Consider the following 288,358-nt stretch of genomic DNA (forward strand, 5'->3'; position numbering starts at 1 on the left):
CCAATCATCCAATATTATCTTCATAATTGAGCTCAATCTTCTACTGAGATCTCCTTTCACCAAAGGCAACAGTCCAGAATAAAATCTGTTTATTTCACCACTTTCAACTGCCGTCTCATGCTGCTTTTAATTTGACAGAGTGCAGTTGAACTTTAATTTGTAGATTTATGAGAAATCATCGTCTAGCTGGCATTTAAAGGCACTCAAACTCGGCCTCCTGCTTGTTTCTCTTTCATTGGCTAGATTCTGACTTTGCCCGTAATTTTTACGGAGGGAGCAGAGTTCTGAGAACTCTCAGGGAGCTCACATGAACTTGAACCTGGTCTCAAGTGGGCAGCACCATGGTTCTCCTGATGAGAAACCTGGAATTCCCTGCACTCCATCTTGCTCAAGAGCCCCTTGAGGACTAATCGTGGGACCGGTGTTACAATAAAACCTTGCATTTGAATCGGTGCTTATTCTTCAGATGTCAAAGTGCTTTATAAACATGCATTGCTGGAAACCTTTCAGGTTAATTAAAGTGAGCAGGTTTCACAGACAAAGGCAACTGTTTTTTTTATAGGTGAGTGAGTTGAGGCACAAGTGAGGTGTTTTTTCCAGCAGATGTTCTCAAAGCAGATGAACTCAGCCTTGACAATCACACCGCTACATTATGACAATAATTCAGTGGTTCCTAAGCGGGAGTATCTGTGATGACCATTTGGGCTACCATCAAGCAAAGGGCTGCAATAAGTAATGCGTTAAGGCATGGCACTCAGGGGCAGTGTCACATTGTTTTCTTACAATGTCACTGCAAGGGAGGTCTTATCGCCCCTTTATAGCTCAGTTTTCTGAGCAGCTTGCCACCATCCCGATGACAGGAAGTGGCAGGGTTAGGGTTTGAATCCAGATCTCTTAGATAACTGTCTTGCCGTCTTCTCTACTAATGTCATTGCAAACTGGGTTGCTTTCTCCCTCTGGGTTTCTAAACTGCTGAGCCATATGACACATTCCTATCAGAAATGGAGGACCTGCCTGGCGGACAAGCTGGACTGGGAATGGGAATTTCATAATGGTGGTCAGACTGCTGGTGGAAGTCAGACCGTGGCGGCAGGAGGACCGGAGTATTGCCAAATGATATGTTTAAACTTTTTGTCATGGCTGCCGGTATTGGGGACTGAACTCAGAGCCTCAGGCTTGCTAGGCCAGTGTTCTCCCCTTGAATTCTCCTTGCAGCACCTTTGCTTTCAGTTAGTTTCTCTCATGGGCCTCCTACTTCTTCCTGGGCAATCCTTGCACCATGATCCCACTAATTGTTCCCCAAGAAGGTAGTATTCCAGGTATATGCCAGCATACCTGATTTTTTTGTTTTATTTTTCCCCTGTTGGCCTTGAACCATAATCTTTTGATCTATATTTTTTTTGAGTAGCTGGGATTACAAGCAATGCACCACCATGACACCATGTCTTAAATGGCTTTGCCATTTGGACTTTGTTCACCTTTTATATGTCATCTTGCTTAGCAGTCTTAGTCTGTAGCCCTCAGAGGCAAAGGAAGGGAATGCCCCTCCCCGAACTCTAATCACTATGTTAAAGATATTACCCAATTTTAACTGCACAACACTCTGAGATAGGTGCTCATCTCCATTTTACAGACACACAAGTGCAGATTCAGAAAGGCGAAGGGAGTTGCTCCTCTGTAGTACCTTTTGAACATGTCACTAGTTCACTGAATTCCTCTCCGAGCTGTTCTTGTCATTCTGACAGTCAGAGTCTAATCAGATTGGATGGCCCAATTAACCTGAAGTGAATGTGTCCACCCGTGTTGGCATGTTATAAAAGGATTTCCTGTTCAAGATAGACATGTGCATTTAGAATGTACTATGGTTTTCTATCCTGGGCAAGCCAGCAAACTACAAGAGCACCTTGAAAAGAATTATACTCAGAGTAGACGTAGGGGCACCTTTTGTTTATGGGAAGCCCTGTTCAGATGTAAGCCCAGAATGCTCCTCTGTCTTTCCAACTTCATCTTACTCTCAGAACCGTTTGTGGTGTTTGGATTTCCTCTCATGCCTTCGAAGTCCTGGGTTCGGCTCTGTAGGGCCTCTGCTCTCATTGCGTTACACAGAGGGCTGTATGCAGGGCACGGTGTCCACTGGCAAGGCAAACGGCCACTTGGGCCCCTGCTGCCCAGCTCAAATGAAAACATCTGCACACATCTCCAGCCCGTGTGCGGCAGTGGGCACTCCTTCCCTCTCATAGCGCAGCAGGTATCATATTAGCACATTTTAGGACTATTTCCCCAGGAAATGGATGGTGGAAGTACCCGTGAGTTTGATTTTTGTACTGATTTACTAATTTTGCTTCTACTTAGTTATTCCCGATGACCATCTCTTCTTGAGGTTCTAGATTTTCTTACCCACTTATCATCAGGTGCTTGTTGAGTTGTAATGTTTACCAGCCTATGTGTCTGATGATCACGCATAGGCTAAACATCATGTCATATGCTCCCTGAATGGTGGTATTCATGAAAGAGGATTTGTGTCTCTAATGACTCCACAATGAAGTAGTGTGCAGAAACCCTGGATTTTCGTGAGTGGCATAGTCTGATTGCACTGCATTGATGGTAGTCAAATACAGAGGTTCAAATATATAGGATGGTAGAAGGCTGAAACAGCCCTGGTAAACCAGTCAAAGATAAGAAGATGATTTTGAGATATCTCATGGAATCCAGATCCTCAATCTGAACCTATATGACTGAAATAATCTGAGTCAATGCCATTGAGCTATCAGATTTGAGGGCTTCCATAATTTTTAATAAAAATGTGACATGATAATCACTACAATTGAGAAAGATCATTTTAAGAACAGAGAAGGGGCAGCTTGTGACCTTCAAATATCTACTTAGATTCATTTCATTTATTTTCGTTTTGTTTCATTTTATTGTAAACGTGATGTACAGATGGGTTATAGCTGCATAAGCAAGGTAATGGAGTACATTTATTCCTGTTCTGCTTAGATTCATTTGTGTGGCTTTATTGAGAAAATCACCTTTACCAAGACTGTTAAGGTCTGATAAGATGATGTATTTGAAAGTACACAAAAGTATAAATAAGTATTTATTGCTATTGCATTTGTTAAGGGTAATGGTTATGTTGTTGATATATTGGTAATTGGTACGTAATCGGTATTGATATTATTGTATTTTAATAAATCAAACAGTCCAATCCAATAGGATCAGTATTTCACCTAATGGTGATCTTACGTCATAAAGAATTGTACTCATGGGCATGTTGGAAATTAGGGCTCCAGTTTTATCATCTGTGACAGAAGGCCCCTGTTCTCAGGTAGTACCTGTGAGGTGATGTATGTTGGGATGCCGACCATAGAGCCTGACACATACATCGTGAGTTGAATATGACGCACCCTCACACATACACAGGTTCATGGGTTGAAACATGGTCCCCACCTGATCATGCTATTTGGGGAGACTCTAGAATCATTCTGGAGGAAGTGGGAAGGTTATACCTGGTTCTCAGATCCATTCTCGCTCTCTTCTTTCTGTCTACCATGATGGAAACTTCTCTGTGCTGATGTTCGGCTCCCTCCATGCCACGATGGGCTAGAACCTCTGACACTGGGAGCCATAGCAATTTGATCATTGCCGCGGCAATGGTCAAACTTACTAGGAGGGTGGATATAATGCTGTATGTTGGGCCGAGCTCCAGTGGTTCATGCCTATATAGCTCCTCAGGAGGCTGAGATCTGAGGATCATGGTTTGAAATCCTTGACACACTTACTTCTAATTAACCAGCAAAATGCTGGAAGTGGAACTGTGGTTTCAGTGGTACTGTGCTAGCCTTAAATAAAAATGTTAAGCCAAGAGCATGAGATCCTGAGTTCATGCCCCAGTTCCTGCATAAACAAAAACAAACAACAAAAATCTCTCCGTCTCTGATAATGTCTCAGGACAGGGAAAATAGTGCACTTCCCCATGTTGTACCATACATGGACACTAGCCCAATTTCCCACGGAGTCCTTGTCTGAGACTTCATGAGCTTGGCTTTCCCTGCTGGCATTCCCGTCTCAGTTCTGGTCTCCTGAGCTCCCACTAGAATTGCTTTGCTTACAGAAATTACAGGATTGCTCTACTGTGCATCTTCCACCTTTTCCAAAACGCTCCACCATTCCTCCACCACGTCCTTCCCAGGTTTGAACCACCACGTGGTTAGGGTTTATCACAGTAACAATCCTGCTTCTGGGACTGATTTTCTGCATTTTCTAGCTATGCCATTGTCGAGACCAAATGCATGTCAGCAATGGCTTAAAGAAAGAGGGTTTATTTCGGCTCACTATGTCAGTTCATGGTGGCATGGCTTCCTCTGCCTGGGCAAAACATCTTGGTGTTGGAAGCATGTGCTGTGGGAAAGCTGCTCATCTCAAGATGGATATGGGACAGGGTTACAAAATACCCCTAAAGGAGAGGCAGGGGCCAGAGACAAGACACCCCCCTGGACTCATCCCAAGTGATCCACTTCCTTTAGTTAGGTTCCATCTCCTAAAGTTTCCAGAACCTTCCAAAATCATACCATCATCTAGGAACCAAGTCAGCAACACTGGAGATTTTGACAGAGGAAATGCTTCATGTCCAAAGCATAACAGAGTTTGGGAACAGTTAGCTTTCAACAGTTAATGCAAGGGGAATAATTTGAGAGTAGAGGTAAATTGCATAGCCCATGGTAGGGAAAGCTTTGAATGTTATCTCCAGAAGAGAAACAAAAAAGGGTTCATTTGGAGCCAGTTAGTCTAGTGTCATCTCTTGGGTTGTAATAAGGCACATTTGCTAGGGCCATTGAAAGCACAGGATTAGAGTCTGACAACACATGAACTGGAATATTAGCTTCTGCTGCTTACTAGCTAGGAGACCCTGGACTATTAAGTTAGTTACGTGAGCCACAGGTTCCTTCCTATTCTGTAAAACAGAAACACTCCTATCTCTCTTGAGTCTGAAAAGCGTGGCGTAGAATCATGGATAGAATAAACACTCAGTAAATCTCATCGTCTTTATTTAAACTTCCTTAATCACTCTCCCCACCCCTCACACCAAAGGAAGCCTCAGAATTGAATAAATCAAAGAGATTCCAAAACATTAGATTCACATTCAGATAGCAATTGATTTCCCCCCCACCCTTGGGTAAGAAAAATTGTACATCTGCTTCTGAAAGATGAAGAGTGGTGATTATGATTCATGCACACATGATTCGTAGAGAAAGCTGGAGCTAAACCACTGCTAAACTAATAATATTTTGTCCTTGTGACTACTGCTTGTCTAAGCTTAGAATGTGTACTCAGAGACAAAGCAAGAGTCCCAAGGACAGCTGTAATGTAGCTTTGATGTAGCAATAGTAGTATAAGCTGAGAACACTGGCGTCCCGGTTGCTCTCCTCCCTAGGGGCTGCATCCCGCTGCTCCCTGTTGCTCCCTGTGTGAATACCTGTTAGCAGTGCATGCATACATCCGGGCTCTGTCTTCTATTCAAGACTGTGGCAACAGCTTCTAACTGGAACTTTGTTTATTGTGCTGACCCTAAGGCTTCAACTCAGGGCTTCACCCACTTGGTTGTCTTTCTTGCTGATTGTTGGGGTTCACCTTTGGCCTTGAGGGGGGAAGGGCAAAAGAGAGCTATCCAGAGACGCTGCCCTTCCCCCAGCCCTGGGGCAGTGTGGAAGCAAGCCATACTTCTCTGGGTTTGGAACCAGAAGAACTGGCTTTGCAACCAGCCCCCCAATCTCTCGCCAGCCCATGTGCTCCCCACTTTTGCGGGCTTTGCCCATGGGGTGGTGCTATGCAAGTGACGTTAGCTCATGAGGGGGTCCTAGGACAAGCTCGCCAGCCTATGGCCAGCTCCTGGTCTATCACCCCTTTTCTCATCACCATTACTATATTAACTGTTAGCCACTCCCTTATTAAGTAAGATCTTGCTCTTTGAAGCTGTCTCCAAGACTCTGTGCGCCTGGCTTCCTTCGTGGGTAAGGAGGGAGGAAAAGGGATCTCGTTCGGCCTCGTGCACCTGAGGTCTTTCCTAGCCCCCCACTCCACCCTGGCCTTGCCTGCGGGTCAGGTGACCAGGGGAGAGGGTGAGAAAGGGAGCACAGATACTAAAGCCTGACACCCCTGTGCCAGGGGAGGTGACCCGAGCCCGGCAGCTGATGACTCTACAACTTGAGCTATAATGTCAGTCTGACACAGGGCTGGCAGTCTGACATTGGGCTGGTTAGTTGAAGATGGAGACTCACAGACTTTATGCCCAGGTTGCTTTCAACCTGGGGATCCTTGATGTCTTATTTTCCTTAGTAGCTAGAATGACGGGTGTGAGCCCGTGTTGTCTGTCTGAGCTTCTTGAGTTCAACAGCTCTTCTCCTGCAGTCAATCCATTCTTTCTTTTCCCATTGGACTGGACCTACTAAATTACTGGCCAGAGGTCAAGTGTATGGCTGGGAAGAAAGATGTAAATTTGGGCATCAAGGAGATTTAAGTAAAGTCCTGAATTTGCCACCTTCTCATCCCTTGTCCCTTAGCCACTGACCTGGATAGGTAGAAGTTATGGCTATTTAATCATCTTGTTATGAGGGGACACACACACACACACACACACACACACACACACACACACACACACACACGCACACACACACAGCTGGGACTGAGGCCCAAGATTTCAGAATTTCCCCTTTCTTTGCTATATGATCTGCAATTTATCTTCTCCGGACTCAAATCTGTTCCTTGTCCATTAGGGTGGTTTGAGAAGATGTCTGAAAGGGACCTTCTAGCTACAGAAAAAAAAATCCAAAAAAACAAACAAAATGCAAACCAAGCTATATACATAAAAACAAAAATATATTCTAATATTTAAAGTTCCTGAGTAAATTTCTCATGACAAGATGGCTTATTTGATCTCTACTCCAGACCGAGTCGCTTCAACCCTGTGTCTGCTCTTCTGCTTGTAAGCTGGTGTTTGAACCAAGCTCAACACAAAGCATTGTCATCAAATTGGATTTGCAAACAGTCATTAGCAGAAGCCATAGCTTGTGAAATTGCTATGAAGGAGCTGGTGAAGAGAAAATTAGCAGAAAGCAAATTAGCATTGCAGAGGAAGTTAGTGTGCTCATTTCTTTTGTCATCTACAAATTGTCGTCTTTGTTCTTGAAGTACTGAGAAGTTGCAGTTGAAATAAGGGTTCCCCTTATCTGGGCTGCATCCACACAGACACCACAGATTTTCCGCAGAAGCGACAGCCACGGGATTGGCAGGAATAGGGGCAATCATCACAACATCAAGTTCAAGAGACACCTATAATATGCCATGCAAATTTTCTGGAGCATGAGATCAGATGTGAATAAGACATGATCCTGTCCGTGCACTCCTCCTAGAGAGAGGAACCAGAAATAACCCATCGTGGAGTGAGTGCTAACTCATTGCACAAATACTGCCAGGTTAATTAACTCTACCCAGGCACCAGGAAGCTAGCCCTGACCTCTAAAACTTGTTCCAGTGCCCATTATGCTTTTTAAAGGTCCCTGGTCTTTTCATTCGCAGCATCTCCTGCAGAAGGAAATTGCATTTGACAGTGATGCATGGCCCCCTGCAACGTGAGCTCTAGAAGACCAAAGAGTATGACTTTTTATTCACTACTGAATCCCCAGTACCTTGTCCACTGCCTCCTACAAAGTAAGTCTCTGGGGTGCAGTTTGTTACATGTAATAGAGAAGTAGGAGATCTGAGGAGCCTACCTTCAGAGAGGGATATTTGAATTTGCTTTGAAGGATGAATAGAAGTCGCCATCTGAAACAGCAGGAATGAAAGTAAATCTAAAATTAATGACAGCTTGAAAGAGAAGTGTGACCTCAGTCCCCTTCATTACGGGATTCACAACGCTCTCACTTAAAGCTCACAGGCACCTGGATCGTTAAGGAGGTAAGTTTTGTGATGGAACACGCCAGGCAGAAAAATGTGAGGGGTCAGTGTGTTCTAAGCCCAGCTCCTGTCACTATCCTACTATTTGCTGTGTGTCCTTTAGTGCATTGCCTAACTGCTCTGGGCTACTGAGAGTACACTGCTTTGTCCGATTGGAATCCAATGAAATTTCTTGGCAGCTACAAATAATACTCTCTAGATTTGTACTTTTATGATTCCTGTAGTACTTAAGATACACACACACACACACACACACACACGCGCCCCTAGGCACTGAAATAGACCCCTGTTTTGGCATCCCTCACCTTGGTTAAAGGGTTCACAGTTACTTTGCAGGAAGAGACAGCCCCAAGTGTACAGCCACTATGCTGAACGTGCATGATTTCAGCGGTCGGGGACAGGCGAAGGGAGTGTGGGACCAAGCATACTGCCAGTCCTGGCTTTAAATCCCTGCTCATCTACTCTCCAGCGATGTAGGGTAGGTGTGCTGCCCCGTTCACCATCTCCCGTGCCGCACAATGGAAGGCATATGCGTGCCACTTTGGGAGCGAGAGCTTCACAGGTGGACGCAGAGCGTAGAACACGTTCACCAGAGTCTCACACGTGGCTCGAGCTTCTCGTGGCGGCGATGTGTCTGCTGCAGAAGCTGACAGCGCGCGGTGGGACACGAAGTGTGGGAAGTTATCCGAGAAACGGTCTAACATTTATTTGAACACACTTCCGTCTAGGACAAGATTAGCGTAGCTGAGTTACAGGGCATGTACAAATGTAGTTTAAGTGGACAGTTCTTCCTCCTTCTCTGAATGGTGGGAGGATCGTACCTGAAATGTCTTTGAGATATACTTTTATTTAAAGACGTAACAGTGGCTTTAGGGAAATCAAGTACACAGGAGCTTCCAGAGAAACCACATGAAACGCCATACCTCAAAATACCAATATCTTGAAAGAAACTTGGAAATCTTTACTAAAATACAAGTAAAATGAATGTGAATGTGCATAATCATGATGAAATTTTTCAAATCCAAAGGTCCAGTCCAGATTCCCCTGGCTCAAAAAGCGGAAAAGTCCCCAGTAACGCTGCCATGTCCCTTCCACCAGACACAGCCCACCTGGGGCTCTTTCTTTATGTTTTTAAACTTATTTTTATTGTCAAGATGATGTACAGAGGGGTTACAGTTACATACGTAAGGTAATGAGCACATTTCTTGTCACACTTGTTACCTCCTCCCTCATTTTTCTCCCACCTTCCCTCGTCCTCTATCTCTCCTTTAACTTCTAACAGCATAAATTAGTGTTGCCTGGGTTTGGGCAGATGGATAAAAATGAGACCACAGATCACATTCATTCATTCATTTGTTTGCTTAAATGTCAAAGTGATGTTCAGAAGGGTTACAGTTTCATATGTAAGGCAGCAAGTACATTTCTTGTCAAACTTGTTACCTCCTCCCTCAGTATATATTGTTTTATATCTGTATTTTTTTCTCAAACATGTAGGCAATTCATACTTACTTCTTCTTTTTTTTTTTTTTTGCCAGTCCTGGGGCTTGGACTCAGGGCCTGAGCACTGTCCCTGGCTTCTTTTTGCTCAAGGCTAGCACTCTGCCACTTGAGCCACAGCGCCACTTCCGGCTTTCTCTGTGTATGTGGTGCTGAGGGATTGAACCCAGGGCTTCATGCACGCAAAGCAAGCACTCTACCACTAGGCCATATTCCCGGCTCATAGTTACTTCTGTGTATGTTTGTGCCTTATTTTCTACCCTGTCATGCTCCAAAGCATTCATTTACCACAGTTCAGTTTCCCATTCCATTTAAATTTGTGTAATTTCCAGAACGGGAGAAATACTATGATAGGGAATAATGGCAATATTAAAATGCATTTTAAGGCATATGTATTTTCATTGAATATTAATTATGAATGCCAGGCTTGCTGAATAGGACATGCATGTGTTTAGTTTTAGTAGACACTGCTAAATACTTTTCCAAAGTAGTTAATGTCATTTATTCCAGAACTAGATAAAAATGCCAGTTACTTCAAACCCCCAGTCACATTTATCATTGATTAAAAAATATTTAGTTATTCTTTTCAGTGTGAAGTGGTACTGTATTATGATTTTAACTTATACTTACCAGATTGCAAATGAAAGTGGACATGGCATCATCTAATTATTACATGTAGCATCGGAGGTTGAGATTTCTTTCCTGCCTTTGCTTACCATATTCCTATCTTCTAGTACCGGCGAACTTCCTGAATCTAAATCTCATTCTCTTATGTGTCTTGAGCACGTAGGTCAGTGTGTGCACATCTCAGGGGCCACACTGTGTAAGAGACAAAGCCAGGACCCAAGGCTCAGCTGCTCTTTGCCTAGCTCCTCTCCAGTCTATCCTGAAGATAGTGCATAGAAGCTTTTCTGTGAGCCATATAGCATCATTCCAAACAGAATGTTTGATCAAGCCAGTGAATGGGATGGATATGAACAATGGACATTCTAATAGCACCGCTTTGGGGAGCATAGCTTCATGACATGGCCCCATTTTCTCTCTGGATGAGTACCTGAAGATGCTCTGTCTCCCTCCTTGCCTATCTCTCACTGGTGTGGACTCTTGCTCAGAGTGACACTTAGTCTCCTTGCCAGTGGCACTTGATGTTTCCAAGTAAGTGCTGTGGTGGAAATACAACCCCTAAAATGTATGTGCTTTGGATCAAGTCCTGCTTCTCATTTACTCTGAACTCTGTCAGATTGTTTGTGTTCTTTCATCTGTAACACTTGAGTGATTTTAGCCACCTGAAAGGTCACTGTAACATGTGTATAACATACCGTTCTGAGCCATGTGTGCACAGTCATTCAATGCCAGCTCTACTTAATAATAGTAAGACTTGGAATATATAATTTTAAGATTAAATAAGATGTAACGGACACGCTATTGGCTCAATATGATTTGGGGATGATTTTGTAACAGACGTGATTTGAAGTGGGAAATCAGCAGAATGGAACATGGCTAACTAAACCCTAAGAAATAAAAACCCCGAGAAATACTATTCTTACATTTTAATGGGATATGCCAGTGGTTCACTGAGATCTGAGGACCAAGAAAGTCCTTGAGACTCTTATTTACAATTAAACACCAAGAAAAAAGCCAGAAGTGGAGCAGTAGCTCAAGTGTTAGAGTGCTAGCTTTGAGCAACAAAGCTTAGGGACAGTGTCCAGGTCCAAAGTTCAAGCACAGGGACTGGTACAAAAAAAATTAATGGGATGATAGGTTTAGTAAGTGTCATGGGTTCCAATTTCAGAAAGCAAAAGGAAGTCTTGCGTGTTTCCTCTTCTTTTTTTTTTTTTCATATTTCACCCAGCACTGTATTTGTTGGGACAATGACTCAATGCCTAGACCAGTTATGAAAGCCCAGAGAGTGACGGAGGGGTATTATCGTTGACCCTAAGATTGATCTTGTGCTACCGATTCGTACCTGCACATCCCTGAACAATCCCATAGTGCAGTAGGACTGTGATTTTTTTTCCAGTGAAAAAATGCAGAAATAATAACTAAAATAATGCATACATGCATAAAAATCTGATGCTTGCCCCTGATAAATAGTTTCACCAAAGATTGATTTTGATGATCACTTTGTGTAGTTATTGTGGTGAAGCATAAAAAGATATTCAAGACAAGCCTGTCTACTTCTGTTTCTTTTCCAATACGGAATCGAGAGTTCCATACTCAAGATTCAAACTCCAGAAACTCCACATATGAAGTCAATTAATTTGGGCCTTCTAGACCAAATAAAGGGATAAAGGGGAGGGCAGAGGAATGATGAATTACATGTCAGCCACAGAAAGGTAGAATTTTAGAATATCTTTATTAGTTTTGGGTACAGACCCGAGTTTTAGCCTATAGTCAGAGTGCCAGTCTGGGGAGCAGGAGGAGAGAGGTATGTGTCATTATTAAACAATCCTAGTAAAAGAATGGCCTAGTTGATCATTATTTCAGTCCTTGTTCTGGGAGGGGCTCCAGAGAAGTGGAGATGGCTTGTGGGTGGTCTGCTCTCAGGAGTCGCTGTTGCTATTCAGGGGTAGTTTTGGTCTCTTATTATTGATCAGGACCAGTCCTATCCTCCTGAGACTCAAAAGTGATTACGAAGTGACAAAAAAAAAAAAACAGCTTAGAGAAATACACATACAAAACACATACTGACCGTTTCTTCTGCTTTTAGTTAATTTTGAGCCACCTCTTATAATATGAAGGAAACTGCTGAGAACAAGAATCCTACTTTTCTCCCCAGCTCACTGCCTTCCATGCATAAGCCAGTATCTGACATACACTGGGGCTTAATAACTAATGCCTGAATGAAAAAGAGAACTAGACAGGTTTGGCTTACTGGAGAGAAAAAGGGGGGAAGGAAATAGACTGAAGTCACGGTGAAGGAAGATCAACGATAGGTATACCTATCGTTATATTTTATTCCAACTACATAAGAATACATGGAATAAAATAAGTGCCAGATTGCATCCTAAGCCTGGGACAGGTATCAGAGCACCACTTGCTCTTAGAAGATGGCTGCATTCCTATCTCATTTTACAGATCCAACGTTCAAGGAGGTTAGGGCATTTTCTCCGGGTCACACAAATAGTAAGTGGCTGCTCCATTTGACCTAACCCCTTGAGTCTGATCCATTCATTCTGTAACCTGGCTACATTATTTTGTTAGCTGCCTACCCTACATTATCCTCTTACTTGTGTGCTCTAGAAGTACAAGGACAGTGCAATCAGCAGTAGATGCCCTGTAGACCGCTTTGCATAAGCTGAGTTGAGCATTACAGACTGGGAAGGAGCAGGAGTTCTGGGCGTATGGAATACCGTGTCACGGAATTTGGACTTGAGTTTCTGGGCAGTGGAGCGATGGAGACACCAGTGGAGAGTTTTGGTCATGAGACACCTTACATGGAAGCCCCTCTATCCCGGGAGCAGACAGGGGGCTAGCAGGATGGCAGCTGGTTAAGTCAGGACCTCACTGTCTTGCGTTCTGGGACTCAGGGGACTAGTGCGATTACCCTTGGGGCCCAGCCCCTTATTAACATGCTAATTACCTGACCTTGCTCCCTCTGTCCTCAACCACTTAAATCATCCCTAGTCTGCAGGGTGAGCTTCAGCTCTGCTCCTTGGAAAGCTGAGGGGGCCATCGTGGCCCCTTCCCCCTGGCTTCCGCCTGCTCCCTGGTGCCACTTTCCTATGTTTGGGGCTGTCTTTCCCTCCCTGTGTGTCACTTTCCAAACTCTAAACTGAGAGAGCTGGCCTGGAAAGTTCCCTCCTGGGCAAAGATTCTATGATTAAATCCTTTGTCATTGTCACCACAGATGGCTAAACTTGGATCTGTGAGAGCGGTGTAGGAAGTGGGGGTCAGTTCCATGTCGCAGGCCAGCGGTTGCTGCTTATTACACAGCTGGGCTGGGCCAGATAGCCTGCAACTCCCATTTACAAAAAGAACGTCTGTTTTCTGCAGGCGGGTGTTGTTTCTAGTCTTAACTTTCTAGTTATATTCAAAAGTTTGGATTTTTGTGAAGCTTAAAATTAAGCAAAGGCTACCTGTTTTGGTGTTTAGCGTTGTAAACTGCTATCTGTCCGGGGGCTTGAGAAAAACAGCATGCCATTGCCTCAAGTGGGCTGCAGTGTAGGAATGAGCATCTGCAATGGAAGCAAATATTCTCCCTCCTTTCAGAGGAGTTATCATCACCGGGCTTCATGCACGGCCACGCAAGTCCATTAGAGTTTCAGTTCTGCAACGCGAAAGTGAGATTGTACCAGTCACTTATCCCAGGAAAGGTCATGAAATATCCTCGCCATTCATTACTTAAATGGAGACTAAAGGAATTGTCTCACATAATAATGTGACTCCCTGTGTGTGTGTGTGTGTGTGTGTGTGTGTGTGTGTGTATGTGTGTGTGTGTGTTTGATTACTGAATTATCATAGATATTCTTCATCTATAAATGGCTTTTCTAAAAACTGTAGAAAAGTTTATATATATCGTGTTCTTGCTCTTGAAAGTAAGGTCAGCATTCTAGGTGTGTTGACAGGTGCTGGACTAGCTAAGGTAATGGGGAGATTGCAGAACACTCGTCACCTAATCATCTCCTGTGTGATGACCTCTCACCGGCTCTAGAAAGCTCCATGAGACAGGAGTGGCTCACACAATGACATCAAACGTCAGGCTGATCAGGGCCCGAGTGGAATGAGCATGTGTTTTTGTTTTAGTCTTTTCTTCCCAAAGAAGCAAGTGGCTCCAGATTTCTGTTGAAATTGGGAGCAGTGTAGTCAAGAGAAAAATCATTATTTTCCCTCCTTCTTCTTTTACTGGGCTCACCCATTCCTCAAGGAAGAGTAATCCAGGGCAGAATGTAGGAGGGTCTCTATCCCAGCTGAGATGAGTGTGTTTAAGAGAAATCAATAATTTACAGTAGACATATGCTCCGGGTACTCTGGGGGTTTCAGAGAAGAGACATCTAGACCCAACGGGGAAGTTTTGCAGGCAAAGTACCCCTGATTACTGAGTAGCAGGTTCCTCAAGGTAGACCATCAAATATACATAAGAATTTACCAGAAGGTAGGAAGGAACCTGATGAGCAAAGGCTTGGGAGAGGGGTCCCAGATGGGGAGAGAGGGGGACACTGAGCGAGAAAGTGCAGTACAACCCGAAGGGCGAGAAATGAACATGTGTGCAATTACAAAACGTTCACACCAAAAGCCTCTCAGTGGTCACTCCGCCATAGCAAGCAGGAGCTTGACGTTTCACTTCCGTGTGTTAGAAAGTATCCTGTCGCATACAGATTGCCCAAAGCTGTGTGTGCTCAAAATACTGGAGGCTGGGGAGCAGGAGACAAAGCCGAGAAGTGATGTACGCGAGGAAGTGAGCTGAGACCGCAGGCAGCGCCTCCACGGAAGCAGAAGGAAACGCTCTCAGGATCTCTCTTCCAATGGGAAAGGAAAGGGAAAATGGCCCATTGCTCTTTTCTCTTGTTGGGTGAAGATTAGCTTCTGGTAAACACTTCCATGAAAAACATGGGTGTGTGAGTTGGGGGATGGGGACGGGTGCAAGGTAAAAGGGAGGCAGGGTAGGATCAGAGTTCCCCTTCAGAAGGCGAGGGGAGGCAGAGAGGAACCTGGCATGTGAGAGGAAATTGGAAGCAGAGGCAGATGAGTCTCGGAGGTGTGAACCCGCGCAGGGAACACTTGGTAAGCTCCGTGCGTGTGTATCTGCACGCAAAAAAATCTACTCCGAGGTTAGCAGCTGAAACCAGCAAGCCTCTCGCGTGCCCCGTGACATGTATCAGCGCTGGCAAGAGACCGCAAGCAGGGCAGAAACCAGAAGCCTTGTTATCGTGGGAGAGGATCCCACAAAGCCGTTCACGCTGGGTTGAGGTCATTAGGCTATCTCGGAATGAGCCTACTGTGCACACTGCGTTTGATAACACTGCAAGTCCCGGGGCGTGACCTACTCAGACCACTGAGGAAATCAGAACGGAATCTTTTCACCCTCGTGTCCCCTCTTTTCACCCTCTCTCATGAATGCTTAGCCCCACTTAGACAGGAAAACGCCTGCTGGCCCACCGGGAGCACCCCCATGCACCATCCATTCCAACCTGGCTTGGGGTCCCTGTTTGGTTCTGCAGGACCTTCCACATCGGTCCCCAGAGCAAACTACCCCCAGTGCCCTAATCAGCCGCGAGGGGCCATCTTGCGCACAGGTTCACAATGTGAGGTCCAAGTCTGCGTTTTGGGGGTTGAGTCAAGCCCTAAAACCTTCAGCCACAGAATTAACTTCTCGGGCTCTCCCTTCCTCCCCTCCGCCGGAGTCAGCCCGCTGTCAGCCCCAGAGCGTGATTTCAAGCCTCGCGTCGCTTGTCGCACGGAAAACACTCCAAAGAGAACGAGGTGGTTGTATGTGTTTCCTTTGCACACCTGGTTCCAGGCATTCTCCACAACGGCAGTGATTCTCTCTCTAGGAAAACCAAACACACGCCTTCGGATACAGCGAGCTTCCCTGGCCGAGAAGGATTTGTGAGGAGGTGCGGGCCCGTCTGTAGCACTTGTTTGTTTGTTTTCCTCCTCTCCGGTCTAGCTTGCACTCTTCCCTCTTGCTTGGGGAGCACAAGTGGAGAGGCTGTGAGTCTCAGCTCTGGGGGCGGGCCCGCGCTGTCTTTTCTTTGGGTGAGTGGCCTGCTTTCCCTGTGCCTTTCTTTGGTAGGGAGCACGGGGCTCGGTGGGCTCCGTGGGCTCGGGTGGGCTAGTGAGGGGAGCCGCTCATCGTGGGGTCTGGCGGGCGAGTCCTGCTTATCACCAGACACTGAAGAGGCTCAGGTGGTCCCCTCCCCTCCCCCCAAGTGAGAAATCCCTCATCAGTAAATTCCCCCACTCTTTGGAAACCCAATAGAAGACCCCAAACACCCCGTGAGGATACAGGAAAGAAGCCGGAGTCTGCTAACAGTCGATGTTCCTGGCACTTCTGAGTCTACTGGAGTTTAAGGCCCTGATGAATGAGGAGTTGACCCTTTGCGCCTCTTCCTGTTTTTTCTCTGTACAAGTGCCTTGCTGCCCGGGAAAGCACCTGCTTCAATTTCTCTGTTTCCCTTTGTCCTTGTTGCTGTGCCTCTCTCTCTGTCTCTGTCTCTGCCCTCCCCTCTTTTTCCTCCACGCGCCTCTCCCCCCATGCCCACAGGAAAGGCAACCGAAGCCTCTCTGGCTGGCCCTGGAACAGCCTGTCTGTGTTGAATAGAGGCCCCACCGGTAAAGCCAGCCTGATTTCTCAGAATGCCGTCTCGTCCTCCGAAGATCCACTTAACTCCGCTGGTTCTCAGAACTGATAACATGCGCTTGCTCTCCTGGTTCTACAGCGAATTACCCTCCAGTCCCATTCCTCCCCTAGCTCTACAGAAAGGACACTGAATTCATTACCTTTCAGGGACTCTTCCTTTGCCTTTCCAGGGCCTGTGGCCATGGCAAAGTTAAAGGACTCCTTTTTTTTTTTTAAGTTTTTATTATAAAACTGATGTACAGAGAGGTTACAGTTTCATACATTAGGCATTGGATACATTTCTTGTACTCTTTGTTACCTTGTCCTTCATACCCCCTCCCCCCTCCCCCTTCCCCCCCCCCCCCGAGGTGTTCAGTTCACTTACACCAAACAGTTTTGCAAGTATTGCTTTTGTGTTGTTTCTCTTATTCTACCCTTTGTCTCTCAATTTTGGTATTCCCTTTCAATTTCCTAATTCTAATGCCAGTACACACTGTTTCCCATACACTCAGATAAGATTACAGAGATAGTGTAGATACAATCACAAGAAGGTGATACACGAACATCATCAATAGTAGAAACTACAGATACACATGGGATGTTGAAAGTAGTTACAACTGTGATATAACAATCATTTCCATAAAATGGAGTTCATTTCACTTAGCATCATCTTATGTGATCATAAGAGTATAGCTATTGGGCTCTTGTGATCCTCTGCTGTGACTTGCCTAAACCTGTGCTAATTATTCCCAATAAGGGAGACCATGTGGCCAAAAGGGAGCCCTACTTCATTGTTGGTGGGAATGTAAACTGGTTCAGCCACTCTGGCAAGTAGTATGGAGATTCCTCAGAAGGCTAAATGTAGAACTCCCCTATGACCCAGCAACCCCACTTTTGGGTATTTATCCAAAAAACCACAAACAAAATCACAGTAAAGCCACCAGCACAACAATGTTCATTGCAGCGCAATTTGTCATAGCGAGAATCTGGAACCAACCCAGATGCCCCTCCGTAGACGAATGGATCAGGAAAATGTGGTACATATACACAATGGAATTTTATGCCTCTATCAGAAAGAATGACATTGCCCCGTTTGTAAGGAAATGGAAGGACTTGGAAAAAATTATACTAAGTGAAGTGAGCCAGACCCAAAGAAACATGGACTCCTTTTTTTTTTTCCTTCGTTTTTGTTGTTGAAGGTTAGGGAAATCCATAGATTGGGAAACGTCTCTGGGACTGATATTTGGCTCAGAGCCTAGGTCCTAAGCAGAAGGCCCCAGGCTTCTCTCAAGCTTGTGGGGTGTCATTCATTCAGGAAGAAGATCGGCAGGCTTGCGTGCTTCAGGGTAGGGTGAGGGCCTGCTCAATGACAATCCCACAGATGGACATGGTTCTGAGCCTGGCGCTGGTGGCTACTCAGGAGGCTGAGATCTGAGGATCATAGTTCGGAGCCAGCCAGGGCGGGAAAACCCATGAGACTTCTTGCTAATACACTACCTAGAAGAAGCTGGAATTGGTGCTGTGGCTTGAGTGGTAGAGTGCTAGGGACAGCACCCACGCCCTGAGTTCAAGCCCCCAGGACCAGCAACATAAATAAATAAGTAAATGAAAGGTTATGTCCCAGATCTGTTTAGAATGTTGTGCAAGGAATTATTTCCAACATGCTGGGAAGTATTAGAATCGGGAGACGTCTATCCTCTCTGCCCAGAGTGTCTGTCCGTAGTTTGGTCGATCACGGAAGTTAAGTAACATTTTACGTAAAAACGCTTCTCCCGCCTCACAGTTTTATAAATAAGTGTTCAACTAGAGGGTCCCAAAGGGAAGTATTATGAACCCTAAAATATTTAAGGAGTTCTCAAGTAGCTCACTGACATTGAGCTAAGCTTCTGCTTTCTTTTCGGTGGGGGGAGGGAGAGTCTTCTCATGTAAAGTCCACGATGGCTTTGAACTCACTTGTATAGCTTAGGCTGGCCTGACACCTAGGATCCTTTGGCTTCAAACTCTCAAGTGCTTGCCCTTTGAGGTTTTTTTTTTCCAGAAGTTTTGAAATGGTTCATATTAGTTTTGTACAAAGTCGCTAAGTTTTAGGACATAAAACACACACACACACACACAAAACTGACCCTATTCAGACACAATGCTTCTCGTGCACTCTAGTTGCTTGGAACACGGACCTACACGGGTATACATACTACAGTACGGGATTGGAGTTATTTAAAATTAGGGGAACAGGTCACTTCCTATGAAAGTAGAACGAGGCTGGGAGTGCCACGGGAGAAAGAGCCCTTGTCTCCTCCCTGTCTTGGCTTTCCTCCGCGTTGAGGCCATGTCCCCATGTGTGTGAATGGAGAGGACTGTCCCTTGGCTGCCATTAAGCAGCGCCTTCCACACTCGGTGCTGCAGCAGTGTGGGAGTCTGACCTACTTTTCCCTGACTCATCTCTCCTCCTCCTCCTCCCATTCTTCCCTTCTCCCACTTCCTTCCTAATTATGGTGGAGGGGAGGTAAGACTGGGGCACAATGGGAAGCATTGGGGCATTCCCTTGGGCCCAGGCTTCAGGTCTGGCACAAGACTCTGGTCCCTAGGCTGATCTTGGGCATTGCACTCTCCCCCCATCAATCCAGAGTGGATATTCACCAGCCCGCCGTTCTCACAGGGCTCTGGAGATAACGTTATTTACCTTACACGTGCTGGTTGTAGACACTCAGTTTCCCCTACCCTACCTGCTTCGTTTTGATTTTCTAGCTGAATATACAGATGGATAAGTGACCATCAATGGAAGTTCGTTCAGGTTGATGTTCTGGAGCATCTTTGCAGGGCCTTCCTGGTATGCCACAGCAGAGGGTATCGTATGCCGACAGAGTAAACATAGAAACTCAGGTCTCTTCTTCTTCTAAACCCACCAGGCTGACCACCAGGGCTCACCTTCATGACCTGCTCTAATCTTCATTGTCTCTCAGAGTCCTCATGAATTTGGGGAATTAAGTTTCTAATACGTGAAACATTGTGGGGACCCATTCAAGACATTGCACCGTCTGAGCTGCGGTCTCTAAGGGGCAGCTGGGGCTCTGGTCAGCTTTCCTAGAATCCAGAAAGCGTTAATTGGCCTCCAGAAATCTCAAAGGCTAGAGTCTGGGGAGATCTGGCACTGGGAACTCCGTCACCCCCAGATACCCACTTACCCATCAGGTATTTGCTGGGTCTTTACACAGTGGTAAATACTGTGCAGGAGAATAGATTGAATTAAAAGCAGATGATTGAAGACTTTTCTGTGGCCAGGATAGGCCCTGTTGGATGGACACGGGCATGGAAGGACAGAGAGAGTGTGTTTGCTAATCAAAAGCTAACCTTCAGAAAAAAAAAAGAAAAGTTTGTGCACTTCTATGTAAATTTAAAGAAGGATGATGTAGAGTGACGGTGTCTTTCTATGACTTTGCCTTAGTCTTCAGGACTAGGTAAACTCAAGGATGACTCCTGTCATTGTGGTTCTCATTGTATTCCCGTGTGCTCTCCTTCGATGTTGGGTCTGGATGGGTCAGATATAAATATTTGTGGAGTGAATTTTGACAGGAATATAATTGCTCACTTAGGAAACTGTGTGAGTTGGTTGTAAAGTGCTTCTTAGCCTGAGGTGACACCAAGCTAACGTTTGTAACTGGAGATCCAGCATGCTTGCTAGTGTCGTAGGCACACATCATACAGAAGTAAAATCATTTTGTTCAAGTCTTTGAGCATCAGTTATTGTTTTCCTCTAAAAGGAGCTTTTGCAGCGACCCTATAGGAAGTGCACAGAAGGGTCTTGCTGTGCTATCTATCAGCAGGGTGGTAGGGCTTCCAGTCTCACCCTTTGGGCTCCTCCGGGAGGCCCCCCCTGCACTGGAGCCCAGGGGAGAACCTGGAAAGCACTTTTTTCTTCTAAGAATTTTTAGACAGAAGTGGGAGATCAGCCCCAATGCTACACAAAACCTGATTAGAACACTGCTCTGCTTTGTTAGACCTTTGCTTGCTTTGTGAAAGGAGATCTACAATGAGGCGTGTCTCAGAGGGTTGTAGTTCATTGTCAGATTACATAAAGCCGTATTATAAAGCATATATAAAAGGATTGTTATATAAAGCATGTATTTAAAGCATTATTCAGATCCAGATGCTTCTCACAGTGAAGAGGGAGGGAATTAACAATTCAGCTGGACACTAAACCAGTCAAATAAGGACAAATGCATCCTTTTAGATGATGTTAGCCAGCATTGGGTTTTGCAAAATTATTATTATTATTGTTAGTGCTCCTGGTATTATATTGATAGCGACATGTTTGGAGCTAACCATGCATAAATAAGGTATTGTGATTGGAGTCACCTCTCATCAAGAATTCCGGAGGTCCTAGATTCAAGTACGGAGGACAAGAGAGATAACTTTCTCTTACTCAGTCTTTGAGTAAGAGTTTGTCAATGTGACAGATTCTACTTTATGGGAAACAGAGACCGGGATGGGGGTGCAGATAGGGTACAGGACTAGGCAAATGTTAAAGAAAGGCAGTTTACTACATTATAATCTGACCACCCATGTCTCGAGGACTGCTATAAATGCCTTTCTATTATAATCTTAAACATACTACCTGAAAAGCAACGAGGGGACCTTCCCTTTGGGAATGTACTTCACCCGTTCTCTCCTCCCCACACCCCTTCCTCAGGAGTCTCTGTCCCCATTTACCACCTATCACAACTCCGCTCTACTCCCTGGGGCACAGCCCGTGGGCTGATGGGCAGTCTCCTCCCTTGGGGGGCTCTGGATGTGGCTAATTCATGCTCAAGCCCGTCACTCACTCTTCCAGGCCCTGTGCACCTGTCTCTAGTTTCCTCGGGTCTTTGCTGCTGGAGAAGGGAGGTGAGATGCTTTTCACTCGTCAGTTAAGCAGATGAAATCATCTCTAGACGCTCCGCTGTTTTTAGCTGCATGCTTTGGGCTACCCGTGGACACCCTGCAATTCCGCTCCTGGTGCGTTCTCTTAATGCATGCCGTTTGAAGGACCCCCTCAGGGACCCCATGCACTGCACCAGGAGGCCTCTGGATTCTGATGGGTCCTGGGTGGGCTTGCACACACACAGTGCTTGAAGACAAGAGCCGTGATTAGAACTCAGTCTGCTTTCCAGTGTCTGCTTTTGGGGACCCAAGGTGGAGAAGGCAACTGAGGCTCCTGTCCAGGGGGGCTCCTCCTCCTGCGGCTGGGGGTGCGTGTCGCCACCTGAGGCTACGGCACACTTCATTAGTCTGTAAGGGAACGTCAGCATCCATGGAAGGACGTGGTAGCAGTGGCCAGCTCCCAGTTGGACGCCAGAGCTCTGATGGACAAGGGCAGCAGCACTTTCTTCTCCAGGCTTAAAAAAGCGAAGCCAGGGCTGTCTCCACTGGAAAAGGTGGCAGGCACACAACTCTGACATCAGGCTCCTGGAACTCTGGCTCGTGGAAGGAGTCTGTGACCTCTGAGCCAGAATATGGAAGGCCGGGAAGGCACCCACGAAGGCAGAGCCCAGATGCAAGGAGAAATGGTACTAGCTACTTATTTGTGAAATCAACGGCCATTTAATCATTGTTTACTGAGCTAAAGGATATGTGCATAATATAAACATGCATAATGTAAGAGACTGTACTTAAGAATTTTTTTTAAAGAACCCATGTGAACTTATAATTTTCAGCTAATAAAAGAACAAATGCTCTGTTTCAAAGAAAGTATAAAACAGGATGGATGGGTGGATGGACATATTGATGGATGGGTAGACTGGTGGATGGAGAAATAGATGATGGATAATTGGTAAATAGAAGACAGATCTGATAGGTAGATGGTAGATAGATAGACAGATGTAAACACACATCTTGTTATGCTGAACAATGTTTTATACATTTCTTCCTATGACCTCTTCCATAAGAAGGAAGGAAGGAAGGGAGGGAGGAAGGGAAAAAGGAAGAAAGGAAGGAAGGAAGGGAGTGAGGAAGGGAGAAAGGAAGGAAGGGAGGGAGGAAGGGATGGAGGGAGGAAGGAAGGAAGGAGATTCAGAGATTCTATTTGTTTAATTGAGATGAAATTCCCGTAGCAAAACCAACCATTTTAAAGTGTACAGTTTATTGACATTTAGCACATTCACAGTGTTTTGGAACCATCTCCTCTATCTAGTTCCAAAACATTTTTTTTATCACCATAAATGGAAACTCATCACCATGCAGTGGTCACTACTTATTCCTCCCTCTTCCTAGTTCCAAGAAACCACACATCTGCTGTGTATATGAGCGGATCCATGCTGAACCTTTTGTACCCTGGGGATGGGCTTTGTGTGTCTGGCTTCCTTCTTTCGCTTAGTGTGATGTTTTCAAGGTTCCTCCGTGTTGTGGGGAGACTTTGCTCCCCATCCATCTGGCTCAAGACTTCGGTGAGGCATTCTGTGTCCAGCAGAGCCGGAAGCAGCTCATCCAGTTCTTGGGCAGCTCAAGAATGGAGCCAGGTGCCCGGCACGGGATGAGCTACACGGCTTGGCACACGAGGGAGGGAGGTGTATCCCAGCCTGGGCACATGTCAGCGATAGCCACCAGCGTATTTGTTGAGGAGATCTCTCGGACACCTTGCTAGTACGCTTGTTTGGATCCTGCAGTTATGGAACTGCACGAACCTCGTGCGTTCCAGGGGTCAGCGCTGACGGAGGGACTTGTGTGCTTGGAAGCAGAAGCGTGTGTGCTTAGGAGCTCTCTGGGCTGGGTCCAGAGTGAAGTGAGCCAGAAGGCCTTGGGTCTGTGAGATGCAGGCTCTGCCCTGGGTGGGGAGAGCAGGCCACTGGGCAGAGGTGGGGGCAGGGTCCCCGCGACTCTGAGTGAAGGTTTCTGCACATGGCAGACAGACTGAGATTTTACTCTTTGCTATTGGCCAGATTCTTTTTTTGCGTGGTCTAAAGAAGTACAAGAATGTACCATTAGACTAAAATAGTGTCAGTGGGCTATGTCAGATGCTGGGGGAGTGGAGACACTACACCCGCTGCGTTCTGCCCCTCGTCACTCCTATCCTTTCCTGCATCACAGTGGCAGTCAGGTGAAGCCTGACTGTAGCCAAGAGTAGATTCATGCTGCTTCACACGGTCTTTACCCTATTGCTGCGGAGTGGTGGTCAGTCCTCTCTCTTCCTCCTTTTCATTCATCTATTCACTCTAAATGTGTATGGTGCCTGCCATATGCTGGTTAATATACTTCGCTTTCTATTCACATGGCCAAGAGCGTGCCCAGGGCCTATGGTTCCGTGGGAAGACAGCAGTGAAAGCATCCCGTGCACCAAGGCTACAGGGCCATGAAGAGACAGTGCTGGCTGGGTGTCCAGATCTGAACCCCTGCCCACACCGTGGCTGGGTAGCAGGGTTGCTCCGCCCTTGCACCGATGGGTCCATCGAGGCCTATGTGGAGGGAAACACAGGCCACCCATTCACTGGAGGGAAGCTCGGGGCAGAATCACAACCCTGATGCCCTGTTTGCAGGATATCATCAGACTGGTTGGGCATCAACTCCAACCCCATAACTGAGCTAGATATTTTGCATGTCTTTTTAATCACTGCAGACCTATCAAGGCAGTCACTGGAACTCTGATTTTGTAGATAGATAGTGAAGACAAAGGGCCCCAAAGTGGATCCGTCCACCTGTTGACATACCTTTGTTAAGCAACCGTGAAGGGTTAAAATCAAGGTTTTGAAGAGTAGAGACTTTTTCTCCTTTCTGCTTCCAGATTAGATAGAGACCATTTTCCTCTAATCTGTGAATGCTCAAGGCCAAGCATATTATTCGGCCCATAAAAAATGTGGTCAATAAATACTTGCTGGATGAGACACCTGCGCCCAAGGAGGGGGCATCTGGGACAGAGGAAGTTCAGAGTCACTGTGTCATCTGTCTTAGCCCGGAGCGAAACCCTGCAATCCCTCAGGACTGAAGTTCCCAGAGGAACTTCTGCTAGAGCCTCAAGGCTTCCTCTGTGGTCAGTGGTCAGCAGGGGATTGTGGGTACCAGTGATGCATATCTGATTCTTAATTTTACCCAGTCTCCTAGAGCACCTTTGCTTCTCAGAGATGCTCTGTTGACTCAGAAAGGAAAACATCTGCAATGCAAACTAGAAGAAGACCTTCTGTCTCTGCCATGCAGGTGCATCTATGAGCTTAGCTCCTTTCTATTTTGGGGCTGGCAGATCGCTTGGGAATTCCGAGGATCCAGAGACTGTGTAGGGGGCTAGAGAGCGGAGATAATGGCAGGGCTGTGCAGGCAGATTTATTGTCTAAGTGGAAGCATTAAATCTAATTCATGTAACTGAAGTCTCATTAGATAAATACCACTTGGGATTCCGGGCATGATTCTCTTATAGGCAAAGGCTATGGGGATGGAGGTGAAGAATGAACTCACTACATTGGCAGCATTCCACGGAGTCAGGAAGGAGGTGATTTGCAAAGGCCAGTGGGGAGAAGGGAATTCAAATGGAGGGAAATGAAGGTTAAGAGATGGGACACAAATGACCTACTAGTACCCATGAAAGATGGGCTATGTGGAGCTCCTTTCTTTACCCTTGAATGTTTCAGGATATGCCTGATGTGCTGGCTTTTTTCTATGTGTATGGCTGGTGGTCTGACTTTGGTCTTTCTGCTTTTGTGGTTGGGCCTGCATACCAACTGTCTACCCAGTCAGTAGCAGTGGGCTCTGGCATGTCAAAGCCAGTCCGGACCTGTGTCCTCATCAGTGGAAGGGGGAACGGGAGCCCTCAAGCCTCGGGGTGTGCCAAGGACTTGGTTCACGGGAGTGAATCCATGAATAGGTCGCCTCCACAAAGCAAGGCAACCCTCAGGTAGGATAACCAGAAGATTCCTTAAGCTTGCCCAGGAAAAGGCAGCAGAGTATACAGCAGGGGGTGAGGCTGCGGAATGGACTGTTATTCCAGCCTATAGCTCCAACTGCGTGCTCTGATGATAGCTATTGCTGAGCCTCCTGTGAGTCTCTTTCCTCCCCGTGACGAGGAGTACGATGAATACTGACTACTTCCAGAATTTATGGACGATTGCATGAGCTGATGGATGGTAAAGCTCCCAGCCTAAGTTCCTAACATTCGGCTTGAATAGAGACTTGAAACGTGGAACCGTGAATGCGTACAGACTCACTGTTGTCCTGCTCACAGCTCAGGTTCTGCTGCTCCATGGGGTCAGTACTCCACAGACAAGAGTGTTTGGATGGAAGATGCTTCTGAAAATTACTAGTTCACTGTCCGTGATCAATAGTAGGAGACGTCAACCATGCAGTGATTCATCTGTTATCTTTGGAAATTAGCCCAGACAGGTTCTGCTCTGCTAAAGATAGGGGTCATTGGGGCACAGGGTTAGGTCTTTGTGGGGGAGTCCCTGCCCCGTCCTCTGACCTTCAGTATCCCAGTTACCAATACAGGCCGCTCGATTGGCTCTGATCGACACCGAATTCCCACTTCCCGCATAGATGGATGGGCTGAGGACCAGAGTACATGGCTGCTCACTGAGGATCTGGGATCTGGATGTGGGCATGAGAAATCCTCCATCAGAACATTGGTGCTTGAATTATATTACCCCTCCTTCCTTCCCTCCCTCCCTCCCTCCTCCCTACCTCCTTCCTACATGTATCAAATGCTATGTGTGGCTCACACTACCCTGTACCCCATGATAGCAAAGTAAGAGAGACACAAAGGGATAAAGCAAAGGAACAGAAGATTGGGGAGAAAGCTATCCGTGGGGCTGCAAAGCCAATGGTCTGCAGGTTCTAACCTGGGCCTGCTCACATAGACCACCTTCCTGTCTAGAATTACTATCAGAACCCCTGCATGGGTCCGTGGGGCTTTTCTGCCAGTGTCTCTGCTGCCAAGCCTTTTGGCTTGGTCATAGAAGGCAAGTCCAGAGTTTTTCAGAGGGAAAAGACAGGGGCAGAAGGAGAGGCGCTATAGCTCTCCCAACGTCCTCCATGCCCGCCAGGACCGTGCTGGGCCCGGGGGACCCCACACCCCTGGCCCGGCGTAACAAGAGCCCAGGTGCTTAGGAGAGTGAGTAACTTAACCAAGGTCACAGTGTTAGAAAGGGGAAGAAGTTTAAAGTGAGGGCTCACTCAGAGATTGTACTTCTGGAACTCATTTTGACTCCAGAACACTCCAACCAAGTAGCTAGACCCTAGGGCTTCACAGAGTCAAGGACGGGTGAGGGAGGTGGGCAGGCTGATGCGTCGTGATCATGGCGAGTCCACTTTCCAGAAAGAACTCCAGTTAATGTTGGGTGCGTACAACAAATCCAGGATTTACTCAGCTCTTGCTCTAAAATATGCGTTCACTTCCTTGCACCCCTTTAGCTGCTGGCTTCATTCACACTTGAGTGTGAATTAGTCTAATTAGCTAATGTCTTGACAGGTAGCATGGTGCCACTTACGCTTACACTTTGGCTGCAGTCTCTCTGGGAGCGGGCGTAGACATGCAAGGAATGGATCCTGTTTTTCAATTAGTTTACGAGTACAATCTATCTCAATCCTTGCCACCTCTTCTATCGATCGCTACCGTTGCTCCCGCGCCCACCCATTCCTCCACGTTGTCTAGTTCCATTTTGGCGTGTGTGCATTGAACAGTACAGCTATTTCTGTCCAGCTTCACTCTTATTTGTCTGTGCCCCTCTTTGCGGCCACAGCTTCCCCCCTGCTTTAAACTACACGTTTGGCTGTGGGGTACTCATTTTGTTGTCCTGTAAGTTTGTCCGTAGGATCCCCTCCCCTGTGTGGACCACGACGACCCCCCCCCCCCACGTAGGCACACACTACCAGTGGAGTGTCTGCCGGGCCGGTAGGTGGCCCGAGAGTGAGAGACAGGTGCGGAAGCTGGGCTGAAGAAGGGCAGCCATGCGGGAAGGGGCGAGGCCGGTCCCGCGGGAGGCAGAGACCAGGTCCTTATCTATAAGGCACTCGGTAAGCAATGCACTGAGTGCCCGTGACACGGACCAACATTTCACCAACCCCTGTGGATTCAGGGCCAGGAGCCAAGGAGCCCAGAGAGGTCAGGAGAGGACTGGCATTTTCAGACTCCAAGGAAGGTGGGGGGGATGTGGTCCTTGGAGCCTGAGGGGGGGGGGGCTCTTGGGTCTTAGAGTGGCCTTCAGGTTCCATTTTATCCTCCCTTCCCCCACCCAGTTAGTCCCGACTCCAGGGAGGTCCCGTTTTATCTTTCCTGGGTTGCACTTATGGTGTCGTGGTGCTGTATTCAGATGCTGCTGAAATGGACGTTTCTTTCTTTCTTTTTTCTTCTTTATTGTCAAAGTGAAGTACAGAGGGGTTACTGTTTCATACGTAAGGCAGTGAGTACATTTTTTGTCCAAATTGTTACCTCCTCTCTCATTCCCCTTCCCTGCCTCCCCCCTTCCCCCCCCCCCATGAGTTGTACAGTTGTTTACACCAAATGGTTTTGTAAGTATTGCTTTGGGAATGGTTTGTCTTTTTATCCTCTGTCTCTCGATTTTGGTATTCCCTTTCCCTTCCCTAGTTCTAATACACATATATACGGTATCCAGTAAGATCAGATACGGTGACAGCAGGGGTAAAACCACGGGAAGGGAATATGAGAGCAAAAGAAGAAAAAAAAGGTGTGGTTTCACATGGCATGTTGAAAATAACTACAACAATGATATACCACTTGTTTCCATAACATGGAGTTCATTTCACTTAGCATCATCTTATGTGTTCATAAGGGCATAGACGTTGGGCTATTGTGATCTTCTGCTGTGACTAGCCTAAACATGTTCTAATTATTCCCTATGAGGGAAACCCTAGAGTCCATGTTTCTTTGGGTCTGGCTCACTTCACTTAGGATGATTTTTTCCAAGTCCTCCCATTGCCTTACAAATGCGCAGTGTCGTTCTTTCTGACGGAGACGTAGAATTCCATGCTGAACGTCAGCAGTAGCAAATGACACACAGGCAGCATCTCCAGGGCTGAGCTCTGATTCCCGCACTCGTCAGGGTACCGCAGAGGAGACCGGGAAGAGCCCATGGGATTCGTCTGCCTTCTGGCTCTCCTCTCACCTTTTGCTTTCTTTGCAAGCCACAAGGGTGTAGTCCCACATAGAGATATTTAGTGAATGGCCAACTCCCCATTAGCAAGTATACAGGTGTTAAGACTAGCTTCTATTTCTTTAATTATTTTTTTTTTTTATAAATAGCTATTCTGTATCTACTCTGTGTGCTTGGATTCCAGTGGTAATAAAGCTGATAGATACAATACAGCATGCCCAGTCAAATTTGGATTTCAGACAGAAATGTTCCATGTATTTTTAGCAAAAGTATGTCTCCCCTGTTGCATTATTTGTTTTAGTTTTATTTTCTTGTGTCTGGCAACCTAATCGGTAAACAAGAGAATCTGTGTTCATTCCAACGGATGTACACCTGCCCTACAAAGAGGAATTCACAAGACGCTACAGTCAAAGCTGTCGCTGCAGTGCACACAATCACAAAAGGACCTGCTCGTCTTAGCAGCCACTGCTTGGCTCGCAAAGGTTTTCGTGTTGACTGGTTCAGGAAAGGGAATTACAAAAGAGGGCAGGAAGAGGGCCTTGATTGGCTTCTTTGGTTGTAGTCGTGGTGTTCTATAGGCCCCTTGACATTCACTGTAGCAGTTTATTTATCACACAATCTAGCTCTTTGGGGAGGTCTGCAGTTGTGTGAGACCCTCCCCCCCCCCCCTTCAGCCGCGGTATCTGTGTCTGGGATATTTCCATCACTCAGGGAGAACCATTCATCTACCTTCAGACATCCCTCCCCACTTCACCTTTCCCTCCTGCGCCTGGCATCTATCCACTGGTCCTCTCTATCCATGGACTCTGCGTGACCTCGATCCTTATTATGCATGGAAGCACACATACGGTAGCTGTATTTTTGCGTCTGGCTTCTTTCACTTCCATCCTCTCTAACTTGGCTGCTTAGATTTATTCCCAGCAGCACCAGGGTTATTCTTACCGGGAAGACTATGCCTCAGGGCAAGATTGGGAGAAACATTTACTATGAAAACAAGCCTGTTCATTTTTTTTAAGGAGAGAATATTTCTAATCCAGAATGAACAATTCATTCTTTGTAAGTTATGATTCAAAGAATGTCTATTGATGTCACATGCACACACGTGTATACGATAGTAGCGATTATTTTTTGTGACTTATTTTTTTGTGGGTCTGCTAGATATCAAGCTATACACTTCACATACAGATTCCTTTGATTCTCACATTGACCGCGCCTGAAGGTTATGATTAGCTGCTCTTCACAGCTGGGAAAACTGAGGAGCAAATTCACCTTTGAGGAACCTAGAACTAACGAAGGACAGGACTGGCAGCCACAGTAGTTTGGCAACCAGCTCTGCAGTGAGCTTGCTTCCTACCTTGTCTGCTGGCCTGTGTTCTCCTTCTGTGAAAATGGAGAGATCTGCTTTACCCTGCCCCTATCCCCTTCCCTCTGTGAGCCTCTGAGCCAACCTCTAGAGCCCTGTGGGAGGCTTGCCTCAGTGGGGTTTGCACAGGTGGAGGAGCCCCGTTTGGTGCTAACCCAAGCACAGTGCGGACTGAGCCTCCCTTCCCTTCGGCTCCCAGGAACTTCCAGAAAACCACTGCTTAACGCTGTCTTTAAGGCCCTCCCCACTGATCCCTGCTCTGCTTTCTCTTTCTGCTGGGAAGAGGGCAGGCCTGGTACCGCAAGGGGAGGTTCAGAAGGAGGCTCACGTATCTTGTGGGTGGACAGCATGGGAGTGAGGGCTGAGTCACTGTGCACTTGGGAGGCTAATGACAGGTGCTAAGCAAACTAAGAGCTGAACCGCCACAGCCAGGCCCAAACAGACAGCACACCTTAAATGCCAAGCCTTTGACTCATTGGTGGTGACCTCATAGCTCACATCACTCGCTTTCTTGTCCCCCACGCCCCACATGGTACCGTGAGGATAAATGGATTACTTCTCTGCAACATAGCCACGCCAACCACCAAGCTCCTCCTCCAGGCTGACTCCTCCACGGGGTCCTTTAAGGCACGATGGATTTGCACGCACCTTCTCTCCCAGGAGACCCACAGAGGACACAAGGATCTCAGCAGTGTAAAGCGGCTGGTCTCTAAAGCCTTAATAGGGGCTTATTCCAAGTGCCCAAGACAACTTTCCATTGCATGGTGAAGAAGAAGAACCAACTTGCTTGTTCGTTCCTAAGTGCGGTTCTCTTGCATTTGTTTGGCTCTTCTCTTCCTCCTTTCCTGATTGCTATTCCGACGCTGTCCTCTGACATCTTTGTGCTAAAATCCTAGTGGTAGAGTCTTCTAAGGACCCCACAGTCTATCTGGGAAGATCAATAGGCTTTCCAGAGCTTTACACAGGCAGGGCTGCTCGGTGTACACGAGGTGAGGAGCTGGGAGGTTCAGAAAGGGCTTCCTGGGAAGCTGGGTTGGACAGTTAAAGGTGGAGAGCCCATGGAGTAGGGGTGAAAGGTGGCCCATCCTGGAACACAGGATGAATACAGCAAAGACAATCGGTTTTCAAAGAAGGAAGAACATTCCCCTGAGAATAACTGGAGAGGCGCTGGTTGTGGAGGTGGAGGTAGAGCGAGAGAGGATGGAGCCAGGGTTTGCGGGCCTTTGTCTTCTGGGTACGGTCTCACTCGGGCCAGGTCGGTGCTGACCTTGGGGCTGTGTTGGTGTAGGAGGTGGGTCTGCTCACGCGGTCTCACAGAGCAACGCGTGCTATGGGCCCAGATGTTCAAGGCCCTTTCATGGCTCTTCGGTCAGACGGCTGTGTGACAGCCCTAAGACCAGATGTTCTCTTTCCAAAAGTGAGCTGTCCACAAGCAATCTTTGTATTTTCTACCAAGTCCTGAGTGCTTGGTGAATGTCACCTACATCCACTTCCTTCCTTGTACCTAAGCGAATAGTGGGCGATTTATCCCTTGTTATTTTTGCCTCTTTGGGTTATTTCTAATCATGGGTGTGACAACTTTTGATCGCCCCAGTCGGTTAGCTAGACTGGCAACTGGGAGACAGGAGTCCTGAGGCACGTACTCCGGAACTGGGGGCGCGTTGTATCCAGGCTTCCCGTTTCTTATCTAGCGAGAAGTGGGAGCGATAATCATAGGGCTCAGTGCCACTCCGGGCTTAGGTATAGGAGGTGCTCATACCCGTACAGTTCTGATGAGCTGAAAGGGTTAAAGGATGACAGCCGGTGCCGAGCCTGCTGACGTGTCTTCCTGTGATCCAGGAGGAATTGAATTGGGTGCGCTGCTGTTCTGCAAAGGAAATGCTCTTGAGACATTTATAGCCATTAATGAGTGCAGAGCCTTAAAATTAGACAGCGCGCTATTCGTAGACTCTCAAAGCTGCCAGGAAGTTATACGGACATGGACTCCAGACGCCATCCGAGCCGGGATCCCCGCTTCAGCTTCCGGGGCGGGCAGCATCGCTGGCCATGCCTTGTGAAGGCAGGTGTGACAGTCACCTGGTCTCTCTGGCTCTTAAGCCTTTCTGTCAGGGCTGGGAGACCTCCCATCCCCGGTGAACACAGGGAGCAATGGCCACCCCCACTGTGTTATGTTTCTCTAAGTAGAGAGAGACAAAGCCGTGCTTCCCCAGGATCCAAAGAAGAATGGAACCTAAGTCTGAACCTAGCCACGGTGGCTGTGGTCTGGAGGCCCATGTGCCTCCCGAGTCTGGACCCTGGGTCCCCGGCCGGAGACCCCGCCTCGCATCTCAGCCCTGCCAGCTCTCCCAGTACTGAAGCTGTTCTTTGCTTAATTTTTTAAGCTTAGCATATAGTATATGATATATGGTATATATATGTGTGTGTGTGTGTGTGTGTGTGTGTACACATACGAGATGGATATACATACTATATATCCATATATCCATTATATATATTCTAATTAGTTATTCTAATGTCATTGGTATTCGTTGTTTATTGGGAAGCTTTCATCTTGTGGGAAAAGAGACATTTGTGAGCAAGCATTGTCACCCAGACATTACTAGTGTGGGATTTGGGGTGTGGAAACTGGGAAGGGTACGTCTGGATGAAAGCGGCCTGCGAAACGGCCAGGACGTGAATCGGGTCTGGCAGACCTCAAGTCCTTGCCTCTCCAGTCACTCCTCATCGGCTATCCTCTAGAGGCAAGCTTGGGGTGCTTTCCGTGCACCCGCTTCCATGTTTCTGTGTGTGCATGCGTCCTGGGTGGTAAGAGGGAGAAGAGGGAAGAACTGACCCCCACTCTGGTCTCACGCTCGACGTCTCGGCGCGTGGCCCCCGAATGCCAAGTGCGGAGAGGAAGGCTCCATGCCCCCAGACGGCCCCACCCGCTGGCCACACCGGCTGGCACTTCTTTTTTTTTTTGGCCAGTCCTGGGCCTTGGACTCAGGGCCTGAGCACTGTCCCTGGCTTCTTCCCGCTCAAGGCTAGCACTCCGCCACTTGAGCCACAGCGCCGCTTCTGGCCGTTTTCTGTATATGTGGTGCTGGGGAATCGAACCTAGGGCCTCGTGTATCCGAGGCAGGCACTCTTACCACTAGGCCATATCCCCAGTCCCCCGGCTGGCACTTCTTATCCTGGGTTCCTCTAGGCTTCCACCCAACCCCAGCGGATGAATCCGTTTTCCTCAGGCGATTATGAAGACTGAAGTGAGACACTGCCTTGCCGCAGGGAATGTAGAACCACGGAGGAAGGAAGGAACCTGTCACTGCGTGGGATGTTTCTATTTCCATTGTCATGAAGTGTGAAAAAGTAAATATACGTGCCGCATTTTGATTTCTACCCTAGTGGAGAGAAAACGCTTTAAACATCCAAGTGCTAAATGTCTGGGGCTGTGGGAAGGGTGAACTTCCCGGAGGGTGAACCAGCTTCCCCCGGCCCTGCCAGCGAGGAGGCCCCAGGGAGCAGCTGGCTTCCCAGACATGGGTCGCGCATTTGTGGAAGGGGATTATTGGTTCTTTCCTGGTCTTTCCGCAAAATTAGTTTCATCATAATAATGTTTACCTACGAAATATTATATCCTGAATGCTAAAGCAATTTGGAATTTGGAAAACAGAGTTACATAGAAAGGATGTGTGTGTGTGTGTGTGTGTGTGTGTGTGTGTGTGTGTGTGTATACACACATGTGCCAGTTCTGGGCTTGGCCTAGGGCTCGGGCATTCTTCCTAAACTTCTTTTTTCTTTTCTTTCCTTTTTTGCTCAAGACTAGAGCTCTACCCCTTGAGCCACACCTGCTCTTCTGGCTTTTTGCTGGTTAATTGGAGATGCGTCTCTTGGGTTTGTTTGCCCCGGCTGGCTTTTGATCATGATGCTTAGATCTCAGCCTCATGAGTAGCTGGAACTGCAGGTATGAGCCACTGGTACGAGGCAGAAATTTTGTTTTAGAATAAATGGATTGCACAAAGGAACTTCGTTCACCACATGCCTTAAATATACCTCAATCAAATTTGCTTATCTGTATTTCTATATTATTATGAAGTATTACATGACTGTTTTCTATGGAGGCTTGAACGCAGGGCCTCAGGCTCTTGCTTGATTGTTTCACTCAAGGTTGATGCTCTGCCACCTGAGCTACACCCCCACTTCTGACTTTTTCTCGGCTGATTGAAGCCCCACGTGCTTTTCCTCTCTGGGTTGGCTTTGAACCACGATCCTCAGAACTCAGCTTCCTAAGAAGCTATGATTGCAGCTACTAGCCACCAGTGCCTGGGTCCCCACTTCTTCTTAAGTTTTCAGGGTTCATTTTGCTATTTTCATGCATACACATGTCAACATGTATGCCTATCCTGTTTCATACTATGTACTCGCCTTCACCTGTTCTAAGGCCTTGCCTGAAGGCAGCCCTGTTGTGGAAGCGGGGGGGGGGCCCTCCATGCTTCTTGGGCTGGCCAGGCCGGGCACACCGGCCTTGGGAGCTCAGGCCACCTGGTCTGTGGCACTGTCTGCTCTGCCCCTGCTGTGTCGTGGGACGTCTCGGAGGACCTCTGCCGTGACCGACTTTCTTTGCTCTGCTCCGTGTCTCCCATCAGTCCAAGGATTTGACTCTGTCGTCCTGTATCTGGTTAGTTGAATAGTCCTGGGAGCTTGATCCTAGTATGTTGAGAAAATCTACCCCAGGTGTGGCCACTCGTATCTACTTAGGACTGGTCCTATATGAGGGTCCTGAGATGGTAGACTGGGCCTTTGTTCCAGATGTGAACCCCGAGGCTCAGAGACCTCATGGGACTTGTCTCTGGTCCGCCCAGAGGTGAGGCTCAGAAATGGGACTCGCTGGGACGTGGAAAGTTCTCATAGCAAAAAAAAAAAAAAAAAAAAAAAAGGAATCTAATCCTCAATGACGAACTGCACTTTTTCATTTCTACTGAGACTACTTGGCCGAAGCTTGGAAGATTCTCCAAAAAATATCAAGCCAGGCATTCTGGGGGATCATTTACTTCTTTAGAGTGACCGCCTGCGGTCTGTCCTCCGGGGAGGGGAGTATGTGCTAGTTGCAGGGACAAGTGGTCGGGGAACTCTCCCCATCATCCCCTCTTAGACCCTAAACCACAGGCATTGTGTTGGGACAAGGGTCCCTGGTGAAGCTGTTGGTTGCACTTGCTGGGCTTTGCTTGGGGATCTGTTACTTGAGCTCGTTATTCTTCTCTAAGTCATCAGAGGCCCTTTCCTGCACCTCCTCTTTCTACTGCGTTGTAATTCTGCAAGTGACTACCCCCTGTCTTCTGGGCACATTTGTGTCACCGGTGCTTCTGTGAATGCTGATATGTGTGAAGGTCAACTTACTTTTTGGTATTCATTTAAGATATAAAAAGCCACATATCTTGAATATTGAAGTTTTAAGGAAAAGTTACATTCAAATAAAAATATGTAGGGAAAGGAATTGTTTTCCCCAAGTAATATATAACGATGTACAGGAATTGTAGTATTTCTAAAACAGTATTAATGTTTTTACCCCATTTCCTGAGAGATGGCTGAGATTACTGGACTCTACGTGGGAAAATGTAAATAACGAATTACACAGTTTATGCAGATTTTAATGAAACACAAAATCGATCACTCGGTGTTTGACGGGCGGGGAGACCGACCTTCAGGGTCCCCAGGAATTCAGAAGCTAAGAGAGAGGCCCGGCCCTTCTGGTCTCGATGGCACGAAGGACCTTTCGCCTCATTGCCAGCTGCGTCGCCGTTAGAAGTAAACGTAGTGACTGTGCCTGTTGGTGAGCCATGGCCGTTCATCTTGCCAGCCAGGGCCCAAGGTCTTTGTGTGCACCGTCATCGTCAGTCACCCCCCGAGGGCACTGGCCGTCTCCTGGGGCCCCTGCAGATAGAGGATCCTTGAGATATCCCACGCTGCGGTTCCGGTGCACATGCGGCCTGGAGGAAGCACGGTGCCTAGGGGGTGAGAAGATCGTGGCGTATACGACGCCTCTGGAATGATATGGAAGGGGAAGGGGATGCGCTGGGTGGGGTGGGGGCGGGTGCAGAGCAGGAGCTGTCTTTAGGATGCCGATGGATGCCTCCAGTGCCAGAACGGGGTCTTTCCCGGCCCCTACGACTGGGAGTGAGAGCTGCAAGGTCACTGTTTCGGAGGAAGGAGCACACGCGGTCTCCTCTCTGGCTACCGTGCTGCTGGTTTTGGGATACCTTTGACTTGAGTGATCTGGGTAATAGGGACATAAAACTGGAGGGAGGTGTAACACACACACAGAAAAGCAAGATCAGTGAAAAGAAAGTTCAAATGAAGCGTCCACACATCATCAAAGTATGTGAGCAAGATGCATTGTACTCATACACTGACAGGATGTGTTGATCACCCTTTGTACAACTACCTAAAGATAATAATAAGAAACACATGAACAGACAGCCTTGGTGGCTTCAAGGCTTTGCTATGGGCTGGCTGACACTAACGTGTTATTCACCTTTCACTAGCTGTTGAGCTGAACATTCTCTGAGCTTTACCGAAGAGGAGGCTGAGGCTTTGGGGATTTTGTAACTTAAATTAAATCATAAAATAAATAGCTGAGTCTTGGCTGGCTTATCCTAAAACCACACACACACACACACACACACACACACACACACACACACCCTTTCACAGACCAGCCGGGCTGCCTTTCACACAATAGTTTATTAATCCAGACAATTTTAATAACTCTGAAAGAAAAGGAATTTAGTTGGTCGGAGAGAAGGAATGGCCACACTCTCCCTGGATCCCACGGTGGAAAGGGATTAACTTCCTCCAGTCTCCTATTCCACGATTCGTGTCCTAGGCAGTTTCCGGTCCTAGCTAGAATTAGAGGAAGTTACTGGAGCTCCTGGATCTCATCTGGGGTGATCCGAGTGTGAAACCAAGGTTTTGGCTGATATTTATTTATGTTTTTGTGGGAGGTCCTCAGACCTAGTTGTGAGGAAAGCCGAGATGCTAGGTAAGGCGCCACCTGCTGTAGAGGCAGAAGGGATTTCGTCTCTCCCTCCTCCCATGTGTGCCCTCCCCCCTCCTCCCGACTCTCCCGTGTCAGTCCTCAGTCCTGGACCAGTCTAGAAGAGTCTCATTGCACTGGCCTTTCTCTAGCTATCTCCAATGACAAACACCTGTTTTCTTCTACCATCACCCGCAGCACTGCACCAGCTCTTAAATGATTCTAGCTTTGCTTTGAGTTGTGATTTTTCTTTTTTTCCTCCTTGACTTCCGCCATCTTTCCCATATTCACACTCCCTTGTCACGGCTCTATTTTCTGATGTCGCCCCATCTTACTTACCGGTACACGTGTGTGTTGCGGAACCTCTACTGGTCACTACACACTATGGTAGGCATAGAGTCCTAGGCAGTCCCTAGCGTCGCGACGGGGTCTGTTGCTAGAGCCTGCAGCCCAGGTGATCCCCTTCCTGGAGAAAAAACAAATAGCGGCATCATTGTTTCCGATTTTTTCATTAACACAATAAGCCTGCATTGACAATCAGGATGTCACTAAGCTGGGTACCGGGGGCCCTGCCTGTCACGTCATAAATAGTCAGGAGTCTGAGGTCTAGAGCGCTGAAGTTAAGAGGACAGGGATGAAGAAAGTTCAGGGCGGACCACCACAGTGCAGACTCAGAAGGCCCTGCCAACTTGCAGGCTTTAACAATTGGGCCTGTGGGGTGACGAGGAACTGGGAGCAACGAAATGCTGCTCTCACTATGGCGATGAAGGAAGGGAATAAGAAGGTGAGCCTCGTTTGTTGGTTCCTCCATTCGGCGTTTCCGGGAAATGCTTTGGGAGCAAAACTAGGTGGAACTTCCGACCTCAGCCCGCTCCGGTGAGTGAAGCAGGCAGGCCCGGGGCTCTTGGGCAGCTTCTTAGCACATGTTATTAGTGACCAAGGGTACAGTAAGTGCTCGATACATCCAGACTGTTGTTTTTCCTTCCAATCCCAAGCATGGGGTGATTTCACATTCTCAGCCCTGCATCCTGCCTTCAATCTCCGCCTTGGTTTGCTCTTCATCCCAGTAGCCCGTACTTTTGTTCTGTCCATTCTCTTCATCTTTCCCCGTCCAACTCTCTGCTTACTGGGCCCTCTGGCCTCATGGCTTGGGTTCGGCATCTGCCTTTCAGCAGTGCCCACGTGTCCTGTACTTCGGGGGTTGATAGAATGTTTTCCCGCCCGTGTCCGTGTAGCCACCTGCGTTTATAGTATCAGAGGCAGTGTGTCCATCTCCCGTGGCCTTGAGCACTGCGAATGGCCCGCTACCCGCAAGCACTGTGCAAGGCGCTCAGCAGGCTGTGCTCATTTAATTGTCCCACCACCTAGCACCGTTGTCTGCCATTACCACTCTTCCTGGAACAGACTGCAACCAGGCAGAGAGAGGCTCAGCACCTTGCCAAAGGTCACAGGGCCTGACCTCGAAGAGGAGGGTCTCAGCCCTTCCGGGCGGGGGGGTGTGTTAACCGAGTACCTTCGTTTCTTTGTGTCTTTACCATCTACGAGGACTGCGCGGGGTGACACGGGACGGGCACCTGTCCGTCCAAACACCGTCTGGCTCTCTGCGTGCGGAGGACTTCCTCTGAAGCTGTTCATTTCTTTGCTTTTCAGGTAATGAACCACAAAGATCATGTCTGAAGTACAAGCAACGGTTGAGTTTTCTGTGGAGCTACATAAATTTTATAATGTGGATCTCTTTCAGAGAGGGTGAGTACACTTCGTCTGTGGGGTGTGTGTGTGTGTGTGTGTGTGTGTGTGTGGTGCTGGTGTGGGCTGGGGGGTGTTGAGGTCAGGTTATGGCATGTTTGAGATTAATAAAGTATTTTTTATTAATTTCCCGGCCAGGAGGCAAATCCAACCTTTCAGCACATCTGAGAATAAATTGCGTATTGATCTGCACCTTTTACTGCTTTGTTTTTTTCTCCTCCATTGCTCTTTCCTTTAAATATGGTGATTTTAAAGGAAAATAAATCCACGGGAGAGGTGCTCACCTGTGTAGCTTGGATCAGAAGGCATCCCTTTGTGGGGGGGGAGGTAACTTTGGAAACCATGCACTATTAAACGTACACCTACGTCTTTGGAAAACCAAAATGATGTTTTCAAAATATATTTTTAAAAAACATATGCGAATAGTAAATGTATAGAAAGACATAGTTAACTTTCAACCAAATATGTCAGAAAGCTATAATAGAACATTTCCCTAAATGTTGTTCACCATTTCTTCTGTGTTCCTTCAGCTATGGACATTGGGCTGAATAAAACTAAATATGGCTGCTTCTGATATTTTGAAGTTAGACTCTGAATCTGACATTTTACTTGCTCAATCTCAGTGAGTCTTCTTGATGGACTGCTGTGTGTGTGTGTGTGTGTGTGTGTGTGTGTGTGTGTGTGTGTGTTTAAATTTTCATAGGTTGATCTTGTGTCTTGTCAACTGTGGAAAGCCTTGGGCTGAGGTCAGGACACTGCATCTAGGCTCTGTTGTGATTCTAGGTTCTCCTTTTCTCCTGTTGCACGTTTGTGTTCATTACATCAGGTGTCACCCTGGACAGGACACTGCATCTAGGCTCTGTTGTGATTGTAGGTTCTCCTTTTCTCCTGTTGCACGTTTGTGTTCATTACATCAGGTGTCATCCTGGCATTAGAGGCGTTCCCATCCGTTATCCCCCACACAAAGTGGCGGCCAGAATGGTCTCCATTTTCCAGACAGACAGCTTGATCGGGGGGTAGCCGCGTCCACAGCCCCGGCACAGCCAAGTGGACGGGCAGGCGGGGACTGGGTCTTTTTCAGCTCCAAATCTTGAATTCCTTTCCATCGTTTAAGGCTGGGCTTCAAGTGGGCTTCCATGCGCACATGAGAGCCAACAGAATTTGGGAAGAAATTAGTACATACAACTTTTTTTTTTTTAGCCAGAAATAAGAAAGAAATCAAGCTTTATAAACAATTAGATTGGCCCCGAAAGCTTTCCTTTGTCCATATGACAAGCACCTGTGAGTCCCGCTCAGCGTCTGAGGTGTCACGCCACAAATCGGGCGTGGCAAGATGCCATCGTACGTCTGGCCGGTGGGGCGCTGGTATTCGTGGTGCCCTAGGTTTAACCGCACGCGTGGTCCTTACGGCACTCTCACGGAATTGTGAAGTGCAGGGAATATAATGGAAAGCTAACAAACCCCCAGGAAATGACAGAATGAGTCCCTACCCGCAGCGTGTGTGGATATACACATTGCGATTAAAGACGACAAGATAATCAGATCCAACAGTAAGGAGGGTGAGGTGATTGGGGTTCCTTTCAACGCTGTCTGGTGTATTGAGTTGTAAGCACTGCTCCTCATGCACCTCACCCGAGCTGTGACTTAGGCTTTGAAATATTGACAGTCTCATGGGAAGTAATCACAGTGAGCAAAGCTTTCCAAAAAAAAAAAAAATGGCACATCTAAAATATAGAGAGAGCCCTGTGAAGTGGTGAGGAGGTTGAAGATGAGAGAGGAAATCACGACTCGTTCAGCACACCTGGGATTCCTTCTCCCTATATTTGCGTGCCTTTGGTAGACATTTGCTATCCACACTCACTAGTAACATTTAACGCTGAAATACGTCTGGAACCAGGGCTTGTGCTGCTGCTATGTTTTTAATAAGGAAGGGGTAAGATATGAATATGTATAATATTAATTCTATACCATAGGTTATTGCATCCTTATCTCCTAAAAGATATTTCCCTATATTTCTAATGCATGCTGTCTATCTGTAGTGTAATTGCACAAACACATGATTTATAAATAAATACGTGAAAATCAGGGTCATAGGCTCAAAGATATTTTTATTAATAAGCACACAAATTATGAAAGATTCAAGACAGCTTATCCACGGCATCATAAATACTCTGGCAAGCTTCTGTCTCTTAATTACCACATCTTATGGTCCCTGGAGGTGTGTTCAGTGAGATAAATCCTTCGGATGTGGCTGAGGACATAATATTACGATTTAAAATGCATGCCGTAGTGACTTCAGTGGACGAGCCTGAGGAAGGTATGGCTGCATCGTGCCCCTTAGGGGATGGACAGAGTTTTAGAGTCCATAAAATCTGATCAACGGTAAAACCTTGAAGTTAATAATGGCCAGCCTTTGGTATCCTCCCTTCAGGGAGCTGTGGATAGGCTGGGAATAAAGCCAGCCAGGGTTCAGCTTTTTCCAGGGGAGTTTCTGACAAGCACGATCCCTTAGGTCTAAGAGCCAGAGATATTTTTTTCCCCACTATGAATCCCACAGGAGCCGTGCTTAGAGTGGAGTGTAATTATTTTAGCCAGCAAGTGTTCCACGGAGAAGGGATGGCTGCAATCCAAGCCTGGTGGGCAAGATGAGGCCCTGGGGTAGCTTGTGGCAGAGAGCGAATGAATTTCTTACATCAGTAAGTAGAAAAGCTGAAGGTTTGGAGGGAGAGTTGGTTTGCTTCTGGGTATGAGGATGGATAATTACATGTGTATTCACATAGGATTGTTGGGATTGTGTGTCATATTCCTATCACTGTGACAAATACCTGAGATAACAAACTTATAAAGAGCAGATATTAACCTTGGCCCATAGTTTCAGCCCCCAGTGACTGTGATGAGCCAGCACGTAAGAACAGACATACGTAGTGGAAGCAAGCCACTCGTGACTCCCACCTGTAATCCCAGCTACTTAAGGAGGCTGACATCTGGAGGATCATATTCAAAGCCAAAGGAGTTCAGGCAAAAAAGTTCTCCAATGAACCAGCAAAGTGCTAGACTTAGAGGCATGGCTGTCGTGATAAAGATCAGCTGTGAATGAAAACGTTGAGAGTGTGAGGCCTACAGTTCAATCCTTGATATTGGCACAAAAACAAAAAAAATTTTTTTTTAAATTACAAGAAACGTGTAGTGGAGCCAAATTACTTCTCTCATCACTTTGAACAGAAATAGAAGGAAGAAGAGACCCGGGTCCCACAATTTCCTTGCACGTAGTACCTGCAGTGACCTGAAGCCCTTAGAACGCGTGCCCGTCAGCCGGCTGGGGTCTTCTTGCTCCACTCTGATAGGCATGGTGGGTAGAGCAGGAGCCATCCTGAGCCTTGGACGGCGACAGGTTTACGGGCAAGGCCTGACAGACTCAGAGGCATATTCTTCCACACGCTGAGAACTAGAAGTTTAAGGCTCTAGAAACCAGAGATTGAAACCTCGAGGAGCCCAGCTTAGAGAGTTATTGCTCGGTGCTTTGATGCCTTCTTTGGTACGTTGTAGCAGCTGATGGCAGAGGTCATCATTGTCAGCTACTCGACTCCCAAGTCTTGGCCATTCTTGAGCCTTGAGTGTTGGACTCCTTAGTCCTTCACCCATTGCATCTCTTTGGAACTCTTCTGTGCTGAGCCTTACCATCCTCATACTTTCAGTTCTTGTCTTCAGCTCTTCACAGGCCTTTCTCTCTGGTGGACTCGTCTTCACCATCTTCCATACGCTTGGCGTATCTCACATCCCTTGTAGTTTCCGCCATTCACTCCCTAGATCTCTCCAGTCACATTCTTGCTGACGCCTTGGCTGCCTGCTCCTCTTGTGTTACCCGCTCAGCCTGTAGTGCTGAGGGTGACAGCCCTGGAAGTCAAGAAAACAACCCACACCCCAGAGGCCATCATTCATTCATTCATTCATTCATTCATTCATTTATTTTTGCTGCTCTAGAACTTAAACTCTGGGCCTGGGCACTATCTCCTGAGCTTCCCTACTGTACCACTTGAGCCACAGCTCCACTTCGGGCTTTTTCTGTGATTAATTGGAGATAAAAGTCTCATGGACTTCTTGCCCGGGCTGACTTAGAACTGTGATGCAGAGATTTCAGCCCCCAAGAGGCCTTTGATTGAGGCTAATATTGCAGCACCGCAAGGCAGCACAGGAAGGTATTTCCCGGCTGGCTTGAAAAGTGAACTAAACAGCCATAGAGCCGGGTCTAGGAAAGCGTGGCATGCAAAGTAAGATGATCATTTCCACCAATCACACGCAGCTTCCAGTTGCACCAATCCTATGTAAGGACCTGAGCCTTAAGGGAAAACCAATCATCAGCCTTCTGTCAGTTTCCTCCGAACCCTCTCTTCTCTGAATGAGAAGAGCTGCAGAGTGAGAAGACCCAAGGATTGTGGTGGTGAGGCCAATGCGAGTTGCTTGAAGGGGTCCACAACTGCAGCACAACTACCTAGATAGAGCAGGAGTCGGAGCTGCAGTTGCAGAATTTCTTGCAGCTGAGGTGTATTTCCTCCACAGCACCCATGGAGTATTCCAAGCAGCTGGACTGTCATCCCAACAGCCTGTCTAGTCACTGAAAGAAGGACTTCTTGCCTGACAACTTTCTCTGCCCCGTGCCATTACACACAAGAGAAGGGTCTGACAATTGCCAGTAAGTCATACCACATGGCCCCCAACAAAGTAACTTACTTAAACAAAAAGGAAACATTGACAGAGTGCTCAAATCAACACATCTCATTAACATTCTCAGCAGTCTTTATCAGTGCTTAATTCTTACCCAAATACCCTTGTAAAGAATTGAGTCCCTCATTTCCACTACTAGACCCCGCATCTTAATGTTTCTATGACCTATGTATAGCATGGAATTGAAGATTTAAGCCAGCATGTGGCCTGTTTGGGGACAGTCTGCCCTTGCCCCTCCAAAGATACGTGGGACTTTAGGAGACATTTCAGATCTTACCTCTAAAAGATAGTAAAAATTAGGGTTGGGATGCGCATGAGAGGGAGAACAGCGATCTTCAGACTCATCTGACGGTGATCATTCGACCTCTGCCTGATTGATCCAGCTGATGAGAAATGGCCCCTGTCTCTCCATCTTGTGTTTCAACTTCTTGTTCCTTGGTCTTGGTAGAAAAGGAGTCTTCTCCTGACTTTCTGTAGGACACTTAGTTAGACCTACACGGGTATAGACTGAGAATAATGCCTGACATGTCACAGACTTCAGGGAGTTACTGGCTTTTTGCACATTTGTGTATTTTTGGATTCTTTCCAGTTCCAGCAGGTACAGCGCCTTTGGGTGATGTTTGCTTGGAGCAAACAGCCGACTTGCATTCATCCATCCATGTTCTGTTGACTGAGGCTAACGCTCGCAGGCACATCTGTCCTCAAAGCAGTCAGCAAACCATCATGAGGCGTCACTCCCACAGTCACAGTCAGAGTCGAGCTGACAAAGCAGCAGGGGAGAGAAGTACCGCTGACCCTCACTGTGGAAGTGAGACTTGAATCCGAAACCCAAAGCACCCGATAACATCCCTTAAAAACACGTTGAGCCCGTTATTTATGATCTATGAAATGATACTGAGAAAAAAGACCTTAGGGAACCAATCTGAAGAAGAGCCAAGAGCTATCTGAGTGTCTATAACACTATTTATAGGTCGTAGAAAATCATCAACACTGGCAGATGGCCACAGGCAACCAATGAGAAGTCTGTGAGATGGACAGGAGAAGTATATGCGTCGGTCCTGTCATGGACCAAGTAATTTCACTGGCTTTCTATGACCAACAAGGGCAGGGGGTGAAGGGGTTCTCCGCCCTTGAACGAATACATGCAGAGACTAGCGTGGTGCCAGTAGATACTGTTTAAATTGTCATGGTTACCACACAGAGGGCGGGTGTGATCACTTTGGTTTGGAAACTCCTCTGTGTTCCTCTTGCTCCTATGCTTAGAGCTCCTACCTGAATATTGACCTCAAGCGTGTTCCTCTTACTATCACCACGCATGCGGTCCACGGCCCTCGTTATCCAGTGTCTGCCTTGTAAACTCAGTATGCAAGCTCCAGCTCCTTCCTCTAAGGCATTTTTTTTTTGGTAGATTGGCATTTACCTACTGTATTCAGACCAGGTTTTTTTTATTTTAATAAATTCTCGCCTGTTACATATTCGTAAAGCTCATCTCTCTAAGAAGATGTGGTGTTCAGTCAACCTGCTCACATATTCATGAGCATGGACACTCGCGAGGCATTTACTATGGCATTGTGCTCATAATCACTAAGGCCAATATTGGAGCATTTCTCCAGCTGATGAAGAAGAAGAGATGCATATGTGGAAAAGGACCATCGTGTATGATAGGCTCTCTTGCCAAGATGGACTTGGGATACTACGAAGATGCACAGAATGACTGACCTAATTTTATTCAGAATAAAAGGGACTGTGGAGAAGCAGATGCCAAGTACCAGGAAACGGAACTCCACTAGAACACTGGGGAGATTAAGTCATAGTTGGAGTGAAGAATAAAAATGAAGGAGGGGATGAGTGTAGTGGTGTAAACTGCAATTCCAGGTATTCAGGATATCTTGAATGTAAGGCCAAATTCAGACAAAGTTAGACACTATCTAAAAAGCCAAATATAAGCCAGGCACTGGTGCCTCACACTTGTAATCCTACCGGAGATGTGAAGATCACAGCTTAAAGGCAGCCTGGGTAGGAACGTTTTGTGAGGCTTGTATCCCCAAGTAACCACCAAAATGCCAGACGTGGAGTGGTGTCTGAATGGACAGGGTACCAGCCTGAGTGAAAAAGCTAAAGGACAGCATGCAAGCCCTGAGTTCAAACCCCAAGACAAGCACGACACAGAAGCAAAAAAAGTAAGAAAAACGTGAAACGGTACAGAAGTGCAGGAGGGCTGGAGGTGAGGTTCAAGTGGTTGGGTACTTAAGTGGCTTCCACTCCAGGACTGCACAAAAAGGGGAAGGGGGTCTGCGAGAAGGAGGAGAGGAAAGGAATTATTTATTTAGGACATTCTGATTTTATTATACAGGGGTGCTAGGGAACATTAGGAAGGTTGTGTAAGACTTGTCTTCAGTAAAAGTAAGCTCTCTCTCTCTCTCTCTCTCTGAGATAGAATTTCACTGTACAGTTGATCTTTTTTCTTTTAGATTTTTTTCCTCTTTTCTTTCTTTCCTTCCTTTTTTTTTTGCCAGTCCTGGGGCTTGAACTCAGGGCCTGAGCACTGTCCCTGGCTTCTTTTTGCTCAAGGCTAGCACTCTACCACTTGAGCCACAGCGCCACTTCTGGCTCTTTCTATGTATGTGGTGCTGAGGAATTGAACCCAGGGCTTCATGTGTACGAGGCAAGCACTCTTGCCACTAGGCCATATTCCAAGCCCCTATACAGTTGATCTTGAACTCATAATCCTCCTGCCTTTCCTTTTGCCTTTCCATTACCTCCTGGGTACTGGGATTGTTAGCATCAAGCACCTTGCCCGGCACATGCACACTCTCTGAGAGTGAGGATCTGAATGATTATCTTACGTGGCCAGTGGCCTGCAATGCCTGATGCCTACTGAAATTGCGTGACCTGAGTTTTGTGTTGCTGTTTTAGCAATTATTTCAATGACAGACGATGTCACATGGATCTTTCAAAAACATTAATAGCAGATGATTCCTAACGCCTTCTTTCTTTTCTTCCTTTCTCTCTTTTGTTGGCTTTGGCGCTTGAACTCAGGGACTGGGCGCTGTCCCTGAGCTCTCTTTTGCTCAAGGCTAGCACTCTACCACTTTGAGCCACAGCGCCACTTCTGGCTTTCCAGTCTCTAATTGGACTTCAGAGTCTTATGGATTTTCCTACCTACGCTGGCTTCGAACTTCATTCCTCAAATCTCAGCCTCCCTGAGTAGCTAGGATTACAGGTGTGAGCCACAGGTACCCAGCTGATCTATAATTTCTAATGTGCTGGTTTTATCAACTGTCTTCAAAGTGTGGTCCACGGACCATCAGAGCTTCCCTCACCGGGATGCTCCTCGGAAATGCAAGTTTTCTTTCCTTAGACCGAAATCTGAGCGGCAGAAAAGCGTGTATTATTGTTATTATCACTCTCTTTAATAGCTATACGAGGGGTTTTATTTCAACGTGTCAGTTTATGAGGACAGTGAGTCTCATCCACTTCACCCCTTCCACTGCGCTCTCCATCTCTCCCAACTCCACCCATTCCCTCAAGTTGCCTGGTCCTATTTTCACATATGTGCACGGGGTATTATGACTGTTTTTGCCAACCTTTCCTCTCTCCATATGTCTCTCCTCCCATGATTTCCTCACTGCCAACCACCAACGTGCCAGCTCCCTGATTTTCAGTTTGTTAAACTGCAAGTTTGTTGTTCAAAGGCGTTATACCACTGGAATTCTCCCCTGCCTGTGCCATGGGTTAATCAGCTTGCTGTGTATATATGTAAGTGACCTGCATTGGTTTCATATAATTATAACTTAGAACTAACTTCCACGTATGAGAGAACACATGGGGTCTCAGTCTCTCTGAACCTGTCATTTCACTTAGCATGATGTTTTCTAGGTCCATCCGTGTCCTGAAAACGACACAAATATTATCTGTCCTGATGAATGAGCATATGCACATATATACTTATGTATGTGTGAATATATGTGTGTGTGTACATATATATATATATATATATATATATATATATATATATATATACATATATACCTAGCACTTTTTTAGTTCTTGATCCAGTCATCCCTGGTGAAGTGGTGGGTTTGGCTGTGGTTGTTTTAACCTGTTCTGAGGTCCTCATCCAGCTCATTAGAATTGTCTGGAGAGCTGAGAGTCCTACCCTCCAGACAATTAAACACCCACAGTTGGGGAGAGGGGTCAGCACTTGTTAAAGTCCCTGGATAATTCCCAGTCGGTCAGTGATTGGATTCACGCGAAATGAAGATTCAACCCGTGAAGTAACCCCTGCCTTTCTTTTTAAATGTCTTTACTGTGAAGAAAATGAGATCCCGATTTCTTCTTCATATAAAGTCTCTGATCTCTCCTTTGCCTCAAAAGGAGATTGAATCGAACTCCCATTGTACAACCTAGTGCCGTAAGGAACTACAGAAATCTCGTGCTAGCAGGATGTGGGGTGAGTGAAAGCAGGAGGGAAGTTCTCTTTCCATCTTCAGAGCACTAATTTTTTCATATAAAAATGGTTTTAGATGAAAGATTAATTCCAAAACCTGTTCCATGCATATCTGCCAGTCATCAATATATAACCAGACCCATTTCCCATTTATATCTACTTAAGTGAGCAGGAAGCTTCATTTCTAATTCTGTTGAAATGGATCTAACATTACAGTATTATTATTACTATTGTGTGTTTGTATGCAAGAGAGAGAGAGAGAGAGAGAGAGAGAGCATGCACACACATGCATGTGTGCCAGTGTTTTTGTGGCAGTACTAGGGTTTGAAATCAAGGCCTGGATGCTGTTGCTTATCTTTTTCACTCAAGGCTGGCTCTCTACCACTTGAGCCACAGCTCCACTTCTGGCTTTTGGCTGGTTAATTAGAGATAAGAGTATCACAGACTTCCCTTTCTGGGCTGGCTTTGAACTACCACAACCCCTTTAGAGCTCAGTTTAAGATTACAAGCATGAGCTACCAGCCCTGGCACGAGCTAACATTAATTATTGAATACAAATTCAAATTTGGTTTTAAATCCTATCTCAGGAAAGGCTGGAAACCAACTTTCTTTTTCTTTATAAAATTTCTCATGGTTTGATGGTCAGATTCATTTCTTGTCTTTCTTCCACACTTCTGTGCAGATTCATTGTGAAAATTTCTGCCCAAAAATTTGAGATGATTTTACTGAAAAAAAATTCTGTCCCTGTTCTCCAAAGAGCTTCACAGGAAGGACCCATAACTTGTATCATCAGATCTGACTTAAAAAAAATCAGTACTAAGATGGAAATAACCTTTGAACAAGGTCGCTGACCTTTTCTGTACCGATCTGAGACAGTGGGGCCGTAGGTCCAGCCGTTCCTAAAAGAAAACACCATCTTGTGTTTCTGCCTGATGTTTCCCTTCACGAGCTAATGCCCAGTGACAGCTAACTCCCCCGTGAAATTAGCTAACCAGCCCTGATGTGCCTTAATAGACTCAGAAATATAATTATCTTTGCTTGCCCAGAGATCAATTAATTGATTTGTCTGGATCTGTCAGAAACAATCCTTTCTTAAATGTACTTTATTAATATATGTTGATATCCTTTTCATTCCTTCCCACCTTTTTGAAAGGGAAGGGGGATGCCAAGCATCTGAGAGCCCCATGGAAGGGCCTCTTGGCTGCAGGGGAACCAGGAAGGCAGGGTGGAAGGCAACCTGTAGGGAAAGCTGGTGTCTTAATGAATGTTGATCTCGCTCCATAAAATGCTATTATTACCAGTATTCTTCTCTCCAGCACACTTCCCTTCCCCTCACGCTTGTGTTCAGGGACTGTGCATTATTTTCCCAGCCAATACAAGTTTATTATAACAGGTTCCCTAGCCTCCTTCTAGTTCATTGACCTTTGAACCTGTGAGTTCTGGAGCCTGCTGCCTTGAGCCTTTAATCCCCTTGCCCCTGACGGAGGACAAGGGCAGCAGAGCTTGAAGGAAAAGCCTGCTCTGGGAGACCCTGTGCTGCCCCGTGGAGTTGGGAAACGCCTCTGTGGAGCTCAGAGCCACCCCAGGGCCGGGAAATCAAAGGCCAAACAGAACTCCCCTAGGTAGTGTGGTCCTTTGGAGATTCTACTCTGAAGGTCTCCTAAGGACAATGAGAGCATATAGCCATGAGCCAGTGGAGTGGGAAAGTAAAGACTATTAGGAGTCGCCAGCCTCAGCTCCATCTCTGTTACTACTACTACTACTGCTGCTGCTGCTACTGCTACTATGTCACCCACAGGCAAGGTACTGAACTCCTCTGCTGTCGTTTTGTCAGTTCCGAGGGCTCATTATTACATGTTGGTGAGGTAATACTTAGAAAACACCCAGTAAGTACGGGCTTGCAGTACCAACCAAGATGGTCTGGCCCAACATCGCCTTCCTGTCTCATTTTAATTGGACCTCTGAGACAAGCATCCTCATCAGGTTAGCGTCAGGAAAGAGGAGTCTGCTGACCAGCCAGGCGCTGGGTGCCAGTTCCACCCCGCATTCTAAGCAGACGCCTTGCACTCACTACTGGCAATCCCTCAGGAAAGGGAGTGCTCCTTATCAGTAGAAAATGGAACAAATTCCTATCGGTGCTGACCAGCTCCAGTGGGAGAAGTCACATTTTCTGTTCTCTTGTGAGCTGTGTCCTGAGGATTCTGGCCTGAATAATGAGCAAGACGCAGCTGTGAATGCAAAGTTGTTCACAGCACAGTGGGGAGGGAAGAGATGCATGGAAATGATGATCGAAACGCAAGTCTGTGTACAGCTCTGTGCCTCTACAATCAGCATTGTCCACATTTTATTTTATCAATGAGTCTGGGCTCCATATAGAAAGTTCAACAGGATTTAGGTACATTTGAGAGGGGGAGATCTTTACAGAGGAGCTGAGCTACCTGTTTTGAAGTAGCCCAAGGCAAGGCGGGATGTGGTCATAGGGTCTAAGAGCTAAGGCGTGGAAGAGACATCAGATGTTGTGAGGTCAGACGTAGAAAGTCTCAGAGTTTCCGGTGCCACTTTGGGTCTTGAACTCAGGGCCTGGGTTCTGTCCCTGAGCTTTTGTGCTCAAGGCTATCACTCTACCACTTGAGCCACAACTCTACTTCTGCTCTTTTTTATTTTTATTTTTTTGGTGTTCAATTGGAGATAAAAGTCTTATGAATTTTCCTGCTCTAGCTGGCTTCTAACCTCGAATCTCAGATCTCTGCTTCCTGAATAGCTTGGATTGTAAGCATGTACCATGGACACCCGGCCCACAAAGCCTCTTGAATTTGGTGTCAGGAGGTCAAGGCTGACCTCTGGTAGAAGGATCTGTTTGCACAGGGAGAACGCAGACCCAGAGAGTGTGGTTTGCAAGTGGGAAAGTTAGTTTGAGTTGTGGAGGAAAATCTCATCACGGACTGGAGAGGGCTGGCATCGAACCCATGATCATGGGACAATATGGGGCCAGTGGCTGTGGCCATTCTCCTGTCCATACCCGCCCAGAGTGATGCTGCTTGGGAAGAGATGTAGTATGGGCTCCCTGGAGTAGGTGCGAAGGTACCACAAGGAGCCTGCACGTCCTCTTCCAGAGATGGCACCAGAAGGCGAGATGGAGCCTGCTCTGGTTCCAATTGATGTCTCTGTGGGGTGATGCTGTTGGGACATGTTTGGGCCCGTGAGGTATGGCGACAAACTGGGATTGAGGACCTCAGTCTAGCCTGGCCTTCCTCTTTTTTTTTTTTTTTCATCCTCACCAAATGAATTCTTTATTGGCAAACAACATGCTCCAGATAACTAGTATTTGGACTTTATAAGTTGATAACTTTGTTTTGTTTTGTTTTTCTTTTTTTAATTCAAATTTTTATTATCAAACTGATGTACAGAGAGGTTACAGTTTCATACGTTAGGCATTGGATACATTTCTTGTACTGTTTGTTACCTTGTCCCTCATACCCCCCTCCCTCCCCCCTTGCCCTTCCCCCTCTCCCCCGGAGGTGTTCAGTTCACTTACACCAAACAGTTTTGCAAGTATTGCTTTTGTAGTTGTTTCTCTTTTTTTACCCTGTGCCTCTCAAATTTGGTATTCCCTTTGAATTTCCTACTTCCAATACCAGTAAACACGGTTTCCAATATACTCAGATAAGATTACAGAGATAGTGTAGGTACAACCACAGGAAGGTGATACAAGAACATCATCAGTAATAGAAGCTACAGATACACATAGGACGTTGAAAGTAGTTACAACTGTGATATAACAATTGTTTCCATAACATGGAGTTCATTTCACTTAGCATCATCTTATGTGTTCATAAGGGTATAGCTATTGGGCCTTGTGATGCTCTGCTATGACTTGCCTAAACCTGTACTAATTATTCCCAATAAGGGAGGCCATAGAGCCCATGTTTCTTTGGGTCTGGCTCACTTCACTTAGTATAACTTTTTCCAAGTCCTTCCATTTCCTTACAAATGGAACAATGTCATTCTTTCTGATAGAGGCATAAAATTCCATTGTGTATATGTACCACATTTTCCTGATCCATTCATCTACTGAGGGGCATCTGGGTTGGTTCCAGATTCTCACTATGACAAATTGTGCTGCGATGAACATTGTTGTGCTGGTGGCATTACTGTGATTTTGTTTGTGGTCTTTTGAATCAAAGAAAGGTTGGACAAATGAGACTGCATCAAACTGCAGAGCTTCTGCACGGCAAAGGACATAGCTCGCAAGATAAACAGAAAGCCCACAGACTGGGAGAAGATCTTTACTGGCCATTCAACAGACAAAGGCCTCATCTCTAAAATATATGCAGAACTAAAAAAATTACCTTCTTCCAAAACAAAACCGCAAAGAACCAAACTTCTCTGATGAGGAAATGAGAATGGCCAATAGACATATGAAAAAATGCTCTACATCACTGGCCATAAAGGAAATGCAAATCAAAACAACATTGAGATTCCATCTCACCCCAGTAAGAATGTCCTATATCAAGAAAACTAATAATAACAATTGTTGGAGGGGATGTGGCCAAAAGGGAACCCTACTTCATTGTTGGTGGGAATGTAAACTGGTTCAGCCACTCTGGCAAGCAGTATGGAGATTCCTCAGAAGGCTCAATATAGAACTCCCCTATGACCTGGCCTTCCTCTTTTGGTGCCTGGCTTCTGGGATTGAGGACCTCAGTCTAGCCTGGCCTTCCTCTTTTGTTGCCTGGCTTCTGGTGTGAGCAGTTTTCTATGCCAAGGACTTTACGACATTGCTATCAAACATGCAGTGGAGACTCAAAATAATGAGTCCACCTGAACTTAGACTTGAATGCCCAGAACGTAGAGCCGAAACAACCGTTTCCCTTCTAAGTTAATTCTCTCAGGTGTTTTGTCATAGTGACAGAAAGCTGTCCAATATTTGAAGTAGGGGACTGATTAACTACTATCTGGGCTAGGGTAATATTTGACCCGAGTGTGGAGAGCAGACTGGGGTCGGGAAGGAAGGCAATGCCCGCCTGTAGCCTAGCTGTCGCTCACATTCGGGGACGGATGCTCACTGCGTGACCTTAGGTCTGGTGAGCAAGAGAAGGAAAGAGACTTACTGAACAGTGTGCACCAAGAAGTTTCTTACTGCACTCCACAGCCCGGGATTGGGAGTTCCTAAAAAGTGTGGTTTAAATTCGTGGAAAGCTTACATCGCACTATGCATGTATTTCTCTCTGTGATTAGCAAAAGAATCTTAACCAACAGCTTTCCATTTATGAAAACAGTGTAATGAAGCCCTTTAAAATTGTTTAAAAGGTAGGAGAGGGTAACAACAGAAAGGCTAATAGAAGAGTTGAACTTGCTCAAAATATATTCTGTGCATGTATGGAAATACCCAAGTGAAACTCCTTTGTACAATTAATATGTGTGAATGAAAGGGAACAAAAGCGAAAAGTGGAACCCACATGTTTCATGTGCAGCTGAAAAAAAATACAAAACCAGACTGAGCAATAAAAGATGAGGAATCAGCAAAGGTGCCAAGATAGTATTTTCCCCTATCTCTCTCAACCCTAACTGAAATAAATGTTTAGACTCAGGCATTTCGAGACAGATGGAGCAGGGCAGAGGGCGAGGAGAGAAGTTGAGTGGAAGCTGGCTAACAGGATGAGCTCAGAGTCTCCCAGACAATCTGTACTTATTTACCGGGGGTGGAGGGGGGGGGTGAGGGGACCCACATAGTTTTTGATATTTAAAACAACGCACACTCTTTTATTAAAGCACATCAAAGCCATTATCTCTGCTCTTAGTTAATCAAATTGAGAAGAACCTATGTACATTTGGACGATGATTGTCGGGGGTCTTGCTGCCCGCCAGGCCCTCTGCTGAGCCTGTTAGAGGATCTCAGAAACTGAAGCAAGTATTAACCTATGTCCACCTGCTGAGCTGGGGAAACTGAGGCTGCCGAGGTCAAGGATGATGATTTTTTTCCATGGTAGTATGGTTCTCCTTTGAAGAATTCAGGAAAGACTGGGAGTCAGAGGTTTGGGTCTTTACCTCCCTGAATGTGGAGTCTTGGGTGTCATAGCTGGATGAATAGGGGTTAGGGGAGAGTAACTGGCTCCGAATAGAGAGGTCTGAGCACTCCAGAGTCTGCTCAGGCCATGCCACCTTGGTTTGATGAAGGAGTGAAGGATGCTGCATTATTAAGCCAACGCTGCCATTATGATTCTGGAAGCCGATTTGCAGTCCGCCGCCCACCACCTTGTCCACCCATCATTTCCCGTAGTTGTGCACGTTGTGTTACCCGTGTATTTCACACACCTGCATGTGTTCCCGTAGTTGTGCACGTTGTGTTACCTGCGTATTTCACTCGCCTGCCCCTGTCCATGGCTGCTAGGAAGGAGAGCACTTTCCATGCGCGGCGTTCTGCCACTGCTGGCTGTTCCTCAGGTGTCACCTGGGTCAGAAAACCTTGTGCTGGCCTGTCCAGGCGTACAGGACTCTCCAGATTGATTTCTGCCGTACCGCGTAGGCCACTCGCCTCCTTGTTATAGGGAAGCCCGCTCCTCACTTCCTCTCTGCCCCTGCCTCCCAGGCACAGCGGAGTCCAGCCTAGGCTCGTTGCTCAGTGGATCATTTGGGTTAAAATACTTTGACCATTTGCCCGACAATGAAACAGAATTACAGCGTGGCTGACATCATCCTGGCGCTACATTCACGGTTATGACCCAGACAGCGCTGTCCCCGCTCTCCCGGAACATGGGCCTAGCGGGAGAAGAGTCGTTAAACCCAAGCTCTCTCTTCCAAATAGAGCGTTCGGTTTGAAATATGTGTTATGACATAAAATGCCTTGACCACGACCTGTGACAGCAGGCTCCTGGTTTAGGCGAAGGGCTCGGGAATGACACCTTTGGGGACGTGACATTTAAGAGGAGGCCTGGTGGTTAATTCAAAGAGAGACAAGTGCAGGTTGGAGGAGAGCAGCCGAAGAAGGGAGGGCAGGCGGGAGGCTCCGGGTCAGGAGCAGCTTCCTTCAGAGACGGCGGTAAGGCCGCCGTTATTACTGACGGGGGAGCAGGTGTCGGGGCGTGCGCGGCCTCCGTGTTCCATGGACGGCATTGGGTTGCATGGCACTGGGCAGCCTGCCACGGAGCATTACAGACATCCAGGTAGGACTCAACCTCCAACTCCTGGCACTGTTTCCCATTTCTCCACTCTTCTGGTTTTTGTTTTTGTTTTTTTCAGATCCTTTACGCGATGGGTATGACTTACATTCATAAGATACTCCAAATCCTGCCACCCCTGTAACCCCCTTCACCATGGCCTTCTCATTTAGACCGCTGCCTTCTTTACCTGGCTGCCGGCTGCTGGCCCGACTTGGTCTCTGCTTCTCCGTGTGTACTCTCCCTGGTCAGCCCCCAGCCGGGTCTTTCTAAACCCTAAGCCAGGGAAGGCCGCGTCTCCACTTGCAGCCTTCCAGGACGTTTGCGGTCCTTAGAGAGGAAGCTCATGCCTCCACGCTGGCCTGCGTGGACCTCCCTGATTTGTGGCTCCATCTCTCCCAGCGATGCTGGATAGCTGTCCCGATATGGTAGCTTGGTCCCCGGGACGGCTCCTTGCTCCTGGGGTGTTCTTCCTCTGTGTGTCTGCACAGTGCTAGCTGCCCTCTCGTCTTCTTCCCTCGCATTATCCTCCCTGACCACCCTTCAGTACTGAAACTTCTGCAACCCGTCATCCTGTCCGGAGCGCTTCTTTCTGCAGACTGTTCTCATGGCACATGGATCATGTATTAATTTGATTCGGTGGCTCACATGTAAACTGATCCAGGGAAGGGATTTGTGTCTGGTCTCTCCCCTGATGAACCTCAATGTTTAAGTTATTAGCTAAAACATGAAGAGTACAAAGCCACTGTTTAACCAACTGAATGAATGAATTAGAAGGGGCATAGTGCAACGGACAATTTAAAAGATCACACTGCCTCTTTGTTAGATAAACAAAAACACCCACCTGTTACCAGATCTGCTTTCTCTCCTTTCGGCCTTCCAAATGGAGGCAGGAAAGACCTCGCTTCCATCTGAGTGTGACAGATTTACCTAGGAATAGAGGACAGTATTCAGGATACTCTGCCAGTGAGAAGTTCAGGGATTTGGGAGGATCTGATAAGCCAACTCTAACCAAATGAAGATGGCATTCGGACTAGAGAGGCAGGTGGTAGGAGAGTCTGTGCAATGGCTCCAGAGAGAAGAAGGTCAGCAGACATAAGAGGTGTGTGTAGAGTAAGTTGGTCAAACAGCCCAGGACTCAAAGATCAGCCTTGTGCTGGCTTAGAAGGGATGCCGGGGAGCAGAGAGAACTGCTTTTTGATCCAGTCAGCGTTCTTGGGAATTCTTTCATGAGATCTGATAGTAGAGGCTACCTTATGGGTCAAGAAAGTGTAACTTTTCTTTAGTGTTGGATTGCATATTATTTTTTCTGGTGGGTTAGGTGTTGGGTTATCAGCTATTTGTGCTACAGGTTAACACATGTCAAGAAAAAAACAGGGGTTATTTTCTAAGCCTGCCATAGAATGCACTGACCACGTTAGTATAATCTTGGAAGTTTTAATGATAAAGAGGTCAATTATTAAGCTGGGCAGTGGTGGCTCAGGCTTGTAATCCTAGCTACTCAGGAGGCTGAGATCTTAAGGATGGGGTTCAAAGCCATCCAGGGCAGGAAAGTCTGTGAGAAACCAGAAGTGGTGTTGTGGCTCAAGGTGATAGAGCACTAGCCTTGAGCAAAAGAGCTCAGGGACAGCGCCCAGGCCCTGAGTTTCGGCCCCATGAGTGACCAAAACAACAGCAACAACAAAAATTCAATTATTAAACTGTATGAAAGAAATTTCATTTTGTCAAATAAATACAAGGTCTCATGGCCATGTATTTCCCAGAGTAATATAAGGACGAGCAATCTACAGAGATAGGGATCTTATTTCTGGAAACACTTATCTACTATAGGAAGGCATGAGATGAATTAACTTATAAAACAGGCATTATTGCATACCACATCGCATCATTCAGTGTGTTGTGCACTGGCGGTATATCAGAAACAATCTGTACATTGATAGGGTTCCACTCTAGAGGGTGAACAAGATTACTATTAAAGGACAAAGTAAAGCTATGTAAGGATCCATATGATGTTCTTTATCTCTCTACCCTGCAGATTGGCTTCATGTGCTTATCCTGTCTGTGTTCATTAGCTTTCCATAGCAATGAACAAAATGCTGGAGGGAGCACCTAACACAGAGGGATTAGTTTTATTGGCTTAGTGCACAGTCCGTGGCTACAATGATTTTGGCCCTGGGTGAAAGAGCGTCTTGGTGACAGGAGCAAGCCGCAGCAACTACTCACTTTGTGGAGGATGGGAAGCAGACGGAACAACCCCACAGAGTGGCCCTGGCAAGACACAGTCCCCAGGAGGCTTCCTCTGTGACCTGCTTCTTCCCCAGTGGGGCAGTCTGTCGTCATCTGCAGGAGGCCAGGCTCGGTGTTCACTGAAGTTGCTTACTCTCAGTGGCACATCTTCTTTTCCTTGATATGCCTTGATATTAACTATTAACGGTGCTACTAAGTAGCGCGTGTCTGCTCTGCTTCCTGACTTCGTGGAGAGGTAGAGGAGAGCGAGGGCAGGAGGGCCTGCGTGGCAAGCATGAAGAACGTACACCTAGTTTTCCACACACGGTGCGCTTGCCCTATCATGGCAGAATAAATGCCACCTCGCCAGGTCATGTGTTTATGGTTATGTAGGGTCTTGGAAAAAATTCATACAGGATACCACTTGATTCATTCAATTTACATGAAAAAATAATCGGAGGAAAACTGTGGGCAAGGGACCGAGGAACTATTGTAAGAACGATATGCTCATGTCTATGTCATTAAGGGTCTTTGCACCTGCATGATGCCTTTGAAGAAACATCCCCAGGTGGAATGCCTCTCTATCTCTTTTTTTTGTCTGTAGCTCAATAACTTCCAGGGCTTCTCTGTGTGTCAGGAGGAAACTAAGCCGCCTTGGGGTTCAGTGGAGTCCTAGATCCTGTTTATAACGTCACTGTGCTCAGTGTAGCATCCATACCTGGGGGTCTCCTGGTCCTCACCTGCCTCAGTTAGTGACACCATCATCTCTCCTGCTGTCGGAACTCAGACAAGAGGGAACGATAGACAAGGACGGTATGTTCTCTGCGCCCACATCGGGGCCCACATACAGCAACTGCCATATCAACCGGTGGCCTGGTTTTACCCTGATTTCAAGTTCATCTTCTCTAAGCTGGGCTACAGCACTTTGGCGGTATGCCTTGCAAGGGGGGGTGGTGGGGTTTATGTGACAGCGTCCGTCACAGCAATCGGAGCCCTGCAGCAGGTGCACATAGAAGAGAGGTTCTATCTGTGAGCTCTCGAGCGCGGCGCCATCCACCTAAGTATGGGACAAGGAGAACGGTGGGTCATCGGAGTTGGCCTATGGAGAGGCAGGTGCCACACAGCTCTTCCTCGGGCTTTGTCAGAACACACGGTCCTTTCTTGTCGACCTTAGGGCCACCGGGGCCACACGGGCTCCATGAGACATGGTGGCGCAAGCCCTGGACTCAGAGCCAGGCACTCTTCGTGCAGTTAGAAGACTGGCACGCCTCGTCCCCCGAGAGTCCCGTGCGTGGCCCAGTCTGGCACGTAGGCCTGTCCTTTGCACGTGTCCTTGCAAATAACCATGGAAACGCAGCTCACGGCGTCGTCTGGAGACGGCAGCCCGAGGGACTCTCCGCGGGGTTCCTTGTGCATCCAGGGGACGGCTTTGTGAACTCGCAGTGCGCCTTCAGAAAGGCCTGCGGGCACGGGCTGGCCCCGAGTCCCACCGGAGGAGACCGGCGCTGCTTCTCAGGCTGGCGCCTTCCGACCACATCGCAAGGAAGGTTTCCCTTCCCCGAGGCCGAAGTCTTCCCCACCCGTCGGGCGTGCCTTCGCGGCTGGGCCCCTTCTAAGAATTCCCGGGGAACTCCTTTCCAGGCCACACTGGATTTCTTTTGTGCCATCTTTAATTTAGTTTGCAATCAGGGCAGTGGAAATAAAAGCCAAACAAGCAAAAAACCAAGCTTATCGATTTGGGGCCAAGGCCCCATTAGTTTATTACCCATGGAGGTTGCTAAAGGTAGACTGTGGATTCTCTTCTTTGCATGATCATTTTTAGTACAGGGTTTTATGGATCAGAGAGTCTGGTATATATATATTTTTTTGTCATAGCTCCATTTCTTCTTTACCGTGTAATCTTGAAGACGTCAGCCATCCTCTCTGAAACTCTTACTTATAATTTGTAACAGTGCCTACTTTAGACCTACTTTAAAAATATTGGTCCTGGAGCTTGAACTCAGGGCCTGGGCACTGTCCCTAAGCCCCTGTGCCCGAGGCTAGCGCTCTACCACTTGAGCCACAGCACCATTTCCAGCTGTTTGGTGGTTGCTTGGAGCTGAGCCTCATGCACTTTCGTGCCCTAGTCAGTTTTGAATTGCTCTTCTCAGATCTCAGCCTCCCGAGTAGCTGGGATTACAGGCGCGAGCCACTGATGCCCAGCTCTAAGCCTAGTTTAGATAGCAAAATATATCCCAAGGAGTGTGTCTTGTTCAAATACCCTATCTGTGGTCGCACCGCATGCTTTGGGGTTCCTGTCAATTCCTGCGTGTGGAACCTGGAGCAGGCTAATTGTCTGAGCTTTGGGAGAGTCCTGAGTATGAATTCTGCTTGGGAAGCCGGGGAAGGCACCCCCAGAGGGCAGGAGCTCGAGGAAGGCGGAGGTCTACACGAACCCGCCTGTGTTCCGGCGAGCTAATCAGAGCTGCGCCTGGGGAAGCCACTTACATCTCTGCAGGCCTGCTTGATTTATTAATGCAACAGGGGTGGCCATGCCTAGGTTCCCGGGGCTGACGGATGAGTGTTCCCGGCTGGAGCGGCAACATGACGGTTCTTATTTGAGAGAGCGGAGCTTCGCAGCAATAGAAGCAAGGGGAGTGGCTGGTGGGCTGGGCGGCTGGGCGGGCGAGGCGAGGGAAGCTAATGGCTGGCGGGGCCCAGGCTCTCCGAGGAGCGCGGCATTTCCAGGCTCCGCCCTTGCATCCTTGCGACACTGGGTGGTTTGCTTTCTCTAGAACTTTAGGACAGGGGAAGCACGACAGGGAGGTAGTTGTCATCCCAGAAATGTGAACTCGTGAAACCATGATTGAAAGTTAAGAAAAACACAAGGGAAGAATGAGTAATAAAAGTGAGTGGCTAGGAGGTGGGGGGGGGGGGAGGAAGCGTAAGGAAAGAGATTGGAGAGTGGGATTGAGAGAGTCCCCCGTGACACAGGCCAGGTGGGATCATGCCTGGATTTAGGGGAGCGCATTTGGCTCCCCGTGCATCTTCCTCCGGCACGTTGGAGACTTTCTCCCTCCCTTCCTTCTGTGGAACCACGTGCCGTTTCTCTAGTGACGGCCGTCTTGTTAAGCCTCCTGACTCAAGTCTTCTCACCTCGTGCCCGGGGCTTCTTCGGCACCAGTCATAATGAGATTATCGATCTTAACGGCTGTGTCCACAGCGGGGTTGCGGTGCAGGCCTGGTGGGTGCTGTGTTGTCGTGTGCACGGACCCCATCAGTCTTCAGGGGAAAGCCGGGAGGCAGCCCGAAGCGCCTCCTGCCTGAGGGTCCCCCGGATTGCTGCCCTGGCCCTCATTTTGGCGAAGATCCTTTGCCTCGTGTACGACCGCGCCCTTCCTCACTGTCATCGCCGGGCGTCTAGGGAGGGGGTCTTTTTTTGTTGTCCTTATTCTGTGTGAACAGCTTCGGAGAAAGAGTTAGTTGATGAGGAAATAGACGTGCGTACAACAAACAAGGAATCCCTTGGTATTTCTGGGATGAGTTCAGGCACCCGGTGGTTTTCATTTCAAAGGGCAAGTAAGAGACACAGGAGGCCACGGGAGGGTACAAATTAAGGTTGCGAAAGTGACAGATTCCTCTCAAAAGACACACAGAGGAAGAGGTGAAATGGTCAGGGGATATATTGTCACACCTACTCATTCACTCCTCTGTCACTCATCCGTTTATCCCTCTGCCCTTCCATCTTTCCATCCACCTACCCACCCATTGTTCTACCAGTCCACCCTCCAGTCTACCCAGTCTTGCATGCCATCCACCTACCCACCAATTGATCAAGCTGTCCATTGATCTGTTAGTCCATTGGCTTATCCATCCATCTACCTCTTTGTCTGTCCATCCACTCCTCCATCCACCCACCCATCCATCATCTATCCACAGTCTATCTAGCTATTTGTTTGCGTAGGTTTTCGTGGTATCCCGTGAGTGATCTAGATACCTTGTGCCTGAAGATATGTGTGTGATTTTTAGAAAAGAAGCACATTAGAAGATGACCTCTCATTGTAAGGGGTATTCCAGGGATCTTGTATGTCCGCCAGATGCCTATGCTTGATCTACACGACCTCATTTATGTACTAGGAAAGACAAATGTTATTATTCCTCTTTGAGAAGTCACAGACATAGTTGGTGGCAGAAGCAGACCCCAATGGCCCCACGTCACCATGACTTCCATTAATCATAATTACGCTAGAAATATCAATGCAGCTAATGATTACTGCAGTATACTATAGGCTGTGCTAAACCCGTTGCACGACACTCGTCTTACGATTTGTGTCTGCTTGTTTACACGCACTTACATGAAAAACCGTCTCCCTGGCTGCCATGCATACTTAATGCTAGGGTAGGAGGTGGCATGAGCCCCCTATGCCATAACAAATGCTCGTACGGGTGTTTGGAAAAGAAATTCCCATTCGTGCTTGCTCATTTCTCATCCTGCCTTCCTGGGAGGCCCAGCATCCCAGACGCGCTCCAGCCCCGTGCCTCCTCATCCCCCTCCCCCCAGCCCCGCGGTGCTGCCCCCTTTACCGTCGCCTCCGCCTCCCCAGCCTGGCTAAGTCCGCCCGGCCGCCGTGCGGGCTGCATCGGCGTCAAACCCCAAGTCACTCGGGTGAACCCGGGCGCAGGAATTTGCAACGCGTACACGGTTTGGTTCCAGAGCGTCACAGCCATCGTCCCTGCGCCAAAGCCCGAGTTCTGTTCTCACCCCGATGCTCCCTGGGGAGGAGAGAACTGACACAGCCCCGGTCTTGCTCTGCTGAGAACAGCGCTTTAATGAAGCCCTCGGGAAAAGCGGGGACACTGAAGATACCATTTGATGCTCCAGCCACTGTATGGTCTTCACTGACCTTGACGTTTTTTCTTTTTGTCTTTGGCTCACACTGTGTCGTTTATGTTCTCTGTCCCGTTTTTCTTTCTCCAACAGTGCCTGGGTTTGAACTCGGGGCCTTGTGCTTGCCAGGTAGGCATTCTAACCACCTGAGCCACATCTGTAGCCATTTTGGTTTCCAGTACTTTTTGAAAATAGGGTCTCAGATTCCTTTCCCAGGCTGGCCTGCTCCAAGGTCCTCCTGACCATGCCCCCTGTTCGGCCGCACGACATGGGTGTGCTCTTAGACTCGTCTTTCATGGACTGAGGCGAAGCAGTCACCAAGACTGCCATTCCCGGCATAGCTGCTTTTCCAAAGGCACCATCCTGCAACCTTGTGGACCCTTCCAGCTTGACGTTCACTCCGGGTTTGGGCAAACCCTGCCCCTTACTGACACCTCGCTTCCCAATCTGCTTCGCCTTGCTCTTCATCTCAGGGGTCTGGAAGCTCCGATCGGCTTCTTCTGACAGCCGTTAATAGTTGGGATATTAGTTCTTTTCGCCGCCAGGCTGTGGTCTCCTCAAGGGCAAGGATGTTTTTTGTTTTTTCTTAATCATGCTTCCATCAGCAGTTGCCTTGGTGCCTTGTCCCTGGCATTGGTCAAAGTGTGAGTGACGAGGACGGGAGCTCCCGGTGGCCCCCCGATACTCTAATTGGTGTGGCTTTTCAGTGTTGGTTCTCATTATCCTATTTTTAGTCACCGCCGAACCTTTCTGTCATTCCAGTTGATTGCTATTATGCACAAATCGACTCCAGTTTTCAAGACTTTTTTTGTGACTTTGAAGTCTTATGTAAGTCGTCTTTTTTGTTGTTGTTCCTGTTTACTCGTACCAGAGTTTGAACTCAGGGCCTCACACGTGCTTAGCTTGTTTAGTTCTGCTGGCACTGTACCGCATTAGCCACGTTTCCAGCCAGGTGCTGGTTTTTTTTTTTTGGCTTGGTTATTTTGGAGACAGAATCTAGCAGACTTCTTTTTTTTTTTTTTTTTTTTTTGACTTGTCTAGCCTCAAACTGTGATCCTGCAGATCTCAGTTTCTCCAGTAGCTAGGATTTCTGGCATGAGTCACCACCAGCACCTGACAGCAATTTTTATATGCTCTGGCCCTATGAAGAAGGCACTTTTTGTTTGGTTTTTGAACTTCATAGTTTTTCTTTTTTTTTGCCAGTCCTGGAGCTTGAACTCAGGGTCTCAGCACTGTCAAGGCTAGCACTCTACCACTTGAGCCACAGCGCCACCTCTGGCCTTTTTTTTTAATATACGTGGTGCTGAGGAATCGAACCCAGGGCTTCATGTATACGAGGAAAGCTCTCTACCACTGGGCCACATTCCCAGCCCTTGAACTTCATGTTTGACATGAGACTATTAGATGGAGCGATGACTACCTTGGTAAAGTAAATACCGCCTAGATAGGTTGCGACCACCTAGCTCAGTACCGGTGCCTCACGCCTGTACTCCAAGCTCCTCAGCAGGCTGAAATCTGTGGATTGTAGTTCAAAACCAACCTGGGCAGAAAAGTCCACGAGACTCTTATTTCCAATGAACAAACACTCCGTAATGGAGGTGTGGCTCCAGGGGTACAGCACCAGTTTTGAGTGAAAAAAGGAAGCAAGAACATGAGGCCCTGAGTTCAAGCCCAGTACCAGCACACACACGCACACACACACACACACACACACACACTAAAATAAAGAGAAAGAAGGTGACCATGCCTACGCATATGAAACACCTAGAATATACCGAGTGCAGTGCTTCAGGTTGACTTGCAACAGTGATTTGGAAGTTGGCTTGACCCAAGTTGACGGGACCCAGGCTAACTTTGACATGCTTTGGTGGCTTCCATTATTCCAGCTCTGATTCGCTTGTTTGACAACCACAGTTTAGGCGATCTAAAAGCCACAGGAGAAGGTAGAAGGACTTTTGCTACTACTTAATATCAATTTGTAGAACATCCCAGTATTTAGTCAGGACCATGTACGTTGTTTACGTGGAATGGACTGTGGGGCCAAGATCAGCAGCCGTTGACACTAGCATGGACAATGGAAATCTTGAAGGACCATCTTCCTCTTTTCTCGTCCTCTGAAGGGCAGCATTAGACTAGGTAACGTTTACACTAATGGCGATGATCGCTGTTTTGAAGGGAGTTGGTGTTTACAGTGTCTCCTGCACCATTCCAGGTGTCAAATGCGTTGTATTACATTCCTTTCTCACTCCAATTGATTACTGAGGTGGGAAACCCAGTGCTTAGAAAGGCAAAACGAGTTGCACGAGGTCAGGAACCATCAGTAAGTGACAAATGCTGCATTTAACACAAGACCTGTCTGAGGCCAAAGAGCCGGAGGGCTGGGGAGCCAGCTTGTGCTTTCATTTCATGCTTTTCGTGAAAGACAAATACATGCGCTGTGCTGCTCACCTCCCCCCTTGACTGCCTGAAGCCCGCGGTGGGTCCCGGTCTTGCCAGTTGGATAAGTCCACTCTGCAGAGTCCCCTGGCACGGGGTGAGTTTGCACAGCAGATTTTTCTGGTCTGAAGTGTTTAAATTACCTATGTCATGTCAAGCTGTGCGTGTTGCTTGAAGGCTGGCTTTCAAGGAAGGCTCATTTAATCAAGCGTCACGAGGGTGGAGTAAATCAGCTGGGCCTCTCAGGGGAAGGAAAGAGCTGGTGGCTCTTATGTGAACATCTTGGTGGAGGAGCTTTCCTTATTACCTGCCAATGGGGCCTCTCTGGGTGACACAGCACCTGGCACTTTTTGAGCAGCATTGGCACGGTGGCCACTCATGCAAATTAGAATCCCCATGTGGGGTGACTCCTCAGAGGGAACAACAGGTCCCCCACCGATTGAGAATAAAAGCAGCAGAGACAGGAAGGCTTCAGAGGCGTCTCCATTCTCCAGGAGCTCAGCAACCTCCTACTTCTGTCTGCAGACACTTCAGCGAAGCGAGTTGGGGTTCTGGTTGAAGTTCCTTGCAGAGTCTCTTTGGTAAATGCAGACATTTGTTTCTGATTGTATTAGGAGTTGCTATGCAAAGGCAAAACTAGCAATAATAATAACTACCACTTCTGAAAGCCGGTTTTACTCTGCACAGCTATTTCGATTTCTAGACCAACCCCAAAATGTAACAGCCCATTTGCAAACAAAAATACCCAGACTTCATAGTTTAGTCTCAAGTGGCCAGGGGAAACATCTTTGCTTTGGCTTTGTTTTGATTTAATATGAGTGGGGAAAGGAGACAGAGGGGAAAGTCCCAGTTATTCTGTTCAGAAGTGCATAAGTATGGACAAAAGGCAACCCTTTGCGACAGGAATTCTTCCACCCAGCTTGTGGAGAAAATCTTGCCAGGTGCCTCACTTAGGTTGTTCATCGAAATTTCTCAGCACCATAAAGTGTATTCTTCAGGTCCAGGCAGTGATTCTTCTCTTAGAATTGTTCCAGATTGGACTTTGGGGTTTCTTTCAGTTTAGAAAGTCATTCTCCGGTGATCACGGAGGATGGAGGAAGCAGTGGCGTGCTGAGATATGTTTAAAAATTAGCTGTTCAAGAAAATAAACGTGTAGCGTGTGTTAGACCCCATGCTGGAAGTCTTCCTTCTATGGTCAATTTCAAGATATCAACTCCCATTCGAAGGATGTGAAATTGTGCCCAACCAAAATTCAGTGCCTGCTGAGGGAGAAGCCACTTCAGTGTAATGGCTGCGTGAATAGGTTTCTGGAGACACTCAGTTTAAAAACAGCTTGATTGGATAAATGTTTATTAAGTGCCTGCAACTTAGAGTTCCCACTACTTGCTGTGATTTTAGCTACAGCACTTAAATTTCAATTTTAATCTAAGGGGAAGGGGAGCCTGTGGTCTCTAGAGCCTCCTCTAGTCAATACAGTTTCTGACAGTACATGCTTCGAAGTTAGGCCCTTTGAAATGCTACCCTGTCACCTGTTTGGTACGCGTTATTTCCTATTCTTCTGCTCCCATCGTCCAGTGTGTGAAATCATGTAACCATGGTACCTAGCTCCAAGAGCAGTTGCATGCATTCAATCGGTAGTGCACATAAGTGGTGGAGAATCAAGCTGGCCCAAGGATTAATGTCAGTCAATACGGAGCCAGGATCAATACACAGAATAAGGCTAATATTAGCAACAGTGGCAGGCAGCCCCATGGTGTGATGAGAGCAAGGCTGTGCCGATGCAATTGTCTTGAGAATAAAGGAAGATGAGGAAGCCAGGGCCCCAGGAGGATTTCCAGTGTGGGTAAAACCTGTGGTCCTGGTGGAGGCTAGCGCTGGTAGATCTCTAAATTTAGATTTAGAGCACGCTACAGGCTTTGAATGCCGAATTGCCTTTGTATCTCTTGAGGGGCATATTGGAGACGGTTGTTGTTCTTTTATTTTTAACCTCTGAGTTTATGCCATCACCGTTCTAGTTCCCTCCCCCAGTCACGGTCAATCGGCCCGTTAAAAAAGTGGAGAATTCATTGTATTGGCTACCGAGTTCCAGAGGTGATTCAGCCCTTTCGAGACGCTGCCTTTCTCCGGGTCTGGTTCTCTGGCCTATCGGTCTTCACATTGTAGCCGCCTTTGCCTCTTTGAACTCACAAGTGGTCTCCTTCGCTTCAGCCCTGTGCCATCCCCTGCTCCCCCGCCATGCCTCCAGGACACTAAACCACGCTGGGACAACAAGGCTCATCTCTCCCAGGTCTCGGCGCTCGGGGGTCACAGTCCCTCCTCTCCCCACTGACTAGCATCTTAACATCTCGTGTTTCATTGATTTTGTCCAGTTGTTACTTAGTTGCTCAAGATGGTAGAATGTAATTTCAGCTTCTATTTCTATACCATGGCCAGATGCAGAATTCCCTAGGTTCCTAAGTAAGAATGATTCGTAGGAGTGTATCGTGCCTGTGAATAATCCTTCTCACATAAGTAAGTAATGTGGATTGGAGGACAACTCAGGAAGGTAACTTGTCTTCTAAAACAAGGGAAGCAAAGGCAGAGAGAAAAATGAAAGCTCCTTTCACCAGTAAACCAAGGATACAAAACTTGGCCCCATGTCATAGAAGCACCTCACACGCCTGTAGATTTGCATCCTTTGTCTTGACTCACTCACCAGTGGGGTCACTGTGAAAACAGGTCTTAATTTTCTTTACAGTTTCCTTGTAAATACAAACAAGATCTTCATCTCTTTAGTTCTTCTCTTCTAGTAGGCTGCACAGTGTAGTGGTTAAGAGCACACTCTAAAAAAAAAAAACAACCAGATTTCCTCCATTTTTGTCTCGGTTCTGAATTTTACAAGTTTCAAAAGCTTGGGGAAATGATTTACTCTATTTTATCTCATGGAAACAATGCACATTGTAATACTTACCATCACACAAGGAGACATCAGTGTTGATCTGAGATGGTCCAGGGATGAGTTTAGAGACGGATGCTTTAGAGAGTGTTGGCTATCAAGGTAAGATTGATAAATACTCTTTCCACTCTGAGTCTCTGTAGATTTGAGAACTCAGGTAAAATGCTACTTGACGTTTGTAAACAGTAAAAAAAGACGATTGTTTAGACTTAAGATTCCCTGACCATGATGATCAAGGATGGGAGGATCATTTTCCTTGAGGGACAGAGTCAGGGATCACTTAGGATAATGTTCAATTTAAGCTTTTCTGTTTGTCAATTCCTCACTCTGAATCTAGGAGGCTGGTACAGGTACGGATTTCCTAAACATAGAAGACAGAAAGGATTAAAGAAGAAAGTTAGTAGCTTAAGCTTGTTTATGTGTTAGTTTTTGACCTTTTCATCACAGTAATTTATATTTTGGGTCATGTCAAATGTCTCTGGGTCAGAGAAATTGTTTTGTAATATACTGGAATGAAAGTGATGAAGACAAAATGTCATAGATGTCTGAGTTCTCATCACAGGCTACTGCTTCTGGCTTTATGAGTTTTATGAAAATGGTGTATGGATTCTGAGTCAGTCCCAGGAATGTACACAAGGGGAATGGATTGTATAGCACTGTAGTCTATTGAAGAAATCTATGTTATTGGGACATCCATCCATCCATATGGCATTTATTGGATGCTAACCCCTCTGCCAAACCTATGCAAGCTGCTGGGGACACAGAGCAGAGCAGAGCGTGGCTTGTCCCTTCAGCAGCTGGTGGTAATGAAAATTTCTATAATCGGCTGAGAACAGATGCTTAGATGCTTTCCCCTCTTTGTGCAGCTGCTGGAGCCTTATACCAAAAAAGGAAGAGACAGCATTTCTATTCTCAAGGTGCCTTGGAGAAAATAGGCAAATACATGGCACCATCTTAATATTAAACAAATTAGTGCTCAGATCAAAAGTATAATTGAAATCCTCATGATCAAAGAAAAGCACAATAAGCTTATGGGGTTTAAAGAAACTAGATCTAACTTTCATAAAGTTAAGTGTAGTTCTACTCAAATGGTCCAGCATTTGAATATCAAAAATTTCCACTAACTAGTATGTCACTCAGCTTCCCACTGCTGTGATAAGATCCTAAGATAAAACAGGTACTTACCACAGGAAAAGGTTTATTTTAGTTCCTGGCTTCCAACTGTGGGGACAGGACCATGGGTGTACCATGGTGGTAGGCCTATGTGTTTGGGGGCAGGACCGTGAGAGCTCAGTGTATCATGGTGGTAGGTCTATGTGTTACAGGAACTCTGATGACCTCAAGGTAGGAGGGGATAGGAAGGAAAGAGAGCCAGGAAAGGACTGACACACCGCTTAACCTAATTACCTTTCACTAGGCTAAAGTTTCCTCCCAACATTTTCACAGCCTCTCCTCCGTATCACAACAGGTTCATGACCAAGTTTTCCACCCATGGCTTTTTGGCTTTGTGCATGGTCCACCCTGCAGCAAATAGTGATGTGACTGGGACAGACAGACATCTCTGGGCCATGAATTCGATAGTGTTAACCCATCATTCCTACTGGTTTTGTTGTGAGGAAATCTGAAGACTGACAAAAGTCGACGACTTTAGTGGTCTAAACAACGAGGATGTCATACCTAAGGATGCTGGAGGTTGGAAATCTGAACTATGTCTCACTGAGCTAATATCAGGATGCCACTTGGGCTGCGTTTCTGTGGAGGATGTACGGAGAATCTTTCCCCAACGTGTGTCAGCTCCCGGATGCTGTCACTTTGTTTGGCTGGTGGTCCCTCCTAGCGTCAAAGCCAGCAGTGGCTGGTAGAATCCTCCTCGCACCGCATTCTCTCTTTTGTCTCCTATTTTCACTGATAAGGGCCCTTGTGATTGTGCTGAGTATGTCTTAATAATTATTTGGTATTTATTTCCCGACTTCCATCTGCAGCCTGCGTTGTCTTTTGCCTGATGTAGTAACAAGTTCTGAATTTAAGGGCTTAGACGTCTTGGGGGAGAGGTATGATGCCTGTTGCGTTCTGGACAGCATGTGGTTTGCTGCCATGTGGATGGGGAAGAATCAGGGAAGAATGGGTATTTGTATCATGACTTCCAGAAGAAGAGTCCTGTGTCCGTGTGGACGGCTCAGGCACACCAGCTTAGTTTCCCACCTCATGATCTTAACTTTTCTCTATACTGCCTGCAACCCGTTTTCTTTTTGTCCTTCTCCCTCCTCCTCCTCCTCCTCCTGCCCCTCCTCCTTTCTCTTTGTGGCGATACTGATATTTGAACTCAGGCCTCAAGCTTGCTAGGCAGGTCTTTTACCACTTGAGCCATATGCCAAGCCCTTTCTATTGTCGTGTTTTTCATATAGGTTCTTGCATTTTACCTGAGGTGGCCTGGGTTGGGGTTGGGGCCCCCTCTCTATGCTCCACACTTAGTTGAGATAACAGATTCACCTGACCACATGTGGTATTTATTGGATGAGGTAAGTTCTTTCAAACTCTTAACCTTGAGTTGACCTAGAGCAATGATCTTCCCAATCTTAGCCTCCTCCAGTACCTAGGATTACAGGCAGGAGCTACCACACCTGGCTTGCATCATCTTCTTTCACCATTTGTTCATTCTCCAGACGCTGGAGCTAAATGAACTTCCTTCACAGTTATCTTATTTAAATAGCCCAGGCCAGAAAGAAGTAGTTCTAAGATGATTAGAAGGCATCCGTATGAGATTCAATAAGTAACATTGGTCTCAGAGATGTGCTTACATGATTTATGATGTTAATTTGAACAAATCTCTTTTTTCTGTAAACATTAACTTTCTCATCTTTAACATAGAAGTTATAGGAGGCACACCAAATAGTCCAGCAGAAGATAAACAGTTTCATCTGCAGTATGTACGGATGTGTGGTTTATGGATTTGTGACCTGGTAGAGACTTCAGACGAAACAAAAGAGAAATACTAATATAGACGAAGCATTTCATTTAGTGGGGAAAGAGCCAAATGCATCAATCAAATTGAAACTCACTCCTTTAAGGTGATGCCTGTAGGACGTGTCAAAGTCGGGTGATGGATTCCTTCACATGAGATTTAGTAGGACCAAGTGCTCTTAAGGCACAGTTTGGGCGGGGGGTGGTGGTGGTGGTGGTGGTGGTGGTGAAATCAGTTATGAGAAGGATCTAACTTATACAATGAAGGGTAACTCCTGTAGAAGGAGAATAAGAACTTGCTTTTCTCTTCATGTCCTGGTTGTCCTTTCTGAGCTCCATGGCTTTGACCAGGGGTTAGAGATCTTTAATGACACATTTTCCTCCGCGGTTAACACAGGAGATGGTGCTGTTTTCCACAAAGGATGTATAGGAGATTAAGAGTGCACAGACAGATATTTCCGGTACAGGTTCTTGCATAGAGATGTGTAATAAATCTTCAACACAGCAGCTAGCTCTAAGCACGGCGTGATTGGAAAGTGATGACTTGGCCCTGACAGTGGCTAACATGTTGAGGCAGGGTGGGGGGGGGGTAGGAGCTCAAGAGAAGTTGCCTTTTGAGTATGACCATCGGTTGTGATGCGGATGGGATGTAAGCCAGTGCCTTTCATAATGGAAGTTCAAAAATGTACTGGTAAAGAGAGAATCTTGCAATTGTATCAATAACAGTCGAACAGGTATTACCCTGGGGGGAGGGAGACTTACTCCTCCACCATATTTTACCTTGTTATCACATTGCTACATTGAAAATATTGTGTCCATCCATGGTTACTGTGGCTACTGGATTTTCCTATTGATGCTGCTGCTTTTGTCACTGATTAAGAAGTAAAACACTTCCCATTTTAAAGAATCGGACTTCTAGTTCTCTGAAATGAAGAAAGAGCGAGCAGCATGGAGTCAGTGTTTCTGCACAGTGGTGCTCACCTACAGGTTAGCTCTGGGGTGGACCCAGCAAGGCCTTCCTCCACTGGCCACTCTCTTTCTCTCTCTCTCTCTCTCTCTCTCTCTCTCTCTCTCTCTCTCTCTCTCTCTCTCTCAGCCATGTGGATGCCATGGTTATTTCGTTACACTGCCTCCAGTAGGATTTCCAAATGGTGGTTGTCTTAGTCTGTTTTCTGTGTTTACAACAGAATACCAGAGGCTGAGTCATTTATAAAGAATAGAAGTTATGTCTCCTAGTTTCGGGGACTGGGAGGTCCCTTGCCGGGTGCCATATCTGGGGAATGTTTCTTGCTGGGGACGGCTGGATTTGGAGGCAGTGTGGAACATCATGGTGAGAGAGTACACCAAAGAGGCAGAGCCCCTCTTAAGATAGCTATTGACCTGTTAATCCATAAATCCCAGAACGGATTAATCTGTTCAGTAGGACCAAGCCCGCCCCCTCCTCCCATGCTCTAATACCCGCTTGAAAGTCCCACCTGGCTTCCCATCTTAACAGCTCACCATAAGGATTAAATCCAGATAATCATACCATATCAGTACTGTACTATTTCTGCATCCGTACTTCTATAAAAATGGAGAGCAGAAAGCCAGCTTAAGTAGAACCTAGAATTTTCTTCAAACATTTTGGTGTGTTAATTGCCTGGATGCCGGTATGGGTCCGTGTGTGTGTGTGTGTGTGTGTGTGTGTGTGTGTGTGTGTGTGTGTGTGTATTTATATAGGTGTGTGTGTGTACTTATATATGTGTGTGTGTGTGTGTATATTCAACCATTGAGATTTTCTTGTTTAGCAAGAAAAGGTGCTTTAATTTCAAAAATTATTTTGAGATCAATGTAGATTCACAGGCAGGTTTAAAAATGAACTCCAAGGCGTACCGGAGTGATGTCTTGTGGTGCTGAAGTTCAGTATTAGCGCCAGTCAAGGTGCAGCAGACCGCGGTAATCCCCACCAGCATGCTGGTCTCGCTCTCTCCCTCCGCTGCCACCTTGTTCGCCACTCCTAAGCAACTGCTGGCCTGTACTCTGTATACCCTATGTTAATACATTTGTTTTATTGAGAACGCCATGTTTAACGTGATCACCCACCTTTTTGGAGTGGACTTCTTTTGATCAACATGCATCATGAGATGCTCAGAGTTCTCGTTCTTCTACATTGTTCAGTGGTGTTCCTTCCTTGCTTAACTATTGACTTACTGGAGAGAGTCTGGGCTGTTTCAGTGTGGGGGTCTTGCAGATAAAGCCGCTACAGACAAATGCAGCAGTGCTGCTCACGAGATACCAGGTAGAAAATGAACTGTACGACTTGAGGCTGGGTGTAGGAAGGAAAAACTGGTAGAAAGCAAGCAAAGGGATGTTATTAACCAGTAAGAAATACGCTCTTTTCCCGACTTATATAACTGTAATCTCTCTGTACATCACCTTTTATAATAACAATAAAAAGGTATGTAGCTTTTGCAACCCTTCATTTTAGAGATAAGAAACAAGTTCAGAAAAATTACCTGATCTATTCAAAGTCACAGAGCTCACAGTACCACCCAAACTATAGTCATAAATGGAGCTTTCATCTCCATATCTCCCCTGGCCTACACATACTCGTCCAAATAGACATAGAGCCACCAAACAGACATTCCAGGAGTAATCGCACCGTCCCTGATTCAATGACCCAGCACCCCAACTCCAGCCATGAGCTCAGGGAGCCAGGCGACACGAATGTGTTCACGGTCCATTTTCCTTTCTGTCACCTCATTTTATTCACTTTCCCTTTTACAGTAGGTTTGGAATTAGCGGAAAGAGAGAACAATTGGGATGCCGGAAGCGGTCCCCAGGGCTTCTATGCAAAAGGTCATTAATTCCAAGCACAGGACTTCAAAGGATGCATCTGCACTTGCGGCAAAAGAAGACCCACGAGAGTTCCCCCCCACCCCCCCACCCCCTAGAGCAGGGAGCCCGCAGAGTGTCCTAAAATGCTGCAACTTGGAAAAAGGAGTGGATTACTAAAAATAAGACAAACAAGTGGAAAGTATCTCATGTAGCTCTTCCAGGACTGGCAGCTTCGCGCCTGCATGTCTTAGGGAAGGGTGATTATGGCTATCTGTGTGTCCAACACAATAGGAAAGCAGCTCAGCTCCTTGTTTTCCACCCTTATTATGCCCCAAAGTTTCCTGTAACAATGGACTGTGCAACCCACTTCGTCATGGACCGTCACGAGATCCCACCCATTCCCTTCCTCCGTTTCCCTCCCTCCCAACCCTCTTCACACTCATGTGCTTCCAGGTGACCTCAAGTTCTTGCCTCCCACTGTGCCTCTTCCTTTCCCTCCCAGACTCTGCTGATAAGATACATTTTCTCTTTGTCTCCCCCACCCCCCCAGCCCCCAAGACTTTCCAGGCTTGCTAGAACCTTCCCATGTATGTCTTTTCCATTTGGATATTTATAGATGTCAACGCTGAGAAGTCAAGATCTTCAGCTCTTTATCCTTTGATCTCTTCTTAGGTATTACCAGATCCGAGTGACCTTGAAGGTGTCCTCAAGGATTCCCCACAGACTGAGCGCTTCCATCGTTGGGCAGACAGGTGAGCGGAAAGATGCGGTGGAATGCTTGTCCCGGAGGCAAACCATTACTTTCCACCATGTACCAGGGCAGAGGGGAGAGGAAGGCATGCGGGAACCCCTAGGGAATCACTGCCACTCAGGGGAATGGGTACCCAGTGTTGACAGTGACCATATATACACATTACTGAAAGTGAGACCGGGCAGAAGAAAAATCACATGCAGCCATGGCCAGTACCTGAGGGGAAAACAGAACTGTCTGGGAAGGCTTGGTTGACGTCAAGTCGGGGAAGGAATGGGTGGGACACAGCACCTAGCAGCTTCTAGCAGCTCCCGGTAAGGAGAAAACTGTGGTGACGGAGTCCTCGGTTATCAGCTGAAGAAGTAGGCAGTAGGTATCACATTTTCTAGTTACAATGTGGGGTCCTAAAGCCAGCTTCCTGCATGAGGAGAACTGCCACAGACACCAAGGCCCCTACCCAGGGGAACCAGAGTGTTAAGTGAGCTTTAGCACTCCTGTCTGTAATAATAATAAAAAAAAAAGACTCACGAATGTAGAAATGACTGCATAAGAAAAATAGGCATAAAATTCGCCGGTCGACATATAATGGAGTTGCATTAGCATACTTGGGAGAACTGTGTAGACTAGAAATGCTTAAGAAGAATGAGGGGAAAGTGAAAAGCAGGAGCTGCAAACATTTTATGTCGTAGTAAAAGCAAAGATGGCCAAGAATATTATAGAAACCAAATGCAGTAGAGGGAACCATTCTGGTCAGAGCTGTATTTCATAGAACTCACTCGGAATTGGCAATGGGATGATGATGAATTAAAACATGAGTAAGTAAACCCTCAAAAGCCAGCAGTGTACATGCGGTGGCGGTCTGTTTAGAGTCACTTTGTAGGAGACCGCTTTGGGGGTGGTCAGCTCCTCAAACCAACAAGAGGACAGATTGGACGGTCCGGCTGGTGATGAATAGGCTCCTTCACGTCTGTGAGGAACAGAAAGATGCTGCTTCTCCCCCGACTGAGCAGACTCACTGTGAAGTATCATCACGTCGCCCTGCCTCCTTGTTTCCTCTCCGCTTTTCTGGTGATAATAGACCAGGAAGTGAGACCTGGATAAGGGCAGTCTCTTCTCCTAAAGCAGTGCACGTGCAGGTGACTCAGGAATCCGCTCCTTCCCTCCTTCCCTACCACCCTGTGCTTGCCCTACATGGTGTCCATACTGTGGGAGAGTGGAGAACCTAGACTCGGACAGTGTGTGGACGAGCTGTGCGTGATGATGACGCGGGCAATCGGCGTCTTGAACCTTTGTCTTAGAGATGATAAGAATACCTTCGATAGCAATTGTAAGAATGAATGCTCCAGAAGAGGAGCCGGTATGAAATAAGGGCTCGGCAGTTCTTCCTGTGAGTGGCACGGGGTCAAGCGTAACCCTGTTCTTTGAGTCAAGACGGAAGCCCAGGGCAGGGAGAGACCTGGAGGGCAGCGGGGAATAACAACCAGTTGACTTGATGAGCTCCATCTTTAGGCTTTTCCACCTTCCTCTTCCTGGGCACTTTGGGCATCAGGAGTTGGGTTCGTGTTCCCGTGGAGCGTTCTCCCGCACTGGCAGCCCCAGCTTTGAGGACTGTGGGTGTCTGTCTAAGCACTGCCCGAACCCAGGGCAGCTCCTAATAATGAAGAGTTGAGATAGCGCCGCAGAAAGATAAATACATTAAAAAAAATGAAGTGCAATTTTAGGGCCAAACTATTTTCTTTTCTGGTCTACTCTGACAGAGGAATAATTGTGATAAAAAATGCCATGCCCTCGGGTTTTCCCATTAGCATGCTATTTAGTACAGAAGGCAAACACAAAGGCCAGCAGTCATTTATAGTGAGATTGTTCTGTGGTCGAGGGCTCTACAGCATTGTAGTTTGCTGTTCAAGGTGAATTTTCCACTTAAAAATAGTGTTCGGGTAGATACTGCTACATTACAAACCTCTCCAGAACGTGGTGTTTAAAACAACGGCGATGGGGCCAGTGTAAATTCACTCAAAGATCTGACTTCTCCCGTCAGGTGGTTGCGCTGGCTACAGGGAGTGTAAGCTGTGTCTCCCGCTGTAGGTCAGCTACCATGCTAGCTCAGACAAAATGTAGAATGTTCCAGGTCACTTACAGGATAGGCGGGGCACAGGCACAAGGTCATCTATATCCTATTGGTCAAGACTAGGGTCAAGGCCAACCCATCTTCAAGGGGAGAGGAAATGGATCCCACCGCTTCCTGTAATGGGGAAGGACATTAACAGCCATCTTTGCAGCAACCATCCAAACATCCTCCCCGTTCCATTACCTGCCGGTATTTCTGGAGGGAATATAGAAAGAAAGCACTTCTGCTGGCAATGAAGGCTGTTGTATTGCAAAAGAACCAGGAAATAGCAGAATCTAGTGATAGATATGACACTCATCAGTTAAGTTGCTTTGTTGGAAATGAACAATTAATTTGCCTTTTTTTCAATTGTAAGAGGTTTTATTTTCATTTTCCTATCCTTTATTTTTATTCAGTAGCTATGGTAAGGGATTTCAATTCAGCATGTTAATTTTGGAGTACAGTGCATCTTGATCAATGTCACCCTTTCCATTTGTTGCTGAAGGGGGCAGAGAGAAATTTGACTGAGCCTAGAAGAACACAGTTCAGTGGGAAGTAGGGCCATGTATGAGCTGTGCGTGTTCATAGCCTTCTTCCACCTTGCTTGAGTGTTGTAGTTTTTAGTCAGTTTGTTTCGTAGGTCCTTCATACATAAAATGAGGGAGAGCAGGCGGTAACTTGCCTCATAGGTTTGTGGTAAGGAGCAAATGAATTATGCCAGCAAAATGATTGGAAAGGTGCTGGGCCTGTAGTTGGCTCAGAATAACCATTCACTAAGTAAGTGCTGCACTAGCATGGAGACAATTCTTCAGGGATGCACAGAATAGTTGTTTCCTGAAGAGCGTTTCTCCTGTGCTGCTCTCAAGTCTCCTGTGCTGGGAACTGGGTGAGAAGCTGCCTAACTCCCCTCCAGGGTCCGAGCTAGGAGCTGGCAGCCTCACGGAAGAAAGAAGGGGGTCCCGAGTGAGTCTTCGAAGGACAAGAAGCTGGACGCACAGAGATACAGGTCCACCGGAGCCAGATTGCTTCCGGTGCCCGGGGGCCAGCAGGTGGGCTGATGGGAACAGGGTCCTCCCCAGAAGGGAAGCAGAGCTGCGGCTGGGCTTGGCGCCCATGCAGAGGCACAGATGAAATGAAAGGACGTTTGCGAAGTAAAACTGGCGTTTTCATACACGAAGGGGCAGGTTGGATGCAGGGAACACCGGAAGGCCACAAGGTCTCTGTCATCGGCACAAGCATCGACTCCGGACGATGGTCTCATGATTCACTCAGCCCAGGACATTGCTTGGCTTTTCCAAAACAAAAGAGGAGGAAAAGCAAAGATCACTGCTATGTCTTCCTGTTGTCTCGCGGTAGCCTGGGAAACTGGGGAAATGTCGAGTGGAGAGCTCTGATTATTCAGGAGACAGGTCCTGAGGTAGTGAGACCCTGCACATGCCGTGGGAAAATCCCCCCCGCAGGGCCGTCCCTTCACCTCGGACCTGGAAGAGGTGGTGATGAGCTGGACTTGTAGGGCCATGTGTGTGTGTTTGTGTGTGTGGTTGCTGAGAGATGTGAGGTAATGTTTCTGAAGGGTCTGATGCAAAATACATGGTGGCTTCTTATCAATATCAGTTAACAAAGCATCTTAGTTTGGTGTAAGGACAACTTAAGAACAGAAGCAACAATAGAAGTGTTTCCAAATACATACATGCATGCACACACACACACACACACACACACACACACACACACACACACCTGTCAAAAGGGGGAAAGAGAGGAGGATTAGGAGAATGGGAATATGGTGGGAGGGATGAAATGGTTCAGTGTGAACTGCTTTCATGTATGGAGTTATCAGTGCTCCCCCCCCCCCATATTGTCAGTGTAAATGAATGAAAAGATACAAAGAAGCATCCCCGCGGCAGAGCAGATCCCAGGGTGGGTTTGTGTGTGGCAGGGGGCTGTGCGCCTCCGTGGACGGATGTCAAGGTTGGACAGCAGGGCAGCCACCGACTCCGGTGTGAAGGGGAGGGAGGAAGGTGGGTGCGGTAGAGGGTGCAAAATGGGCTGGGGGAATGACTGGGGCAGCGAGATCAGGACCCAGCCTGAAACCAGCCGCCGCCGCGCGCAGCCCCGCACAGGGTTGTGCTCTGTGAGCAGCGCAGGCACTTTCTGCCTTTGCTGTGCCTGCTGCATCTCAGTGCAGCCTTCCAGGGGCAGGAGCTGAATACCCAGGGCGATGGCAGGCTGTGCCCCTGTCTACCCTCGGCAGAGACAGAGCTGAACAACGCAGGATGCTTGCCCTTACCAGGTGACCGGGACCCAGGAATGTCAGTGTTTCCCCATATGCAACTTGCTTATTACTTTTCCTCTTCTTAGGAAGAGTCAGACAAAGCACATTTTCATACACAACTGATTTTCAGTAGCATTTATGTACATATAAATGGCTATAGCGAAAATAGGGATGTATAGTGTATATTTTGTTCTTAAATTATAGACATAACTCATAATTGGAGTCCAGCCTATAACATTTGGATAAATTAGTATTCATCTCTGGTCAACAAAGTTTTAAGGTATCGTGTGTGTGTGTGTGTGTTTGTGTGTGTGTGTGTGTGTGTGTGTGTGTGTGTGTATGTGCACTGAGACTTGGAAGTCAGGGACTGGAGTCTCGCTTGGCTCTGTTGTTCCAGCCTGGTGTTCTACCCATCGAGCCACCTGTCCACTTCTGTCTTTTCGCTAGTTATTGGGAAAGAAGAGTCTCACAAACTTTCCTTCCAGGGATGGCTTTATACCGCTGCCTTCAGATCTCAGCCTCTGAACAGCCAGGATTACAGGTGTGAGCTACCAGCATCAGGACTAAGGTGTCCCTTACAAGCTAGGAAATGTGCAGCACCCTGAGCGATACAGAGATGATGGTGGCTAACTGAAATGCGAGAGTTTAAGGTATTCCAGGAAGTGTACGGAACACCCGTGTAAGAGGTCTTAAAATCGAATCCTGCAATTTCACAGTCTGCTCTTTTCTTCCGAATTCAGGGCAGTAAGTAATCAGCATACCCACGACCACCGTGGATGAACGTGGAGTGTGCATAGCCTCGGCTACTTTACCCCAAAGGTGCTATTTAACAGAGTCTGTCTCCGCTTCCTTCTTGGGAGATGATAAAGGCAAAAAGGAGCCATTACTTTTGGGGTGTATGGGGTGACGCGTAGAGACTGCCCCGAGGCACAGGGGTGCTCTCTTGGGAAGTGACTAGACTCAAAGCGGGCATCGGCTAGCCTTCCCTCATCAAAGCAAAGGAGAGAGAGCACAGCAAATTGTGGGAATGTATAAAATTGTCACGATTAGTTTTAGTAATGTTTTGAGAGGTAATTTCCATTTCCATTAAGTGGAAGCACTTAAGAGCTCCGCCGTGCAGCGGGGCGGGGGCGGGGGGAGACGTTTATTCTTCAAATGAATCAATCTAATTTCTTAGTAGGGTCCATTAGAGTGTACCTAAATATCAAAGCTGCGCTCGCCTGGGGAATACCAAGCAGGACACACACTCGCCGGAGCGCGCAGGGTCTGAGGTCCGCCTGGGGCCGGCGTGGAGATATCTCAGGGCGGAGACCAGGATGACCTGCACACACCTGGCTCTTGAGGACATTCTTTCATCTCCTTGGCTCCGGCGAGGTCACAGCAGCTCAGCGACAGCAATGGCCCGGCTGCCTTAGCTCTACCCTTTCTCTGCACACTACAGGAGTCTGTTGTGCCAGCTGTGCGGGGGCCTTGCTTCCTCTGGGTCAAGCCAGGTTGCTTTCTCCTCCGTTATCCTTGAGGCTACATCTTCATGTTCCATCCGCTGTCCATGATGCGCGCCTTTACCCATGCCTCCTCTACCTCGGGTGTCCCTTGCGCTCTGAGTTCACGTCTGTTGGACTGGTACAAAGACTGCATGTGGAGTTCAATGACAAACGTGCCCGTGAGCCGTCTCCTACTGAATCGGAACAAACGGTTCCTCACGAGTGGCTTCCGAAACGTATGCCACACTTATCTTCCTCGTTCCCTGTCCTGTCTCCCCCTGCCTTCCTAGGGCCTCACTGAAGGCACATCCATAATTAATCACTTGCACGCACATTCTGATCTGCTATGTGACTGCAGTTAGGAGATAGGGTAGAAGCTTCTAGACCCGGGCTAGGTTCCTTGTCTCCCATGGAACGCCCTCGGTACTCCAGAGCATCTCTTCATACACAAGAGTACTTGTTCATAAAGCTGTTTAGAGGACTCGTCAAGGTGATGTACTTAATAGATTTCCTGTCCCCCCCTCCCCCTCGAGAGCCATTGTGCAGGACGTGTGCACTTGGGGTGTCTCATCTGTGGGTTACTTTCCTACCACATCTGACAGGAACCATCTCTTTGTCTTCCCCGTGTTTGATTTCGACCTCCTAAAACAACTCAGTCCTCATCAAGTCCCCAGCGTGTGGACGTCAGCTTTGAGGGAGGAGCCGCAGGCGCCTGCTTGCTGCACCGAGGGGAAGGTGTGGAATCCACAGGGGAGGAGTTCTGTGGAGCAGTGGACACTCAGGAGGAGTGGGGCTGGGGAATCCCAGGCTCAGGGAAGGCTACTCGAGGAAGGCTATGTCCCCGAATCGTCCTTCTTGAGGCAACCTGACTCCAGGTGTCCAGGTTCATCAATGCAAGCGGTCGCCTGTTTGGAGAATGAGGAGGGTCCCCACAGAGGAAGACCTGAGGGCCCCCTGTTCCTTACTCACCAGCAGCACTAGCTGCCTGTGTGTGTTTGTGTGGGGGGGCAGATGGCACCGACGGCGACATCAGGTTGTAAGTACAAGGAACTTACAGAGAAAGCGAGGGAAAGTTCCAGGAGCTGAAATGTTGGTCTAGTTGGGTTTTTGGTTATCAAGTGTTTTCCTATGTGCCAGGCACTGTTGCTGGAACTTGCAGTCGCCCAGATGTGTCACCTCAGAAGCCTATGCTCAGCTTAGTTAGGGACAGGCGCGACAGGGGCGATTTCCAGTGAGCGGTCCAATGTGAATCACAGCAGCGGGCACTAGACGCCTGTGCTGGTGCTTAGGACCATTCGGAGCTGGGTAGACAGCCGTCTCTCTCTCTCTCTCCTCAGTCACTGGGGAAGCTACCTTAGATGTCTGGGAATTTTTCTTTCCTGAAAGACCAGGTACTGAGGTCACTCTGGGGCGTGTGTGTGTGTGTGTGTGTGTGTGTGTGTGTGTGTGTGTGTGTGTGTGTCCCTAAGCTTTTTTGCTCAATGCTAGTTATTGGGAAATGGAGTCATGAGTGTTAAGAAGCAGATGAAAGGAGAGAAAGAAGGCAGAGACCTTAGCAGGCCTCAGAGACCCATCATGGCTGCTGACAGACTCCATGGAGCCCTGAGCAGAGCCAAGGAGCGGGGAGTGGGGGTGGGAGTGGTAGGATTTCACACATTCCACGTGAGATCTTCCCTGGGATTTCCTTGTCCTGTCCTGTTGGGGACTTGTTGTCAGAAATGTCCTATATGGGATTGATGGTGTAGACAGTCCTGTTTGGGATTTTATAGTAGGCTACCCTCCTGACTCCACAGGCAGTCTTCCACAGATAAAGCCAGGGATGGAGTGTTCCTGAGAGCCAGCCATGCCTGCCGCCCACGCCCCCCCCCCCATGAGAGGGTGGTCAGTGGACCATGGGAGCAACATAGACGAATGACAGCAAAGCAGATTCCCTTCACTGGTGCTCTACCATTTGTGCCACAGCTCCGCTTCCAGCTTTTTCGGTTGTTAACTGGAGATAAGAATCTTATAGACTTTCCTGCCTAGATTGGATTCGAACCATGATCCTCAGATCTCAGCATCCTTAGTAGCTAGGATTACAAGCACGAGCCATGGCTGCCTGGCTTATTTTTCAGTAGAATACCTTTGACTCATCCTATTTATATGTATCCAATAAACAATAAGAAACATTAGTGCAGGCAATCAGTGACAAGAAAACTTTTGTGCACAGACCCAGCCTGGTGAACAGGACACATTATGGAGTATATAGAGTTATGAAGCGAAAGAGTAGGGTTCAGCTACAGAGTGTCATGATGAACCAGCGTTTCCCAGGATCTACCTGAGGAACCCAGGTTTCTGACAAACATGCAGCCAGGGAAACAACATGGCTTCATCTTAAACTTCTCATGCATGAAAATGAGCAGAAAACATCTCTCATTATTTATTTGTTTATTTATTTGCTTATTGTGGTTGCAGGGCTTAGACTCAAGGCCTGGGCGCTCTCCCTGAGCCTCTTTGTGCTCCGGCTAGCGCTCTACCGCTTGATCCACAGCTCCACTTCTGGGTTTTTGAGTGGTGAATTGGTGATAAAAGTCTCTTGGAGACTTTTACTGCCCGGGCTGACTCCGAACCAGGATCCTCAGATCTCAGCCTCCTGAGTAGCTAGGATTACACTATGTGAGCCCCTGGAGCCTGGCCTCTCGTTTTATATCCTGTGGTATTCAGGAACAAACGTTGGGACAGTGTTTGACGTCCCCACGTTCGCCTCTGAGAACTACGCAGGAGTTGTGAGCCTTCCTTACAAGTCTCGTTGCCGAGTCTGGGAGGTGAAATAAGTGGCTGTCACAATGGCGGTACCCAGAAGGGTGCCGCTCGCTTCTTCATCATCACCATCATCAACCTGTACCGCCCGTCTCTTGTTTTCCACTGTGGGGGGGACGTGCAAGCAGGCACGTCCCTCGGTAGCACCCACAGGTGAGGGTTCTGCATGCTAGGCCTGGCCAGGCCCTGCCACTTGTGCACAGAGCTGTGCAGTGAGCTGAGGATAGATACAGCTTGATTCTTAGCTATAGTGATGTTGTGTTATGTGTGATCTTAGCACTTGCTCCTTATCGGACTTTCAGATTCATGAAGAAGGTCAGTGCTTTTTTCAGATCTAGATAGAGAACTTAGCCACAGAAATGGATCCCTATTTTCTAATCAGTTTCAAGAGTTTTTGAGGAGATTCAAGGGAAAGAGTATGGAGAGGTAAGGCTGAGGAACAAATGAAACACTGTGGAGGAGGAGGAAATAAATATTTATCAAGCAAAGTTTGTGCACACTTGCAATTATTATTTTAAGTGCTAATTGTACTGTATCTCTTGCTGTTAAGGAAAGAAAGAAAAGCTTATTTAAGGCACCATAATGACTGATTCAAACTGCATGTTAATCAGAATAATCCTATCACTTCATTTATTTTCCTTAGCAAATATTGTGCATTTGAAATGTAATGTAATTTACATCTATGGAAACTTGTGCATGTGTTTTACAGATTGAGGTTCTGTATAAGATTGATTTTGAGGGTAGAGGAGAAAGGGCTCCATTTTCTAAAAATAATTGACTATAAGAAGTCCTGTAGAGTCTAGCCCAGAGTTGGGGAGATGGGATTGGTTCCTGAGGCGCTCCGAGTTGAGGTTAATTCATGTGAAGTCATTAAGCAATGAGGTTGAGGGCAGAGGTGAGTGTAAAATTGCACATGGAGCGGAGGTGAACTTTTGCAGAGAAGCCAGCCAGCCTTCAGAGGTCACGTGACCCTCTTGGAAAGGCAGATGAAAAGAGGCAGAGGAGTAAGAACACCCGGAGAATTGCTTGAAACACAAAGGCAGGCAAGACTTTCAAAGGGAAATCTCAGCCCACAGTCCCCAAAGTGACAGAGGGCTTTTGATACAAGTCAGGAAGCACCTGATAGCTGAAAATGTCTAAGCTTTTCATTCTAGGTCTTTGAAATAAAACTTGTCAAGTTATCCTGGACACATGACCTTCATTCCATCCAGACGACTTCCTACTCCCTCAGAGCCACTTCCTGTCTGCTAAGGAAGTGGTAGCCTTTGTGTGGTCTATGGCAATTTCTTCTGTTTTCTTCCCTTTTCTGCTCAGTTTGCTTCCCACCAGATAATCACAGTTTAGATCAATTTCCCAACACTACTTAAACAAAGTCTTTTGTCAGGACAACAAAAGAAAAAAAGCAGTATTGAATTTCAATAAATCATTTCATAATTTGGAATCTGAGCATTCCTGGAAGTCTTAACTGCTGCTTATCGATGTATCCCACGAATCAGCATTTCCACTGCTATTCACCAAATGGACATGGGGCCTGCGCTTGCCTCTCTCTGATTCTCTCCTTTGCCTCTTTGCTCCTGTTCTTCCTTTAGCGCTGTCTCCCATGAAGGCTCCCCTGGCCTGGTTTTGTGGCATCACTTCAAATGTGATTGCACATAGATGAAAAATGTCCTCTTCCTCCTGGTCTTCACAAACTCAATGTCAGGGAGGAGGCAGGGGCCAGGTTTCGATGCTCATCACAGTCTCTCAAGCTGGTTATCTGTGAGGTCCAGGCTGATAGTCCACAGGTAGACAGTATCACTCTATAGAGGGCTGGCTCACTATGCCAGAGCTACGGGAAGACTCTACGTGCCGTGCTCCTAGGCTTGAGTCTCTCTTACACGGTTAGACTTCCTTTTACTTAGGAGCAGAGCTGGAAGCAGCTGCCCTTGGGGCCCTACTGTGTTGAGTATAATTCCTTCTTTGGCATTAAGGAGCCTGGGCCAAGCGATTCCTAACCTAACAAGGTATGACCCAGCAGGTGTGGCCTTGTGGATGGAATCTGGAGTGTGCGAGGATCTACCACTACCGACTCTCCACTTTGGTTATTTTACTTTCATTGCGGATAGAGTCAGAAGATCATTGTCTTGAAATCTCTGAGGCTGGCGCCAGAAGAGAGTTAATTGGTAAATTCAGTAGTGTTCAAAATGCCAAAAGCGACCAAAAAAAAAAATGAGTGGAGACTTTGCATACTCAGAGTCAGTGAATGAATTGACGAGGTTGGCGAGTAAAGGGCAAAGCTGCCATTGTAACTCAGCTCTTTGGAAGCGAATGGAAATTTCTGTGTCACCAGTTTTGTTTTCTTTTGTGTCGTGAACAGGCCCATTTATTCCCAGTCTGAATTGGTTTATACAAGTCTCCTGAGATAAGTCAGTAAATGCTTTTACTTAAAAATTTTTTTACTAGTCATTTTTACTGGCATATACTAATTTTTACATAGGAAGAGGTTTTATCATGACAGTTTATGTACACATTCATGCCTTTATTGCTCTTTCTTATACACTCTGTATCCCTTTTACTTTCCTGACCCTTGGAGTTCAGCGTTTGTTTTGTCTCTCTCCTATTTTCTGCACATGAGAGCAAGAACTTGATATTTGTCTTTCTGGGACTGGATTATGTTTAACACAGTTTTTTCCAGTTTCCAACCATTTTCCCAGAAAACAACATGATTTCCTTCTTCTTCTTGGGTGAATAAAACTCCTCTGGTACATTTATACCACATTTTCTTCATGTATTCATCTGTCAGTGGACACTATGACTAATTGTCATGGTAAATACTTGGATATAGGTGCCTCTGTAGTAAGCTGACTTTGATTCTTTTGGGTATAGATTTAGTTTTTGAGGAGCCTTCATATTGTAGCTAGAATTACAGGCATGAGCCACCAGTGCCCAGCACTATTTTATTACTTTTATTTATTTGATCGTTTTGCCACATGAATAGCACAACTTTGCTATTGCAATAGCTCCATTACTTCATTCATTTTTGCACCATAAATTCTCAATGGCTAAATTCCCCTTGAGAATGTTATTTTAAAAGAGGACAGAGATATGTAACAGAGTAGTACTCAAATCCTCTCACTAAAGAAACTGTTACTAACTTACTGGTACATATTCTCTGAACCTTTTTGTGATAGGTTACACAAATCTTTGTTCTTATTTTCATTGAATCTATGCATGAATGATACCAAGAACGTGGAGTGGAGCACTCAGTTTATGTCCACTCCTGAGAGTCAATTTTCTTCACAATTAGTGACTTCACTTTGGTAGCCTGCAAATGGCCAAAGGTGGAGTTGTTGCACCCAGAAGCCCGCAAGCCTCACAAAGCACGCACATTTTTCTGGAAAGGCAGCTCTTAGATGTGAGCTACTCGGCCACTGTTTCAGTGGATTTACAAATAATGGCATTTCTGAATGTGCTTCCTCGTGTCAATGTACGAACAGCTTATCTAGGGAGATATCAACAAGCCAGAATGCTGGCTAGTTCTATGCAGTGTTAAATTTGTTTGAAAAAGACTGCCAAAACATACTTCAGAGTGTCATTTTGAACTTCAACTGGCAATTTATGAGGATATTTATTCCCCTAAACCAGGAAAAAAAATGTAGTATCTTATTTCAGTTTGCTTTTTTCTAATAGAGACTGAGAAGAATGGCTACTTTCTGTGTTATTAGCTACTTTCATTCCCCTCTTGTGGATTTTTCATTTACAGCTTTTATTTTTCTTTATATAATCTTCTTCTTAATTACATGCTTTTATTTCCTATCTGTTTCCGAGTGCATTTTCGATGGGCCCTCTCCCTTTTCTTTTAATTTTGTATACTATAGGGGAAAAAAAATCCTCTCGCATGCAGCTTGTTGTTTAATTTGACTTTGGGTCATTTTTGTCACACATGCACTTTGAATGCTTGAAGTTTAGCATCGTAAAGCTTTCGCCTACTGGCCTGTTTAGGACAAGCTTCAAAATATTCTTCCCAACAACCTAGTCCTCTAACTGACATTGTTTCCTTTTTACAGCTTGAGAAACTAAGGCTTAGCAGGGTCAGCGGGTGGGTCAGGACTCGGTCTTCCTAGATCTGCATTTGACAACTGGACGTGTTCACCTGCACAGACACGGCCGGCTGGAGTCTCAGGCAGACCGTGAACAGCACCAGGTCCACACTGTGCCTTCCCTCCGGTCCACACGCGGGCTCAATGCATCGCACACAGCAACACTTATTCCCACAGACCTGCTCAGTCTTGCAGCTGCCTTGGCTTTCAGAGGGATGATAGAGGCACTATCCTTCTGATCCTCAAATTGTAAATATCCATATGAAGGTTTCCACCTAGGCAGTTGATATTTGGAACAAAGGAAGTAACATCTTTCCTCTCCTCTGCCCAAGGGGTAAAGTAGATAAGGACTCCATAGCCACAGCTCTTTCCAGATGAGATTTTACGTTGTGTCGAACGTCCTTTCCTCCCTCTTCACCCGACACCATGTCACTTCTCAAACTCAAGGGATCCAGGAGCCACAATAGCCGGACAACCCCTGCCCATGTCTGCTTTCCACTCTTTTCCACCATGTTTGTTGGCAGCGTCTGTTCTAGCTTCAAATCAAGCCTCGATTTGAACAACCGATGAAAGTTACCTGTGTTTGTCTTTAGACTGTAAATTGCCAAGCCACAAATCAATGTGTTGTGTTTCAGTTTTTATAGTCTTTGATATTTATGACATTATCTAAGTGATTGTTCTGTTTGGGAGGAGGTTGTGTGTTTTTCTGTGGAGTAGAAATTGTGGTCAGCAGTTGTCCTACTCATGGCCATAACTCAAGGGACAGGCACACCTTACTCATTCAGTATTTGTGTTTTGAGGCAGAGTTGATGGGTGGATGGAAACAGCAAGTGAATAATGAACTGGCTTAAGGCCCCTTTCACTGAAGTAATATCTGAAGCTGCTTCTAGCATTCATTGCAATATTGATGGGTTTGGCTTCGAACAATTCAGGTTGATATGGCTAAAGTTTTAGGTATAATCGAAGTCACAACTCCTAGAAATGAATGTTCTTGTTTATCTTTCTTGAAGCTAATGTACTTGGCCTCGGCCTTCTGAAATATGTGTCAATGCCTGAACCAGTGTTTCATGGATTGGTTGTAATAACACTCATAAATTTCTATAAACTGAAGAACTTCATAAGCCATGCACTCTATTAGGTGTCCTGTAAGTCTTATTCTACATCCTCACAATAATCGTAGAGCAAAGTCTCTGTTTCCGTTCTTCAGAAGAGGAAAAGAAATCTCAGAGGGCTTAAAAATAAGTATAGCCAATGAGTTGGGTATCTGAATATCTTTTGTCAGTTAAGTTGATTTTATTTCACCACATGAATAATGATTTCCCTATATGTTAATAACATTTTAAAAAGTCAAGACAGAAAAAAAATCCTTTTTAAAAGCTGATAGGTCAATGAGCTAATTTCTTTATACTGTTTTTCAAACTTAATACTGTGTTTGTTTGTGCACGTGTGTGTGTGCTCAAGTGTGTAATAGCCATATGCTGCACAGTGTGTTGGGTATGTTTGAGCAAAATGAATCTAGAATTCATACTGGACTTAGTCTTATAAAGTAGGTAGTTATCCAAATAGTTCCGACTAATGATCACAAAGATGCTTGGACAGGTAAGGGAGACGAAAGAAGAGCTTGTCCAGGAGGAAATGCTGGCAATGGAAGTGAAGAATGGGCAGAAGTCATTGGGGTCCATGGAGGGGGAGAAAATCATCCTTGAAGACTCTAGCAGCTTGTTTTGCCTTTATCCTGGGAAGAGTGGAGGAAAGAGGCCGAGGATGTTGAGTTTGGAACATGTAGATTGACTTCATAGATTGAGAAGATTCCTCTGAGGGAAAACTGTGGAGGGGGCGGGCAGTCTGCACGAGAGGCCACCAGAGCAAACCAAGGCCACCGGTTTATCTCGACAGGAAGCCAGGAGAATGCGCACACGCTTGTCGGTGGATGACTTGGGAAGGAGGAGGAGTGCTTGATGAGACAGCACACATAGGAAGTGACAAAGAACGTCTCCAAGTGACTCACATCCCTGCCTGAGCGCAGATGACGGAACATCTGCCAAAGGGAGCCAGCCTAAAAAAGAATCCATTTTTCCTAGGGAGGATCTGGAGTGTATGCGATGTGTTCTCAAGTGAATAGCAACATGAAAACGTTAAGCTGTGTAAAACCTGCAGATTTTAGGCTGAGCACAAAATGGAGAGGTAGCTATAGACATACCACTGTTACGCTGCACGCGAAAGCCTCCTCCATTGTGAGCACGGCGTCAGAGCCGTCTCCATCGTACCGGTGTGGAGCCAGCACTGTCTGGCTATCACCAGCCCATCACACACCCTGCGGCCGGTTCCCGTAGAGGACGCTTCGTGTTCCCAGAAACCCTCTGTTCCAACTGATCTCTTATTGTCCCCATAATTCTTCCCCTTAGAATTCATACAGTTAGAACCGTACAGTCTGTAACCTTTTCCCATTTTCTTTTTTTTCCTCCCACACAGCAATATACACTTCAGTTCCCTTCATATCTCCTCATGGAGCTGTAGAGCTTTTCTTTCCAACCTGCAGTAATATTCCACCGTCTGGGTGCACTGCTTTATTTATCGATAGGCCTTCTGAAGGATACTTTGGCCATTTCTCTAAGTTTTGGCAATGATGAGTAAAAGTCTAGGAATCGTTAGGCGTAGGTTTTTATGCAGACATAAATTTTCAACTCCTTTGGAAAATACCAAGGAGCGTGACGGCTGGATCACACAGTCAATATATGTTTACTTCTGAAGAAAAGCACCAAACTGTCCTTAAAAGTGGCAGCCGTATGGTGTGCACTGCTCATTAATCAATGAGAGCTCGTTTCTCCACACACTCCCTTGCCTGTTCCCGGGTTTGGGATTTTCGTCACTTCCATAGGCATTTAGTATTATTTAATTGACTTTATTTGCATTTCTGTGATGATTTGTAATGTAAGACATCTACTCCTGTGCCTATTCCTCATCTTCCTAGCTTCTTTGGTGAGGTATTTGTGAAGAACTTTGGCCTACTTTTGAATCACATTGTTTTCTTTTTTGATGAGTTTTAAGAGATGTTTATATATTTAACATGACAGTCTGTTATCATTGAGGCCTTCTGCAAATGATTTCTCCCAGTCAGTGGCTTATTTTTTTTTCTGTTTCTTGATCATATCTTTCTGAAAGAAAAAAAATAATTCCAATGAAATTTTTCTTATGAGTTCTGTCATGTGTGAAATCTGTGTGTCATATTTTAAAAGTCAGTTTATCATATTCCATGGAAACTTTGATGTGTCTCTTGGATAAAATATTTTCCAACGAAGGTAGTTCATGTTTAAGCATCCTCAATGTATATTACCTCTGAACACCTAAGCAAAACATTCCAAGTAGGCAATTAGCTTACAGGTCTTGAATGTAGAGGCAAAGTCTGGGGTAATGGCATGAATTTCAGTAAGTGCCTGTGTATAGATACCACTTCATGTTTCAGGACTTGAAGGATGCACAAAAGAGTCACATCTCCTACTCTCACATAAACACTGTAGCCCAAGCAGTATTTTGTTCTATGAAAATAAACACAACTGACGGGAGAAGCATGAGCCTGGGGCAAGCGAAGGCTTGCTAACTTAGAGGGTGACTGACGAGGAGGCAGAGGAAAGCCGCTGGAGAGTACAGAGGAGATCCAGGAATGTTTTATTTTTAGCATATTTCTGGGAGTGGCTGCTTGGCATTTCAGAGCACTGCTGAACTTCCACATTTGTGTGGATTGAAAGTTCCCTTGTACTTTTACAAACACATAGGGCACCGATCACCTGGCTTGAATTTCTTTGCTTTTTTGGGGTGGGGGGTTGGGGGTGGGGGTGGTGCTAAAGCAACAGAAACCTGGTTGTGGAGTGTTGAAGAATGAATAGAACAATGAGGAAAATGAGCAGCCAGAGAGCCGTCCTTTCGCTGGTAGGCTGCTGTTACCTAAGTGAGACCACAAGGATAAGCTTGGAAATGGTAGTTTTAGTGTGCATTGTATGTCTACTGAAAGGATGCTAAATACACCAATAAACGAGCAGATCTAAGAGGAAAGGTTGAATTTGTAAAAATGAAGCAGCACGAACAGTTCAACTGCCCAAGTCATTAAGACTTCATGTTTTTCTTAAGCCCAGTACCGTGTCCTACAGCACTGGGACAAGACATCAGGACTGAGTGCTCAGAAGCTCACAGAGACATGTGGATAAGCAAGTCAGACTTGAGGAGGAGCAGGAGGAAGGTAGAATAATGGCATCTGGCAGCACAGTGTTGAGAAGTCCTCTGACCTTGTTTTCTAGCAGCTTCTGGAAGGCCAGGTGACAGCAGCCAATGTATCTAAAGAGCAAGTTGGCACAAGTTGAGGATGTGAAGGAAACGGAACCTGGAACAAGCTGGCTGATAATTGATGTGAGAATGCAGGAATAGAGTTTGAGGATATTGACCTATATATGTGTTGACCTATATATGTATGCATGCCGAAGCCAACCAGCTAAGCATTGGCTAGAAAGGTGAAATGGCAACTTTTCGATGAGAGTTGTAGAATTTTCTCGGACACCAGGATGTGAAAGAGCCCATGAGAATAGTCGCTCAGTGGCCGGGTGAGCAGCAGGGTGGCGAGGCCCGAGAAGGGTGCTGGACTTGAGAGTACATTTAGGACTCTATCGCTGGCCATTTGGACTGAGTTCCCCACAGCTCCCAGTCCTATTTCCCATGTGTCAAATGAGCTTGTGAACTTTCTCTTAACTCTCGAAAATCTTTTCAACTCTGTCCCCACTGTGGATGTGTGAGTGCTCAGCTGTTGAACAGTGGCGGAGTGATGAAAGATGAAAAGTTGCTTTATGAAATGATTACTCAGCTCTCTTTTGGAAATAATCAACATTGCCAGACTGACATTCGGGAAGACACTGAATGACTTACAGAATAATGGATGGGAAGAAACAGGTGGACTGGGAATAGAAAAGAAAGGAGAAGCAGAACCCCAGGGGAACTACTGAGCACAGGAGCACCTGGTCAAGGTGGATGAGTGAGGTCAGGGTCTGTGTGTGTCCTTGGCAGTCATGGGATTACACCATTGTCTCTTCTAACCTTGAGAACAATCCTCTACAAGCAGAGATTATTGAGGGATTTTACATATTAAAAGCATTTGACTCAAAACAAACAGCCAGCCAATGCGCAGAGGCTGTTCCCTTGAATAAAGGCCTGTTTGATTTCAGAGGCTGTGATGCTGGTAGCCGGGTAGCCAGAGCCACGGCTGCCTTCCGGCTGGCACAATCTTCAAGGGACAGGTGGCAAGTAAGAGGTTGTTAAGGAGCAGACAGAAATTTGAAATGAGGTTGAGTATACCCATTAATTAAAAAATACTAATTGTGTGCCTCCTGTGCTTAAAAGCACCCCATCAGGGGGCAAGAACAGGTTGAAGAGTAATGTGAACCTTATTCTTGGAGAAATCCAAGGCTGATTTACAGAAAGATGCATGCAGAACTAGAGCTGCCATTCCAGGCATTACCACCATGCAGGCATTACCAAGATGCAGACATTACCACCATGCAAGATCACCACAATGTAGGTGTGGATTGCCATGGGCATAGAAGATGGATCCATTTCCAAGGCTTAGTAAATACTGAGATTTTAAGCTAAGAATGCCAGTGTCATCTCTTTCCTGAGTAAATGTGGGCCTTACTTGCTTGACATTATTCTTTTATGACAAACACAGATTATAAGTCTAGTATGTCTGTTTAGAACCCTTCCTTATGTTTCCTACGTGTGTTCCTCTCACACTTTCTCTTCCTTGTGAGAGTAATAAAATACTTTCCGGTGGCTGTCGACCTCTCTTCTTCTGTCACTTCTGGTATTTAATCACCAGTAGTCCTAGGGATTCACAATCAAGACACAGTTCTGATTAATCTAATCCACTGGATCTTCTTTTTAGATTTTCTTTCAACATTGACTCTTATAAATCTTATATTGTACTTTAGGACAAAACCTAAATTATTTGCTACAGTTTACATATCTCTGCAGTGTGAAAGCTGCAGGCAAAGCAAGGATTTGACACAGGCCTTTGCTTTGTGCACCATCCGGACTGGGCAAATATTGATAGCATGTGTGACCAACTGAAGCTCCGAGTGACCCAACGGCTGAGAATTTGGCACCAATGCTTAATAACATCCGCGGCAGTGAACTGAATCTCACATGGAGGAGTTAGCTTGCTGGGCTGCCTCTGTTCCCTGCTGAGTCCTCAGAATGATCCAGAATCTACCTCAAGCCATGTTCCCTTGCAAGCAGCAGGCATGAGGTATGCCTGAAACACACAATATGGACTTGCCGGGGAGGGTCTAAGCAAGGCTCCATCTTCCTCTCCCGAAACCCATCCTCTTATCAAGTCATTGGGAGACTCAGCGAATGGCAGGCAGAGAGCCCTGTTTATGTGATTCAGGCTTTCCTGAGCCATCTGCCTGGGCCATATGTTTCCCAAGGAGAACTAAGTTTAGCTGCAAATGCAGTTAATCAAATATTTGTAAGAGCTGCAGTGTCCCCATCCAATTACGGCCCCCCCAGGCGGTTCCCAGGAGCACAGGGGCTGTTTTCTAGCCCATAGTGACCTTGGCCTTAGCACGGTGCCACAGCAGGAAGGGAAAGCATTGCCTTGCACTGCTGAGTAGGCACAAGCAGACTGTCACTCTGTTTTTGTCTTCCACTGCCGGGGTGTGAGCCAGGCCTGCTCTGCAAAACCGTGAGCAGCTCTCTGGAAGGGCGGAGACTTTTTCTCCCCCCACCCAGGCCTTCATTGAGCTGTGAGCAGTGGTTCTATCACTGTGCACCCTTCGACCCCCGGCCCCTCTCCTTTCCCCTCTGATGTGTTAGGGCCCACATCTTGACCATGCTGGCACTCCAGTGCTGGGAAGGGATATCTGAAGGACGGAGCACGTGGTACCATTGCCAGGGTGTCAGCCTATCAAAGCATATGCTGGGCACAGTGGTGAGCTGGGGTCCTGCCTGGCATAGATCCTTTACCATTGCGAAGGTGATATCCTGGAGAGAGGTAGAGGTTTTGGCCCTTGTGGTGTGGGACAGGAGGATTTCCAAAGCTCAAGACACATGCAAAGATGACCCCTGCTGCTACCTGCTGCTGTGGCTGACCTTTGGTTCTGGTTAAGGGAACAGAGTGTTCCCACACTAGGGACAGGTCAGTCCTTCTGTGTCTGCAAGCTAGAGATTTTGTCTTCTCAGTGTCACAGGTTTTCCTCTCGGCCTCCCTCCCTCTAAACCGCAGGGTGACCTGCTCCTGGTGGCTGGCAGCAATTTCAGCAGACACAAGCCCTTCCCTGGGTCAGACGCTTCCTCCACTGCATGTGCATCAGCGCCAAACACCGCGGGGAGCCGTGCCTGCACCGAGACTTACTCCAGGGCCAGCTCTTCTCCTTCCTCTCTCAGCTCATGCGTCCTAAGTCTGTGAATACCACACAGTTCTTCCAGGTGGCCCGTGTGCCTGAGAATTCCAGATTTCTGATGGGTCACCCTGACTCAGGCCTGACTTTGGCCCATCCCTCTCGTTACCTTTCCATTCTGCTCACAGCTGCTCCTCACAGCTGAGTCTCCTTTGCTCATCCTGTGCATGCTCTAGACACTTCTGGATCTGCAATTCTGCCCTTGCTGCCTTCCCTCTACCTGGCCGTCACCCGATCTTGGGAATCAGCGGAGTTGTGGTAGCCATCACTTCCCTTGTGCATTCCCAGGTTTCTTCCAATCGATTTCAAAGCTGTGTTTTTCAGCAAGATTGCTCTAACTGTCCCAGCATAAAATGAAAAAGCGTTCATGTCTGATCATAGGCTTTTTCCCCATCCATCACCATTTCGCATTCAGAAAATAATACCAAACACGTCACCAGTGCATTTCCCAAAGCACCCGCATTGCTCCTCCACACTATTGACGGCATCAGGTGTGTGCAAAATCTGCAGACATGAGGCACTGCATTCTTCCACGGAGGCCCAGCAGCACCCTGCTTCCTGTGTCAATGTGATGTCTTCCTGAGCAGTGGCACCTGCTGACTCTCGTCCCGAGAGCACATGCAGCGGATCGATATGTATCCATTCAATCATGCAGCTGTGGAGAGATGGGTCAAGGAATGTTAGACCTCTGCTTTAAGGACACAGGGAGACTGGCAGACTTGGGGTAAAATCATCCTCATTTTCTTCTTATTATATAAGGACCTGTTTTTACAAATCATTTTGAATTATCAAATGAAGTTAGAATCCAATTACTGGTAGTCCTAAGTACTGAGTTGGATATTATACATGAATACAACTTTTCCACATTCTTAATGCACAGGCAAGGAGTAGGTATTGGCTCACAGAGACCTTTGCTGTGACAAATACAAATGTCTCTAGTCAGACCTGGTGTTACTCACAGTTTTTGGGAGTCTTAGCAGAAGGCTTTCCCCAAGTGGGTAGGATGTAAACACTTTTGAATTTTCTGTTCTTTTTGGATTTTTTTCCATTAAGCTTTCTTCTGATGCATAACAACTCATCTAATTTACCCTCTTCTAGAAGTTCTTTCCTCAGCGGTGTAGAGCTTTTGAAGGAGAAAATGGGACAATGATTTGAGAGGTACAACACAGAGAGGTAGAGGTGCAGAAGAAGGGAAGAAGGAACAGCAGTGAGGTGGGAGAGGAGCCCTGAGCTTGAATACCCTTCCTTAGTGGAAAAGTAGGGCATGAAGGGACTATTATGCTGTCAAGAAGTATCATAGTGTTATTGCTATTTTGCAAGAAGGCCAGGAGGTTGAAGTCTCCCTCAAGTCCCCTAGGCGTTAGTAAGGAGCCTCCATGTCCCATCCGAGCAAAGCACATGGCCCTGAACCCAGCCCACTTCCTCCCCAGGGTCAAAGGAACTCAAGATCTGTTACACCGACATCCCAGTGAGTGTGTATATGCACATCCACTGGGATTGTACTATAGCTTGTCAGTCTGTACTCATGTTTAATAGTCATACCAGCTACCCATCCCCTTATCTAGAAGCTTGTCTATCCATTTCCATTTCTCTGATGACCCATTGCATTTTACATCTTGTATCAAGACCATCATCTCAGTCAACTCTCGCAACCTAGGCTCTAGGTGACTCTCCCATCCCCAGTTCACCAGTGAGGAAAATGAGGCCCGGACTAGCAAGTTCTTTCGGTGTGGGTACATGGCACACAAGGGGTAAGGCCAAGTTCAAACACACATCTTCTCATTCGGTTCCATTATTTTGTGCCATTAGAAAAAGCATGTGGTATAAGGGCACCTGGCCTCTTATTGAAATACAAATGAAAATACCTTCGGCAGCACAGTGGGTAGGAACCAATCTCAAGCCCCCCCAAACCCCAACTGTTAGATGACTAGAGTGTGCCCCAGGAAACAAGCTGTCCTTTTGCTTTTGAGATTGGAGAGCAGCAGACATTATTGGCTCATAGAGTATTATCCGGCACTGGACTTACTGGGCTCCATTTAATAGGTAGATCACAATGGCCTATAATTAAGTAATTAAGCCCACTCAATGTTGATAGGAGAATGCTTACAGCTAAATTGCAGCCTGGCTCACTGTCAGTAGTTTAAATGCTGCTTTTAACTGGACTCCGATTCAGTTGTACCCGTGTAAATATGAATTTCTGCCAGTCATTCTGTTTTGTAACCTGAGTTTTCTTGCAGAGTAACTAAGATTCAACCATTGTTATTGCTACTATTACCTAACTAGACCTCCCATGACCCCCAGATGACCTTTACAGGTTGTTGCCCTTCCAGCTCTGTGTTCACCAATAGTTAATTGGATAATGGATGCATTGAATAGCTGAGTGACTGTACTATGGTAAGTTAGCTGTTTCAGTATTTCAGGACTTATTATTTTTCTATAAAATAGAAGGGTGAGAGTAGTGAAAGCCAAGTTGGGAGAGAAAGAAAATTGAGAGAAACAAAACTCAATACTGAAGAATATTCTTCCTCATCATTGGATTCTTGCCAGCAACAGTATTATACTCAATGTATTTCCTGGGGGATTGTTTATTTAAGTAGTGAATGACTGAATACAGGATGGGAGAATTTTTTTAAATTTGTTTTTGTTTTTGTTGCCAGTCCTGGGGCTTGGACTCAGGGCCTGAGCACTGTCCCTGGCTTCTTTTTGCTCAAGGCTAGCGCTCTATCTCTTGAGTTACAGCGCCACTTCGGGCTTTTTTCCATATATGTGGTGCTGAGGAATCGAACTCAGGGCTTCATGTATACGAGGTGAGCATTTTACCACTAGGCCATATTTCCAGCCTGGGTGAATTTTTTTAAACACTATGATGTGGAGATTTGACATTGAAGATGGTTACAAACTATGATTCTGCGTTTTCTTATATGTAAAACAAAATTCTGCCAATTTGTATAAGGTATATAAAATATGTGGAACTCAGACCTACCAACCCCAGGCTACTGCCTGCAGAGAAACTTATAATGAGTAAAATGATTTTGCATTTATATTGCAGAAAAGTAATGTTTTTAATTCTTATGGTTAATAATACCTATACTTTAGCTCAAATTTTTTGTCCATAACTTATCACCATAATTAAGTCATTTAAATTAGCTCTTACGAGCTATTACTACTAGCTGCCGTGGTAACAGTGTGGGGAGGTGGGACCTCTGGCATCTCCATCCCTGTGGTCACAGGAAGGAACCTCCTTTTTGTCTCTTGGCCTCTCTACATTTCATCAGGGCAGGATGCAGCAAGAGATGCCTTGATGTTTCCCGTCTCCAGAGCTGTGGACCTCCAGATTTCTGTGCATTTTAAGCTATACAGTCTCTGGTGTTCGGTCACAGCGACACAAAGTGGACCGAGTCAGAACATCCACATATTCAGCCACTGATCTTCAGAGAACAACTCTCCTTCTGCTTAGCTAAGTCTCGGGACATGTCAGTACATAAGGGAACCCAACCAGCTTTCTACCAAAGCACCGTGAGTGTGGAAGGTTGCCACCTGGTACTTCAGGTTTCTCCAAAATATCTTTCTTTCTAGGAATGGAGCATCCTTGCTAGTTCCACATAGTAGGCTAAAACAATGTCCCTGAATTTCAAAATAAGGAAACACAGGACCGAGGTTCTGCCTCGCCCCGGAGCTCTGGGTGTCTTAACCAGGTCATTCCAGGAACACGGTAACCCAGACAGCCACCACCTGGATGGAGGCGCCGGTGGCAACCCCCTGCACACCGGGTGCGCAGTGTGCCCAGGACTACGAGGAGTCAGTCTGGCCCTCCTTCCAACACATAATGGACATCTTCTACAAAGTGATTTCTCCTCTGCCTCTTCCTTGAAATGGTCAGGAAAAACAATGAAGTTCAGCTTCAGGATGACATTCCGACTTTTCTGTTCCTGGAAACAGGCAGAACATTGCCTTCCTGTAGAGTCATCCTCATTGTTACCTTCCACCGAGGGGGAAATCTGTTTGGATTGTGAAAGTAACACAGCTGAAGACATACATTTTAATTCATCAGCCTTTCCTAAACCTCACCTCCACTATGCAAATGAGGAGAGCAGGGCTTCTTGCCTCATTTGTGCTCAGATTTCTTGATCTTTTCAAGCTATATAACCAGAAGTCGTGGGTATAAGCCGACAGCTAACTAAAGATGATGTTTAATCCCTATTTCCTATGAACTCCAAGGTCATGACCTTGATCAACGCCTGGTCTCATCGGGCCCTTTCACTTCTCTAACGTGGGGTGTGTCTCATATAAATGTGGGCTGGGCTTGAGGAAATCCGGCAGTGGAGTCTCTGTATTTTTATATTTCATCATTGCAGACCTCACTTAGTCAGCCTTGGGCCTGGCTAGCTGAGTGGATGTCTGTCTTGGAGTTTCGATTATTTAACAAAGCTTGGCTTTCGGGAGAGAATCAGTGTGCCAGAGGACCTGGGGTCATGTTCTTGGAATGGAATGGTGGGTGGTGCACAAGGACTTGGCCGTGGGGTGCCGTTGTCTCGGGTCTTGGTGCCTTGGCTCTGCGCCAGGTGGGTACACTTCACAGTCTGTGTTCACAGAGCCTTCTGCAGCTGGAGGGGTGCCTGGCCGAGGAGGGTCATCATCTGAATGTCCCACGTTTCGAGGTGCACAGCTGTGTCAAGTAGTCACGTGACTTAGTTGGGGGACTAGCGGAAATGACAACGTAGAGCTGTGTTCTACCCTTGCTTTCTATTCTGAAAGTCCATATTCATCTGTTGAAGTATTCGTACAACAGGAGCCAGTAAAGAGCTCCTCTCTCCTCTTCTGCGTCTTGCTCGCACCTCGGCTCCTAATTCCTGACCTCTTCTCCTCCTACCACACTTTCTTTCCACCTGCCCTGTAGTTCCCTTAATGCCGTCACTGGGCTCCTCCTCATTTATGGTACCAACGTTGCCACCTCCATGCGTGTACGTGTGTGTGCACACACATTCACACAAACACATATATGCACATAATTGATTTCTAGTTTTCAAGTAATATGTCAAAATGCCCCAGGAAGTAGAGAATAGAAATAGCAAATTAAAGATAGTGGTTTTTCATTCAATTCCTATTGGTGCACAGCATCTCAAGGCATGGACTCCATCTTGAAGGATAGGGAGCAGGTACTTCCATTGTCTCTGTGTGCTTGACGCCTGGTCTACGAGGAGAATGCAGATGGTGGAAACGGGTCCCTTGTGTCTGCAAAGCAAGCCTGTGCAAACTCATCAACAGATGCAGGGCAGTATATTTCAGGAAGTGGCTTTGCTTAGGAGGATAAAGAAGTGCTTTTTCTGCAGGATTCCAGGAAGAGGGAGCAAGGCATTGACGAATTGGCTCATGCCTATAGAGAGGCAGAAATAGGAGGGTCACAGTCTACTGTCAGCCAAGGCCAAACATGTGAGACTATCTGAAAAGTAACTGAAACCAAAACGGCTGGAGGCATGGTACGGGCGGCAAGAGCCCCTGTCTAGAAAGTTTGAACCCTAGTATTCCCTCACCGCCCAAAAGAAGAGAGAACAAAGACAGTGGGGTAAGGTGTCCAAATATGGATTTTTTTTTTTAACTGAAAAAGAAAGCATTCCGATGGTGTCCTGTGGGAGGGTTGTCTCTATGACGTACATCATCTGAGCTGCCTTGTGATTGGGGAGCCTTCCTTGCAAAGATACTTCTGGTTTTTGTCCTATCTTTAGTGATGGGGAAATGACACAGAAAGTCTCTCAGGGCCCCAGGAATGCCTTATTCCAGGCTTAACAGAGCATCTTGGGATTTAGTGATCTTCAGTAAGTATCATTGGATCTCCAGGTCGTTGTTCAATACGTGCAAAGCCAGACTTTCATTTCCTCAAGGAAGTGGCAGCTAAGAGCGTATTCCAAATGGAGAACTGAGCTCTTTCTCTCTGAACACAACGAAAAACTTCACTAGAGTGTGTATGGCCGAGCTGGTATGTGCCAGGTCACGGGATCTTGATCCGTGTTATCCTATTTATGCGCACCGTGCTCCCAGGAGGCAAGTGTGGACGTGTCCATTTTTCACCTAGAAAGCTGCTGTGAGAAGAGGTGACGTCACTTTCCCAAAAAGGCAAGTGATTGAACTGTGGTGCCTGCTGTCCCCGCTGGCAGCCGAGGGCGCACGCTGCTCTGACCTTCAGGGTGCTGACGCCATCCATCCTCTGCTGTGTTGTCAGTCTGGCTTATAGATCAACCAGGCCCTGACAGGGCTAGGGAACGGGCCGGGGTAGCAAACAGAAACAGAAAGGCATTCGTACACAGAGGCACTTCTCTTTAAAATCCGAATCGATCTGAATCCAACAGGTCTCCAGAGGCTGCATCAGGCTGGTGATTTTATTTCCTTCACCACGAAGGGCGGATTAGAGCAGGCATCTTAACAGCTTGGGGGATTTGACGTGATTCGGTTTCCGGCTCTAAAGTTCCTCATGGGTCACCTTAGATGTTGCCACCAGAGGCTGGGGCATCTGGGCAGTTTTTGTTTACCCTTGTGATGGATTTTTGGGGGTGACTTTTTTTCTCTTGTTGAATACTACAATTTGTGTATTTGTACATATACATATGTCTGTATGTAATCATTTATTTTTGGCTTCTAGTATGGTTTGAATCCAGGATCTTGCACTTGCTAGGCAAGTAAGTACTTGACTGCTTTTTTTTTTTTTTTGCCAGTCCTGGGGCTTGAACTCAGGGCCTGAGCACTGTCCCTGGCTTTTTTTGCTCAAGGCTAGCACTCTGCCACTTGAGCCACAGCGCCACTTCTGGTCAATTTCTGTATATGTGGTGCTGAGGAATCGAACCCAGGGCTTCATGTATACAAGGCAAGCACTCTACCACTAGGCCATAGTCCCAGCACCAGTACTCTACTGCTTAAGACACTTCCCCCAACCCTTTTTGATTTTTCTTTAATTCTTTTAACAGATGAAGTTTTGTGCATTTTTTGCTGGGGCTTTCCTGGATCACAGTATTTCTCATTATGCCTCCACGTAGCTGGGATTTACCGTTGCACCCTATCCCATCGTGGCAAGCTTGATTTGTTGAGTTGAAGCCTTGCTAACTGTTTTTTTTTGGATCTAAGCTGGCCTTGAGTCACAATATTTCCAATTAGATGGGTTTATGGACATGTGCTATCATGCCTGGCTTTCTACTGTTTTCCTACTGTGCTTCATAGAGTACTGACACTTGGCTAGGAAATTATTGATATTTTTCCTCGATCCTAGGGATTGAACTCAGGACCTCATGTTTGCCAGGCAAGTGTTGTGCTTTTTGAGCCACACACACGTGCTCTCTCTCTCTCTCTCTCTCTCTCTCTCTCTCTCTCTCTCTCTCTCTCTCTCTATATATATATATATATATATATATATATATATATATATATATATACATTTCTAGTTTTTACCTAGGATGGCCCAGACCATAATCCTATAACTCCACCACTTGCACAGCTGGGATATGTATAAATCAAACAGAGACAAGGGGCTGGGGATATGGCCTAGTGGCAAGAGAGCTTGCCTCGTATACATGAGGCCCTGGGTTCAATTCCCCAGCACCACATATACAGAAAACGGCCAGAAGTGGCGCTGTGGCTGAAGTGGCAGAGTGCTAGCCTTGAGCAAAAAGAAGCCAGGGACAGTGCTCAGGCCCTGAGTCCAAGCCCCAGGACTGGCAAAAAAAAAAAAAAAATAAAATAAACAGAGACAAAAGTAGCAAAATAAATCAATCACAAAAGCAAAGAAAAACTGCTCAGCTGTTTACCACCACACCCATATTAGTTCTGAGATAGAGCCTCATTCACGATCTTCTTAGCGCTTCCTCCTAAGTAGCTGAGTACGGTAGCATGCCTGGCCTGAAATTAGAGTGTTACCCATTCAGCCAAGTAGATAGATATGAGGATAAATCGACATGCTGCCGAGACATACAGCAATGTCCTATCTCAGGCTGGTGTAATAAAATACCATAAACTAGTTAAGTATCTGATAAACAGAGAAATGTCTTGCTCCCAGTTATGAAGGCTGGAAGTCTGAGATCAAGTGCCAACCTGGTCAGGTTCTGCTAAGGTAACAGAGACGGTCTTCCCTCTTTGGTTCTCCGTTCTCATTTCTAGGTGGGGAATTATGGATGTGATTCTGGGGTAATTTGAGAAGATGAGGCGTTTAGTAGATACTAAACTCCATCCCAGGGGGCACTTCTCACAGAAGAAATGATTTTGCTAAGGTCGTACAGCTTGTACGACATAGAACAAGGTTCTCAGCAACAGATCCCACCTCGGTGGGCACCAGTCCTGACATGGTATTGTCTGGGTCATCTGTGATTGGAATTGTGAAGCTTTGGAACTGTTAATGACGTTTGGGGTCATGGCTTTGGTAAGACTGGACAGACACCCAATGGGGCTATAGGAGAAGGGGCTCATGGACTTTTGCTCGTTCTTGTTTTGCAGAGAGCAACAGTGTGAATTCAGCCTGTGTCTACGAGAGCACTGTCCGCAGCCGCATCTTCCAGATCTTGTACAGGAATGAAGAGGTGCCCATAAACGACGCAGTCCTCTTCCGAGCGCATTTGCTCTTAGACGGTGAAAGGGTAAGTCGTGAATCTACCATCGGGGTAAGTGTTCCCTCACCCAACCGTCCCCTCTCACACGGAGGGAAGTGGTGAGTGAGAAGCTGAAGATTGACTCTGAAGTCTGACACCCAGGGATTTGTGAGTTGGAATGTTTGTACGTGCACTCATGCATTCATTCATTGCTTTTTTACTCATCCTTCCATTCACACACTTGCTCATTCTTCGGAGTCCCAAGATAGCAAGACTAACTCGCCATCCCTCACACTCACCCCCGACTTGCCCATGTGTGCATCTGTTCCAGCACTGTGTCCGTGAATCTGTCGGCAAATGCTTCTGAGCATCTCCTTTGTGCAGTGCCTTGAGTTAGGCCCTCGCGTCGGAGGCAGGATTGGAGAAGGAAACAAGGCCTACACTTTCAACGGGTTATTAGTTGAGTCAGAAAACAAATGTGTGGGCCGGTGCGAGGCATTACACTGTGTGCGTGTGAGGAGGAGTCAGAAGACTCAAAGGATGACAGAATGAACCTGAGATGACGAGGTGGGTAGGCATCAACTATTTCCCAAAGGAGCTGGCTCTCAGATCACGTGCCAGCAGAGGGGGAACTCGGAAGGACTTGTGGTGAGGGGGACCGGCACGAGTGATGCCCACAGGCCTTGGAGGGGAGTCCCAAGCACGGCTCACGTCCCCAGTTCCCACCTCAGTCCGTGCTGATGAGTTCCGACCTACAGTTTCCGGGTGGAATACCATTCGTGGTGCGAAAGAGAGCTTCCATTCCAGGAAAATGCAGTGAGAGTCCTCCCAGTCCTATTCCCCGGGTGGTGTGTAGGATTCTTATTGAGGACTTGTTCTCTTTTGCCCATTTCATCCATGGCTTTTTGTCTACATTTTCTATGAATTAGGTAGTAGACAGGTTCTCCTAGGTGGAGAAGAATAAACGCTATCACTCAATCATCATGAGTCCGTTTATCGAATCACTCATATGCATTAAGGTTTATTAAATACCTGCTATGTGCATATTATGTACTGGAGAAAAAAATAAGAGAATATTCCTGATGCAGAACAATATATCAAGTATCTCGTCACCATTTTAATTCTATCCAGGTCTTGCTCTTGCCCTTAGTAGGTTGACCTTGTGAGATTCAAACACATTTCGAGGTCAAACAGGATCTACTATTTCCTCCTGCTTGTCAAAGTAGTAATCTCCATAAGCTAATAACTTCTTATTGCAGGAGAAGTAAGCTACACAGCAGTGAACAATGTTACTATTAATCATTATATCTGAATCAGTGACAATTAAAATTAATTGGTTATGTCTGTTAAAGAAACCATAATTTTGAATACTGTACTGGCTTGTCTCCAATGCAGGAATACCAAAACACTGTTTATAACCCAACGGCCAGGACGCGTGGGCACAAATGCATTCTGTTATTATTGTGAACCACAAACATTTCCAGAATGGATGTGTATCCCATAAGCATATGGAACTATAGATCAGCCCATGCAGTTAGGCAGCAGGTGAATTGAAGACCATGGAGAGAAGTCACTGGAGAAACACCAGGAAGAGTTGCTTGAATGAACAATGCTGGCCAGCTGAGTTTGGAAGGACAGTGGATACTTTATTTATAGATTCAGTGCAATCCCACTTCAGATTTGAGAAGGCTTACAGCATACCTAGAATAGTTAAAGGGGAAAAAAAAGTAGTAATAGCCAGAGAAGAGGACAGAGACAGAAGGGCGAGGCAAGGCAAGGGTGGAGTCATTCTAGCAGAACAGAATTCAGAAGCATTCCCTGGGCATTGGCTAACAGCGACCCACACATTGAGTGGTCACCTCCCAGCAGCCAAAGGAAAGAAGATAAAATAATGAACCACACGATGCTTACTCCTCTCAGGAGGAAGACCAGATCGCATGGGGGGAGGGAAAGCTTCTTTCTGTGAACAAGGTTACAAAGGAAGTAACATTAAAAAGCATGTCCTCCCAGAGCGAGGTACTGTGTGCCACCCACACCTTGCAACAGTCCTCAGTGCAGACGAAGATCCTTGACCCACTCCACGACCGAGTGATTCAGACGGAGGGGGTGAGCTGGGGCTCGATCGGGCTCCGGGGTTGGTGTATGAGGCCTGTGTGGGGTTTCGACAGGAAGCAGTTGAGTGCTTGGGAAAGGGAGGATCGTCACGCACGGGAAAGCGGGAAATTAGCAGGAAGATCTGGGGAAGAAATCCTCACTGCATGAGAAGCCATGCACACAGCGACCTAGAAAGCACTGTTGCAGACACAGCCTCGTGGGGGCCACGGGAGCCTCGCCGGAGGCCAGGTGCGCACTTCGTCCTTTAGAAGGCCTCCGAAACGCAGAGACCTGGGCTTAAAAACAAAATCATTTCAGCACGAATCTGAGGAAGGAGGCTGGAGCCTGGTGAAGGCCACTGCTACTGTTGTACCTGTGCGTGCTGGCGTGTATCAAGAATAAGGGAAAGGCGTGTTGTGTGCTTGTGTGTATATATGTGCATGTGTGTGTCTGTGTGTGCGTGCATGTGCACTCGTGTGTAGGGAGGAGCAGGGAAGGAGCAACCAGTTATGAAATGAATGGTCAGAAATGTCGGTGACTTCATTCTAGAATATCTTGCGATCGAGATTAGCAGAGACATTGGGGAAGTCACAGCCAAGATCCGTGTAGCCGCAGTTCTTAGGGAACTGCACGAAGGTCCAAGCGCACAGTGAATTCTCATTCTCCTGACAAATGCGTTCTTGGAAAATGGGGTGGGGGGGGAGCTCATTACCAATCTTATTTCCAAGGAACTGGTGGGCAAGAGGCTGGGCCGGCTTTCCTTGTGTGTATGAAGTGAAAGATGTGATTATGCAAAACAAAGCTAAGAGGAAGTTATTTACAGTACTTGGTTTCAGCAAAATGTTAGCTTTTAAGGCTTTTTCTTAAACAACAAATTTTAAACCCCGAGGACCTAAAGATAAATTCCATCCATATGTCTCTGCCTGAATTGTGATTAACTAGGAAGACATTTTCAAAGAAGCTTTTAGATGAGAGATTTCCATTCCTGAAGGATGAGCACATTCTTGCAAAGAAGCCAAGAAAAAAAATGACGGGATTAGGAAGAGTTTTATTAATAAAAAAAATGCATTGACATTTCCTGTGCAACGGGACCCTGAACTCAGGGACCTCAGCAAGCAAACAGCAGCATTTCCCTTAGTGACACGCAGATTAAGAGTGAGCAGAGCCTGAGGCCCTGCTAATGGTGCACAGATTAGTCGGGACATATGGTAAGAAAATAGTCAGGTTTTCAGCTGTAGAGCAGACAGATATTTTCAGTGAAAATAGAAGCAAGAATTGCCTGATCTGAACAGAACTAACAAACTCTAGTGGTATATTGCCAGATCTGGATGCTTTTCACCCTGCAAGAAATTATAGACCTGTAACATTAATATAAAATGACCTGAATTTTAAATGTTTGCCACTTGCTAAGAAACATTAAACAAAACAAAACAAAGCACAGTGGAGACCATGACAGAACATCTCTGCAGATAACCTTTGGTTCATGGGCCTTCAGCCTACAGATTTGAAAAGAAAAAATCATTATAATTGAAAGCAGCAAATGCTAAGTCAGGAAAGAAGAGTGAAGCTTTGTGAGTTACAGGTCCTGGTAATGACTAGGCCAGCTGAGCAGATGCAAAGGTGAAATCTGACAATTAGCATGCAATTTTCCCTGAATATGAGAGCAAAAGAAGTACTACTACACCCATCTTGTGGTGTATCTGAAAAGTATAGGCCATTTAAACATTTTTTAAAGCTAAAGGTGAAAGGATATGAAATATTTAAGGGGGAATTCTTGGATCACAAATGGTTAAGTGCAATGAATTCCAAGACAAAAATTAAAGAGACTGGCTTTCCCACGAACTTGATCCAGATCGGAAATGGCTTAATTTTCTTGTCAACTTCCTCTTCAGCATTTGATAATACCACTGCCTGCCAAGCAAAGGCACGTGAGGATCAGACCCAGCTTTATGTCAGTGACTTCTGTCCATGGCTCGCTAACTTGGGCTTTGTGACTCCATCCTTCCCCAAGTAGGGGCTACAAGGGCACTTATTCCCGCCTTAAAGAATTCCAGATGGAAGCTTTAGGTGAGAAACAAAGCTTTCAAAAGTCCCAAAACAAGGACATTTGTTTACTAGTTTCTGCAAATAGGCTTTTCTCAAATGGGCTTCAGACATCCCTCCCTTCCCTTGACCATGTACTATTCCCCAAGTATACTGTTCATCCAGAAACGCATGTCGCATGCTCATTGGATCTGCCTTAAGCACAAGGGTCACGGACTTTTATGCTGAGATTTCTATTTCTCTTCTTTGGGCACCAGACCTCTCAGTGCGTCATTTAGACAAGAGTGAGCCCCTAATGTCCCCTGGACTTTCTTTCTTTTGCAGGTGGAAGATGCACTGAGTGAAGTCGAGTTTCAGCTCAAGGTGGACCTGCACTTCACAGACAGTGAGCAGCAGTGAGTGTCGTGTAAATCCCTGAGTTGTGGTGGTTGGTATCTTCCTCTGGCACGTCCCACTCCAGGGCCATGAGCCTCAGAATGGCCACCGACACCGGTGCCTTCAGCCCTCCACCGACACTGCTGGCCATGAGCTCGGGCTGAGCGGGTCAGCCTGGGACCTTGAAACTGCATTGTAGGCAGAAGCTCTGGTCCTACACACAGATGCCTCCCACTTTCTGACTTTTTGAACCGGTAACTGTTCATACAAGGTAGGCTACGACAATCAAAACGCCCTCTGAATGAGAGGAAGGTCTACCGTGATTTTTCATCTTTGTGCCGGATGTCTGCTATTATTATTTCAACTCTCTGGAAATTGGAAATCCGTTTATGGTATAACCTGCTGATTAAATAAGCAGGAGGCAGGGCCCCCCTCTTTTCTTCTCTTCACTGCTTCTTCAGGTTTGTTCTGTGGCCTCTTCTGCCTGCCCTGGGATGAACATCATTTCGGTTACCCTACATTCTTTCAGGAAATAGAATAAACCATATTTTCTTAGGTGTTAAAAAAATCACAGTCAAGTATGATCCCCAAACTCTGAATTCTCATCTAGTTTTAGGGTTTCTTTGTGTCCATTCTCCATGCGACCTTCAGGTCAGGCTTCCTTGGGGTCTGATATGTCTTCCCAGGGCAGAAGAGATCAAGTGATAGGGACTTTGTATTCCTTCCCTAGTCTTCTTCTGTGCCATAGGTGTTGAGTCAGGCTCACTGAGGAGGGGGAAGAAGAGGGGAGTGTTGGAAAAAATCTTACTGCCTAGTAATCAGTAGAGAAGCAGGGCCTTAACTGGTAGATGTTCGATCCCCGGGAGGTATCCTTGTGGGTTCCTTGGCAATGCACGCATTAGCCACCCCCAAAGTAGGCTCACTCAGCCCGGGCCTTGTCATTCTCTGACATGGTGAAGCGTTTTATGGTCAGATCATTTGCGTCCTGGAGGAACATGGAGACAGAAACTTTCCCAGGGAACCTGTGATGTGGCCATGGGAGTGATGCAAATCCCATCCCACGTTTGTGGGGAACCCTTTCCTTCAAACCCACTTCTGCTGCACTGGGATATTCACATCTTCCCTGGCCTTTCTCCCGAGGGCGTGTTCAGGACCACTGAGGGACAGGGCCTGTCTTCCCATCATTCTGAGCCAACTCCCATGAGGACCTTCTTCCGCATAAGAGGAAGAGAGGCAAAGTTCATCTCATCTCCATTTTGATATCAGAACCTCCCTACACGTTGACCACTGCTCTATGAAAATTCACCTTCATGCCGAGCCTCTACAACCTCTTCCTCATCCCCGCTGGAAAACAGCAAAGCAGGAAGCTGACGGGAGGATGCTGGTGAATGCATCCTCCCGTAGCTTCAAAGTTGAGACTCCGTCTTAGGACTTTTTGCACTTCTCAGGGATTGTCCCAACACTGTCTGTGGGGGTGTGGGTTACAGCATGAAGGACTGAGTCAGAAAGGATGGGAATCAAAGAAGGATCTCTCCTGAGGTGTCAGATACACAACGATTGACTGAGCACTGAGAACGGACCTGGGTTGCAAGTGTCATGGCTGGTTGGTGCCTGCTCCCGAGGTAGGGAGGGGATCTGTCCAGGGTGCTGATCCAGTATCTGGACTCTGTGCGCTGGATTGCTCTCTCTCCTGTGTTTATCAGGAGCTCTCTGGATGCCTTCTTCTCTCATCACATCCACGTCTTCCTTGGTGAGGTGACAGAAGCTGAGCAATCCTATCTGTGCTCTCAGAATCCACACCTCTGCTCCCATCGTTCTCATGACCTTTGTGTAAGAAATAGCTCAGCATCCTTCCAGGGACCGCCTCACATCCTGCATCCTCATGCCAAGTTCATCCAGAGACTTTCATCCACAGCCCCAATGGCAGACATTTCTGATTAGCCAGAAAACCCTGCCCCTGCTTTCATACTGATCTTAGGAACTGCAAACCACATGAAGAGCTTTAACGATAAGCCATAGTGCACACCGTTCCTGAAACCTTCTTGCCAGCAAATGTTGGACTTATTGGGGAGCCTCTGTGTAGGACATTGGCCCTGTCGAAATATATCAAATGCAGCAACTTAGCTTATTCATTCATCCACTATTAAATATGGAGCAAACATCTTTATTTCTCCAAATTTGAGTAGCCTGGTTTATGAAACGAGGATCTCTTAATAGGTCTGTTATGAAGATGAAGAGAGATGTGTGTGTGTGTGTGTGTGTGTGTGTGTGTGTGTGTGTGTGTGTGTGTGTACAGGCAAGTGCACATTCTGCTAGATAAATGGCTTCTCCATCCACATGGCTTATTAGATGTAGGGCCTCGATGTGTTGTTTCCTCTCTATAACACAAAGCACTTAATAACAGCCAGAGCAGCTCTTTCGTGCAGCAAAAGATTATCTGAGAGAAACAGGAAGCCAGAGGCTGTAAAAATTAGAAAAGCCATATTTTTTCATTTTCATTAATTGGGTTTTAGGATGATAAGGCATGCGGAGTACCTCCTGGGGGTAGACATTATGCTTTGAAGCATTGCCCGGCCAGTCGACACAGGGTAGAAAACAACCCGAAAGGCACAGAGTGCAGAAGACAGATACCTGAGACCAAGGCAGAAAGGCTACTGAAGCCCATTTCACCCAGCCTCCCTCAGTGCGGGTGTGTGACACTGCCCCTTGGGACTTTTGTTCATGTTCAAAGACCTTTGGGATGTACTGGCTTCTAGTGGATAGAGACCAAAGATGCTTCCAACACTTTAGCATGCATAGGACACACCCTGCCACTGCCTCCCTCCCCCAATAAACACAACAAAGCAGAATTTAGCTCCAAAATCAGTATTACATCAGACTGGAACAGCTTTGTTCTAGTACTATCTCTGTCTGTTCTATATCAACACCTACTCACACAAGGCCAGATAATTCATTTCTCCCCAGTGTATTTTTTTCTGTCCCTGAGTAGCTGCGACACAGAGGAAGTTCTTTCTTACCTCAAGGGGCTGCCGTTCCTTGTGCCTTCCCTTGGTCAGGCTCAGATGTATTCCTTGTGAGTTTCTGGAAAGTATTCTCATTCCAGATAGCTCTTCAGATAAGAAAAGCTCTAAGTTAACTTTTTATCTCCAGGTCAAACATGGGAGCTTTCTCCCTGTGGGTATGATTTTTCTTGTTTAATTTTTTTTTTTTTAGTTTGCTTTAGTTCCTTTATGAGAATGTGAGCATTTCCTCTCGGTGCTATCAGCTTCAACTCTGTCTTCTCTAAGTTCACACATACATACATACTACATACTTACTACATACATACATACACACATACACACATACACACCAGCACATGAAACTGAACTTGATCTCCATGTAGGAGCTCTATCCACTTCCAAACACAAAAGACAATCTCTGGCCTTCTTCATTCTTTCCTCCTACCAGTGTGGTTTAATTTCTAGTTAACATTTTTTAAATCTTGTCTAATTGAGGTATGTTTAACATTCTGTTGGTCATGCCTCCCAGGAGCACTGTGTGAATAGACTCCAAGAAATACTAGCCAGGTGCTGGTGGCTCACACCTGTAATCCTGAGATCTGAGGAGTGCAGTTCAAAGCCAGCCCAGGCAGGAAAGTCCGTGAGACTCTTAGCTCCAATTAAACACCCGAAAACCAGAAGTGGTGCTGTGGCTCAAGTGGTAGAGCACCAGCCTTGAGCTGAAGAGCTCGGGGACAGCACCCAGGCCCAGTGTTCAAGCCCCACAGCCGTCAAAAACAAAACAACACACTAAATGCTAACTCAGTACAGACTGGATCAAAAAGACCTCATCTTACATTCCAGGTTTACCTTACAATTTTGACCAAGTTGATGAACTTATGTTAGTTACTTCCTCTCCGGCAAGTGGAGTAGTGTTAGTAAATATCTCATGTAAGAGACTTACAGAGAAAGGGGAAAAGCAGTTTAGAGTGTGGTCATAATAAATTTTTGTCTGGATTAAACATGTACACATCAGCGTGTTTATGAGACTCGTGGCATGGATTCTTCAATCCTTCCTCGCCAGGTTTTGTCCTGGTGGAAGAGAAAGCCGTTCTGTGTGGTGTCTTCAAGCAATGATGCTGGTCCCCAGAGGTGTTGTGGCTCTCTGACTTGGCATTCATGTGCACAGAAGCAACAATACTTCTCCAGAAGCGCGGCCTCCTGGGCGTTTGGGTCCTCCTCTCCTTTTCCTGTCTCCTCTGTCTCCTGCACTCTTGACATATATCCACCCAGGCTTCCCACTCACCTTGCAGGACTTGCCTGATGAGTCTTCAGAGCCCGAGCTTCCAGCTGGCCAACGCCTCTGGCTTTACTTAGAGGAGACTCAGTTGACTCAGTGGGCCTTTCCTGCCTGTTGGCTGTGGTGTAGGGTGGGACACATAGCCGCTGTGAAACGCTAGAGTAGCCGTGAGGGGCTCAGCCGGCCTCAGCGTTGTGCTATGGGAGTAAGAGCACGTCCGGCGTGGGGAGGGGCTGCCCTGCAGACGGGTGTGGCTGTCGCTGACCGCGGCTCCCTCTCCTGCCTTCCAGGTTGAGGGACGGGGCCGGTGCCCCGATGATCAGCAGCCGCACGCTGGGCCTGCACTTCCACCCGCGGAGGGGTCTGCACCACCAGGTCCCTGTCATGTTTGACTACTTCCATCTGTCGGTGATCTCGGTGACCGTCCACGCGGCCCTGGTGGCCCTCCAGCAGCCCTTGATCAGGTATGGAGTTAGAGGCCGCCTGCTGGCGTGGGGAGACCCATCCTGTCCCGGGGTGGGGGGAGGGGAAGGGAAGGGGGGCCTGGAGGGGCTGGAGTCATCCTGGAGGATCTGCCCAGGGAAGGTTTGCATCTCAGAGGCTGCAGGTTCGGGCTTGGGCCTCAACTGGAGAAGCAGAGAAGAAGGCGGGGGAGAGGGCGGAAGGAACACCCGCACACCTGCTCACGTGGGGAGAGCCCGGACGCACTTTTCTCTGACTCTGCCTTATTAGAGAAGTTCTAGTGAGTTCCAGAGGGAGAGAGGGACGGGCACCGAATTCCAGCCTGAGCCTGACTCCCCCGCGTGGTTGTCGTTTGGTAAGATGCAGGCCTAGCTCTAAGATCTTCTGCCCTGGCTTCACTTCGAGGCTCAGGGTGGGACCCGTCTGCTCCCACAGGGCGGTGGTGGCTGGCAGGAGGTGGCCCCCACCCTGAGACCAGCGGATGCTGGGTGGAAAACCGGTAGGAAGGGGGGGCTTCCTTTCAGGAGGCTCTGTAGCCCAGTCAGCCAGTTGTCCCTCTAAAGCTGGAGTCAAGACCATCTTCCTGCCTAGCTCCATTACTTATTTCCTGGGGAGCTTTGAATAAGTCACCCACCTTCTCTAAAACATCTACTTCAACACGTAAACATCCAACAAACACCAAATAAGGAAGGTGCTTTAAAAAGAAATAGGATGCGATACTCATTGATCATGTCCGGGGGTAATCGATGTGAGTCCAGAGAGCTCCCGAGCGCTGGCTGAAGCACGTGAAACTCCAAGAGTATCAGCGTCCTTGGGGCATTTCTACTAAGCTGGGTCCTGGAAGCTCTGAAGTGAGCAGATCAGGGCCCTGACTTTCAAGGCTCAGAGCCTGCAAGAAACACACAGATGCTGTGAACCCCAGTTCAGAGTAGTACCTGCCAAATGGAGGGGTTTGCAAAGAACTGGTGGACCCGAGCACAGGTCAGGGCTAAAACCATGAGCTTTAGGATCGGAGAGACCCAGGTGGCAACTCGGAGCCCTACCTGCTATCAAGCATGGAGACTTCAATGTCCTCTAGGACTAAATGAAACAGAGCATGGGAAACCAATAGCCATGCATTCATAGATTAATTTTATTTAGTATCTACTGTCTTCAGGTCCTGGTCTAGACCACCTGTCTACCACTGGTAAGCACTTAAGAAATGGAACATACATTTCATCATAGGGAGAAACAGTTCTACTTGAGACCTGATGTAAGTCTTTCTGGAAGAAATAGCCTTTGTGTTCCATCCAAAGGACAAGAAAACAAAAAGAACTTGGAGAGGGTGGATCACAGCCAGGTTTTTATGCCATCATTAATGATGCATTAAGGAGTTGAAGGTGAATGTTTTCTGCGTGAAGAAGGCATGGAAGGCTGAACAAGTGGTCACCCGGGGAGGACAGAGTCGTTCACTGGCTTCCAGTTCACGCTGTTGTGATTGGAAGCCTTGGTGCCGTCTTCTCCAGAACTTGGGGAGCCGGGAGATGTCAGCAGGGAGTTTAACCTGACGAGAGGACTCCCCCGTGCACGTTTTCCTGCAGCAACCTTTCAGAAGAGGATTTTAAAAGCTACAGTGGGAGCTGGAACTTCCCCACGGATAGAGTAAAAATAGACCTGCCTTCCGCTCTCTGCGTTCTTCAGGAGGTTTCTGCCTCATCTCCCAGTATCTAGAACAAAGGGAATCCTTTAAGTTCGTGGGAAATGCCTGTCAATAGGGCACAGGCTAGCTTTTCTAGGAAAGGTTTTTCAGAGCATCAGTTAGATCCGGTAAATACACAGCTGGGGTGAAGTGAAAGCTTCACCTCAAAAGAACCCCCCAGCCTTCACTGAAACAAACTGAAGAGAAGGATCCAATTAACCTTACTTGGGTCTAACAGTGTTTCTGGAGAGATCCCTGTCCCACTGGGAAAGCTAGCCGTTGCCCTTACAAGGAGCAGAGACAGGAGTTGGTACATGTATGACCTGGGCCACCAATGGTCTCTGGCCGGGGAAGCCTTTCACCTGCCCCTGTGGCTAATATTGCCTCAGTGTCTCTCAACAGACTCAGGTGGAGTTCTTATACGATTACAGGAAGTGCATAATCCTTGGCTCTCAAGCTTACCTGCCACTTGCCAGTTGGGAGTCCTTATTAATAACATCCAGGATGTTCTCCCTACCTATCCCCTGCAGTGAGAGTCATTCACTCACAGGGACCCCACAGACTCCTGGGAAAGCTCCAGGGGGGCGGAGTTGACATCCGCACTGCACTGTTTACACCCCGTTTCTCTCTTTCCCTTCCTCTTTTTTTCCCAGTTTCACTCGTCCTGGAAGAGGCTCCTGGCTTGGTAAAGGTGGCCCAGATTCGGGGCCAGAGCAGTCCATTATTTCTCTGGAAAATTTAGTGTTTGGAGCTGGATACTGCAAGCCTACTTCCTCAGAGGTACTGATTTCATGGGGCTACAGGCCCGTCACCTGCAAACCTCAGGGACTTCGGGGTGTGTGTGTGTGTGTGTGTGTGTGTGTGTGTGTGTGTGTGTGTGTGTGTGTGTGTCATAGTCTCCTTGGATTCTGCCAGCACGCCATGGTCTGGACAGTGCATCACAGAGCTGGACAGCATCTGTGCATTTGTCTGCTGCACAGATGATAATGTCCGCAGTGAATCTGGGTATAATGAGCACTTTTCCCAGCTCTTCCCGCTTGGAGATCTGTCCAGCTACTGCCTAACCATCCTTCTCTTCGTCACTACTGCAACATCTCTCCAGCACACTGGGAATGGCAAGCCCTGTGGTGGCCCAGGGAGTGTGGCCCACCCAAAGGGGGCATGCCTTGGCACCTCTGCGATGGGATCCCTTGGGAGACCTTAGTTCTCTGGTGCCCAGGCGGTGGCTTGAGGGACTTCACTCAGACTCTGGGGTGACACTGAGAGTTTGCTGGCATTGAGGCAGGCCCACTTTCTAAACCTGGTGCCCCCTTTCACTGGCTTCCTCCCTATGTGTCAGTCTTCACACCTGCAGCGGATTGCTAACAGCTAATAATCTCATGGACAATTATGTGCATCCAAGTTGTCGTGACTGGGAAAAGCTTGATCAAGTACCTGGCGCTCGTTAATCGGTTCACAGCTGTGACCATCCTGCCCTTTGCCCTTTCGTCTGTCATTACTCTTCTGCGATGGGCAGGGTTTGGTCACACACAGCCTGCCTGTCTGTATTTCTCCTAAGCTGATCTGTGCTATGATTTGATTCATGGCCTGCTCAGAAAGAAGCAGACTATTGTTCAGGACTGATCAGTCCACGGGAAAGGTTTCCTTCCTTCCCATAAGGCATTGGTTCGTACTTATTACAGCGGCTGGGGAGTCTCCAGATCTGCTTTCTGCCATCTTGTAGACACAGGAGAGTGGAGGGAACCGAGGGCGCTGGCATGGACCCTTCTCTATTTCCACCTGTGTGCTAGCCTGGTGTGAGGCCAGGAGAGACGACTCCCCGTCCCCAAGGCTGGCAGCAGAGCCATCGTCCTGCGATGGATGTGTGGCCAACTCCTAGCATCTTTCCCTGCTTCGTGGAGCATCGGGAAGGGAGCCGCCTTTTCTGGGAACTCCTCACCGTCTTGCTCTCCCTGTATCCAGATCTTCCTTTGAAAACCCACATCACACTGGTCCCGAGATGCCTTCCTCTAGGAGCTGGGTGTTCATGACTGTCTCAGCCTGAGGAGTTTCCAACACTTGCCTCCCACAGGCCCTTAGCCGGTACCCCCGGAGCATGGTGACGATGACGGTAAACTGTGTGCCTGGAGGAACTTGGGTGCGCAGCTGCCTGCAGGTCCTGCCAGACCTTCTCCCTTGTTGTGGCTCGATGTCGTTCTGATTCCCGAGAAGCAAGACTTGCTCGTATGTGCCCTTGGGAATCCCTGGCTCTTCTGTGCAAGGACTGGATGCAGGGACCATCTCCTTTGGTCTTCCTCCTCCAGGGCCCTGCACCAGGCAGGAGTGCGAACGTGAGCTGAATGAGTGTCTGATACAGGTGTATGAATCCGGCTTAGGTACGGAACTTAACGGTTGCTTGCTGTGGCAGCAGAAAGAAGCTAACGAGAGCCAGTGTAAAATGATGGATGTGTCTCCGCTGGCTCAACAGCTGCTCTGGCGGGATGCAGAGACCCTAGGCAAGATGGAGCGGGGTGCGTTGTAGGTTCTATTTGCCACTTCCCTCTGTTCCTGATGTATCTGGCCATGCCCTACCCAACTCTGTCTTCCTGTGGCTCAGAGAATGGGGTTCTGACACCTGCTGTGATCGATTCTATGTGACCTTGGGAGAACGTAGCCCAGGGAAAAATCAGTTTCAACCACCATGAAATGGGATTATACTTCTCCTTTAGAGAAGAGTGCAAGAGTTTGTAGGTGTATAAACTGTGACAGACGTGTGGTACCGTGTATTGTCATTCTTTTTGCTGTCTTTTTCTTCTGGGGATCTATGTATGTCAAAGCAGACGTGCCTGTCTTTCTTAAGAATCAGAGAAGATGGAGTGTTTGTGAGGGCTTGATTTGGGGCTACTTACAACCCCTCTCTGGATGGGCTATGCTCAGGATTTCACCCTTTTCCTGTGCGTGTTGCAAGGGAGTCCTGTCAGTGGATGTGGATTCGGTGCTGTGCGCCCACCCTGTGTTTTCCCATTAGCCAGGGCTGCCAAGCAAAGAACACAGTCCATTCCCCCACCCCCTGGAGAGCCCTGCATCCAATCCCCCGCCCCCCCACCCCCCCCACTGGCGGGAGCGTCAGCACATAGACTGCTGCCAGCTGGAGGAATTAGCCAGCAGGTCTCCTGAATAAGCCATTCCTGGCCGAGGTATTTGCAAAGCTAGAGCTGGGTGACAAAATCCCTGGGGAGCAAGGGATGACCCTCTTCCCCTCTGCCATTCCTCGCCTCCTGTGGTCCCGCTCCCTCCTAGAACACTAGGGGTTCAGAGACTTTGGGGTTCAGAGTCGGTGAAGGGTCATGTTTCTTCTTTTCTCACACCGCAGCTTTGCACTAGAGAATTACGTGTGCCCTGTGACTCGCCGCTTATCTTGCAAAGGACAGGAATGCCAGCCACACGGGGCGGCTGAGAGGATTAAAGGAAACCATGTCATGAGGGACTTGAGCATGTAGCCTGTCCTCCAATCCCCAAGAGAACACCCTGTGGATATTGTTTTTCTTTTGTTTTATCTGCATTCGGAACCCCAGTGTGGCCGGCCACAGCAGCCCCGGGGTGGGGGTGGGGGGGGCTGAGTGGAGAGCCTTAAGTGCAGCTTTGTTCTTGGCTTTGGTCACCAGCTCTGTGACATGGCCCCTCCACTTGCCTTCGCCGAGCCTTGGTTTCCCACGGAGAAGGAAGGAGATTGGGTGAGATCTTCCAGCCCTGTCTCCGCCGCTTTTACCTTGACAGCACTGACATCTCCACTTGAGGGCTGGACAGTAAGCACACAATGAGGTACGGACCTCACTCCTCCAGGGAAACCCAGCCCGTAGGATTTGTAGGCATCTCCCCTTCTCTTCCTCGCGTTCGTGGTGTGTATTTATAAAATCCACAGAGCTGGAGTTTTTAACTCTACGCTGGAATTCCAAAAATTTCCAAGTAGGCTGGAAGGCTGGCGACCCAGGGAAGAGTGATATTCAAACGCAAAGGCAATCTGCGGGCAAAATTAATGCTTTTGGTTCTTTTTTTTGGGGGGGGGGCGGTGTAAGTCCATTGTTTCCTGCTAAGATCGTCGACTAACTGTTGAGGCCCGTCCTTACTATAGAAAGACATCTTCTTTGCTCTGAGGCCAATTATGTTTATATTGATCTTTTCTCAAGAAAGCTTTCTCTGCAACACTTCAAACGTTGGACCCAGTGGCTCGACGCTGTGGCGTGGCCACGGTCATTCATAAAGCAACCGTCGTCCCTGATAAACCCTCAGGGTTTGCTCGGCTCTCCTTGGAGATTAAGAGTCCAGCGGCTCAGAAAAGTCCCATCTCTCCCCAGGGAGAGGCTGTATATTTCCTTTCTTGTCACTGATGCACACGGGACGGTGAGAGGTGTAGGGACTCAGGCCGGGGTGAGCGCTCTGTGTGTTTCACATCCGTGTCTCCTCCCTTCCGCCTGGGCAGCTCCACGGCGTGCTGTTTGGGGTCTGTCCTGTCTTCAAGCGCCTGCCAGTTACCTGAGTCCTGCAAAGCCTTTGTCCCGAGCGAGTCCCGGTGAAACAACGGGAGAGGTAGAAACGTCACCCTTCCGGGTAGCGAGAGCAGTGCGAGGCCGGGCATTCACATCACACCCGTGAACGCCTCACGCCTACGATGCCTTCAGTCCACACCAGGCCCTCTCGGTACAGAGAGAGGCTCGGTGAGGCTTCCGCAGTGCCATGCTGGGGCTGCCCTGCGTCGGTGGGATGGAGGCGGACTTCCCGCGCCCCGGCTGACGACCGAGTTCGTGGGTACCGACCACAGACATCACTTTCAGCACTCTGCCTCCCCCGGCTCTAAGGCTGGTCCCCTGATGGCGGACATGTTTCTGCGTGGTGCACCGGGACCTGCCTGACCCACGTGGGGAGCCCCTGGTGAAAGAGTGAGGGCTGGATGTCAGGGACTCTAGGGATGCCTCAGTCAGGACGGAGAGGCTGGAGAGGGTGGAGGAGACCCGGGGCATGGGAGGCCGTGGCCTTCCTCCGAGATGCATGCGTGGCCACGGGAGTCCCATCTCGCCTGCCCCTCTCCTTGTCGTACAAGGTCTCCCAGGTGGGAGAGCACATGTCACTGCGAGACTCTTGCACAACCACAGGGTCCATCAAGGGCATACCGCTCACATCGCCTGAGCATGGGATGCCATAGCCCCATTCATGCTGAACCTGTCATGACTGCCCCCCCCCCCCATTATGGGAGGTATGGATCTGAAAGGGCAGGTGGAGAGAGAGGAGAGAAACTGAGGCACAGCGCTGATTCCCAGATGGAAATCTATCATGTGCTGGGCCTGGTCTTCTTGGGGCCACTTTTGCCTTTGCGTTCGTTGGGCCCTTCGCACATCGCTCTTGCCTGTGTCTGCGTCTGTTACTCTAAACATGCTCGTGGTGGCCTTAGGGTGAGAATGCGGAGTCACGTGTGGGACACCCCCGACGTCCAGTTCCCTGCTACAGCGTATGGTTGTGGCGCGGTGACGAGACAGCACCCTCGTTCTGTCCAGTAACTCAGTACTGACCAGGCACCAGCAGGAGACGGGGAGTGAGCGGTGGGCGGGGCCCGGCCTGAGGAGTGGCCTTCCTTCCTCAGCCCTGGGGGCAGCGAGCTCACTCAGGCCCTCGGGGAAGGCTGGGTGAGCACCCCCTTTGGTCCTCCTCTGTGAGCCTGACCACATTGGACAGAGCCAGCGGGCTGGGGTGGGGGTGGGGGGGCCACATGGCCAAGGAGCATAATCATTTTAGAGACCTGTGGGAGATTTTAACTTATTTTAAACTCAGGGCATAAAAGTCAAAATCTTAAAAAAGAAAAAAAGCATTCCAGAAAAGCATTAAGACACACAGTAGTTAAAGAAAAATGTTTTATAGTTAAAAACATATTTAATAGATTTGTATGTTTTAAGAATTACAAAGGCAAACCCAGTTGCATTCCCCCCATTAAAATTACCTGGTTTCTGAAATCTTTCGTTTAAATAGTTTACAATTTAATATAACCCTGCAAAATAAATCATAACTGTCTGAACCGTGCATGACCTAGGCTGGGCTTTGTGTCTATGGTAGATTGCATTAACTTGCGTATGAACTGAACCACATGCAAATATAATATATAACAATGTACGTAGTACATACAAATTGATCTCATCTATAGTAGATTACATATAGTATAGTGTCAATTCATGTAGTCCACAGTAGATTATGTTAATTTGCATGTGAACCATATACAAATGTAATATGTAATCTATATATTATATATTTGTAATATCGAATGTATAATATATATCTATTACATTTACCAGTCTGTTATTTTGTTTTTATTATCAACAGGAACTACAGTAATATGAAACCTTGCCAGTTTACAGAACCATCACTTTGCCTAGTGGAATTTCAGATGGGATATAATCTAATGAAATCTCTGTGGCTCACTCTCTGTGGTTCACTTCTATCCATTCCTAATTGGTGAACTTTTGTTAGTTAGCCTCTTCTTTTTCTATCACTATAGCTTTTAGTTTATTTATTTTTAAATTTAATTTTTATTGGCAAGGTGATGTACAGAGGGGTTACAGTTACATAGGTAAGGTAATTTCTTTTTGAACAGTGCTACCCCCTCCCTCATTTTCTCCTGCTTACCCTCTCCAATGACTTGCCTCCCCACCAAGTTGTAAGGTTCATTTCCAACATAGTGTCTAGTGAGTATTGCTGTTGTATTGGTTTTGTTGTTGTTGTTGTTGACTGTGGGCCTTGAACTCAGGGCCTGGCTGCTGTCCCTGAGCTCTTTTGCTCAAGGCTAGAGCTCTACCACTTAAGCCACAGTTCCACTTCCAGTTTTTCCGGTGTTTAATTGGAGATAAGGGTTTCACGAGGACTTTTCTGCCCTGGCTAGCTTTGAACCTCCATCCTCACATCTCATCCTCCTGAGTAGCTAGGATGACAGGCATGAGCCACCTGTGCCTGGCACTACTATACCTTTTAAAGAGAAGCCAATTTGCATTTGCAGCTCTTAGGTTTGGGGACATTAAAGAGTGACTTGGAAAACGAATGTCAAGACCACTGCCCACCACTAAGGCAGGTCGTGGAGTGAGTGTGCGGCACTGGTAGCATAAGCTTGGGTCCTTCCCCCAGACAGGCGGGGATCAGAAAGACAGGGGTGGCAGAGATGGGTTCCATTGGCACTTCATTTTTCCACGCACACTTGAAGACTCAGGTCTGCGTCTGTTTTTTTGTTATGTTATCTTACTGCCAGTAGGACTCGGACTCCAGTCCTCATGGCTTTGCCTGCCTTTTGTACTCGAGGCTGGCACTCTACCCCTTGACTTACTGCTCCAGTTCTGGCGTCTGGCTGGTGAGATTCGCGTCTCTCCTGTTTGTCTGCCTGACTTGGTTTCACGCCTCCATCTTCAGATCTCAGCCTCCGGAGTAGCAAGGATTACGGGCCTGAGCCTACAGCACCTGGGCCACGCCTCCTTCGTCCTCAGAGGCCGTGTCTCTGGCTTCTAACCTTATTCTGTGGAGACGTTTGAGGAGGACTCACGTGGAGTGAATCGTAACATTGGGGGAGCTTCGAATTCTCCAGACTCTGAATGTCATCAATCTGCTATGAAATCTGCTGGATCCCAGCGGCCATTGTGATGACCCAGGGCTCGCGTGCTGTATGCTAACGTTTCAGAGCCGCTGGTTACTACCACACTGTCTAACCTCCTCTGACTGTAACTTCCGGTTTCTGAGGAAGGGAACCTCATTTGAAAAGACCATCTTTGCCCAAGGCTGAAAAAGTCTGATGTACAAAACCAGCTCAGAATGTCTATGTGTTTTGGAGGCTTTCCTGTTCGTGTGAAGGTCATTGGAAAACGGGGAAATGGTCACAGACAGTCTATTTCTACGCCAAAAGATCTTTAGATGTGATTTACTCAGTTCCTAGCAGCTCTAATGCAGAAAGAACCGAAGAGGACAGAACACGGAGAAGTCACAGGAGAGGACATTCAAGGGCATGCACACTGTGACCTCTAACAATGAGAACAGGACTGGTGATGACCGAGGGCGGCTTGTGGTCCACGTGGCCTGTGCCCTCGGGGGCATGTGTGCCCGGGCTCATGCATGCCAGTGTTCTTGCAGGCACAGACGCAGGTGTGGGACGAAGTCATCCCCGCACAGAGGCCGGGCCCTGGTCTGAGGCCGGACAGCAGACTCACACGCACGGTCCCGCCGTGGCCCGTGCTGCTGTTGAGCTGATGGAGAGAACCCCTCCCTCCGTGGGGAAGTGGGATCCGGCCTGCGTGCTGCCCGGCTGCCTTCTTCCCCTCTGCCTCCTCCCAGGACGTAGGCTGCCCTTTTGGAACTCCCCGAGGCTGAGAACAAGAGAAGCCAGACATGCCACGTAAAGGACTATGCCGTGCACCCCAAGAAAGGTGGTTCCTAGCTCTGATGTTCTTCGCAGGCCGTGACAGCTGCCTTGTTAAGCACATGTTTCCACGGTGACACCTGTCTACCACGCGCTTACAGACGCCCGGTTGCTTATTTAGTAAGCATAGAAGCAGGCCCAAGTCTGACACTTCTTCAAAGCAGCTCGTGAGTGGTGAGCACCTTTGAACATGGGCTTCAGCTCCAGGCGAAGGGCACTTTTCCTTGGGCTGCCCTTGCTGTGGAGGTGAAAACATTCACCCAACTAGCAGCACATAGTCTTTAAGGAGTCATTTTCTTCTGTTCATTTGGGAGAAGGTCTGCGCTATCTCGGCCAGGCTGGCCTCAAACTCAGTCCGCCTGCCTCAGCTTTCTGACTACTGGGATTACACTCATGCCCCACTCTGTCTGACTTAGGGTAGATTTTTTTAAAAAAAAAATAGTATATGCATATTAATCTATATCATTAGAGATTACCACTTAGACTGAACATGAAAGTTAAGCAGAAGTGCATATTAAAATAATAACCACAACAAACTTCCCTGCATCTAGTGTGGACCTTCTCATGAGGGCTTCTGGAAGTGTCTGGAAGGTACACATATGGCAGTCCCTCTTATTACTGACCCCGTCGCTGAACCGCTGTGAGCTAGAGTTAGTGCACACGTGCAGTGCAAGATCCAAGGTCGGAGCTCAGTGGCAGGTGTGGAGAACCCGGGAGGTCTGTGAAGCAGCGGCAGAGGCAAGAATGCGTAGGTGCTGTGTATTTTATTCGCTTTTGCTGGTAGTGGGATCAAAGGATTCCTACAGACGGTGGTGTCAAGTGGGAGGTATTTTTCTGGGGTATAAAGTTTTAGCTACGTAGATGGGTGCGTTCAAGAGACCCGTGATGGGTCTCCGCGGAGCTGGATTTGGGCACACCACTGCCAGACGCCTGCCCTTCTCCTGTCCTGCTGGTTCACTTCCTGGTCACTTCCTTCCTCCACGGCCAGAGAGTCCATTTTCTCCTTATCGCTCAGGACGAATCTCGAGAGAATAGACTTGGTTTGGCTAGGAGAAGAGGAACATCCCTCTCATAGATGGGTGAGCGGTGGCCATGTCAAAGGCCTCTCAATGTCCCGGGGGTGGACTGTCCCGAGTCTCATACCTGCCCTGGGCCATCCACCCCGCCCAGGACAGAGGGGTGGGAGGCTGTGGCGCCTGCGCTGGAGGTAATACCTCCACCCACCTGCAGAGGGCACACCTGCGCGGAGCAGGGCCCACGCAGCTGTTCTGTGCTGCTGTGGCGGGAAAGAGCCCCTCCACCCCCCCCCCCCCCACCACCCCAGCCAGAGAGCTCACACCCCGTGACCCGCCTAGCACCTACGTGTGCAAGACTGGTTCCTCCCCTTCACATTTAGCCCAGCTGGGGGGAGGGGGACAATTCACACTTCACACTCGTGGACAAGTGGGAAACTGGCTGGAGAGAGAGCTGGAAGATCAATTAAGTGGAGAACAGTTTCATCTCTACAGCATCAGTAAAGCTGTGATCAGAGTCGCGGGAGGCGGAGCACGAGACCGTCCGCATCGCCTGTTCTCACCCCCATGTGTCTCTCAGTGCCTCTCCGACCCCGGCCCTGACATCTGTCCTGTTTTCTTCCCATCCTAGATGTCTCTCTCCGCATTTACTTCCTTCTCTGTCCATCCCGTCCTCTCCCCCTTGTCCTACTGTGGCTCGTTCTCGGCTCTCCTCTGAGCTCTCGCGTCTCTTTTGTCTTCTACTCCATGTCGCTGCTTCTCATTCTCCGTCTCACCTCCTTCCTCTCACTGATGACTTTTACCGGGAATGTCTCGGTCATTTCTGAATCTGTTTCTTGATTGATTTCTCCCTTCTGCCTGTGTTGTCTTTTCCTGCATCTATGCATGCCTAGTAATTTTTCAATTCAGTGTCAAATATTCACATTTTACTTTTCTCGGTGCACTGTGTGTGTGTGTGTGTGTGTGTGTGTGTGTGCGTGCACATGCACGCATTCATTAGCCTTGTAGTGACGTGGAATCAACTTGATGTTGCCAAGGCTTGCTCTTAAAGTCAGGAGGGGTCAGGACGACTTTACGCTGAGGTGTATGTTATCCGACGACTGAGCTAAGGCTCCTCTTAGCTCCCCACACCGTCCCACGAGCTGTGAAGCATCCCGTCCTGGCGTGTGGGTGCACCTGTTATGTCCAGTTCTGCCCAGCTTAGGGGACCGTTTCCTCTGCCCTCCTTGTCGATGTGCTGTCCCTGAGCTTTTTTGCTCAAGGCTGGTGCTTTACCACTTGAGCCTCAGTTCCACTTCCAGCTTTTTGGTGGTCAGTTTCAAGATAAGAGTCTCACGGACTTCTCTGCCTGGGCTGGCTTTGAACCAAGCGCCTTAGATCTCAGCCTCCTGAGCAGCGAGGCTGAGAGGCCGGAGCCACCTGTTTTGATTCTGGGACGGGGGCACAGCTTTTCCACTCGTCCTCTTCAGCTCTGTGCCCCCGGTGTGTCCTCGACCCCCACCCTCAGTCGTTACCCAGAGGTCAGGGCCTGAGCGAGCGGTGTGATTACCAAGGGCCCCGCCGAGCTCTCCGCACGGCTACCCGGCCCCCTTCCGGAAATGACTTAGCCAACGCTGAAGAAACCTGCCCGGCTCGGGTTCCACTCGGAGCAAGTCTTGCCATTTTAGAGGAAGTTCTGATCCTTTACCCGCACACGTAACGCTTCTTCTCATTACCGGCTTCTACTCCAAAGCAAGCCGTGCCCGAGGGACAGTCCGGGCCCACACGTGCTAGCTCCGAGGTCATGCGTGACTGAGTATCTTTGGTCCTTTGTGTTGTTTGGAGAAGTCAGGCCTCAAAGGTTGAAATCATGAACGATCCATCTCAGCTCCACGGGGCGATGCCGCCCTCGCTTCCCACGGAGAGCGGTTGCTCACGCGCTGCACGGCTCTGCCACGCTAGGCGCCTCTACCACACTCGCTGAGTCGGCCTGCGAACGCGCACAGGGGAGCCATCGCTGCTCGCAAGTGCGGTTTTCTTGGGGTAACCTGTGCTCGCTCTTGCAGCTTCTTTTCATGGCTTTTTTTTTTTTCTGGCTCGGTTCGATTTTGTTTTCTCAGAGGGCATCTGCCAGTGCCCGGTGCCAGTCAGCGGTGGCACCGTTCGGATGGGACGCTTGTCTATCCGCAGTTGTTTGGGGGGAAGAAAGGCATGGAAGAGAATCTCCGTACTGTCCTCCGCATGGTAGCAGGCTTCGATGGGTGAAAGATCCTTTACCCAGGGAAAGGAGAAAGGGGAAGGGATGGTTAGCAAGCAAGTCAGCACGTGCCGTTTCTATGCGGGCTTCGGAATCGGGCAGCATTCACGAACATTAAGTGTGAGGCCTTTTCTACAGGCGACAAGATCAATTATCCAAGAGTCACACTTCTCATTCCCCTAAGGACAGTTGTGTAAGCTCAAATTGTAAGCGGTCTCTGCATTAACTCAGAGCTGCTGGCGCTCCTTTCTGTGTTCGCCAAGTTAATCGGTGGTTCGGAACAGGTCACAGTGCATTCGCTCCGTGGGATGCGTAGCTGGGTCTTAAGTCAGTTCCTTCAGCGAGACCAACACACAGGAAATAATGAGCACTTGCAAGTTCTTCTCTACTATTTTCCTTCTCTTGTTTTCATTTCTTCACCTCATTTCTTTTATTATGGCTACAATTAGATGAAATAGAAACAGAACTATGACTATTTCTTTCTCATGTGCGTGCATGATATTTAGTTAACTCAAGAATTACACTTACATAGATCTAGTTTTTATTTTCCCCCAAAGTCTCATTGCTTGCATATTTGGAAGTAATCTGAGTTACTGTGTTTCCATAGATACTAAATTTTCTTCTATTAAAGTCTACCAAAGATACTTAGTATGGAATTAAGTATGCCTTCGTTAGTACTTTCACCATTTCAAAGAGAGGTCATGTTTGGTATAGAAGGGAGAATTGCTTACAGGTGAGGAATTCTCAAGTTTCCAGCCTTCCTTCCATGGGTATTCACCTCAACTCTCATATTCTCTGGACGGTTTTCCTCTTCTTGCTGCAGAAGCTGTGTGAAGGAAAAGGCGGTGTGTCTTGGACTCCGACATATTCCTGTGCCTCCGACCTAGGAAGAAGCTCTCTAGAGATTGTCACATATAGAAATGCATGATGAAAAATGAGTCCCAGGAAGATGGCTGGATGCTAGGGCTACTTACAGGGGCCATGTTGGGGCTCCAGGTCTCATCTTCCAACTGTGAAGCTAAGACCTCTTTGAACTATATACTACATAAAGCTCATTTTCCACTTAGTTGTTACTTCTGTAAGTGGACTATCGATGAAGTTTCCAGATGCTTGACCTAACTGTGTTCGTCGGATACTAGATGATGATGGCCATTCTGGCGATGGTGGTGATGATGGTGAACTTTCACAACACCTACGTGTTATAACTATTTTTGTGTTATCCTATGCATCAGGAAACCAGGACAAGAATTTGTCACCATCTTAGATCAGACAAATGTGAACAGGAGATACCATAGCTCAAAAGTTCCTAGGAAAACTCTCAAGTCCTAAACTATGCATTGTTTCCATTTCTACTTTTATAAGATATTTAGGATTATAGCTCTTATCCAAGAACATCACTTAGAGACAGCCATAGGTTTCTCACACATATAAACCTACCTATTTATGAGGGTGAGATCTGAGGATCAGAGTTCAAAGGCAGCTCGGGCAGGAGAGCCTTTGAGACTCTGTGGTGATTCAAGCAGCTGTATGATTGCCTTGAGCAGAAAAGCTCATGCCCAGTGCTTAGGCCTCGAGTTCAAACCCCAGAACAAAAGAAAGAAAGAGAGAAAGTAAGCGAGAAAGGAAAGGAGGAAGGAAAGAGGGAAGGAAGGAGGGAAGGAAGGAGGGACATGGATTGTGTTCTGTGAAGGCATTTAGTGTCGTGCCTGCCTAATCGGAGCCTCCTGTGCCTGCACCAGAACTGAGGGAGTGGATTCTCTTCCCATCCCCCCTCCAGTCCTTCCCATCTATGGTGGTCTCTGTGCGGTGCTCACCCTTACGAAGGCTCCCTCCCTGCAGAACTCGCTGCCTCCTCTCCGCAGGGAGGTGGGTAAGGTGGCTCTCCCAGGCCGTTGTCCTGTCTTCCGACCACTTGCCCGCTGCGTGTACGGAAACCCAGCCTTCTCTTGACTCTATACAGGACAGTTTGCAAGGGAGGCTAACTTCCTGCGCATTTGATCCTTTACGAGCTAAAATCCTATCTCTAGAAGATGACTCTGCCAGCTCTGAACGCTACTTCTTCGAGCAATAGAACGCATTAAGTAAAGAGGGAAGGAAGGAAATTGCACCCATTTGTGCAAAACACACACAAGCAAACCATCATCCCATCATTCGCTCTTGCACCTCCATCCGTCTGTGCTCTGTAAGTGACGAATGAGACCTGACTGTGAGGCAAAATTAGGTACCACACTCAACCCCGTACCATATCCTCCACAAAAAAATAACGGAATGGATTGTAATAATGGTAACGCTTGTTATTTAATACGTTGTGGCTATTCTGTGTAAAATGGCCTTGTATACAGAGCAGACATATGACTGAGTCTGTAGACTGCTTGAATTCACAGCCTCAGATCCTAAGTGGCATTTCATCCTTGAGTTCTTTTCCACAGAGCGAGCACAAGCGGCAGCCTGGGCCTTTCGAGTGAGGAATGCCACCGGCAGCCCTCACCTCTCCTGTCGTTGACCGCGTAGGCAGAGTCAGTGAGTTGCAAAGCCCTTGTAGGAGTCTGCACTGAACACACACCTCACTTTCACACGCGAGGTCTCTCCTGTCTAGCACATCCTACATAGTGACACATCAACAATGTTGAAGAAATGTATGCCTCCAATTTAAATGTGGAAATAGCATTTTCTCCCTTTCGCTTTTCTTCAAGCCGGGCTGTCATCACTAAAAGCTGTTCGTCAGGAAGGCCCCTGTGTCCCTCGGCTGACCTGACCTCTAAACGGCTGGTTCCGCATGAGTTTCGTAATCGGGTTCACAAGTTGATGAAATATTCAGAATCCCACTTGCCAACTGCTTGCTAAATCGCTGGATGTTCCACCGTCTGGAGAATCATTTCCAACGGGGAACAACTGGGAGTCAAATAGTAGGAAACAAAAGCGCCAGGGCTGTAAATGTTTCCGTAGATGGATTCGAAGTGTTCACCCACAGACTGAGACGTGTTCTCTCAACAGCGGAATCCGTGTTGACGTCAGTCCCCTTCATTACAGAGTCTGCCGTCTCCGGAGACATTACCGTGACTCGTCCCAATGGGAAGGCAGTCTCCCCGTGCCATCTGAGGACTAGAGGGGTCATTTGGGGCTCTGCATCTTGTGGGGAATCTCATTCTTCAGCGCGGCTGTGAGAAGGCAGAGGGCCGGCTGTGCTTGGAGGCCTGCAGGTGGAGAGCTGCCTCCCCTCACGGCCTCCTCTAGGCGGGGAAGAGGGGTGCCATCCACAGAGGGTGACTGCCAGCATTGTTGCTCCGTAACACTGCCAGAGGGTCACTGTCTGACAAGACCTGCAGTCTGGGTCGCCAGCCCCTCTTCTGTGTCCCCCTAATGCACGCCTGTTCTTGGCCGGCTGTCCGTCCTTCGTGGGATTCTATAGAACACTTGGTTTATGTTACCTGTGATGAGTTGCTGCTCAGCATATGGTTCGAGGTAATTGTCATTGTCATGGTTATTTTGTCCTGGAAGCAATACATCATTTCGGAGGCACTGCCTAGAGAGACACAGCCGTACGCCAGGCTTAAGATTCCCACCGTAGTCAACAGAGGGCTCACAAATACTAAGCAATCAATAATGTTGACCTGCATGAAAAGCAAGCCAAATGCCTTCACCTCAATTTTGAGATGTGGCAATGCAATATAAATACCGTTGCTTCGGTGGCCATGTTTTATTTTCATTTGTTAATGTTTTTTCTTTGTGCTGGCACTGGGGCCTGAACTCAGAGCCTGGGCACTGCCCCTTGGTTTTATGGCTGAAAGCTGGTACTCTCTATCACTTGAGCCACAGCTCTACTTCCGGCTTTACACTGGTTAATTGGAGGTGAGAGCTTCCTGGACCTTCTTGCATGGGCTAGCCTTGAACTGAGATTCTCATAACTCAACCTCCCAGGGAGACAGGATTGTAGTCATGAGCCACCAGTGCCCAGCCAGTGGCCATGTGTTTAACAATTTTATCTTAAGCACTATGCAAATACAGCCACTAAAACTCTTTGACAATCTTTGGTTACAGCATGGCCAGCAGCAACAAAATCCAAATTGTATTTAAAATTTGTTTGGGTTATTTTTGATCTCTTGAGTTTTACAAATGAGTTCTGTAGAAAACCCTCACTCCTGACCACAATGTCTCAAGAGATGGGTTACTTTTGTCCCTTGGAGGGGACCATGAGGCAATAATGCAGCTGTTCTGGGAGATGCAGAGACCCTCGTCAGCCTCCAGAAATTCCCTACAGAATGAGCCACATGCAGAAAGCCAGTCCAGAAGAGCACGAAGCAAGCGGCTGCAGCCACGGCTCAGGTGGTCAGAGCATCTGCCTAGCAAACTGAAAGGACTGAGTTCAAGTCTCAGCACTTTCAGAAAGGACCCCCACCCCCCAAAAAAATAGAGCCCCAGAGGGCAAGACAAAGAGCAAACTCACGCGAGAGACCTTGGCACTCACCATCAGACAATAATGATAGGTTCTATGTCCCTGCCCCAGTGCGAGTTGGAGGAATCTAATACCTTTTATAATTAAAGGTCACAAGCACAGCAAGTGTTGAATCTTGGAAGCACAGCAGTGAATCTCTAGGGTTGCGGATTAACAGCAGAACAATGGGCACGTTGTGTTGTCGCAAGGCACAGAAGGCCACAGAATCCCTGTGTTCTGAGGGTAAGTCGGAGCTTGTGATCCCCAAAGGAGCCCCTTCCAGATGGGTCTGCTCATTCATTGCTTGACCCTTTGCCCGCCGCACCGTGAGCCCTGGTTACCTGACGGCGTTTCCTTGTGCACGGGTCTTGCCCTCAGTGGACAGGGTACACAGAGGCGTGCTGACCCCGCGACCCCTAGGCCCTCAGACCCCCGTGAAGGTAGAGAGGTGCCTTGTGGGTGCGGAACGTGGCCTTCGAGTCAGGCTCTGCTGCTCTGGAATTGGAGACTCTGAACCCATTCCACCTCGGCCAACACTGCGTGACTCTAGCTTGGTGACGAAGGAGAAAGCCCAGCCGTGGTGACCAGTGAGAAGACAGTCGCCGAGGAGAGCCCCTCCCCTGCCCCCTCCCCCACACAGAACACCATGCATGTGGGCTTCTGGAAGTGGATTCTTCATGAATTTTGGATGCCCGGCTCTCCATGACCAACACTAGCCCATCTGTTCGGTTTCATCTCGTGCCTCTGTGGCCTGGACTCGTGATACATCCTTTCCCCGAATCCCTTCTTCATGCCGTGCCTTTGTCAGTCATGTCTAGGAGGTGGTCTCCCTGCATCCATGCCCGCCTACCAAACCCTTCAAGGTGCTGCCGCAGTGGAACTTGAGTGTTTTACTTAAAGCTGGGGAGCGGGTTGTATAGGGTTATATGAGTACCTGCTATGCATTCAACACCTCAAGGCGTCTTCTGGTCGGCTACTTACTACATTGCATGACAGTGGACCCAGTCTTGGTTCACTTACAATGTGAAATAACACGCTCTCATGTCAAACAACGTAGTCACGTTTGGTATGTTCTTGCAGAATGCATCATGAGTACACTGGTAGTAATAATAGAGATGTTCTGTGATCAGTGATGATGTGGTAATGAATGAGCAGTAGATGGTCGCTAACACCTATTATTTCTTGAAGTTCTAAGTAGGTCTAAAGAAGAGATCTGGACTTAAGGATGTCATGGGAAATTCCATGGAAAATTTGTTCCAATCGTGACTCTAAGAAGACTAGTGGGGTGCCTGCTTGTTGAGTTTCATGGATAGGAGAGAGCTGTGTCCCTTTCTTTTTATCCTCGTTCTTGCCCTCTGAGAGCAGCTGAGGTGCGTGCAGTCCGAGGCACAGGTATCAAGTACTTTCCCAAAGTTAGTGACAAATCCCAGGTCATCCTTGATCACAGGTCACCGGCAGTAGCAGTTTGATGAATGTTACCTTGTCTGCAAAATGTAGCATTACCTCTTAGTGGTGCGAGATTCACTAGAACGGGAAGAGGCCTATCTAAGTATGGCAGGACACGTGTTTGATTTTCAATCAATACCTAGGCATGGTAGTGTCTGCCTGTCTCTTTAGCTTTGTGGGAAGGGCAGGGGCAAAAAAATGAAAAATATAAGCCAGATAGATGGCTCGCACCTTGATCCTAGCTACTCAGGAGATCGAGAGCTGAGGATCGTGCTTTGAAGTCAGGTCAAACAGGAAAGTCTGTGAGACTCTTATCTCCAGCAAACTACCAAAAAGCTGGAAATGGAGTTGTGGCTCAAGTGGCAGAACACTTGCCGTGAATTAAAAAACAAATGCTCAGGGACAGTGGCCAGCCCCTGAATTCAAGACCTAGGATGGTAACCCCATGTGGGACGCTGGCCTAAAATAATTGAAGTAATTACTCTTTAAAATGCACTGGAAAGCCAAGCACTGGTGCCTCCCACCTGTAGCCCTAGCTATTTAGGAGACTGAGATCTAAAGGATCATGGTTCAAAGCCAGCCCAGACAGGAAAGTAACTAGCAAAAACCAGCCAGAAGTGGAGCTGTGGCTCAGGTGGTAATATACTAACCTTGAGCACACAGAAACATCAGGGACAGCACTGAGGCCCCGAGTTCAAGGCCCAGAAACAGCGCGCACACACACACACACACACACACACACACACACACACACAAATGTATCAGCACAATGAGTCAGCATACTGGCTGCCTAGCAAGCATCAGAGCCTGAATTTACATGGCAATATTGCCAAAGGAAAAAAAATAGAGAAACCAATAGATGACTGCACTGTAGCTCATGCCCCAGGATACATATTCGACTCCTAATTCAGACCCAGACAGGGAGAAACAACTGTCTTCTTTTTTGTGCCGGTATTGGGGGCTGGGCCCTGGTTGGGAGACCGCCATTTGAGAGTTCATGTTCAGCTGGGTAGAATGCACGCCCTATGCGGTTATGCTTTCTTATTTCAGGATTTCATTGCAGTCAGTAAAAAAAACAAAAACGCCATTTCTAAAGTGTCCTTGCCTTTCCTTCCACCTCATGCCATTCTAAAGGCAGTGGCCTGGCTTTTCTGCACAGATAGAGACTCTGAAGGCCCGCCAGGCTGGCTAATCGGATTTTCTGTGGTTCATTGCTCACTTTCAAAAGGCTGGACTACTGAGTCATTTGCAGAGAATCAAGCTGTTTTGTGTAAGGATCTCAGCCATACATACCTTTCGGTACTTCTTTTTGAATGACCATTTTGGCTTATTTCTCAGGAATCATATTGTATAAGACTTGGCAGATTCAGTCGAGTTTTCTTCACGTTTCTCTTGAGAAATCTGTTTGCAGTCGAGATCTACGGTGAAAGTCAAACTTGGTCACGGGCGTCACGGGTCCCCGCATTCTTTGCTGGTTGGAGCCAGGCCGTGGCGGTCGGCAAATGGAGTTGTGAGCAAGGCGGGCGGATGACAGGTCTGCCTCAAGCAGACAGAGGTGGGGACGGCCAGTGCTGGAAGTGAGGCCTGTGTAATCTGTGTAATCCCCACGCTGCTTTCACTTCTGCTTAGTCACAGCTAATGGAGACACCGCAGGACTTAAATGAGTGCTTTTGTCAAAGCGCGCAGAGCTTTGTCGAGAGCATCTGTTCGCTGTCAGGCATGGCTCTTGGGGTACCGGTCGCCTATGGAGGAGGCACCGCCTTCTTCCCACACCAGAATTTTGATCATCCTCTCTGCTCCTGGCAAACAAGTGACCTCGCATGAGCCACTCAGTTCTGGAGTCCCAGTCTTTGCATCTATGGAATGGGAATAGGAGTTCCTGTGACTTAGGTGTTCATTTGATCAGAGAGGTTCAGTGATAAAAAACACAACAGAGAGATACCCCAGGACATTCTCCGATTTGTGGGTGTGTCTCTGCATGTTTACATGCATATGCATATACAAACAATATATGCACACATAGGTGATTTACTAGCATGCACATGTATCCGTATATATCTATCTACACGTATGTGTATGGAAGTCTAGAAGGTTCTACAGGAAACGACTAGACTCCAAAGAGTTGGAAACTTTGGTGTTGTTGAGATTTTTGTTTCCCTATCTATGCTCTATCTTGAAAAGCAAAATGAGACACACACCCCCCCCGCCCCCCGTCCTTGATGCTGCTTATCAAAGGTCCGATGAGCTCAAGCTCATGGGGAGGATCTCGTGATTCTCAAGGAACGATTTCCTACTTGCTCTTCCAACCTGGGGAGTCCGGCTCGCTTCCTGCTGTGCTGAGCTGCTCTGCACCCCGTCTTCCCCTCAGGCAAAGAGCAGATGCAGACATGGACTCTGAGTGCTTGGGGAACAGGGCTATTCTACTGGGCTGGGAATTCTGGTTTTGAAAGGGGGAAGATCTTTTGCTTCTAAGCACTCATGCGTGTCATTTGTGCATGGAAGGATCTGGTTCTCTCCGGAGCAACGCACATACATGGTCTACGTGTGCGCACCAGCGCCGGGCTCTTACTCAGAGAGCAGGCATCTCCGCGGGCCCAGAGACCCCCGGGGTGCCAGCGAGATCTCAATGCTGTCTGGAGAAGGGCAATCCAGCCTTCTCCCTATTCTGTGTTCTCCACCCCTGGCCCCCATCCCCAAGTTCTGCTCCGGAGAGCACAGCCAGGTGACCTCAGAGCCACCCCCCTCTGGAGTACTAGCTAAGAATCCCTTAGGGTTTGATGGTAGAGTACCTGGCCTTCCCACAACACGCGAGCCCTAACGGGGTGGATCGCGCCGCATGTACAGCTGCCCTGCTTCTAGCAGGGCGGGTGAGGTAGCATGGAAACGCAGAGGGCCACCGCGTCCTCCCCTCAGGAGGGTAGGGGATGAGCAGACCGGGCACAGACCCAGCTCTGCCAAGGGCCAGACACCCTCCTCCCCCTCCCCCAACCCTTCCACCGCCCACTCCCTGCTCCAGAGGACCCCTTCCTTTACAATCACGGTTCACCTCAGGATACCCGTCTCTCCTGGGCTGTGAAGAGTGCCAGGGCTGACTGGCGTAGTTTCCCTTCTCTTTTTCCGGGCGTGTGAAACACAACAACCTCCGGTGTCAGGAAACGAACGGACACACCAGAGGCGCGGAAGACCCGGTGAAGGCCTGAGACTCTGCACGGGGCGGGGGTGGGGGGGGGGGAGGGGGGCGGGTCCATAACCGCCGATAAGGAGGCCTCCCCTTGACACGGCGAGCTTGTCACAAACAGCACAGGTTGACGAGGGCGGACGCAGGGACTTCTTATCCAGCTGGGGCTCAAACCCCCAGTCCCGGCCTCCGCTTCTCACGTCGTTGGGGGTCACGGGAGTCTACGCCACCGCACCGGGCTGGACCCCTCCCGCTGGCGTGTTTCGTGCGCGTAGACCCGGGCAGGCAGAGGGGTGGCTCGAGCCCCGGGACCGGCCCGCGGCCTCCCCAGCTGTGCTTCCGTCCTGCCCCTGCAGGGGAGCTTCTACGTGCCCTCGGAGAACTGCATGCAGCACGCCCACAAGTGGCACCGGGACCTGTGCTTCCTGCTCCTGCACGCCTACCGGGGTTTGCGCCTCTACTTCCTCGTCATCCTGCGGGACATCCCCGAGCTGCCGCCCATGGAGCTGGGTACGTGGGCGGGTGGGTGGGCGTGCCGGGAGCTGGGGGCCCGGCCGGGGCCGGGGAGGCGTGGGGGGCGGGCGGGGTCACCGTGAGCACATCACGGCTCAGGCGGGCGTCTGTGTGTGTGCGAGGCCTCGTCCCTCCCTGCATGGAAGTGTGAAAGACCCCGGGCCGCCAGGAATGTCCACTCATTCATTCATTCACCAGACACTCTTTGGGGCGTGATTTTAGATTGCTCTTTTTGGGGGGTAGGGGAGAATGCTACTTAAAAGCCTTTAAAAATTAGGGGGCCAGGGCTGGGAATGTGGCCCAGTGGTAGAGTGCTTGCGTCGTATACATGATGCCCTGGGTTCGATTCCTCATATATAGAAAAAGGCGGAAGTGGCGCTGCGGCTCAAGTGGTAGAGCAAATGGAAGCCAGGGACAGTGAACAGGCCTTGAGTTCAAGCCCCAGGACTGGCAATACAGAAAACAAAACAAAAATTAGGGTGCCAATCCCCAGCACCACAAAAGAAAAGGAATTAGGGTAGGGTGCAATTCAAAAAATTACAATTTACAAGAGCGTAAAACAAACTTTAAAATGTTATTACCTTCAAGTAGTTGAACAAAGGGGATTTAATTCAACGCGTCAGTACATCTCGACCAGTCTCTCCCCTTCCATCATTCTCCCCTTCCCTCCCAACCCCGGCCATCTCCTAAAGTTACCTAGTTCCACAACACAATCTTGATCGAGACCCACACATCTGTAATAAGGAGCGGTTTACACGGAGCCGTGTACATACATCTCCGTGCTCACACGTGATCTGGGTAATTAAGGACACCTTGTAGCATCCCCCTTCATAGTTACCGTTGTCTCGGGATAAATGGATTCTTGCACACAAATCCTCCAGTGGTAAAACATCGTAGCGCTTAAACCCCTCTTGACTGACAGGGCTGAAGTGCCAAGAAGATCAGGGTCACCTGGCCACGAGAGGCTCAGCTGCGGGACAGGGCCTGTGCCAACCTCCGGGGCGGGGTCCTTGCGTGTTGGGCTACTCTCGGCCATGTGCTGTGAGGGGGTGGACAAGTGAGCTGTAAGGAACCAGGAAGGAAGGAGGGAGGGAGGCAGGGAGGGGGGGGAAGAAGGAAGGAGGGAAGGAGAGAGAGGGAAGGGAGGGAGGGTAAAGGGAGAAAAGATAGAGAATAATGTTTCAGAGCATTTTATTAGAGAATAAGGGATGGCAGCACCTTCTTCACGTCTCCGGAGACCCCTGGTTCTCCTTCATAGACGGCCCGGGCCGGGCTTGCCCGTGGATGGTACGGAAGGTTCTGGTGCTAACTGACCTCTTAGACTCTGAGCTGGGGGGGCCTGCTCACATTGCACCCACTTCCTTGGGATGCTGACTTTTCCTCTGCAAGGTGGACATTCAAGGTCATGATGGTGTACCTGTGGCAAAATGTGTGTGGCAAAATATATGCACACAGGAAAGCACAAGAAAATGAGGAACCATCTTGGGCCACACAATGAGGCTTATCACGTTTAGAAGCATGCATTTACCAGCAGGTTCCCCGTGGGGCAGGTGGGAAGCGTTTGGTGAGAGCTTGGGACTTCAATGCTCCTGGGGTTTTCCCATTCCGGCGCCTGCGTGTTTAACCGTGTGCTCGTCCTTCTTCCTTCCCAGAGGCCCTTGCTGTTGAAGAAACGCTCTCCCGGCTGTGCTCGGAGTTACAGGTAAGTGGAGCCTGCGTGCTCCAGCTCAAGGTCAGCCGATCCAGATCGGTTCCGGTGCATTCTGCCACCATCCCCGGGGCTTGGTGGCTGGCCCCGCGCGCCAAGGGCACAGCCACCTGAAGACTGTCCCTTCTTCTTCAGACGCCGGGCAAGTCCCGGGCCTCCCCCGCCTCTTAGCTCGCGTGGGTAAGTTAGAGGGTGCCAGGTTTCCTCTTTCAGCTTAAAATTTTGATCACATGGCTCCCTGAACGTGGGAAACCCTTTTCTAACTTCTAGCGTGTTTCCCGACAGGAATGCAATGTAGGGTTTTGATGCAGAGGCGCACAGGGCGCGAGGGGAAAGGGTGAGCTCTGTCCCTGAGGCTGGGCTCCCCGACGCGGGGCAGGTGGGGACCCCGCTGCTTAACGTTTCCACGGAAGCTCCTGGGTTAGGCCCGCGCGCTGGTGACTTCCACAGCCCCCAGCGGAAGCGGGGAAGGCCCCGTGCTGTCATCTCGAGAGCCGGTCTTTCTGGCAACCAGCCTCTGATGTGACGCCGTTCAGGGGCCCGAGGGGGCGACGAACACGCACTGGGCGTGGTTTAAAGGGCCGTGGGGCTGATGAAAGGCACCCCGCCCCCGGCTCTGGGAGCTCCGGGCTGCAGAAGCTCTGGGCCAGGAGCTGAGGACGCAGACGGCCCCTCGTCACGGAGGGAGTGATCGGACGGGGGCTGGGCTGAGCGGTGGTCACGCCCGCCGGGGTACCGGCGGCAGCGCCGCGTGGAGTCGTAGCGGCGCTTGCTTGCGGGTGCCCAGGGAAGCATTTCCGTGGCCCCGTTCGTTTTCGGGTGGGAGGCTGGGAGGCGGGTGGCTTTCTGGGTGTTAGTGAGCCCTTGGGGGACACAGCCAGCCCGGGCCACCAGCAGGTACAGCCCCTCCATCCCCTCCAGTCACCCTTGGGCTTCCAGCGAGAGGTTTGGAGTCCAGAACACGGCTGCCAAAGCCTTTATCACCGCCTGCGCCCCGGGTTATGGGGTCACTGTGTCTTGAGTTTGAATGACTGCGTCGCCGCGCCAGCCTTTCATTTGTCTATGCATGCTGTGGCAGAGCATTCAGGAAGCACCTTCTCGGTGCTGTCACTCAGACAGTCAGGCTCGGGCATCACGTACCAACGTGGCCGAGCAGCCAGGTTCCTCGGTGGGAGATAGACGAGGTCAGGTGACGGGTGAGGACCGGAGGAGAAGGGAGGAGGAGTTCAGGGGGGACAGCGACGCGGGCAACGGCTTGGTGGGTGCCGGCCCCCTCCCTGCAGGCCGTCCTAGCCCCCCGGTGGGGCTGGGGCCATGGCCCCGCTGCCAACCGCAAGCGGAAGCGCTCTGGACCCGGTTAGTGGCTGCGCTCACGGGCAAAATGGAGCTGAGTGTGGATACCGCAGGCTGCCGGTCGCCAGCGAGGGGACCTGGGTGGAGAATCCAGACGCGAGCGGCGTCTGGCTCGTCCTCATCTCCTCATCCTCATGCCCCGCGTGGAGGGGTTCCGGGGGTGGGGCTCTGCCGCTGCCCCGGGAGCCCCCTCGCCCCCCGCGCAACCCTTCCTCCCTCTCCCGCCCCCCCCCCCCCAACACTGCGGCCTGCTCCTCCTTTGCGCATCTGCAGACGCTGAACAATCCCGAGAAGATCGCCGAGCAGATCAGCAAGGACCTGGCCTGGCTGGCCTCCCACCTGATGGCGCTGTGGACGCAGTTCCTGGACACGGTGACGCTCAACGCCCAGGTGGCCACGTACCTCACCCGGGAGCACCACAGCCTGAGGGTAAACGGCCACGTGCTACTGGGCACCCCAACTCCGCGCAGCCCATCTCCCGAGGAAACCCTGCCCAAGTTAGCTCGCGGAGAGGAAGGGGAACCGCGAGAGAGCCGAGGGCGAGTGCAGAACCCGCCGCGGCCCCGCAGTGTGTCACGGTCCCCTCTCTCAGACACTCAGCCCCGCGCCGTGTCACTTCCACAACACCTGCCTCCCTGGCGTCCCGCCGGCGCGGACCTTGTCACGGGACGCCAGAGGGACCAGTGCTTGAGGAAGTATCTGGAAAGGTACTGTTCAATATAAGGACTCGTCTTAGCCTCTTTTTCCCTCCCCCCCACCCCCGTCCCTCCTCTCCCTCTCTGCCCCTCTCGTTCTCCCTCCCTGCTGAACTGAGATGGAGCTCAGGGCCTCGTGTTTGTTCGCAGGCACTCGACCGCCCGAGTCACTCCTCCAGTCCGTTTCTGCGGGGGTTATGTTTGAGGCAGGGCCCCTTTAGGCTCCGGCCAGGCTGGGCTGCGGGGTTCCTCTCGGTCGGTTCTGGGTGGCGAGGGCTGGCTCTGCACCCCGCCATCGTGCCGCGTTGAGGCAATGAGCCTGCTCCGCTCTGCCCTGCCGCGGTGGAGACGAGTCTTGTCAACCTCCCACCGTCTGGCTGCTTCGCACTCAGGACTGCTGGCTCCATCGCCCAGATCGTTAGGATTAGCACCAGGAGTCCTGCTGCCCAGCCCCCTCCACGCAGCTCCTCACCGCAAGCGGGTACCCGGGCTAGGTCTCTGGATCCTCTCCTTTACAGCAAGAGGAACAGAAATCTGAGGGCCAGAGCATGTAAGGTGCTGGGCAGACACACTCGCAGGGCTAGCTTTGGAAACCGTCTGCTTAGTCTCTCTGTCCATAGATCGATCTCTCTCTCTCTCTCCCTCCCCTCTCCCCCCCTCCTCTCTCTCATCAGCTGTGGGGCTTGAACTCAAGGCCTGGGTGCCATCCAGGAGCCTCTTTGTGCTCACGGCTAGTGCTTTACCACTTGAGCTACAGCACCACTTCCAGTTTTTGAGTTAAGGTTCCTTGGAGAAAAGTGGGCATGAGGGTCTCCTGGACTTTCTCACCTGAGTTGGCTTTGAACCAAGGTCTTCAGCTCTCAGCCTCCCAAGACGCTACAGGCGTGAGCCACCGGCGCCGGGTTTGGCAGTCTATATTTTTGTAAGAACGGTCTTCAAAGATCCCATCCTCAGGCAGCAGGATTAGCAGGCAAACACGAAGCTGGTAGAAAGTCCTTCGGAAACAGATGCACAGACCTGCATGGCGCGGGGATGAATCCCGTGCGAGCCGGGAGCCAGGGGGGAGCGAGGGCAGCGGCGGACACGACCGATCGTTCCAGGTCTGCGGGCACGTGCGGAGCTTTCTTCCCGTGACTGCGGGGTGCATCCCAGAGCCACCCAGAAAAGAATTCAATTGCCGGTCTGGTCTTGTTTCTCAGGTCCGGAGGTTTTCCGAGGCCTTCTTCTACATGGAGCACCAGAAGCTGGCGGTCCTGACCTTCCAGGACAACCTGTAAGTGACCGGTGGCCCTGCGCGAGGGCCGCCCAAGCCGCCCGGCTCCTCCCCGGCCCGTCTCTTCCCCTTGCCCCGTGGTGGTGAGGTGGAGAGCTCGCGCCCCTCTGCCCCATCCCGCGTGCGGTTCCCTTGCGGGCTAAGGAGGCAGGCCCGCCCTGCGGGGGTGGGGTGGGGGGAGGGAGGGGGCGGGCTGCGGGCGGCCCAGAGGGTCCCCAGAAGTTCCCTTTGTTGGGTGTCATTGCGGCTCTGTAGACACAATCAGGGCTTCCCACACCTGCAGGCCTACATCTCTGAACAAGCAAACGCGCGCAGGCGGGTCGGTCACAGGCTGTGGCACAAAAGACCCCGCGCCGCGGTCGCCTCGCTACAAGTGCATTTAGCACGGCGATTAGGCCAGAGCTCTCGGATTCAGAGGATCGGCGACTGCTCAAGTTGGCTCTCCGCCGGAAGAGACTTAAGACCGGTGGGAGAGGAGTCGACGGAGAGACGAGGACAGGGCCGTCCCCTCTCCTAGATTTCTTGGGGCAGAGGCGCAGAGGCTCTTCTGAGAATCCCGCCTCGCGTTCCCCAGGTCGGGAGGCTTCTTTTTGTTTCTGAATGAACGCCAAGGTGGGCGAGGCGGGTGGAAGAAGGTGGGAGATGCCTCCGGTCGCCTAGCGGGAGAAGCGTGTGCGATTCCCTGGGCCGGGGGGTCTTTCCCCTCCTCCCTCCCCCCTTCTTCCCCCCCCCCCCCCGCCCCCAGCGGCACGCGCTTCTGTGCGCAGAGCACAGTGGCATTTTCGGTTTTCCTCATGGGTCCTCAAAGCGCGTCTGCGTCTGCACCCGCCCTTGACCCGCTCATGGCCTCCAGCCGCCACCTGGCGCTGCCCGAAAACACTCGCAGGAGCCTGACACGGGGTGAGCACCACGTGGCCAGGCAGTGGTGGGCGGAGCCAGCCCCCCCCCCCCCCACAGGAGAGCAGGTGCGGCCTGCTGGCTGGGTTTGCTCCGGAGGTGGTCGTGTGCCCTTCCCCGCGGTTGTCACCTTTACCCCGCCAACCTCACCTCGCCGTCGTTTACGCGTGGAGGAAAGATAAAAGCTAGGAGGACCGAGTGAGGACACCCGGGCGCTGGGACTTGCACGCGCGAGCCTCGGGCTCCGCCCCGGACGCGTCGAGGGAGGGCGGAGGAGCGCGTGCGCCCCGTCTCACGGGCGGTGGACGGCAGCGGGGGAGGAACCACGCGTGGGAAGGGCGCGGCCCGTGGGTGCCGCTCGCTCCTGCGGACAAACGAGCGGGGTGCCGATGGCGGCGTGTCAGAGAGAAATAGAGCGAGAACAAGGCCAAGTGTGAGAAAGGAGTCCAGCCGCGGCCTTCATAACTTCCAGAAGACAAAACCCCCCCCCCCCCCAAAAACAACCTGTGTGGAAGGCTTCTCAGACACTCTCCACGGTGTGGGTTCCTCCGCAGCGGACAAGAGCCTCGTGGGCCATCGCTGCGCGTGGAGCCAGAAGGAGCATTCGGTGTGGACCTCAGCATCGCCGCTCTGGGACGGCGATCTTGGCAGCCCAGGTGATAAGGAAGCGTTTTTCCGTGGCAGGTTGTGAGGAGGGAACACGACGTGTCAACAGAGCGGCAGCAAGGGGACGGGGGGGGGGGGGGAAGCCAGACCGAGGAAGCCGAGGAAAGCAAGAATCAGGGTACAGTACGCACTCCGTGGCCAGGAGAGAATGGCCCGGGGCGGGGGCGTCTTAAGGACCTCGGGAAATAACATGGACCGACAATAATTATAGTTAATATCTTTTTAACCTGCAAACAGATTTGGACCTTCAGATCTCACGCACACGGATTGCAATGTAGATGCCATGGTTTATAGTACTTGTGATATCACGTTAGTTACTGAGACTCTCCGAGCTTGGTGTACTGGACTTCAATGTAGAGTCCTTCCTTCCGTGAATATTTCCTCAGTGTTGGGTTCATTTTAGGTGGAGGTCATTCAGCAGTGAACTACCTAGACACATTGTTTGTCCAGTAGAGCTTTTGTTTTAATAGTAGAAACGCATATGTATAGGTAGAGATGAGTGCTAAATTGTGATGTATTGTGGAGAAACGTACGTGTGTGTGTGTGTGTGTGTGTGTGCGTGCATAACAAGAATAGAAAGCAAATTCCATAGAGTTGTTTGAGTAGAGATCTCATCAGGCACCAGATTGTGTTCTAAGAGATTATACATTCCTTTAGAGTAACTTTAGAGATTAGAGGCTCTGGAGAAGGGCAGCAACGGGATTCAAACCCAGGGCCTCACGCTTGCCAGGCAATTTATCTGATCATTTGAATCTTGACCCAAATCCTTCTGCTTCTGTTTTTGTTTTTGCTTTTGAGATCGAGGATTGCTAACTAACTGTGCACAGGCTGGCCTCGAACCCATGATTCTGAGATTGAAAGATGTTTACAGTAGTCAGTTGACAGAAGCTATTTACATGCGCTCTCAGGAGACCAGGGGAGAAGGGATACTATCCACTCAGGTAGAAGCCATCTTTCGTGAGGCTATCAGGTCTTGAGAATAGAATGGAGGATCGCATTTCACAGCGAGAACATGACCAGAGAGAAGGTACCGGGTGATGTCGACCTCGTCATAAGGTTGAGGGCGGGAAGGTACACGAGGCTGTGCGGTGATCGTGACCGGGGAAGTGTGGGTGGGTGCTCAGGTGGAGATAGAGATGAGCGAAGAGGACAGGCTTCTCATCCGAGTCCTCCTGTTCTCACGTCAGAGGGTGCCCCACATTCAGATTGGGGTGGACAAGTGGAGATGACGGGCGGCCCGGGCCTGTCTCCCTTGTCAAGACCCCGCTCGTTCTGGCCCAAGCTTGCTCGCATTACTTCAACGGTAGTTCACCCCTGCGTTGTGGACTGTGGCATCAGCCTCGTAGGCTTGGGACAGAACTTTATAAGTGCAACGGGCGCGGACAGGACTGGACATGACTGGACAGGTGGGAGTGAGGAGTGTTTGCTGCGACGGTCCTTCTGTGTTTGTGTCTCTGGGAGGGTGTTTCCACCAGCCGGTCATGGCACGCGCACAGTGTCTTGCCGCCATTTGTCACTGTAGCAACGTGTTGGCAAGGTGTTCCGTGAGTCAGTGGCCGGGCTGTGCTTGGCGGTCCCGCCTCTCTGTCTCATCTCACGAAGTAACTTGCAGGAAATGGGGAAAGCCGACGGAGACCCATCGTGAAGCCTTCATTTCTGTGACCGGGTCACTGAGATGTTACTTTGACCATTCAGGTTTTCCGTGACCGGATTGTAACGTTCACTTTTCAAAAAGTCTTGATTCTACAAGAGGCTATGGACTCGGGGCTTGAACACAGTAGGTGTTTTACCCGCCTGCGTGGTGCTAGCAGCCTACGAAGGCTGTTGGGGGAAGAAATGACCCAGCTAGTTTTCTGCATTGGCTCATTTGATGTTCACGTTTACCCTATGAGCTTGGTGCTGCCAGTCTCCCTATTATAAAGAAGAATCTGTATATTATATAATACTCTAGAAGGTGCTGGGTGGGGTGAAAAAAAATCGAAGCATGGCGAGGGGCCACAGGAATGCTTTCATCAGGGATGGAAGGGGCCCTCTTCCTGTCCTCGCCTTTGCTGCACAAGAGAGTCCCTTTCTAGGAGACGCCTCTCCTGTTGTCTCCCATTAGTTATCGCCTGATAACTCCTAATCTTACGGAGGGCCCTCCAGAAGGACAGGCACAGCAGGTAACATGGAAAGGCCGAGGAGAAGGGGTTTCCGTGGGAGGTGGGATCACCGACGGCACAGGCTCGAGAGCCAGGGACTGTGGAAGCGTGACTCTACCTGTCTGCGGATTTCAGGGTGAGGAAAGCTGGTGGTGGAGTCCTCATCCCAAGGCCAAAGATCGGAGAGCCCCAGGTTCCCAAATACCTTGAGAACTCAGGGTTCTGATATCCAAGGACAAAAGACAAATGAACATCCTACCTCCAGAAAAAGAAATGGACTTCTGTTTTTTATTTTTAATGTATGTACTGGTCCTAGGACTTGAACTCGGGGCCTGAGCTCTCTCCTTGAACTTTTTACCTCAAGGCTATTACTCTTCCACTCTTCCATTTCTGGCTTTTTTGATATTTTATTAGAGATAAGAGTCTCCTGTACTTTCCTACCTGGGCTGGCCTCACACAGCAAGTGTCAGCTCTCAGCCTCCAGGGGAGCTAGGATTCTAGGCGTGAGCCACCGGAACCCGGTAGGATTTCCATCTGTATGCTGCAGCAGGTGATTGGAGGTGCTCACTGACAGTGGATCTCCAGTCCACCCACCAGCTTACACCCCAGTCTCCCCGCACAGACACAGCTGGGACATGCCAATCACTCGACCAGATGCCAAGCAAGCCTCTGGAGGTGTTCTTCAAGCAGAAGCATCGAGAAGTATAACCGTGATGCATTCCGAATACAGGCAAAATGGCGCCCACCATCAGCCACCACCACCCTTTGGACGCACGGCAACCCACTCACATCTCCTTAAACCAAACCTGATCTCCAAATGAAGATAATCACAAAGCCGCAGTTCTGCCAGCGTCGTGCCCCACCCTGCCTCTTCGTCCAGGAAGCTGGGGTGCTGTGCTCCGAGCCTGAGCTGGGCAGGGCAACTTCCTCGTGAGGCTGGCTGGCACCGAAGCCCGTCCACTCCTGTGGCCGGGCCTGGCATCTCCCACAGCGTCTTGGATGAGACCCTTCTCGGTTTCTGCAGTCGCAGACGGGCCAGGGCTCCCACGTGCCCTGGACACCTTTAGCCATCTTCAGATCACGTGCTAAGCAATCATGTGAGTGACTGAGCCCTGAGCCTAGGAATCTGCATTCTAGAAGGAGAAGATTCTGGGTAACACACAGCTCAGACCCGACTTTCCCACACTTGTCCCACTGTGCTGCAAGGCCGTGCTCAGCCGGGGCCTTTCCTGTGGCTCTGTAGGTTACAGACCCAGATTCAAGTTCAATCCTCCGCGTCTCCATGCTCCTAAATACACTACAAATCACACTCTTAAGTTCCAGATGCCTTTGGTAATATGAAAGACAGAGCTGACTGAAGCAAAATCCCGTGAAATACTCAGGAAACATTGAAGTATCAAATATTCAAAGACTTAAGGAGTTGTAGTAGACCCATCTGGTCTTTGAAGAAGCAAAGTTCTTTTAATAGACTTTGATGAATTAAGATCCAATTGAAATAGAAGGAAATAAAACATACACATTTAATACAATAAGTTTATGTGCATGTCATATGCACACTTAGTATGGGTTTTATTGGAAGTGTTACACTAAAGAACATTTGTGTGTCTCTACTTCCTGCCATCTGCTGATGAGAAAATTGGTTAAAGAGGTCGAGGTTGTGCCAGCCCTGTGCGGAGTTCTGTAGCTGTGAACTTCCAGAGTTCAGGCTGCTCCACAAGAGCCACAGACAGACAGATAGACAGACAGGCATGTGGGCATGCTAGATTCTCCCAAACCAACAACCCTATATTACCCTTTCTTCCCTTGGGGGGGGGGAAGGGAATGAATTGTTTTATAAAAAACATGGAACATTAATATGTCTTTTGCTTCCCAAGGTTAAAAATCTCTGTGGAAAGATTTAAGAAAAAGAACCATTCTTTATCTTATCCTAAAAAGAACACGGAATTTTATTTTTTATTATCTTGAGGAAGTTGTACAAAGTGGTTTCAATTCAAAATGCCACTTGGTATGTGCAATGCATGCCGATCAATGTCACCTTTCTATCATCCTCCCCTCATCTCTTCCAACCCCACCCATCCTTAGCTCATCTTGCAATGAGAAATAGTGACTATTCCAAACTCTAGAATTGAATTTGTATCGATAGAAAATTGTTCAGTATGTAGAGAATAAATATGGTCATTTCCTAAGTCCTACACGTAGAAGCCAATAAGAAGTATGGTTCCTGAATTGCAGGAACTTGTATTCTGGTTGTAAGATCCCACATCCCACAAAAAGAGTCAATTAGAAAAAAAACAAAAACTGTTTAGCCTGGGGCTGGTGGCTCACACCTGTCATCCTAGCTACTCAGGAGGCTGAGACTTGAGGATCATGGTTTGAAGCCAGCCCAGGCAGGAAAATCTGTGAGACACTAATTAACCACAAAAAAAAAAAAAAAAAAACAACCCAGAAGGGGCGCTGTGGCTCAAAGTGGTAGGGCACTAGCCTTGAGCCAAGAGAGCTCAGGGACAGCGCCCAGGCTCTGAGTTCAAGCCCCAGGACTGGGGGAGGGAGGTGGGGGGGAGCTGTTCAGGTAGATTCACCTCCACAGCTGCTGATGCCTGGGTTGGAACCAGTTCTCACACAAAGCAGCCTGTCCAGGCCTTTTCAGCTGAGAGAAGGGCGTGGTTGCAGGGACAGAACCATTGCCAGCCTCGGATGGGAATGTGAATGCTGTCCTGGCGTTAGAGGGATGGCAGGACATGTTCCGAGTCCTTCAGCTTCTCGTGTGCTCTGCAGGATCCAGAGCCACAGCCAGCTTTCCCTGGACATCCGGAGCTCGGAGTACCTCACCAGCATGCCCCCGCTGCCCGCGGAGTGCCTGGACATTGACGGCGACTGGAGCACTCTCCCCGTCATCTTCGAGGACAGATACGTGGACTGCCCGGTGACAGGTCGGTCTGCTTTTGCTGTTGTGGAAAGGTTCAAGGATCAGGCTCTGCAGGCAGCACCTGCGTGTGTTACATCCATGACAGTGAGAACACAATCAGCAAGGCTTCCATCCAGCCCCTGGTGCCCACACAAAAATCCATCTAACCAAAGACCAGCTACAGATTTCTTCCTTGACCTCTTCTAGGTGGAATCATGCCTAGGACCTGTTACTATTCTGCAATGAATAGAATCACAATTCCCTGTCTCCTTATGAGTGTGTGTGTGTTTGTGTGTGCGTGCATGTGCACACATTCATGTACAAGGCCCCAGGACTGATTAAGATTAGATGAAGATCTTCTCTCTATTGTGCATGTCAACCATGAAGTCAGATTGGAAGTCTCGTGCAGTGGCTTGCACCTGTAATTCCAGCTACTTGGAAGGGGATTTGGGGCCAACCCTTGCAAAAAAAAAAACATTAGCCAGATCCCATCCCGACCCATCATTAGGGACCAGGTGCAATGGCACGCATCTGCAGTCCATCTAGGCGTAGGAGGGTCCTGGTGTAAGGTACATCCCAGGCAAAAAAACACAAGACCTGAAAAATAACTGCAGCAACTGAGGGCTGGAGGTGTAGCTCAAGGGGTAGAGCACCCGTCCAGCAAGCCCAAAGCCCTGAGTTTACATCACGGTATCACTAAAAGAGGGAAAAGCGGTCCTAACACTTTTCCTGTAGTAGCATTGGGCTCAGCTTCCTGAGAAGTGCTTGTTTTACGTCAGCAGCCATCAAAAGTGCTCTGCAAAGTAGGCCGTGAAACTGTGGGTTCTTGGAGGGATGGCTCTTTTCCATGAGGAAAGAACAGTTGTTTCTGTGCTTCGTTTGTGTCTGTGTCTGTAGACGGCGTCACACTTTGCTCATGAACTCCTAGGTGGACAGGCTGGAGGGGGTGGGGGGGTCCTTCATCTCTCTCTTCTCCCTCTGCTTGACAATGGAAACTAACAAGGACAAGAAAATGCCAGGTCCTTAAGCCACAAGCCTGAGTGCTTTATCTCCTCAGTCCTGCAAACAGCATCACAAACCATTTCAGATAAACTGAGGCACAGGGAGAAAGCATATTTATCAATACCATTTATGAAGGATGTGGCCATAAGCCAACAATCGAAGCTGACTTGGCCTGGGCGCTCTGCGTTGCCATCTTCCCTGTGAGAGATTTTAAGCTGCAGGGCTAAGTACCCAGCCTCTCAGTGATGGACTCTAGGAGACTTTCCAAGGACAGTGCAACTTGCATCTGTGTACCTGGTTTTCAGCAGCGCCCCGCCATCTAGTGGTCACTCTGTGTATGACAGCCAAAGTGCATACCGGGCTACTACATTCTGCTTCCTACAGAATATTCCATCAGACAAGGTTAACACAGAACATGCCCTTCAGTGGTGTGTGTGTGTGTGTGTGTGTGTGTGTGTGTGTGTACGCGTGCATGTGCGCACAGGTACACACTCACCCACCCGTGTCTACACGGGTGGCGGGGGGTGTGTATAATCTAGGTATGCATGCATGCATACACATATGTATATATCTTCATCGTTTACAGAATGTCTGAAGCATTGGTGTGGGAGGAAAAAAAAAGAAGTAAAACCCCATGATTAGAATCTTTAATATCGCCACTGTCCAGTCTTGTTGTAGATTGCCTTCCAGTCTTCTTCCCTTCCAGGTATTAACAGACAGACATTTCAGTCCTGCAACCCAGGAGTGTGATAATGCAACAACACATCTTCCTTATGCACACGTAGTGGCAGCAATCCTTGAGTCCACTTCCTCTCCTCGCCGTCTGCTGCTGCGAGTGCAGGGATTTCTCACCCATTGGCATGGCAGCGTGCTCTTTTGGGGGGATAACACCTGTTTTTCGATCTTCTCTTTTCCCGCAGGGCATCATTTGAGTCTTTACCCTAATTTTGACGTTCCAGCCGCGAGTCCTGCAATAACGGATCTGAAAGAAAAGGAAGGGAAGCCGCCTTTTCCAGAGGACTTGGCGCCGCCCGCGGCCCGAGCGCCCCACGGGAACTCGGATGGAGAGAGTGCGAGCTGCCCGAAGGCCGGCGGCGGGCGCGGGGCCCCGGGCGGCCGGGCGGACGTGTGCTCCGAGTCCCAGATCTACCTGACCATCGGTGAATTCCAGGCCACGGCGGGCGTGCCCAGGGACGAGGGCCGGGCCGGGCCCCCGCGGCGCCCCGGGGCGGTGGAGGAGGAGGACGCGCGGGGCCCAGCGCTGACCTCCGCGGACACGGGCGTGCCATCGGGCAATGAGCCCCACCCGAGGGCCGAGCCCCAGCAGGCGCAGGCCCCCGGGGGCGCTCCCCACGAGACCCAGGGCCCCCCCAGGACCGGGCCGCCGGGCAAGGTGGGAGCGGGCGGGAGCCACCCCAGAGCAGCCATCCCCAAAGAGGAGCCCTCGGAGGGCAAGCAGCTGCCGCTGAGCCTGAAGCTCAGCCCGGCGGCGGCCGAGCCCTGCGCGCCCCCGGGGTGCGCCCCCCGGGAGCCGTGCGCCCCGCCGAAGGAGCCGCCCCCCGACGAGCGGGAGGAGCCGTGGGCGCTGTCCGGGGCCATGCAGCGGTCTTCGTCCCTCATCTCGGACTCGGGCATCGAGAGCGAGCCCAGCTCGGTGGCCTGGTCGGAGGCGGCGGCGCGGGGCCGGGCGCTGGAGCTGCCCGGCGAGCGCGAGGCCTGGCCGCGGGCGGGGCGGCGGCGCGCGCGGCACCGGCGCTCGCTGGAGGGCGGCGCGGGGGGCCGAGCGGGCAGCCACGGCAGCCTGCCCAGCGCCATGCAGGCCTCGCTCTCCTCCATCAGCTCGCTGCCCTTCGAGGACGAGGAGCGCGAGCTGGCGCTCACCACGCTCACCAAGTCGGCGTCCGCGCCGCAGATCAGCAGCCCCGACGGGGAGGACGCCGCCGCCGCCGTCCAGGAGGAGGAGGAGGAGGAGGACCAGGCCGCCGCCGCCGCCGCCGCCGCCCGGGCCCGGGGAGGCTTCGCTGGGGACGCGGGGACGCACGGCCCCGGCCCCGGCTCTCCATCCCGCCTGCCGGGCGGCTCCGAGGGGCCCCACCGCAGCCCCGGCGCCCCCCGGGGCCGGCGAAGCCTCGCCCCCGCCGCCGCTGACCACGCCGGGGCCGCCCCGTCCCCCGCGGAGCTGGAGCCTCCGGCCTGGCGGACGCCGGAGCTGAAGGGGCCCCAGCTGAGCCCGGCCGAGAGCTTCGCCCTGGACAGCCTGAAGGCCGTGGAGGTGGTCAACCTGTCGGTGTCGTGCACGGCCACCTGTCTCCCCTTCTCGTCTGTGCCCAAGGAGACCCCGGCCCGGGCCGGCCTCCCGTCCAAGCAGACCCCCCCGACGGCGCCCATCACGCACCAGCCCCTGGGCTCCTTCGGAGTGGTCTCCACCCACGCCGGCCGGCTGGACCAGGACGTCAGCCAAACCATGTCCAGGTGACTCCTCTCCTCCCCGCCAAACACCATGCGGACGCGGAGGTGGGGGGGTGGGGGGGCTCGTTAGGAGGGCGAGTGAAGGACCATAGGCCCGTTACACAAGTCAGAAATGCCGAGTAGTGTCAGGAGGTAATGATGACCCAGAAACCAGTCACTCCCCATCCAGAAACGGAATATGCCACTATTCGTCATATATGTATTTTATGCTTATTTAAAATAACAAACAGGGTTATTCTGACAGACCCTAAATACAATTTTCCCCCAAGCTTAATAATACTTCAGAAATATCTTCCAGAGTGGATCGATCTATGTCTGCATCATATTCCTGTAGCCATCCAATGTGTGGCGGTACCAGAATCTATATATGATTTAAATCAAGGAAAGATGGACTCCTACAGATTGCTCGGTTTTAATTGTGATATACAAGTTCCCTATGAATAGAATCGTGACTTCTTCTTTTATTATTATTTTTTTTTTAAAAAAGAAGCCTTTGCAGTACAGGGTTGGCGTAGTGGATTTGCTTTCTAAGCTCTCTTTACGGTTGTTGACTTCTCTTAGAAGCATTTGACTGCGTTTATAATGGCATCATTTCATCAGAATAGCTCCGGCCCCTCTCCTGCCGTCCACAGTAGTAATAGCTCTCTATGCTCATGATTTTTCCCTTAATGAGATTTCACCTGTGATGCTTGTCATAACTTGCACAAGTACAAGTAGACACTGTCCAATGCCTTGCTACAGGTGCCTTGACCGTTGATGAGGTGACGGTCTGAGGGTGGGACTGATGTAGGCAGGGAGTGATGACTGGATAGATGTGGTTGGTAGCTTTCCTGGGCTCTGTGGAGCCGAAAGGTAAAAGAATGTAAGTGGGAACCATGGCTACACCAGCTTCTTAGGCAAGAGGACATGCTGGAAAAATGAAAACATCAGTAGTGGTAATGATGATGGTGGTGGTGGTGGTATTTGTGGAGCTGGTGATGATGATGATACGGCTAATGATCGTAATATCCTTAAAGTAAAAATTCTAAATCAGAGACGTTCCAAAATCCAAACCTTACCAGTTAATTAATTTATGCTGGAGATCCAACCCAAGAAGACCTTACTCACGCCAAAAGAGGACAGTACCACTCACCTCTCCCCGCAGCCCGTATTCTTGAAATCCATAACCCTTGGAGCTCTGAAACGATACCAGGACTGCAGAACATCATACCACAAAACCTGTTTAAAATACCACATAAAACTATCCGTAGGCTATAGGTAGCAGGCCTACGGGAAGCGAAGACTTGATTTCATATTTAGACTTGAGGCTCATTCCCAGGATACCTCATTATGTCTATGTACATACTCCAAATCCAGAAGAGGAAAAACCAAAAAGAACGTGAAATCCCAAGCCCTTCTGGTCCTAAACATTTCACGCGTGAGGCGTCCAACTAGTAGGAAACAGCAGGTGACGATGCCAGGGTTCTGACTTGAGTCAGAAGAGATTTCAATGCCCCAGTCTGTGTGTAGGGCTGCATCTTCACAGGTAGCCAGGCCAGGCCCGGCCCCTGGTGGGCAGGTGGAGAAGACATGCAGGCCTGCAGATCCGCATATGTGCACTGGGCGTGGCCAAGAGCAGAGGAGGTGCTGCTGGGGCGGGGAAGGGGTCAAAAGCACAGGCCAGGCTGCGGGAGAGGCTGTGGGCCTCTCCCCACCGTCTGACAGGTGACATTTGTCACCAAGCCGACACTTAGCCCGTGGATCTGCGTCACGATTTCACACCAGCCCCACCCGTGTCTCGCCCGGCGTGCCATGCGTGGCTTGGCTTGTGATTAATTAGTGTGTTCTCCAGTTTCTATCAGGCCAAAGAAAAATTTAAAAAGGAACTGAAGATTGAAGGCTTTCTGTACAGTGACTTAACTGTACTCGCTTCTGACATCCCGTATTTCCCACCAGAGGAAGAGGAGGAAAACCTGGAGGAAGGCATTCATCTCGTCGTCTGTGTCCACGGCTTGGATGGTGAGTTCCGATGCGTCCCCTTTCTGACGTTTTTACTTTATTTTTATCAGTCATGGGGCCTGAGCTCTTCCGCTCAAGGCTTGCGCTCTACCACCTGAGCCACAGCACCACTTCTGGTTTTCTGGTGGTTACGTGGAGAGGAGAGTCTCACCGACTTTCCTGCTTGGGCTGGCTTTGAACCACAGTCCTCAAATCTCCTGAGTAGCAAGGATGACAGGCGTGAGTCACTGGTGCCTGGCTCCGTTTTGAATTTTTCTATCACCTACAATTCATACTGTTTATAAATTAATTTACATTTACTTTAAAATAGGATCAGATAGCAAATACAGAAGGTGTTGCTATGGAAACGTAGGAAAAATGACATGGCTTTGTCTCAAAAGAAGAAAAAAATGTATCTCTTGGGTAGTTGAAATACCTAAGTGAATGAATTAACGTAGTGTGGGAAGTTTGTATTGGGTTATCCCTGAAGATTAGGGCCACTCCCAGATTCCAGGTGGTTCTTTCACAGTGTTTGGAATCATTGGGTCACTTCATGGGGAATGATATAAAATGAGTTGTCATTTCACTCTGACTGTAGACACTCTCTGCCCCCCGGGGGTGGGGGGGGTTCGCTCACACGGTAAAGAAGGTAACTTAGATATCTAACAAGTAGCTTCTAACTTCCAGCCCCAAAGGATTCAGTTGAAAAAGAATAGGCCAAAAAATTCACTTGGGTAGAACGAAACCCCAAGACCTGCATACATTTTGTGCTTGAGAAGCTGTTTGGGACAGGAGTCGGTGGCTCACAGTTGGAATGCTAACTACTCTGGAGTCTGAAGCCAGCTTGGGCAGGAAAGTCCGCCAGACTCTGATCTGCACTTAAACACCCCAAAAATAAGCTCGACACGGAGCTGTGGCTCAGGGGGTAGAGCCCTAGCCTTGAGCAAAATAATTCAGAGACAGCGCTGCAAGCCCTGAGTTTAAGCACCAGGAATGGCACAGATTTTAAAAAAAAAGAAGCATTTTGTTATATCAAATCTGTTTTCTATGTGATTATTATTATCGTCTCAGGAATATATTCTCTGCCTTATTCATGCTCATGCGATTAGAAGCAGCCTGGAATGAATAACTTTTCTTTCCTCTGCCCCTCTTCTTAAGCTTCCAAGGAGCTTTATTTTTTTTTTAATTTATTTTTTGCAGTACTGGGATTTGAAACTCGGGACCTCACACTTGCTAGGTGGGCACTCTGCCCCTTGAGCCCTGGCCACTAGCGGTTTTGTGCTTTAGTTGTTTTTCAGATAGGGCTCACCACCCCACCCCCCAACCTACCCCGCTCCTCAGGGTAGGCCTTGGACTAGAATTCTCTTAGCTGGGATTATAGCCACGTGCCACCACACCAACCAAGGTGGTTTTCTATGACCCGCCTGCCCAGTGGAGATTTCTTACTCTAGCTAGCTAGCTTCTGACTGCACTCATGGCTCTGTGACGGCTCTATCCAGGGCCCTCGCTAATTTCCTGCCAGGGGCAGGACTGGATCATCTTAGGAGGAGGTTTGTTGGTGTCACGTTGTTCAGTAGCAGGTCAAATGCCCTGGGGAAGCAGGGTTGGCTGAGGACGGAGGCCTGGTGGGCTTCCAGCTGTTCCTGCACAGTGTTCCCTGGCCACGGGGAAGCACAGAGTCCGGTGGCTGTGATTCTCCTGAGGGGGACACCAGGAAGGACCTGCCTCTGTGTGCATCTGTGCGGCTCAGGGGAGCAGAGGCTGGGCTTGTTTTATTTGCTTTTATGGTTGGCTTAAAAAGCAACTAGAACCATCCAGTGGGGAGCGGGAGAGGGGGAGAAAGCAGCCCCTTGGGGCGCCTTTTCTCCGATTCACCGTGGGACTTGGGTGGGGGTTCTCGTTCCTGTTTTAGGAAACAGTGCAGATCTCCGGCTGGTGAAGACGTTCATAGAACTGGGGCTCCCCGGAGGAAAGCTGGATTTCCTGATGTCTGAAAAGAATCAGGTATGGCAGTGCAAACACTGGGATGGCAAGAGTCTCCAGCCTGATGTGGGAGTGCACCTTGAGCAAGTGCGGGCAGCCGGGTAGAAGCGGGGCCGGGAGAGAGCGGACCTCCTTCCTTCAGGAGGGGATATGGGGTTTGTACTGACCACACGGAGGCGGGCGTGAGCATCCGCTCCTTCGGAGGGCTGTGTCAGGGGGAGCGGCAGCCGCGTGCAGCAACCTTTCGGGCATCTGTGGGTCCTCAGTCAGGGCAGGGCTGCTCCTATCTGTGTGCTGGAAGGGGTTGGGGTACGGCGGCTGCTTTGGGGGCAGAGGTAGAAGGTGGAACCAAGCGTCCTAAAGAGGTGCCGGTGTCAAAGACCCCGAGGTGAATCCAGGCTGGCGGGATGTGGCAATCACTGCATCACAGGGACTTAAGAGGGACAAGACCTGGGTACGCCTTGGGGAATAGAATCGCTTTTCAAGTCAACAATCCAGTGACCACTGGAAATGGCAGTGGCACAGAGACTCATCCGCCCTCACACTCAGGAAAGCGCCAGCTCACTGGCGACTCGTTGGCACTTCATTCGGTCTCCTTTTCTCTGGCGCCTCCTGTGTTCAAGGCCACGTAGCGCACACAGCCAAGAGGCAGAGGGGGGGCGCCGTGGAGACACAGCTGGCTTGAAGCTCGCCTGTGTAGCCGACGTTAGCTCCCTCGATGGGACCTGGCAGCCTAGCCTAGCGCGACCTCACGGCTCCGACGGGCGGAGGGCAGGGGCTTCCCATGCCGCTGTGAGTCCTGGCTCAGCTAGAACATGAGGAAGCGAGAGTCTGTTCCCAAGCCTGTGAAGTGGGATGAGCTACCCGGAGACGTCAGCTACCCTGCTTCCACACGAGGGCCCTGATCTGTAGTCGGACCCAACCCACATGACCCCAGTGTCCAGCTGAGACACGCCCCCAGAACGCCACATACCATCTAAGGAAGATGAGCTCTGCACAGAGCCCGACCTGGGCCACGCCTTCTCCCGACACCCTTTCCCTTTCTCTTCTTCCAGATGGACACATTCGCAGACTTCGATACCATGACGGATCGGTTACTGGATGAAATCATTCAACACATTCAGTTGTACAATCTCTCCATATCCCGAATTAGGTAAAAGGAAACCACAGGTAGTTAATGATGAGGGGGGAAAGGGGTGATTTTCTTTTGAGTGTTTGCAGTGCTGGTTATGATGCCATGGGAACCACATGGGTATTCTGTGATTTTAATGAATTTGGTTCCTTTTAGGCAGGAGTAACTGAGCATCAATGGTGGTTAACGTGTCAGTCATACTTGTGTGTGGTGAATAACCATTTTGTACTAAACTTAACTCAAAAATCACCAGGTTTGAATTCCTATTCTAAGTCTCATGAATTTACGTTCTACCAGATGTGTAATCTTTTGCAAACTTTTAATACCTCTGAACCTGTTTGCTCATCTATTAATTAGACTAGTACTAAGAAGCTGCAACTGCGAGTTGAGTGAATTTCCTTCCCAATAAGAGGGCTTCTATCAGAGATAATTTTGTCCTTATCCAATAATAAATAACTTGATGTGTGTGTGTGTGTGTGTGTGTGTGTGTGTGTGTGTGTACACACATATTTACCAGTCCTGGGGCTTGAACTCAGGGCCTGAATGGTGTCCCTGGCTTCCTTTTGCTCAAGGCTAGCACTCTGCCAGTTGAGCCACAGCGCCACTTCTGGCCTTTTCTGTTTATGTGGTGCTGAGGAATCGAACCCAGGGCTTCATGCATGCTAGCAAGCACTCCACTGCTAAGCCACATTCCCAGCCTGAGCTAAAAATGTTAATGACTGACACGAAGGGAAGTAGCTTCTATATTTTGAGCATACGGATATGTTGACATAGAGTTAAGCTCTCGAAGCAGCATCCTGTTTAGACTTTAGAGGTAGCATATAACTGCTTTTTTTCCCCCACAAATGAGGTCTAGAGAGGGTCAGTAAGAGTGAGAGGACAGGAGTAAGCAGTGCAGTTTTGTAGACTGACACGCACGTCTGTTCTGTGCTGGGGTGATGTTTATCGGGAGAGGAGGGGGTGCAGGATACGTCTCATGTTGCAGGGTGTCAGTGAGTATGTCATGGAAAGTAGTGCTATGTTGGACCCATGGGCAAGTGAGAAGCAGGATAGCTTGGCAGGTCTTGGTGGAGGAACAGAACAAAGGTCTCTCCATCGATATAGTGTGTGCGTGTGTGTGTGTGTGTGTGTGTGTGTGTGTACAGCCCACACTTCTCCCTGACCTCACGGCACAGAGCTGCCACTCACAAGAGAGTCCGGAAAACTCTGGCGAGGAGGAGGAGCTGGCACGGTCCAGTCCCCCCTGCATTCCGGGGGAGGCGGACGGTGCTGAGGCCTCAGGTGCCATCCGGGGGGGGCGGGGGGCGGCTGGCCCACGCCGTCCGCCCGCCCCCTCACGGGCGTCCTTCCTGTCCTTGACCAGCTTCATCGGCCATTCGCTGGGCAACATCATCATCCGCTCGGTCCTCACCAGGCCCCGCTTCCGGTATTACCTCAACAAGCTCCACACCTTCCTGTCGCTGTCCGGGCCTCACCTGGGGACTCTGTACAACAACAGCACCCTGGTCAGCACAGGTAAGGGGTCTGCAGCTACACCGGCCCTCCGCGTTCATCCCGGGACTTCTGCCCGGCAGCCTGCGGCTTTGAGCTCCCTCCCGCGTGGAATGCCGGGAAGAGGCCTGCGCTGGTACGCTCGCCCGCCGTGACCCCCGGCATGCCCCGAGGGTTTAACATGCACCTCAAGGCCGTCCTGGGTAGTCAGCTGCACAGACTGAGATGGGCAGCTTTCCTCGGCGCAGAAAGGAGCTATGAATGGCTGCTGCACCGCGGTTGGGGCTTTCTCAGCAACTCAAAGTGTGGGGGGTACGAAGGAACGAGAGAATGGGGCAACCGACTGTGTACAGAGCTCGGGCTACTCACCATCTGATGTTAGAATACTCTGTGTGTTTACCCCAAGTGGAACAAGATGAATGCTCTGCTAGTGTCAGATCTGCCGTGGGACTGGTATTGGATGCTCACGCCATCTTCTCTTCTCAGAACGCGTTCCTCCCCAGGAGGGAATGCTGTTCGCTTTAAGTTTGTAAGATTTACATGAAAATACTTGTGCGAGGATGACAACGTTTTGTTTGCAAAAGGCATTAAAGCCACAAAACGCAGTCGTGTTTCATTTTTGAGAAAAAAAAAAAAAGAAAGAAGGAGGGCCCGTTCGTCTGCGAGCCGAGGGAGGTTACTACCACACACGTTTTCTGAGATGGTGACTGTCTTCAAAGCTCTGAGAACAGGAAGCTGGTGTGCCCAGGTTCTGTTAGGAAATGATTGGCATGGCCGGTAACGGGATGGAGACGTAGGGGCTTTGGCCCAGGCGGTGTCCGTGAGAAGCCTGTGGCCCAGGGCTGAGAAAGATACTTAGGAAGTCAGACATTTCTTCTGTGGTACTGAGTTTACTTACTAGAAAGTGGACGCCGCCACGCGTGCGTGCTTGTGTCTACACGCGTGTGCTTAGGGCATGCATATATGTCTTAGCATGCAGACGTGCCTGAGCATCTGTTGAGAATTGCTTGGCTCCGGGGCCCGCTCCAGAGACCTCAGGGGTTCAAGGATTCAGGACCGGAGGGTTCGTGTGTCTGTTATAGAAAGTGGCACGACACGGCACCTGCGCGTCACCTACGTATCCAATCTGTATGCTTTCAATCGCTTTTCGGATTGCTTATAATATCTAATACAAAGCAAATACTATGAGAGTATTGCTACAGTAGATTGTTTAGGAAACAGTGTGAAGAAATAACATCTGTACATGTTCTTCACAGATACAGCCATTACATTTTCATTTTATTTTTGGTTTATTGAATCTTCAGATATGGAACCCACAGATGCAAAGGGCTGATTTATCCTCTCTCTCTCTTTCTCTTACTCTCTCTCATTCATTCACAAACGTGCACCTGTCTATACATAACAATACTACACGTAGGTAAAAGGCACCTCTCTGTGCATATGTGTATGTGTCTGTGAGAAGGTGTCTGCGCACTTCCATCATAGAATCATTGAAGATTAAGCAGGCGAAGGGAAAAGGAAGTAGCTAACAGACCTGCAGGGTTCAAGAGAGTCGAGGCCGTGCTGCCTTCTGGCTCGAAGCGTTGAGCTGCCTCTGACAGCTTCACCTGTGTGCTAGGGCGGGCGAGGGTGTGGGTGGAAGGTTAGGAGGCAGAGAGCTCCCCAGGCTGCCAGCCGTGGGGAGGGTCGGCCGCTCCTAGGAACGTGCTTACACACGCTTCTCTTGGAGACTCGTCCTCCAACTCCTTTTGCAGAAGCAGGTGGCAATGGTGTGAAGAGTAATTGACAGATACCCGGTCCTGCTGTACCATCCTGCGGGGTCATTTTACCAGCAGGAATGAATGAACCTTGGACTTCCCAAACATTTGCCAAAATGCCCCCTGCTCTCCTCTTTGGAAGTGAATGGCGGTCTTCTTCCGCTGCTCTGCTTTGTCTCAGGTCTTCACTTTATGGTTCTTGTCTTGCTAGGCCTGTGGCTCATGCAGAAACTGAAGAAGTCCGGGTCCCTTTTGCAATTGACCTTCAGGGATAATGCCGACTTGCGCAAGTGTTTCCTCTACCAGCTAAGCCAAAAAACAGGTGGGTGGGTGCAGCCTTCTGCATCCGTGCTTGGGAGATGAGACCCCCTGGGACAGCGCTCTCCGCGTGCAGTCCTGGGGGCTCAGCCGGGAGGAAGTGAGACGTGGCACACAGGCCCGACGGGCTGCGGGGTGGAAGTCAGAACTGGGAGCAGGGGCGGCCCTGCCGGTATCGCGGCCGTGGCCGCAGAGGCAGCGGTCCCCATGGATCATGGGTGTCTGTGTCCGGGAAGGGTACGGAGCCACTGGCGAGCAGATCAATTGGGTGCTCCTGGCCGGGCCTTCCCCTGGTCTGCTGGTCCAGAAAGGGGTTCCCTCTTTCTGTGAGTACTGGTTGATACCCGCACTCCCACAGGAAGGTGACCCTGGCAGAGCACCCCCCAGCATTTCCGTGCCCACCCTGTGCCTCGGGATATTAAGGGGGACATGGCGAGCCATCCTTGGTTGGGGGGGGGGGGAAGAAGATGGCAGGGCAGGATTGGGCAGAAGGGAGAAGTTTGACAGTGGTGTGTTGGCCAGTGAGGCCGCAGCTACGGCCAGTCGTGGGGGGCTCGCAAGCTAGGGTGGTCTTACAGGGTAGTCGCCTTATTCCGCTCCCCCCCCATAGACGGTGATGCAGACTGGCTTGTCTTGGGTGCAAGGGTTCCCCCACAGTGGAGGGAGGCTGATCTGAGCGCGGCGGTGGCTCTTGGGCCCGGCAGTGCTGGGGAGGAGAAGGAGGGTGGTCCTGAGGTCCACGGAGCTTCCTCTCCGCTTCCCTGAGGCTACGCCGTCATGGCTGAGGGCGGCACTGCGGTGTCGGGTTTGGAAGGTTCCCTCGGTCTCCTCGTTGGGAGCAGACAGATGCATCGGGGCGAGGCTGGACTCGGGGAAGGGACTTCCAGGCTGACCCAGTGGGGCTAGAAGTAAGGAATAGTGAGGAAGAGGAAGGAAGACCAGGAGCTTCTGATTTCCTTCCTCACAGACATCTCAGATTCCCCAGCCCACGGAGGTGATGGGTTTTATGTTGCCTTCCTTGCGAGTCACGTGTATGTCGTTCTCACTGTTCCGATCAGCGCGCTGTGGCCCTCCCTGGCGTCCACGGATAACAAGAGCAGAGTTTCCTTTCCTTCCGAAGCGTGGAAGGTGCCTGGCTGGGGGTCTCCACCCCTCGGGCCTTCCCTGGGGTGTTTGGTGACACCCCAGCTCGCCAGCCGAGTTACCTCGGCCAAAAAAGCCCCCTCTCCTGGCTTCTTGCAGGATTGCAGTATTTTAAAAACGTTGTCCTGGTGGCTTCTCCCCAAGATCGTTACGTGCCCTTCCACTCGGCCCGGATCGAAATGTGCAAGACGGCCCTCAAAGACAGACACACAGGTAGGCCGCCGTGCCCGTCGAAAGGGAGCCCTCGATCACGGAACCCACGGCGCCGATTGCGGCCCGCCGGTGGGGGGGAGGGGGGGGAAGCGCAGCCTGCGTCTCGGAGCATGCCCCGCTCTGGGCGGTTGCCTCCGGTTCTCCCTTGGTAGGATAAGCAGTCGTGTGTTTGTCGAACCGTGGGGCTGTGTGTCTGCCCTCCCCCCTCCGCGCCATCCAGGAGGAGGGGAGGGTACCAGAAACCCTTAGCTCACCGTGCCGAGCTCACGTCCTGCCCAGTGGCCACTGAGGAAGGCACCCTTTCTCCAGTCTCCCGGGGAAGAGCTCAAGGCCATACGGAGGCTTGAGGTCTGGAGTGGGCTCTTGGCCTCCAGAACGGGAAATCGCCACCCCCTAGAGGGCTTTGGAGGGCTTTCCACGTTACACTCTTCCCGAGGTGGCCGGCGGCTGAGGTGAAGGAGGTTCCGCGTGTCACAGGACCTGTTCTTCTTCACGCCGTGCTGACACACGATAGCGTCTTGTCAGGCGTCGTGAGCACAATGGTGCCATCTCTCCCCAAGTCCACGTTTTCTGTCATGCTTTCAAAAATGGTCACTTGGTTGAGCCGCTAAGACAAATGGAACGGTTCGACATGGTGTTTAGTTCGTATTGATGTATGTGTTTTGTTTTATACGTACTGATGGTCCTGTTTCCCAACATGAAAAAAAAATAAGTATCTTTAAGTAGTTGTACAAAGGAATTTCAATAGAACATACAAATTTATGAGCGCATTGGGTCCTGATTGTTTCACCCCTCCCTTCATTCTCACACCGCTATCTATTTCAATACCACCCAGATGAAATGAAATGCCTCCCTCTCTTCTCTAACTTACTTTCTAATGTAGCTACTAAAGTGTCACGTCGCCCCAAGAGTTAGTCAAGATAAAAATAGTGTTTTCGGTAAGAAAAATAATGAAGGGTATGCAATGTATGTGTAAAAGCATTGTTGAGAATTACCTCGAGGTTGAACATGCTTTGGTTCACTCAGTCAATTCGGAGTGACTTGGTCTGTTTTAGTTTTATTTTTGTCATGGTCTATTGGCCCTCATTGCACACGTCATTTGAACACATTCTGACGGTGACATAACCATCAGGTGCTTCTGTGTCAGTTGCTTGGCAACGTCGGTGTAGTATTCTTACAGTCCCCTGGTTTTCCCAGCATCCTTTTCCAAGGACAGCCATCCGCCCAGCCCGCGACGCAGAGTTGATGTTCCTTACTGCTTTTGTGTGGACTTTGGACTGGTGTCCATTTCCTTTATGAAACAAGCAGAATTCCTGTAAAATTTTTAGAGCTCATAACCTTTCAGCATCTCCATAGTGATCGCAATAACCAAGATTCTCAAACAGCAATGGACATGGGGTGGCGGGGCGGGGTGGGGGGCGGGAGCCGGAGGGGGATTTTATCTTTTAACTAGTTCCTTTTCCTCACAAGATGAAGACTCAGATTTTATTTTTAAATGATCAAATTCCCAGTTATTTCCATTAACCTTTCTACCTTCTCCGCCTCAAAGCTTTTACCAAGACTTTGAGGAAGGAGACAGAAGACAAGAGCAGCTCCTGGCTCTGTGGTGAACTTTGTGGCCCTTCCTAGCCCAGGAGAGCAGACCCGGAAATGGTGTCTGCTTTTGGGTGCCACTGGGGGAAAGGAAAGCAGAGGGGGTGTGGAGGGAAGTCCGCAGCATGGCCAGTCAGCTGCTGAACTCAGCAAGGAGCTCTGTACAATGCGGGCCGTTAGACTCACCTTATGAACCAGGTCATAGTATTTGGAGTATCGCCCCAGTGAGGCAATAAAGTATCCCAGCCTTCAGGGTCATGCCGGAAGACGTCCCTACACGATTCAGCAGTTACCGTGACCCGAGCTGCCAGGCAGGAAGAACACGGGCCCCGGTGGTATGAACCACAGCCTCAGTGTGCACAGTCGTTCATTACTAATGACTCCTCTCTATGTGGCTGTCAGAGCTGCCCCCAGCCCCGTGCCCGATGTAAGATCATAGTCCGGTTAATTTTCAGGTAGAAAGGATCATCAACTCCGATGTTCAAGTATAAAGATAAAGCACAACCACCACCCTGTACCCTACAATCTCTTCCTCCCCCTCCTTGGCGCTCAGAACCAGAGGGGCCAGCGGCGGGCCACTTGACTCATGGGAGACCTGGCGTCGGCCGGTATTTGCTTCTGCAGATCTGTAGAGCCATGGCTCCAGTCCCCAGTAATCTCCCCCAATGAGACCCCAATGTGGGGTTTGAGTGTCCTTTCTGATGTCTTCCTCCTCCTCCTCCTGGCCCTCCTTAGAGAGGACAGCCCCCCTCTGAGGTCCTCACTCTGCCCTTGGTGAACACGAAGAGTCTTGCTCTCTAGATGCTTCTCGTGACTTCTGCCCAGGCCTTCATATCCTTCTTCCCTTCTTCCAGGGCCAGTTTACGCAGAAATGATCAACAATCTCCTGGGCCCGCTGGTGGAAGCCAAGGACTGCTCTTTGATCCGACACAATGTGTTCCACGCCCTGCCCAACACTGCCAACACCTTGATCGGCCGCGCCGCTCACATCGCGGTGCTGGATTCAGAACTTTTCCTGGAGAAGTTTTTCTTGGTGGCGGGACTCAACTATTTCAAGTAGCGGCTGTGGGGGAGCTGGCCTGCGGTCACTCCGGACACGTTTCTCACCCATTGAGCTCTTTAGCTACCACACCCTTTCACAGACTTCGGCGTTGCAGGGTGGAGCGGCAGGAGGGCGGCTGGCTGGCTGGATGGCGGCGTGGAGGGATGGAAGGCAGGGGTGGGACGATGCAATGAGGTGCTTTTGTTTCAGACAGTTGGGGAAAGGTGAATGAATAGTGTCCAACACAACACATTTTGCCTGAATTTGCCTGGCCTCCTGGAGTCTCAATCAAGAAGCTTTCTAAGAACGATAGGGAAGATAAAAATACAGAATCCTTAGAATTGGTGAGCCCGCCTGTTAAAAACACTGCTCAGAGAAAGATGGCTCCCATTGAAGTAGCTTTGTCTAATATGTTACTAGCTCATAGCTTTATCATTTTGGTTACATTAAGTGCAGATAAGCATTTCAGAACTCAGGTTACCCACTGTGCAGAAATGGAACATATTTGTGTAAATAGAATCCTCCATAGAGTCAAATGTGCCACTTGTTCAGAAAAAAATGTGATATCCATATTGTCATTCTCGCTTCATGTGTTCTAAGCAAGGGACACAGAAATGTGTGGTAAAACCCCATTTTATTTGATAACAGCAGTGGGTGGGGTGACTTGAGGTAAGGAGAAATAAGGTAAGGGATTTATCGGTATATACACGCAAAATGATTGCTTGTTACGAACCAAACCAGCTACAGGGAATGTACGGAGCAACTTTCGTTGCCTCCTTTCTCACACCTTTTCTATGCATAGTCAGGTCTACGAATTGTTTTTGTGATTGCTTAGATCTCAGTGTGCAGCAGGGAAAATGGAGTGAGACTGTGTACTCGCAGAAGGAACCTGGGGATTCGTGCATGAATGTGTGAACTCGCCAATGGTACACTTCCTAAGAAGTGCCGTGGGAGTGTTGAATGCAATCGCAAAAATGCCAAACGATGAACATGGCCAGCTGCCCCTCTCCATGGAAAAAGAAAGATATCTAAATGGAAGTGTGCCAGGGAAAATCCTCAGGAGAGCTCTCAGCAGGGTGCTGGTTATCTACCAATAGAGATGTCTTTTTGCCTTAGGAAAATAAAGGGCTAGGAAAGGTCACCATCCATTAAGACTGGTCAGTCATAGGGATAAGAATGAGATGAGATTAGAGAACAAAAGGCAGCCTGAAGACAACATACACTCTTATGGGTCAGTGGATTCCAATGGATGTTCTGAAAGTTACCACGGTGTTGAGTGTAGTCCCAGAGACTGACTGCGCTGTACACACACGAGACAGAAGGACGAGTCATTTAGTTGTGTCAAGGAATGGCAATGGAAGCCCATGCTTTTCCTCTAGAAAGTTCGTTCTGTGTGCAGAAACTCACCAGCTCCAGGCACCTTGCAGCATGGCTCCAGGTCACGGATATCAGGGTAATGATACCACGTGAATCTGGGCTCATCCCTCCAATTCACACTGAAGTTCAGAACATAAGAACGAAGTCTCCACAGACAACTTTGCAGCAGAGGAAACGCGTGGATTTTCCATGCATCTGTAATGGTGCTGGTGGAGGTTGGGAATGTCATTCCCGGGGAGACACCCCCACAGTGGATTTCCGGTTTTTCATGGGTCTTTTCTGAGAGTTCCTTACGTTCTTAGCTGAACACTGAGGTTTGCCTATGGGGAGTCTCTCTGAGTTGCTGAGTAAGTCTTTGACTGCTCCTACACAGTGATGCTGGGCTGAGTAAAAGTTGGTTTCCTAGTTGGGCAACTCTGGATCCCATTCTCCCTGATTTAGACGAGTGTTTGTGCACTCTGCGGAGCCGTGGGCTTGTGGCAGCCGCTCCTTTCTGATCGCGTGTGGAGCACGGCCCCTCTGAGGAGTGCATTTCGCGTTGTGTTTCCAGTTCCCCTCAGCAGCATTCTGTCATTCTCTGGTCATGTGAAAGACCGTATCACCGGGGGTGATGGATGAATCCAATGGCCTTTACCTTTTCCAATAACCAGATGCCATTTTTACCTTCCCTCTGCGGTCTGGACATAGTAAGAACTAATGGCAATAAATGTCCAGTTGCCCCGTGCCCCTCTTTTTGGATAGGGGTGTCCTGCTATCTTTGTAAACCACCTTGGCCTCTGAGCATCTGCTATGATCCTGTAGAAAGTACATCTCTGTATTGTAAATAAGAGTGTCATGTATTATGTGTCATGACTCACTTGAAAATGGCTTTTTTATGTCTCTTTCTATTAAAGTGCAGATATATATATATAACTATATCTATATAAATATACACATAATATGTATATGTATAATAATACAGGAGGCATTCTATTATCAGTTATAAAAATTATAAAAGAAATATTGCCTGTCAAGATTATGGCCCAGTATGTCTTTATTCTCAGCATCGTTTTTATTTATTTATTTATTTTCTTTCTTGTACGTTTTGTGACATTTCCTAACACTAGTTAGAAATAAAAGTTACTAACACTGCGATTATTTGGAACTTGTTGTTGACGAACCAGAATAAACACAGAGGAGGAGCAGATAGGAGCTGGAAGTTCCTCTAGAGGCACGTGCATACCTCAGTGCAGGCTGAAAGAAGACAGAGCGCCACGAGGCCGAGAAAAGGTGGAACAGAAAGAAGCTGGCTTTTCATATCCACAGGACTTGCCACGTCACTTCGGTCTGTGCTGGAAAGGAGCTCGGAAGTAGGAGGCCCAGTCCCCACTCGGAGGGGGCTCAAGGAAGACCCGCCTTGTGAGGTGATAGGATCCACTGAGGGCTCTGGTGGGGGCGTGGACAGGTGCAAAGCATTGCGGAACTACAGCTCCTGTTGCTTTGGGGAGGGCAAGAAGACAGCTTTGAATGGGAGGCTCGAGGAGAACATCGACCCTGCATAGCCAGCCACCATTAGAGGTATTCCATTGTGTCGTACATTCACTCATACATACATTCATTCATTCATTCATTTAATACTTTTTCATTGAGGGCTTAACCTATGCCGGAGATATGTTTGTAAAGGCCGAAAAGACACATAGTTCAAGTATGGCGTGAGATAGAAGCCGTAGGCTTTTAGGAGCGCTCAGAGGAAAGAAGCTCGGTGAGGTAGCAGGTGCTTAGGGAAGCCCTCATGAAAGTGGCCACGAAGCCAGACACGAAGGCTGAGCGGCTGAAAGCCGGTCTGGTGGAGGTGAGATGTGGGGGAATCCATGATGCCATTATAAATTGAACAGGAGAGAGGAGAAAGGTGGGGGGAGGGAAGGAGAGAGAGATACAGGGAGAGAGGGAGGGAGAGAGAGAGAGTCTATGGTATACTAGAAGGGCAGATGGAAAAGATGTTGGGGCCCAAGCGTGTAAAGAGAGGTGCTTGAAGTTAGACACTATGCAACATTCTCTTAGATCGGGTGGACATTTCCACTGCTGGCGCGGAGAGGAAGATTTCCTCCTGGGAACGAGGGCCCTGGGGATGGGGCCGCCGGCTGTCCTCAAGCCCCTCTCCTGAGCGGACTCTGTGGGGAACCTCACCCTGCCTGGAGAGAATCCATGAGCACACCCTGCCGCCTCATTTCTAGAACTTTCCCTCTGAGAAGCACAACAGGCAGCTCTGCAGGCAGCTTCTCGTGGAGAAGCCGGCAAAGCATGCTACCGGATAAAAAAGGCTACAGTGAAGGAATACTGGTTGCTCAAAATCCCAGTCTTCTCTTGTTTTGCATGGGAAAGCAAGGCAGTGATCTTTCCATATCATAGATCCGAAATGATCACACTGCCACTATCGAACCAAGCTGTTTGTTTCATATACAACAAAAAATAATCTTCCCATTACAGTTGGTCAGTCTGCAGCTCCATGAGACGGAAGAAATTGAGTCAAAATCACAGTCTTCTCTTAGGTTGCAAATATTTCCTAACAATCTGTACTGGGCCAGGTGTTGGACATAAAGCAGATGGAAGTCATCCCATCCCGGAAGGCAGGTGGTGGACAGAGTTGCTGCCACGGACAGGACACACAGACTGGGCTCAGAAGGAGCTCCCCAAAGAACGCCAATGGGGAACTGTCCATGCAGCGCACAGCGGGGAAGGAACCCGCGAGAAATCCTAACACCAGGCCGCCTCTTCCTCCGCGTGCACATGGGATTCTTGACTGCGTTTTCCCACCCTTCTTCACGACCAGTTCCAAAGAACCGGGTGCCCTTGTTTCACCCATGGGGTTGTGGATATTTGACTGCAAAACAGTTACTCGAACTTCGTGATTAAACACAGAGCCGAGAACAGAGGTAAAACAAACTTGGCTCTTTTTTTTTTTTCCAAACAAATAACTAGAGAATGGAAATAACTTATAATGCTCAACTTCTTTTTGCTAGGCTACCCTTAAGATGTGATACCAGACAAATAATAGAGACAGATGTCAGATGACTTGGCCTTAAGGTTGCACAGTTTAGCTAAGGTAGAGCCGAAGTTTAAACGCTCAGTCTTCTTTATGCTCTTTTACTATGACTCCTCCAATCACGAGATGTTTCTTCATTGTAAACCTCACTCATCTTGTTAAAAATCGAAGTCAGCATTCAATACCCAAATTATGCTCTTATGAGATGCTAATTATATACAAGACATTTATTTAACCGATACATTAGATGACCTAGGAAGCATTATTCCGTCTCAAATCTGGTTTCCTAAAGTCTCCTTAACGAGTATGACTGTAGACTGGCTGAACTGTCATCGTTTTGGCCGCTCACCTGTTGCTTGTGGTTTTGTCCGTCTGGTCCAAGGTCTCACTCTCTACACCTCAGCACCTTTTCAGTCCTAGTTTCCACCCGCACTTCCTGTCTCTGCCTCTCCCTACCTTGGGAGCGGCTGACCATGTTCACCCAGGAATCAAGTCATAGAGGGAGGATTCCTGTTGCGGGATGAATCCGAGCCCAGTGCCTTGCTATGGTTCTGCAAGACCATCTCTCACCACGCATCACGCCTTCATTCTGCCCCCGTAGCTCTCCTCCATCTTCCCTTGAGGCAGGAACGTCTCCCATTCATTCTCGCACACCTGGTGCTCCGTCCGTTCTCTGGCACGACCTTGAATGTATCCGCTGGAAAGAGGCGGCCCTTCACAAGTGCCCGATGGCTTCTCCGGTCCTTCCTCCCAGCCACAGCAACGGAGTCCGATGCAGAAATAGTTTGACCTTGGCTCGTGATGACGCTGTGAGCTTCTGAGTAGGTCTGGAAAGGATTCCTGAAGAGTTAAGAGGACACGGACGAAAGGAGCAAGTCGAGCTCCAGAGCAGTGCCCGGCAGGGGTCAGGCAGTGGAAACTCCAGGGGTGAAGCTCAGACCTGCTGCCTTCCTAAAGGCAGACTCCTGGGAATCTTACCTGGCTGCCACGTGATCCAGTCGCACTGCTTCCAAGGGGAGGTCGCGTCTGAAACCTCAGACATCACCCAGCATGACCGCAGACGGCGGTCGCCATATTGGACACTGGGCATGCTCAGGTTTCTCGGGACCATCGGAGTGATAAAATTCCTTTCCTGCTCGGGATATGCTGTAAGCCATTGTTGATTGAGAGTGGAGGAAAGGCCATCGGTGGACGCACCTTACGGAGCTACGTGGCACGTAATGTGAGGTGTTGGAAGCTGTGACCATCGCATATTCCTTTCCATTGCACTAAACGGCACAGACAACATGAAGTACTCTTTAACTTACGGCTAAACTTATTGCATAGGGCAGAATACCTTGTTTCATCCTTTATTCTCCAGGAAGATGCATCTAATATTGTCTGCCTATATTTTGCATATATATATATATATACATATCTATGTACACATACTTATAGGTGTGTATATACATGTATGTGTGTGCACATATATATTTGCATGTGTGTATATGTGTATCTTTTTTTTTTTCTTCCCAGTTCCTGGATTTGAACTCAGGGCCTTCCTTGCACTTACTAAGCTTGTTTGCTCAGCAGGTACTCTGCCACTTGTCATGCCTCCGTCTTGGTTTTTTTGCTGGTTATTCTGGAAGTGGAACCTCACAGGATTTTCTTCCCAGGCTGGCTTTGAACCATGTCTCTCTGGATGTCAGCCTCCTAAATAGCTAGGATTATAAGTGTGAGCCACTGGCAACTGGCTGTATTTCCTTCTAAAATAAGTGTAGCTCATTTGGTCCCACATACTAATTTCTCAGTGTGTCCCTAAAGATTCTGTGATCTCGGTTTCATTCATGATTTCCTCTTGAGTAGGTTTCTTTTATACACAATGTTTGTTCTCTGATTGGTTCTGTGCTAAGCTGTGAGACCTACAGAAAGTCATACAGTGTGACCCGACTGCTTCACCCAGAGTGAGGAAGGATGTCCGAATAAACAGTCCAGGGCAAAAGGAAATAGGAGAGCAGGTGGGGAAACATTGTGAATACTATCATCTAGTGCCTCTAAAACCAAACCACAGTGCCAGTTCTGGGCTTTGGGTGCCCAGAATTGGGTCTGGATCTGGGTCTGCACACAGAAAACCAGTGTGAAATGCTCTAGAAACGTCTAGCATGCCACTCAGGATTCCCGGACTCTCTCCGGCCATCATTCCCACAGCGTATTGTCAAAGTCAATTGCTCAGAGGAGACGGATGGTAGCTGTACCATCCATCTACCCAGAAGCACTTCCTCTAAGCACCACGCCCTGTCTGCCGTGCAAAAGCTCTGGGTATTCTGCTATGAAGCTTTCTGCTTCTTTTAATAGCAGATGAAATAACATCGATCAAATAACAAAAAGACACCCCAATGGTGTCTTCCAGACTTACTGTGCTTCGATTTGGCCAAGGGAACCACACATGGCTCCCATTTATTGAGACCATGGGGAAAAGCTGGGGAATTTATTATTTTACATTTGTTTTTAAATATGTCATCCAACATTACTGAGGGTGAAGAGAGGTGGGTCTTTTGTTACCATTCCATAGAGAAAGAACCGGAATAGCTTGATGCCACTGTGAATCCTAACGCATATTTATTCTGAAAAATATTATTCCAAAAAATATTTGTACACAATAATCACAATGTCCTGCACACCTTTGAAAACTGTCTGTGAAACAACCCCTGTAGTCACAAAAAAAAGTCATTAGTGCCAATATAATTCTACTATTTTTCTACATTTGCTTCCTGGTTGGCATTTTGTGTAACTTGTGATGTGTGTAAATGATAAAAGAACAAACAATAAAAGAGAAAAAGACCATTTCACTTTTCTTTTGCCGGAACCCTGTGTCTACGGAATTTCCGCAGCTATTCTTTTGGGCAATGAGGGCTCATGTCGGCCCTCGTGACATTGCTCTGACAAAATACTTGAAATAAACCATTTACCAAAAGGAAAAGTTTCTTTTTGCGGGTGGTTCCACAGGTCTCAGTGTCACTTTGGGTTTATGCTAAGCCTCATGGTTGGAACATGCAGTACAGCAAAGATGCTCGCCCATTGGTGTCCAAGAAGAGGGTGGGGAGTGAAAGAGGAGAGACCGGGGTCCCCATGTTCCCTTCAACCCTTCAAGAAGATGCTTCCAAGGAACTGTTCCCAGTGACTTGACTTTCTGCCATTAGGGCCACGCCTCCTAAAGGTTTTTATCATCTTCCGGTCATGCAATAGGCTCATGACTAAGTCTTCGTCAGATGGCTTTTGGAATACATTTAAGATCCAAAAAGGATAGCAAAGCTGAAGGATTTATTTTGCCTTTGGTAAGAGGACATAGGTAACGTGACTGTTATTTCTGGGATATGTAATATGGGAAGGGCCTGGGATTTTCTTCCCAAGGTGGCCATTGGGAAAGTAGGAATCTCGTAACTGGACCTCAAAACAATCTAGGGTCAAAGATGTGCCATTCCTTGTACTGAAGGACCAGGTCTTCCATTCTTACTCAGTTACTGGATATGTGTGTGTGTGTGTGTGTGTGTGTGTGTGTGTGTGTGTGTGTGTGTTCATTTAATTGGCAATGCTTGAGTTTGAACTCAGGGCATCAGCTTTTGCCTGAGTTGACCACACAAACCACAATCTCTCATCTTTTTGCCTGCTGCATGTCTGGGATTCTAAGAGTAAGCCATCTTGCCTGGCTGACATACTCAGTATTTCTACTGCTCGGAGCTGCTCATGCGGCATGCACCTAGATCTGAACTGGAGAACGAGCATAGAACAACTTGCGTGGGTGCCCTCTACCGATAAGATTTGTCTTTCAGGATCGGCATCTCCCATGATGAGAACCTACAAAACCCTGTTTCTCTTTATGCTCAACAGAAGGGTTTGTTTCATTGTGCCGTTTCCATATGTGCACCTAGGTCTTTGGGCCCAATTCACTTCTTCAATGACTCTCTTATCTTTCTGTTCTTTAACACAGTTTTGGGGGTGGGTGGGGAGAGTCTCATCCTATTTCCATAGGACGTTGATGGTATTCACCTCTTTTTCTCTCTCCCCTTCTCCCCTGCTGTTGTTCTCACTTCTCAAAAGAGAACTCTCAAAAGAGAAGTACAAATGGCAATGAAGTGAAAAAATGTAAAACATTTATTCATTTCCACACAGGAAATGCAAGATAAAACTACACTGAGGCTGATTCATGTTAGTTAAAAATGACTACCACCAAGAAGACGAAGTCCTCAAGGCCACTGGGTGACATTTCCTTTCTCCATGTTCTCCCTCCAGGAAGCCGAGACTCACCCTCGCCTTCCTTTTGGCCTTTACTGCAAAATCCCCTTCTCACCAGCTTGGAAGCGTGATCTCAGATTCTGCTGCTTCTTCTCTGTGCCCTGCGGACTTCACACCCCACGCTGGCTTCCTCTTTCTCCCCCCAGCTTACTATCTGTGTCACTCTATTGATCTACTTTCCTCATGAGAATGCCATTAGTAGGAAGATGAGCTTTTTTTTTTTTTTTTTTTTGGCCAGTCCTGGGCCTTGGACTCAGGGCCTGAGCACTGTCCCTGGCTTCTTCCCGCTCAAGGCTAGCACTCTGCCACTTGAGCCACAGCGCCGCTTCTGGCCGTTTTCTGTATATGTGGTGCTGGGGAATCGAACCTAGGGCCTCGTGTATCCGAGGCAGGCACTCTTGCCACTAGGCTCTATCCCCAGCCCATGAAGATGAGCTTTTTTAATCTTTGTTTTCAGGCTGCTGTTCATTTTTGCATTTCTGGATCAGAGTGTGTAGTTATGTTCTTCGTAAAAGTTGGAGGAGTGGGGTTGGAGTTGTGGCTCAAGTGGTAGAGCACGTACTTAGCAAATGCAAGGTTCTGAGTTGTAATTCCACTAAAATAAATGCACAGTGACTGAATGAATGTGTATCTGACACACAGTCAGGGCTTAATGGGTTGTGCTGATTAAATGTCTAGCCTGAAGTCTTTCTACTTGATCACGGCGCCTTCCTGAGGTTGCTTTAACCAGTTCTGCTCATGCTCACTGTCTTCCCTAGTGCCCTCTCATCTGAGGTCTCTTCCACTCCAGAGACACACCCCACGGCCCTGTGTGTGAATGAGGAGGTAGCTATCTCCCGGGGCCGATAGAAAGGATGAGCACGCTTCTCCCCACAGACCCTCACACTCCAGCCTTGACTCATGCTTCTGTAGGGGGCTCCTTGTCAGCAGTAATGCTTATAGCCCATGCCAGTGTTTCCTTGTAGACCTTTCCTTTTTTTTTTTTGGCCAGTCCTGGGCCTTGGACTCAGGGCCTGAGTACTGCCCCTGGCTTCTTCCCACTCAAGGCTAGCACTGTGCCACTTGAGCCACAGCGCCACTTCTGGCCGTTTTCTGTATATGTGGTGCTGGGGAATCGAACCTAGGGCCTCGTGTATCCGAGGCAGGCACTCTTGCCACTAGGCTATATCCCCAGCCCAGACCTTTCCTTTTTAACAAAACAGAAGCTCAAAGCCCAGTTAAAGGTGACTAAATATAATTATTGTTTTATTGATACAGAAATACAGACCCATTAAACAGCCTGCAAATGGCATACCACTGGTCAAGAAGTAAGCCCAGGACGCTAGTGTTGGACTGCAGGAAGTTGGGCCCCTCCTCTCTTAGAAATATTCACAGGGCACCTTACCACGAGTGATTTCCTGTCTTCTATGTTTGTGTTGCTCTTCTTTATTTGCTTTTGTTGTCAAATGAGTTAACTTTTGTCAAACACAATACTCGAGGCACTAATATTTGTCAGATGGAGTGGAAAGGGACATATGGCCAGACCACGAAGCCCATCGTCTGATCCTTCAAGTTTCCAAAAATGCGGAGAGTTTGGCGAAGGCTCTCGCCGGCCACCTTACCACGCAATGCCTTGGGATGTTTACGCCTGCAAGGTTCCTCTAAATTCTTCAATGCAATCACCTTATCTTGCCAGTGAAAGACACCAAGGCTCAGAAGGGTACTTCAGTACCCCTGGACACAGAGCTCCATGATCTGACCCACGGCAAACAGAGGGCCTGACCCGCCGCGTGCACGCAGCCGCCTACTTCTCTCTGTATACATCAGCACTTATGTTTATAGTCTTCATCCTGGATCAGTGGATTCTCCCTCATGGGGGAGAGCTAGGTTGCTTTTCCTTTCCGCTGTCCCTTAAAGAAAAGATAACAATGCAGTAATCTTATTTAATGGATATATGTGAAACGGAACTAGGAACTTGGAGGGGGTGGGGGGGGTCAGGAAAACGATGAAAGGGGTCACAGCGATCAAGATGCACTGTCCCCATTCAGCGAGCGACATGCTGAAATGAGACCCCTTGGTACAATGACTTACAGATAACAAAGTAAATTAATACGGGGACGCACCAAAGGACAGCGAGAAGACAAACAAGCAATACGTACTCTGTCTGGCCAAAGAGCAGAGTGACTTTTCCTGACTCCCCCATGACAGAGCTCCTCAAAGTCCTTCGAGCAGGAGACGAGTTGTTCCACTCATTCTCATTAAGCCCTGGGCTTGTGGGTTGAAGATTAACGTTTGCATTTTGACTTTGGATCGTCTTCAGACCTCCTATAACATATTTTCCGATAGGTGAAACAGCAAAGGGTTTGGGGCCATATTTTCCCTCTCATGTCCTTTCCTGCCTCACCTTCCTTAGGAGACAGGGCCCAAGGGTGGTAATTAGAGACGAGTCTGAGTAATTGAAAGGAGAAGTTAGGCTCTGATCTTTATAAAAGGGGATCAACAGTTGCATTTATAGATTAAAAAAAAAATCCACTTTGCTAACTTACCTTTTAAAGACATTAGTGCAATGCATCACCCCTTAAACATACTTTCTCAGTTCCCGTTGCAGTACCCAGTGCTCCGGGCTGAGCCTGCGCAGGGGCGACGGCCGAGAGCCGGGCAGGTGGGAACCCGTCCCAAACCAACGAATTCTGAGTTGACCCAACGGTTGATGATGATGGGTTAGATCGCCTTCCATAGACGAGAACCCCCAGAAGAGGGGCCTGGGGCTCTGTGGAACCCAGAGCCCCGCTGCTGGTCCTGATGGAAAAGCCCTATGTTCGAGGACGGTGGGAGAGGCCACCCTCAAGTTCATACCACCCCCCGATCAGTGTTTTCTGCTGGGGTTGGCCAGCCTGTAGGTGGAATCAGGGGTTGGGGGAGGGGGGGGGTGGCTACTGCTGACTAATGAATGGGGAGTGGTGGCGGGAAGCATGGGGTACCGTCAGCATCTCCAGATGCCACGCTGCACTCCCCCACCCCGCACCCTCCGTGCGGCTGTTTCACTGGCTTAGAGTGGCATTTGTCCGCACCGCCAAAGACGTCTTGGAAATCCACACCAGGCTGCCTTCCTGAAGCGAAGAAGCATCAACCCCAGGGAGAGAGACGGCTCACATCCATTTTGGATAAGAAGGTCATCTGGTTTCCACTTCCGAAATGCTAAAAAGAAATAACACCTTAATCTCTTGCACGAGTGTGTTCGTGTCTCCTTGCTTGGCACTACAAAGAAGCTAAAGAAAGAAAAAGAAGGGGAGGGGAAAAACAAAAGTTCCCATAATCCAGGGACTGGAGATTTGTCCTGTGTGCAGGCAGGGGGTTGGTGAGAAGCTCTGGGTGGAAAGAATGTCGGTTCTGTGACAGAGCTCCCTCCTGATTTTGGGCCTGTGTCTCCAGAGACTGAGCTGATGGGGGTGTGGGAGGAGACAGATGTGTGTCTGGGGGTGGGGGGGGGCACGGGGAGGCACAGCGGCTGGCCTCCTATCCTTCAGCTAGGGGAAAAAAAGGAAAGAGGTTCTACTCTCCAGCTGAGGAGAGGTTTAGCTGAGATGTCAACAGCCTAGTGTTTGTTTACCAAAACTACAAATACTTCGCTAGCACCTGGCTTAGCAGCAGGCATCTTCCTTGCCAGTGTTCATTTGGCTGTGCTGATGTGTTGCTGTCTGCTTATCTGGTCAGATTGTGCCGTTCGTCCTCAGAGCCACTCTTGCTTCGGTGTTGACCAACCTAACAAGCTAGCACCCATCAGATGCGTCGCAGATCGCAGAACATTGGGCTTTGCCGTTAGATGGGCGGTGAGACCCTCACTACCCACCCGACGGCGTGATTACTCCGTGACTTACACGGATACCATAGAGATCTTTCCGTTTTGTAACAACTGGTTTTCTACTAACTTGTATATGTTTCATGAAAACCCAAGATCTTGTCTGCTTCGTTCATCCTCCAGCCATTTATAAAGTCGTACTGTGCACAAAATACCCATCTATAGAATGTTCTATTTATGTCCTACAAAGTGAAATCAAACTTCTGAGTCCTCACAAAGTGCTCTGGAAAAAACCCACAACAACTCTCTTACTGTGCACTCCCACTCTGAACAAGAAAGAACCAGTCACATGTGCGGCTCTGCAACTGAACACTTACCCACAAGAGGGCAGTCGACTGCCTTTTAAAGAATTATTTGCACTTGAAAGTGTCTAGCACAATCCTCCCCAAAGTGCATTGGCAGCTTTTTGGATTGTGATGTGTAATATATAAAGGTGCCTCAACATCCTAGAATAAACTGACCTAATGCCAGCAAAACTACTCCAGACAGAGAAATAACAGTGGGCATTATATTTAATCATCTTTGTAAAAGATGCTGTGACACTGAAAAAGCGTTCAAAGACGTTATGTTGTGTGCACATTTTGCCCTAATAGGAAATCAGGCTCTCCTGGTCTCTACTGAATAAATGTTCAACGTGCTTAAAGACAGTCAGCTTTCAGGGCACCCAATTACTGGGCACTTGGGAATACCTCCTCTATCCAGTAGGCAATCTCCTGTGAATCTCCACTAAGTAGCCTAAAACATGTGTAGCTGAAGGCTGACTGGGCCCACCTGAGTGCAGAAATCTATGTCTATAGGTGGAACGATGTGTCCTTTACCTCTCCTAAGCCCTGCGAAGACCACGCGATCTTCACTGCAGCGAGAGACACTCAACTAGCACTTCACCTTTCTCATGGCTGTTCTCACACTTGCCGGAAGGTAATAATCACCAGCTAGGAACTTGTAAAATATAAATTCTGGTCTCTGACTACCCAAGCTGAGTGTGTAGCTTTAGCTCCTTCATTAAGCTTCTAGGCCCAATTATAAACACACTTCACCTAACTTAACAATTCATAAGCCTGACGGTATCCATACACCCACCCATTCATTTTCTTTGGGATGGATTTCTTTACTAAAGAAAATGTCATAACGCATGCCTCTGACGAGTACTGGCGATGTTAATAAGGCCCGAGTCCTGATGTGAAGAAACTTGAATTTATACAGAGAGGGAGGTTATGGGGTAGATAAACTACAGAGCAGGGTGCAGAACTAACAGGGAAGAACATGAGGGGGGGAAGTTGCCCTTGTATGGATGGCCACACATCTCACAGAGACAAAGTACCAGAGTACTGAATGATGGGTAGCAAGGGTTTGTAAGAACCCCAGGAGAGAAGGACCCATTCCCAGAAGAAGAAATGACCCGAGCAGCACTGAATTTAGTATCAATTCCCTCAACAGTGTTCTGCTCAGCACACAGAGATTCAGCAATGAACAAACCAGAAAAACTTCCCCCCCCCTCATGAACTTTACATTTCATAATGTCTTGGATACTGTAGATAGAAGATGACTGAAAAGAAACACAACAACCCAAATGCCAGGATATTAAATGAAAAATATTAAGTGGGCTTAGAAGTGTTGGGGTTCAGCTTTGGCCTTGAGGGGGAAGGGCAGAGGAGAGCACTCCCGAGACGCCGCCCTTCCCTCAGCCCTGGGGAAATGTGGAAGCAGGCCACAATTCTCTGGGTCCGGAACCAAAAGAACTGGCTTTGCGACCAGCCCCCCAACTTTCTCGCCAGCCCATGTGCTCTCCATTCTCGCGGGCTTTGCACATGGGGTGGCGCCATCCAGGTGACGTTAGCTCATGAGGGGGTCTTATGACAAGCTCGCCAGCCTATCGCCAATTCTTGGTCAATCACCCCTTTTCTCGTCACCCCTACTATATCAACTGTTAGCCACCCCCTTATTAAATCAGATTTGCTCTTGAAGCTGTCTCCGAGACTCCGCGTACGCCTGGCTTTCTTCAAGGGTAAGGAGGGAGGATAAGCGATCTCGTACGGCCACGTGCTCCTGAGGCCTTTCCTGAGCCCCCCACTCCACTCTGGCCTTACCTGGGGGTCGGGTGACCAGGGGAGAGGGTGAGAAAGGGGGCGATTAGAGTAGAGTAGAGCCTGACCCCCCGTGCCAGGGGAGGTGACCTGAGCCCGGCAAGAAGCATCAAAAGCTCAAGCACAGAAGGGTTGGAGTGACAATGGGGCGTGGGGCTGGGTCTCATTTGCTGTAACTGTGGTCAGCAGCCTTGGCAAAATAGATGAATTGGGCTGGATAACTATTGTCGAAGCTGCCCTGTGCAATCCCTGGCCTTTACCCACAATGCACATAGCCACCTCTTTTCCAGTAGTGATGACACAGAAATTCTCCAGGTATTACCAAATGTTCCTAAGGGACAAAACCATCCCCAGAGAGAAACACAGCTGTGCAGTAGGTAGGTAAGAAGAGACAGGGCTGATGAGTGGAAGGAACGCCAGCATGCACTCATTTATATGCCCTCTACTACATTCATTTTCCCTGAATGAAGGTGGCATTCATATACCATTGAAGAAAGGCAATGTTCATTTGGTATTTTCACAGTTCTAGTAGCAAAATGCCAGGCTAGTGTCTTCTGGCTCCACATTCCCTTCTCTTTTGGTAACATTATTTGTTGATCTTTTTTTCTGTTTTATTAGGGGGATCAAGGAGCGGGTATCTGGAGCAGAGACTATATAACCAGAGCCTTCCTCTTCTGCCCTAGGTCAGGGTAAAAGAGACGGCTCTGGGCTTCCTGTCAGAAAGCCTTGCTCCTCATTCCTTGCCTTTTGGATGGGATTTCACAGGTAAAGCAGAAGATACAGGGAAAAGGAAAAGGGAAAAAAAAAATAAAAGGGGGAAGCGATGTGTGCACAGTGAAGGCCAAACTTCCATCAAGAGCCTTTCAAGGGAGTACAAAGCGGAGGTAATGCCTCATCTCAGTGACTTTGTCTCCACAAAAGGGAGATAAATAGTGTGAGTCTGAAGGGCTAAAAGGTAAAATATGAAGTGGATCAAAATGATCCATGGCTTTTCAGGTTACCTTAATAATGTGATTAGGGATGGATGAGAATTTGCTCCGTTTCTTTCTCCTGTCGTTTGGATATCTGCCAAAGCCAATCAGCTTAATTGTTCTGTATACTGCGACTCTGCCTCCGAACCTCCTTCATGTTCATCCTAAACTCAGAGGGGTCGACTTGGAAACCGGTTGAATCCAGTGTATCCAAGCCTGCTACTACCACCACAACTTCGGTGGAAATTGTGTCCTGAGAATTAGAGAGGTGTATCAGGGCGGAGCTGGAAAAGAGGGTCTTGGAGCTTCCAGACGGACAGACATACCTTTGCCTTTTGTCGCCCTCTGCTGAGGGCGGGACTCCAACATCACGGTGGCCCCAGGAAGTCCAAGATGTGACTCCTCCCACTTCCTGCACCTCAAAGCCCCTTTCTTTTCAAGTCACCATGCACGGAGCAACATCCTGGAAGAATCCCATCCCTGTTCCTGTCATCTCTTGTCTCCAGAGGCGCGTGTCGGCTTGAGGACATGGGCTAGTCAGAGTAGATTCCAGAGCCATGTAACTCCTGGCTGTAGGGGATGCTGGTAAGAGAGGGAGCTGGGTGTGGCTATGAAGATTATGCCCAATGGATTCCAGTCCACTAACATTCAGAACTCCTCTTCTGTGCAGAAAACACTGTCAGAGGCCCTGACTTTGGCACAGTGAGGAATAAGTAGATGGAGGCAGGGTGCCATCTGTGGAAACATACTGTGCATGAGTGAGAAAGATGCACAGGGCAGATCTCTTGGCTTAGAGAGCCACAGAGGCCCTTGGGTGTGTCCTGGGTTACAGGACAGCATGATTTCTTATCCTCAGCACTGATCAAAACTTGAGCTGGGTAATTCTGCTGTGAAGGACTGCCCTGCATGTGACAGGATATGCAGAAGCATCACTGGCCTCTATTCAGAAATGATTCCCCCGACTGTGGGCTCCAGATAATGCTGAGTCTCCCAGGGGCTGGTGGTGGGAGGGAGGAGAAGAAGCCACTGGCCGCAGATGGAGTTAATCCTCACTCAGATAACGTCCTACACTTGTATTTGACCTACAAAGTGGTGTTTCACTCTGACAGGCACAATGGAAGGAAAGAGAACTCGTTGGTGATTTGAGGAACACAGGCAGGTGTGGGGCATGCCTGGCTGGCCCCGCCTTCCAGCCCCTGGGGTCACGTGTGGCCAAGATGGCACCTGGTAGTGAACCCAGAGGTGGTCCTGTGGGCTGTGATGTAGAATCAGGCCGCTTCTTAGGATTGGTCCCTCGGCCCTCCACCCTTGACAGACAGCTCAGGCCTCCCCTCAGTCCCTAGCTAGGTGCGCTTACACCCCTCCCCTTCCTGCTGCTTTAAAGGCTGAAGCTCCTCCCAAATAAAGCGAGACTGTGCGAGACCATCTCTGGGCTGTCTGATTGTCCTCCGGCAAAAGGGGGGCTGGGTGCGGACGGTTCGTTGACCCTTCACCTTTTCTTGGACCACCTTGGACGGGGCGTGCTTCCTCGCCTCTCCCGCTGGCCAGGAGAGTGCTGGGGGCGAAGGACCCCGACAGCTGGCGCACAACGTGGGGCACGAGGAAGCGTAGGTTTAGAAGCCAAGTCAAGTGAATTCTGAGAGGTAAGGGTATCCCTGGAAAGGATGGGGCAATCTCAAAGTCAACATGGTGACCAGGCACTTCGGGTGCTGAGTTTCACATAAACCATAGGACTAGACATCTCAGACTCCCAGGCCGAAAAGATCCAGGAGGCCTTGATGCGTGCCGTGCCTTGGCTGGTGGACGCTAATCTCTTTAGCTGGGTTACCTGGGACCTGGTAGAGCAGGAGGTAAAGAGGAGGGACTTCGACTTGGGAGAGGAGCTTCCTCTCGGAGTCTTCCCAATCCTCTCAGCCCTTAAGGCTTGCTTTTCCCCAGGCCCCCTAATGAGGAGCATCTGGGCCTGGGAAGGATCTGCAGAGGAACGTCTTAGATGGGAGGGAGACAGCCCTCCCACTGCCCAGGAGGAGAGGGGCTCAATGCCTTACTCCAATGAGCCCATAGACGAGCCTTGGCCTGATCCCCTGGGTCCTGAGCCAAGCACCTTGGCCCCGGGACACGTGGCGGACGAGCGAGGTGGTGGGTGGCCTCCACCATCTCGTCACCCCACCGCCACCGGAGGCTCCCCTCCATCTTGTGCGGACCTGAGAAAGCTTGCTGAGCCGTCCATTCATAGCCGCGGTTCACGCTTACTATGCATGGGCTTCCCAATAAATGTTAACCCGGCACGCATTAGGCCAGCCTGGTGGTACCCCTGGGAAGCCCAGGATCTTAACGAACTTAGAAAGGCAGTTTCTGAGGATGGACCTAATTCTCCCTGGGCAGAGACCCTCCTCCATGGCCTGGCTTACCAACAGTGCACCACCCAAGATTGGAGAAGTTTAGCTAAGGCCGTACTTCCTAGCCTTTATCACCACAGATTATGGCCTGTCAGGTAACCTTAGCAACTATCAGTGAGTGCCTCCTTCTGAGGCTTCAAGGCAGAAGATTCCCGTTCCTCTTACGAGGTCTCACCCCCAATCCTAGAGGCCACTGTTCCTACCGTCCCTGCCATTCCATGATGTTTGCCAAATTTGGAGGTTCGGTTGAATTCTGCTTGTTGTTGGCTAAATCCTAAGTTTTCTCTAGCATTGACCTCGTGGTGGATAATAGAATGGGTTTTAGCAAGCCCCTCCCACCCACGCCCCAGGTAATGGGCGTGCCGAATTCCTGGAGGCTGAGCAGGGATGTGGAGACTCCAGCTCCCGGTGACCCTGCCTCCCACTCTAAAGTCTGCAAGTGTGGCCTTACAATTCAATGTATCTTGCAATTCAAACATGCCTTGCAATTCAAATGCTGGAGGGCAAAGGTGTCTTGCTCTGAGCCTGTTGAGGCTCTGGCCATCCCAGCCGCCATTATATCTGTGTTCTGTTCGTGTCCTGTCTTCCATCTCCTGGACCTTCTCTGGTCATAGCATCCCACTTCAGCTCGCCATTGGAGCTGAACTGGTTTCTCAAAATGTGGCTTCTTCATTTGCCAGATAATCTGTAAAAATTTTTTGTTTCCTAAGAAATGTTTTTGTTTTCTAACTGACCACATGGTTCTAAAATATGGGCAGAATAATATCATTTTGCCACTGGAATTCCAGAAAACTTACATGGCCAATTCACAAACAACAACAACAGCAACAACAAAAACAAAGAAACCAGGTTTTAAACCCAAACTGATTATGTTTGGGTACAAGCAAATGTGTCTAAGAAAAACTCCAAAAGGTTCAAATATGCTTCATGTGGTATAAGTATAATGATAAAATCAGTGTGTTATTTTTTATGTCTATCTATGCTAAAAGTCAAATGTACATCTGATCCTGACAATTCTTTGGTATAGACTAAGATTTTACTTCTCCATTTTTCTCTCCTGTGCTCTCATAAACTCTATAGGATCGAGGGACCAGAGTCATTTTGGAACGAGTGTGCAAACGTGGCAACTAACCTCGACTTTTCTGACCGAGGATTAATATTTTGCTCTATAGGATCCAGGTCGACATGTGTGTTAGCTGCGTGGACTGTGGCGTTCCGTGGCTACAGGAAGCTGCCTCCACAGTCTGCTCCCAAACTAATATCTTTAACCAGTCTGTATAGAAATTTGCAGGCCACCCAGCAGGAGGAGCCCAACCCATCTCTCCTGCCTGCCTCCATCACACGTGACTAACGAGGCCTGCTCATTTGGGATGGAAGAAGCTGAACATTGTCCTGACCCTTTGACCTTTTGATTGTTATTCATTTGTGCTCTCTAACACCTGCCGGTAAGGTTAAATAATATGATATGATTTGATTTGATGGCACTTGTACTTTGGTGGAGCTACAAAACTGTTAGGTGAAATTAACTGGCTAAGGCCTTGGCTTCACCTGCCTACAGAGGATCTGCTTCCGCTTTTTGACTCTCTAAAGGATAAAGCCCCCACTGATGTTATTATAATAACTCCATCACATCAAGTAATATTTCAAAAAATTCAGACGGCCTTGAATATGGCACAATTGGCTCGTTATAGGCCCAAATGCCCCCTTTGTCTTTGGATCCTTCCCAGGTCAGAGCTTTCCTCAGCTGCCATTACCCAGGCGGGCGAGCCTCTCCAATGGCTACATGCATCAGTAGGAGGGACTCCCAGGGTTTATTCCCAGCTAGACCAGCTAGATGACCTGGTAATTAAGGGCAGGGATACTTCCCTGAGACATTATGGGCGGGATCCTGATGTGCTAATTATTCCCTACCGGCTGTCAGATTTTGAGTAGGTTAAAAAAAAAAAAAAAACCATAACCGGGTGTCTAGTGCCTTAGAGGGTTTCATGGGGAAGTTCGACTGCCATTATGGCACTTCAAGATGGGTAACCTCATTTTCGAGGTTACAGTGGACTCCCCCCATACTTTTCTCTACCAAACTTCTTATTAAATCTGTAAACGTTTTTACTGATGGAGGAAAAGAGGTATCTGCCGCAGTGATATACTCCACCTCCTCCCCTGCCAATGGGAAAGAAAGCACCCACTACTTTGAGCCAGTTACAGGATCTGCACAGTTTAAGGACTTGTATGCAGTTGCCCTGGAACTAACTCATGTTCAGTAGCCGATGAACCAGTTTTCTGATAGTCTGTATGTAGTTAATTTATTACCAACCCTAGTGTCCGCATACATTAAATTAGATAAAAATCCAATTACTCACTAAATGATCTAAGTCCGGTCTTTACTAAAGGAACGGGCCGAGCCTATTTGTTTACAGCATCTCCGAGGACACCAGGAACTGCCTGGGAATCTGGCACGAGGTAACCAAATGTCCGATCACCTGGCCACTAATGGGACTATTGTAGCCACAGCCACTGCACAGCCTCAAAATTTTCAAATGGCTCAAGGACTTCATGAGCTTACACATTTAAATTGGAGAGGATTACATCAAAAATTCCCCTTGGTTCCTATAAAGGACTTAAAAAAGACCATAAGGACATGCAAATCATGTATGCCATTTCTGCAGGTCCCACCTGTGCAATCTCCTGGAGTTAACCCCAGAGGCCTTAAGCCTAATGTTATCTGGCAAACTGATATAACCCACTATGCTCCCTTTGGAAAATTAAAAAATATATTTATGTCCATGAACACCCACTCACATGCCTGTCGGGCAACTGCCCATTCAGATGAAAGGGCCTGGCATGCTGAAAGCCATTACTTACAATGTTTTGCCATCCTGGGGCTACCCCTACAGGTAAAGACAGACAATGGGCCTTGCTTTATAAGCAAACCATTACAAACATTTTTTCAAATATGGAATATTAAACACACCACTGGAATACCGTACAATCCAAGGGGTCAAGCCATAATCGAGAGGCATAATAAAACCCTAAAGGACCAATTATTGAAACAAAAAAGGGGAAGCAGCCCCCATGACCAGTTAAGGACGGCCATGCTTACATTAAATATTTTAAATTTCTCCAAAGACCAACCTCTGATGGCTTTTCAGAGGCATTGGTCAAATCAGACACCTTATTTAAAGCTGGAAGTCCGATGGAAGGACCCCCTTACTGGATCATGGCGAGGTCCTGACCTGCTTATTAGCGTGGGAAGGGGCTTTGGATGTGTTTTTCTGATTGGGGAACCAAGCCCAATTTGGATACCTGCTAGAGACCTAAAATACTGTTCACCAGAATAACTACCCAAGAGCACTCTCTCTCTTGAGGTATGCTTCCTTGTTTGTTCTCTCTAGGAATGAAAAAGACCGTGCTGGATTTCTTCCTGTTCCTTCCTGGAAATACAGGAAACCTGCCTACACGTATCAGCAATTGTGGACAACAATGGAGGCAGCCAGCCTCCCTTCCTTCCAGTTTCACGGCCCTACTTGCCTTGTTGGACTCTACCTCGACGTCTGCCTCAATGGTGCAATGTTTTGCTGTGGCGATACCGCCTACAGCTTTGCCAAAGAACTGGAATGGAGTTTGCACTGTTGTTTCCCTTTTGCCTTCCCCTGTTGCTGAGCTTAGGGGTTCCCGTTGGGGGAGAATAGGCATTGAGGGTTTTGGCACCTTGCTTCATGTTTACAATAAACTGTTTACTAACTACATGCATTAAGTTGCTAGCACCTTGGCTGCCGTGGACCTCCAGAATTGCAGGGGCCTGGACCTGCTTCTACCTCACCGCCAGAGAAGGGGGACTCTGCCTGCTTCTACCTCCCCGCCAGAGAAGGGGGACTCTGCCTGCGTTATCCTGAGTGGCACCAAAATGGACTGAACTCCAATTTTCCCTAGACTGAGCTAAATGGGTGGCTCCCTCACCTTCTCCCCCTTGTGGGAGAGACCCCCCATGATCCTCGTGTTTACATTTGCCTTGTGTTTACATTTCCCTCTGTGTTTACACTTGACCCTCGCGTAGTTGATAGGTTTCCCCTATTTCTTAAGCAATGAGCCAGAGCTGTCCAGTTAATGGTGGTCTGACAGCAATATGCTACTTTTAGCCGATTGGGAACCCTATGAGGTTGGCCATGGCCCCTACCAGAATGTGCAGCCTACCAGGGTGTACAGGCGTGAGGGAAAAATAACAGGGCCTCCTCTTGAGTGTCAATTCCTCCTCCCCCCCCCCCCCAGCCCTGAGTTCTTCTACTGGGCTGGCAAGCCCGGCAGGTAGGTTGCCTGAAGAGCTAGAGTGGTAGCCAGTGACGATAAGATCTCCAGGGGGGGCTACCTAAGAGAGGCACACTCTCAAGGGTGGAATCCACCAGGTAATAAAAACAAAGAGGGGGAGATGTGGGGTATGCCCGGCTGACTCCGCCTGCCTTCCAGCCCCGGGGTCAAGTGTGGCTATTACGCAGAACCGGAAAGGTGGTTCTAGCTGGCCCCGCCTCCCAGCCTTGGGACCAAGTGTGGCCAAGATGGCGCCTGGTGGTGAACCCGGAGGCGGTCCTGTGGGCTGTGACATAGAATTAGGCCGCCTCTTAGGATTGGTCCTTCGGCCCTCCACCCTTGACGGACAACTCAGGCCTCCCCTCAGTCTCTAGCTAGGTGCACTTACACCCCTCCCCTTCCTGCTGCTTTAAAGGCCGAAGCTCCTCCCAAATAAAGCGAGATTGTGTGTGACCATCTCCTGGGCTGTCTGATTGTCCTCCAGCAAAAGGGGGGCTGGGTGCGGGCGGTCTGTCGACCCTTCACCTTTTCTTGGTCCGCCTTGGTCAGGGCGTGCTTCCCCGCCTCTCCCACTGGCCAGGAGAGCTCTGGGGGTAAAGGACCCGGACAGGCAGGGAGCACTGAGGCTGAAGACCTGCTCAGGAAGATGTCCAGGGGTTAGCATGGCTGTGTCGAAACCCCGGGGTTCTAAAGCTAGAAATGGAAAAATATCTATCATTGAATGTAGACAACTAACAAGCCAGTTATGTTTTATTTCCCCATTTCTCAACATTTTCAATCAAGGTAAGAGAAGGTGCCATGGCTATAGATTTGGATGTCTTCAGCACCACCTTGTCCAAGAAGGAAGTGATTGCATTGGGCTAGAGTAGTCATGAACGAGAGTCTGAGAAAAACTAGGCGAACAGGGAAAGACAGGCCCTGGGAGTCAGAGATAACAAGCCTGGAAGACAAGGCACGGTCTTCTCTCTGAAGACCCTGGAGGAGACCACAGCAGGGGGTGGGCCAGCCAGGTGCCAGAGCAGCTGATTTGGCATGAGACTCACTGAAGACAGGCATACAAGGCAGTCCCCGCCAGTGGACCACCCATTTCCAGGTCTGCTCCTCACTTTCTTGCCCCAAGAAGTGTGTGCTCTCCCCTTTTCGCCCAAGAAGCAGGTGGACAGGAGCTCACGCGCACAAGGCGGCCTCTCCGCCAGGCGCCCAGGCTGGGGACTGTGCTAACCTGCCAGTATTCAGGATGCTGTTGGCATCGTCTTTGCTGGCCTTACGCTCATGTTCAAATAAACTTTACAGCACCCCCCCCCCCCCCTTTTCCCGCCAGACTGCGGTACAATGACGTGTGAAGTGACAGCCTAGCAAACACCTCCCGAGCTTTGTGCTCCCACATGGACTGGGGAAAAGGAGTTCTGTGGACAGTCGCAGACTCCCAAAGTGCACTTGGGCATTCTCCGGTATCTTTCCAACAGATACGTGGAGATAGGAAAGGCTGGGAGGGAAGCAGATGAGTCCTTTTCACAAGGCTTCTTTTTTCAAATGTCTCCATCGGATGTGTAAGCTCCGAGTTTCTAATGAGGTGCAGATGGAAAACGGCTGAAGACTCTTGTCGTGAAAGCAGGCTGACGGCACCCGAGGCACTGTGAGGAAATCCCTCTAATTGCAATTGTTAGTTATTATCAACATGGTCTCCATACTTCAGGGCTAACTGCCAGGAAGTGTTTTTCGTGTTCCTCTGCACTCCGGGTCTTTCAGAAAACCAGGAAATTCCAGGCAGATATTAAATGACTTGTGGACCCAGGGCAAGCTCGTTTATCTGTAGAATTCTACTGCCAGCCCTTCAGAGGAACCCACAGATGTTTGTTGGCAAGGATCAATACATGCTTAGCACTGGGTTAAGGGATATCTTCTTTAGTTTTGTTAATGACATTAATACAATAAGAACTATTAACATTGATTTCTTACCACACGCTAGATACTGTCCTAACAGTATGCATTAGGGAATATTTAAGATGTCAGTGTTTACCTAATGATATACATCATATTAAATGCTATGCGATGTGTGTCTTGTATGCATATAGATCTTAATTTAATCCATTTACTGGTTGAACCATCCAAGTCATTGTCAAATTCCATCCGTGGATGAAACACAGGGTGGAAGATATTCTTTGACTCACGCTCGTACCTATGGAGAGAAAAACTTTAAAAATAAGTTTTCTCTAATTTTTTTAAATCTCAAGTCCTGTGTTATTAATGCTTAAATTTTAATTGAGGATGGTGGGATATTCTGAAGCAGGATCGTGCAACACATAACATATGTGTGTGTAACCTTTCGTCTGTCTGTCTGTCTGTTATCTATCATCTATCTATCTATCTATCTATCTATCTATCTATCTATCTATCTATCTATCTATCTAACATCTATAAAACATATATAACGCACTGAAGAACTTATCTTGCTAGGCTGGCGCCATAGCCCTGAGCCGCACAGTCTTGTTGTATGACTGGTTATTTTGGAGATGGATCCCAGCTAATTTTTCTGCCCCAGCTGACCTCTAGCGGCGATCCCCACATCTTAGCCTCCTGAGTGGTTAGGTTTACAGCTGTGAGCCAACCTCGATCATGACCCTCATCATTATATCAGCAAGCTTAGGTAGAAGAAGATCCTGACACTTGGAAGCATGCTAGTGTAACAAGAGGTGTTTATGCCAGGTGGTGCAAGGCTAACATGGAAAAAGACAGTACAATACAAACTCACAGGGGAATTCTATAAATTAAAGATTAAAAACTTAGCTTGTCCTCTTGCTCAACTCCTACTTCTTTTCCTCCCTCTCTTGTATCTCGGTTCCATGTGCTCCCCGAGCTCTAACCCTGAATCCTGACTATGACCGTGTGCATAAGCCAAGGCAGAATAGAACCATCCCAAGGCCTTATTTCCAGGCAACTTTACTCCAGCTAAAAATAACATCATGACCCAAAGTATTTCCTAAGAAGAAAGGACTCATCCCAGTCCTAAATAAAGTCATTTTAAAAAAGAAAAAGAGAATGAAAATGAAAATATATGACAGACAAAGCCAGGCTGAGACTGCGGTTACAATAAATAAAGTAGTACATTGATTTCCATGCAAGGCATCCACCCTTATTCTGATTCACAGAACATATATGTTTTGTGAATCTTATAGTATTTTTGCAACAGTAACTTTATAAGAATTTACAGATTTGTAAACATGTTTCCAGACAATTCTATATTCTATGTTAATTTAGGTTAATTCATTTTTTTAGCAACCTTTGAGGATATCTACTGAGTGCCTGCCACATATTTTTCTATACTGCAACTATGTAATTATTAAAAATAAATCCCTGCTCACTCTGGCTGGGAAGACATTGTAATAATCAGATAGTGGATGAACAAAATATAAGAAATTAGGTAAGATTATGGTGATTTCCAAAAGAAAAGATAACGCAGGGAAAGAGGGCAGGGCCACATGCAGTTCTTGACAGAGTAGATGGAAGGCTGGTATGAAAAAAAAGGACTAGGACAAGGACAGGGAGCGTCTGTGCTAGGCAGGTATTAATTACAGGAAGTGCAAGAGAGCACTTCGCATGTTTGGAAAGGGGAAGGGAGAGAGTTGGCGAATGTGTGGAAGGAAATTCAATGGAGGAGGTAACACCATTGGTCTTTGAAGTCCATTGTAAGGATTTTGAAATGTATTGCACACACAGAAGGAAGCCAGTGCAGGATTTCCAGGGGGATGAAGGGACTGAGGGGACTTACATTTTCAAAGGACTCCTTCTGTGCATTTAATCAAGACTAAAAGCAGGATGGCTGTGGAGAAGTCATTTTGATGCAGGAAAGAATGATGGTACCTTGGGACAATAAACTTGAAGGAAGTAGAAGGGAACAAGCAGTTATATCACAGATGTATGAAATGACAGGATTGGGTGACTGACCTCAAAGAGAACCAAGGGAAAAGCAAACTAAATATTTTGGTCTGAGTACCTGGGAAATGATTTTTGTCAAGGGAGCACCAAGAATCAGAGAAGAGTCAATGTGTGTGATTTGTTTCCATGTTATGCTAAAGATGCTTATTCAATAGTCAATAGAAATATGTATTTAGGGAAAATATCACATATACAAATGCATATGTGGCTTATTTAAAAATTCATTCAGAAAACCAGTTTTATTATTATTTAGCCCAGAGTTTTGTTTTTTTTTTCATCAATTTCACGGAGAAATTTTTATTTCTTTTATTATGTATATATGTGTGTATGTAGATGTACAAATATATCTATGCCCACTGGTATATTTCTGTATGTATAGATGTATGTTTGTATGTATGTACCTAGGAACTAATGCCCTATAAAAGATAGCAGTAGTGCCAGATAAATGATAGAAAGGAGAAATAATTATAAATATTAAAATTTCACTGTTGATTTTTTTGTTTTGTTTTGTTTTTGCCCATCCTGCATCTTGAACTCTGGGCCTTTGTGCTGTCTTTGGGCCTCTTTGTGCGCAAGGCTAGCACTCTACCACTTGCATCTTTTTCTTACTAGTTTATTGGAGATAACAGTCTAATGGACGTTCCTGCCCAGGCTGACTTTGAACTGTGCTCCTTAGGTCTCAGCCTTCTGAGTAGCTAGGATTACAAGCTGGCCTTCAGCTTGAATTCCTTTATTAAAAAAGAAGGAAACCACTCATCCTTTGCATGCACAGGGAGAGCTCGGTACAGTCAATACTTGCTCAATATTTCTCCGCATTCTGTTCATTGTGTTGAAGTTGGCAAATAATCGTTTGTGGAGGGAAATACACCCAAATACAATAGGGGCTGGGTTGCATTCAGGATTTTTGATTTTTCCTGTCATTTTATAAATGTGTCAAAGCTCCCAGGGGCTGAAGCCATTTTTCTGCGAGTGGAAGTGAAGTAGCGTGCCTGCACTTGACGGGCTGTTTTCAATTGCTCATGCTGATGTGGACGCAAAGCAAAACTGCAAGGTGTTCAGCAGGATTATGCAAATTATGAATGAAAAGACCTGAGTGCTTTGTGTGCCTGCTAGTGGTTTCCAAACACTATTTTCAATGCAGCAGACTTCAATGCCATAACATAGAAAGTAATATATTAGCATGAAAATAAACAACTTCTAAGCATAATGCAATTATGGAGGTAAAATAGTGTTTGCTGTATGCTTGTATTTCGAGTGCATGTGCACACATGCATGCATAAGCCCAAATACTTTGTAATGGATAATTGTTTATAATATCATAGTGGCTTTGGTTAGGCCGACTTTATGTTGCTGTGACAAATACCTGGGCGGAGGGGGGTGGTGGAATAAAACAACCTCAGGGAGAAAAGATTCGATTGTGGCTCATGGTTTCACCGATTCGAGTGTGAGGCTGGCTGGTCCTGTTGGTTCAGGCCCTAGGGGAGGAAGGATGTGAGGTGGGAGGAAAGTGGGCTGGGTAAAGCCATACTTGTCAGGACAGCCAGGAAGCAGCAAGACACCCAGGGGCCTGGGACAAGACACCCACGAAGGCCAGCTCAAGTGACCCGCCTCTTCCGGGTGGAGTCCATCTCTGCTCTCCACGAGGTGTTCATAGTGCCACCCAGTCATGATTCCATGTGGATCAATCCATCCACGAACGCAAAGCCTGCAGGAGCGGATCGCTTATGCAAAGGTCTGGTCCCCTCCCGGCCAAGCTTTGAACACACAGACGTATAGGGGAACGTTTCAGATTCAAGCGTTAATGAAAGTGTTGGATAACACAGTTGAAAAATAAGAAGGCACATGGCTGCTTCTATTTACAATTTAAAAGACCAAATAAGAGTGAATGCATTCACCTCGGGTTACAAGTATCTGTGATTGCTATCATTCTCATGGAAGCCCCTGTGGGAGGGGATTGTCTCACGTTTGGAATTGACCCCAGATGAGCTGTGGCCTGTCTCTCCTCTGTGTGGTCTTTGGGTAGATCTCACTCCTCATGAATCCCACCGCTGTGCCCCAACCCGGCCACCCGCTATTCCAGGCCTTACGGTTTTGAATGTTTAAAGGATATTTTAAGCATGCATTTGTTGTACAAGGGAAGATTCATTGGGACATTCCTATACATGGATACAATATAATTCATCAACCCACCCACCCATCATTCTCCTTTATATGCTCTCCTCTTCTTAAAGCAGTATGTTTGTTTCATATCTTTTAATTAATAAGGATTACTATAGCCACCTAGTTGATCTTTTTATATATTATTCTTGGAAACTCCTATCCATCCTACTGTTACCTTTAAATACAAGGCTTATAAATATCTCTCTCTCTTTCTCTCTTTCTCTCTCTCTTCCTCCCTCATTTTACTTATATCACCTCTAGGAAAAATTTTAGAATACACAGTTTAATACAAAAGACTCTAATTGCTCCTCAATGTGGGCTCATTTAACCTCAATGGCTTCCTTTCACTTTAGTTAATACACCATATCTTACCATTCATCCATTTTCCATGTTTTCTCTTGCTTCTAGTTTATTTTCTTTATACTGTTCTAATAGCCTTCCTTCCTTCCTTCCTTCCTTCCTTCCTTCCTTCCTTCCTTCCTTCCTTCCTTCCTTCCTTCCTTCCTTCCTTCCTTCCCTCCTTCCTTCCTTCCCTCCTTCCTTCCTTCCCTCCTTCCTTGTCGCTCATGGGGCATGAACTCTGGGCCTGGGCGCTCTAGCACTTGAGCCACGGTTTTCTGGTGGTTAATTGGATATAAGAGTCTCAAGGACTTTCCTGCCTGGGCTGGCTTTGAACTGCAATCCTCAGATTTCAGCCTCCTGAGTAGCTATGATTACAGGCACGAGCAACCAGCGCCTGGCTCTAATGGCTTTCTTATTTGATATGTTTCCACTAAGTAATTACAACATAATTGATATAGGTAGGATTTGAGGGTTCAATAACAATAATTTCTGTTCGTCCTTTTCTTCTGCTCTCTGTAGGCCAGCTATATACTCAACGGAATTCTACCTTGATTTATTTAGAGCATCTTTGAAAACAAGCACTTTGTATAGTCTTCTCAGTGCTTCTTTTTAGTTGTGATGGAATACTTCATCACGAGTTACTGACAGTAATATTTCAACACTTTGAGCATAAAAAGTGACTTTTATTTCAGTAAGCATCATTTTATCTGATTTTATGCACGTACCCATTGAGCGTTGGCAGTCCTCGCCTGCGAATCTCCTCCTTAGTTCTCACTGTGTGAATGTTTAGACTGCTGTTTAATTAATCATGTCCAGGTGTGATCATTTGTCTTTTACTATCCACTGGGCTTACTTGTAGAGTTATAGGCACATTCGAGTTAGCATTACAAATGAGGGGAACCATGCAGCCTATGAAATGATACTTACTGGAACCAACTCCAAGCAATGCAAGGAAGAGGTTTTAGATTGTACTGTTTGCAGTCTTCGTTTTTTCCCTTTATCCCTTTTTGTCGCCCTATTTGATTTCTGAAAAGCTTTTTGTCTTGTAGATCATTTTATCTGGTTTGGGGAGGGGAAAGGGAAGCACAGAATTGGAGATGAACTTTACAACTTTGGGGGAAGGGAAGTCGGGAGGGAAAAACTGGGGGAGAAGAATGGAGTCAGGGGCACTGTACCAGAGGAAGCGCATTCATTTCCTGACTGATGTAACTGTATCCCCTCTGTTCATCACCTTTACAACAAAAAGTTTAAAGTGACTTTCACAGCACACTCTACTGTTTCAACTTTTAAAATAAAAGAGATAAGACATTGCTCTAGATACACTGAACATCGCATCAAATGATGCTGAGATTCTTGCTCTTTCAGAAGCTCCAAACTATTTTCCCTTCTTCTTTTCTGTTTAAAGAGCAATCCATAAGTCACCCTTTAAGATATCCTCTTAGTTTGTCTTTGTCTGAGAATGACTGCATTTCCTATTTATTCCCTAGTGGTAGAATGCACAGCTGACAGTATTAGCACTTCAATATTAGTACTTTAATATTAGCACTTAGTGTTACTTCCTTCTGGTCCTTGCTTTCATGAAAGAAATCTATTCTATGACTGAATCCGTCTCTTCTTGTGAATGAATCATTTCTCCCTGGCTGCTTTCAGCATTGTTTTTCTTTGTTTTAGCTTAATTATGATGTACTTTGGCATGCGTCTGTGTTTATCCTATTGGTGTCTCGAAGTTGCAGAATCTGTAGGTTTGTGTCTTTTGTCAAATATGGCAAGTGTGAAGCTTTTGCTTACAAAACAGATCTTTCCAGTCCTAACCTCCCCCTCCTCTAAGGCACTGAGATCACACCCCCGCATCTCCTTTTTGATTATACCGGGGTTCTTGCAACCCCGAGGTGCTGTTTTTCCAGGCTACCTTCTCCCGATCGTGCCCACCCCGTGACATCTGCAGATCTCCTCTCGGGTTCACCGATTCTACCCTGTCATCGCCACCCTGCTACAATGCCCTTTCCACGAATTCTGAGTTCCCCTTACTATATTCTATTCGCCCTACAATTTTTCTTAATACTAAAGGCTTTCTGCACCTTTGTGCAGAGATGGTGTATTTTTCACTCATCCCAAGAGACTTTGGTAACTGTGTGTTGAATTACTCTGTTCTAATATCTACGTTAAAATCCTTGCCAGATAATTCCAGTGTTAAGAGTTGTCCCAGCATTTGCTTCCGTGGAGGACCTTTGCCAGTCCCAGTTTTAATTTCCCTCCTTCTTGGAAGAAGAGCTTGCTTGGTTGTGCCATTGGCCTCTGGGGGTCACGAGGCTCGGGAGTTTATAGCGGCCGTGGTTCCTGCGGACAGGTGGTGTGGGGACAGGGCTCCGCGAATGCGCAATCTCCCCGTGCCATCGTCACGGTGGGATTAGTTTGTCCCCAGCAGGCCTCTGTACCTGCGATCCGTTTGGCTTAAAGCTCCCTCTAGACACAGGGGAGGAAAGTCCTGCTGGATGTGTGAGTGAGTGAATACCCTGGTCGCCAAGCAACGGAACACCGCAGTCACCCAGACCCTCAGAGCTGCCCCTGCCCTGCCCATGCCTTTGGGCACTCGTGCTGACTGCATAGCTCTTCTGTCCACGTGCCACGTGTGGACAGTTTCAGCCAGGGGGGGTCTGGAAGCCTGCCAAGTTGTAGAATCTTTTGTTTCCTGCCACGTAAACTTGGTCAACTGTTAAGTTGCCCTGATTTTCTCTTACTCTGTGCCACGAAGCCAGCAGCTCAGTGACAATGGGACAGTTCAGAGCCATAGGGCGGACCTTTCGCCCTTCCCTCTACTCCTTGCTCCCAGTCTGGGGTTCCTAGCAAAGCAGGCCTCCTGGCTCGTGAATGAGGCCAGAGCTCAGGCCTGCTGGCAACAGGCAAGGGAAAGCTCGGTGGCAGGGCAGGGCGGGTGGCTCAGCGGCCCTGTGGCCCAGGTATCTTCCAGGAAGGGGAGGCCGCTCAGGGACTGCCTGCCTGCCTGCCTGCCCTCCACCACCTGCTGCGCCTTGGGAGGGGAGCCGCGCCTCGGGTCTCCTTGGCTCTCCACCGTGAGCGCACCTCACACCATCTTCGAGGGCTCCTGCCACCGCATCCCGCCTTGCTGCTCCCAGACGGGGCTGGCTGGAGTCTCGCCATCGCTCACCATGCACCACACACACACACACACACACACACACACACACACACACAGCACACAGGGACGCAGGGCGCGGGTGCTTTCCATGGGTTCATGGAATGAAAACCCACGGCTCGTACTGCTCCAGGACCCCCTTCCTGCTCCTGGCAGGTGGAGGTTGTAAGCCAAGCTTCAGTTTCACCGACCCTGGCGGGAGAGCCGGGGGGGGGGGGGGGGAGTGGTCATCCCTGCTCCCCCGCCAGCCCGGCCGGTCCTCCACACTATGAGCTTCTCAGGGCCCCATCTGGTGGCTTTGGTGGCGAGCTAACAGTGCTGCTACCTGACTCTGTCCCCCCTTCCCCCCGCCCCCCCCCCACCCGCCATGTGTGTATTTCTTCATTTAATTGATGTCTGGGTGCAATAAGGAGAGTAGGTTGTTTTTATTTTGCCTTGATGGGTTTTGATGTGGGTGGGGGAGGGAGGGAGTGGGTAAGATTTTAATAGTCCGTTACTTGGTCATATTCTAGGAGAGAGCTTTCTATTTTTCTCAGTTTAGGATCACACAGATTTGCACACACGCACACCCCCCTCCCCACATGTATGTACTCAGAGGAAAAATACTACCTTAGGACCAAGGGTCCTAAAGAATTCCACTTCCTTCTTTCCACTTCTTGATCTTTCTTGATTCATGTTGCGTTTAGAGGTTTGTGGAGTTTTGTTTTTTCTTTTGCAAGTCCTGGGGCTTGAACTCAGGGGTTGGGCTCTGTCCCTGAGCCTCTCTCTGTTCAAGGCTAGCGCTCTTCTACTTCAGCCACAGCCCCGTTTCTGGCTTTTTTTTTTCTGAGTAGTTTACTAGAGATGAGAATCTCGCAGACTCTCCTGCCCTGGCTGGCTTCCAACCACCAATCTCAGATCTCAGCCTCCTGAGAAGCTAGGGTTCCAGGCGACTGGCCGTGTCTAGGGTTTTTAATTCCCCGGGGCAGCACTTTCTATTAGCCTAAACTGGATGTTTGAATTGTATACCATTTAAGACAATGAATAAATGGTCATGGCTTGCAGGGACTATATTTAACGAGAGGTTTTTGTCTAATATTGGCAATACAGTCTGGTTTTCAGATACTCTGAAGGTTTATTTTGTTCTTTTTAAACTTCACATGGTGGCACATCATTGTGGGGGATTTCTCAGGCTCAGGAGAACCGCGGAGTCTCGGGACATCACAACCACTCCCACGGCCAGAAGCAGAAACAAGCTCTGGTCAGAAGAGCATGAAATTTGCCTCCTGCACTGCTGACCCCAGGGTGAAATGGCCGAACCCCTCCTGGAAAGTGGTTGGCACTTTCAAAAAAATCACATTAGTTAGAACTGTGTAAGACTCACCAATTCAATGGCTTGGTATTTGCTGAAAGGAAATGATGACATAGGCCCTTAGAAAACTTCACCCAAATACCTATGTTAGCATCATTCACAATAACCAAGCACAGAAAGTTGAATATCCACGGATGGATGCATGCACAAAACAGGCGCTCCTGTGAAACAGAACGAACTCCAACTCCAGTGCACATTTTGGATAAATTGGAAACACCATCTTAAATAAATGAAGGTGGTAATAAAAGTAAAACACGTTTTATTTCATTTATATTAAATGCTCAAGAAATTAGCAAAGCCATAAACAACTGGGCAAACTATACTTGCCTAGGGCTAGTGTGGGTGCAAGGGAAACTAAAAGAAATGCTCTCAATGTTTCTAGATTATTTTTTTTCCTACTAGTCATTTTTTTGTTTGCTCTACAATTATACTGTGGGGGTGTTTACAGATGTGACGTATACACGAAAATGTGTTAGGTTGAGCAGGCAAAGTTGGTGACTGAATGGTTTGTGAAATATACCAAAAGCAGTAAGGCCGGGGGCTGGCGGCTCACGCCTGTCATCCTAGCTACTCAGGAGGCTGGGGACTGAGGATCTCGGTTTGAAGCCAGCCTCATCAGGAAAGACGGAGAGACTTTTATCTCCGATGAACCACCAGAAATCCAGAAGTAGCACTGTGACTTACAGTGGAACAGTGCGAACTTTGAATTAAAAAGCTCAGGGAAAGTGCCCAAGCCCTGAGATGAAGCCCCACAACTGACCAAAAAAAAAAAAAAAAAAAAGAAAAAAGTAAGCTCCAATTAGTTACTGGCTTTTCTCAGTTGTTCTTTACCTTTACTAATTTTATGTTCAATAGATGTTTACGTCCCTATTATAATAACTTAAACATTTTGATTTCCAACTTTCAGTAGCTTTGGATTTTCTCTCATATTTTAAAAAGTTTTGTCATTAAGTGTATGCTTGTTCAGAATTCCTAGTCTCCACTGTGTCCTCCCTGAAGTTATCATGCAGTTTCCTGAGTGGGTTTGGTAACCGTTTGGGCTTTTAGGCATTCTTTATCTGACAATAACATAGATTTTTTTTTCCCAGTTCTGGGGTTTGGACTCAGGGCCTGAGCACTGTCCCTGGCTTCTTTTTGCTCAAGGATAGCACTCTACCACTTGAGCCACAGCGCCACTTCTGGCCTTTTTGTGTACATGTGTTGCTGGGGAATCGAACCCAGGGCTTCATGTATATGAGGCAAGAACTCTTGCCACTAGGCCATATTCCCAGCCCCAATAACATAGATTTTTAAAGATTATTTTTATATAAAATCTGCTTCCTCCCTTTTAGCTGTTATTATCTTTTGATGGTTTTTTGAAGTATCGTATCTAAAGTATGCTTCTATAGTTCTGTACATCAAACACTTGTACCTCCAGTTGATTTATTTGGGTATTATGTATCATGTGAACTCTAATGTGTTAAGGTTTACGGTATTTATTCTGTCATTTTAATTTCTTTTAGAAGTGTTTCCACAAGACAGTTTTTATTAGCATAATCAAGCCATGCAAAATAGTGGGTTTTATTTCTACACATGTGTATAGCCTACTTGGGTTATATCCATCTACCACAGAATGCTCTTTTTCTTCTTCCTCCCTCGTAGTTATCCTCCTCTTCCCACGTTTTACCTTGCTACCTAGAGTGGGCCAGCTTTCACTACCTGACGGTCGTGCTCTTGAGGGGATGAAATTAGTGAATAAACATAATGCATTATAAGGCAATAAAATAAGGCTACATCCAGAATCTTGTTTGTGGTCCTTAGGTCTTTGCACTTTCTAGAGAGGTATTTTGTTGAACTGTGTCAAACACAGAAAAGGAAGAAAAGCCAATAACTGGATCAGCCTAGGTGCTCATCAATAAAAGAACAGATAGGGAAACTATTTCTGCACACTCACATTGGGGTTTTGCTCACGTTATATGAAAGCAACCAATACCGCAAAGTAAGTAAGTGTCGCGTGCTTTCTTTCCTTAGTGGAAGCCGGGGGAGAGGGGGGTGGAAATGAAAAGCAAAACAGACAAAGCAAATGGAAAACCTAAAATTCTGCAACTTCTAGGGGAGTAGAGCGGGGCGGGAGCAGGGAAGTGGAAGGTGAAATGACAGAGGAGGAGGTGCATGTCATCAAGGTGAATGACACACACGTGTGGAAATGTCAGGGCGAACCTTGCCACGGACAATGAAATGTACGCCGAGGATGCATGCGAGCAAGTCCGAATATGGCCACGAGATGGCGCTGTGGGTCCATCAACGCGGTGGACAGGAGGCAAAGCGTCCAAGACCTCAGCCTGCGGGCCCTGGGCCTGGCTTAATCCTTTCTAGTACATTTCAGTTAAAAAAAAAAAAAATGAACTTTTTTTTTTTTTCAGATGTTAGGGGAAAGAAATCCGTAAAGATCTGGAGGAGAGTGAGAAACATTTTTTTTTTTAATGTAGACATTGCATGTGCATTTATGTAATTTCATTTGATGGCTTAATGAATCCAAGTTCCTCACAACCATTCCGAGTATAAAGCACGCCCTCTTATCTCTATTTCCTAACAAGCAAATCCACGATCCTAGGTGACCGAGCCTCTTCACATCCTGTAACACCCTCTAACCGGCAAGTCCGGACTCGAAGGTTGCTCTTTCCTAAGTCCTCACCCCGCGTCGTGTTCTAATGCCACGCGACGTTCGCTGGATTTCGGGGGCTTCCGCCTTCTCGACTTCACGGCGTGATCACGGCTGGCCTGCTCACCGCACAGCCTCGCGCTGTCACTACTGGCGAGGGAGCGGCGGTGGAAGGATGCCACGACAGAATCGCACATCCCAGGAGAGCCGGGCGTCCTGCTAGGGTTGGATCATGGTTCAGGAAGAACCGTGATCGTGGTGGAATCGATCGTGTATGGTGGTGGAATCACGCCTCAGGGTGGAATCGCCCCTCAGGGTGGAATCGCCCACTCATGCATCTTGGGTTGACCTCCCATGGAGTTTTGTAGCATTTCACCAGTCATCATTAGTCTTCATTGCTGAGAAGCCCTCTCGGTGTCTCTCAGGTTCTCCTGTGCCGCGTGGCGGCTGGGTCCGTGGGTTTGGCTGGACACGGCTGCCCGCAGCGGGCGGCGGGATGCGCGCTCGCAGGACTCGCAGCAGCGTGAGTCTCGGCCGCCGTTCCTCTCCCCCTCTCCGGACCAGCTCACACGGAGCACTTTCCTTCCCAGAGTCTCAGTGTGATGGCGTTCGAGGAGATGAGTTAGGCTTGTGAAAAAATGTCTGTTTGCTAGAAACAGCCATGCTTTGACTTTCATTGAAGATAAGAAAGAAGATGTTACTCCACATCCCATGGCACAGATTCGTTCCAGAGCCTTCTACTGTCTTCATCGGGTGTCACCAACGTGACCACAGAGAGAGGTGCTCACTTCGGATACGTCGATGAGTGTGCAGCCGTGCACTGTGAAGACCTCACGCTGGGCCGCAGAAATAGGCTCAATTAATGCAGGACAGAAGAGACCAAGTGACCCTATAGATTGAAAACATGCACACACACACCACCCATACACACTCACACACGATCTAACTGCTGTTTAGGTCAGAAATCGGATAGAGTCTCACACGTCTAAATCATGATGCAAATGAGAAGGTTGTTCTTTTTTTCTGGAGTCTCTAGAGAAAAACACATTGTTTTGCCTTTTTCCTCTTTCTTTTCTTTTAAAAGATAACTGTATTTATTTTTTGTGTTGATGTGGTACCACGGGATCAAACTCTGGGCCTCACGCATGCGAGGCAAGCAACTCTACCATGAAGCCACACTCCTTGCCTTTCCCCTCCTTCTTCAGGCCACCCGCAGGCTTTGCTTCACCACCCCTGACTTGCCCTAAAAGCCAGTAACGCTGCATCTCTACGACTGCGGTCCTGTTTCACGTCTCCTCTGAAGACACGCACAAAAGTTTCCAGCACTTGAGAACTCAGGCAACGGCGTTGGGTCTACCTAGATCGTTCCAGGTAATTCCCCATCTCAAATGCCTGGACCTAAACCACACCCCCACACCCCCTTCTCCGCGTCGGGCAGTGCGCTCCCGGGCTTCAGGACTGGACGTGGACACCTTCAGACAGCCCTAATTCGACCTATCTCAGGGTGGTAGTTATAGATTCATGACAAGTTGATGTTCTATTTCCTATTGCTTGAGTTGGAACCCAAAGAACAAACTTATCCCCACGTTATATAATATACATTCTTAATTCAAACCAACAGACTCACAGAAGAACAAGAGCAACGCTGATTTCTCTTTGTTGTTCAGATGGATGGATCTTTGAAGAGAAAGGTCATCGTGTTGCTCACAAACAGTGATCTCCACCTATTAATATCCACTTTTTTTTTTTTTAATAAGGAAAAGAAGAAAATAACCCACATGACAGGAACCAGGGCCTTTGGCCATAGTTGAAGAAAAGTTACCAAAATGATCAGACATTTTCTCAGGTGGCTTCTGATTTTCAAACATTTTTTTTTTTTCCTGTTCCTCAGGCAAACTGTAAATAGTCAATGGTAACAAAGGTGCCGGTTATATTTATACACGGGGTTAGAACTGGTGATAGTTGGGGCAGGTCCCGGGGGACCACAGGCGTTCAGAGTGGAATGTGAATGTGTGTGAGTGTGTGCGCGTGTGTGTGCGTGTGTGTGCGCGTGTGAGAGAGAGATTGATTTTATTATTTTTCTATTCATATAGCAGATAGTTTGTGGGGCCCCACGTGAAATGGCGGCTGGGCTGGGAGCTGTGGATGCACACGTGGCCGTGTCTTCCATGCTTAGCAGGCTCCAGTACATCATGGAGGGAGGAGGCACAGCCACAGACGCCCCGCAAGAGCAGGCTTGTCCTGCTGTGGTGAGGGGAAGTGCGGGGGGGGGGGGGGGATGGAGGGACGAGGTCCCCACAGACCTGGGCCTGTGGGGGAACAGCAGGATGGGTCCCAGGAGGGAGCTGCTCTGGTGTGGCCCCTCCCCGCCCTCCTCAGCTGGCTGGGTGCCCGTGTGGCACCCTGCGCCTGGGCGTCCATCAGCTCCGGGCTCCTCCGAGAGTCGCCAGGGGATGTTGCTGAGTGCCTTTCCCTTGTCTTTTGCCTTTGCTGGTCCTGGGGCTTGATCTCGAGGCCTGGGCTTTGCCCTTGAGGCTTTGTGCTCAAGGCTGCGCCCCCTCCTGGGCAGGGCTGCGCCCCCTCCTGGGCAGGGCTGCGCCCCCTCCTGGGCAGGGCTGAGCTCTCTCCTGGGCAGGGCTGTAGGAATGAGCAAGGCGCGGCCTAGCTCCGGAGCGCAAACAGGCTGCGCAGCGCCGGCCAGGATCACCGAATGTGAGCCACGCTGTTCACCCACAAGCGAGGGCTGCCTGGGGGGGAGGAGCGAGGGCAAGGAGGCTGATGACTGGAGTGAGTTTGGAAGGAGAAGTTGGGGCGTCAGGCCCAGTGAAGGGAGAAGAGACGTCCTGGCTTGGGGATCAGCCCAGGGGCCTCAGAGTCGTCAAGGACCAAATCCAAGCTTGGGTCTGAGCACTGTTGCGTGGGGTGAAGGCAGACTGTAGACCCGAGTGGGGTGCTGTTCCGTGTGGGACACGCCGGGTGTCAGTCCTGCCTGCACCAGATGGCGGTCCTAAAGAGGTGCCCTGCCACTGCCCGAGAGGGAAGCCCTGCTAACTCCTGACAGAGCGAAGGTAGAGTAAATCAGAGATAGCTTTTACTCCGTGGAGATGGCATTCCATCTCAATCTCTCTTGTTACCAGCTCTGTGGGTGCCGGAGGAACAGACACGGAGGGCCGTAGCCCGCCTGGGAAAACTGCAAGCAAGATCCCCTCTCAAGAAGCCAGCTGGGCAGAGCGGCGCATGCCTGTAATCCCAGCTACTTGTAGGGAGGATGATTGTGATTTAAAGCCCATCTGGGCAAAAATGTGAGATCATGTCTGCAACACAACCGAGGAAAGTCAGTGTTTCAGGAGGAAGAGGAAGAGAAAGTCCCCGAGTTCAAACCCCACCAATACCGATTAAAAAGAAAGAGGAAAGAAATTTAATCGCAAGGGGTGAAAGCTCAAATAGGTAGTTACAAACTTAAGAGCTGAAGGCAGGTCAACCCACCCGAAGTTGGGATATGTATTTTAAGTTCTCACACTTCCGTTGTGGAACGAACCTTTCTCAGCCTCTGCATTATTGACATCTGTCCCCAGATGAGTATTCACTGCGTCCTAGAGGATATTTGCAGAGAGCTTGGCCTCTACCCTCTCCTTCCAGGTAGCCACAACCCCGTGACCTGAGGAAACACTTGCAGAAATCACAGAGTCTGTCCTCTCTGGAGCGAAGTTGCTTCAATTTGAGGACAAGTGCTGTAGAGAGAACTTTATCTCGGTTTCTCTCTCTGCACGCACGCACACACACACACGCACACACGCACACACACACACACACACACACACACACACAGAGTTCCCTGAAGAGCCAGGTATTTCAACCTGATAGTTCCCCCGACACTCATGATCTTTTCTCCTAAATCTTGTCCTCTTGAATAAATAGATTGTGCACAGCACTACTTCCCATCCGTCACCCCAAGCGGAACCTCGGGAATTGACGTCCACCTCGGCTCCCGCTTCCCGTCCGTGTGCGGCGGCTGCGCCTCTGGCGGCAGAGCCCCTGGGCTGAGCTGCTCACAAGCCCTGCTGCGGTCACCCCGGTCTTCCGGAGGAGGCGCCAGGAAGCAGTGGACAGGGCACAGCTGGCCGGCTCCTCGCCCCACAACCACAGACTCCAAGTCAGCCTCCCAACGCTCCATTAGCTTTCACACCGAGACAATTCCACGCGCGGCTCCATCATGCTGACCACTTTCCCAATTCCTGTCCATAATCCTCACCTACGATTTCTTTAATTGTTTTATGTAATAGGAGAGTGCTGATGTGTTGGGAACTCTTGGTGAGCGTTCTCCAGGGCCGGCCCGTGTTCTGGTCTGGGCACCTGCTGCAGGCAAATGGATCAGTAGAGAGAAGCCTGGCTCGCGCTGGTAACCGCTAGCACTGTGATGCTATGTACATTTGACTGGACTAAAACTTAGATTTTTAACAGCTCCCCAGTTGGCAAAGACTTTCAATTGAGCATTGAAGATCTGAGCGTTTCCATCAGCATAAAAACTTCATTGGACAGTGCTGATCTGGAGGGGTGTGTGTGTGTGTGTGTGTGTGTGTATGTGTGTGTAAAAGCGCACATGCATGCACCTCCACGGCTCCACAAGCAGTGGGAATCAGAATATGAATTTTACTTTCTTTCTTCTTTCCCTTCCAAGATGACATTTCTTTGATAATTGTAGGTATATCTGCATAGGGCTACAGATTTATTGAGCTATCTCCTATTTCTTCAAGGCAGACATGTGTTCAATGAAGTTCCAGTACGCACCTGCCTTTTCTTAATTTTTTATATGCTTTTATCCAGACTCTATACTCAATAATAATGGGACATCAAGCATTTGTAAGGAAGAATATCGTGGTAGGAAATTCATTCACTCTTTTTTTTTTTTTTTTTTTACTTTCATTACATTTTGAGTGTAATTAGCAAGCTCACTTTAGAGATGAGAAAACTGAAGCTCTAAACAGTTCAAAGGCTTAAATCAACATATGATATAGAGCAAAATCAGAGGAAAATTGGTCCAGGAATCTCAAGCATGTTTGGTCAGAGGGGAATAGGGCTTAAGGGGGAAATGAATCACGTTTTGTCAGACTGACATGGCTCAAAATGAAGCCATGTCATCTGGGAGGATTTGTGTGGTTGTAACGGAAGGGGGAGGGGCGGGTGGGAGACAGCGGAAGGGGTGAGGAGCTAGGGAGGGTGGAGCGTGGAGTGTGGGAACGGTTTACAGCCAAGGTTAATCAAGAGCGAGTCTACGTAGCGCAAGGGGGATGAGTGTAGGTTTGGAAGACGGATGGCAGACTTGAGTCTGCCGAGCACAATTAGAAAGACAAGCTCATCGCCCATCCACCTGGAGATGTGTGGATCCGGAACACATCCAAGCCGAGCTTCCCACCACAGCAGATGCAAGGCCTGACTGAGGGGGCCGGGTGGGCAGGTGGCTCGTCTTCCTGGTCCCCAGTCTTCGTGTGCACTGCACAAATAAAGCTGTTCAACCGCTGAATTCGCAGGGAACGGAATCCATTATTCCCAGCCCAGTGCTCGAGCCTCTGGAAGTTATGCCCCCAAGTTCACCACACAGACACTTTTTAATTCTGAAATCACACACCGAGGGAGGATGTCCTTCAATTTAATTTGACTCAATCAATATTTACCAAAGGTTATTCAGGTTAATGCATTTAATACAGTAAGGTCTAAAGAGAAGAATATTGAAAATGAAAGGCTGGGCTTTCTGGCTTTCAAAAGTTTGCAATCTAATTGGAACTAAAAAAAGATAGAGACAAGGCAGAGAATGGATCTTTCCTTGAATACGTTGTCTGCGTATGAAGCCCAGTTTTTAAAGTCACAGGTTTTAGTTTATAGATGTAAAAGATTTTAGGCAATTTATAGAAGGGGAGATCAGGTTTTGCTGTGGATTTGATAATAAAATGATGGACAGTTACCACCAGAGACTGACTGACGGGATTTCCAGGAGGAAGGGCGTGTCAGGACATGGGTAGCCTGTCTTTCTGGGGTCCATCAGCCCTTTCTCTGGACACATTTCCCTTGGGAATTCAATCATGGAGAATACTCTAGTGTGTGTGTGTGTGTGTGTGTGTCTCCCACCTCCGTGTATATAGAACAAAGGCATCCTTCATTTTATCTTTATTTTATGTCTTCCCTGAGTTGACTTTGAACCCTGGCCCTCACGTCTCAGCCTCCTGAGTAGCTAAGGTCAGAGTCCTAACCCACTGGGGCCCTGTTGCTTCCTTGTTTTAGAGAGCCGAGGCTTTTTAAATCAAAGCCAATTGATTTCCACATCTAAGGTCCTGTGAAGTTTTGTTCGTCGGTGTGTATTCAGTGTGGGAAGGAAGCAGCTCGGGCAGCTGTGAGCTCTGAGCTTTGGCCATCAGCATAGAAGGCACCAGGTGTCGGGGTGTGAAGGCCACATCCAGAGTTAGGAGCAGGCTCTGGCTCAGGAGGTTCCAGCATTGGAAAGGGGGGGTGTATACACACACACACACACACACACACACACACACACACACACCGATTTGGTGTCATCATCAAGGGGAATCTCCTGTCCCAGATGCACCTCTCCTGCTGCTAACAAGACATAATAATAAGAGAGTCGGGGAAGACTGTGGTATTCTGTCATGCATACACTTCCATGGGGTACAGGGGTGAAGAGATAAATCAAGGTAAGGACGGAGGTCTGTGGGGGGGATGGGGAACAGCCATAGGGTGCAGTGGGGGGTGGGTGGCGTTGCCTTTGCACTGAAGGGGTGAGGGATACGATTTTAGAGACGACACAGGTGAGCTAGCATCAGTGGGCTAGGTCTGGGGATGGATCCAAGCTCCTTTCTCTCCGGAGGCAATGGTGAGGAGAAATGTCCGTTTGAATTGGGAAATAGCACTGAGGTGTGGGTTCTCCCGAGGAGAAGCCCACAGGGGTGAGGATGCATCTTAGAACCACCGGCGTGACCGAGACGAGGAAGTGGTGAGAACAGGTAAGCGCGGACGTCATTGTTTTATGCTAGCTAATGGAGAGCACGAGTGATTTGGTTCCAGGTACTGTTTTGCTTGGCCCACACCGGGTGAAAGTGAACACTGAGCTATCCTCAGCGGACGACGAGGTGCTGTGTGCCTGGAGTCTGCGTATGGAAGCCTTCTCCGTGGGAGCACGGGGTGGGGACAGCAGCGATTCATTGCACGCGGTCTTCCTGCCAGCCTCGCGGTGCTGAGCCGTGACCTGGGTCCGTGCGTGGCTGCACAGTAGAGAGTCGGGACGGGAGCCTGGCTCCTGCTCAAAACGTCCTTGTCCGAGCTCTGTCAGAGAATCCCGACGCCCCGTGCTTCCACTTCTGACTCAGATTCCATGTCTTGCAGGACCTTCCACGTTCGTAGTTCTCACTGAGGACGTCTGGGATGAGGGATGAGCTAACCTTATCTCTTCCCCGGGTCAAAAATCCTGGCTGTGTGATGTTATTGTGTGGGTCTGCAGATGTAACGAGGGGTCAAGGGGGCAGTCGGGCAATCACAGCTGTCTCTTTTGAAAAGTTCTCAGATGCGACAGCACGGCTGTGAGCGTTGTTATTTAGCAATAGCAATAGACAACATCTAATTATAGCCAACCCTGTCACAGAATGAGGGAATTATTTCAATTAACTAGATTATGCAACAGACTCTGAAGGAGGTTAATTAACTTGTCCGTGCTACATTACTGTTTAGGGTGGTTCCCAGATAGTTCACATTCTAATTATAATTGTTCATACATACAGCATTGTTTTAATGGTTTACATCCAGTCTTCCTCACCGGGAGCGCGTTTCCTGCTGATAGAACTTATCGTATTCGCTTTGGTGTCTATTGTAACAGTTTCATACTTAGGAGAAAGTAAATAGTCTGATGAACTGAATTTATGTATGTATTTATTTATTTATTTTTTGCCATTGTAACACAGGTAGAGGTCACTTTTCAAGGAGCAACCAGAAGAGATGGACTTACTACGTTTGCCACAGTGGAGCTCAGGGGCTCCGCAGGTATAAACACATTTACAGATAAGGTTATGGGGGAGTTCGACAAGGTGATGGAACAAAACTGGGGAGACCTGAACCCACAGGAGCTAACACAGGTGCTACAAGGCTGACTTGCACTGGTGTCACATCAAAGACAGGAGCAGCTAGGGAGTGGCGGGTACCTAAGCCAGAGCCATGCCAGACTTCAATACAGTAAAGTCCTACAGGTACAAACAACCTCACTCTTGTGGCAGGGTCTGGGGGGAAAGGTGTGTCCTTATCTTCAGTCTCCATTCCAGTGCTCACGGTGGATTTGGGGGGATAACCCAACGTGAATCAGAACGCTTGCTTCCCTGTAACACCTTAAGTGAGAAACCTTATGAGGATGAACTCAGTACTCACCAAGTGCCATCCCGATGGGCCGAGGAGGGCGTAGATGAGCTGATCACATTCCTCTAGATGACGGGGTCTAGCGGATGTCCCAGCTCTCTCTCCATCTTCGCTCTCCTCCCCTCCCCGAGGCCACAGCCCGAGGGATGCCAAGCTCCGGGGTGCCAGGGCTGATCCGCTAGGTGGCATTTGTCAGCCATGTCTCCCCATCTGACAACTTAATTGGGGCAACATTTGGAAATTTCAGGAAGATTATTGGGGAGGTTGTAAATGTCTCACAGAAGAGCCAGTAATAGCTTTCCAAATGGCAGGGAAGTGAGCAAGCGGAGTGGTTTTTCTGCTGGTGACATTCAGAGCTCCTCCTCCTGCTTAACTCTTTGTCATTTGACATCAATGACGGGCTTCAGCTTCTGAGTTATACATTGAAGGAACAGGCTCTTCTGGAGAACGGGAGGCCTAACTCCACACGCAGAAACCATGCATCCTGACTGTGCACACAGGTTCATGTCTGTGATTTACAGCTCATGTCATTTTTTTTTGTTTGCCAGTCCTTGGGCTTGGACTCAGGGCCTGAGCACTGTCCCTGCTTCTTTTTGCTCAAGGCTAGCACTCTGCCAACTGAGCCACAGCGCCACTTCTGTCTGTTTTCTGTATATGTGGTGCTGGGGAATCGAACCCAGGGCTTCATGTATACGAGGAGAGCACTCTTGCCACTAGGCCACATTCCCAGCCCCTTGTGTCATTGTTGAAAGAGGCCATAGGACATTTTGACATGGGAATGGACAGTCTTTCTCTTACATCGGAGAGCTGAGGGGAAAATACATGAGTTCTGAGAATCTCTACTTTCCAATGGAACGTCCCTGGGTGGGGGGAGGGGAGGTAAATACTTCTTCATTCATCACAGAAAAAAAAATGAAGCTAAAGAAAACAAGACAATCATGTTTAGCACTCTATAAATCAAGGCTGTCAGCCATCTTAAAAGATTGCCCCTGCTCCAATTCATTTAATCGGAAGGAGATAGACATTTCAGAACCTTCAGACACAGAAGCTGGCCAGAGTACCTCCACGTCTGGGGAATGCTGTGCCTTTTCTCTCTTGCCAACACTCCTGAAGCAGAGAGCTCTCAGCCTAACGGTGACTTCCTTACTCCCAAGACACTCTTGGCTTCTGCAGACCCTTCCTGAAAGCTGGCAGGTGAGTGAGAGAGGTTTGTGCCTACGGGTGCAGAAGGATGAGTTCCTATACTTCCAATGTCCCCTCTGGTGTGAATTGCAGAAAGCAGAGGTGGTTGTGAACTTTCTGATGACTTTCATGGGTGAGAAATCATAACTTGTGCTGACATTCACTTTAGAGTCACAAATCACTCATCTCCCAGAAGACCAAATATGTAGAGTCCTATGATCATTTTTAAAGCATGTACAATAACGTGTACAGGCAGACACAGTGATATGTGCTTGCTATCCAAGCTATTTAGAAGGCAGAATTAGTGGGCTGGTAATGTGGCTTGGTGGTAGAGTGCTTGCCTAGCATGCATGAAGCCCTGGGTTCCATTCTTCAGTACCACAGAAACAGGAAAGGCAAGAAGTGGAGCTGTGGCTCAAGTGGTAGAGTGCTGACCTTGAGCAAAAGAAGCTCAGGGACAATGCCCTGATTTCAAACCCCAGGACTGGCAAAAAAAAAAAAAAAAATAGAAGGCATGTTGTCTGAAGCCAGTATAGTCAGAAATATGAGGACCTATCTGAAAAATAATTAAAGCAAAAAGCTATGGGGCTGTGGTTCAGGTGGTAGAGTGCTTGCTGAACCAGCATAAGGCTCTGTGTTCAAATTCCAGTATTGCGATGATCAGGTCCACCCTCTCTGCTTTTATAATACCACTTGGTTTTGTCTTAGTAGTCCTTATTGGCTTGTTTTGTGACTTGCTTTTAGAGATTTCTGTCTTTTGAGCTGGGAAGGGAGAGATAGTGTCCATAATTAGAACCATTATATGCTCAGCGAATCAGAAGCGTATATGCTTCGTACACGTATGCGAATGGGTATCACGAGCTTCTCTACCTCATTGAAGAAACTGGTACCCCCCCAACTGCCAAGCATCGTGACCCAAATTATGCAGCAGACAAGTACAAGAGTCAGGACAAAGCCTTTCCACACCAAAGTTTGTACTTTAGTCCATGGTGCCACTGCTGAGCTGATTTTGGGGATCACTGTTTGACCAGGTGTGTCTTTTGGAGAGGCTGCTGCCTCTCTGTCTAGATAAACACAATCGTAAGTGTGTGTGTGTGTGTGCGTGTGTGCGCGCGCCCAGCAGGGGTCCGTGACGCGGATGCCCAGTCATTACCTCGCCAAGGGCAAGAGTGCATTTGCTCCACAAGTGACAGAGCTTCTTCTGAGAGTCTCGAAAATGCCACACTCTTCTTTCTTCAGGGAGGTATTACAGAGCCCTAGAACCGGCAGTGGTGTGGTCTTCTTTCCCTTTCACAGAAGATAGCTTACACATGTCACAAGAGGGAAGGAAGAAATCCAAGGTACAAATGAGTATGCTTTTCCCTAGAGAACGTGTGGCGGCCATGATGATTAGCAAACGGAGCTCGGTCTCCAGCTTGCTCTTTCAGCTTGGGTGATGGACTGGGAAAGTAATTGAACCATTCTTACCTAGGGTGTTAGCTATGCAATGTGCAAGGATGTGACAGACCCCGGACGCGGTCGGGGTCCGTGTGAGCGTGGCCCCTGGACTCCCCATGGATGAGGTCACCCCTACACACTTGCAAATGCAGACTCACATGAGGAACCACACTGCAGTTACGAAATAACGTGGCACGTCGCCAAGTGTCCTTAGAGGACAGACTCGGATGGACGGCCACACTCAAATAGCCACTCATGCCATCGTCATGACAAACAATTCCAGGCTTTCAGGGACATTCTGCATTCCACACCTTTTAGTCAATTTTTTTTTTCTGGAGCCTTCTGGGCTTGAGTGGAAGCGCTGTTGATTTCAACCGGGCTAACTTACTTATTCACTGGTGGCTGAATACCCATCTTCTACACTGCCCTTAGCGGAGGTAAATGGCCTGAGCGGAGTCGACCCCAGTTCTCATCCTTCTTCTTCATGTCCACTTTTCCATGTCCTCACGGCTAAGGGCCTTGTCCTCCAGACGAACAAAGCTGTGTTCTGCAAGGTTGTGACTTTGTATCAGATCTGCTAACCCCCCATGACCAAAGATGGCCCCAGGGTCAAACCCAGGACCTGTCAGGATCTGCCAGACATGTAATTGGAGAGATCCTCTAGGCACCACCAAGCATGCCTATGTGATTTATTGCTTTTATTCCAAGGCAGTTAGGGAAATGGAATGCAGGCTGGCATTAGCAGTCAGAGACTCTACTCAAAGACAATTTGGGGGGTGCTTTCATTCTGAAAGTCCCAAGTTAGGACAATAGTGCTGGTTCAAACGTTTGAAATGAGCTTTGTGGAACCTGACATATTGCTGGGATAAGAAATGTCCGTTCCGAAGATACATGAGGTACACGGGGAGAACCCCAATGAGGACAGTGGTGAGTTAACTGAAGTCGATAGTGCCTGACTTCTGCGGAGAGGACAGCGTTTCTTCAATATTTGGAGACTCAGTCTCCTTCAAGAAACATATAAAAGCTCTCAAATTCTTTCCACCATGAAATGCGTGCGTTCGAATGAACACCAAATGCAGCATGCGTTAACGGCTTCCCAAGGTCTGGATGGCTGTTGATCCACTCCCTGTGGGGTTCTGCACCGTGGAGGAAGGCCTGCCAGGAGGAAGGGCAGATCTGAGACCTGGGAGCTGACCATACCTTTGACCAAAGGGAGGACTACTGGAGGCAGGCGGATCTGGGTTACGTCTTTTCTCCTCGTTCAGAGCCCGGAGGACACGTCCTCTGATCCGAACCCCGGGTTTGTTTATGTGGTTTCCTGCGGCGCATTAGAAGCCTCTTGTTCCTGCGCACCTTTGCCCCCCTCCCTCCCCACCTCCCTGTCCCCACCTCCAGGGAAAACGACGCATTCCTTTTCTCCCCTCACACCGTGAGCTCCAAATAAGTTATAATTACCAGCCTATCCCTTGTGCTGAATTACACGACACCCATTGTGCCAGCCTGGCCCACCCCACCCCACCCCCGGGGTGCTCCTGTCACACGCAAACCACTCGTTTTTCTTCTGTTCCTCCCACGCCTGCACTGCCCCGCAGAGCCGCCGCCCTTGCTGCTCTGCCACCGTCCACGGAAATAGAACAACGCCTCGGGTGGCTGGCGGAGGCACAAAGGCTTTCTGTTGCTCTTCGTCGTGATCAATACCAGAGCATTTGTGTTCAGGAAGAAGGAAAATTGGCAACATTAAACACAAGGTTCAGGAATTAGACTGGTTATCACAGAAACGTGGCTTGAGAGGATCTGGTGAAAAAGCCACTGTCTTTATTAATAATATTTCTAAAAGAATTTTTTTTTTTTGGACAATGTTCCCTCTCCTTAACCCCAGGGAAAGCCACCTTGCTTTCCAACTTGTTTGGCCCCGCTCCTGGCCTTTTGATCTACCGAGGCAGTAGGAACTAAAATGCTGCACATATGGCTTCACGTGGAGAGTGGAAAAGGAGGGGATGTGTGCTTGGCAATTGTCCCTCAGGGTCCTGCTCCTTCTTCTCTTTTCCACACACACATACACGTGAGTTTGCTGATTGTTTGGGCTTCTTGTCTCACGGACCAGCCTGTCGCTACTTTTTGGCTTTTCCCCCTCTGGTCTTCATGTCGCATGTGAACACTGATGTCCTCAAGGAAACTCATAAAGGGCATTGAATTCATCTCAGGCGAACGTGGAAAAGTCAGAGCACACGGGATGTAGCTGCCCTTCCAAAGAGTATGAACAAGTGAACCAAAAATAAATGGGCTGAATCTCACCTTGATCATCTAGATGCTCACCGTTTGCATTTGGAGAAGTCACGTGACCTCTCAGGTTAGTTCTTATCGAGCATGGAACGCCATCTCCTAACTCTCACCTGGAGCAATTCACTTCCGGTCTGTTTCTTTACAGGCAAAATGGGGCGACTGATAGTGTCCGTTTATAGATTTGGTGCAAGGAATATATGGATTAACACACCAAGCATTATATAGCTTTATGCCTAGGATAGCTACTGTTCCACATGTTAGCAAGAAGGATAATGGAAGACACAATGTTCTTTCATTTATGCCTCAAGAGTCAGGTAACAGCTAACATTTAAATAGTATAAGAAATGACAGAGAATTTTTAAAAGAAGGAAGAAATGAATGGGAGTGCCAGTAGGACACAGAGAACTGAGCCGATTGAGGGTGACTTAGTCTGGGCCCTGACATTAAGGATCTGAGAAGCAAAGGCTCATTTGCAGTCTACTTTATCTTAGGCTCACACTGGCAGCATAACCTATTCCTATGTCTATAGGTTCTTCAGAAAGCTAAGTCTGATAAGAGAAGACAAGGTTCCTGTTTTCTACCACTAATTTGATGATGTATTTGATAATGGATTGGATTTTGGATTCAGAGTAGAGTGACTTCAAGAGGATCTGTAGGATTTTTCACATGAGCTGCTTAGATTTCTGGTGACTCTAGGTAGATCCCAGACAAGTAGATCGAAGGGAGATCTCGCACCTGGGCCCGGTGGTATAGCAATAGAGTGATTTATTGAGGTGGCATCAATTGAGTTACCTACTTATCTTAGGAAGTTGCAGTTGATGTGCTATGCGTCATTACGGGGAAGAATGTATGTATTGGTGGGGAGTGGGGTGGAGGGAGAGGGTAAAATATTGGAAATAGGAAAAGGTCATCCTAACAAATTTGGAGGCAAAGGATCATGGGAATAACAAGTTTCTGTCAAACAGAGGAGTCAGGAAAGATGAAGCTGTGAGAAGCAGGGCCCATCTGGATGCTGAGGCTCCCTGAGAGGAATGGGGCAATCAGACCCAGGAACCCACAGGTTCCCCCCTCTGCTGGATAGGGGGAGGGATTAGATTACTACCCTCCCCCCACTTAAGTATTCTTTGGTAGGTACTAGTCCATTACAGCACCCTTCTCAATAGAGGCCTTTCATGCCTCTCACCACATCCGAAGCTGCCTGGCCTAGCTTTGATGCCTTGCTTGAAGTGTCAGGAATCGTGTCCTCATCGTCTTCATTCTCACCTCCTGGCTGCACGTTACTCTACTTAAATCAGCCCTTTCAAAAGAAGACGGAATCACAGCTTCAGTGGAGTGAGTGCCTTTGCGGGCTCTGTGATTCCAGAAATCAAAGAGAGGGGCTGGTAACTTGAGGTACTCTAATGAGCCTACAGGAGAGTGTGGGTCAGAGGTGGTGCCCCGGGCTATAGAGGAGAGATTCCTCCACACCACCCCCCCAGAAGGAGGGAAGCTCCCCTGGAGGCAGCAACTGCTCTGAAGTCAGCCTCAGGAAAGATCAGGGCTCTGATCCTGGCCTTCCTGTTTCATATCTGGGTGACCCCAGGATGAAACAAATTCATTTCATAGCTCTAAGCTTCAACTCACCACAGCAAGTGGCATTGCTTCCAAGGTCCCTCCATTTTAAAGTCCCTCCTTCGGAGACATGTGTCATAGTGAAGAGTACTTTGTATTTACAGCCTGGTTCAAATACCTGTGCCCACATTTCATTAGGACCATGAACATCCATGAGGTTTGCAGTGAGTCCCTAAGCACGATGCCTGTGTGTCAGCACGCTTCCCCCGTTATCTATCCTGACAGCAAAGCAAAGTGAACGCAGAGAACAGATACCCGAGGACTGAGGGCTGTGGAAAGTCCTTGGTAAGGGAGTCGTGTGTGTGTGTGTACACATATATGTAGGCCTATATATACTTACACGGCATGAGCAGAGGAATTAAGGATGAAAGAAACCAGGTTAGGCAAAAATTAAATATAAACACAGATTGAATAATTCTGGGGGAAAGCAATGAATAAAATATGAAGTAGACAGGAAAGCTAGAGACTTCCAAAGCACAGCTGTGGAGAAAAGCTGTGACTTGATACACAACCATTAAAGCCTTTCACAGATAGGGTGTAAATGTAAAATTCCATCTAAATTACGTGAAAAAAATGGCTTCTCAGGCTGATAAAGGCTACCAAGTATTTCAAACAAAGTTCTAGATTGTCAAGCTTTGAAGACCGATTGGATGAAAGTTTTGAACAACCTAATGTAGAATTGGAGCACTCTGTATAAGAATCATTGATCAAATTTATGGGTTATCAGGAAAACCAACTCAGTAATGTATTATATGCATAGGTATGTGCAGAAAAACAACACATATCCTTGGAATGCGATGCCAGTTTAACAATATAAAAATACATGAACACAATTCATTTTAAATTCAATTTATCAAATTTGTAATCACATATTGTCTCAGAAGATATAGAAAAATGATCTGAGAGAATTAAATTTTCCCCTCATGATTTAAATAACAGTGTTGAAAGTTAGAATTCTATTTGTAGTATGACAGGTGTGCACTGTCAGCATTCCTATTCGGGAAGTCCAAGCCAATGTAATAAAAGAATAAAAATACCACCAACACCTATACTTATATACTTATAAGTAACTTATACAAACTTATAAGTACATATGCAAATGTACATGCGTTAACTGAAACACTATTGATTCAAGGGTGAGCTGAAGTAGTCGTATTCCTCAGAAAGGCAAAAATCAAAGTTCAGCAAAATAAAACACCAGGAAGCAGGTACTCACAAGGGGTTTGGTGTGGCCAAGAGAATGGGGTAGACAAATGAAGAGGAGAGGGTGGGGAGAAGGCAGTCAAGAATCTAATGTATATCCTACAAAATTAAGAAGGGTGAAGGAAAGGGTGTATAATGGGAGGGATGGGTGAGAAGGTTAAAAGTGGTGACACTGGTCAAGATGTATTGTATTCATAAACTACTTTGTTAAATGGCAAGTCCTTTGTGCAACTGCTTAAAGTCAGTAATAGAAAAAACAATGCAGATAGTAGATACATAGAAAATAGCCTCCTTCCTGTCTGTCTTACGGATTGCAGTGCTATGGTGTGGACATGAAATGTTCTGTACAGGCTCATGTACTAAAGGCTTGCCCCGAGGTGGTGGGGGTCGTCAGTGGTGAATGGGTCATGAAGATGTGGACCTCTTCAATGGACTACCGTCTCTTCCTGTCTCTGCATCTTGCCCGCCATGAGGTGAGCAGCTTTCCTGTCTCAGGCTTTTCTGCTGTATTGCATGGTCTGGTCTTCAACTCAAGACTCAAGCGATCCTCCCGCCTCAGCCTCCCAGATTGCTGGGACTATAGGCATGCAGGATCATGCAGGACTGGCTCCAGGAATTGAACTAAAGGAAAAAATTAAAAAGAATGGAAAACAAAAGCAGATGGTGTGTTTCTTTGTATAGTGAACAGAAAACACATATTTAAACAATCATTCAAGAATGATTATGGCAACCGTCTTGATATCTACACAAGTAGAAACTACCATCGATTGAGGTCCGCCCATTAACGGATGGGTAAATACTGTAAATTTTATCTGTAAAATTAAATAGTATTCATCCATAGAAGAATGCAATGTTGACACACGGATAGAGATTCACAGCATTGTGCTGTGTGGAAGCGGTTGACACCAATTTCACATGATTTCGTGTCTTGTGTCAAGTGGAAGAAGTCAGACACATTACATCTCTCTGACACAGGCAGAGTAAATCCAGAAACAAAACAGATTTGACTCGGATCTGGCAGGGAACCTGGAGAGGGACAGTTTAATTGGTAAATGGATTGCTTTTACAGCAATGAAAGTGTTTTACAAGTTGATGAAGGTTATGGGCTCAAATATTGTAAAATTACTGTTTGCTATACACTATAAAATGTCTTATATTATGCTATGCGAATTTTACCTCAATTATTAACCTAAAAAGTATTGGGCTGATGGAGACTGAGCTCGTGGTTAACCATCGAAAGACTGTCTCAGGAGGTGGCATTGAAATAAAAATAAAAATGATTAGAACTTTCTGAATATGGATGCTAGTTTTGCCAGCACCATTTGTTGAAGAGGCTGTCTTTCCTCCAGCCTATGTTGTGCTTCCTTTATCAAATATTATGTGGGTAAAAGTTGGAGTTGCTTTCTGGGTCTTCTATTCTGTTCCATTGGTTCACATACCTATTTTTGCACCATTACCGAGCTTTTTTTTTTATTGCTATGGTTTTTTAATAGAGTCTGAAGTTTGGTGTTGTTATTCCCCAAACACTGTCCTGTCTGCTAAGGATTACCTGTGCTATTTGGGTTCTTTTGCAATTCCATATTAATTTTTGGATTGCATTCTCTATTTCAGTGAAGATTGTTGTTGGGATTTTGATGGGTATTGCATTTAATTGGTAAATTGCTTTGAGCAGCATTGTCATTTTCACGATGCTAATTCTTCCAATTCAGGAGTATGGAGGTTTTTCCATTTGCTTAAGTCTTCTTCAATATTATTTCCAAATTTTTAAAGTTTTCACTGTAGAGGTCTGTAACACCGTTGGTTAACTCCTAGGTATAATATGGATGTTCCTAAAAAACTAAACATATAACGACCCTGTGACCCAGCAATTCCACTCCTGGGCATTTATTTAATAAAACACAAACAAGGTTACAGGAAAACCCTCATCACAACCATGTTCATTGCAGCACAATTCACCATAGCCAAAATATGGAATCAACCCAGATGCCCCTCAATGCATACTGGATCAAGAAAATGTGGCGTATATAAAAAATATAATTTTATCCATTAGAAAAATGATATTGTATCATTCAGATGGAAATGGAAAGAGTTGGAAAAATAATATTAAGTGAAATAATCCAAGCTTAGAGAACCAAAGGTTGCAATGGTTTCCCTCATTTGTGGTAGATAGAATGTAGCTATAAATCAGTAAGTAAATAGATTGTGTGGCATGCAAGTGGTTAAAATGAATTAGTTGAAGTATAATAGACTGTATGATGAGCTCAAATGCTATAAGTTTTTAGAAAGACTAGATCAAAGCCCAGCAAAACAAGTACCAGGGAATGTGTACAGGAAAGAAGGGGAGAGGTCATTGGGCCAACTGAAGGGGGGCGGTGGATGAAGGGGGGAAGAGGGAGAATACAGTCAAGAATTTATTGAACATACCACAAAATCAAGAAAAGTAAGGGAAGACATGAGGTGAAGGAGGTGAGAATGAGGAAGGGGGACATTGATCAAGATGAATTGTACTTAGAAACTGCTTTGTTAATGAGACCTCCTTTGTACAATGACTTAAAGATAAAAAAAAAAAAGGAAAAGGAAATGATTAGAAGGACCAAGTAACTTGAAGAGCTACCATAGTTAAGGTATGGAATCAACACAGATACCCCTCAGTGGATGACTGAATCAATAAAATGTAGTATATGTACACAGTGGAATTCTATAGGCTTCCCTCAGAAAGAATGGCTTTGGCCCATTTGTAAGGAAATGGAAAGACTAGGAAAAAAATATGTTAAAGTAACATAGACAGCATGGTTTCCCTCATGTGTAACAACTAGAATGTGTGTAGGATATTCTTAAGAGAGGACCACAATATCTCAATAGCTATGTGCATATGACCATATAAAATGATGCTTATTGAAATGAACACAAGAAATGGAAACAAGAGTTCTTTTTAATTGAACCCTGATAAAGGATGAGAAGGGAAATCAGTGCAAGGGGAAGTTTGCCCATCCCGTTTTCACTTTTCTTCTCTTTTCCTTTCTTTCTTTGTACTGCTGGGAATTGAACCCCGGGCCTTGCATGCACTAGGCAAGCCTTCTGTTAGGAATCTACATCCTGAACCTCCTAGACAATAAAAGCTTAATAGTATAGAAATGTAAGCAGACAAATGGAAAACAAAAGTTTGATAGTGATGATAAGTTGCGTTTCAGAGTTTTACATGATAAATATTGTGTTGATTGGAAATGTAAATGCAATTTGTTTTTAAATAAATATGTTGTAGTGTAGAATATGAGCTCATGCAGAAATAAAGCCATTCTCTACTGAGCTCAAAACTGTGCTAGTGTTTGTCTGGGATGGGGTCGGGGAGGGCAAGGGAGACCTCAGCCCCCCTTATACCATAGTTCACCCGCACTCAAAATAGTCCAACACTGACTGCTGGACAGACAGCTTAATAGCACGCCTGTCGCAGTTCACGCTGATCTTGATGGAGCAGAATAAATATAAATATAAATCTGTCTGAAAAGACCTGTGACAGCTGTGCGATGACTTTGAAATGAGGAGGGGCAAGACTTGCCTATAGACAAACCAGAAACATGCCTGCCATCTAGCAGAGGGCTCCCATTTAGGGCCATTTCCTTTCTCCCTTCCACCTGATCCCTTTCTCCTCACACTTCTCGAACCTGACCTGTCGCCAGGTCCCCTAACACCACCACACACAGAACAAGCCTCCCTCCATGAATGTCCCTCAGGACACTCGATTTACAGATTCATCTTTCAAAATATACATTTAAGGTTAACTTTAAGACTATGTTTTGACTTCAGGTCTAGTAAGGGCAGCCATTACCATGGCTATTTGTTTGGTAAAGTTAGCAGGAATTCAAGCTTAATGAGGAAACTATGACACGTTCATGAACATGGAAACAAAAGCATAAATGCACATCTACAAACATTGGATAGAAACCAATCCTCCTTCCGATCTAATGGATTTGATCCTTGCTCCCTGTTATTTTGTAAGAAAACACCTCATTTTTATGCCATGAATAACACAGCTAATCAGTTACAGTCATCTCAGTCTTTTTAAAAAGCCAAAGGTTTGTCTACTCTGCTTACGGAACTTCTTTTTTTAATCTATTTATGGCTTCAGTATATGTACTCAGACTCCTTAATGGTAACTCGTAGCCTCAACTTTCCTTTATTGAATTTTGGGAGGAAAATTAAGCAATGTAATATGAAAGTGATACATAAATATATCACATACAACAGGAAATGATAAACCTAAAAGCTCTGTAGAGTTGCATTTCAGAAGCAGCTTAATAGTAATCAAGTAATTGATTAATCGTGATGTGTGATTAGCAACAAACATTTACTATTTAAAACAATGCATATAAGAGACCTAATTTAATCTTGAGCACAAATTATGAAACGAGTCATACAATGTCAGCTTTACACAAATGTAGAGGCTGAGGCTCTGAGTACTTAGGGTTTCCCAGTTATCACCAAGAGTAAAGAGTGGCAGGATTGAGATCACGGGCTGTACAAATCTCGTCACCAAGTCTCTTCTGAGAGCCTTTCTGATGGTTTCATACAGTATTTTGTTAAGGACTGAACTGTGTCCGGCGACTTCCCCTGTTGTGAACATGAGCCTTCTTGGGACTGAGTTTGAAGGTAAGGAATTCAAGCAGGTAAAGCTGAGGATGTCATCGGATGGACCCTAAACCCATGACTTTCATGTCCTTAGAAAACGAAGAAGAGCCCTTGTAGAAGACAGTACAGAAAAGAGTGCTAAGTTTCACTTAGACAGGACTAAGTTCTAGTGTGTCATTGCAGAGGTGGAATGACTATAGATAATTCCTGCATACTGCATATCTTAAAATCCTAGAGGATGAGATTTTGAATGTTTCCACCGTAATAAAGAGATAAATATCTGAAGACACAGATGCGTTTACCTCGTTACACAATATCCACAGCTATCAAAACAGCTATCCAAACACCACATTAATATGTGTAATTTTTTCATTTTTAAGTATCATTCCAATTGATTTGAGCTTACAAAAAGAATAGGAAAAGAAGAAAAAGAGATCCCTTTGTCTCTCTGTTCTGCCTTAGTCTTGCAGGTTTGTACAGGCAAAAAAAAAATATTTGTGTGGATCAGACAAAAAAATGTATCTTTCTGAAAGCTGAGAAGAGAGTCTTCACCAGGAATCTCATCTGCTGGCATCTTGACCTTACATTTGTAGCTTCCAGAAGTCTGATAAACAAACGGGTGTTGTTTATGCTACATACTGTGTGGTTTTGTCCTGATATACTCGGAAAAATCCTTACATGCATAGAAACCAATTTTCCGATTCTGATGTCAAAACACAGAAATTGGTTACTCCCTCAGAGACTAAGAAATACTTATATGCAGTATTTATTAAATTAGCTAGTGTATATACTGGGCATGTAGTTCATTTAAACAATGTGTGCCTAGCATAGCATGCTGGAAGCCTAAGATTCAATCCCTTAGGGAAAGTGTGTGTGTGTGTGTGTGTGTGTGTGTGTGTGTGTGTGTGTGTGTGTATGTGTGTGTGCTTAAAGCAAAGAAATAAGATATTTAGCAATCACATGTCTGAAACAAAAAAAAAATCTATTTTTGTTGAAAAAAATCTACAGTGCGCTATTTGCTATATGTTTTCACCTTAACCACAGAAGCTAGGTAAAAGCACCCTCTATTCTGTGACTCGGAGAACTGAAGTTTGGAGAGATTAAATCACTTGCATGCCATTCCCTGACTCCAACTCTTATCTATGGTGAACCCAAATGTCCTGTACACAGCCTCACAATGGAGTTGAGACTTCAGCCAATGTTTCCCTTTTTTGCACATAATGAAGAAGAATGAAGGAGAATTAATTTGCACATGGCTCTGTGACATTGAACCAGCAGCTACTAATTAGGTTGCTGAGCTCTAGATTTCTGACAGTGTCACCATAAATCCTTATTTCTACTCTTTCTTTTCTCATTTTGTTTGCTGAAAGTTACTGATCTGCTCATGGAACATTTTTGGTAATATACTGTCAAGTAAATTTCTGAGGCTTTTTTATTTCCTCAATTTATATCCAATACTGAATGGAAATAGCTTAATTAGAGAAAACTCTATTGCAGAATGGAAATGATAAACAAATATTAAGGGCTGTGAATGAGTCACTCTAACACAATAGTCAAGGGTTCTTGGATATTAATGAATGAACAGGTCTGTCGATATTTATAAATATGTATAGGCTGTTAGGATGTTATATATTAAAAATAATTACAGGCAGTATATTCAAGATTTACTCTTACTCTGCTACTAAAAAGCCATGTTTGCATAAGCTTACTGACTCATATTTTCATTCCTAGTATTTTATATGATCCCTGAAACATACTTCACAACAATTTCAGTAATGTCTGCTTTGAATGTTTTTCAATCTGTATGATGGGAATTGGAAGAGCTGCTGAGTTTCAAAGAGCTTGAAGTAAGATAACATATATGAAATACAGACTATTTCAATGCAGACTATTTCAACTGTGTGGTAGATCCTTCCCTAAAGTAGGTTGTGTGATTAAAATGTAAAATATTAAAGAGGAGGAAGTAAAAATACCGCTGAAACAAAAAAGGAAGCTTTTATCTACCTAGCAATGGATTAGGAAGTAAGACCCAATGTCTATAATATAAAAAGCAAAATCTATTGCCAGGGAAAGCTCAATGGTTTTTGAAAGATGTTTTATTAACATATTTATTGTACTAGGAGATGGCATTATGGTTTTCCATACATGTGTATCAAGTCCTCTCATTAAACATACCCTCTCAGTCTCCCAGATCCCCTCTTGCCTCTTAGAACATTTTCAATAGGTTTCCTTATTTTTCATATAAAGCATTTAGATGATATTCACCCTCATTCGCTCTCTCTGCTGGCTGCTACCTATCCTACAAACAGGGCCTCTTTTTCATTACTGGCATTTATTGTATCCGGTGTATATTAATTATGCAAAGCTATTTCACGGTGGTAAATCTCATGTGTGCATGTTACAATTTAGGCAAGGCGATCAGGGAAACAGGCCTGGCTTGATGCTCCCATCGCCAGCAGAACTCAGGACACCGGTTCTTGCAAAGCTCCGCGGTTGCTTTGTGTGACTCAGTGTTTGTATAGGTGAGTTAGGATGAGCCCCCGGGGGCAAACCCATGTATCATTGCACATTCAAGTTGCCCCTTTGCTTTTGCTCCAGCTAATACTTTCTTTTCCAAGCTATTTAATATTTTGTTCTGATTAGGAATCCCAGGACTGTACCGAAAGGAATGGAGAGAATGGATACTCTTATCTTGTCCCTGACTTTACAGAAAGGGCTTTAGTTTTTCTCTATTCTTCATGATGTTGGATAGAGATTTGTCATAGATGGCCTTATTATGTTGAGGTATGTTCCTTCTATTCCTAGCTTGTCCAGAGCTTTTAACATACAACGATTTTGGATTTTTTAAGGCATTCTATTTAAATATCATGCGATTCTTGTCCTTGGCTCTGGTGATGTGCTGAATACCATGTATTGATTGAGGTTTATTGAACCAGCCTTGCATCTCTGGCATGAAACCAACCCGAACCTAGTGAATGCCTATTCTGATTATTTATTGAATTTGGTTAGCAAGTATTTTACTAAGGATACTTCTTGTGTCTATGCTCATCCAAGGTCTACAGTTTAATTTTTTGTTTTGGGTCCTTGTCCACGTTGGGATGAATGTAATACTGGAGTTTGATAGCGAGCCTTCTATTATACTCTTATCTCCTGCCTTCCTCTCCTTTTTTTTAATTTAAAATAGCTTTGATAAAAGAAACTGAATATACTATGAAACTTTGTTGTCTATTTGTGGTGTAGCGGATTGTGTTCATGTCTCCCCATCTTCCTTTTAACGTTTTGAGCATGAGCTCCATGACCTTGAGCTGACCATGCCCACGAATGTGTCCTCCATCTGTCCTTTAACGATCAGTTTAAAGTGAGTGTTCTCAGTAATGTGCCTGCCCCTAAAGTGCACACACACACACAGACACACACACATACACACACACACACACACACAAATTCCCTACCCATAGTTCTTTCCTTGGGAGTTCTACTTTTGTGGCCACTCCCACTCTCTTACCTACTTCAGGTGACCCACTCCACACCTTTTTTTTTTTGCTGTCTCTACCACTGTCTGTACTCTCACTTGGGGGCATAATCCACTATGCTTGGTTATAGTAGTGACTGCTTTCTGAATGAGCTGTTGGGAAAGTAGATTGATGGGTTGGTTGAGGTCAGGCAGTAGAAGCCTTCAGTTGCTATACTGAGTGCTTGGATTGGTCTTAAAGTTAAATGTGAAAAAGTGGAAGGTTTTAAGTAGTTGTATGCTATCCTTTTTTGATACATAAAGGAAAGAGAATGGTTTCTTTAGAGTACCTAAACAAATACATTTTTAAAGAAATTCATATGGTATGAGAAGGAAAAGTGTAGAATTTCAAGCACACAATTGGAACAGAAAGAACGGATTCCAGAAGGGAGCACTGGGAAGGGTTTGGGAGTGGATTGCAGAGAAGCGACATTGGAAAGGGGGTAGGACACACATTCCCAGAATCCCCCCAGTACCTGTGGGTCTCCTTGAAGTTAGTGGAGATGATCAGGGCACTTTTGGTTCTGAACTTTGTAGGGTAATTTAGAAATTATATAAGGGATAATACCAAGATCGCAAAGGGCTCTTTAATAAATAGGTATTTCTTGTTTGATGCTATCTGCACATTTGTTTTCTGAGTCACTGGGGGCTGTTGTGTGTTTGTCATTTGGTAGCATCCTGCTTCAAGGTCACTCTCCAAATCCATCTGTTTAGCAAGATCTCAGGTGGTGCTGGCAGTAGGCTGGGTGTACCCAGCAGTACAGAGCTGTGAAATGACAAGGAATGTAATGTGGCCATGCTGAAGGGAGCCAACGAGCTGCATCCAGATGGATAACTGGGCAGGCTCCTGGGACCAATGCACTGCTAAGATGCAAATGGAACAGGTGCATCTGCATCTTTAGGACGCGGCCTCTGAATCATGAAAAGACACCCAAACCGAAGAAATCCTTTCCTCTCGACTGAAATCAGTCTACCCTTCCATATGCGAGCATCAGATGATCATTTATTACAGATAGTTGACTGGGTTAAAATAAAAGTTTACAACATGGGTATTCATATACAGTATGGGGAAATATTAACATTTATGGTCTCATCATTAGCATAAAGAAAATTTGAATACTGTCTCTGAAAATTAACCATCTCTACAAAAGGCAATACCAGACTCATCAGTCTTCCAAACATAAGACACTCTGCTCTCTTCTGCATTAGACGTTATGAGCAGTTACGCGTTACCTACCTCATTCTATCACTTTCAGAGTTTTGAACATGGTGTTTTTATTCATATGTGTTCCTCAAAATATTTTGGTCATATAAACCTCAATCTTGCTAAATAATTAAGTTTCCTTCCACAAGGAGACATTTCTGTTTTTCAACTAAATGACATTGAGTTAATTAATTGAATCAATTAAGGTCAATTAATTCTCCTGTTCTCTAAGACAAGTCTTTTTAAGCCTCATTAGTGTGCCTGAAACTTACAAAATCCCTCTACTTCCTTCCTAACCTTTAAATTCTCAAATCTCTAAATTTGCACTGGAAAATATCTTAGGTGCCTAGCACAGAACCTAGCCACTCTGTCCCTGATTCTATCCTCAATTATTCTTCTGGTACGGCTGATGAGTCTGTTCACAGTGTCCCGTATGGTAGTATGGAGCTATCACAATGAAAACCTCTTATGTTGTAAATGTATGCTAATTCACAAGAGTAACGTTAAAACCAAACTGCATTGAGCTATAATTGGCATGTAAGGCATACATATTTAAGAGATAAACTTAGATATATTTGGCATGCACATTTCATGTAAAATCATCATGAAGAAGATAGAGAATAGAAGAAGCTCTAAAATGACTCTTCTGTGTTCCTTTGTAACTTATTTCATTCTATACTCTGCCCAGCACCACACACAATCCATCTGCTCTCCCTTACTGCATAATATTTGACCTTTCCTAAAATTTTGTAGCACTGGTACCAGCCTCTCTCTCTCTCTCTCTCTCTCTCTCTCTCTCTCTCTCTCTCTGTAGAATCTATCATTCATCAAATTCAAAAGCGGTTTTCTTGCTTATTTTGAGAGTTTATTATATATCCTAAATAAAATAAAGGTCTTCCATCAGATTTATGATTTCTTAGTATTTTCTCTCATTCATGGCTTGTTTTTTTTCAGTCTGCTATTATTATATGGCCAGGACAAGTATTGAAAAATTTACATTGAATTCTAACATGTTTTTTACATGGGCCTTTGTTTTGGTGTAATTACTAAGATTTGTTTTTATTAATTCAAGGTCAGAAAGATTGTCTTAGCTAATTTTTGGTTTAGTTTCATGGTACATTATATTTTTTTTACCTATATACTCCACTTCAAGTTTGAACTTTTTATATAATTTGGGATTTTTTTTGGAATATAGATATCAAATTGAACACAGGATGTTGGAAAAATGACTCTATACACTGCCTTGAGTCTTTGTTGAAAATTGGTTTTGCCTAGCTTTTATTTTCTTCCTGGATGCTTGTTCTGTGTCTCTGTTCTATATTTTGTTGTTATACTGTCTTGAGTGATGTGCTTCCTGGTAATTCTTAACAGACCAGTTCTTTATACATAATTCCTACTTTTAATGGTGTCAACTTTTCAGCCATTCTTTATTGTTTTACTCTTTCAAATGACTTTGGGATAACACGGCTTGATAATTACTGTATTTTGCCCATAGATTAAGCTGTAATACATGGTCATCATAACGATGGTGAGTTTTCAGACACTTTTTGCAGTGTGCTTTTTCGTAACTTCAGGACTCCTTCACTTGTGGATGTGATAGCTACATCTGTCACACGGTGTCTAGGTGTCTGACCTTTAGACTTAGAAGGATGACTAGAGGTTTATTGATAATATTTAATATGATCAAATTAAGCATTTTAGTGATTTTTTTTAACTGTTGTGGGGTTTGAACTTGTGGCCTGGGTGCTGTTCCTGAGCTCCTCTTGCTCAAGGCTTAGTGCTCTACCACTTTGAGCTACAGTGCCACTTCCAGTTTTTTTGGTGGTTAATTGTAAATAAGAGTCTCATGGACTTTCCTGCCAGGGCTGGCTTTGAACTGTGAGCCTCAGTTCTCAGCCTCTTAAGTAGAGAAGATTAAAAGCTTGAGCCACCAGTGCCTGGCTGTTTTGTTTGTTTTTGAGATATGTTCAATTTTTCTCTCTTTTTCTTTGAGCCAACAGTTCTTTAAATATTTACTACGTACCTACAAATACTTAAGAATTCAAATTATAGCTATCTCTCTTACTGTCTTTAAATTAAATTAAAGTGATTTTTAGGAATTATTTATGCTAACTATGTTGAGAATAACTTACATTATTGAGTATGGCATATATTGAGAAATATTTCATGTGTGTTTAAAATTAATATATTTTTAAATATTTTTGCGTGTAGACTCTCTAAATATCAAATTGACCAAATCCTCAATTTTGTATTTTTAGACCTTTTCTACTAATTGCTCTACCAATTATTGAAGGAATATAATTGTGGATTTTCTTGTTTTGTCATGAAAACTTAGGAACATTTTTATGTAGTTTTAAATTCCTTTTTAGTTCTATAAATATTTAAGCCCTTTGACCTCTCTTTATACGTTACTATAAAATGACTATTTGTAGCAATTTTATAAGAAATTTGTTATTTAACACTTCAACAGAAACTGCAGCTTTCTTTTAATTAGTGTTATTACCATAAACTTTGCCAATCACTTGTTACTTTTATGCCTGTAGAGTTAGTGTGTTCTTGTCAGCATATAATTGTGTTTTAATTGTACCTGATAAGACTTGCATTTTAATTGATGAATTTAGACTTTTATATTCATTGTGTATATAAATATTGCTGAATGTAAATCTGTTATTTTGCTGTTTGTTCTCTATTTGTATCAGCTAATTGTTGTCTTATATTTACTATTTCATTTAGCTTTTTTGATTCCAGTGTTCAGTAGTTTTAGTTTGTGTCATTGAACTATTAATTTTCACCCTATATTTTATTTATTATGTTGTTAAGTGCTTGCTTTAAGGATTATGGTACTTATCATTAATTTACCATCATCTGTAAGTTATATCACTTTTGTAGAGTAAAATGTTATGTTTCCATTTCTTAAAAAATGTTATTATTTGTTTCAGTGGTAGATTGTCTCTCAGTGGTATTTCCAGATTTCTGTCTAGACTGATTTTCCTTCCATCTGAAAGGTGGCACAGAATGAGTCCTTTTCCTTTCCTTTGTATGTGTTCCTTTTATATTTATGATTCTAGCAAGAATATTTTTAGGCAGACACTTTGGTTAGGTATAGGTAGACAGTTTTATTTCTTTCTTTAGTCAAAGCCATAAAGATACACTATGCTATTATTTGCATCTTTGTAAGGTAATATGCTCTTCTGCACATAATGCACATCTTTCCCTACATGCATTTACAGTTTTGGTTTCACTACTGGTTGTGGAGGAGCTGTAAGACAATAAATGGATGCACTTTTCCTCAGGCTTATTTTGTTTAGTTTTCTGAATATCTTGAATCAGTGGGCTTGTAGTTCTGATCGTTAAATAAGATAAAATCAATCAGATAAATATTTGTTTCTTTGTTTCTCTTTTCCATTCATTGTTACTGTAGAATTGCTACACGGAAGGGTTACAGTTACATGAGTCAGGTATGAGTAATGAGTACAATGCTTTTTGAACCATATCTCCCTTTTCTTACTCTCCTCTACTTTTTCTCTCTAATCTCCACCCACAAGATGTACAGTTCACTTTCTACATAGTGTCTACATAGTGTCTGAGCCTCTCCTTACTCTCTCCAAAGCAAACAAACAAGACAAAAGGAAAAGAAAACAAAAACAGCAACTATACATCTCTCTTGTTTCCTTTTCTTGGAGTTCATTTCATAAAATATTATTTTATACAATCATATGCACATAGGTGTTGAACCTTTGTTAATCACTCCTATGCATAAATATTTCTTTTTTTTATCTCCTCTTCTTTGAAGTCTTCACTTACACATACCACCACATGAAGAAACTCAGAGCTCAATTCTATGCTTATTGATTTAATTATTACTATCAATACCATTTCTATCTGAACTTCAGTTGAACACATCTCATTGCTATGACTCCAAGTACACTAATATTTTTGCTTCTACCTCATCAAATTTTTTTGTTAATTCTCTCCAGTGTATCTTAACCTCTATGAATTGGATTTTTATCTCACATGCTTCCACCTAAACTCCCAACTTTCACACCTATCTTATATCTAGGAATTAGATTTTTATCTAATCTTTTGAACAATGTGATAACTATTTTCATTTGCTTATCTATTGGCTGTAACATCAACTCAGGATGAGGGTCAGTTTTTGCCTCATCTAACTTTGAGCCATATTTTCCAATTCTTCTCATAATTGGTAAATTTTTGGCTGGGGATTTGACTCCCTGCTACATATTTTCATTTGCCTATACATACTCTTCACTTTGATCTAAAATGCAGGTATTTGGTGGGGGAAAAGATCTTTCTGGGAGTTTTCATTTGAGATTTGTTGCTTCTAATCAGACAGAACAGAGCCATTGAAGCAAGGCAATTCTGTGTTCTCCGCCCAAATCTCCTGAAGTTGTCCAACATGGCGATTTGATGCAGGAAGTCTTCTTACTCTCAGTGAACATCACACCCTAGTCCTGTTATTTGGTTTTGGTAACTTTTGTTTCTTTGTGTAATTTCTTCACATGCGTTTTCTGATTATCACTTATCGGAACCCTGGTTGAGGCCAGCGGCCTGCGTATCCGTGGAGCTCTCTTCACATTCAGTTCTCTCTTCCTCAGCACACTAGTCCTTCGAGCCCCAGAAACATGTTCCTTGCCTCTCTTCTCTTCTCAATTGTCAGAGCCTAAGTCATTTAGCATCATCTACTCTGCCTCGATTACTGCCTGGGAAATGTCTTCAGGAGGTAGTACAGGGAAATTTTGAAAAGGTCCCCATCTGACACTGTCAGGGGTTCATCCTTGTCTGGTAATAGGAGAGTGCCCTTCTGTATTCAGTTCAGTCCTTCTCTCTGGTGGGATTTCTACTTCTCACTTGACTGAGTCCTCTACTTCAGCATTTACATGCAATCATACTTTCAATGCAGCCAGGAGCCGTGAGGGTCTTGGGCGCTCCAAACCCCTCAAACTCAAGCCATCACCACAATTCACAAAGAGCCCCCTTCTCATTATAAAAATCTGTCTGTTATTAAATACAAAGAGCACTCTCTGCTTTTCCTCTTTATTAACCTACGTCAGCGAATTCCTCTTCCTTCTGTGGCATTGTTTTTCCCCTGGCATTCTGAACACAGAGAGATCATTTTTTTTCTTCTAACCAGAACTTTACCTTGAGCTGTTTTATTTATCTTAACTTAGATGATTCAATGATACCTTCAAATTCCATTTCCAGGAACCAGTTCTTCTTTCAGGACTTTCGCGATTGGTTAATAATACATATGCTACTTTCTCTAGCACACTTGAAAGCAAAACATTTATTTAAGGTAGGAAGGCATGGGTCAAAGTGTTTGCCTTTCAAGTATGAGACTTTGGGTTCAAACCTCAGTACTACCCCATAAATAACCCCCAAACATATTAAGCATGGCTTTACCAATATACATTATGTAGCCTTTTTATTTTCATTAGCTTTTGTGTGTGTGTGTATGTGTGTGTGTGTGTGTGTGTGTGTGTCTGTATACACATACACATGCCAGTCCTGGGACTTGAACTCAGGAACTGGGTGCTGTTTCTGAGCAGTTTTCCTCAAGACTATCACTTTAACACTTGAGCCACGGATCCATGTCTTGCTTTTTGTTGGTTAATTGGAGATAAGAGTCTCGCAAACTTTCCTAACTAGGCTGGCTTTGAACTGTGATCCTCAAATCTCAACCTCTTGAGTAGCTAGAATTATAGGCCTGGGCCACCAGTGTCTGGCTCATAATGGCATTTTCAATTTGGATAAGAACAAAGAGCTCCATATCATACATAAAGGAATCTAGAGATCAATGAACACACCCATTCACATTCACATACACACAATCAGACAACTATACTAAGTGTGTAGTTTCTCCTACAGCCTACCAGCTGACCCAGAGTGCTAGCACTACAGAATAGTTAGCTTTCCTCACTATCTGCCCTTTACTTTTTTGTTTTTTTTACAAGATACAGAAAAGGAAATGTACACATTAAGTTGATTTAAAACAAGGAGTTTAACATGCACATACTTAGAAAGACTTATGACAACTATGCCTTTCATCATAATACTCTAATAGTAAAAACGGTAACTTGCTGTTTAAAAATGATGAAAGGATCATGAAAATTTCATCCCATTTTTTTGTATATTTACCTTCCATACCATTTTAATTTATTGGTAGCAAGTTGAAGAGGCACAAATATGCTCAAGAATATAAGTAAGTACTCCAAATATGGTTCACATTCAACATTCTCTCAGTTCTCTTTGGCTGCTGTGTAAATGACCATTAATGAGCAGATTTACCGTTGCATACAATCCATAAGTATCCGGTATCTGACCATGGGGGTGACTTTAAGCAATGGGAAGCCTGTGCTCCCTGGCTCAGGGTGTGGGGTCCACTCAGAGTCTGCCAGCTGCCAGCATTGGTTGGCTTGTGACTCCAATCTTGCCTCAGCTGTAACATGGCTGCCTAGTTTTCTCTGCATGTCAAGTGTTTTTCTCCCTGTCATCTACAAAGACAGCGATATGTAGATTTCAGGCTAATCGTTGATGCTGTTCTCCAAATCTCAAGCCTCCTTATTCATTCCTAAATGCAACGTATTTATTTCTCTATTGATTTATTTTGATAATGGTAAATTAATTACTCAATTATTAGGCATCTTAGAGGAAATTTTATAAATGCATATAATGTATGTACTTTGATCATAGTCACCCTTTAATGGTACCATTTGTTCTCTATCCTGTCCCCATGACCTCTTCCTTTCCCAAATAATCCTCTCTTATTTTCATTCATGAAAAAATGCCCCTCAATGAACGAATGGATCAAGAAAACATAGTACATATACACGATAGAGTCAGACGCATCCATTAGAAAGAATGATATTATACCGATAGTAAGGAAATGGAAAGACTTGGAAAAAAATTATAGCAAGTGAAGTAAGCCAGACCCAGAGAAACAAAGTTTGCTTGGTTTTCCTCATTGTGGTAGCTGGAATGCGCTTACCAATCTATAAGTAATCACACTTGGTGCTATGAAAGCAGTTTCACATGAATTGACCCAAGTGTTATAGACTCTACAGAGAGCTCAAATAGTGTACTTCCAAAGAGAGACTGAAACAAAGTCAAAATAATTACTACGAAATGGGGTACAGTGAAATGAGGGGGCGATAGGGCCCCGGGGGAGAGGAGTAGACTAATGAAGGGGGAAGGGGGAAGAATGCAGTAAAGAATATATTGTATATACCACAGCATTAATGAAAGTTAGAGAAGGGATAGACCAAAGGGGGAGGTGAAAATGTTGAAGCAGTGACACAGGTCAAGATAGATCATATACACAAACTGCTTTATTAAATGGCAAAACTTTCTAATTACGTATCCTAAAAAAAATTCAGAAAAGTGATGGAATGGATGGATTGGGAGGGGTAACAAATGTTGAAAGTGGTGACATGGACCAAGAGGAGCTGTATTCATAAATTTCTTTGTTGAATGGAAACTCCTTCGTTCAACTACTTAAAAACAATGAAAGATTTAAAATTTTTAAAAAAATCTATCTTCAAAGTATCAGAGATACTTTGTATTTCGGAGTCTGGCTTATTTTGCTTAACATGATTTTCAGTTTCACCCGTTTTCCTGCTAGTTAGAGGTCAGTAGAACAATGTTGCCATGTATAAAAATATGCTTGTGAAATTATGTTTCTTGCTTGAAATAAGTTCCCATAGATATATCTTTAAGAATATACCATCAGAATCACATATTTTCTATATGTCACACACATATATAAAATCCATTATAAAATATCATAAAATCATAAATGTGTTAATGATTATGAAATAGGCTGGCATATTACCATCATATTCACTATAAACGAAAACATTCCCAAGTTAAAACATACATTGTGACTCCAGAAGAATTACAAAATAATTGTACTCATGTTTATCAAACACCCAACCACTTAGCATCTTAGGTTTCCCTTGTTTTATTAAAGATTATATTTAGAAGTGTTACAAAAACTAGTTATCAAAAGCTTTACAGATATTTTCAAATGCCATTAATCTCTCAGTCCAATGAAAAATTCTACAAAAGGCAGAAACAACTGAAAAGAAATGTTTACAAAATTGGTAAATTTGGATTGTTAGTCTATGGCCTTGCTCTAATACTTCTTCACATTTCAGCAATCGGTAATGGCCAGGAGTCCCCAATGGGCATTCTTGCATGCAATCCCTCACGGAACCCTGTGTGCCTCACCTTATGAAAATCTCTCTAAATTCATCTGTTTTCACTAGCATGCCAGTGTCCTGGGTGAATTTTAACCCTTGTTTCCTGACGTGCTGTTATTTTGAATCTGCACCACCTGATGTCTGTCAGTCCATTTCTACCTTGTAGGAAGGGATTTGGCAGGGGGAAGGGCCATGGGCAGGAGGCATTTAAAAACGTAACTCTTCAGATCAGATAACTTCATGTCCCTTAATAAATGTTCTCTGTTTCCTCAGAGGTATGAAGGTAGGATGAGAAACACTAAGAACTCACAGAGCCTTCCATAGCCAGTCCTTGCCAGGCTCTCCTTGATCTTGGAATTCCTTAGTGAGAATCATTGTTCTCTTCCACTTAGATGACTTCTGAATGCCTGTCAAATATCACCTCACAAACTGCAGAAGAAGAAGAAAAGAAATTTCCCTTAGTAGCTAAATGAAAGGTTAAAAATAATAGGTCACACTTTCAACTTCCCTGTTACAGAAGTATTTCTGAGGATGATTTTTCTGCTAATATTATTTTGATCACATTCCCAAGGTTACAACATAAAAAGCCGATTTTCTTCGAATGATTTCTGATCTGTTTGAGTTTCTTCTATAAACTGAATTACATAAGTGGATTTACAAAATCACTATGGATGAATGTGTGCTTCGTTAATTTCTTTTTAAAAATAATTTATTTATTGACAGTGATGTACAGAGGGGTTATAGTTTCACACGTAAGGCAGTGAACACATTTCTTGTTACCTCCTCCCTCCTTTTTCTCCCACCTTCCCCCTTCCCCATTTTCCGCCCCCCAAGAGTCCTACTGTTGAGCTACAGCACATATTCCTGTGAGTATTGCTGTTGCATTAGTTCGTTCCTTATCCTTTGCCTCTTCATTTTGATGTTCCCCTTCCCTTCCCCAGTTCCATTAAATGTATATACAATACCCAGGGTACTGCAATCAGTAACAGTGACATCAGGGGTAAAACCCTGGTGAAGAAAGATAAAAGAGATAAAATGGCATAATTTCACATGGTACATTGAAAATAAAGACAACGATGATACACCACTTATTTCCATTACCTGGAGTTCATTTCATTTAGTATCATCTTATGTGTTCATAGGTACATAGCTATTGAGCTATGGTGATCTTCAACTATGACTATCCTAGATCTGCACTAATTATTACCAATGAGGGAAACCATAGAATCTATGTTTCTTTGGGTCTGGCTCAGTTCACTTAGTAAGTTTTTTTTCCAAGTCCTTCCATTTTGCTTAGTTAATTTCTAATAAACTGCATTGATTCCTTTCTAAAAGAGTTTTGCCAATTAAACCTACCACAAATCAAATCAATAAATCAATAACATTACCATAAATATGTGGCAGAGAAGACATTGTACTCCATTTTCTGGTAGGTAGAATGGTTTTGTTTGTACAAGGTATGTGTCTGTAACTATGTTTTTAATTTACCACTGATACTCTAAAATGTTGTTTTCATTCTGTTAAATATACAGTGGGAGTCCAAGATTTGATGCGTTTGAAGCAAATTCCTCTCCAGTCACTAGACTCGGGGGGTGTCAATTTGGTGAGTGGAATGAGAAGCCAGTGGGGAGAGATGGAACACATCTAGGACCCGGAGCCTCAATCCATCATTCCTGCCTGACACTGTCCCTTTGTTTATATCCCTTTTGATTTTTTTTTTTTGCCAGTCCTGGGCCTTGAACTCAGGGCCTGAGCACTGTCCCTGGCTTCTTCTTGCTCAAGGCTAGCACTCTGCCACTTGAGCCACAGAGCCACTTCTGGCCATTTTCTATATATGTGGTGCTGGGGAATCGAACCCAGGGCTTTATGTATACGAGGCAAACATTCTTGCCACTAGGCCATATCCTCAGCCCCGCTTTGATTTTTTTTAAAACGTGTTAATTTTTGCAATTTCCAGTGTCTTTTAGGACCAAAGAAAGGAAAATTTTTTTATGCACCACAATACTGAATATAGTTACTATCAAAGAAAATAACTACAAAACAAAAACTCGGTAAAATTGTTCAACTCTGTCTTGGGTGCCAGGCCTGTCTTGGTGCTCAGACGCTACAGAACGCACATAGAAGAATCAATTCTCTGCAGAGGTACGGAAAGACCTGGGCATCTGTGTCGCAGAAACACTGGCGAGCCGGATCTGTAGCTCAACTATGTTACCTTAGATGAGATGCAACAGGGATAAAAGCTCCTAACGCGATGTTTGCTGAAGACAGATAAATTGCACGAGCAAAAGCAGCTTTAGTGCCACATCTTAAAGGATGGGTAAGGATATTTAATACACCATTAGGAAAGTCATTTCGGCAAAAAGTGCAAACGCATAGAGTGCGCTGGGTGCAGCGTGGGATATAGCAGGTTGAGAAGTCTCTTGCGGCGGTGTCGTATGGACAGAGAGGGACCGGGGCACTCAGGGCCCCGAGCTAAGAGCTGGGGGTTAAGCGACAGCGGTGCATAGATTGATTTCATGCTTTCTAGGGTGTCCCTCACCCACTTGAGCCATACCTCCAGCAGTGTCTTTAGCTGGTTATTTGTGAGATGGGGTTTGGCTTACACCTGTGCACTGGCCCCAGGCGTACTGTTAACCTTCCCGTTGTTTTGAGATGAGGCATGCCCCCTGCTTCCGGATCCTCTCTACGAAGGCGGCAGCTCACACAGCCTTCGCTGCCCAGCATGTCCTGGAACCAGAAGCCTCCAGATCTCGACCTCCGCTTAGCGGGAGACAGCAAGCACATGCCATGCCCCTCCATCCAGCAGTGGGTTTGAGCGAGGGTCTGGGGGCTCGTCTACTTAGGCTGGCCTTGAGCAGCAATCCTCCCAATCGTAGCCTGTTAAGTAGCTGAGATGACAGTCATCAACCATTCATGCCTGAAAAATAAAGAATATTTTTTTTTAATGCCACTCTGCACCAAGAAGTTTTTTAGGTAATTTTTTGCATAAACAAAGCTATTTAATCTTTATAATAATCTCATGAAATATATGAATTTACGCTCTTATCAATTCTGATTCTTTTTATTTGCACTTGGATTGGCGTTTGAACTCGGGGCCAGCGTGCTTTTTTTCACTCAAGGCTGGCACGTACCACTTGGGCCACACCTCCACTTCCAGTTGCTTGCTGTTAACTGGAGATGAGCGTCTTTCGGATTTGTCTACGCAGGGTGGCTTTAAAAGGGAATCCTCATTTCTGAACCTCCGGAGTAGCTAGGTGTACAGGCATGTGTCCCCATGATCCACCTAATTCTGTTTCTTTATGGAGGGAGAAAGGAGTGTATAAAGCCATCAAATAATCTACCCTGTGCAGAGTTTCTTCATTTTTCAATGGTGGAAGAGGACCTTGGGCCTTGGCATCCCAGCCAGCACCCATCTGTACCGAAGGGGGCTAGCCTTTTACCTCTGTGGTCCCCTTTCCCTCTGCTCTGACTGTAGGAACAGGAATGTGGAGAAGAGGGTGAGAAGGGTCTGTGGTAATCTCTGGGAGGGCAGGGATGGAGAGTGTGGATTCTGTGAATGCAAATTCCGGAGCACATTATTCGGGGAACAAAAGAGAACTATAATTTGATTTAAGCTAATTTCTCCAGGATGCTCTTTATATTCCCTCACTCTTCCTCTAAACATTCCTGGTGTTGGTCAGAAAACCATTCATGTGAAGTCAAAGTGGATTTTGCCTGTGAGAGCTGGGGCCTTTTCCTTACGTCAGCTCAGATTTCTGTCTTGTCCTCTGTTACCTTGATCCTTTTAGACAGATCAGATTCCCAAATGTTCAGTCTCAGAAAATGATCTTTTCCATGCTGCCGCTTTTGCTAGTTTTTGAAAACTAGCCAGACAAGGAGACAGGTCTAATGGGGGGCCTGGCTCGATAGTTGGGACGAGGGGTAACATGAAGTTCTGCTTGTGCAAGCACATTTGGACTTGAGACAAAGAGCCAGGATGGTATCTGCATGTAGGTCAGCAAATTCTAATGTGTTACATTTCTCATATCCCCCTTCTTCCTTATTTCCTGAACTCGCAGATAACTTTCAGTAGATTCCTATAAAATCATATTCATATTTCCTACCACTAACCTTGTATGTATGTCTTGTTATCTATGAGCTCAGGTTCTATGAAGGTAGAGCCTTCTAGAATTGGCACTTAGGCTTGGTAAACTTCATGATTAATTCTTCTTGAACTTAAACTCCATGGGTAACTCTGATTAGCCATGTTTCTGGGTTATATATTTTTTTTGGATCCATGACTGAAAATATTTACTTACATTTTTAAATGGTTCAACCCAAAGCAAAAATAAAGCACCAAAAGCTACCTGATAGCTCACAACGTAACAATCACAAATTTCAGTATCAATAATAAGGTTTTACAAGGACATAGTCAAATCTGTTTATAGATGGGCCATCACTGCTTTAGTTGCCATGATAAAGATGAGTCTCGATGGTGTGTGAGAGCATGTGTCTAATAAATGTTTAAAGAGTTTATTATGTGATGTATTGCAGTAAAAAACCCCCCACAAATCCTTTGCCTTTCAAAGGAACTGGTGCCATTTTGTTCCCAGATGTTTGGGGATGGGTACATTTTGTTGAACTGGTCATCTTTGATATCCCATGAGGACCCCCTCCACTCTCAACCCCATTGGGGCTCTCCTTGATATGTTGGTGGATGGCTCCTGGCTGTCTCTTGGCTCCTAGTGAGTTTCTTGTTCATGGATAGCTTTCTCCTTGTGTCGTATCCCTGCCTCCCCTGCAAAGGTCAGGCCTGTGACATCACGCCAAGAACCCATCCTCCTGCAAGAGGGAGGCTGGAGGTCTAGGGAGGGAAGGGAGTTCCATCCTTTCCACTTGTTTCCATTTCTTGCTTTGACTTCTTGCTCCTGACAACACGGTTGTAGCCATGTTTACTCGTATGTGAAGAGACATTTGTGTTCACAGTGATATCTGACCAGGGAACAGAGAAGTCATGCCAGCAGACAGCAGAGTGGTGTGACTGGGGGTTGGGAGGGACTGTCAACGAGAAGAAGGTAAAACGAAAGATTGCCCAGCTTTGGTGACATAGGAGAATAAGTTCAGGAGATTCATTGTACAACATGATGATCACAGTTAATAATGATATATTGAATGTATGCTTGAAATTTGCTGAAAAGTTAGAATTTTAAGTGTTATTAATACAGGCAAAGATGATACAGATAGGAGGTCACAGATACTTGGATGAAGTTGAGTTAATCATTTCACCGTGTAATGTTCTTCCTGATAAAGATACATAATTTCATTTGTTAATTAGTAAAATCGCAATTTTCCCCACACAGACAAATCCAGCTGCCAGCTTTATCGTGTGTCCCCAGAGACCCCAGAACCAGGTAGCCACTGTCAGGTATTTGGGAGTGTGAGACCCCGCCACACAAGCCTTCTGTGAGCTTAAAGACGCAGTACCACCTCACAGGTCAAAGTTCCCCTCTCCAGATCTCTGAAATCATACGTTCTGTCCTTTCTCCAATGTTCCCCAGCCCTGGAGTGACAGCAGCTTCCTCCCTCCTCCGTCACCTGTGTGCTTTTCCGTCCTCCATCAGTGATGCATGACGCCCCATTTTCTCTACCCGTATGGACTTCTGTCTCTTTGCTGAGTAAGAATTAGGCTCAGTCTTGCGGCTCTAAGGCCTGGCAAGCTTATGTATGGCCGGGTTGCTACCTTAGTGTTCATTTGGTGATTCACCTTTCCTTCCCAATCAAAAGGTCCTGGCTTGTCTCAGAAAGCATCTCAGTTGCTGTCCTTTATTTACACTTCCTCCTTTGATAGGTCTGTGTGATATCATGACCCTAAATATCAACCGTGCCTGATCAATCTGAAGCTACTCTTCCATAAGGACAGTGCACCTGAATTCTAGACTTGCAGATGTCCTAGTGCGGTTTCGCGCATTTTTGTCTGATAGTGAAAGGAATGGGGGGTGGGTAAGTTTTGGGTTTCTTCAAGGTACTTGTGCATGTAAAAATGCAAAACTAAGATAAAACATATATGCCAAAAATATCAAACATGTCCAACCACGCCTCTGAGATTCTCTTATAGCAAAGCCATCCTCCTCAATAAGTAGCTCCCAAATTCTACTGATGTCCTAATGTGACATATCCTACTGCGTAGAGCTGGCGAGTGTCCATTTCAGGGAGACTCATTTTTGTGCAGGTTAAATGAGAGTTGGGTCATTCCACGACTGCTCTGCTTCCATGTTTGTTTAAAATTAGCATTAGATGGTTGATATTAGACAAAGAGACTAAGTTTACTCTGTCTTAATGAAGAGGCCTGAAGGAGTTCTGTACCAGTATTTAATGTAGAAGGTTCATAAACTAAATTAACCAACTTCCATTGGCTCCTAGTTCTCAATAGGGTAGCTAAGCTCTGTAGTCATTCCTATTGTGCCATTGCAGTGCAACTATTTTTTAACTTATTTAGAATAATATTTTACAATAATTGCTAGCATAGTTGTACTTTCTGTGTATTGGTCTGGCTCTGACTGCTTCAGTTGGAGATAGGATCCAAATCTCCTTTGTCTCACTTCTATGGGTTTCTAATTGTTGAGAAACACCCTCAATTTGTTTGTTTTCTCCACCCACCATAATTTCCCTCAAGGCTTACACTTCTCTTTTCTCATATGTCACAGAGTTATTCAACTATCGTTTGATTACTTAACAAAAAAATAACTGCTTAAAAATTGATCATGTCCAGTAATGACTCCGAATGACAAGTCTTTTTATGCATACAGGTACGTCTATGAGTGCATGTGTACATAAAGGTATATATGTAGATGTGTTTGTTGCTTGTGTGTGCACAATACTGTATAGAATGCACTTTTTTTTTTGCTGTGCCTGTGTCTGTATTATAAATGGAGGGAAGAAAACCTCTTTAATTTGATGCTCCCAAATTTCTATTTTAATAATTCACTCTTGCTATTCCAGATTCACAGTCAGATGTTGGCCGAAAGGGGGAGAAGTGTGGAAAATACTATTTCTAAATATATAATTGAAGGGAAGCATATTGCATACTGAGACTAATGGCAGATGATGGTGATGCGGAGCCTGTTACAGTTGGGATGTGTGCAGAGGGAGGGGAAATTGTGCCAGTGTAAAATGCGGGAGAGAGGGGTGGGTGGCAGGTGCAACCAGTGTGGGGTGAATAATGAAACAATAGACCATATAATTGGATGGTGCACCTCCCTTGCTGCTGTGCATTATTGCTGCAGGCCCAGCATGGCAGAAGCTGGAGCTGCGTGCTGTGCAGGGAGAAGAGGCAGCCCCAATGCGTGAAATTTTAGAAATTCTACCAAGGCCTTTTGCTTGTCTCCCAAGCATCTCTTTCAGCTGCTTGCTTCTATTGCTTGAAATGTTTTTTCTTATGATCTTTCATTTTGCATTAAAGAAGATGAGGAAGGGAGACATACCACCTGGTCTGAAGTAAGTCTAGGTGGTAACAGCATAGTCATTAATTTCCTTCCTTTCTTTCTTTTCTTTTCTTTCTTTTTTTTTTTTTCAGTTAAAGCCTGAGACAGAATACCACAAAAGAAATCTTATTCCAAAAGGAGAACCATTTGAAAAGTATTCAGGGCTTTCATAAGATCTCAGAAAGGGAAAACAGATGCATTTCAGAAACCAGCTGAAAATCAGGGATGAACCTGTCAAACACTTCTGACTTTCTTGTATAAACTTTGTGGTCTCTGTGAGAAACAATTTCAAATCAGCTCTAGATATGCATGCCCCTCAATGACACCAAGTCATACATGTGATGTTTTCAGCTACCCATGCACTCAATTTTGGTTCCAAAATAGAGAACAAAAATAGAGGTCTTCATTACATCCTGTTCCTATTCCTGGACATCAAGACAGCCAGGTTAGGATGTTGTGCAGTGCCCTGCAAGACAGTAATTCCTGTAGTAACTGTTTGGCTCTTCATGGGAGGGTGGAGGAAGATAACTCAAGAAAATGGAAGGGCTGCAGGAGATAAATTATTAGCTAGTCACTGAAATGACTGTTATGTTTTCCCATGAATAGCTGTTTGGATCATGTGTCCATAGATTGTTGTATCATGTGAACTAATAGTTGATCATTCATTCAGCGGTCACTACTGTGGTGAGCACTGGCCACAGAGGTATGGAAAGTGATTACTCTTTCTCTCCTTCTTTCTCTCCCTCCGTCTCTCTGTCTCTCTCTCCCTCCCTCCCTCCCTCCCCCCTTCCTATGTTTAGATATGATCCACTGACTTCATGATAATGAAATCTTCATTTTGTAAAAGGCTTTTTTGGCTCTATGGAGATGATCATGTGATACTAGTCCTTGATTCTGTTTATGTGCTGTATTGCATTTATTGACTTACATATATTGAACCAGGCTTTCATCCTTGGGATGCAACAACTTGATCTTGATGCATGATTTTATTTATTTACATTGTTTAGTTGTTGAATTCAATTACCAAAGCTTTTATTGAAGAGCTTTACATATCTGTTCATCAAAGAGAGTGGTCTCTATTTCTGTCTCTCCATCTCTGTCTCTGTCTTTGTCTCTGTCTAATTCTCTCTCTCTGGTAGTGCTCTTCCTAGAAAAGTAAGATGAATATTGATGTTAGTTTTTGTTTTGTTTTGTTTTGTTTTGTTTTGCCAGTCCTGGGCACTGAACTCCTGGCCTGAGCACTGTCCCTGGCTTGCTTTTGCTCAGGGCTAGCACTCTGCCACTTGAGCCACAGTGCCACTTCTGGCCGTTTTCTATATATGTGGTGCCGAGGAATCAAACACAGGGCTTCATGTATATGAGGCAAGCACTCTACCACTTAGCCATATTCCCAGACCCTTGATGTTAGTTTTTTAAATAAATATTTCAGAAAATTTAATTCTGAATCTGTTGGATGTTAGATTGTCTTTTTTTTCTTAAAGATTCAATCTTATTACAATTAATCTTATTTCAGTCTTACCACTTGCTATGGATTTGTTTAAGTAGCTTGTATCCTTTTAATTTAGTTTGGCAGGTTGAAGTGTTCTAGGAATGCATTCATTTTTAGATTTCTTAGTTCACCAGAGTGGAGGTTTACAAAGACTTCTCTGGGAATGTTCCAGATTTCACTTGTATTTGCAGTGATATTCTCATTTTTTTAATCCTGAAGTACAAAAAAGAAATCAAAGAAATAAGGACATTCACAAGAACTTCAGCACTCCATTTAGATAACTAATTTCAGAAGTAGGAGGGTACTGGCAGTGCACAGGATGTTAATTGAAGGCCTGGGAAACATTTAACAAGACAACAGAAAGAAAACCCCCCAAATCTTAAAGAGAAGCCAATGGAGATACAAGAGGCATTTAGAGTACTCAGAAGACCAGTTCAGAGTAAAACCTCCTGGTGACATATAGTTAATATAATTAGCACATAAACAAAGGAAGGAATACTGAAGGCTGTAAGGGTAAAAACAAAACACAAAACCACTATAAAGAATACCTATCAGAATGACATCAGATTTCTCACCAAGCCTTGAAACAAAACCTTAAAAGCCAGAAAGGCTTGGGATGTTTTTTTCAAGCCCTGAATGTCATAATTATTAACCCAGAATACTATATTCAGTGAAGCTATCACTCATAATGGAAGGGCAAGTACAAATCAAAACCTTCACTGATAAACAAAGGCAAAACAATTTATCAGCACTATGGAACCTACTGAAAGACACCCTGTACACAGAATAAGATCAGCATGAAAATAGGGACAGTGGGAAAAACAACAACAACAACAACAACAAAACTTATTCCACCTAAAGAATGGCTAAACATATAAAAAGCGGGAAGAAATACAACACTAAAATTGAGATGAGTGGGTTGTCAGGAAATGCAACATATTTTTCCATTTTACCACTTAATATAGGTGGAGCTAATTCTCCAATCTAAGGACAGAATATCAAGTTGCATCAAAACACAGGACCCAATCACCTGCTGCCCACAGAAACATATGTATCAGAGGAAAAATTAACTTCACGTTAAATATTGGAATAAAATGTATCTGAGCAAGTGGAACCTGAAAGCAAGGTAGCTCTAATCATATCTGGTAAATTTCCAACCAAAATTAGTCCGAAGAGACAAAGCAGATCACTTTAATGATATTCAAAGGAGATTGTAATTTTTTTTTTTATCATCTATACTCCAGTTGCAGGGCTCCTCAGCTTTGTTAAACAATCACTCTTGGACATACATAGACTTCAACACAATAAGGGTCAAAGACTTTAATACTCCAGTCCCATCAGTTTCAGACCTAAATGACACAAGAGATCAAGTGGACTTACCAGACATCTGCAGAATATTTTATCTTGCAGCTTCACAATACACGTGATCATAAAGATCATACAGCTATTCTCAGTAAGTTTAAGGAAACTGAAATAACCCTTTGTATCCTGTTGAAGTGTGACCAAATAAAATTAAAGGTTAACAGCAAAAGACACCATCAGATATTCAAACTTTGGGTGGCTGAGTAACAGTGCTGGGTGATGTGTGGACCACTGAGGAGGAGAAAGCCAAGATTCCCAGAGTCTAGTGGAATTAACAATAAAACCTTCCAGAACCTTTGGGATCCAGCAGGTACAGTTCTAAGAGGAAAGTTTACAGCTATGAATATCTAAATCAGCAAATCAGAGAAAGCTCAAACAAATAACAGCCTGATGATACACACACTTAGAATAAGAGCTTGCCAAAACCCCAAACTAAGATAGAGAAAAATAGTAAAAAAAAAAAAAACCATGGCAAAGATCAATAGAGACGAAAACATAAAAAATGATAAACCCTTGGCCAAGAAGAAATCACCAAATACATCCATATGCAAATTTTGATGTTCCATAGAACTCTGACATGTTACTTTAGAAAAGTTTTAAAAAATAGCTTTAAGTAGTTAGATTAAAACAATTACTGTTATGCTCGCGTTCAAGACCCCCAAAAGACCACCAGAGACCAAGACCGATGTAAACAGCAAAGAGGCGTTTATTGCGAGCTAGCTCGTACCTCCGCTGATGACGCTCAGAGGCCCCGAGTCACAATCTAGCAGTCTTTTTATATCATGAAACAAACAACTCTTAAGCAATCTGGGGAAACTTCCACACAGTCAGGCATATGTTTGATTAACAATACATCACACTAAGCAAGCAGAGGGAAATAGGGTAAACTTATCTATAGTTAACTTTGTTAGCAGAGGGCTAAACTGCGTTCCTAAAGTTAAACTTCAATCTCTGTTTATATCTAACACATTCATCCTCCGTTTGAGACATTCAGCAGTTTTTCTCAAAAAATGTTTTGTGCACGCTTTCTGCGAAAGCTCCTGATTTAAGGGAGAGCAAGCTTAGATTTTTAAGATGGAATCACTTAGGCCTTTTCATTACAAAATGATATCAACCTCAATAGATTACTGTAAAAATTAAGTAATAACAGGGCAAGTAAAGCAGAGACATTAAGTCAATGGATAACATGTAATATTACCTTTATTCTTACTGTCATTTCCCTGGTATTCAATGAACAATTTGCTTCAGGCAAAGGAACTATGTCAGATTAATGACAAAGAACTAAGGAATGTTCTTAGCCCAAATGAGTTCACAGGTTAGGGTCTAGTTTAATCACACAGGTAGTTATTATAATTTTATGATTACACTTGTATAAACAGTACAGAACTTGTAAACTTAATATGAAGAAGAGAGTTCTCACATAGCCAAAGAATTACTGTTTTTTAAAGTATAAGCCAACATAACTTTGTAAAGTAGAACAAAATATCATTCATTGTCATAGGAGGCCAACAGGGAACTGATTCTATAAATAAAGGGTTCCAATTATGCATATAAATAATCAGAGGATTCTGAGGGGAAAATGCACAGGCAAAGGCATTTAGATAAGGAAGGGCCTTGAGCACAAGCATTGGCAACCGGGTCAGTGTTGTTTGAGTATGCAGGGTGAGGTAGAAACTCATGTCAGACAGGAAAGGTGAGAAACCATCATGGACCTGAAGGTGCGGACCTGAGCTTCTCCTTTAAGCTCATCATGGCGCTCCAGGCTTTAATTTTGCATACATTGAGCAGAGTTACCTGAAAGTGGACTCTTGTTCCTAGTGGTCTTATAATGCCTTCATCTCTTTCCTCTCTGATTTCACAGTCTGAGTTTTAGGATTATCATAGGAATGGTTCCCAAGGGTGAGCATTTCTTACCGAATCTTTGTCGCTCAGTCTTGAGGATCAAGGCAAGAACACTATACAACAGTGCACCTAAGTGACTTCTCTGGAAATGGATATCATCAGGCACCGTTTACATAGAATCCACTGGCCCCCACCCTGTTAAGCAACACAGTTAATGCAAGAGTGCCTCGAGAGACTATGCAAGAGGGCACTGGACAGAAAGTGGCTTTCGTGCTGTGCCGGCCTCTACTGCTAAGCTCTGCCCCAGTCCTGTCCTCCCCCTGCCCTGTCATTTTGAAGAAGGCGTTGGAAAAGCCATGTAGGACCATGCAGTGCTCCCCAAGACAGAACACCTGCTCCCCAGAAAGTCTCACAAGCAAATCTGCAAACCAAACGATAAGCCCACATGCCTTTGGAAACTATAGAAAAATATCACTTATGACAGAAAGTTACTGGGGGGGGGGGACATTTCGGTACAAGATTGGAGCGTATTCATTTATGTATTGGGTGTTTTGACAAAGGTCTGTGTCTTTTTGTGAAAATGGAATTTGCCTTAAGTGCTCAGAGACCCCAGTGAAGGCGCCCCTGGAGTAGACCGCATGGAACACGTTGACATGTGCACCAGAGGAGGGATCAGTGGCGATGGAGGGCTTCCTGGAACACTGGACAGCACGAGAAGAAACACTGCTTTGGAGTCACAAGGCTTACACGCGTCTTCATAGGCCAGGACCAGGCAGGCAGCGCTAAAGTTGACACCGTTGTCCCCGGGGTAAGTAGACTCCTCACATACAGCGTCATCTGGGAGGAAAAAGGAAGCAGGTGTAAAGAGAGAAAGAAACAGTTTCCTGGCATGTCGGGGTCTTTGGTCCCCTGCATTCTCCTGACCTGCGGGAGAGATGGGGAAGCTCGCCCTGACTGGGGTGGGCCAAGAAAGGAGAAGGGTCGACAGATCACCCGCACCCAGCCGCCCACCCCCAACTCACTGGAGGACAGTCAGACACATCCGGGAGAATGTCTGCTAACGTCTGGCTTTATTGAAACAAGCTCCGCTCTTAAATAGGTCAGAGAGCGGCAGGAAGGGGAGGGGTGTACGAGCACCTATCTAGGGGCTGTGAGGGGCGGCCTGAGCTGTCCATCAAGGGCGGAGGGCGAGGGACCAATCCTAAGAGGCGGTCTAATTCTACGTCACAGTCACAGCCTACAGGACCCGTCTCCGGGTTCACCACCCGGCGCCATCTTGGCCACACGTGGTCCCAAGGCTGGGAGGCGGGGCCAGCTAGAACCGCCTTTCTGGGTTCTGCGTAACAGCCACACGTGACCCCAGGGCCGGAAGACAGGCGGGGCCAACTAGGACCGCCTTTCCTGGTTGTGGCATAACAGGCACACGTGGCCCCAGGGCTGGGAAACAGGCGGGGTGGGTGGGACTTCCTCTTCTGACGCAAGGCATCCGGGCATGCCCCACACCGGCATAGGAGGGAACAATGGGTAGCTTGTTCATTTTCAAGCCAACACCTCCAGAACCCGGGAAGTAAATTATTTCACAAAGAAGAGTAAAGGTCACACTTACCTGGATCACACCAAAGGTGAGCACACTCGACCCTTCTTTCTTTTTTTTAAAAAATTTTTATTATCAAACTGATATACAGAGAGGTTACAATTTCATACTTTAGGCACTGGATACATTTCTTGTGCTGTTTGTTACCTCCTCCCCTCTCCCCTTTCCCTTTCCCCCCATGAGTTGTTCGGTAGATTCACACTAAACAGTTTTGCAAGTATTGCTTTTGTAGTCGTTTGTCTTTTTTACCCTGTGTCTCTCGAATTTGGTATTCCCTTTTAGTTTCCTAGTTCTAATACCAGTATACACGGTTTCCAGTGTACTCAGATAAGACACAGAGATAGTGCAGGAACAACCACAGGAAGGGGCTACAAGAGGATCATCAATAATAGAAGGTACGGTTTCACATGGCGTGTTGAAAGTAATTACAACAGTGATATAACAGTCTTTCTTGAATTAAACTCTTGGGAAATTCAGTTCTGCATTCCGGGGGCGATGGGCCTTGAGAACTGGGTGTGAGCGTGTTCAGCCCTGGATTGGCACACCGGCTGTACAGCTTGCCCCTCCAGCCACCCATGGGTGGTGACACCCAGCGCTGCCCTTCGAATACCTAGAACAGCACCTGAAGCAATCCCACGTTTCATACTCTCAGACTCACAGCAATAGCACAGCCAAGCGGGGCAGCTCACTTGGGCTTGAGAGTTATAAAACAATCTGCGTGAGGAGCACGGGGAGCCATGCCCTGCTTCCCGGCAATGAGGGTTTCCTGTGACGGAATTGTGGGAGGGAGACTTGTGACTTCCTCATTCTCACTAATGAGAATAAAGATGTCAGGGGATATTCTGTAACTACATCATTATGTGAAACTCGGGCTTGTTGGCAGGTGTGCCCTGGAGTCTTCCTCCTCAAGGTGAAGAGCACAGACATGGGCTCTGTACAAGGAGGTGGCTTCGCTGGCCACCGGGAGGAATCTGAGGGAAACCCAGCCCCGTTCCTGGGGTGCAGACCTGCGGGTCACGGCAGAACCTGCAGAGAACCCTGCGCTCAATGCTGAGATAGTGAACATCTGCTGTTGTCAGCAACCAAGGTCACCGCCCCTGGTCATGCAGCACCAGAAGACAACACCAAAGAGCTTCAGTGCCAAACTCTGCGCGGAAATGCACATAGGAAAACCAGCCCGCAGTCCCCTCTCCACCGTATCTCCCGTCATCTACAGCCGGAAAGGGGCCATATGCTCCTAAATGAATGGACAAGGCAGTAAGATACGGTGCAGTTGATTTATGAAATCTCAGGGAAGAAGAGTGCCCATCAGCTCTGCAGGGTCACAGGGCCAAGTCAGAAAGAGTGGGGAAATTCCATCTGCAAGAAACTGCAGGGCAGGGAGGGCACCCGGGCAGATGGCGCAGCATTAGCAAAGGCTCAGGGGCATCAAAGATCGTAGACATTCCTCTGCCGTCCTAGGGCATGGGAGAACCCTGGAGAGCTTTGAGAACAAAGATAAACAAGACAGCCTCCATTTGTTGAATGGCTCGCTGTATTAAAAACAAATAAAGCCACTTGATTATTCTCCATTCCGGTCTTGCTCCCCTCCCTGAGTTCCATAGCTTGTGCCAATTTATGATGGTGTCGACAGAGTTAGGATCTAGCTAAAAATTACCATCGCCCACAATTGGGATTTCTGCTGTTATAAAACAAAAGCAAATGCCAAGGGGTGGCATGGTAGGAGCGAGGGTAGTGTGTGTGAGAAGGCCTTTTGCATCTTTACTTCTGGCAATGTTCTTTTTATGCTAATATCTTATAGTTCCCTACCTTAATGGCCCCATTAAATGCCATGAGAGTGTTTGCAAGAGAAAAGTGTACCTGGAGATGAAGATGTAAAGTTACTAAGTGCATTTTGAGGACCAGAGAAGATTTCTCAGTAAAGGAGTTAATGTTCCAAAGAAAGCTTTGTTTATCCGGCAGTCTTTATGGCTGCGCTGTTTTCTTCTCTCGGCACCTTAATTCTCAGCCACCATAAGGCTGTCCAGATGTTTAAAATAAAAAGCCCATTTGGGTATTATCTGAGATTACTGGGAAAAGATAGACAGACATGATGTTTAGCTATGCAACATAAATTCCCTGAGTGTGTGCCGTGCAAAACAGTCTATATACTCAACCTGCCAAAAGACTGAGCTAATAAATCATAAAAACGAGACAAAGGGCCCGAACACAATTTACCTCTAGCCAGCTGCCATTGCTTGGAGAGAGGAACGGAGGTGGGGATGAGGAATGAAAACAGTGTTCCGTTTCACTCACTGAAGGCCTGGTGGCCCGAAGTATCCATAATCACCTTTTGAGCATGTCTGGTCTGTCCCTAACCTTCTTATTTAAACAGAGCAGTCACCTTTCTTAGATGCACATTTTCTCTTCATCAGACTTGCAAATGGAGCAATAACGTGTGAGATACTTTCACCCATTCCCATGCTTGCATTTTATTTCATTGATTCATTCATTTCCGCCATGCCTGTTTTACCTACGTGTGACAAGTTCTACCTCTGGGACCTCATCATTTTTGCAGCAATCTCAAGTCGCACCATGTAAAAACATGGACTCCTCCTATGTGGTGGTCATGCCTGTGATCACCGCCCAGAAGAGGCCGAGACGGGAGGATTGCAAGTTTGAGGCTGTCATAGCGTACACGTGGGCACTCTCTTTGCAAAATCAAGGAGACAAAGAAACCACTGCCAAATCATGTCCAACAAAAAAATGATTTCTTACTGTGTGCCAGTGCTGTTCCCAGTCTGCGTCACATGGGCGGTGCCAGGTCTAATCAGAAGACTTCCTGCGCTGGTGGGCCTCAGTTAAGTCATCAATAAGAATAAGGACCTTAAGTGCATTGATCAATTCTTGTTCGGTGTAGCTCCTTTCACAATGCCAGACAGCCTTTCTAGGCCTGTGTATCACAGCGACTGCCTTGCAGTCTTCATTCAAACACTTTCCCTACCAACCTGTTTTCAGATTATCAGGCATATTCTCATCATCCCTACGGTCCTATGAAAGTGCTACTCTCCCTGTTTTCAAGATAAGAAGGCTAAATCCACATGTAGTAAATATTTTATCTCCAAATGCACAGGGAAAAACAGGGCAGGGTAATGAATCCCATTACATCAAACCATAGGACCGGTGCACACTCAGGGCCTTGACCCTGGTGGATGCTAGACAACTCCGATGGAATTAAAGGGAGGGTGAAATAGGCCTATGGAGAATACACGGGAAAAGCATCTCTCCCCTGGGTCGTTAGCTTTCTGTCCATGCTCCTGTGCCTCAATGCTCTCATCAGTGCTTAGACCTCCTGTCCTTAATGACAAGCCAGTGACCTGGATGGCTGTAGCTCTGGGCTGGGTTCTGGCTTTGCATTTTGGGGGGGTCGGTCACTGGACTCCAGTTTGTGACTAATGTGTATAAAAGAAATACTGATCCAGGCTAGCCTAATTATCTGTGCCCGCTCATGTCAATGGGAATATCATACCACGGACTGAAAAATGCAGAGAAATATTGAGAAGAAAGTAGAAGGGAGAGAAAGAGAAGGTGGTAGAGCTCATGGATGGGGACTTTTGGTAGTAAGTTTGAATTTCTAATCTTTGGGTGCCTTACATATGAAGATGGCTGTACAGTTCACTGTCAGTCATTTATGCCTGGTCCCAGGGTGTATAGATCTTTGTGTGTATTTAGGAGTAGAGAGTTCTAGAATAGCAAACATATTCCAAGTGAGGTACTGAATAACATTGGGATTTTATCTACTTTTTCATAGCTCTGACAAAACAATCTAAGAGAATAAACGAGAGGAAGCATTTATTTAGGCTCATGGTTTCATGAAGGAGAGGGCTTGGCAGATCAGAATGGTCCATATGGTGGAAGCTAGAATCAGGGAAAACAGGAACAGAGGCAAGACAAAATCCCCCAGGAGACGACGCTCAGTTACTGGCTCCCTTACTAGGCCAGGCCTCCTACTTTTTCTCATCTCCTAATAATGCCATCATGTTATGAATCTGTGAAGGGAGTGATGAATTTATTTGTTCAGAACTCCACAATCTATATATCCCTGGACACCTTTTCACCAGCACGGCCACTGTGGGCCTTACTAAATTCTAGGTCTTTCTTGCTGCTATCCAGTTCAAAGTCAAGATTAACTACCACAGTAGGCTTCCATTTCAGGCCGACAGCTAACTAGCTCTGTGATCTCACAATCTCTGAACCCTTGTCTCATCCCAATGCTAGTGATAATACTTTCCACACAAATATTCTATTGGTGTGTATATTTATCACTGGATTCCTGGGAATTTTACTGTTGCCACTTCCGTACAAACAGATGGCCACTAATGAGAATGTTCCTGTCCCTTACCTGTAATTCCTAATTACATAGCATAAATACAAATTTAGTTTTAATTAAATTAAGTGGTAATGAGGTGAGGAAATATTACTTTAACATATTACTGCAGTTCGGGTTGGTAAGCAGTAGATAATAATATTTGTGTTCCATTAGATTCTAAGGCACTTTGAGAACCTACTAAGAAGTCTTCAAACTACTCTGGCTGTAATAGCTTATTAGAGGCAGAGTATTCTGATAAAGAAATATGAACTTCTTAGAGAAATTTAAATTTAAGATACTTTGTGAGTCCAGTGTAACACAGAATTTCACACACATGCACATGCCTCTGTGGAGAACCTGCTTTATCTTTTTCAGGTTCATTCGCATCATCCCTGAAGTAAATAAAATGTCAAATGACTTCTGGTTATGTTCATAACATTGTATCATGAACACAAGACCAATTTTAACTTTTGTTGGCCACACATGAACATAGCTACAATTTCAACATTTTTTCCCCCTCTTAATTTCCTGTGAGCCCTAATACCCAGTGGTATTAGGATGCATGGCTGTTGGAAAGTGACTCAGTTCGTGGGTCACTTCATGAAGGGTTTAGCACCATGATAAAGAGGCTTGATGGAGTTATGGAGTTATGGATGCAGCTAAGGGGTAGGGCAAGTGCTTAGCATAGGTGAGCATCTGGTTTCAATCTCTAGCACTAAAATAAATAAAATAAAATAACTTGAAGTTGGAGTTGGCCCTCTTACCTTGTGCGAGAGTGTGGCATTCCTTTCTTCTGGTGGATAAAAAACAGGGCACCATCTTGGAGGCAGGGAGAAGACTTCCAGCTGAGACTCTGGCTAGTACATGGGTCTTAGGATTTCTAGTCTCCAGAATTTTGAACAATACAATTACCTAGTATGCGCTGTTCTGTCTTAACAGTAGCCATAGACTAAGAAAGGGCCCATGCAAGTCCCCAGAATGAAGTTTTGACTACTCAATTTTGTATGGTATGCTCTCTGCCTTTGGATACTCTTTGTCTTAAAATATTTGTTTTCTCCTGACTACTAATAAATCCTACTAATAAAAACAGTCTTACTTTGTTTCTGCCATCTATGTTTCCTCATATGAATTGTCTAGGTGCCAAATTTATTCCTACTCATTATAATAAGCGACATGAGTTTGAGATATGTTATGATATGGGGGAATGTTCGAATGTGTACCAGCACGAGAGAGAGAAAGAGAGAGGCAGACAGACACAGAGAGATGGAGAGACAGAGATATAGAGAGAAAAGAGGAGGAACAGGAGGAAAAGGAAAGAGAGAAAGGAGGAGAAGAAGGAAGAGGAAGACAAGGAAGAGGAGAATGAAAAGTCCCTAAGTGTGCTCTTTGCAAGCATTGTGATGGTTGTGTGATTCAGAATCCAAAGACAGCAGAACAAATTAATGGTATTGTTCTAAGCCCCAGCCTGTAGGCCTGAGCACAAGAAGGACAAATGTCCTTGGTCAGCCAGGAAGGTGAACCCACTCTTCCTTCACCTGATCTGGGCTCTTTAGGGTCTAGATGGTGTTTATCAGTGAGATCATGTCTTTGTTGAGATTGTGTTGCTTCAACAACCCACAGATTCTAAAGCTCATTCATCTCGCAACTCCTTCACAGGCACATACAGAAATGATTTACCAGTTATCTGGTTAATCCCAGCCCAATTGCCACATAATCCATTACACCAAAAGCAGCTGACTCTTGACTTCTTCCCTGTTCCTCTAGTTCTAGGGTCTTGGGAACACCTTATTTCACATAATATTAAGAATTCTTCTCACACAGGACTTGAAGTAGGCAGCTCACTGCCGTATGAAATTAGCTTCATTTAACTATGAGGCCCACCACATGTCAAGTCAGAAAGACTGTTTGTAAATGATTGCTACTGAGCTGCTGTCAGCAGAATAAATCACTATTGACCTTTCTGTTTTAAAGAATTTAATGAACTCAGCAGTGGAAATTACCCGAAGCACTGACAAGTGGAACCTTGGCATCTACAACCCCAAACCATTGCCATTAATGCTCATACTTTGACATACTAGGGGGCATGGACATTAATAACAGATCAGACTCAGGTAGAAAACTGATGGCAGGAAATACAACTGGACCCAACACAAAGTCAAATAAGAATGTGTGTGTGTATGTGTGTTTGTGTGTCACGAAGATGTAGAATGGCAAAATGATATAAAAATACTCCTAATAGAGTAGCATGGAGAAAATAAACATATTCTGTGCAATCATTATATCATGCAAATATATATTATATATATATATTCTACTTTAACCATTATATGCATCTATGAGGTAGTCATCATTTTTGTTATGGGAAAGAAAGAGGAGAAGATTAGCTCTTATAAGAATCGTGAGGAAAAAAAGTCCCTAAAATAATTCATTCAGTCAAGGCATTTCTAGTTTACTGAAGGCATATAATTTCTTAGGAGCTGGAACTGTATCAATACCTAAGAAGACACACTGCATTCAATTGGTCATCCATGACTATTCAGTGGTGGTACTTGAACGTTCTTTAATTTACATTCAGCCATCAAAGTGTATATCCTTGAAACCAGCAAACTGAGGTTAACAGGTTCTCTCTCTCCCTTCCTTCCTTCCTTCCTTCCTTCCTTCCTTCCTTCCTTCCTTCCTTCCTTCCTTCCTTCCTTCCTTCCTTCCTGTCTCTCTGTCTTTCTTTCTTTTGTCTGTTGTGGGCCTTGAACTCAAGGCCTGGGTGCTGTCTCTGAGCTTCTTTGTGCTCCAGGCTAGTGCTCTACCACTTGAGTCACAGCACCATTTCCAGTTTCTGAGAGTTTAATTGGAGACAAGAGTGTCATGGGTACTTTCTACTGGGGACAGCTTCAAACTGCAATTCTTAGATCTCAGCCTCCTGAGTAGCTAGGATTATAGGCATGAGCCACCAGCACCCAGCTGATTTTGTCCTTTTTAACTGTAGTCTTGAAAAGCATCTTTCTTCATAGATCTTCCTTACCATGAGTCTATTAGATTATCTTTAGTATAAGAAGCTTTATTTTATATTTTTGGGTCATTCCAGTGTATCAGAGCTATTTGATAAGGTAGGGAGGATATTATGACAGAACAATTACTTTGCAGGGGAAAGTTTTTGAGTCTGTTCTCAATAAATTTCTCTTGGCTCTCCTTATAAGTATGCACACATCTTTTCTCCTATTAAATTTGAGATACCCTAAAATGTGAATCCTTCACCCCATTTAGAATGGCCATCATCAAGAAAAAAAACCAACAATAACCCATTCTGGTGGGGATGCAGACAAAAGAGAAGTCTAATACACTGTTGGTGGGAATGTAATCTGCTCAACTACTCTGGAAAGAAGCAAGGAGGTTCCTCAAAACACTAAACATAGAAATACTCTATCACCCAGCAGTCCCATTCTGGGGCATTTATCCAGTAGAGCATAAACAAGGTTATAGTAAAACCACCAGCACAACCATGTTCATTGGAGCACTATTTACCATATCCAAGATATGGAATCAGCCAAGATGCTCTTCAATGGACAAATGAATCAAGAAGATGTTGGATACATAAACAATAGAATTTGACTCATCCATCAGAAATAATAATGGTATTGTACCATTCTTAAGTAAAAGAAAAGGCTTAGAAAAATAATATTAAGTGAAGTAATGCAGACCCATAGAAACATACATTGCATGGTTTCCCTCATTTGTGTTAGCTGTAATGTGCCTATAAAACTAAGTGAACACCCTGGGTGGTATGTAAATGGTTACAAATAAATTAACTGAAGTAGAATAGACTCTATGGAGAGTACCAATAGTACAATTCTTTAGAAAGACTAAGTCAATGCACAACAAAATAAGTACCAAGAAAAGGGTACTTGCAAGAGAGGAGATGGGGCCAAGGGGAGTGAGGCAGATGAATGGAGAGAAGGAAGGACAATGCGGTCTAGAATTTATTGCATATACCACAAAATTAAGAAGAACAAGGGAAGGGGTGGGTCAAAGCAGGTTGAAAATGTTGAAGGGATGGCACAGATGAAGATGTATTATATACATAAATTGCTGTATTAAATGGCAAAAATTGCAATATGTATCCTACAAAATTAAGAGCAGTGAGGGAAGGGGAGAATTGGGAGGACTTGGTGAGTATGTTGAAAAGGGTGACATGGATCAGAACGTACTGCATTCATAAACTGCTTTGTTGAGTGGCAAGACCTATGCACAACTACTTAAAGGTATTAAAAATTAATAATAAAAATGTAATCCAATTAAATCAAAAGGCTGAAAATCCAGTACATCATGATCTGTGTTATATACCAATACTGAGACATCCTCTGTTAACTTTCTTATGATTCAGGTTTCTATTAAGTAAATTACAAATTATCATGCCCTTCTCACAAGTTAGTGGTTAGAAGGGATACAATATAGACACTTCTATTTAAAAATGGAGGAACATCTGGATATAGTTGTGTACAGCTGTAATCCCAACACTTGGGAGGTTGAGGCAGGAGAAATGAGAGTTTCGGGCTTGTCTAGCCAACATAGCAACACCCTACTTCAAAAAAACAAACAAGCAAGTCAGGCAGAGTGGCTCACACTTGTAGTTCCAGCTACTAGGGTGGCAGAGGTCAGGAGGATTGCAACTAGAAGCCAGACAGGACAAAATAGTTCACAAGAGTCCATCTCAGTGATCTGCTGGGGGTGGTGATGTGTGCCCCTTATCCCAGCTCCGAGAGAAGTATATACAGGAGGGTCATAGATGAGGCCAGCCTCAACATAAGCTCTAGACCCTGTTTGAAAGATAATGAAAGCAAAAAAGTATATAATTACAAGGCTTTGGGTTCAAACTTCATTACTGCCAGGAAAAAATACCAATAATAAGACTAAGACTATACCAATAATAAGACTAAATTGTGGGACCCTACCAATTATGAGGCCCAAATGGGCTGGTGCTGTCCTAGATCTTTACACTATGGTCAGAGAATGTTACCGATTACACTTCAGTGCTTCAATGTGGTGGATTTCTGGTCCATTGTTATTTTTGGTTCTTGGTTCCACTGTTTGGACAGAGTTCTATTCTGGAGAGTTGGCGTTTCCCTTTATCTTTTGTCTTTCCCTAAGAAATGCCCAATTTTTGATATATCCCCTGCCTAAGAAGAGTTAGAAATCAGAAACCTTGTTTTAATTTAAATAAGTATCTCTTCCCTTAATTCACTATACCATTGTTTTTATTAGTTAAAAATCTATTTAAAAAACCATGAGTTTCTTATGAATTACATCAAACTGATATCATCCTGTTGAATTAATTTGTTTTGAATCAGTTACTCTTTTCTCCACCTTCATTTTTTGGAAGTAGAATTCTATCCAAGGTTTATCTCACAAGCCAATTTTGGAAGCAGATTAGCTTAAAAAAATTTCTTTTAGAGGTCCACAGATGGAGAATAATTCTTTTTCAAATGGGTATAACACGTGTCTCATCCTTTTCTTATTTGAAGAACATTGCTGATGATAATTTAAATTTTATGTGAAGAAATGTAGATGAGATGTTTGGCCGAGTTAAGTTTCAGTAATGTCGAAATGAGATGAATGTACTGCACATGAATCTGGGGAAAGAATCTGTGGGCTGCTGAATGTTTGTAGTGTCTTTATAAAAGTCGTGCTCCAAAAAAAAAAAAAAAATCTAAGAGTATGATTCTATATGGAAATTGAGTCTCTGCAGTTCTAAGTACTCAACAGAAAGTCATGCTAGCTTGGACTGTGTCCTAAATCTAATAGCTAGTGTTCTAATAAAAAGATATACATGATACAGATATACACAAATATGGAAAAAGTATATTTGAAGACTGGCAGAGACCACAGTGGTATGTATACTACCCAAAGGAAACTGAAGATTGCAGGGAGCCACCAGAAGTTTGGAGAAAACAGGTAGATTTTGGAGGAGAAAGGCTGTGTTAAACCTGGACTTTGAACTTCTTTCTAGATTTATGAGAGAATGAATTCCTACTTTTTAAAATCATGAAATTTGTTAGGGTAGCCAGCCCTCAAATCAATAAATATCAAAAGTTCTGGGAAGACCTCCAGTTATAATGACAATGAAACTATTTTTAGGTTATCTTTAAGTAGTTGTACAAGGGAGGGGTCATGCAACACATCAGTATATGAATACAATGCGTATTGACCCTGTCACTTTCTTCAACAATCTCCTTCCCTTTCAATCCATCCTTTCCATTACACTGATCAATTTTTTGATATGTACAATGAATTCTTGACTCCAACCCTCATCCTCTTCATTTTCTACCTCTCTCCCCTTGGTCCACCTCCTTGTAAGTACCGTTTTTTGGCACTTGTTTTCTTGAGCTCTGATTTAGTCAATTGAAAATTGTACTATTTGAATTCCTCACAGTTTCTATTATTCAATTAATTCATTAGGTACATCCTATTAACCACTAGTGAAAGAAACCGTGCCCCCTTTGTTTCTCTGGGTTTGGCTTACTGTTGGTGGGAACATAAGCTTAATCAACCACTCTGGAAAGCAGAATATAGATTCCTTAAAAAACTAAACACAGAACTATATAATGATCAATATTATATTAAACATCATATGCACATAGCTATTGAGCCTTTGTGATATTTTCTTAAGAATATCCTCCTTTGGTCTCACTAGTGAATGTTTAGAGTCCTGTTTAATTTATCATGTCCAAGAGTAATTTTTTTGTCTTTGACCATCTATTGTATTTACTTGTAGATTTACAGCACATTTTAATTACTACAGATAAGGAAAACCATACAACCTATGTTTCTTTGAGTCTGGTTCCAAGAAATGGAAGCAAGAGGTTTGTTATTTTACTTCAATGTTTTGTTTTGTTTTGTCCCCCCCCCCCATTGCCACTGTTTTTGATTTCTGTACATTTTGTCTTGTAGGAAAATTTATCTGTTTGGGGGAGAGAAAGAGGAAAAACAGAAACAGTGGAACAAAGGGTGAAGTAACGCAGCAGTGATATTCATTAGACACTTGGTTGAAAATGAACTAGACAACTTGTGCGGGATAGGGCATCAAGAGGGAAAGACTGAGAGAAAATGAAGAAAGACGTGATATTGTTCAAAAAGAAATGTACCCATTACCTGAGCTATGTTACTGTATCCCCTCTGTATATCACCTTTACGATAAAAATTAAATTGAACAAAAAAAATAGAAAGAAGTCCATTTCATTTCCAGTTTGGAAATTTATAAAAATAAGTATCATAACATTTGAAAAACCTAAAAAATTTAGCTGATGATCCAACAATTCTACTCCTGACTATCTTTCCAGTAGAATACAAACAGGGCTATGGTAAAGCCACCAGCACAACGATATTCATTGCAGCACTATTCATTGCAGCCTGAATATGGAATAAGCCCAGATGTCCTTCAGTGGGTGAATGGATTAAGAAAATGTGGTAAATCTACATAGCGGCATTTTACTTACCCATTAGAAAGAATGATATTGTACTATTCATAAGGAAATGATTTTTTTTCCTTGAAAAATAAAATTTGAATAATCAAACAGATGGCTCCCAACTCACCTTTTTATTTTTGCTACCATAAATTTCAGGTTAAAGTAGACACCTCTTTCTGTTTCCTAAGTCTAACTTTCTAACTTAGCAAGGCTCTTAATGCCATTCCCACTGGTCCCCTCAAGCAAGCCTCTCATCCGTGTTCTTTGGCTAGTGATATAATGTCTTACACAGTGATCAAGAGCAAGGTCTCTGGATTTAATCAGGCCTGCATGGCAGATTTATTATGGGACTTGAACAAATTCTTGCCCTTTCAGTTCATTGGACTTCTCTTTATTTTCACTAGACTTTTTTTTCTAGTAATTTTAGATTCCTAGGAAAGTTAGAAAGCACAGTGATTTGCTATATTTCTCTTGTCACAAGTACACAGATCCTTCCTCTCTTTCAAAATTTTGTGACACAATGGAACAGTGGTTACGAACAATGAACTCAAATTGACACATCACTTTAGTACAAAATCTGGAGTTTGGTGATGGACAGGCCGTGAGTCAAAACAGTGAGGGTGGATATCCATCCAGTAACCCATAGAGCCTTTTCCCAGCCCAAGGCACTCTTCACAAACACTGATCTTGCACTTTCTCCACAATTTTGCCTTCTCCAGAATGTCCCATTGTTAGAATCTTATAGTAATATCCTATTCAGACTTCTTTCTCATTTAGTAATATGCCCTTGATTGTCTTTCATGGTTTGGCAGCTCAGTTCTTTTTAATACTGAATATTTCATTTTAGTACTGAATCACATTCTATTTTCTGGATGGGCTATGTTTTGTTCTTTCATCCGCTACATGATATATTGATTGTTTCTGTGTTTTGGTAATTGTGAATCAAGCTATTATCAAAGTCTGTACACAGGTTGTTATGCGTATATCATGATTTGGAGGGTGCATGGAGGAGTACATTTTACTTGGTAAGAAACTGTCTAATTCTCCTTCAAAATGGCCCAGGCATTTTGCGTTTCCCAGTCACGATGAAGAGTTCTGCGGCTTCACATCCTTGTCAGCATCAGGCGTGATGGTGCAGCAGATTTGGGCCAAACTGTCAGGCACGTGGTGTTAATCTCACTGCTGGCTAACAGGCCTCCTTCCACTCCCAAGACGAAGACAACAGTGGTGCTCACCTGTGAAGGTGTCAATGACACGGCGAGAAGTTACTGAGAACCAATCATATGTGTTTTGACAGAGAAGCATTTCATCTGTCTCTGTACCCACAAGTCCAATTGCTCTCCCTGCTCCTCTGTCTCCCATGCCCAGCTTCACCTCCATGATCCCTGGGCCTGGTCGTGCTGCTGTCCTCCTTGCTGCCTGTCTCAGCTCAGTCCTTTGCCTGGCATGCTCCTTCTTTCACTCGCTCTGACACCGGTGCCCTTTGCTTATGCCTCAGGAAGGAAAATCCCCCATGTCCGCCCCCCCCCCAATACATCCTCACTGATTCCTGCCCTGTAGACTGTTATGAGAAGATGTCTCTCTTCTCTATGGTAGGGGCCAAAATGCCATTATTACCTTGAAACTGCATTACTGACACCTACCTACTTACCTTTTCTTTTGTATCTCCAGGACAGCCAGTGAAAACTTTTCTTATGAAACCCCTGTCTATGCCAGTTAGTATCAAATCTAGTACATTTTAGTGCTAAATATCAACATAACATTAGAAAAAAGACAAACAGTATAAGAAATGAATCCAAGGCCTAATGTATGAAACTGTAACCTCTCTGTACATCACTTTGACAATAAATAAAAATAATAATTAAAAAAAAGACAAATTTTGGTATGGGCCTTGACGTTATTGCCTTGTGCTCTCACCTTGGCTTTTACACTGGAGCTCTATCACTTGAGTCACATCACCATTCCTGGCTGCTGTTTAGTTAGAGCAAGGAGTCTTAAGGATTTGTCTGCTCCAACTTTCTGTGAGCCAGGATCTGCCGGTTCTTGGCCTCGCGAGTATCTAGTATTATAGGCATGAAATCAGCACCCAGCTTGAGAGACAAGTCTTTGATGTGCAGAGACTTAATTACTTTTTGCTTTGTAAAAATAATATGCAAAACATGTTCTGAAATAAATTTCACTTCACTATGGAAGCTGTAATCAGTAAGCAGTCTTCACAAGGTTGCTAAAATATCACATCTCCTATGAGACAATTGTGTAGGCAGGACTATATAAATAGGTGTGCACCTATCTGAAGGGGCTGTGCATGTTGTGGGTTTCTATGACTATTTGCCAACTAGTGTGTTTAAGAATATGGACTCTGGAGTCAGACATACCTGGTTCTTCTATCTCTTAACAGCACAACTTTAGCTAACAATGAGCCTTAGCTGCTTTTGTGACAATGTTTTTGCTGTAGAGCGAAGATAATAATAGCATCTACCTTACAGAGCTCTTGTGAGGATTAAATAATTCACCATATGTAAGGCATTTAGCATAATGCATACCAGATGGTAAATATTCCATAAACATTAGCTATTTTTATAATAAATGGATGAATTGGTGAATTAATAATTCTGGCAAGGGCTGAAGAGGAGTAGCAAAAGTTTCCAGGTTGTGGGAAGTTCTGAGCACTTTGGAGAGTTGAGGTGACTATAATAAAGTACATTGCTATGCCCCTGAGGGCAGGTCGCACAGAAGGGATCCACAGTATTCAAGGCAGCATCCATGATGTGATTGCTAGAGGGGAGTTGGCAACGTTGGAAATGGGTCTTAGCACACACCTGCTTGAGGACAGTGGCCCTATTCCAAATGAAGAGATCGAAGTCACGTTTTTTGGAGCGGAAACACCAAAGGTTACTTGTCTGTACGTTTTGTCGATTTCTAGGTGCTTAGAAATGGAAGAGCTGTGTGAGCTTTGTATGGAGGCAGCTGAAGATGTTCAGTAAGCTGACATGAGGAGACAGCTCTGTGAGAGCCTTATTCCCTAGGAAGAGTTTAGCTGAAAATGTGGAGCCCAGGACAAAAGCAGGTTAAGTCCACGACTGCATAAATACAAACACACGTATGTCACTCATTGCTGGTGATGTCTTTTTGGTATAGGCAGGTTAGTTTTCCTTACCAAACGTTGCTGAACATTCATTACTGTGGAGAGAGTTTGCATAGTGGTCATATGACAAAATAAAAGAGATTTGTGATTTCTGCCTTTGTAGGCTACAAGTAGAGCAAATTAATCTAACTAGCCCTAATGCACTGGAAGGAATGTCTTAAACAATGCAAATACATATTGGGGTAGGAGAAAGTAAGAATTCATCTATCTGTTAGAAAAAAAATGGTGACAAGTGTTTTATTCAGTATCTGAGACTCTGGTTTGTGATTAATCTCATACTCCATTGGTAGGACTGGAGAGGGGCAGAATTCAGAGGTCCATGTGCTAAATGAATCATGATAATCCTCTTGAGAAGTCCTCTTTTAAGGGTCTACACACTGTGTGTATAAACACATCAAGACATTCATGATAAATTTGTGTGGAAAGAATATTACTGATTTTTTGATTAATAAAACTGAAATAGAAACCCAGCAATATGGATTTGTTGCTGAATTATAGTGCACATAAGGAAGATATGCTATGTCACTACTGAAGATATGTAATAGGATTCTGGTATCTGAAAACATTTATCTTATGCTGACAAGTGATGACAACAAAAGTATGATGTAAGAAGTAAAAATTGTCCCCAATTATAATGCACTGAATGTGAAGTACTGAGTAACTTAAGGGAGTACTGCCTTCCAGATTGGGACAAACACTTAGGGTTTCCTTCCAAAGAACAATTTGGCTGAACTTAGTGCACAAGACAGACGGTCTCATGACACTGTGATCCTTCTTCTATCCTACACTCCATGTGTTGTTATGGAGCTGGTGATTTCTGCTGGTAAATCTTCCCTCGAGTACCACATTTCATGGAAGTAAAATATAAGGACAAAGAGGACAGCAGTGGACAACTGGTGGAATCTGATCATAAATATCACCACCATACCTATGTGTGGTAGGATGTCTTGCAATGACATATTGCTCCCCAACCCATAGACAACAAGTTTTCTTCCTCAAAATAACAAGGGTAGGAGCACACAGCACAGGAGATGGAGCACATTAGTCAACATTTTTGGTGCTGCAGGTGCCCATGTTCATTTCAGACGGTGGGGATTCTGGCGAGTAAAGTGGTAAAGTGGTGTCTTTGAGCTGTCCTTGTCTGCCTCCCCCCTCCACCATCCTGGGACCTTCAGATGGAGAGAGTTCATTATAGCTGCAGCTTGCCAGCAAAGGAGTGTCTGGGAATGGAGCGAGGACAGAGATGCCAAGAAGAGACATGCTAATGTCCTGTTAATGAGGTGCCATTTCTAAAACAACTACCTGCTGTTGGTTGCTGTGGCTGTCCTTTTGGATTTGGGGTCGAGTTCAGATGAAAGAAAACCTGCTGGCCCAAGACCATCACATAAGGGTTTACCAGGGACATGCAAATGTTCTATCCAGGAGCCTCCCCTTAGATCCTGCAGTCCATGGGAAAGTGGTGAAGATGGAGTTGTCCTTCTCTGAGGGTGTGCTATTTCACTATAAGAAACTGAGTGGATGTTGAGTGTCTCAGATCTGCGATCACTCTGGGTCGTCATGAGTCCACCCTGTCCTGCCTGGAGACATCAGTCAACATTCTGAGCTATTTGTCTTCTAGATTTTTCATGAAGAATGAAAAGGGGAACAATAACAGTCGTATAAAATCATTCAATGCTAATGTAGTGTTTGCAATTATTAACAGTTTAATTCATATTTGAAAGGTTCTACCAGAGGTTCAAGCCATGGGGACACATTTTAACCTTTGGCATCAAAAGGTTTTATTTTAGTGGACTTTCCTAAAAATTACCTTCATCGGTGGATAATTGATGTCCAATAACCTGTGTACATTTCAAGTTACAATTTGCATCTCAACATCTGTATAGAACTGTGAAAACTCAAGGCACGGAGCATTTCTCATCAACCCAAAGGGCTTACTTCTTTCTAGTAATTTTTGACACTTTCAGCAAGGGGGTTACTTGCTTTGTCCATAATACCAAGTTCTGCTTTAGTTACCATATTCTTGGTGAAGTTTGCAGAATGCCTTCCATATTCCCAACTCAATAACTAAAGAGCTATCGTAGGACAGTCCTGGGACACTGACTGGGTCTACGGAGAATGGCGAACATATTGGAATGATTACCGAATGAGCGCATGGTTGGTAGATGCCTCCTCTTGTAACATCAAAGTCGAGTGGAATAAAATGACAGTATGGAACACCTGATTAACTATAGAGCGAGGAGAGCTTCACATCTCCTTAGTCTGTTCTTTTCTTCTTTACATATCATATACCTCCCTGCCCATGTAAGTATGAGTGAGTGGGTCAAAACACTATAAATACTAGGCACTGAGCTAAGAGTCAAGGGGAGGTTATCTGTAGCAAGCGACTCTCTGGTAAAGATATTTCAGGCAGCTTTGGAGTGAGATTGCAGACAGCAATGCTGAGAAGCCCGGTGGAAATGAACATGTGACCTCAATGGCTGATGCTATTACCCAGAAGCCTCTGGAAAGCACTTCTTGCAAAAGGAAGACTCCAAGCAGGATTGAGTCCAGGTGAGAGCTAGAAGGCATTACCTGGACAGAGCAAGGATGGGGATGAGATTGATTCCAATATTGAATCTGCTGCTTAGTAATAGTCGAAGACTAGACAGTTTCATTTCCACTTAAGACTCTCAAAATTTCTTGTCTAAACTAGGTTTTGATAAATGTAAAGGTTCCCTCTTTGTTGAGTTCAGGGAATCTTCTTGGGTAAAAGCCATTTGAGAGGAGCTTGTGAGTGAAATCTTTGCTAGGGGTAAAGCCCTCTGTGCTTTTGGGTTCCAAAGCACTGGCTGTCACAAGCAAGGCATCTCTTGTAGCATTCAAACGATCTTCCTAACAGATGTTGTGATGGCTTTCCCGTATAGAGATGTCATTTCCCAAAAGGCGAATATAGTGTGTGTTGCACTCAGTAGTCTCGGAAATGAACACACTGCTTTACTTACAATTCAAATTCCTTGAGCACCCTTTATATGAGCACTTAGAAGCTCCTGCCCACACCGGCCCCCGACTCCCAGCACACATAAATTGGGTTAAGTGGTAGAATTTCGAGACACAAGTCTAGGTGGTCTTCCAGTTTCAGGGCTGGTGTGATTGTGCAACTGTTGCTCATAGTTTGAGCGATATAAGGCCCTTGTCTGTGCTAGCAGATTATCACACTGTCAAGGCTTACTTCTCTCTAATGAAATTGGATGTGGCAATTTCAAAGGGTTCATTATATCTGAAGTTTGTCTGGGAAACACTCTTCATGCCAACTGATAGATCTTTTGCACAAAAAAGATCTTGATACTTTGTACAAGACTGATGAGCCAATAGGCACTTAAGTGCTTCAGAATGAAATAGATGCACACTTTTCCTTCCTGTGTATTTAGTGTCAATGCCTTTACCTACATGCAGTTCAGGAAATCAAACTCAAGGCCTGGCGAATGCTGGACCAGTGCTGTCCCATTAAATTAGACCCACATGGTTCTTTATTTTGCTTATTAATTAGCTGGCGATCAAATATGACTTCCAATTGCATTGGTAAAGAGGGCTGTTAGTAACTGCTCAGTTTTTAGGAAATCTTTAAGGATTTCTAGGAAGGAGAGGGGGCAGACAAATGGAGATAGGAAGGTTGGGCAAGTGCAGTCATAGTATTCATTGTTTATATATGAAAACAGAGCTAGGTAAATTGAGGGGATGGGTAGGGTTATGAGAGATGAGGAAAAATGATGACAGCGGTGACATTGATCAAGATGCATTGTAGTCACAAATGGACATGTTGAATTAGAATACCACTGAACAACTAGTTAGGGAGAATTAAAATATTTATTCAATTAATTAATTTAAAAAGAATAATAGAATAGAAACAAACAAAAGTTTCCCAGACCCAAACTCCTGGGTCAAATGCTACACAGTGCTTGCTATAGTCCATTCCCCACCTTAACTTCATTTTCATTAGCTGGAAAAATCTTTTAGGAGTCAAACCTCTCTCTTCCCACCTTTTTGGATATTAATGAATGATCTTGTTGATATAGCAGAAGATCTAACTGGTGGGGAAAATATAGACAGGGGTGGAAAGAAAGAATAGACTATTATTACTGTCATTGCCAAAGCCAATCCACCATATTTATTTCTAGCTATACTAGTGTTGTCTCCATGACCCAGTAAGAAGTGCCAAAAATAATTCTGGTTGAGTGATGGCCACTTGCAATGGAAGCAATGGAGTCTGGCTGCTGAGGGGCTTGTGTCCTGCTAACCAAGGCACCTCCTCGTTTGGGTGAGGCTTTTCTTGGTATGTCATAGGGTCTCCATGTTGACTTGGCCTTCCTTCATCCTAAATGGACCCAGAGAACTTGTAAATAAAGCGAGCCATTCCAAATAGCAGTAGTTCAACTTTATCCTTGGTCTCAAACAGAATGCTGAAGGAAGCCATGCAGAACCACTAGGACAGGATCTTATGAGAAGAACAGGGACAGAGAGAACCAGAGAAGAAACACCACCGTTCACTCCTCTTTGGCTTCCTTCATGTGTTATTCTCCTGGACATCTCTCACATGAGAATCCACTCATGAAGCTAGAAATATGACAGCGATCGCCTCCACAACTCGCAGCTTGCAAGTCCATACTAGGGAGATACTACATAGACGGTCTCTATTCCAAGTTAAAAAAAAATGGGAAAAGATTCATAGGGGCTGCCTTTTATGTGCTGGTGCCTAGATTCTACATCTACAGCTCCCTACTTTCCTGGTCCTTGGGTGGTTCAATCACCTTGGTTGTGGGAGTGATGGGAGCAGTGGGTCACAGGGGCGGTTTGCCTTTGGTATGGGCATGGTAGGCAGAATTCAGTAAGATCCATCACAGAAAGTCCTAACATTAATTAATGTCAATAATAAATAACATAACATGAAAATGACAAAGAACATGTGACTCAGAGCTTTGGGACTAAATTTAGTATAATTAAGGAATGTGAAAAATCCAAGGTTTGTCACACATCTGTCCAAGTGGTTTAATGTTTACATAACTTAACTTTGAGACATTGTGCTCTGGTTCCACATCTATTTTCATAAGTATTAATATCTTTAGCTTCAAGCTGGTAGGATCCCACTCATTTCCCCATGGCCCACAATCGTTTTTATACCCCTGGCTCCCTGGGAAAATGTGAAGTTCTTCTCTCCTCACATCTGTGGTCTCATACATAATCCACTCTGCTCCCAGAACCAGCTGTGGTGTTCTGCAATAACTCATGCTGCTCAAGTGTTTCTGGAGATGGCAGGATTTACATGTTGATGAAATTTCCTGGGGGAAGCCAGCTGGATTGACAACAGCGCCCTCACTAGTTCAGAGAGGTCGAGAAGACAGTCCAAGTACAGACTCTATCCAGGTTCTGGGAACTGGAGAATGCCACACCACCAATGGAAGAGAAATGGAAATACATTGTTGAGTTCCCGCATAGGTTAATCTCTTTGTGGAATTTTATCTGGAACTTTCATTTTCTCTTTAGTATGGCTTCATGAATAAGCAAAAAAAAAATTCATTACCTCTTTAACTAGTTGTAATCTATAATTGGTTGAAAGGAATAAAACAGATATCTGCAGGTTGCTGATATTTTTGAGACTGTCCTACAAAAGAATTTCATTTTATATGCATTCTTTTAATGTTAATTATGTTCTGTTTATAATGTTATTTATCTCGTCTGTTCTAAGGAGGCTGAGGTATGAATCTGGACATGGAGAGTCAAATATAAGAGACAGGCAGAAAAACGACAACCACATTTATACATTTAAAGTTACATATGATTTCTTAGGTTTCCTTTAAATGGTGTTCAGGGTCTTCAAATGGAGAAATAATGCCACTGTATTCTATAGATATTCGTTATAATTTGGACTTGCAGAAAAATGAGGGAGGGGGTAACAAGTTTGATAAGAAATGTACTCACTGCCTAACATATGAAAGTGTAACCCCTCTGTACATCACTTTGACAATAAACAATTTTTTAAAAAAGAAAATTTTTTTTTACCGATTTCTTTCCTTTCACTTACCTAGATAGTTGAACCTGAAATACTTCGGACTTCATTCTGAAGAAAAGGAACTCCAACTGACGAGATAGAAGACATAAGTATTTTTCCCTAAATAATTACTACTCACTTCAGTTAAACTCACCCCATTAGTTTGAGACCCCAAGTGATGTGTGTATTGTTGTCTGTGATCTGTAGCTGCCCAGGAAGCTCCAGGGGGGCTGGGCCTCTCTGTCTTCTTCAATGCTAAGTTCCCAGGGAGGAGAATGCTTGCCAGGTCCCTGTTTAGATACCACTGACCTTGACATCCCTGTCCCCCTTCTGTACTTGCTCTCTTCTGCATCCTATCCCACCTACTATAGCTCCGCCTCCACCTCGATATCTTCTCAGCTCCTGAAACTCTAGAAATGCTTCCCATCATCCCCTACTAACCCAAACTCAGTGCATCTAGGCTTAGGTCCCTTTGTTTCCTCTCAGCCCTGATTCTTCAGGCTTTCCCTTTATATAACCGTGCGACTAGTCTAGTGTTCAACTTTCCCATCTATCAAATGAACTACTCCAAATATCTCATGAATAGTATGCCATAGTTTCATTTAGGAGGTCTTTGTAATGTTTATGACACTCAAAATCTGAGCTGGATGCTGGAAATACGGGGCTCACCACACTAAGACCCCTCACCCGAAGAACCCCAATGCCTAGCTGACCGTGATCATTAGGAACGAAGCCAAATAATATCATGACAGATCCGTGTTTTTAATTTGCCCTGAATTATACCTTCTTTGTATTTCTAGTCCTTCTGGTTAAATTTGGGAAAAGTGAATCATGACCTCTTTCCACGAAAACAGCAGGGCTGGTTGCCACAAACAACTTCATGGGCAAAGCAAGAAACAGATATTCCTTGATAGTTTTCAAACCTTGAGGTGCGAAATGAATGTGAAAGTTATGGAGGTGACGGCTGGTTCTTGGAAATGGAAGACTGAAAGGAAGAGTAAAACAAAAACACCTTTGCTTTCCCCAAGTTAGAATGGCTTCTTGAAGCCAAGTTTTATAGCACTAGTAGGAGACAAAATGAAGACATGAGGACTATTACATCCCTAAATCTTTATTTCTGTGAACAGTTTATTACCTTTAAGTATTTGTACAAAGGAGTTGCAACTCGTCAGAGCCGTTTATGAATACCACGCATCTTGATTGATGTCACCCTTTTCCATAGTCTCACTCACTTCTCCCAACTTTCCCCTTCCTTTACTTTCATTTTAGGTTATACATTGAGGTTTTTTTAAAAAATATTTAACAAATTAGTTTATGTATACAGTGCATTGTGATCCGTTCCTCGCTTCAACACCTTCACCCCACTTCGACCCATCTCTTTCCTTATCTGTCTTAACTCTGAGGTTTATGCAATACGTTCTTGCCTGCATTATCCTTTCTGCTTCATTTCCTACCTCTCACCCCTTGGCCCCGTCCTCCCCTCTGATGACTTTCCGTTGGGCTTTGACTTTGTCTTTTAAAAGAATACACGATTTGCACTCTCCGTAGGTCTATTACAATCCAGTCAATTCATTTGCAATCCCTTGCTTGCCCATGCGGTGTATTTACTCGTGGATTTATGGGCACATACCACCTTCCACCAGTGAGGGAAACCATGTAACCTGTATTTCTCTGGGTCTGGCTTACTTCACTTCATATATTTTTTCCAAGTGACCTAAATGGAAAGGACCAAGCTTTTCTCACTTTCTTCTAACTATAGCTTTATGATAATTGCCAGCACCTTCAATACCTCCTCTACATATCTCCGTTAATGTTTAATTTCTCATTCCCTTATAATCATTGACTAGAAGGAAACCGAAGCTCAGAATCTAAGAATGTAAAGCAAGTGTCTTCCCTTGACATTTCATGATGCACAGTTTTGTTTTGGAGCAATACAGTAAAGAGATGCCTAGAATGAACTCTACATTACAAAAATGACTATTTTTGTGCCAGTGCCATTGCCGCTATGGCTCCGGTTATGATCTGCCCCCCTCCCCCCTCCCTCCTCCCCCTCCCCCTCCCCCCCCCCCCCCCCCCCGTCGTGCCTTCTGCACCACATGTATGTGATCTGAACACCATCACACTTCTGCCTCCGGTCACTCTCTCCACTCCAGTTTGCTTCTGCACCATCTTTCCTGAATAAACAGCTAGCTCCCCAGGAGATCAACTCAAGCTTCCTGCTTTAGAACTTTTTTTTCCCCAGAAGGAAATTACATATGTTTGCACAACATAAACCCAATTATATTAAATGTACACCCCTGCCACCTACTACCATGCAGATATCTTCCAAGTGATCGATGCTTGGTTGGGTTTTTAAAGTACATCATGAATCCAGGGCTTTCATCTCAAGGACTTCATGGCTTCGTGACTGTTGTTGTAGAATTCTGTCTAACTGCCACCCTCCTTTCAGCCAGGCTCCTCATACCATGACTAATTTCATAGTAAAAACAAAAAAAATCCCCAGGCTCACCCCAGGGGTGTGGGCAGGTCATCTTTCCCCGGCACTGTGGCGACAGCCACCAGTCCTGTCCTCCGTCTTGTCACCACAGTCCCCACTTAGCATCTTTCCCTCACTCCATCTTGAAAGCTAAATTGACAGCCCGAGAATCCCTGAGCTCTTGGCTGTATTTTTCTAGTTGTGTTATGCTGTCTCTATCTTCATTTTATGATTTCTCACCTTCAGGGAAAAACAGAAAGAGCTATTTTTTTCTCCTCTGCCCTGCAGGGGGTAGAGCGGATTCGGAACAGTATGAAATGATCTTGCCAGAGGCTGAAGTCATTCACAAGTTCTAACCATCCATCTGTGGATTCAGAGAAATGAAGGAGCTAAGCATTTCTTTCTCCTGTCAGCAGAACAGAGTGTCTTATTTAGCTTCAGTGAAAGAAGGGAAAAGGAAAAAATAAGAAATGTCAGAAACGGGGCAGGTATATGACCAGGGCTCCAGTCAGTTGATTCTAGTACCCTGCCATGGTTTGTGAGCAGAGACCGGAAGAATGGACCTCAATCCAATTTTTTCTGATAATAACCCTTCACATTTACATAATTCTTTTTGTTTTGCACAATGGAGCTGCATCTATTAAAACTCATTTATTTCTTTCAATAACCCAGTAGAATTTGTAAGGTAAACATTATTTCCAAGGTTAACTCATGAGGAAACGAAAGGCTTATGAGAATGTTCGTTTATTAAAGGACTGGTGAAGGGCTCATTGCCAAAAGAAACCTCTGGTCTACACAGTGCCTTTGTATACTCAAACCTTCCGCTGCCTCCCTTCCACGTAGCACGACCTTTCCAAAGAAGCAGCCAGCAGGTACGTTACACATACGAGTGATTTATTTTTATTGTAATGAAGAAGAAAAACAACATAATTACTCAAGTCATATTTTTGTTCTCTGATTTTAAGTTTATCATTTTTTAACATTCAAGTTTCCTTTCCCCACAGCATAAGGTGCGACTTTTCATTATTTAAAGGAATTATGAAGATAAATCATCAAGATTAAGAACTTTCATCATGCCTCTTTGTTTCCAATGTGTCTTGCATATGGTTATTTTTAAAGATGATTTTTTTTTCCTGAGTGCTATTTCACTATTGAAGTTGAGACCTAACTTCAAAGTGTATTCATGGCACACCTTGCAGATGTTCCAAGCAAATATTCAGCCTAAATTACTCTTATTTCTAGAGGCAGCATTCCTTGTTATGTTAAAGTTAACAATGGCGCCATTTCCTCCATTCTCTGCACATATATTTATCAATAGCTGCTTCTAGTAATCAGGTATATTAGTATATATAGCATAGAGACATAAAATAACTTGTTTGTGGCTATAGTGTTAAGGAAGTGCAGACAAATTGTGCACCCTCAACGACTTCCCTGCTTCCTCTTGTTGTTTTACTGCTTCCCAGAGAGCACCATGGGAGTTCTGAGTAGAGCCGACTTTCTTGAAATTAGGAAATTACCTAATTCCTGAAGGAGGTGTGGAACTCCTCAGAACAAATATTCACTGGGATACTTCAAGCATCCAAAACCCAAGAGTGAGCTCAGGCAGATGTAACCCATGAAGATTAATGCTCTGGGAACATAACCCACCCAGAATGCCAGCTACATGTACAGCACAGAAAGAGATGAAGGAGAAAGATGAATCCAGAAAGGACATAAGATAACCTCAGGGATTTGGGGGTTCTTCCTGGAAGTAGAAATCAGTCGCTGGAAGATTTTCAGTGGGATTAACTTTGATTCATTTTGTAACTAGTTTCACTTCAGTATGCGTATGTGTTTCAAGCTTAAGATTCTGTAGACATTTTGTTTGTTTTGCTTTGCTTTATTGGAGGAAAGACTGGTTAGAGGAAAGGCTTCATCAGATTTAGGAGGTGGCTTTGCTCATCCAGAGGAATGAAGTTGGCAGGACCTGGGTTCGCAGTAGGGGTAGCATGATGAAACAGAATGGTACGGCCTAAGTCTCTCTGTAAAGGGAGATTACTCCTTACTTGCTCTTTAATGTCCACTGTGAACTAGGTAAGCAGCCAAAAACATTCATAAGATTCCATCTCAATGAAAGGCTTAAAGTGGGAGTATGTATGGCCCTGTCACTCCAGAGGTGTAAGGAATGAAGAACTGGGGTCATGGCTCTAGAGGCAGAGCTCCTGTCTAGCAAGCATAAGATCCTGAGTTCAAACCCCAGTACTGTCTCACTTCCCCTTCAAAAAATCCTGCAAAAACAAATAGTAATGTAGAAAAAAGGGGAAAGGCTTCAAGAGTCAAGGGATATCACTGTTCAAGGATCCACATGCAGCTGTGAATCCAGGCAAGAAAAGGTGACCCATGAGTCTCAGGGATAGTCCAAAGGTTCAAGCAAGTGCAGAAATGCGTGTTTAAAATCCATCTTGTGCTTCAAGGAGGAAGCGGTGCTGAGTCTATGTGTTCGTGTGGAGGTGAATGGAGCATCTGTGATCGCACTGGGTCCCTGTGTCAGGAGCTGCGGGAACTGCTTTCGATGCCCTCATAAGGACCACAGTGATGTTCTTCCATTCAGTCACCCAGTGACATCTCCATCAGCATTGCCATCTTCACGGACTCCACTGAAGGGGAAAGGCGCTGACTCAGCCACTCTATGTTGCAAAATCCCTTCTTCAAAATCCACGAGTCCGCCAGTGCCGGCACACCGGTGCCTCTCTTTGTTGATTATTTTAGGAGTCGTCGAGGGTTCTACAACATGGAACAGCTTCCCAAAATGGAAGAAGATGTAGAAAAGCCAAAGCATGAACAATTAATCAAAGCCATCAATCAACTTACCAGCTAAGAAACCGGATTCTACCAAAATTGTGTACAGTGTTCTCTCACACCTGCAGAGAGCTGATTCAGGATCTTCACAGATACTGTAAGCCAGGCACGACCAACTGCCATGTAAGACAAGGTGATATTTACTTAAATCCCAGATGCATCTTTTCCTTCCCCTTACATGGTCTCTAGATCCTTACAGTACAATGTGAACAATCTTGTTGAGGGATAGTACTATCAAAAAGATGGGTGCTTATGTTCAGTACAGGAGCAATTATTATTTTTTTGGTTATTTTTTGTTCCTATTTGGTTAACTTTACAGACATAGAACTCCTAGCACAAGCGTTTCCCTTTCTGCAGGCTTATTCTGAAGCATTAATAACAACAGCACAATTGCATACTTCCATTTGTCAATTTAATCTGCATTGTCATTTTTGTCTATGCCTTTTCTGGGGTTCGAGCGCACGTCCTCCAGTTCTCACTTGGCTTTTTCAATCGAGGCTGCCACTCTACTACTTGAGCCAGATCTCCATTACTGCGTTTTTGGTAGTTAATTGGAGATAATGGTGTCACAGGTTTGTCCGCCTGGTCTGGCTTTGAAATGTAGACCTCAGCTCTCAGGCTCCTGGATAGTTAGCATAACAGGCATGGGACATAGGTGCCCGGAGCCATTCTTGTATTTAAGGAAGGCTGTCAATTTCTTGAGTGCCTCAACCTTGTAGCAGAGGCCATGGGACTTATTCGAATGTTTTGTATGAGCTGATATGAAAGTAAAACTTCTCGTATAAATTAATACTAATTTACATTAAAACTTAAATTTTAATGCCCTTGCCGATGACACTAGTTGGGTGACTTTAGACAACTAACCTTGATTTTTTTGAGTATCATTTGATTATGTGTGGTGGCTTTGGCGTTTGATTAGGTGGATTATTTGTTAAAGCAGGTCAAAATTTTATTCCTGACATCATACTTTAGCAAGAACAGAAAAACAACAACCAAAAAAAGGGAACCAATTCACTCGGTGTCTGGGAAGTTACCTTGGTTTATGTGCTCTCAAGTTCCATTTGCATATAATTTGATACTTATCTCATGGTACAAAAATGTTAGTCTCCCAGATCTGCAATGATACAGCTGAGGATTCTGAGCCATCTGCCGAACAATTCTCTTGTTTTCTTCTTTTGCCTCTGATTTATGTAATGTGAGTAGGCAGTGCTGCCGTTTGAAGGGAGGGTGAATGAACACCCCTGGAAATGTCAGAAGTACAAATCACAGGCAAAATGTAGAATGTTCTACTCTAATGGGAATTGCAGACAGCTTACCAGCCCGTGGCTCTGAGGTCTAGAGCCTGGATTCACAGCTTCCCCAAGTCTTCCTGGATGCAATCAATCCTCACGGTTGAACCAGCAGCACAGAGCAGCCAGCCATTTGGCTATAACGGCAGCATGTAGCTCGGTCCTACAACGAATTATTGTCACAGAAAGGAATAACTGTGCCCACAAAATTCATGGACTCACCATGTTTTCAGGATTATCTGTCAACATGGTAGTATTATTTATTAAATGAGAATGGTTAGATATGGGTAAGTATTTTGTTTTTTTTAAAATTTAATTTTATTGTCAAGGTGATATACAGAGGGGGTATGGTTACCTACGTAAGGCTGTGAGTGAGTACATTCCCTGTCACGCTTGTTACTTCCTCCCTCGTTTTTCTCCCACCTTCCCTCCCCCCAATGCCTCCCTCCCCGAGTTGTACAGTTAATTTCCAACATACTGTCTTATGAGTATCTCTGTTGCATTGCTTCACCTTCTTTTCCTTTGTCTCACCATTCTGAAGTTCCCCTTCCCTTCCTTAATTCAGATAAACGTATATACAATACCCAGGATACCGAAATCAAATAGAATGACAGAAGGGACTAAACCATAGGGAAGAAAAATAAAAGAAAAAAAAGATCTACAACAGGGAAGTATGTTTTTGAAACCAGTACCCCCATGCAGGCAGGAATGATAGTCCTGAAGTCATGTTTAGAGCAGGAATCAGAATCTGAATGGGACACCCTGGGCTTTGGTGGGGCAAGCCGGGTGATGACCAGGGATTTTGAGTTACACCAAGGTTAGGGGATCCCATGCCCATATATAAATATGCATATATATATATATATGTATATGTGTGAAAGATAACTTAAGAATGGACTCAAACTTAGTACCTGATATTTTCACTTATTGGCTAGCACTCACCCAACTGAGCTATGTCTCCAACCCCAAGAATCACAGTCTGCTTTAGGAGGTGGTCCAGTCCCTGTTTCCCATTAGGCATTGCTGCCAGAGATTGTGTAATAAACCTTCGAGATCACCTGTCCACTTCAGGGGCTGGTTAACCCTTCTGCGCTCACTTCCAAAGCTGACATAAAATTGCTATGCACATATTGCAAGAACTGAATATGACGATGGTTGGGAAGCCACCTGGACAATTTAGTCATGGTCCTTCCATCTTCTTTTCCACCTCATAGCTCCACTTACCTGACTTGAAGGAAAAGCCAATCGTCCGTGAAAAAGAAAGCTCTGGGTTGAATCACCAGAGTCATTATTCCCAGCATCCTGATCATGCCAACCCCCACTCTTATTCTTGGCAAATCACACATTCAGTCTAATTCATCATCCGGTGTGTTTTCTGTTACAATAGACATACTCTGTTCGGATTTTTTGTTTCTTATCGACAGCATGATGTGGAGCTTCCTGGGTAAAGTGTGGGGCAGCGAAGCAAAGAGCATGCCCTTGCTCTTGCCAGTGGCCCAGGTAGTTACATGATCGGGGCCCCTCTGGTGGGCACAGATGTAGCTTTGTGGGCAGTCCTTGGGACTCCATTGATGGGCTCCAGCCCGGCCTGATGTCTACCTCCCATCAGGCTCAGCACAGCCACAGGGCCTTTCTGCCTTCACACTTACCGACACCCACCTCCTGCTGCTCACCCGGCCCTCTAGACCTTTGCCTTCCCAAGCCTCCGTGAGTTCCCTCAGTGCCATGCGCCTTCCTTTGCACACCCTGCATCCACTGCCCAGCTGCCTGTGTGGTAGCGGAGGACCAGCCCTGGCCTGTGCAATCCAGGGGCTGTGGGTGGGTGGAACGGGGCCTCTGGCAGGGAGTGTGAGCCCCAGCCTTAGTGGAAGAAGTTGGCACGTATCTCCTTCTGGTACTCTCGCACAACACCAGGTGTCATATTACAGAGTTAGTCTTATTTCTTTTCAAAAGTTCTTTTATTTTATATTCAAGCAAATGAACTGTACAGAGGAGTTTTGTTATGGCATTTGTACATAGGCATCCAATTTATTCTGATCAAATTCTTAACGAGTCTGCTTTCATTATCGTTTCATTATTATGGATTTACCTCTTGCTTTATGTGTGGTTTCTATCGTATTTGTGGCTTCAGACTGGTATAGCTTTGAACTGAAATGATTTCAACTCGAATAGGGGGAAATGGTATACAATCCGTTCAAAATGTCTTTTTGATTGCCCTTGCCTATAATTTTATCATGTCACAACATTTTTTTTTTTGTTTTTGTAAGTACTTCATGTAATACCACATCCAGGGCTTGAAATTTGAATACAAGTATGTTTTTATCCGCCAAGACAAAATAGATATAACTTAACTTTCCTTCTTGGGAAATGCTGTACAGATTTTACTTTGCTTGATTATTTTATTTATTTTGGCTTATTTTTTTTATTATCTTTAAGTAGTTGTACAAAGGGGTTAGCATGCAACAAATCAGTCTAAAAGTGCAAGGCATCTCGGCAGATGTCACTCATTTCATCATACTTTGTGTATTATTTTATTTACTTGCGTATGTACGTATGCATGAATAAATGCATTTACTTTGGCTGTCACTGTGGCTTGAACTCACAGCCTCACATTCTGGCTCAGCTTGCTTGCTTCTCACTGGCTCTGTACCCTTTGAGCCATGCCTCCAACCCAAGAGATGGGATTATTTTTTAATGGGACCTAAAATTTACTCCGTTTGCTTACCCAATTTTGAAGCATTGCCTTTCTATTGGTAACGTAGTTTGCATTTGTAATAGTCTGGTAGATGAACATCTATATTCATAACTTTCAACGTGAATGTGATCAACAATTCACAGCCCATGGCACTGGGCATAGGGGATTTAAACTAAAATAGATGTGGAAGATGCACACCACAGACACCAGTGAGTTCATCTTTGCTCTGTGTCTCCTGATGGGACGCAAAGTGCATAATGCAGTATCTGTGAACACTGAGGAACATTTGGAAGCTGGCTTTTCATTTTAAAATATATTCATTGAGTATAACTCATGTAAATATATGTCTGTCTATATTTTACCTTGGACTTGTTTCAACTAACTTCCTTCTAACTTTGTAAGCATGAAGAAGTTGATATTGCCTAGCTAAAAAGCATTCTCATCTTAGTTGATTTATGACACTGTAATAAAATAAACTTGAGTAGTTTATAAGCAATCATTTTCTCTATGAGTGCTGGAAATGGGGAAGTTCAAGCTCAGCACAGCATAGACTTCGGATCTGGCAAGTGCTATTCTCACAGATTGGCCAGGCTGCAATCTGGGGCTTCTTTTGTGAAGACCGTAAGCCCATCCGCAAGGGAACCTCCCCCACTGAGCTGGTGGACTTCTCGGGAACTCGCTTAATTCTATCACATTGGTACTTAGGTTTCACCATATGAATTTTGTGGGGAAAAGATATTTAGGTGTCAGCAGGCCTATGTAAATGGAAATACACATATTGAAGTTCATTTCTGAGCCAAGCTCTTACGTTGAGGAATGTGTTCTTTTTGGCCCCAAAGATATAGTTAATCTTCAAAAGCAATTATTTGTTAACTTATTAATTTACTAGCCTACGCACTCATATATTACAGCTTGCATTGACTTATTTTTCTTGATTTATCTAATCTTCAGTTATTCAATATTATTCATTTGTTATTTTCTTCATTTATTTAATAAGCATTTTAATCAACTGTCTTTCTAACTGTATAAATGTCTCATTAAGTATGAGGATTTCATAATATACATGTGCCTATCTTATTTGTTCTGTTTCTCTGGAGTGCTCTAACAAAAATGATGTCTGTATTTCTTTCATGTTACTGTCTCAATAAATTATCAGAAGGCATGTGACTTAAAGCAATAGGAATGTACTCTTTTATACTTCTGGATGTCAAAATTCCTGAAATGAAGGCATCAGCAGAGATGGTTCTATATAGTTCCATGTCACTTCAATGTCTTCTCCACCTTCCCAAGCTCCATCTCTCTGAAAACCTGTGTCCTCTTACAGACGTGGGAACTTTTACCCCTCAGGCTGGACAATGTCCTAGAAATGTCCTAGAAAGTATTTAATAGCACAGATACATAAGCAACTGCCCCTGTCTGTCTGTCTTCATTTATAATTGTGTATGGCTTACCAGTGTCATTTGAGTATCCAAATGGTCCTTGGCAGAGGAAAAAAAATTCCCTACCCCAAAGTCATTGGAAATAGATCTTTACCTAATACAGGATAACCTTGGTTTGAGATCCCCAATTACAAGAGCCAAAACACTCCTTCTAAATGAGGTTACATTCTTAGGCTGTGGGCATGCCATTGAACACATTATAACACTGAAAAGGAACAACAAATAAACCAGGAGAGCAAGGAAATATAGCCAGAAACCCAGCCATCAATGGTACTAGATTAGTGTCTATACATCTCTGGCGACCGTGAACCCTGGGTCTTAGGAGATTTAAGGGAAGATTGAAATGGAAGATTGAAGTTCTTATGAAAGATTTCAGAAAAGCATGTATGGGCTAGAGAACTCAGTCGGGGACTGAGATTTATGTGCAATGAACTTATTAGACAAGTCACACTACAAAACACCTACAGAGGAATAAGAAGTTAAGATGGGATAGGAAGGAGGTCAATATAATTTCAGTTACAGGAGGAAACGAAGTCTAATGAAGAAGCCTTGGTGTGATTTACAGCACGCACAAGGTCATCTCTTCTGCTCTAAAAAGGAGAGAGAGATGGGAGATGGATGGATCTCCTATCGGCTATTGTTTGGAGCATAGCATGTTAGTTCTGAAGGATCATGCTAGCAAAGTTGGCTCGCACATCCATGAGAGCCGTGGGTAGAGACACAGAGGTGTGCATTGGGAGTTGGGCCTTACACAGTTCAGCAGTAAAAACAGATTCCATCAGCAGGCACCAATAGCATCTGTCATGTCTAATGTATTTTTAATAATTATTTAGTTGTAACTTAATCTATTGTTAATGTTAGGAAATGAGAGAATTCATTTGTGAATTGCATCAAACATAGTAGAAGCACAATAAAAATTTCCACTCTTATTTATAATTTATATAATGATTATTATTTGACATGTCACGTTTTCCCAGGGGTCTAGGATCTCTAGGGTAATAACATGAAGAATCCCTCAGAACACTGTCCATTACATACCAGGGGCCACCTACACTTTATTATTCTTTCTCTCACCTGCTCTCCTCTATTTAAAGCAACATAATAGGTGAAAAATCAGTGCCAAATAGAACTGAGGAATTAGGACTATGTGGTGATGATAATCAAATGCCCTTCTTGTTAAATGTTCATTATTTGAGCCAGGGGACATCTTCTTGGAAGGTTTGGGATACAGTTTAATTTCTACTTGAGCCTTTCCTGAATGAAGAGTCCCTGGGCGAAGTCCAGCCAGGAACTGGTCTCATTAGCATATTTAGCACATGCAAATATCTATAACTCTGTGTGTTGAACTCCAAAGGGAATTTCTATTACAGGGATGAACTACAGTGATGGCGACAATCTTTTTAGTGTCATTAGGGTAAATGAGGTGGTAATGGAAGTGCAGATTATAGTGACTTGAATAATTTATTTCACACTCCCCCATCAGGGTAGCTTTTACAAACAGCCAGTGTCCTTAATTGAAATGTAAATGAATGATAAATTATGAAAAATGAATTATGAAAAGTAAAACATGGCCCAAATAAAAGATCAGAAATGAGAGGTTTTATGAAGTTGAGAAAATGAGTCTGAAATGTGAATCGCTTGGCCTGGAACAGCTTAAACTGCCATCACAGAGGAGTGGAGGGAGGAACGAATTTTCCATAGCCTGTGAGATACCTTAGTCCTCTACTCTAGAAGAAGTTGAGTAGACAGAGTCTGCCAGTGTCCTGTCTGGAGATCGAACCCAGGGGAAAGAAAGGCAAGATAAACTACAGCAACACATGGTGCTGGGGGCTGGGAATACTGTGGAGGCTAGAGAGACAAGAGTAAACACTGTTGGTTAGACGAAATAGCATAGTGATTTCCTCCAATTCCATTGGGTTTCGTCATACAATGAGTGTGTCTACAAAAGGAAAAAAAAGCTGGGTGCCATGTAATTTATGGAGCCATTTCATTTTACTTTGGAATCTCATGATCATCAAGACAGTCATCTTTAAGACAGTTAGGAACAACATCATGCTTTGAAAAAGAGGTATATAAAAGAGGTATACAGTCAAGAATTTCTTTTTGTCTCTGTCACAACAAATCACTACAAATTAAATGGCTATAGACAAAAAAACGCATCCTCTAGGATTCTACAAGTCCACCATGCCACAGTTGGTCAGAGGCAGCTGACATCAAGGTGTTGACAGGGCTGGTCTCTGATGGAGACTCCAGCAGAAAATCAATTTCTTTACCTTTTTCACTTTCTAGAAGCTTCTTGCGGTATAGCATGTCCCCGATTCCTCCAACACACCTCATTCTTCATTTTTACCACTTGACTCTAAACTTCTACCTGTCTCTAATCAAAGCTCTTATTGATTACATTGTAGGCACTTGGCTTATTACTGATCAAAATCCCTCTTACCACACAAACTGATACATTTCCAGAGTCTGGGAATTTGGCTTTGGTAGATGGGGCTTTATTCAGTGCATCACAGGGGGTTATTAAAATGCTATTCACCAGGAGGACCAATATCTAGAAAGATGCTGTGCAGTCTGTGTTTAAAAAATTCTCAAAAACAGTTTTGAAGGACACTTCCAAAAAGAGTGACGGTAATACTGCACATATGTATGTGATTGTATATGTATATATGTATGTATATATGCATACACATAGACATGCATATATACATATGCATGCATGTATAAAATCTATTCTGACTTTTTACACCAGTGGATGTTTTTGTAAGTTAATGAATAAAATGGTGATTTCAATGCCGATTTTGTTTGAGTCTATTAACTTCCTGATCATCAGTGCCAGACATTTGTAAATCTGTAAAGTGACTGATACTATTTGTTTAAGAATTCAACCATGCAGCAAAATGATAAGGGGTGCAGGGGAGATGTCAGAGATTAAATAAAGGAATCCGTGGTCACATGAGAAGCATTAATAAAGGGAAAAGCTATGCAAATGCGAATGGCATACAAAAAAGGAACTTGATCAATTGATCTTCAGGACCCGGTTGGCTAGTAGACAGAGAGGAGTGGAAAGACTAGCTTCCCTCTCTGCCAACAAAAAGGGGACACAGTCTCCACAGACACTCACTTTGACGCACAGAGCTCATTACTAAGTGAAGAAGGGCCTAGTAAAATTGCAGAGCCCATGCTTTGACGTAGACCAGTTTCTACTGAAAGCCTTACCAGGACACACTTCAAGAGTAGAAATACCATGATTTGGATGTGCTTGATTTGTGACTGAACATGGACTTTGTTACTTACTCTCCATATCGTCTTGGACAAATGGCTTCACCTCTCTGCCTCTATGATCTCCTTATTGTGAAATAAAATTTCTTTAAATAGAACATTGATCCTTCAGTGGAAAGACTATCTTCAGTCAATAAGAAAGAACCATCTAGGGCTGGGAATATGGCCTAGTGGTAGAGTGCTAGCTGTGAGCAAAAAAGAAGCCAGGGACAGTGCTCAGGCCCTGAGTTCAAGCCCTAGGACTGGCAAAATAAAAAAGAGAAAGAACCAGCTAAATATAAACATTATTTTTGTTGCTGTTAAAGCAAAATCAATCAATCCATCCATCTATGTATGTATGTATCTATCATCTATCAATCACATGTCTCCTATTTATCCATCAGTATGTGCCTATTAAGACAGATCATTGGTGACAAATAAGTACATAACAGATAAATAGATGGTAGATCGATTGATGAATAAATCGATAGATTATTAGAATATTCTACTGGTCCTAGTTTTCTTGAAAACTCTAATATACTGACCAACTCAGGTAAGGGCAAGTTGAATCACATGTTGAATTGGATTTTCCATTTAGTGAAAGCTGTCAGTCTGTTCAAACAATTTGACCCACATATACAAGAATGATTTAATACATCTTTGGATCATTAAAGACTGGAACAAGAGATGCTTTGTTTGCTACTGTTTAGGAGATGTTTTCATGCTCCGCCTGGCTGCGAGACTCCTTTATTCATTTAGTTTTATGAAGTTTGTATTCTCTCATGGCAGCTTCACATGTCTCCATATTTTCTTTCTTGTTTGTTTTGTGTATCAGAAAAAAAGAAACACACCTTGTGATGTGCAGGATAAATGCTGGAGAAAACAAACCAAGAGAAAAATAATGCAAAACAAAACAAAAAAAGCCCATTAGTGCTTTGGAAGCACTGTTGTGGTAACAGGTCATTGTGACAGTTTGAAAGGCTTCTTTCCAACGACAGCTTTAGACGACTAGAGCTCTCTCCTTGGCCTGGTGGAAACAGAGCTTCACAGCCCAGTACCTTTTCTTTTTGGTGCATATAGAACTCTTCCCACCTGAAACCTGCCCCTGACCTGCTGATTCTCCTGTGCTCTGTCTACCTGGTCCGTAAGTAGTTTGTCTTTTGGAATACAAGGCAAATGGCCCCAGTTTGGAAAAAAAAAATATTTTGGAAGATATACTACTCATCTACCAACAAGAAAATCACCCTTTAGAAGTTGTTTATTTCAGGAAATGTTAGTGTATTCTCAAATCTATAGCAATCTTCACCATCTAACTACAGTATATTTTTACTATCCCCCAAATAAACCCTCTCATTCTTCTTTACCCTCATTTCCTGGAAATTAATAGTCTATTTTCTTTTTCCTATTAGTTTTTCTATTCTGGAATTTTATTGGAGGTGGTTATGCAGATGTACCTTGTACTTAGCTCTGTTCTCTGAGTATAATATCTTCCAAGTGGGAAGGCATGTATCAGTATTTCATTCACACTCATGGATGAATAACATTTCATTGTCTCGATTTGCCATGCTGATGGATGTTTATACTGTTGCCAGTTTTATCTCTTGCAATTAATGTGCCATAAACTTTCATGGACGTATATTTGTGTAGCCATGTCTTTTTTATTTAATTTTTGGGGCCACATTGAAGTGTAAGTTCTGGGTTAGAGGCTAACTCTGGTCACCTATCTGAGGACTAGAAGCCTTACTGAATGGTTTCTTTAGTTTAACAAAGCTCATGAATAGAGCTGCAAGCACTCCTGTGGAGTCTTCCGTGTAAGAAAATGGGATCCAAACACAGATCATCAACAAATGTTTCTTGCTCATTGTTTTTTGTAGTCCTATCCATGTCAAACAAAGACCAGACTTGGGGAATATACTCATAACAGCAGAAACCGCAAACCCACTGAGTAATTGCTGATAGAGGAAACACAAAACAGGGCGCTCAGATTTAGTTCAACAAATGTAATTATAGAGAGAGCTTCATAAAGCTCCATATTCTATATTAAGAATTTTACTTCTTATTCTAAATTTACAGATAATCTTGATGTACAGATTTTTAAGGATAACTAATAATCTTTGGTTGCTAAGTGGATTTGAACTCAGGACCTCATACATGCTTGCCTGTCACTCTACCACTTGAGCCATGCCAAGAGCTCTGCTTTCTCTTGGTCATGTCAGAGAAGGACTCTCACAGACTTTTCTCCATATTCTAGTTTCAAAGCACAGTCCTCTAAATTTCAGCCTCCAATGTGGCCAGGATTGCAGGTATGAACCACTAGCACCCTATAACTTGCCTTCTTTAGGGATCTATTTTTCTCTGCACATCCTGTCCATCGGCGAACCTGGAGTTTTTCCTCCAACAAAGCAACAACTGAGACTTTGAGGTCATGATGCTTGTTGTTTCTTTGAGTCATATTAGTGTATACTTTTGACCATATTTAATTAGTAAAACAGTTTTGGTTATAGAGACACAAAAGGGCTAGTAAGGTAAAGATGTTTTGTTGGAGAATAATGGACATTTCTAGAGTATAACAGTGCTTTCTCTTCAAAGGGAGCCTGCCCATTTCTTAAGTTTGAGAAAGTATTATAAAGACTATTCTTGATATATAATGCCTGTTTCTGTTAAAAGTAATAAATTAAAGGAAAAAGAGTGGGTAAGGTGTTCCTTTTTATATGAGGCAAGCTCTCTTGCCACTTGGCCATATTCCCAGCCAAGGTGTTCCTTTTTATATAGCTGGGTTAAGGAGAAAAACATTCATGGCATAATGGATGATAATTAAATGGGGCACAGTGACTCAGGTCTATAATCCCCTCTCCTCAGGAAGCAGAGATTAGAAAGGCCCTAGGATTGTGGTTCGAGACCAACATGAGCAAGAAGGAGGTTCCGTCTCAAATCATAAGTTGGGTATGTATGTATGTGTGTGTGTGTGTGGGGGGAAGGTCTAGCCATAGGTAAGAATAACATGAAACTTACCTGAAAATTAAATTTTAAAAAGTGGCCTAAGTAGTAAAATGCCAGGCAGTCTTGCAAATGTGAGGCCCCAGTTCAAGCCTGTGCTGGGGGTGGGGGCGGGGAGGGGAGAGCAGGGAAGCAGCATTCAATTGTTTGAATTCATCAGAGACTTCCAATATGTGTGTCCTAAAGTGCAGGTAGGTTGCACAAATGAATGAAATGAGATAAATGTATTTTCTTGGCTATCAAGAAGTAAGCGAGGCAAATTTGTGATAAATCCACTTTCTATACAATTCTGGCGGTAGAGGATGGCTAATGCCTGGAAGGCTCAGTGGTAAGTGGGGGACACAGCCTCTCTTCCTGAGTCTCACCCTTGCCAAGCACATTCTCAGCAGCTGAGCTCCCCTCTGGTCTCTCACAGCCCGTCTTACGGAAGCAGAACGAACTACGACAATCAGACATAGTTCAGGAGGTTGAGCTGGTGCTGGGGATTAAACCCAGCGCCTTGTATATACTAATCCCCCACTGAGCTACATTCCCATCCCTGTGCATATTTACATAGAAATAGAAATGTTAGAATTCCATCTGATGTCCAATGCGGGCTTGATGTAGATGAGCACGTTTCAATGTCTTCCTCATCTATGCAGGTTAATTCTGCCGTCGCCTCCTTTGGAACTTTGTCGCTGCCTTCCACGGATCTTACAATTATGATTACTTATTTTCTAATCTGCTCTTATATAGTGCACTTGTAAATAAGCCTGTGATTGATCTCGCAGCTAGCGATCCATCTGTTTTTCCTTCCTTTGAATATGGACATGATTTGTTTTGGAAAATAAGGAGAAAGTGGTGTTGTCGGACTCCCTAAGCCTGATCTAACACTTTTACTGCTGGAAGACAATTATTTCCGTTTGGGCCAATTAATTGAAGGATAAGAGAAACACCAGCTCCTGTTGACTAACAGGAAATGTCAGAGGTAGAGTGAAGCATATTTATATGCATGTTTACAATTTGCAAAATAGCTATAGGAAATAGGTTGGTATAATTGATTTTATTTTTTTTAGCAGTTGAATAAACAAAGACCTCAAAGAGTTAGGGATCTCTCCCAGATACATGCATCCTCCAAATGGCACAACTAAGGCTTTAACCAAAGTAACCTGGGTTTAGATCATCACTTAGACATTTTATAAGGATTCATTAGAGTCGGTGATGGAGGAAAGGGTAAGGCATTGCCGTCTGAAGGGCATATCCATGCAGATTTCACCTTAGTGACTGTCAGGAGGCGAAGACTTGAAGAGGAGCCACTTATGGACAATGTGGAGAAAAATTAGCGAGTGGAAAGAGATGTGATAAGATAGACTGTGGTCTGAACTGGGGACAATGAATGGAAATATTAACAACTTGTCACCTTCCAAACTTTTTTGTTCCCATTTTTTTTTTAACAGAGAGAAAGATAGCAGTGTATATCCATTCACATTGGGTACTTGATGTTTGGTCTCCTGGTCTGGACAATGTAGTTTTAGCAACCTCTTGTTTAGAAATTGATTGGACTAGGTAATGTTGGAAGGCTCTGTTGCTACTTTCACACTTTTTGAGTCCTAATCGTGCGCACTATTGACTAAGTAGAGTAACTTAAGGTTGGCCTTTGTAGCAAGCAACCCTTAGTTCCCTTGAATTTAAAAGGTAGATTGACCATGCCCACCTCAGAGTCATTCTGAGAGTCAGACGGGGTATTGCTTGGGCAACCTGTGTCCTGTGTGGTAAGCCCTTGGTCACAGACACAGAAAATGCTAGGGGCTAATTTTACTTTCAAATTTTGCATTGATTAAATATGAAACTTGGGGAGACTCGTAGGTGCCCCACGAGGATGCTGCAGAAGAGTGCAGATGGCTAGGAAGTGACACTCCCCTGTGTCCAAAAGTCACCTGGGTTGAATGGTGACCTTGAGAAGAATATTGGTCTGCATACGACCTTCTTTAGAATTGGGCTCCTTAGGCGTGCTTTAGAGTACGCGCTATCCTGATGAACATCTGAGCACCCGGGGAGACATCACAGCCTGTGTGAAGAGGGAGAAAGAGAAGAGATGATGGCAGCTGTGAGTAGAGAAGCACCAGAAGTGAGAGAGGCCTAAGAAGACGCCTCTTGAGCACGTCAGAGGGAGCATGTCCCCGCCTATGCCTTGATTTCAGGCTTCTGGGTTCCAGAGCTGTGAGACAACAGCCATGCTGTTCCAGATCACCTGGCTGGTGATAGGCTGCGATGGCAGACACACACTTAATAAAGACCATTCCCCTTAGAGTGGCCGACACGTCGCCAGTGCCATCCAGCCTTGCCCAGAGGCCTACAACGCTTTTGTACAGTGATGCGCGTCACGGATTTATCTTTCAGGCTTAGCTTGATCTTACACAATGATAATGTTATTCCCGGGAGAACCTTCCCCTGGAGAGGGTGACAGGATATCCCATAAGCGGAGTCCTTGCCTCTGACCTCGCTGCGCTGTGAACCCCGGCACTTCTGGCTCTTTGTACTCGTAGCAGCCCACACAGGTGTCACACGCGGCTGGCTCGTCTGTCGCCGTTCCCTCGTGGGGTCAGAATGAGGGAGCAGTGAGTAAGCGCTTCTTGGATCTAAATCCGTGTTATCACTTCCTGTCCCTGGAGTATGGCACATGGAAGCCTGTGATGCCATTCGCAGTCTGGAGGCACAGAATGATAAAGAAAGTAGCTGTCCAGTACTAACCACTGGCTGCCTCCTGTTTTGAAAGGATAGAAATATCTTTAATTGGCCTCCAGCCCCTCCAGTGAATCTCGGTCCACTCCCCTAAGCCCAGCCCACCATACTCCTCCAGAAACCTTGCACCTTCCGATAAGCCATCAGGAAAGAATTAACAAACCCAGGGCCTCCTGTAGGTCTCAGACCAGACAACCTAGGCTCATGGTCTCCCGTTGTATGCTACAGTGGTGAAGGACGGTACAAATCTGGGGGTGGGGGGGAGGGCTCTCTGCTATGTGATGGTGGGTCACAATGGATCTGCTGCTTTGAAGCCCAGTAGACAGATGCCCTTCATGGATACAAATCTATCCTGGCCAAGCGACCTTCTCCCAGAAGCAGACGTTAATTGGCTGTACAGTGCCATGTTGCTGCTTCACATACAGCAGGGCTCATTTGTCTTTTAGCAAGTGTCACTTTCATTGTCTGGAAGGTGCGTGTGTGCGTGCGTGTGTGTGTGTGTGTGTGTGTGCACGCGCGTGTGTAGGTTGAGGCATTACTGGCCTTGTCCTTGGACACATCATTTCCATCAGCCTGCATCCTTTACCTTTTCCCCTCTTTTGTTTTCTCAGTTTTATTTCCGCAGACCTTACCTTCAGACAGGAATCCTTAGACCGCTAGTCATTTCCCATGCACAGGAATGGTCATAGCCAGTAATTAGGAGCTGTGATTAGGACCCTGATGCTAATTAAGTCCACTTTTCTTTATTTCTCTAAACAGAAAAATCAATCAGGGCCCTGCGACCCCTTTAATGGAGATTAAATGACTAGAAAAAAAAACTGCTTTACCTTATATAGATGATGATACTACCGTTTGGGTGGTAAGCACCCACACTGAATCTGGAGTTGACACCTTCCCATTTCAAAGGACTGCCCTGAGGTTCTAGCCCAGACTGTTTCCCCTCTTACTTTTTAAACATTTTTTTTGCCAGTCCTGGGGCTTGGACTCAGGGCCTGAGCACTGTCCCTGGCTTCTTTTTGCTCAAGGCTAGCACTCTGCCACTTGAGCCACAGCACCACTTCTGGCCATTTTCTGTATATGTGGTGCTGGGGCATCGAACCCAGGGCCTCATGTATATGAGGCAGGCACTCTTGCCACTAGGCCATATCCCCAGCCCCCTCTCTTACTTTTTTAAGCTAAGGATGGAGATAAACCACCATTCTCCTCAAAATTCTCTCTTTTTCATGTAATTTCTCTGCTTTGCCTGCATGTAAGCAGTGTGCCCTCTTTTTTTTTTTTTACTGTTATATTGACATTAAGTTGTTGTCCAAAGGAGTCAGCATTTAACAAAGCAGTTTATGCATACAATATATCCCGATAGACCATCATCCCTTTCCACATTCTCAGCCTTCCACCCTCCCTTCCCTCACTTTGCCCTCTCAATTGGCCTCTACTCTGCTGGAATTTGCACTGCCCTCTGCCCAGGTTGCTTCTCTTTGCTTCTTTTCTC

The 288,358-nt window shown here is 46.3% G+C and overlaps 1 protein-coding gene across 1 annotated transcript; it reads left to right on the forward strand.

The window, feature by feature from the left end:
* The first annotated feature begins 38,816 nt into the window (after positions 1-38,816).
* On the forward strand, positions 38,817-162,927 carry Fam135b (family with sequence similarity 135 member B). The gene is made up of 20 exons (XM_048359258.1): positions 38,817-38,915; positions 74,159-74,238; positions 102,893-103,032; positions 107,446-107,516; positions 112,068-112,241; positions 114,571-114,697; positions 134,995-135,148; positions 136,804-136,853; positions 138,486-138,641; positions 140,107-140,180; positions 146,660-146,814; positions 148,712-149,739; positions 149,878-150,263; positions 152,092-152,258; positions 154,150-154,241; positions 155,276-155,373; positions 156,716-156,867; positions 158,812-158,922; positions 160,161-160,274; positions 162,722-162,927. Exons 1-20 carry the CDS (start codon positions 38,839-38,841, stop codon positions 162,925-162,927), a joined length of 3,612 nt encoding a protein of 1,203 aa, XP_048215215.1. The 5' UTR covers positions 38,817-38,838.
* Positions 162,928-288,358: the final 125,431 nt, after the last annotated feature.

Source organism: Perognathus longimembris, chromosome 12 (genome assembly GCF_023159225.1).
Source record: "Perognathus longimembris pacificus isolate PPM17 chromosome 12, ASM2315922v1, whole genome shotgun sequence".
Classification (NCBI taxonomy): domain Eukaryota; kingdom Metazoa; phylum Chordata; class Mammalia; order Rodentia; family Heteromyidae; genus Perognathus; species Perognathus longimembris.

What these genes read in the sequence shown, in the direction of transcription:
- Fam135b (XM_048359258.1), top strand. Translation starts at nt 38,839, where the DNA reads ATGTCTGAAGTACAAGCAACGGTTGAGTTTTCTGTGGAGCTACATAAA. An exon ending in CTGACCTTCCAGGACAACCT is followed by an intron (nt 140,181 to 146,659) that starts GTAAGTGACCGG and finishes TGTGCTCTGCAG; the next exon opens with GATCCAGAGCCACAGCCAGC. An exon ending in GGGAGGACGCCGCCGCCGCC is followed by an intron (nt 149,740 to 149,877) that starts GTCCAGGAGGAG and finishes GGCGGCTCCGAG; the next exon opens with GGGCCCCACCGCAGCCCCGG.